We start from the raw sequence: 280,475 nt of genomic DNA on the forward strand, positions 1-280,475 counted from the left end.
CTTTCTTGCCATTTTACTGATGGGGAAAACTAGAGAATAGAGGCAGAAAGCACTGGGTCCAGGGCGAATTGCTGGGTTCCAGGCTGTTTCGTTTGTCTGTTTTTCCACCATATCGCACGTGGTTGGGGAGCTCAGCTCCAGGTCAGGGGTTGGTCCCACTCCCGCGGCAGAAATCTCCACCGTTGGACTGCCGGGGAAGTCCTCCAGTCACGCTTTTGAAGGTAGTGTTCTCTAATCGAAATAAAATAGGAAGAACCACAAAATTTTATAAAGGTCATTTAAACCTTTATAAAGGCCACACTGAAAAGATGAAAAAGAAACAGGCGATGTTCCTTTTAATACTACATTTACCTAAAGGTCAAAAATGTTATCATTCCAACATGGGATCGATACAATAAAATCAGTAATGAGCGATTCCGTACTCCTTTATGCTGCCCTGAGACTTGGAAACCCAGGGTGAGCACACTGACGGTAAGCCTCATTTGCACTGGTCACATTTCCAGCATGCTCCCCATGTTGGATGGTGAAGATGCAAGGTGTATTTCCTTCTCCAGGGCATCTTCCCAACCCAGGGATCGAACCCAGGTCTCCCGCATTGCGGGCGGACGCTTTACCATCTGAGCCACCAGGGAAGCCCTATATTATCTTAGCCTAACCCAGAGAAGGCAATGGCACCCCACTCCAGTGCTCTTGCCTGGAAACTCCCATGGACGGAGGAGCCTGTTAGGCCGCAGTCCATGGGGTCGCTAGGAGTCGGACACGACTGAGCGACTTCACTTTCACTTTTCCCTTTCATGCATTGGAGAAGGAGATGGCAACCCACTCCAGTGTTCTTGCCTGGAGAGTCCCAGGGACGGGGGCGCCTGGTGGGCTGCTGCCTCTGGGGCCACACAGAGTGGGACACTGGCAGCGGCAGCAGCCCACCTGCACAGAGGCCACTTCTCAGTGGGCAGTAGCGCCATTACCTAACCCATGGACAGTGATCATGTTTTTATAGATACTGGACCAGAAAGTTGATCCAACAGGAGGTGTAGCTTTCTGTGGCCGAGTTGAATAGCATTCCGTTTTTGGGAGGGGCCTTAATCGGAGACTAATCTCACTTGATGTGTGACTTTATGAACGCTCGGGGAGGCAGCCTTGGGTCGTGGTGATGGCGGGCTGGAAGGCAGAACCCACACGTCTGAGGTTCTGTGCCTGCACTGCAGTGCCAGCCGCCCAGCAAGTGCCTGAGAAACCTTAGCCACCTTCTCTCCTTTCTCCTCTTCCAGTTTTGCACCACGCTGGTCTGTTCCCGGAGAAGTGGCTCCATTCACGTGAGATCCAATCAGAGCCCATCTCGGAGGTGGGAGTGTCATTTCCAGCCTGTCTGGTAGGTGCGTCTCCCTGGGTGACATTCGTTACATAAGCCGCAGCACGGCACACCTAAGTGATGAATGTCGGCCGCACACCCATTTGGAAAGCCACGCCGGCTTCCCCTGGGAGAACACTGGTGTGGAATTGAGGCATGTAGTTGCAAAAATTAATTCTGCCATCTGACAAGTAGGGCCAGTCTCGGGTGTTCTACCCGAAGCGCTTTTCTATGGCAGCACAACCTCAAGAAAAACCAGTTTCAGGGGCACCACACCTGGGATCGTATGATGCAATCTGATATGAGCGTCTCATTGCATCAGTGTTTCTGACGCCGTGTCTTTCAAGCCAGCAAAAAGCTTTATAATGGAGAAATAGAAAAAAGAGAAAGACTCCCTGGCTGACATCTAAAGGTCCTGCCTGTTCGGCTCCTAATTGGCCACACAGGGTGTTGGGCGGATCACCACCCACCCACCCACCGCAGCCTGACAAGCGTTGGCATGCCATTTCCTGGAAGGGTCTTGATGGCATATTCAGGCAAAATTCTTGTCTGGTTGGCTCTGCTTATGTTTTGTATCAAAATATCAAGGTTTAATTTCCTAAATCTTTTTAAAGGCACAACTATTAAGAAGAGGCTTTCAAAGGGTGTTTCTACAGCCTGTCTTGACCTTTCTGAAAATCTCTGAAATGCACCACCTGATTTCTTATTTCCCAAGTTCTTTTACATAAATGGCCTTGGCTCCCTGGACACACAGACTTTCGAGTCTGATCAAATGCTTTGGGTTTAGGCCTCTTGCTTTTTCTGTTTTCCTTTAAGCATTTGTTGCCGCCTGAATCCTGCTTCTTGCAATAATGGTTAAGAAATGAATCGACTGCAAAGAATCCTGGTAGTCTAGCCATCTTCAGCAAGTTGCCTAAAAGAGAAATTTCCTTGTGCAGAATGCTTAAGGAAAAAGAAATCAGGTAAAAATCGTTGTAGGAGGCTGAGTGATGTTGGAATAAAGATGTGGAAAGGCGGACCAGAAGGAAAGTCAGCCTTTCTCCTCCGGTTCCCAGAATGAGGTAACAAGATCTTCCAGCAAAAGGCAACCCTTAACGTGGCAACCAGGCTCTACACGAGCTAGCGCTTGCCTGTCTCTTCAGCTCAAACCACACTGTTCCTCTCTACCAACCCTGTAAGTGCTCCTGGTGGCTCAGATGGTAAGAAATCCCCCTGCAATGCAGGAGAACTGAGTTTGATCCTTGGGTTGCAAAGATCCCCTGGAGAAGGGAATGGCAATCCAGTCCTTGAGGATTTTATGGACAGAGGAGCCTGGCAGGCTACAGTCCATGTGGTTGCAGAGAGTTGGACTCGACAGAGTGAGTGACACACACACCAATCCCATGCGATACCCAGAAAGCAGGTCTCTCAAGGTCCCTAGACTTTTAAAAAATATTTATTTGTTGTGGCATGGGGGATCTAGTTCCCTGACCAGGGATCGAACCTGGGCCCTCTGCATTGGGAACGATGAGTCTCAGCTATTGTCCCAGGGAAGCCCCAAGGTCCCTAGGCTTTTGTGTGAACTGTTCCCTCCATTAAAGCTCAACATTCAGAAAACGAAGATCATGGCATCCGGTCCCAACACTTCATGGGAAATAGATGGGGAAACAGTGGAAACAGTGTCAGACTTTATTTTTCTGGGCTCCAAAATCACTACAGATGGTGACTGCAGCCATGAAATTAAAAGACGCTTACTCCTTGGAAGGAAAGTTATGACCAACCTAGATAGCATATTCAAAAGCAGAGACATTACTTTGCCAACAAAGGTCCGTCTAGTCAAGGCTATGGTTTTTCCTGTGGTCATGTATGGATGTGAGAGTTGGACTGTGAAGAAGGCTGAGTGCAGAATTGATGCTTTTGAACTGTGGTGTTGGAGAAGACTCTTGAGAGTCCCTTGGACTGCAAGGAGATCCAACCAGTCCATTCTGAAGGAGATCAGCCCTGGGATTTCTTTGGAAGGAATGATGCTAAAGCTGAAACTCCAGTACTTTGGCCACCTCATGCGAAGAGTTGACTCATTGGAAAAGACTCTGATGCTGGGAGGGATTGGGGGCAAGGAGAAGGGGACGACAGAGGATGAGATGGCTGGATGGCATCAGTGGCTCGATGGATGTGAGTCTGGGTGAACTCCGGGAGTTGGTGATGGACAGGGAGGCCTGGCGTGCTGCGATTCATGGGGTCGCAAAGAGTCAGACAGGACTGAGCGACTGATCTGATCTGATCTGATCTGTTTCCTCCATCCGCCCTGGAAGTCTTCCTGCCCCTGTTCATCTGGTGAGTCTTACCCACCTGTCAGTAACTCGGCTCAGATGATCTTTCTACAGGGATGCCCGTCCCTGACCCAGAATAGGATGGATTCCCTTGCCAGGGCAGTCCTACATAAGTATCACTTTGCAATGCTTATAGAAAGAAAGTGAAAGTGAAGTCGCTCAGTCGAGTCCGACTCTTTGTGACCCCATGGACTGTAGCCTACCAGGCTCCTCTGTCCATGGGATTGCAATGCTTATGGAGAAAAAAGCTTTCCTCTACCTGGTCCCTGGCTGGGTTTGAAAATTTTGCTGACAAAGACAGATCAACAGGAAAAAAAGCATACAGACTTATTTTAACCTAAGTTTTAGGTGACACAGGAGACTTCATAAGGAAGTGAAGTCCCAAAGAAACAGAGCTGTGTACTTTACTGCGAGGTGTGATGACGAGCAGACAGTCTAGAGGAATGGGAGAGGCTCCTCTAGAGGAACCTCTAGAGGACCAGCGTGAGGTTAGGTGTAGCAATGCAAGTCTTGTTTATCAAGATTCTTCCGAGTTTCCCTTTGTCTTCAGAGATAAGGATGTTCCTGTTGTCCTGGAATGTGAAGGGCATCTCTCACCTGAGGGATTTATGATTGGTTTTTGGGAAGAAGGTCAGCCTGACCTTCTGATTCCTGCTGTTTTCTCAAAATCTTTTCTTCAGTTTATTCAATAAGCCAAGGTGGCATAATTTGGGATAGCACGTCCTGAACCACATCACACACTTGGAAGAACTCGTTTAATCTTTCCCGTTACACTGTGCATTCCACTAGGGCAGAAGCCTAGTTCTCAACCTTTGCACCTAGCACTGCGTGTCTTGCATGTACGGGGGTCTCAGTAAGTACTGGTCTCTAAGTGAAAATTTTCCATCAGGAATTCCAGTGCCTCCTTGGCCTCCAAATTTATTATTCTTTAATTCGCTAATACAGGAAACATTTATGTATGTAACTCGACCATGTTAACAGCATCTTGCTACATAGTGGGGCACGTTCATGGGCAAGTAAAATACACAACTTCTCTCGGCGCCGGAGAAAATTATTCAAATGGTATTCATCTTTCATTCCAATCACTCAATTAGGGCACGTCCCTTGTTGGCAGATTCGTAAGAAAAGTAACTGTTTTCCAGCGAGTGTCCTCAGGTGACCTGTCTAGACGTGCCCGGGAAAAACAGTCCAACACTCGCCTAACCCCCAAAGTAATGTCTGATGCGCGGGGCACGTGGCACCGCCCACGAAACGCGCAGAGGGGAGCGGTGCGTGCCGGCGGGGCGCCGGGCGCAGGCTCCGGTGGGCCGCGCTGCCCCGGGACCGCGGCGAGGGCCAGGCCGCCGGGTCCTCCGGCCGGCAGGGGGCGCGCGCGCCCCGGGCCCCGCGCCGCCCGCCCTGCCGCGCTCGCTTGCCGCCCGGCCGCACATGTGTTTCTGTTTTGTGTTGTAGCATTTGTTCTGGAAGCTCGTATTTACATTTTAAGTGTATCTGGTGAGTGGGCTGGAGCCCTCGTCTGGGCCGGGGAGAAAAAAAAGCCCTTCGGTTCGTCTTTTAGCCTCGCCTCTTCCTTTTTCTGTCCGGTTTCTCATTACTCTGAGCAGGTAGGGGCTGAAAATGAAATCGACAGCGATCAGTTTGCGGGGTCTGGGAAAGTTTGTTGGTTTTTTTTTTCTCCTGTTTTTTTTTTAAAGAGGAGAAATGGTAAAAAAAAAAAAAAATGGGGAAGGGGGATGGGGGAATTGAATGAATAAAAAGGGGAAGGAAGGCGGATCCACGTGGTTTAATCGGAGACAGACAGAGATCCCATTGTTCAAAATCAATAAAAAAAAAAAAAAAAAGGGCAGACAGGGCTGAGGCGCGGGGACGCTGGGGAAGGTAGCGGCGGAGCCGGCCACTCGGCAGCTGGGATCGGGGGACCGGCCGAGCCGCATGCTCGGGGAGGGGCTGGGAGACAGGAGAGCACCATTAAAGTTATTATTTTTCGTGTCTGCGAGCAGGTGTTTGGGGCTGGGGGCCGGCTTTATTCGCGCCGCTCCTCACTTCTCCGCGGGGGACAGCCCCCCCCCCCCCCCCGAGGGATTCGGCTCCTTAGGGCCGGAGGTCGGAACCCCCTGGCTGGAGCAGAATTGGGGATTCAGGCGGGCAGTGAAGAGAAGTGCATTTGAGTGGGCTTGGGGAGGGGGTCGCGGAGACAAAAGCAGCAGGTGGGGCCGCCAGGGAGGGGTAAGCTCCTTCACCCCCCCCCCCCCCCCAGGTGCCGAAAGGGGACCTCTGAAGTGCCCCGAAGCCTTCTGTAATGAAAACCTGGTGGACCAGAGACTCCCTTTTTCTCTCCCATTACTTTTTTGGGCACCGGGCTGCAATTAGGATGCGATGTGGGCAAAGCTAACTTGAAGATGAGCCTTGGGGGCCTCCCATTTATTTGTTCTTTCCTTCAGCGGATTGCAGTCGGAGACCTGGGCTCCCGTGCGGGATTCCCCGGAGGCGGCGCGATTTCCTCCGGGCTCGCCGCCTCTCCACCCGCCCCGTGGCCGCCACTTCGGGGCGGGCAGGGGAGGAAGTGGCGGCCGCGGGCTCGGCTGGCGCCCCTCCCCCCGCGCGCTTTATAACCCGTCCATTGTGCGTCGCTGCCCCGTGTCTCCTCCAGCGCGACCATGCCCAGGAAGAAGGCGGCGGCGGCCTGGGAGGAGCCGAGCTCGGGCAACGGCACGGCCCGTGCGGGGCCCAGGAAGCGCGGCGGCCCGGCCGGCAGGAAGCGCGAGCGGCCGGAGCGCTGCAGCAGCAGCAGCGGCGGGGGCAGCAGCGGCGACGAGGACGGCCTGGAGCTCGACGGGGCCCCCGGCGGGGGAAAGCGCGCGGCGCGGCCCGCGGCGACCAAGGCCGGCGGCGCGGCCGCGGTCATCACCGAGCCTGAGCACACCAAGGAGCGCGTCGTGAGTGCGGGGCCGAGCCGGGGGGCGGCGGGCGGGGGCCGCGGCGCGTCACCGCGCGTCCCGGCCGGGGGCGGCGGGGCCGGCGCAGGCCGCGGGCTGAATCATCGCCGCCGCCGCCGCCGCGCAACAAAAGGGCGCGGGCCTGGGCCTACCCGACCGCGAGGCCGTTGGCCGTTGGGGCGCGCGCCCCGGGCCCGCGGGGGAGGGGCGGCCGGAGCCCGCCCGCGGGGGTCAGGGCCCCGCCCCCGGCGCCGCGCCCGCGGACGCCCTCCGCCTCCCCCGCGCGCCGGGAAGGGGACTTCTGCAAGTTGTCTCGGGCCGGAGGCGCGCGCGGGGCGCGGAGGAGCGCGCCCTCGGCCGTCCCCGGGCCCCCGCGGCCGCCGGGCAGCCCGGGTGCTGCGGGGGGGGTCCCGTCTGCGCGCCCGGGGCGCGGCGATCCTCGCCGGGGCTTTGAGGTTCCCGCCGCCTCGGCTCCGGCGCTCCGGGGGGGCGGGGCCTGACGGCCTCGGCGCATGCCCCGTGCGGCTCCGCGCGGTCTCGCGCCGCCGGGCCGGCGGGGGTGGCGGGCTGAGGGGCCCGGCGCGAGGGCGCATGCTCCGGAGAGCCCTCCCCCTCCCCGAGGTCGGGAACAGGTTCCCCCCCGACCCCCCCAGAGGTGTCTGAGCTTTGTTCGTCGCTTGTGGTCGTGGTTGGAGGGCCCGGGCGCTCCGTGTGGGCTCTGCACAGGGTTCTCCCCCACCTCCCGTGGCCTGAATGGGCTTTAATTTGCTCGTTAGAGTTGGATCGTCCAATCTTAGTTAAGGTTGTGACCAGTCCATGTGCCTGCAAAACCTTGCAGAGCCAGAGATCTTAATCTGGTGTCAGGGGGACATGTGTTTAGGGAGAGGGCCAAAGCTTTCAGCAGATGCTCAGATAACTCCAAATAGTGCGAACTTGCACTTGGGGTATAGAGTCACGGTCTGGAGGGATCCTTTTCTCAGTCCCAACCAGCGTGCTTTTCCCCAGGGAAGCTCAGGCAGTATTTAAATGGTTAACAACCGTGCCCTTCTAGGTCCACTTTATAGGTGAGGAAATTGGGGCACAGAGTCTGAGGGCCTGACCCAAGATCACATGGAGCTAGATTTCCACTGGGCTCAGGGTTTTTTTCTCCTGATGTCATCCTTAACACCTCTGCAAGTTGTTAAGAGACGCTCTGTAAGTGCCGTCTCGTCGGAAGGGTCAGTGTTGGAAGGTGGAGGAGGGCGATGAAATGTGGCACCTCGGCTTGGGGACCAGCCCAGGCCAATGTGTTGAGAAAAGGAGCGCAGGGACAAGCGTGACCCTCTGTGCGGGACTCTGGACATTTTCCCTCCAGCTCGGGGGGGAGCGGAAACGAAGGGCCAGTGCTTCCAGTGGAAACAGTGGGCGTTTCAGAGCAATGAGTTTAGTTATCCCGAAGTAGGGGATTCTTACCCTGCTGCTGAGACTGACCCCAGGAGGCAGTCAGGGGGAGAGCATGTGCAGTGAGCTGGCCAGCACCCCGTCCTCGGCTCAGGGCACGCAAGAAACTGAGGGTCCGACGAGGGATACTCCTCAGTGCTTCATAGCTCAGCCTTTAAGTTCCTTTTAGCATCAGTTGGTCCAAGGTCAAGGCCAGGGCCAGGCTGCCCCCATTGCATTCCCAGTGCCTTGCCCTACGTGGGCACTGCCCCTCTCTTGGGTGTGTTCCTGGACTCCAGGGCAAGCACCTGGGAAGCAGTCCTGGGAATCCTGTCTGCTTCTGCAGGCCAGCGACCGTCCTCAGCTCATTTCAGAAACAGGCTTTTTACTGAGATTTTCACAAGCCTCGCTGCCTTCCAGGGCTTTTGGAAAGAGGTTTGCATGAGGGCAGCTGCCAGGAGTTGTCTGAAGCCAGGCTGCCTTCAGTTAACAAAGCTGCAGATGTTGGGTTTGTGAAAGATAAACCCCAAATCCCAATATGGTTGAGGGACAGAGTCACCTTGAGGAGAAGCTGTGTGTATAAAACATTCTTAGCATTTCAGTCTCGGAAAATGCTCTCTCCGAGGACCTCAGGTTTCTCTGTGGCTGTGTCAGATGAGCATTCTCCGATCCTCCAGTGCCGGTGCAGCCTGAATTCCCTGGAACTTCACAACCCTGTAGGGAAAGTGAGCAGCCTTGGCCGACTCCTGGAAGACAGCTGAGTGTCGCCAGCTGTCCAGGTCTTTGTAGTTCGTCCAGCGTTGGGTTGCTCAGGTTTTGTGGACCCTGAGACAACTCTGCCTCATCTGAAAGGACCAGATAAATGCAGCTGAAAACTGAGCTTGGAGCCTGTTTCAGTTGATAGCCCACTAGGGAATTGCTGCTGGCCTTTCTCTGAATGGTCTTCCCTCTGCCGGGAGCGGCAGCTTTCTAAATGGATGTATGTTCACGGCTGACTCTCAGTCTTGTAAACACGCTTCTTGCACAAGGGCAGTAAACGTCGTGTTGGACCAGAAACCCCACTCTGTTGATTGAAGAAGTTCAGCACGTGTGTCTGCTGTGGTCGTTCTTCTGCGGCCCACAAAATTTCACCCATCCTGGTGGGAGGCTGTTCTCCCAGCTTTTCTACCACGTGATCTATAGGCACTGGCAGCATGGCTGCTGATGGCAGCTAAAAACCAGTTTTGGCCCCACGGTGAAGGCCGGTTACACCTGCGCGGCCCGGGACCCTCTGGGGCTCACAGCCCTGGCAGCCGTGCTTGGGGTGCCCTGCATGGAGCCCTTCCACGTCTGGGGTCTCCCACAAGTGTGCAGGTTCAGCTCTGTGGCAAAGAGGGACCTGGGCTGTGATCTTTAAGGGATGTTAGAGGAGTTCCAGTCCTTACTTGAATTTTTTATTTCATGTCATGTGAAGGGAAGAATGGAATTAATAAAGAAATAAGGATAGGCAGCCTACAGCAAAGAGTTAGGTAGATAATACAACATTTCATGTGAATGTTGTATTAACCCTAACCATGAATGTTGTATTCATGGGCCATGAGGCCCATGGCAGTAAAAACCCAGATGTACCGCTCACCCTCCTTCCAGGACCACTGACACTGGGGAGACACAGCTGACCAGTTCACCGAGGATTCTCACAGAGCACCTTGTGTTCCCCCGAATGCTTGGGGGTTTGTGTAGATGCTCAGCTGGCTCAGTGGCCGCTCATGCAGGTGCTGGCATCTCCAGGTCACGGGGGACACTTCTGCCCAGGGTGATGGCAGCTTGTTCTGGAGGACTGCGGGTCCTACAGCGGCTGCCAGAGCCCGTGGCCTGTTAGCGTCAAGCGGACCGTGGTATGGAGCGGTTTACCCGTCTCTGCCCACCTAGGGGGTCATGGGCAATTCCGGTCTCCTCTCTCCACTGTTCTGGCCTGATAGCTCATTCCATGGTGCTTAGGTTCATCCCGAGTCTCTGCTGCCCCTCCACGTGGACCTGAGAAACAGTGGAGAGCAAGTTGGTAATGAAGGCAGAGACCCGGGGCTGCTCCATCCATGGGGAACTTGATGGTCCCCTGATGCTGTTGGTCTCCTGCAGTAGACCTGTAATGTTCCAGCCAGGCCTGCCAGTTAAACAAAGAAGGAGAGATAACCAGGGGAAACTCGGCTCCCGTTCAAGTAATCGGAGTCTGGCTGCTGTGGGGTGGACTACCCCAGCTAAGGTCATTCTCTGAATAATTGAAATGTGGCAGAGTTGCTCTGCAGCCCTGGCTGCTTCGTGGCCCTTTGCACACAGACGGCAGATGGACCGCCTGCCTCCAGCCCCTGCACGTGGCCAGGCCCGCGAGCATGATGGGATCGGGGTGGGGGGTGCCTGTGACATGAGGTTTAGGTCACAGAGTTCCCCAAGAAGTGGAATCCGGCCCCCCGCCCCCCAACTACACACATGCTGGGCTGCCGGGACGCCTTGCCAGGGCGGTCAGCGCATAGGGTTAGATGGCTGGACTTGCAGCTGTTTGGTTTGTTTCTTCTCAAAGCCTTCCAACAACACTTCTCTAAACTGAAGGAAAACCCCTTCTTTGCCTTTAACGCCCTGGGACGATGATGGCGTGGAGGATGAAAGCAGAACAGGAAGTAACTGCTCCCCTGGCCTGCGTGGAGCCGAGTGGAGACTCAGAAGTGATTCTGACAAGCGGTTGGCCTTGATGAGTGTACCGGGCCGATCTCAGAGCGAATCCCACCTGGGACTGGACAGTAGCCTCTTGAAGCGGCACGTGCTCCCCCGACGGTGGGCGCCTGGCCCTCAGGACGGAGGTGTGCTGGCCCACAGCCCCTGGCTCTGGGCCAGGAGCGAGGACAGGCCCGCCCAGCCCACCCGCCCTTCCTCCCTGCAGTGGAGCCCTGGACCCAGGAGCGCCCAGGGAGGGTGGGGAGGGCGCCGGGCCTCAGGGCTGCAGGTGCACGTGTGGCCCGCTGCGCTCATGTTGGGAAGGTGCCGCCTCGGCCCCAAGGACAGTGGCTTTAACGCCTCCCTGTGTACCGTGGCAGGCCTCTTGCAGACACCTGGGTGGCGATCTGCAGAGCCGAGAGGGCGAATGTCATTTGGCTGCTTTTGCAGAATTTAGCCAAAGAGATCTTAAAGAGAAATCAAAGGATAACGCCGAGCCTGGGCTCGACTGGCGAGTTGCTGGGCGCTCACCAGTTTCCACTGGGAAGGCGATCGCTGCTGTGCAGGCCTCTGGGGACAAGCATTCATGCTGCATTATTGCCGTTGTCTTGTTGGCTGGTGCCGTTGGACAGGTGTGGGAAGTTAGAAGCAGCACTGCAAGCTAATTTTCTCCCCACTCTCTCTCTCTGTAGAAACTTGAAGGGTCTAAGTGCAAAGGGCAGCTTCTGATTTTTGGGGCAACCAACTGGGACTTGATTGGTCGAAAAGAAGTGCCTAAACAACAAGGTGAGAACCATGTCTAGAGCTGGAGGCGCTATCGCCGCCCGAGTGCTCCCCGCGTGCGTGTCCAGTGTGGTTCTGGTGTGCCTAAACAACAAGGTATGAACCGTGTCTAGAACTGGAAGGCACTATCACCGCCCGAGTGCTCCCCGTGTGCATCACCGCCCGAGTGCTCCCCGCGTGCGTGTGTCCAGTGTGGTTCTGATGGCCGCTGCCAGGTAGGTGCTGTTTACAGAAGCGCTCAGAGAGGCCACGTCATTGGCCCAGGCCACACAGCCACTCTGTGATGGGACTGGGTTTGAACCCAGGTCTTCAGCAGGACTCTCACTTGGGCACAACTCTGGTTTTGATAATTCTGTTGAGATAAAAATATAAATGGTGGCCTCAAATAAGCATTGATACTTTTTTCCCGTTTTTCTTTCCATGTCACTTAGCTTCATTAAAACGGAGAGGCTGGTGCTGTGGAATGTGAAAGTGTCCTCACCATGGGTCACGTGTCAAATGTCAAACTTGATAGACATTTCAGAAGAGTTCATGTTTCTTTGCAAACTGCCAAATGGTTGCAGGAATGGGTTTGACAGAATAAGGAACAATCTGGAGTTGGCAGAGTGGAAAGGTCCCAAGAAGTATCTTGGTCCCCAAATGGTTTTTGAAAGGTGGTGTCTTTCCTTGGGGTGAATACCAGCCCGTCCAAGAGGAGTGAGGCTGGCACTTTGCCATGTCTTATGGCTTCTTGATTTCACTTGGAAAGATGCCCGCAGCGCTTTCCAGCGCTGCCCAGTGAACCAGTATTTGCACACTGACACTCCCTGGGGCCTCCGGGCAGGCGTTGGAGAGCATCTTAGTCCATGAGAGCAGCAGGCGGGGGCTTTGGTGACTCAGGGTCCAGCTGAGTTAGAAATGGGTGTGAGCCACTTCCCTGCTGGGGCCAGCACCCAGCCTTCAGGACCCAGCTGTCTGGTGGCTGGTGGCACCTGGCACCCCCGCCCCCCCCCGGGGCATGGTAGCATCAGTCCCCCTGCCAGCTCCTGTGCAGGTGCTGCATTTTCTCGAAGCTGCTCTGTAAATAAGAGGCCTGTGTTTGCGACTAGAGACGCTCGGGGCCCTGAGCAGGAAGTAGATTCCAGAGGGGAGCCCTTGGCGGAGCAGGGCAGCCTCTGGTTTAGGAATAGTGCCTTGCTCGGCCTTGCTCCAAGAGTGCCTTTTTGTCTTCTCCCAGGCCTACCTTTGCTTCCCAGATGTTTCTCCCTCTGAATGAAACAAAGAAAATTTTTAAGTGTTTGCGTGTCTTTCGGCTGCCATGAACTTTCCAGTGGACATGAAGGGAAGGGAGGGGTAAATAGGTTTCCCACCTGTGCCAAACCTCAAGGGAAGGAGGGTCTCCCCGCCTGCCCCAGCCTCCCCCCAGCAAAGCGGCCTTCCCTCCAGAGCCCATCTGCCCTCGGGTACGCATCGCTGGGCCTCAGACAGGCAGCTGCTTCCTCCCTTTTCAAGACGGCACAGGGATGGCGTGCTCCACGACTCGGCCCCGGGCCCGGGCATTGGTGAGCTCCAGCCTGGCCCGCCTGCCTGGACCGCTGCAGTGCCTTTCATTGGGAGGCCCTGAGAACTCCTGCCTCTCACGAACTGATGACATCTTGGCCTCTGACATTTGTGGAGCTCAGCCAGAGAAGACACTCTGGCAAATCAGACCTTCTGTCAACCATGAGGGTCCGTTTAGGGCCGTTGGCTCGGCCGTGGTGCCCCCTGGCACTGTGTGTTGCCCACAGACATGGCACCAGCACTCATGCCACCATGAGGGGCAGCCCTCAGCACAGGCGTGAAGGCTGTCGTTTCTGATGTGCTTTTCCCAGGAAGTTGCTGGGTCTCCTCTCTCCTTCCAGCAGTAGAGCAGTGTTTTCAGGTGGAGAAGCCCGGGGGGTCCTGAGTCGTGCTGGAGAACTTCCCACTGTTGTGGGACCCTCCCCGTGTAACTCCCCTGGAGAAGGAAACGGCAACCCACTGCAGTATTTCTTTACTGGAAATTCCCATGGATAGGAGCCTGGTGGGCTGTAGCCCACAGGGTCACAGAGTCAGACTGAGCACACACACGCCACATGCTCTGAAAGTGAAAGCTGGTTGCGGTCGTGTCCGACTCCCTGCAGCTCCACGGACTGCAGCCTGCCCCGCCCCTCTGTCCACGGATTCCCCAGGATCGAGTAGGGGTGGGTTGCCCCGCGCCCAAGGCCCCGTGTGAGTGTATGAGAGGCCGGCCTGGTGCCCTCTGCTGGCGGGGCGCTCAGCGTGGGGACTGGCGGGGCGGTAGACAGACTCTCCTTGGAGCCAGGTGCATGATGGCCAAGTTGACCTTTCACTCAATTCCTGTCTCCAGGTCAGTCTGACACAGTTGGTTTGGCAGCAGCTAGAAGAAAATGGCAACCCACTCCAGTGTTCTTGCCTGGAGAATCCCAGGGATGGCGGAGCCTGGTGGGCTGCCGTCTATGGGGTCGCACAGAGTCGGACACAACTGAAGCGACTTAGCAGCAGCAGCAGTATTTCATGAAAGTCACCACGGGCCTAGAAACGAGCTCGCTTTTCTGTCTGAGCGCCTCTAGTTGAGAGCATTAGGCCAGAAGTTGGCCACACCCTGTCCACTAGTAAGGCGAAGTGGGGCTGTGAAGGGGGCCTCGTGCCTGGAGCGGCACGTGGGGAACCCTCAGGGCAGGAAGCAGGGAGGTGAAGTAGGGTCAGTCCGTGGCTGGCGCGGAAGGGCCAAGCTGGAAGGGGCCTGTGGGCAGGGAGGGCCTCCCAGCGCAGGCTGCGGGGGCAGGTGGGGCCTTCGGGGGCCTCCCCACCCCCAGGAGGCGGCCAGGAGGGGAGGGAGACGCGGGTCTGCAAGCCCCGGGCTGCGGGAGGAGGGCGCTTGTCGGCAGCAGCGTCCCCGGCGAGTCGGGGCCAGAGACGCGAGCCATGTCCTGACAGCCGCCCTGGAGCCCCCGAGGGGGTATTGGAGGGAGAGGGGGTGGCGACCCAAGGGTGGCTCTCCCATCAGTTGCGCTCTGGGGGTGTGTGACGCGCGGTCCTTTACTCCCCGCAGCTGCTTACCGCAACCTTGGTCAGAACCTGTGGGGGCCCCACAGGTATGGGTGCCTGTCGGGGGTCCGGGTGCGGACGGTGGTATCGGGGTCGTGTGCCGCCCACAGCCTCCTCATCACCACGGAAGGGAAGCTGTGGAGCTGGGGTAAGTACCCGGGGTCGCAGAAACTCACAGAAGGGGGTCGCCGGGGGGCTCGCGTCCTCCGTCCCCTGGGTGAAGACCTTCAGCTGCCCCCGCTCCTGCGTGTCCTCTTCCCGACGCCCAGCCAGCCTGCCCCCAGAGCACGCCGCTGGTCTCTGCCCTCCTGCCCCCGCTTTCTCGGAATCCTCTTCTTTAAGCAGCCCTCTCCTGAACGTTCTGCCTGAACCTGCAGCTTTCTGAGATCGAGGGGCCTAGAACTGAATCCTATTTTAGGCTTGCGGTCCCCCCCAGCACCCAGCACAGGATGACGTAGACCTCTGTTCCTGCCACTTTAAATGCCACCAGCTTTTACATCCGCCACGCGGTGACACAGCCCGAGTCTCTGCTGGGCTGTTCCGCAGTTTCTTATTCCGTTTGCCCAGAGAGTTGAGTTAACTCTCCCGAAGTCATCTGCTATCACTGCTCCTGGACTCCCTGGCCTGGGTGCGGGGGGAGCTGTCCCTGTCTCTTCTCCTCCCTCTCATTTCAGGGTCCCCTGCAGGGGGCTTCCGTGCCAAGTGCCAGATCCCTCTTGCAGATCCTTCGTGCAGGCTCTGGCTGAGGCTCTGTCTCCTCCACGCCCTCTGCTGGCTCTGGGACTCTTCTTTCCGCGGGGGGTGTTGGCATTGATCCTCACCCTTTGTTTCTGGCCCTTTGGCTAGCTTTGAGTCCATATGACTGCATTTTTATTTTGGGCTGTTTGAACCATTTTTTGCAATTTCATGAGCGGCTGTACCAAAGTCCAAATACATTAACATCTGTTGTCTTCCCTGCACTCTGCTAATTTTGTGATTCTGTTGAAAAAAAGCTAAGCAGCGTGTCTGGCCCAAATTTAAACTTTGTAGTTTCTTGGTGACACAGTGGCACCGCATGATTGCCATTCTCTCCTGGGGGCACCGAGGTCTGTCTCCCCCCTAGCGCCCTCTCCCGGGGGGCACCGAGGTCTCTCTCCCCAGCGCCCTCCTCCTGCTCACTGTCCCCAGCGCTGGGTGCAGCCTTATGTGTCGGGGTCCCCAACGTCAGGTGTCTTTATTTCTCATCTTTCTGCTGAATTTCACTCATGTCGTGTTTCTGAAAATGTCCCCTCTCTTGACCCTGTGGGCAGAGAATGATTGGAAAGGCTGTGCATCTGACCTGGCCCCAGAACCCAGCGGTGTCCCATGAGCAGACTTGTCACTGCGGGGCGGGGCGGGGCTGGGGGGACGACCTACAGGGGGTGTCCCGAGTCCACGGTGAGGCCCGGGAAGGTCCCGGGCCCAGTCCAGCGCCCGGGAGCATTGGTGCAGGGCCCCGGAACTCATGGGGTCTGCACGTGCTGGCCACCCGGGCCCCTCGTGTTTGCCGAGGAATTGTGCCCCGGCGTGTTCCTGCCTTTCAGTGAACTTGGGCAGTTTCCACTTGACCTGGTGTCCCTCTGCCCTCCTGGAGCCCGTGATCAGAGCCCAAGGATGGTTTTCCTCTTGTAGTGGCAGCCAGTCACCCCTTCTTAAGCCCCGTCCAGGCCAGTTGGGGCTCGCCTTTGTGGCTTTCCTCGCTCTCTTTCATGACTGCAAGGTCAGAGTTCATTGTTGGGAAAGGATATGGAAACCTCCCACGGTTTCCAAATTGCCTGGCTTTCTGGCCCCATAAAATCTCCCAAAATGTTTATTTACAAGTGTGGTTCTTAGAGAGACCTGGGAGAGGCCCACCAAGCTGTTTAGATTTGGAACTACTGTGACCTGAATTGAAAACTTAGGGAAGGTGAAGGGCAGGCCAGCCTTCTGGTCCACCCAGCCCTCCCTGTTCCCTTGGAGCTGAAAGGCTCTGTTAGGGGGTGGGTGTGGGTGTTGTGCTCAGTCATGGGTGACTTTGTGACCCCAGGGGCTGTAGCCCGCCAGGTTCTTCTGTCCATGGGATTTTAAAGGCAAGAATACTGGAGTGGGTTGCTATGCCCTCCTCCAGGGAATCTTCCCGACCCAGGGATCAATCCTGCGTCTCCTGAATTAGCAGGCGGATTCTTTACCACTGTGCCACCTGGGAAGCCCTGGGGGGCTGTGCAATGCAGGGGGCCGGGCAGGGCCCAGCCTCCTGGAGCCTTCCTGCCCCGATTCCATCCAGCACAGCCAGCCAGAGGTGGAGGTGGGCCCGTGTCCAGGAGAGCCTGTGTTTCAGAGCTCTGTGTTCTGGCCTTGGGCCATCCATCGCTGGGGTTCACATGGCTAAGGGTCCTGTGCAGGCTGACCGGCAGGAGGTGGGGTTGGAGAGGAGAGCAGTGCAGGGTCTATGGTAGACGCTCGGAGCACTGCGGGAGTCAGACTCCTGCAAGGCAGGTGTTGCTGTCTTAAAATACCTTGGAGTGGAGCGGATGAAGGGCTTGGCGTCTGGCAGGAACGGGGAGAAGTGAGAGCTGTGAGTTTCCATGAGCTTGTCTGCCCGTGTGTGACGTCCTGGCTGAACCTGCTTTATATCATTTCCCTGGAGGACAGAGCTGACGAAAATGCCAGGATGGGTCCTAGCACTGCCCCAGAAAAGAGGGTCAGAGCAGGTGAGGTGGCGGCTGCCCACAGAGGCGACTCTAGGGGCAGCTCTGCACATCTTACCTGGTCACCCAACCCCACCCGGCAGCCTCGAAAGGCTGGCATCGCCTGCAGAGCCGGGCTTGCTGTCACCCGGCTCTCGGCTGTGGGTTTGGAGGGCGCCTTTTGGGAGACCCCGACTCGCCCTGCAGCTGCTCTGGCTGCCCTGTCTCCTCCTTCCCACTGTATCTGTCCTGCTCCTGACCCACAGGGCGAAATGAGAAGGGGCAGCTGGGCCATGGCGACACCAAGAGAGTTGAAGCCCCCAGACTCGTCGAGGGGCTCAGCCACGAGGTGATCGTGTCTGCGGCGTGTGGGAGGAACCACACCTTGGCCTTGACGGGTAAGGAAGGGCCACTTCCCTCCAAATGGGGTCAGAGGCCAAATAGTCCAGCTGGGTTGGGGGTGGCGCTGCCCCCTTGACTCACTGTCACGATCATAAGGATGCCCAGGGAGCCTGGTGGGCAGCTTCTCAAGGCATCATGAGCCACACCCACGGGTGTCAGTGGCCAAGGCTATGGGAGGGTCTGTGCCGGGCAGTGGTTCTGCTCTGAGGTGTCCACCCCACCCCCTTGTGGAAAATTCTCACTTGCATTCTTCCTGGCAAAGGAGCTGTTTTTCTGATTTTAGAGTCTTTGATTCTCAGTCTCGTTCAGGGTCCTCAGCATTGTTTCCCCTTTGCTAACGATGTCGTTCTCTCCTTCCAGAAACAGGCTCCGTGTTTGCCTTTGGAGAGAACAAGATGGGGCAGCTGGGCCTCGGCAACCAGACGGACGCCGTACCCAGCCCCGCACAGGTGCCGCCTGCGCCCCGCCTTCAGGGCCTTTGCTTCTCTTTGTTTCGGGGGTGGGTTTTATAGGGGGAGATCAGGCATCTCTCCCCCTTGTTTGAGTTGCTGGCTCCTTTCTAAAAGCAAGGTCTCGATGCTTTTGAGTGGATCGGGTTTAATAGACAGCCACAGTTGAAGAACGTCCTAGAAACAGTTTTTTATTCTGACTGGAAATAATTTGTTCCAGGGGCCTGTTTGAAGCCTGTTCTGCTCTGCAGTGAGAATTGTTCCATGGATGTGATTTGTCTTTGTCTGAAAATACTTTTGAGTTTTGACCTCATAACAAGTGACTTGCCAGGTGCTCAGCACACAAATAGGTTAGGTCATCTCTTGTTCCTGAAAAACTCTGGAGTCAGCTGGGGGCTGGGATTTATACCTAAATATTGAACTTCTGCCATAAGGCGGCAGGAGGCTTGTTAGTGTCTTTGAGGGGAGGGACTTGGACGTCTTAGTCTTAAAAAGAGACCTTGGACAAACACACCTGTCGTTTGGAGGATTTTTGAAATGTTGTTTTGTCAGCCATTTGCTCTGCAGTGGGATGAGACGGTTTCAGAGTGAGCCGGGCCGGGTCAGAGCCCGAGGCTCGGCGCCCCCTCCCCGTCTCCTCGCCTTTTCCCACGGTCTCCTGCAGAGCTGACACCGCTCGCCCCCCAGTTCCTCCAGTCCTGCTTCCCCAGGCTGATTAGTTTGCAATAGAGAGTCTTAAGCGCTTTCTCAGATTTGTGTCCAAACCCCATGTTAAATTAGTCAGGGCCTTTGCTGTCTTCTACTTCCTAATTTCAAACCATTACATTTCCTATTCACACTTTCGATTAAGGCTAATTAGCAAGCAGCTTTTACGGTAGTAAAGAAGAGTGTAAACCAGTTCATTTTACTGGTCAGTAGTAATGCTTATGAAAGCTTTTCTTTTTAGTCGCCTGACATCCGAGGTAGTGACTGGAGGGAAATTTGTGGACTAAATGTGATTATAGTTTCTGTTTTCTTGTACCCTCTTGCCCACACCCCCAGTCAGTTGAATTCAGCGTTGACTGGGCACTAGAAGGTGTGAGGCACAATGTTAGACATTTTGAGGGTTATGGAGACCCAGCGACATGGTTTGCCTATCTGTGAGCGGATTCTGTACGGGGTGGTGTTTCTTTACATGTGTGCAAAGGCTTTGCCTTCAGCATTGTGGCATTGTGGAGTCCATTAGAAATCCTTAGTAGCCTAGTAATTGTTTCACACCAACCTGTGGAGACTATCAATCTTTAAAAAAAAATATGTCTGAAAGTCTGCTGTCTTTTCTTTTCAGATAATGTACAACGGCCAGCCAATTACCAAGATGGCCTGTGGGGCTGAATTCAGTATGATAATGGACTGCAAAGGAAACCTCTATTCCTTTGGGTGCCCTGAATATGGTCAGCTGGGTATGCAAGCACATTTTTAAAAAGCTCTGTCATATAACTGTATGTTTAGAACCAGCAGTCAGCGCGGGGCTGCACACACATGGTAGAAATGCGGGTAACTGATTGCAGATAATGGCCCTGACCCATTAAGTGGCTGTTCTGTTTGTGCAGCGGCATGCGTAACTCACGGGCTGCGCAGTCTGACACGGACTTGCCTTAATGCAAGTCAGGGCGTGAGTCTGTCCAAGGATTTTTTTCTCATTTGGGAATTCATTTTTGTATAAAAGGATTTCAAGGTTTTGTTTTTCTTTGCCTTATCAATTTTTAATCAAACCTCTGTTCATTCATTTTCATGTTTAAAGATTTGCCTTTATCAAAAGTGAGGAATTATACAAGAGTAAGGTTGTTTTGAGCACCCTGGCCTGGCCACTGTTTCAGGTATACGGAAGAGCCAAAGTCATTTGAAAGTAGGATTCCCTTCCGGATTTTCAGCCCTAAACAGAAGGGATGAAGCTGACTTAGGTTCCACTGAGTAGGAAAGTCCAACGCAGAAGGAGCCTGCAGCGAGCGCAGCGCTGCTTTGACAATTGACCGGGCTCCGGGCTCGGCTTCGCTCCCCCGCCTCCCGGCCCCGCGCGCGCCCCCTGCCGGCCGCGCGGCCCGCGCGCAGCCTCCGCGCCCGGCCGGCCGGGGCTGCCGGGCTCCGCGTCCCCGGGCGCGCGGGTGCGAGGCGGCATAAATAGACTCGGAACAGCGCCTTTGTGAAACTAAATATACCTTAGTCAGAAGTGAGAGAGCAGGAACAGCCCCGTGCACACGCCTCTTGGTTGCCAGGGAGTTGCCAGAGCCTGCCGGAGAAACCGTCTCCATGGCCGTGGGCGCCGGTGCTGGCCGGCGAGGCGGCGGAAGGGAGCCTCCGGGGCCTCCCTGCCTCCGGGGCCGCCGCGTGGCTCCGCGGGGCCGCCCGCTCTTAGGGCGGCCGGCGGGCAGGTGCTCCCCCAGGGACGTGAGGCGCCCGCCCCCGCTGCGGCGCGGCTGCCTGCACTCCCGGGCTTGGTGCCCTCGCTGAAGGGGCTCTGCGGGACTGGCCTCGTTTGTGTCTGGAGCCCGTTGGTCCTAACTCCCCAGCTTGCTGGAGAACCAGCCCTCAGGCCCGTTGTCTGAACCCACGGTGGTCTCGGGGACTTAGAGCTTGAGTGGTGCGCTGTGCACGTGCCCCCACGACAGACTTTCTGGGTCAGCGTAGCAGAGACCACAGCGTGCCTGGTTCTGACCGCCACGCTAGTATGTGGGGTCGCTGGGGACGGGTTGGCCTTTCTGGCCCGTGGAGGCCCCGGAGGCCCCGGCGTGGGCACGGAGCAGACCAGCCTGTGCCTATGAGAGCCTCCCGCGTGTCTGGCCCCAGCCCAGCCTTAGCCACGCAGACAGAGGGGTTTTCACAAAACTCCCTGTTAGGGACCGTGGCCTTGGGTGTCTCTTATTCTGATTTCTCTTCGTTTTTTAAAGTAACTGCTTTCAACCCACAATATCAATTCCATGCCCTGGACATGCCTCAGATAGGAGGATGCTACCTTGGCTGACCAAAGTCCCCAGGAGGCCCGGCTAGACTGGACAGGTGCCCTGCTCTGGTCCCTGCTGACCGATGGCTCCCTCTGTGGTCACTGCAGGACACAACTCGGACGGCAAGTTCATTGCCCGGGCCCAGCGGATAGAGTATGACTGCGAGCTAGTGCCCCGGCGCGTGGCCATCTTCATCGAGAAGACAAAAGACGGCCAGATCTTGCCCGTCCCGAATGTGGTGGTGCGGGACGTGGCCTGCGGCGCTAACCACACGGTAAGGCTTCAGTGCTTCTCACCTCGGTGGAGACCCTAGGCTTTGCAAAGCAAATGACAGCCCCTGGCCGCCTGGAGGGCGCACACCCTCAGATGTCTGCGGGCATCATTTTCACCTGCCAGCTTCTGCATGGCGTCCACAGACAGGGCTGAGTGGACTGACTTTGGCTTGGGGTCAAACCCTTCAAACAGAAGGGTTTTCTGTTTCTTTGTTTTGTCTTCTGTCTTTCCAGGTTGATGGTATCTCAGGGTGTTGAATGGGTTCAGTCATTGAGGGTGTTTCCTTAAAGGTCAATTCAGATCAAGGCGATGAGACTTTTGTATGTGCGTCTTTTTATCTCAGTTGCCTGCCTGTTGTTTTGCCTGCAAATGGCTGAGTGTCAGACTTGGGGCTCATCTTCCTTGTCCTGCTGAGAGTTGAGAGATGGGTCAGTCTCCTGTATATGGCAGCTGGCTGTGTGACCTCAGGACTGGGCGGTTTCAGTCCCTTCACGTCCAGCGCTGCTTCTCTCACAGTGTAGTCAGAAGAAGCGGATCTTACTTACGCCTCTGACCTCAAACCATGTTTATGGGCTCTACATTTACATGATCCAAACACCAGACGTCAAGGAGACGGGAGAGAGGAAGACGGGTTTTAATTGCAGTGTGGCTGGGTGATCGCGGTGTGCTTGTTCATGCTTTGCAGCAGAGGGGTCATACGTGTTCCGTGTTCTTTTCCATGTACCTCCCCATTAGGGTTTGTTACAGGACACCGGATGTAGTTCCCGCACTGCAGCAGGACCTTTCTGGCTGTCTCCGTGGTGTGTGTCTGCTAACCCAGACTGGGGATTTACTCCCCCCCACTTCCCCTGTGGTCGCCATGAGTGTGCTCTCTTGGTCTGTCAGTCCGCTTCTGTTTCATAAATAAGCTCGTTTTCGTTGTGTTCTGGACCAGTGACGCCCTGTGGCCTTTCTCTTTCTGACTCGGTCTCACTTCCTGTGATGGCGTCCAGGCCCCTCCAGTCGCTGCAGACGACAGTCGTGTTTTGATGGCTGAGTCGTAGTCCGTAGTGTTTGTATCCTTTTTTTTCCCCAGAAGAGGAATTGGTGTTTTAATTTAAAAATTTTTTTAACTTATTTAATCTTACACTGAAGTGTAGCCGGTTAACAGTGTTCTGTTCATCTCAGGAGCATTCTCCCCTAAACTCCCCTCCCGTCCAGGCTGCCACGTAAACACCTCATTTACCCGTTCAGCTTCCGTGTTACCCGTTCAGCTTCCGTGTCTTGCCTGCTGTAAGGAATGTACAGTGAACACTGGGGCGCGTGTGAAGATGGGTTTAAATTGTCGACCTGTCACCAGGCGCACTGCGCCTGCGGCCAGGTGGACGTCAGCTGTGTGATGTGAGCCTGCCTGAAGGAGGACGCGAGGTGGGCAGGGCTCGTCCTCCGGGCTCTGTCTGCAGTTGAGTCAGGGCTGAAAGAGGAAGTGGAGTGCGGCGGCCTGCTCTAGAGACATCACTGAAATGGGGAAAGGGGAAGGCTTACACCTTGAATAGCCATGTCTTAGGATTGGCCGAGGAAGCGGCAGGCATCCTGGCTGTGCCCCCTGCTGCTGGCGGGCCCCTCCCCCGTCCGAGGCAGGCAGGGGTCGCCTCGCTGTGTCTGCCCTGGGCCCTCAGCTGCGGCCGCAGTCTGGCAGAGCATCAGCCCCCTGCACGTCCCATCCCAGCGCTGTGCTTTCTCCCTCCTGCAGCTGGTCCTGGACTCCCAGAAGCGGGTCTTCTCTTGGGGCTTCGGAGGCTACGGCCGGCTGGGCCACGCCGAGCAGAAGGACGAGATGGTCCCCCGACTGGTGAAGCTGTTCGACTTCCCGGGGCGTGGGGCGTCCCAGATCTACGCTGGCTACACCTGCTCCTTCGCCGTCAGTGAAGTAGGTCAGTGATTCCTTGTCTGGGCCTTGGGAGGAAGGCGTCCAGAGTCCCGGTTTCCCTGCCTGGCTGCGTGCTCCACTGGGGAGACCAGTGGCCGTGGCCTCTGCCGTGTTTGAGACCAGGGACCTGATTTCATCAACCGCCCAGGCTCTTTGGCCAGAGCTCTCTGTGGTCCCTCATGCCTCGTGGGTCCCCTTCCTCTCCTCCTCTCCTTTGATGCTGCTGAGATAAGGAGTCACTCAGCACCTGAGATGACGCTGACAGTCGGCGTGCTTGTCTTTCCCAGGTGGTCTGTTTTTCTGGGGGGCCACCAACACGTCCCGGGAGTCCACCATGTACCCGAAGGCCGTGCAGGACCTCTGTGGCTGGAGAATCCGGAGCCTAGCTTGTGGGTACGTGACCGTATCTCCCGTAAGCGGGACATCTGCCCCAGCCCTGGGCATGTTGGACACACCCAGGAGGTGCCCTGTCCCTAGAGGGCTCCACTCTTCCATTGGGGTGTCAGGTGCCCCGAATTCCAGAGTCTGGAGGGGAGGGACTCTGCTCAGAGCAAGGGGTGTTGGGAGGTCCTCGGACAGGTGACTCCCTTTCCTGCCACTGCAGAAAGTCACTGAGGGTTTCACTTTTCAAAGATGATGCGCGCTATCCATGTTGCAGGTTCAAAACCCTATTTACTTAGGACATTTTAAGTTACTGTGATACAGTGGGACTGAGAAAGTGATTTTAAATCGGTGGTTTTCTATTTGTTTTGAGGGCACTTGTTGAGCTATGTAGCACTTCTCGGGGAGGAGTTGGGTGATGTCCGTCACCTGCCAGGTTTGGAGGAGGTGGCTCTGTGGTGGTTGGGTTGGTGTGGCTATAATCTGAAACCTGTGGCCAGGTTCCTGTCCAGCAGGTTCCACCCCTTTGGAATGAGCTCTTCATCCTGGTTTGGGGTGTCTTCCTTTTCCCAGTGTGTTTGTTGCTCTGAAAGTGACCTCCTGCCCCAAGGGCCCGAGGACTAAGAGTGGGCATGACGGGGGAGATGGGGGCCCGTGTTTCCGGGCGCTGAGGGCTTCTGTCTGGGTCTGCTCCAGACAGTGGGCTTCAGGAGGCGCCCCCTGGCCCCGTGCTGTGCTGGTGCCAGCTGGGTTTATGCTGGTAGGTTCGTGCCCTGCGGGGAGCCCACGAAAGCGCCTGGGGCTGCTGGGTGATGGGGTGCGGGGCTGGACTGCTGGACACCGGGCTGACGGCTGCGCCCGTTTGCAGGAAGAGCAGCATCATCGTAGCTGCGGACGAGAGCACGATCAGCTGGGGCCCCTCGCCGACCTTCGGGGAGCTGGTAAGCTGGCCCCTGCCTGGTGGGCAGAGCCCCACTTGGGCTCCTGAGCCGCCTCCTGAAAATGCGCAGAAAGGAGGCATGTGCGTGTGTGGGTCCGTGTCCCTGTAGCATGTAGGTCTGCGGTGTCGCTTCAGCTTTCAAAGATCAGATGCTTTTTTGAAAGTCCTTTCTGGCCACATTGTTAGTGGAAACTGGGAAGTTCCAGGTCCTGTTTCCCCTCACATTGTGTAAACGGTACTTGTGGGTACTTGTGGGATGACGCGATAGGAGAGAGGCTGGTTGCTCTTCGCTCTCCCCAGGAGGGTTTCAAGCTACAGGATCAGCGTGTCCTCTTAAACCGTGGGCCCAGCGGTGACCATGTATCCAGTCTTCCTGGTTTCCAGCCTCTGAGGTCATTTGGGGACATTGTTCCCTCATTTTTCCCAATAAGTTTGTCTGTGTTCCTGCTTTTAACCTCAGTTACTGGACTGATTAACCTTCCCCACACACTTGGTCTTCTCACCCAGAGCTTCTGGGCGTGATGAGTTCCTAACTTTCAACGTCTTCATCAAGAACAGCTGGGCTGGGGCTCACCCTGACGCCTGCCTGTCGTCGTTGTGGTTTGATCATCAGCCTGGCTCTTGTGTTTCCTGCTGGGAACGAGGCCTGTTTCTTGTCCCCCTGCCATGGGTGTGGGGCAATGGGGTGCTTCTCGACCCCTGTGCCGTCTCCAGGGCCGGTGGCCTTGAACATGCTGGAACCTTAAAAGCGATGAGAACCTGGCCCAGTCTTTACGGGCCGTTCTTAGAGATGTCCCTAGCATCTGTTAGAAATAGACTCTGAGTATCGATTTGGAGACTTGGAGGGAACAAGGTGGACTTGGGGGGCAGCCTCTTAGAGTTCAGGAGCCCGTGTGGCCCTTGGCTGGTGGCAGAGGAAGCTGGCCCTCTGTGGGGGCCCTTGTTGGAGCTGGGCTGGAAGGCCTTCACACCATAGCAGGTATTCTGCGCCCCGCCCCCCCCTCTGCTCCCCCATCCCCAGGCCCGGGCTGCCCCTCTGTCCCATGTCCTGGAGTCCCTGCTGATCGTGGACACAGGTGGGGAAGGGGATAGCCAGCACGTGTGGCCTAGGAGCCCCGAGGGCCGAGGCCGCCTTTCCCCGGGCTCGCCGTGCTGCCATGTGGAGACTCTCCCCAGAAGGCAGCAGAACCCTACAGCTCACGTGTTTAGCACCTCGGTCCTGGGGTTAGGACAGGGCACCTGCTGGCGCCTGGGGGTGCCCGTTGCTGCCCAGGCCTGGCCTTGGGTCTGAGACGGCGGGGCTCAGCCACAGAGGCCCTGGGTCCGTGGGAGGCCCAGGCAGGCTGCCTTGGTGCCCACTTTCCGGCTGGTGTTCATGAGCATCCCTCTCTTCGCCTCACCAGGGCTATGGGGACCACAAGCCAAAGTCTTCCACGGCAGCTCAGGAGGTGAAGACGCTCGACGGCATCTTCACAGAGCAAGTGAGTGGGGAGCCCTGGGGAGCAGGGAGAGAAGGTGGCCCGGGCCGCGCTCGTCTGCTTTTGCCTGCCGCTCGCTGCCTGGTCTCACCTGCCGTGTCCCTGTGCACCACTCTGGGGCTTTCTGGTGGGCGACCAGGCTGGCACGGAGGCGAGCCGCACTCACCTGAGGGCCACCGGCCATGCCCAGCACAGCCAGTCCGCTCCAGTGTGGGCGCCTGCTCCTGTCTGCATCTCGCCTTGCCCCAAGGCTGTGGGGCAGGTGGTGGGGTGAGGCCCCTGCGGGCGCCAGCCCTTGTCACTGAGACGCGAGGGGCTTGTCCTTCCCACAAGGCAGGGCTGTGGTTCAGAGCGGCAGAGGGAGCTGCTGGCCTCTGCCGGCCGTCGGTGTCCAGGCCTGCTGGGGGCCCAGACGGTCGGGGGCGGTCTCACCGACACTGGGGATCCTCAGTCGGGGCCTTTTTGAGCTTTCCAAGGTGGTTCCGCTTTGACCTCTGTGCTGACCCCTGGCCAGCCTAGCTTCCCAGTGTCCCACGGTCAGCCTTGAGCTTGTCAACCCCAAACTCAGTGCCTGGCTGACGCGCCCTTGCCCACCTGGTGCCCGTGTCCCCTAGGTGGCCATGGGTTACTCACACTCCTTGGTGATTGCAAGAGACGAAAGCGAGGCGGAGAAGGAGAAGATCAGGAAACTGCCAGAGTACAACCCCCGGACCCTCTGACGCCCCGGAGCCCCCGCTCCACACCTCTCGCGGCAGCTGGCATGTCCACTTGCACTGGGACGGGAAGTCAAGCGAGGAATTTCAGAAGCAAAAGTTGACCGAAGGTGCATTTCTGTTAAGACTCCCTGAGGCTCCGTTTTATAAGTGATTCAACGCCAACTACCTTTTCTGTATGCTTTCCAAAGTGGGTTTTTTTTTCCCCTCCTTAATGTTTAATTAAAATATTTGCTCATAGTTGACTTACCATTCCTACGAAAGAGGCAGAAACTTTGAGCAATCTAGGCTTTTTTTTTTAGGTCCCCCCTCCCGCACCCTGTACACTTCTCAAAAACACGCCTTTCCATTGTGGTGAGCATTGTGAGCCCAGCGGGTGCCGCCTGGGACAGGTCTCCACGTGCTCAGAAAACACGTCAGCCGTGGGGGCGGCAGCAGTGTTCCCGTGGTCCCTGCGTGCTCGGCAGCACCCGGCCCGCCGCCTTCCTGCTTTTCCTTCTAGGCCGGTCGGCCGCGTGCGCTCTGCTCTTCCCCCGGCTGCCTGTAAGCCCGTTGCCTTTTGGCTGTGACATTAATAGAACCTGCCGTTTCCCCCCTGGTGGGGGCTCGTGGGTCTGTGTTTAGCCATTTATATCTACTTTAGCTGTCAGAGAAGTCCAAGTGAAAACCAGGTGATCATGGAACCAGTGGGGACTTGAGGGTGGACAGACGTGGTTCCAGAGCCGGGGTCGCCTTGCCAGCGCCTGCCGTCGGAGGCTGACCAGCAGGACAGTGCGTTCTGGAGTCCCCGCGGAGGAGGCTCATCCTCTGTGTCCCGGCCTTTATCGCCTTCGTGTTTCTGTCTTTATCCCGAGCCCCTGGCTGGATCCTGCTGGAACAGCCCAGTCTGTTTACGAGGCCCGGGTTCCTGCTCCACGAACCCAACTCTCTAGTCACATTTGCTTGGCTGTGCTACCAAATAGTTGGGATCGTGGAAGAAGTCCCCTTCCCCGAGTCAGCGCAGAGGCTGCGACCGGCTCCCCGCAAGTGCCCTGCGCACCAGCACGTCCCTGGCGCTGCCTGAGTTACGAGGTGCCTTTCCTGGAACCCTCCTCTTGCTCGGACCCGAGAGAGGTGGCGGCCGTGGCCAGGTTCTTGGTTTCGAGAGAGTCTGGACTGGTTTGGGTGCTTTAAAATAGCCGTTTAGGTCAGTGGTGCTTGTGGGGAGACGGGAGAGAGGTGCAGTGTGAGATTGGGTGGAAGGGAAAGTTCAATATTGGTCTTTTTTATTATTTTTTTTTGCTTTGCTGTTGTTACCATTTCTGTCTCGATGTTAAAATGCCAAAAATGACTAGTCGTTGCTTTTCCTCTTCTCTTCCCTCCCGCCGCATCGCTCCTGACGGTGGCTCCCTCCACGGGCATGTGGCAGCACCCGTCCTGGCCAGTCCCGAGGCCTCGCGGCAGGAGGCCGGCCTGCACCTTTGCTAAGGTTTAGTCTGACTTCACGCTCGTCTCTGCTGTCTGTGCTTATAGTCCAGGGAAGAAGCTTCTGCAACTCCAGAGCTTCTGCTAAACTAACCTGATTTGTCCAAATCACCCACTAACCACCACCTCTGACTCAAGCCTCCCCGCGTAGAGCCCCTGTTTCCCCCGACAGAGCTCTTCCTGAAGCGGGCCTGGCGCCCGCGCTCCTGGACCGTGTGCGGCTCCCTGGGGCTGTGCGCCCACCCGGGTCCTGGCCCCTTGCCGGGGCTGGAGCAGGAAAGGGACGTCCCCTCCACGTGAGGCTGCCCCGTTCTCTCCCAGTCACTGCTTGGAGCTCAGAATTGTAAAATGAACTTCCTAACCGGGAAAACCCTTTAGAACAGGGAAGTGGGAGACAGCTCGGCCCAGGGAGGGGGTGCGGCTCAGGAAGGCGACGACGCGGAGCCTGGGCGTGAGGGGAGCCCAGGAGGAGGAGGAGGTCCGGCTGAGGTGCCTGGTTTAGTGCTGTGACTGTCTTTTTTATATATATATTTCTCGGAGTAAACATTTTAAATAAACGGCATCATTGTTTGCTCTGTTTCGGCTTCTGCATCTCTTTTTTAGTGGAACAAGGGAAAGAGCACAGAAGTGCTTCCCAATGTGCCCCTCCACAGCCCGCACCGCCCCCCCCACCACCGCTGTCCCTGGAGGCTCCCTGTGACCCTCAGGGAGGCTTCAGGCCCCATCGGCCCAACTCAGCTGGCTGAGGGTGAGGCAGGGGAAGCTTCCTCGCCCCGCCTGCCTCCCCCGCCCTTCATAGGGAGCCCTTCTGGTCCCCACCTGGCAGTGTGGCGAGCTGTCCGCCAGGGGGCACCCTGTGGACTCTGTTCCGCCCAAGTTGACAGCTTCTCCAAGCCACCCGCCTTCCAGCACCTTCCCTGTGGCGCCTCTGGGGTGCCAGCTGCTTTCTGTACTCAGATCAGCCCCTCCTGTCGGCCCCACCCCATTCCCAGTGTCTGGACTGCTTGGAGCTTCCCGGGGGCAGGGCGGGAGCAGCTGTGGTTAAACCTCAGCATCTTCGTGCTGTGGACACAGGAATAGGCCCCTCTCTCCTGGACATTCAGGCTTCCTAGGGACTGAGGCGCAGCTTGCCCTTTAGAGGCTATACCTGCCCACCCAGGAGACCGGAGCCTGTCCTTGCTGAAGCCCACTGTCAACGAGGCCCAGGGTCAGTTCCTTAGGACTGGCCCCCAGCAGCTCCCACCTGGCCAAAGGGGAGCCCTCTCCCTTCTCCCAGCCTAGAGTCTCACGTGCAGTTCAAGCATCAAGATCCACTGGGGAAGATGACCGTGACCTGAGCCGAGCCACTTCCTGCTCCGGGCAGCTCCGAGGCAGCCTGGCCCCCCGCCTTTTCCTGGGTAGCCTGACCCCAGGTGTCCCAGCTGTTAATGCTTTCCATCCTGAGTGGTTAGCCCCTGGCCCCACCACCCCCAGCCCCAAACAAGGAGGTCACGGCCAAGGTGCAGTCAGAACAGCTAGGACTTTACTGGGCCTTCAGTAACTTCTCCACTGAAGGCCATTCCCAAGCTCTCCCAAGGGGCTCAGGCTGCCAGCTGCCACCGCTGAGCAGCGGGGAGCTGGAGACACATAGGGTGAGGAAGGGGGGCCCTGAGCAGGGCACAAATCTCGCTGTCGGGTGGCGACGGCGGGCCTTGCGTGCTGCGCGGGCGGGGCCGGGCTGGCGGCGCTCACATGGTCTAGGGGACCATGCCCCACCACTTGAAGGCAAAGGGCACCCGGCGGATGTTGGCACAGGAGCAGAAGTCTCCGATTTCGGTCAGATAGCAGTCGAAGTCATCGATGAAGGTGCACTGGAAGCCCAGCGGCTCCAGCAACTGGCAGATCCGCTCCTCCAGACAGCAGGTGCCGTTGATCCGGGGCCCGAAGGGCTTGGGGATGCCCAGGTTCAAGCCCATAATGACCATCTCCAGCTGTTGGGGGCGTGGTTAGGTAGGTCAGGCCTGGACAGGGGTCAGAGCTGTGGAGGAAAAGCCCCCCAGTCCTCTAGGCTTCAAGAAGACCACGGGGTTCAGTGCAGGGAAAACGCAGCTGCGTCTGCAGTTGGGCTAGACCAGGAAAGACGAGCACAGCGCACCCTTCCCCGAGCCTGTGCTCAGGCAGGCGTCACTCATCCCTCTGAGCAAACCTCCCCACTCCACTGGACCCTCCAGTGACTCCTGCATTTCTCAGTAGCAAGACCAGATCCTGCCCGGCTGGGGCCCAGCTTCACGGCTTCTCCGGCCCCCTGTACTGCATTTCTCCTGCCTGGACGTTCAGTCGTGTTTGTGTCCCCTCGCCTGTCTCTGCTGGAATGCTCTCCACCCCCAGTTTCGTCACGGGACTTCTGTCCACTTCACACACCAGCATCTCTTCCTCAAACACAGCTTCTCCCACCATTACCCACACCTCCCTTCTCCTGGGGCCGGGACAGGCTCCTATATTCCTCCCCGAGGGCCTCCCTGGTTTTGTAAAAAGAACCATTATCGATTGAATGCAGGTCCTGCATCCCCAGGGCTTAGAGAGGCCTGCAAGTGTTTAAGAAATTGACAAGTGTCTCAAATCGTTTTAGGCGCCTCCATCAGAAGTCACAGTGGTAAGAGAAAGGTCAGGTGTAGACCACGGTTGGAAGAGGCTTGGCCTAGCAGAGGTCTCTCATAATACCCACACCGCCAAATGCCCAATTCCTGTTCTAAATCGGAGGGTGCTGCAGATGCACAAAGACCCCACGAGAGAGACTGTCTGGTCTTGTGGCCAGCAGATGGGCCCCGCTCACCTGCTCCCTGCAGGGGTCTCCCCTAACGGGGGGCCGCCCCTTCCTCTCAGGCACCCCTGTCTGCGGGGCCCCTCCTCTAGTCTAGCCCCGAGGCCGGCCAGCCTGCAGCCCTCACCAGGTTGGGGAAGTAGGGCCGGGCATAGAGCTTCTTGGTCTGCTCGCTGGGGGGGGCGTTGGCGATGTGCTCCAGGCAGAAGAGCTGTGGGACGGGGATGATGTCCTCCTCCTGCAGGCCCAGCTCCCTCTTGAGGATGCCGCGGTTCACATGGATACACTTCTGCGGGGGGTGGGGGCAGGAAGGGAGGGCGCTCAGGCGCAGCCCCGAGGAGCTGGCCTCCTTGGCGGCGACTGCAGGCAGGGGGCCGGCCCTCTGCAGCGGGGCTCAGTGCAGACGCCTGGTCTCTCAGGCTAGGATCTGCCAGCTCGTCAGCTCTGGGCCGGCTCCCAGTCCCAATTCCATGGTAACGTGGGGGCCCCTTGGGCTTTGATCCTGGCTAGAGTGGGGGACCTGGGCGAGGGCAAAATCGGTCCTCAGATCGTTGTCAGGTCCGTAGAGATGGACACCAGCAGTGGACCCACCGGGCACGTCCCTCCCCAGACCAGCTCACCCAGTGCCTGAGCCACCTCCCAGGTTTATGACAAAGGGCTCATGACCCTACGCCCAGGGTGCGTGTCACCAGGACTCAGGGGCTCTGTTTGGACCCCCACCTGGCTGCTGCCCACCCTGCAGTGCCCAGAAGCTTCCCCTGTTTCAAAGGTCAGAGCACAGCGCATGCCTTGGCTGGGAGCCCTAAGGACTCAGTGGGGCAAGCGGCGTTGTGCTAACGGGTGACCTTGGGCCCGTCCTTGCCCTTCTACAGGCCCCGGCTTCCCCGTTAGAGGTTGTTTACTTTCTGGGACATCCGCTTCTCACAGCTCGTGATTCGCGTTTTCAAAGATTTGAGGTGCCGGGCAGTTTCATCCAGAAGAGTCGAGAAGGCCCTGGGGTGCTCTCTGGAGCTCAGAGCTTCCTGGAGGAGCTGGGGGTGCTGAGAGAGCCCTGACTTTGGTCCAACACTAGCTGACTTGGGCCACCCTGGGGTTCAGATCAGTCTCCCAGCTCATTGGCATCAGCTCTGTGAGCCTCGCCATCCGCGTGGACAAGGCAAGGTCACTTCATAGGGTCCCTGTGAGGACTAGAGTCGGGTGTTGTGCGTGACGCTCGGTCAGTTATCACTGTGCAGTTGGGGACCCATTGCTGAGGTGGTCCTTGCCTTCCCCTGCCTTTTGGAGCAGGTCCCCCCCCATCCGTGGTCCGTACCTCTGCATAGTCATTCTGCTTCCTCATCTTTTTGTCAGCCAGAAGCTGGTTGATGGTAACGGCCTCCCTCCCTGTAGGAAGGAGGAGAGGGCAGGCAGGCTGGGGGTCAGGGTGGGCACCATGGTCCAGGGCTGGGCAGACTCCCGTCCTGGGGACGGCTCACTAGTCAGGCTGTCATGCCAGCCAGGGGCTATGGCGGGTGGCCCAACTCGTCTCCAGGGGCCCACTCTAGGTCAAATCACATCTGGAGACCCAGCGGGGTCTGTCAAAGGCCAAGGAGGACGCCCACCGCCACAGCCGGCCCCTCCGTCCCTGGCTGGAGTCGGGGAGCCTGCCACAGGCTGTGAGGCAGGCAGTCTGGGCCAGGTTAGCAGCGCCGTCAGCCCGCGCCCGCCTGGGCGCCTCCCTGCCTCCCGACCTGGCCGCCTGCCGCCTGTGGTCTTGACCGCGTTATTCCACGTTGTTCAGTTGCCCAGCTCTGCCATCAACTGAGACGACAGAGTCACTGGTGTGTGACAGGCAGTTCGTGCTCAAGGTCACCTTCGGAAGTCCTCGGACCGTGAGATCCTGAGCCCCACCCCAAAGACTGGTCTGAAGTTCTTCGTTTCTAGCAGACTCCCAGTTGGAGCGCTAAAGCTGCCGGTCCTCAGGCCACACTTTGAGAACGACAGCAGCACCCCAGCTCCCCTTCTAGGTCCCCAGAAGGGATAGGCCAGGACTACCATGGCAGCAGGCCCCACAGTCTAACCACTGCCTCCTCCTGAAGGGCGACCAGAGACCCGAAGTCCCCACGCCCAGATACTTCATCCAGCGTCCCCCGAGAGGTCCAGACGCTGGCGTTGGTAGCATCTGGTTTGTCCCCCTGGAGCACGGAGCCGGCCGTGTGTTAAGCTCCCTGCTGCATATATCCTAGCAGCCTCTCAGCTGCCCCAGGGTTTCTGGCTGATCTGCCCTAATACAACCAGAATTACCCTGAAAGGGAACACAACGTTCTAAGATGGCGTGTTTTATGCTCCCATGCTTCCTGAGGACCCCTTCCATCAGGAGGGACAAAGCGGAGGTGGCCGTCTGGAAAGGACACAGGGGCCCGAGGGGCTCCCTTACCGTTAGAAAGGAGCTGGTCCTTCCTAAGCCCTTCAAAGAGCATCGCATCTCCATAGCCCTCCTTCTGCCTCTCCTTGAACAGTTTGTAGCAGGAGCTGGGGCTGGCCAGGAGCAGCCGGAAGTCCTGGGGAACAGAGGAGGAGGGTCGGATGCCAGCTTCCCCTCCAGAAGCTTGCAGGAGTCTTTGGAAGAGGGAGGGAGACATCCCCACCTGCCCCCGACACAGACCTTTTTGCCCTCCACCTTGTACTGTGCGGGGATGAAGCGCATGAACTCGCAGGCATGGCCGGTCATCAGCCAGTCAGAGAAGAGCTCCACGGGGGCCTGGACTTGCTGGGCATGGAGGAAGTCCTGGAGGCTCCGACTCATGTTCCGGGAGTCCTTGCTAAAGGGAAGGTGGAAAGAATAGCCCAGGGGGTGGTGTGGCCCAGGTTGGCGGCCAACTGCTCCCTGAGAGCCAGGCAACCTTCAGGTAACACGGCGCGCTAACCATCGGCCAGGCCGTGGCAGGGGGCGGTGGTTATTAAGAATCCCTTACTACTGCACAGCGCAGGGAACGACATTGGACATCCTGTGATAAGCCGTAATGGAGAAGAATATGAACACGTGTACGTATAACTGAATCGCTTTGTGCAGCAGAAATTAAGACATTGTAAGTCAACTATACCTCCATAAAAATTGAAATTCTTTACTCTGGCTCAACTCAGGACTGAGCCAAGGGATTCTAGATAAAGACTGAGCCCCAGGACGCAAGTATTTCCTGGCTCTATAACAGATGAACAGCCACCAAGAAATCTAGCCACACCATCTGTGGCAGTACATCCCGTTGGGTCAACAGGCCGACCAAACGTGACGTGCTTCCTTTGAAACCCTGGAAATTGCCACTCGGAATGAGCAGTTCATCTGCCGTTCTCCCGCCAGTCTCCTACATGAGGACTCAGGGGACCTGACTTGATGGGTTAAGGCCCAGAGCAGATGACCTGTTGAGCCCCCTGGGAATCAGGTGGATCCAGGCAAACTTTGAGGGTCCCTCCCCTTGGTTTTAAGGCAGCCACCACCTGGCCTCCTGCCTCACCTGGGGTAAAAGCTGCTGCCAATAAGGACCCTGCCCAGAGGGTACTCTTTTCCTTGGGCCTTCACAGGGGGGGACACCATCAGTTTCCCAATGACATCTATGCTGGCCACCGTGTGGTCCTGGGTGCGCAGAGTCAGGTAGCCAACCCCAGGGCTCTGGAAGGAGACCCGGCCAGGGCAGCTGTCAGGAGACAGGGGCTTCAAGCCTCCGTCTTACCCATTCCAGACTCCCAGTAGAGTCCCAACCCCTCCCCCAGACGCCACCAGGGCCCTCTCCCCAGCACCCATCGCTTCCTGGCAGGCACCAGACCCGAGAAGGCGGACCAAGTTCAGATCAGTCAAATTGAGCCCCCACCAGTGAGTATTTCATGGGGAAATCGTCGAGCTTGGCGACCCGAGGGGTATCCAGGACCAAGGAGACAGTCTTGTGGGGAGCCTGGGTGTAGCAGAAAGCCATTTCATCCTGGAGGAGACAGGGAGATGGGGGGTGAGTTTCTCTCGCTCCATCAACTACTTTCCCACGTTCAGTTTTCCAGCCACAATGCTCCCTCTACCCAGGCCCCCTTCGGGTACAGAGAGACTCCCTCTGGCTTCCTGCAAACTCCTGTTCCACCCTCAAAACCCTGCTCAGACATTCCCCTGCCTTGGGGGCTTTCCCTGACCAGTCGCTCGGTTCATCAGGTTTAAAACCTGATGAGTCATCCAAGATTCTTCCTCCTCTCGTCTTCCGTACCCTAGTCCATGAACAGACCTCGCTGGTTTTATTTCCAAAATCTGTTCCCAGTGGACTCCTCTCTGGGACTGTTCAGATGAAGCCACCTGGGGTTGACGGCCTCTTGCCTGTATGACTGCAAGACCCTCCAGTCAGCTTCTCTTCTGTTCTTGCCCTTCCTAAGGTTGGCTCTATTTCTCAACCAGAGGGTCTCTTCATAACCTAAGTCAAGGACTTCCCTGCTGGTCCAGTGGTTAAAAGACTCCACGCTTTCCCTGCAGGGGCACAATCGGGGAACTAAGACCCCACGTGCTGTGCAGCACAGCCAAAGAGTTTTAAAACCCTAAGTCAGAGTATTCAACTCCCCTGATTCATATCTTTCCGTGTCACCTTGCTTGGGATTGGTTTCTTCCCTTCCTTAACTTGGCTTAATATTTCCCCGATAAATAAAACTCGGCTCTTACCTCTGACGACTGTTGGGTCTGGTCTGGCCACACCAGCTTTTCTGTTCCACACGGGGTGGATCTCAGCAGTTTCTGTGCCCGAAGGCCTCCTACTTCAGTCCACCCCCACCCCAGCCTTTGCACAGCCAGCTCCTGCCTCCTCAGCTTGAGGACTGTCCTGAGCACCCACACCCCTGAGGCTGATCTAGGAACTCAGCCGATCGTCTCGCTTTCCTGCTCTCACAGCACTTAGAGTTCTGTTGCGGTGAGATCGGGGCAGAGGTCGGTATTCCTTCATCTCTGCCACATAGAGCGGGGCTTGTTTGTGAACAGAGAACTGGACCTCAAAAGGCTGGGCTCGACACTTTGTGCTCAGCCAGGGTTGAGCTGGACCCTGTAGCTGGAGGTGTCAGATCCTCGGAAACCTGGGGCTTAGGGCTGTGTGTCCTGTGGTCCCGAACATGAGCATTCCGGAAGGGGAGGGGCTGGAGCCTAAGCTTTATCCTTAGTGGCTTGGGCTTGGGCAAGTCGTTTCATCTCGGCCCCCGCTGAGGACAGGGCCGTCCCTGGCCGGCTTAGCTCCGCTGGGGGGTTGAGTGAACGCTGGCGGGGCCTGCGGTGGGTCACTCATGGGCCCGCCCCCGCCCCTCGCCACAGGGCTGTTACCTGGAGCCACCGGCCTAGGCGGTTGGGGTCCTCGTAGACGGACGCCACCTGGCTGTTACTCCTCTCGCTCAGCTCAGTCACAGTGCTCACGAAGCCCTGGACCTGCAGCTCTCTGCCACGGGAGACGCGCCGGTCTGGGGAGGCTGCCAAACTCTCCCACCTGCCGTGACCTCTCAGTCCCAGGGGAAAGGGGCGCCCCTGCCCTCGAGGGGAGCAGAGTGCTGTCCCCCCGCTCATGGAGCCCCGGCTGGCGCGCCCAGGGTGTGCCCGCCCCAGCCTCACTCTGCCCAGCCCACGGCGAAGTCAGATCAAGAGTTGCTAGCGTCAGTCTCTGCTCTGGGTCCTAGGACCGGCTCGTGCCTGCCCTGCAGTCCCTTCCCGCTGCCCAGCGGTCTGGGAACTGCCTCAGTCTACCCAGGGGCGGTCTCTTCTCTCCCCACAGAGGCTGCGTTTTTTCCTCGAGAAGCCGAGTGCCCCCTTGAGATGGCCGTGCGGCTGTCATTCACAGGGGGTCGGGGCTGGGTGCTGAGCCCCGAGGCCTCGGTGCCACCGTGCGTAGCCCCAGGCTGACAGGCCCACAGCGCACACCCGGTCAGTGCTGGAGAGAAATGACGACGTTTGAGGCGGACACTGAGACCACCCCATTCTACAAACAGGTCCTCATGAACTGAAGGCCAGCACGGTCACCCTTGGGAAGTGTAAACAATTTGGGGTCTACTCCAGATCCAAAACTTGAATTGCTCTTCCATGCTCGTGTTCCAAATGAACCTATTTCTCAGCTCTACACAGACAAGACTGCAGGGAATGGAGCAGCTTGATAAGGTCTGGGACGTCTGAGGTGCGTGCTGGGGAGGAGATGCAGCCCCAGTCTCGCACACCATCTGTGGCAAAGCTGGGTCAAGCCATGCCTGAATACCTCCCCCACGGGCGAGTCTTTAGATCCGAGTTTCAGCAGATGCCTGCTGTGAGTGAACTTTTGTCTTCAGATACAGAAGGCAAAGACAGACCTGGAACCTGGATATCTGTTGTCAGGAGAATACCTCAAGCTCTGCCCTCCTCCCTTCTCATTCTGAAGCCTGGCTTTCCTCAGCAGACCCTACTCCCCTATCAGCCCCTTCCACGGCAGAGCTGTTTCTATCCTACCCCTCCACTAGGTTTGGAGGAGGGACGGAGGTCCTTGCCATAAGATGCTACATCCAGGCCACCAGACCTCTTCCGATCCTGGACTTGACAAGGTCTTATCTCTGCCCTCCCATCCCGGTGGTCTCCCCAGCTCCAAGATTGGCCGTCCAGCTCTACCACCTCCATCTTCCCCTCACTTTGTCTGATCCCTGGGTCTGCAGCTCGACCTCACTGGGATTCCTGCCTCTCAACCGCTTTTATTCCCATCAGCCCACATCTTTGCCTTTCTCCATATCCGACATCGAGTCTGTGATGCCCCATAACAATCACATGCTTGTCCTTCTCCTTGGGCTTATCTGCCTGGAAAAACCCCCACCCTGGTTGGATTTAGTTCTGTATTTATTCTTCTCTAGAACTCTTTACTGAAAACAGTTGGGGAAACCCCACACTGGCAAGTCTCTAAGGTGGCAACTTCACCAGGTCCCTGGCACCAGGCAGCCTCTCACCACTGACACTTCCTCCAAGCAGTGCGTCCCGCTTTCCCTCCTAGAAAGTGGGTGGGCTGGCCATTTAAGGCCCTGTGACTTGTCTGCTCTTTGCCCCATTATGTTTTCCTTTCTCCGCTGGATCTCATCCATTACCATCATTTTTTGCTTCCCTTAAAACAAAAAAGACAGCCTTCCTGGGACTTCCCTGTTGGTCCCGTGGCTAAGACTCCATGGTCCCAATGCAGGGGCCCTGGATTCAATCCCTGGTCAGGAATTAGATCCCATATGCCATAACTAGAACCCGGCACAACCAAATTAAAAAAAAACAACCCAGTGTTTGAGGGTCTGTTGCAGCCCCAGAGGCTACAACCTAAACACACCCAGCCCTGTCCACCGCCCTGCCGTCCTCCCCGCCCCTCTCCCCACCGTCTCCTGGTCGCTCACGCCTCCTTGCTGGAGCAGTCTCAGCCTTACCCTGTGCCCCTTTATTAATACCTGGCTTCACAGCCCTCGATCCTATGGGGACCTATGCTGTCTGCCTTTTGGTAAGAGCCGACGGGGACCGTCGCAGTCACCACTGCAACCCCTTCTTAAGTATCCAAACAAGCCCTGGATGACTGTCGTGGGGAAGGAGTTCGCCTTCCTGGTGAGAGGTCTAGTCGCCTTTTCCTGCCCTGCCGGCAGACGTAGCAGTTATAGAAACGACCCGGCCCGGCAGCCTGGGTCTCTTACCTGCACAGGTACACCTCTAACGGCATCTGGGTGCTGGGGACAAAGATGCAGGGGGCCACCCGGAACAGCACTGTGTCTTTGCACAGCACAGTCTCTGGAACCAGCTGCGGTGCAAGACGAGGTCCCCCTTATATCTCGCTGCGATGGAAGGCCTGGTTCCTGCCCACCCTCCCCCCAGGCCTCCAGCTGTTCAGCTCAGCGCACCCCACTGGGCCCTCACCCGAAGCTGACGACACCCCGGCCCCACCGTGCCCCCATCTTCTGCCCGGCTGTGTGAGGTCTCCTTCCTCCACAGTCCCTGCCCCGAGGGCTGCTTGGCTACTATGGGGTCATACCGGGTCTTGAGACTCTTCTACCAGGGAGGCCGAGAAGGAAATCAAGCCCGAGAAGCTGGCGGATGGAAACTCTAAGGCTTCAACGTAGAAGGTTTCCCTCAAGGTGCCCTTCACATCATCCCACTGGGGCGCCAAGGTATAGGCGTGCTGCTCAGGCCCCAGAACCAACTCGAAGGTCGTAGAACCATCATCTAGAAGGAAAGGAGGGCAGACCACACCCGATGTCATGCTCCTCGGGTCAGAAGCCAGGCTGGGAGCCCTGGGCTGGCTGTGTCCCTAGGTTCCTGGCGTTTGGGGCTTAATGGATAGCTAGATGTTTGTTTATCAGTGAGGGCCAATTGCTCTTTAAAGAGCTGCCGGGGGTTGGGACTCAAACACCTGCCTTCAGGAAGTGAAGGCTCATGGTGGTTCTATGCTTTGACCCACTTGGGAAGAGTGTCATAAGTCTTCAAGGCGAGAGACTGTTCAGAGACAGGCTTGGGAGCCTCATCCAGTACAAGCCGGGGCCCAGGCCCGGGCCACCAGCCTCTTGCTCTGGGTTGTAACACAGGGATCACCGAGTGGGGCTGTGGCTCCAGGCAGACGGGCTCCAGGTGGCTCAGAAGAGCCCCGTCGCAGGCACTAGGGCCGCCGGCTGCAGGCTTGGCCCGGGTGTGCAGCGGGCCGGCCGGCCACCCCAGCGCTGGGGACGCACACGCACGGCCCCTGCTCCCGTCTGCCTGCGGGGCTCCTCGCTGGCCCGGGCCTGGCCGTGAAGGGGTGAGACTCCCTCACGTCCCTTGCTCCTGTCTGCCTGCAGGGCTCCTCGCTGGCCCGGGCCCGGCCGTGATGGGGTGAGACTCCCCCACTTCCCTGCAGGGCCCCTGCTCCCATCTGCCTGCAGGGCTGGGGTGTGGCCCCCCGCCCCCTGGTCTCTCCCCTCTGCCGGGGCTGTCTCTCATATCTAGAAGCATAGCCGATTCCCTGTGGGCTTCCCTATAAACTGGCCGCTAAGTGGGGGGGCTGGGCTCACTGGCATCCTTGCCCCTTTGGGGGCAGCTGCTTAACAACCATCCGTGTTACACAGAAAAGGCAGCCGGGGACGTCCCTGGCATCCAGGTGGTTAAGCATCCACCTTGCAAGGTAGGGGATGCCGGCCCAATCCTCAGTCAAGCGATTAAGACCCCACATGCCGCGGAGCAGCTAAGTCCACATGCCACAACTCCTGAGCTCTTGTGCCCCAGCCCCCAAGCACCACAGCAAGAGCGCCTGCGAGATTCAGCAAAGACCTGAGAAGGCCAAATTAAAACAAACAAAAAAAAGGCAGCAGCAGGGCCGGCCACAGCGGTTACCTTCACCTGGAGGCCCTTCCTGCTCTCGTCCGCCCGGGCCTGGCCCTGCTCAGCCTGGCTTCCCCTGCGCCCTCCCCACCTCCATCCCAAGCCCCTGCTCGGTCCTTGGCTCTCTGTCCCTCTGCCCTGGGCTGTGGGAGCAGGCAACACGCTTATCCTTCTAGAGCTGGTGCCCCAGGGCACCGAGTAGGCACTTCCTTGAACCGTGCGGCTTTCTCCTACCTTCCATGGACTACTGGCCTAGAGGAGGGGCAGATGCCCTCTGATCTTCGATGGCACTTCTAGACCACCTCTTCATTCCTCAGGACTCCCGCCCTCTGACGGGCATGCTCTCAGATAATGCCACCTGCCGCCTTCCCCTCCGTACCCGACCGCCACCCTCACCATCCTGCCTGGGCTGTTTCAGCAACGGCTGTCTCCACCCCGAGCGTGGTGGGAACCATCTCCAGAGACCAGACCTTTCAGTCCACTTCTGCGACCTTATTTCAATGAACTCGAGGTCTGCACCGCCTTGGACGCCACCGTCAAGGCTCACACGCCCCCTGCAAAACAGAGCTGGCACCTTTTTCAGTCTTCTCGGCTCCTCCACACTCTCATCCCAGCCTCACACCTTTCTACAGGGCCTATATCCAGCCCCCGCCTTCACTCCCCTTGGCGTTCCCCTCGTGTTCCAAGATCCGTTACCCTACCCACTCCCCCGCACACACTGCCAGCTGCCCACCGAGACCTCAGACCCTGGCATTCAAGCCCCTGGAGAAACCGCCACACTGCAACCTCTGAGGACATGATCAATCAGAGAGCTGCCTCATAGCACGTGGAAACACCATTCTGTGTCCACTAACTCGTGCACTTCCTGTATTCAGAATACTGATTACTCATTCCTGTAACTTCTCCTAAATCCATGTCCCACCTCCATTGGAGGGTCCCGTCTGCACACGGGTGTGCTGTGTTCTGCCACCTTTAGATCCAGCCCCCACCCCGCTGCCCGGCCGTGCCAGCCCTCAGCCAGTTACTGCCGCCATAGACGTCCCTCTATGGTAGGTCCCTTCTGTGGCCTGTGTCCACTCGGCTTGCCTGTTTCACTGGCTTTTTGGCCACGCTGCATGACTCGCGGGTTCTTAGTTCCCCAACCAGGGACTGAACCCCGGCCACTGCAGTGAAAGCACCAAGTCCTGACCTCTGGGCCACCAGGAAACTCTACTCGGACTTTATCTCCACAGTTCTTCTCAAGGTCGTAATGACCGGCTCTGAGAACCGAGACTTTCCCGTTGACTTGGCGTCTTCGTCTCCCAACCACACCCGCTATAGTCAATGGTGGCTTTCACAGCAGCGTCTTGTTTCTAGAACCACGTGGGGTTGGGGGGCGGCAGCCAGAGGGCTTCAGGGACACATGTCCGGCTGCAACAGACCCTGAGCTGCTGCCCTAGGTCCCCAGCAACCTCCTGCCGGGGACCCTGCCCGGGGCGGGGATGGCCACAAACTGCCCTGACATGCTCACACTCACTCACTTTGTGGCCGGTAGACTCGTGCCTTCTCCGACTCTTCCTTGGAGGTGTGGAGAACCACCCGGTAATTCTTTGTGATGCAGCTGGGCCCCTGAACTTTCAGCACCATCTGGGACAAACTCTTTACTTCTGAACAAAAGAGAAGGTAAAGGTTTAGGGGCTTCTGGAGGCCAAAGCCCCAGGGTGGAGGGGGCAGTAGGTCTGGGGGTCGGGGGCTTGTGTTAACACTGGAGCTCCAAAGACCCCTGGCCTCCTGCCCTGGCCCAGGCCCGCGTCACTGTCTGCCACTCGCCTCCCAGATGGCCACAGGCAGCTTGCCGTCCTGGGCCTACTCCAGTGAGGCTGGCGGTTACCCTTTCCGTTGTAAGGGGCAGATGGGTCCCCACAAACTCCTAGATCAGGGCCTGGCATATCAGCCCAGCAGGGGTTCCCCTCCAGCTTTGGTGTGAACCAGGACACCCCATTCTACAGCTGAGACTTGGGATCTACATCCTGATCACAGATCAGGACCAGATCTAAGAGAGCTTTTGTCAGGACACTCAGGGTCCTGCCCCCAGGCTACAAGTGGGTTTTCAGGAAGCGTCTGGCCTACGCCTTGTAGGTCCTTGTTTAGTCCTCAAGCACCCATGATGTCCTTTGTATGACCCCCATTTTACAGGTGGGGAGACAAAACCAGGAAAGCTCACATACTCAAGTTCATGGCCAGGAAGTAACAGCAGTTTGTTATCTGACATCAGAGCCTGTGTTCTTGCCTCGGGGCCCCTTCCTGGCTCAATCCATTGACAAGAGGCCCAGAGCAGGGAGTGAGCTTGGAGTCTGGTTTACTGCAGGGTGGGGCGGAGCCCAGGGAGGAGAGGGGTGATGGGCCTTGGTCAGCGCCCGTTCTCACCTTCAGAGGAGAACACCTTGCTCTTGTCCACGGGCTGGCCTGAGACGGAAGGGCTGCAGTTCACAAGCAGGATGGCACCCCAGCCACTGGGGCCCCAGACCCAGGTTTTCTGTAAAGAAGACAGGAACACTTGTTCAGGCCGAAGCCAGGTGCATCCTCAGCTTTATAGATACTGCTCCACCTCGGGGTAGAGTCAAGCCTTCCTCCAGGGCGAACTCTTCATCAGAGTCAACTCAAGAGCCTACAGAACTGGACAGTAGCATCAGGTAAGAGGGCTGGGAGGAGGGCGAAGGTCTAGAGGCAGGTCACCAGTTTCCAACCTTGGCTCAGGGTCATAGGAGGTAGGGTTTGAGGAAAGTGTAACTCACTCAGTTGTATCCGACTCTTTGCAACCCCATGCACTGTAGCCCACCAGGCTCCTCTGTTCATGGGATTTCCCAGGCAGAAATACTGGAGTGGATTGCCATTTCCTCCTCCAGAGGATCTTCCTGACCCAGGGATCAAACCTGTGTTCCCTGTGTCTCCTGTAGTGTAGGTAAACTCCTTACCGGCTGAGCCACAGGGGAAGCCCCTGTGGATTTGAGGAGACATGTTCCATCTGAGGGGAGAGCTGACCCTCTGGCCTACCTGGCTACATGACCAGGCTAGGATGGGAGCCTAGTGACACCTAATTACTGACATTTTAATTTTTTGGAAGTGTTAGCAATTGATGCCACCCGTTCTTATTTGTATTGATGCTTTTGAACTGTGGTGTTGGAGAAGACTCTTGAGAGTCCCTGGGACTGCAAGGAGATCCAACCAGTCCATCCTAAAGGAAATCTGTCCTGGATATTCATTGGGAGGACTGATGCCGAAGCTGAAACTCCAATACTTTGGCCACCTAATGCGAAGAGCTGACTCATTGGAAAAGACCCTGATGCTGGAAAAGATTGAAGGCAGGAGAAGGGGACGACAGGGGATGAGATGGTTGGATGGCATCACAGACTCAAGGGACATGAGTTTGAGTAAACTCCGAGAGTTGGTGATGAACAGGGAGGCCTGGTGTGCTGCAGTCCATGGGGTCGCAGAGAGTCGGACACAACTGAGCAACTGAACTGAATTTGACTTAAGAGACACTATAAGACCTCCCTAGTCGTGCAGTGGCTAAGTCTCCGTGCTCCCAAAGCAGGGGGCCTGGGTTTGATCCCTGGTTAGGGAACTAGATCCCACATGTTGCAGCTAAGACCTGGCCCAGCCAAATATATGTGTGTGTGTGTGTATATATATTTTATAGAGACACTGTGGACACAGGACTTCCCGGCAGTCCAACAGTTGGGACTTCGCCTTTCCCTGCAGGAGTGTGGGTTCAATCCCTGACTGGGGAGCCAGGATCCTGGATGCCGCCACAGCCAAGGAAACCAAAGCATTAAAAACCGAGAAGTAATATAACAAATTCAATAAAGACTTTAAAAATGGTCATTAAAAAATAAATCTTAAGAAAAAAGAACTACAGAGGCCAAAACGAGCCTGTGGGCCAGGGCTGGCCGAGTCTGTGGTTGCTTCCAGCCTCACCTTAGCCTGTTTGTCGGCCGCCTCAAAGCGCCCGCTGCGGTAGATGTCCACGTCCAGGGAGAGCTCTGCAACAGAGGGGAAACGGTCTCAGCCACTGAGGCCTGCGGACGCAGCCTCTGAGCTGAAGGCAAGGACCCTCCGGATGGCCGAGGGCTGGTGGTAGGGTCCTCCAGCCTTTGGGGCAGGCTGCTGGCTTAGAAGACAGTTCAGAGACAGACGGAGTCTCGTGAGCCAGCCTGGAGGGTCCCAGGCATCCGTGGGTCTCTCCCAACCTCCCAGGGCCCACAGCACAGGGGCACTGTGGTCACGATGCCGTTTGTGCCTCTCGGCTGCTTCCCCGGTGACGCCTACTTGGAAGGCCCACCTCCCTAGACGTCAGGAACGCTCTTGGCGCTGAGTCACAGCCAGGGCTCAGTACGTGGGAATTCCAAGGCCCTTTAGGGCTGAGGATCTAGGCTTCTGCCAAGTATCACCATAGAGGCTCCTCCTGGGTCTTTATTCCCCACCTCCCGCCCCCTCCTCTGACCCTGCTGATTACCGTGTGGTTTACCCCAGTTCATAGCTCTTGACATCTAGGATGCTCTCTCTCAGCTGGAATGTCAGGGCCAAGGGAACAGCCCTCCTCTGCTGCCGTCCACTTAGCGAGGCCTGTTACCAACCAAGTACCGTTCTAGGTCCTCGGGATCCGGCAGCACACAGGACAGGCCCTGTCTGCTTTGATCTTAGGGATGCGTGCGTGTACCCACGCACACACCGCAGTGGCAAGGGGTGAAGAAATAAAAGGCACGTTATGTCCGATGGTGACATGCTGCAGGGAACAAGGGGACAGCAGGGTGTCTCAGCTTTAGATCAGAGAAGCCTCCTAAGTGTGAACCGAGGCCTGCAGGAGACAAGAAGTGACCCGTGTTAGTATCTGAGGTAAAAGCGGTTAGGATAAGAAGCGCACGGGGGCAAGTTCCAAGATCAGAGGCCAGAGTACCTAGGACAGGATGAGCAAAGTGAGAGAGAGGGGTCAGAGGGAGCCTGGAGCCAGGCTGGGTAGGTTGCGTGGGCAGTGATGATGCCAGCTTTAACCCAAGCATGGGCAAGCAGGAGCATGGGCAAGCAGGAGCATGGGCAAGCAGGAGCATGGGCAAGCAGGAGCATGGGCAAGCAGGAGCGGGCTCTGACTGGATGAAATGTTAGACAGCCTTCTAAAGAGGGGGCCTCTCTAGGGGCCGAACTGAGACTGGACCTGCAGAAGATCAAGGACGGAGCAGGAAACCTCGCTGAGGGCTGATCAGTGACCCGGGCAGAGGTGACCGGGCTTAGGCCAGGCTCAGAACTTCAGAAGCGGCGGGTGGCTGGACCTGAGCTAGACTTGAGGTAACCCGGCAAGATTCACAATAAACACGGGGAAGAGAATTCAGGGTGAACCCAAGGGCTTGGCCCTGACCAGCTGGAAGGACGGAGCTACCATCGAGCTGGACGCCGGGACTATTAGGAAAGAGACGTCTGGGGTAGGGGGGGTCAGCCGAGTGTTATTCGGTGTGAGACTTTGCTCAGACACTCAAGGAGCTATGTGGCCGGTAGGCTTCCGAGTTTATGGGAGACGCTGGGCTAGGGGGTTTTGAGTCATCGTGGGCTGCCCGAGCCTGCAGCACTCCGCCAGGCGGGTTGGGGGTGTGGGTGTGGCCAACGAAGGATCTAGAACCGGAATCTGAGAAGGAAAGGGCAGCTGTGGAGGAAATCTGGGCGCAGGGCCCTGTAGCGTTCCAGGTGAAACGGCTCCAGAAAGGACCACCAGGGTCACAAATGCTGCAGAAAGGCCCAGGGGGAGGAAGAGTGGGCCACCGAGGCGAGGACAGGAGAGGCTGTTCTGGTACCTGGGGCGGTGGGCATCTGGTCTGAGCGGGTTCAAGGGAAGGTGAGGAAGAGCTAAGGATGCAGAGAGGCAGGGGGCAGAGTTTGAAGACACCATGGAATTAGGTCTAAAAGCAGACATTATAGCTAGTTCCTTAAGAGAACAGGCATCACGACTTGTTTCTATTAAGGGAATAATTTGTTCTGGACCAATCTGAAAAAGGGCAGGAACTTCCCTGGCAGTCCAGTGATAAAGAACTCTTCTGCCAATGCAGGGGACACAGGTTCGATCCTCGGTCCCAGAGGATCCACATGCCGCGGGACCACTGAGCTCCGTGGGCCACAGCTACCGAGCCTGAGCTCTAGAGCAGGTGCTCAGCAACAGGAGACGTGCCGCCGTGAGACGCCCGAGCCCCGCAGCTGGGGAGCGGCCCCTGCTCCCGCAGCCATAGAAAGCCCCGGCACAGCAACGAAGATCCGCAGCAGCCCAAAATACAAACAAAAGTTTTTTTGAAAGAATACAGTGGAGGGCAGGAGGGGAGGCGGCTTGCTCCATCAGTAAGAACTGCTGAAGGAATACTCTTGAATGAGGGAGAGCTTGTCATCGTTAAGATCAACTTGGCACCAGACATCACCGACTATTAAGAGAAGCAGCCGTAGGGCCCTGACACAGGTGGGTGGGGGACGTGAACACGAGGGGTCCCGACAGCCTGTGTTCTGTTTAGAGAGCGAGTGAGGCTGGCAGAGCAGCGGCTGAGCGTTGAGGGAAGCGGGCACCGAATGAGTCCACAGGGGCCTCTCGTTACAGGGAGAGCCCCTGCCATTCCCCCTGGGCCGGGGGGACACTCACCAATGCCTGTGAGGTGGAGCACAGCCGTGGCCATGGGGGCATCCTCATCGGGCTGGTGGTAGAAGACCAGGACCTGTGGAGACCCCCCGGGACCCCCGGAGCATTAGCGGACGGGCCGGGGACAGGGCCCCGTACCCGGCTCTGGCCGCTTCCCTTCGGTCTCATGTCACAGCTTCTGAGCTTCCAGTGTCTCCCGGGAGCCCGCACAGGGTTACTGGGCTGTTGAAACCCCCGGTGTGATGCGCCACGACCCTCCACCAAGCCCTTCCACACCAAGGCCTCACCACTGCCCGTCCAGGCGGGTTCTAACCACAGGACAGAGAAATCAGGACTCAACTATTAGGCAGTAAAAGGGGTAGAACCGGATTTATGACCTGGGCTGTGCAGCTCTAGAGGTGAAGCTTTAAGCTGCCCTCCATGTCCTGCCCGCTACACCGCCCCTCCTAGGACCCCATAAGATGGGCCATGAGGATGTGGGGCCTCCAACGGGCCAAGCTGCCCAGAAACAGGCTGCTGGGGGTGGGGGTGCCTGTCCTGGGTCTCACAGCAACCTCTGCTTGCAGAGGAGTCTTCCTACTTTCGAGAAGGTGCTGGCCTTGCCCACAGGCCTTCATCACGAACCACAGAAGCAGCTGTTAGCTGGGGTCCGGGGTAAGCATCTCAGCCCTGGGGCTGCTGGAGGCGGGGCCCTGGGCACAGACGCTTCTCAGCTGCTCTGGACGCAGCTGGGCCACATCACAGCCTCAGTCCTTATCTGAGACGCTCGCTGAGTGTCCTACCTGTCTCTTGGGCTTCCCTGTGGCTCAGCTGGTAAAGAATCTGCCTGCAATGTGGGAAACCTGGGTTCAATTCCTGGGTTGGGAAGATGCCCTGGAGAAGGGAAAGGCTACCCACTCCAGTATTCTGCCTGGAGAATCCCATGGACTGTATTGTCCATGGGGCTGCAAAGAGTCGGACACGACTGAGCGACTTTTTCACCTGCCTCTTGGGGAGTCACCTGCCCTGGGCACGGGTGTAGAGGCTGGTGTGTACTCCCTCTCAGTCATCCCAGCTTAGCCCCCTGCTGACTATCCTCTGGAACATTCTGGCAACAAGAGCCCCCAGGTCCTAAACGTGCTTCCCTCAGCTGTGCCGGCTCAGCCTCACACGGGGGTCACCTGGGAGCTATGAGGCCCAGAGGATGGTTTGGTTGGCAGGGGCCGAGGCCTGGGCATCACGTGATTTTAATTACTCACCACCACTAACCGCTCAGATTTAGCCGAGCCCATTGTTCGAGCTGAGAGTCCACCTCTCTGCCCCGGGCCCCATCAGGGCGGCATCCTGCCCAGAGGATGGGCATGGGCTTGGGCTCAGATCCTGGGTGTGGCCCCTTAGGCTGTGGCTCCGTTTCCTCACACATGAACAGAGGGAACGCCGACCTCGGGAAACGTGACCTGGTACTCAGCATCGGACCCGTGGTAGCTCTTAAGTTTCATCAAGAGGCTCCATGTCTGGGAGACCAGCCTGAGCCAAAAAGCCTGAGTCCTACTGCTGAAACCTTTTAGGCCAGACTTTAAAAAAGCTAATTTGGAAGCTAGTGCGGTGGTCAGAAGCACGAATGGAGGAGACAGACACCCTTGAGCTTGAATCCCTGCTCAGCCAGTTACTGGCTTGAGCAGGGTGCGTCTCTGACTCCGTGCCTCAGTTTCTTTGTCTGTAAAAGTGGGTCAAAGTTTGGTTGCAAGCACTGAATGCGATCAAAGCATTTGGCTCTGAAGTTTTCAGACTCAGAGCTCAGGAAACCCCAGCTGTCAGGAGGGAGCCCCCAGGGCTTTTGTTAGCGCCTCCTGGGCAAGCTGCCCTCACCTCCCCCCCCTCCCAAGGCCTACCTTGCCCTCGTCCTCAGCGAAGTTGGGGGACGTCATCGCCACCAGCACGTCCGTGGGGCGTGACAGGGGCCAGCGGGGCGCGGCCGGCTTCTCCCTGCTCTCCACCGGGTCTGCGCCGCAGACGCGGACCACGACCCCCAGAGACGCGTCCACGGAGAAGGACTCGCACATCCGCGGGGCACACCTGGGGGCCGGCGAGCAGACAGAGCTTGGTGCACAGGAGCCCCGCCTTCTCGTCCCGGAGCCCAGCTGGAGGGGGTGCCCCCAGCCTCTCCGCTGCTGAGGCCCTCCAACTCACAGTCAAAGCGCTTTTGGGTCCTAACACGCCAGCCTTCCCCTCACCACGCCCTGCTCCCAGGACCCCTTGCAGGCCCGAGACAAGCTGCAGCCCAGACCCCACCTCCCGCATCCGCTACCATGTAGTTACCAAGCTACATCTTATTCATGAACGCCCCCCTTCCAAGGGGGGGAGGGCCCCTTGTCTGAGCCACGAGGGCGGCCTACGGGGGAAAAGCAAGGCCTGGCAGGTCTGTGCCATGACCAGGGGAAGGCAGGGGTTAGGGTTAGGGTTAGGGTTAGCCTCCCATGGCAGCTCCAGCTCACAGGAGCCTCCATCAGTCCGCACAGCCTCCTCGGGGGTCACCCTCACCCCATTTCATGGGGAAGGGGACCGAGAGAGGGCAAGGCACGTGCTTCCAAGGTCCCACAGTCTAGGAGCAGTAGAAACAGGACTGGGAGGCCCTTAAAGACCCAAACTCAGCTCCTTGAGATGGAGCAGGACAGCGGGGTAGGTTACAGAGCGTGCAGTTAACCCCCGACTCCCGCGTAAGCCAAGGGCGCCCCAGGCAAAGAGCCTCACCAGCCTCCCCGCCCGGACCCGCTCCCAGCTCCTCACCCGCTGACGTCTAAGAAGATCTCCATGCCCAGCACACACACAGCGTGGGTTGGGCTGTCCAGGGACAGAGGGACGATGTTCCGGAAGGCCATGGCACGGCCCTCTGGGCTGACTACCCCCACCCGGCACGGTAACCTCTGACAACCCCGGGGTCGCTCCCACCGCCCGCCCCTCTTATGGGCCAGGGGCCTCCAGCCCGCCCCCTTGTTAAGGAGGCTGTAGCAGCTGCTGGAGTGTAACTGATTTCCTCCGCGGAGGTTTGCTGGGAGGAGAGGCGCTGCTGAGGTGCAGCTGGGGTCAGAGCCGGGGCAGCACCAATTCATTAAGCAGCTAATGCCTGCAGACGTGCAGGGGCTGGGGCTGGCTGCCTGGCGCTCCGGCCTCCAGCTGGAAAGCTGCTGCCTGGGATTGGTCAACCTGGCCTTGGTGCTGGAGGCGTAACTAAGCTGGGAGCTGTCAGGAGCAGGGATCTGTAGGGGGTGCGTGGGGCCCTGGCAGGAGAGGGGCACCGGGCAGCCCCTCTAGACTTTGGGGCCTCGATCCTAAGGTGTGGGCTTCCTGGAAAATGGTAACTGATGGACCAGTGGTTCCCAGGGCTCCGATGGCTGCAAAACTGACTAGCGGGTGGCGCCGGTTAAAGCTGCAAACTCCTGGGGTCCAGGCAGCTGCGCCCCTCCCCAGGTGGTTAGGGGGCTCCTTGAGCACAGCTGTGTCATCAGCTCCCAGCCGGGGGCGCGCAGGGATTGGTGGAAAGAGCGGACGGAGGACCCCCGCTGCGCAAGGTCCGCATCTCCGCTGAGTTCGCTGAGCCAAGAAATGAGAACACCTGCTGTAGCCCACGGGGCTCACCAGCCAAGTTTAGGACTGTTTGTTTTAAGGGTGGGTTAATCCAGTACTTTGGCCACCTCGTGCGAAGAGTTGACTCATTGGGAAAGACCCTGATGCTGGGAGGGATTGGGGGCAGGAGGAGAAGGGGACGACAGAGGATGAGATGGCGGGATGGCATCACTGACTCAATGGACGTGAGTCTGGGTGAACTCCGGGAGTTGGTGATGGACGGGGAGGCCTGGCGTGCTTCGATTCATGGGGTCGCAAAGAGTCGGACACGACTGAGCGACTGAACTGAACTGATGGTTATTCTCGAATACATATGACAGTCATATGGGTCCAAGTTCAAAAGGGGGCTTGCAACACAGTTTCCCTCCTTCTGTCTCTCCCATTAGTTCCCTAATGTGGATGCAGCCAGTGGCTTCGCGTTCTAAATCTTTCCAAACAGATGTTACAGGTCACCAAGCCAACATGAATCTATGTCCACCCCTCCTTTTCACTTTTATACTGCTCAGTATTCCATACCTTGCTACGTTCACTTCGCAGTATAACTCAGAAGTTCTTCATATCATGTACGTATGAGGTGTGTAAAAAAGCACCCTGATCCCTTTTCAGGGCTGTGTAGTATTCTGAGTAAGTTTCATCATGTACAGACATTTGTTTTCGATCTTTTGCCCTGGCACGTGATGCTGTGATGATTAAGCCATGTATAACAGCCTGGGGGGACATAAATTGGGTACCATGTGAAGGTCACTCAGTGAGCCGGGCTTGGTGACTTTGAGATTAAAAGAAAAACCTTTGCTGGAGGTTTTAAGTTTGCAGTGTAACTATCAGGAGTGGCTTTGTTCTGGGGGCTCTTGCAGGCAGGGGGTGGCCAGGAAAACTCTAAAATTTTAGCCCCTCAGATAGGAGGCACCGGCCATGTGTAAGCTCACACCCCAAATGACTCACTCACACCCAGCCGTCTGCTCATACACGTCAGCCAGAGGCTGGCTGGTGGGTGGGGCGGCCTGACTGGGGAGGGCTCAAGAGGGCTGGGCTCAGGGCTCAGGGCTCTGGAGCAGAACAGCTCAGGAGCTCGGTCCCTCCCACCCGAGCGCAGCCCTGCCTTGTGTGCGGCTCCGAGTATAGTTGTGGGGGGGGGCCCTCGGCCTGGTGCACAGAGACATCTCAGGCGCAAGAGGGGCTTGGCTGTGTCTAGAGCAGGTCCTGCTCCCCCTCTAGGGGACACTTGTTCACCACTGACTCCCCAGCACCCACAAAAGGGAGGGGCCTGGACACAGTAGGTGCTCAATACACTCTTGTGGCCCCAAATGACTAAATGACCCCCACTCCCCTCCCCCTGCCGGGCCGAAATAACCCAGTGGGCTTCCCTAGGTCTCCCAATGAAGCGAGGTGTTTGTGACCTTAAAACAGCTCTGCATGGATCTCCACACTTCCGCGCATGCTCATCCCATGTAGGAAGTCCTGCCTCAGCCCCGCAGTGACATTTCTGCATCACTCTGAGGTGGTCAAGTCCCAGTGTCCCTGGCGGACACCATGGTATTTGGGGTGGAGGCACTAACTCCCCAGCTGCTGCAGGCGATGGTTTCTGGCTGCTCACAGCAAGTCTCCCTCCTAAAATTGTCTACTGCCAGTTCCCGAGGTCATCATCACCCCGCCTTGGGGGCAGCTACACCCACCGTGGGGAGACAACGGGCAGGCTGCTTGTCTCAATTCAGGACAACTCTGAGGACCCAGCTCCAGAGCGTCCTGGGGGGGTTTCCCAAACCCTCGGTGGCCGCTGCTTCCCAGCTCATTATCTCCTGCTGCCCCGCCCCCACACCCTCCCAGGTGTGGTTCCTAAGAGCACCCCCACAGTCCCCCAAAAACCTCCTGCGAGGAAGCCTTCATCTCAGAATCTGTTTCCAGGAACCAGACATAAAACAGTCACCAATCTCAATTCAGATGTTTGAAAGTTGCTGTGCTGTGCTCAGTCGTGACCGTCTAGTCAAAGCTGTGGTTTTTCCAGTAATTTGATGTGAGAGTTGGACCATAAAGAAGGCTGCTGCTGCTGCTGCTAACTCACGTCAGTCGTGTCCGACTCTGTGCAACCCCATAGATGGCAGCCCACCAGGCTCCCCCCATCCCTGAGATTCTCAAGGTAAGAACAGTGGAGTGGGTTGCCATTGCCTTCTCCAGTGCGTGAAAGTGAAAAGTGAAAGTGAAGATGCTCAGTTGTGTCTGACTCTTAGCGACCCCATGGACTGCAGCCTACCAGGCTCCTCTGTACATGGGATTTCCCAGGCAAGAGTACTGGAGTGGGTTGCCATTGCCTTCTCCAAAAGAAGGCTGAGCTCTGAAGAACTGATGTTTTCCATCTCTCAAGAGTCTTCTCCAGTAACTGTGGTACTGGAGAAGACTCTTGAGAGTCCCTTGGACGGCAAGGAGATCAAACCAGTTAATCCTAAAGGAAATCAACCTTGACTATTCATTGGAAGGACTGATGCTAAAGCTGAAGCTCCAATACTCTGGCCACTTGATGCGAAGAGCAGACTCATTGGAAAACATGCTGATGCTGGGAAAGACTGAAGACAGGAGGAGAAGGGGACAACAGAGGATGAGATGGTTGGGTGGCATCACCGACTCGAGGGACATGAGTTTGAGTAAGCTCCAGGAGATGGTGAAGGACAGGGAAATCTGGTGTGGTGCAGTCCGTGGGGTCTCAAAGAGTCAGACACGACTGAACAACAACAACCCACTCCAGTGTTCTTGCCTTCTTGCCTAGAGAATCCCATGGACAGAGGAGCCTGGCGGGCTAGAGTCCACGGGGTCACAAAGAGTCAGACACAACTGAGCGACTAACAGAAGGGCTGCTCCGGCTTCTCAGGTGGCTCAGTGGTAAAGAATCCACCTGCCAACTCAGGAGACACAGGTTCAATTCCTGGGTCAGGAAGACCCCCTGGAGAAGGAAATGACAACCCACTCCAGTATTCTTGCCCGGGAAATCCCATGGACAGAGGAGCCTGGTGGGCTACAGTCCATGGGGTCGAAAAGAGCAGACATGAGTGAGCGACTTCGCTTCACGACTACAGATCTGCAGTACTTTGCCTCACGCCACTCTAAAGCTGAGGCGGTCTGTGTTTGAACTCTTGGTTGGTGTGTGTCCTGGAATGAGTGACTGTGTCCATCAAGAGTGCCAAAAACGGTCCTCATGGCAGTAAACTTTGAAGCGGTCTTTGAATACTTTTAATAAATTTATTTTGATACATGATGTTATCGAATATTTGGTCCAGATGTGTGTTGGGGTGTTTTTTCGGTAATTAAATCTGGCAGAAACAAGTATCTCCTTTAGGAGAGAGGAGGTATCAGTTGATGGGCTGGTTGAGTAAGAATTGACCATCCTTAGATCTGGGAAATCAAAGCTGCTGGAAAGATGCTGCTCCCATCTTTAATGCTTTGGTGGGTCACAGGAGGTCAGACCATCACCGTGGGATCAACCTTCTAACATAGTCTTGTAAAAATCAAGCTTATTGTTGAAAATACAAGAACATTGCTTTAAAGCCCTTCATGAGTATAGAACAGCTAAACATGAGAAGTAAATTGCTGTAACAGAGACAAAGCACCGAAATTATTCACGTAACTAAGCCGGAGCCAGGCCAGGAGCGTCCCGAGGCGGCGCCGGCTCAGGGCTCCACGTGCCACCACTTGAAGGGGAAGGGCTGGCGGCGCACGTTGGTGCCGCAGTGCACGTTCCCTTGCCGGACGTGGTAGGCATAGTAGTCGTCGAGGAAGGTGCAGTGGAGGCCCAGCGGCTCCAGCAGGGACCGCACCTCCTCCTCCAGGCAGCAGCGGCCGTTGATGACGGGCCCGAAGGGCTTGGGGATGCCCAGGTGCCGGCCCAGCACCAGCATGTTCACCTGCGGGGAGGGGGCGCCCGGGTCAGGGGCAGCCGCGTGCGGCTTGCGGCACCACCTGAGTGTCCCCCATAACAGCCCACTTCACAGGCCAGCAAACGGAGGCCCGGGAAGGCGATGTGAGCTACTGAAGGCGAGGGAGTGAGGCTAGGTCCTGTACCCAAGCCTTCGGACTCTGGGGTCCATTTCTCAACCCTTCCCCCCTCCTCACTGCCACCCTCCGGCAAACTCAATTCCTCAAGGCCCGGCTCCGCTGCCGCTGCCTCTGTGACGCGGCCCGTGACTCTCCAGACTCGCAACTGCTCATCCTCTGGGCTCCCACAGCCCCCAGCTCAGTGCCTGGCACACAGGAGGCACTTGATGCAGATCTGCCGAGACTACGATCCGGTGAATAAGCGGCTACACGCTTTATGGCAGTTTCCACGCACAGGCGTGATGTAAACAACGGTGCTTCCTCCACAGTCGTTCACATGAGGTGTCGCACTGGGAGGCGGCCGTGGATTCGAATCCCAGGACCGTTATACGGCTGTGCGGCCTCGGGCAAGTCACTTGCCTCTGCGCCGCATCAGCAGAAAGAGCCAACCAAACACATTTCCAGGTGTGACAGCTGGATGAGGACAGGCACGCAGCCTGGGCAGCGCTCAGTGAGCTCGGGGTCAGTCTCCAGGGCTGAGTCACTGAAGGGACATCTCGGCCCTCAGACTCGGCCCGTGCCAGCTGCCTGGCACTCTCGACTGCTCTGCCCGCTCCACGCCCAGGCCCTCGCCCCCAGCTCCTGGCACGGCGCCCTGTGAGGCCTCACAGGGAGGAGGAACCGAGTCAGCCCTGAGCCCTCTGAGACGCTGCACCCCCAGCCTCAGGCATCCGCTTTCTTTCCCCCTGGGCTAAACTGCAGAAAGAAATGAAATGCTTGGGGCCAAGGAACTATTCAGCAGTGGGGGTTAACAGGATGGTGCTTCCTCCTGTCTTGTTTGAGCCAAGGAATCTTTTTTCTAAGCAAAATTTTCTGCAATATCTCAAAGCGTAAAATAGAGACGAGTCTAAACCATGCGAGGGAGGCCCTGTCTTGGAACCCCAGGGTCCCGGAGAACCCAGTTTGCAGACCACCCGGCCTGACACAAGGGAGCCACACCCCAAGCTCTGAACCCCAGCTCTTGCCAGAGACCTGACTCCCCTGCGCATCGTCTGTAAAGCGGGGTGACAACAGTCATTCACCCCCAGGCGGTTGCCTCTTAAAGGCACTGTAAGCCGGAGAGGGCCACGCAAACCCCAAGGGGTGAGGAGACAGCCAAGCCTGCTGGATCCACAGCCCACGCGGCCTCTTAGACTTAAGACTGCGGGCAAAGCTGGGCAGGCTCGGAGGTCCGCATTCTCACCATGTTTGGGAAAAAGGCTTCGGCCTTGGGGGTCCCTCGCGAGTCTTTGATGAGCTTGAAGAGCTGCGGGATGTCCACGATGTCCCGCTCGGTCAGGCCCAGCTCCCTCTTCAGCACCGCCCGGTTCCAGTCGATGCATTTCTGGGGGGCGGGAGGAGGGGCGGCGGTGGGTGGGGTAGGGCGGGGCCTCGGGGGTCGGGGGTGGGGGTACAGGCGGGTCGGTTTAACCGGAGGACCTGAGACAGGGCCAGGAAGGCAGCGGGGCACCTCCTGGCCCCCCTCCTGCTTGCCTTTGCTCAGCCCCTGCCCCGGGCTCTGCTTCAGTGTCCTGCAATTCCCGCCGCTCCAGAGCTTGGCCTCTTGCACGTCTCCGTGCCTGTTTCTGAGTCTGCCCTGTCTTTCTCTGACTTTGCCAACTCTTTTCTCTCTCTCTCTCTCTCTCACACACACACACAGAGACATACACACACAGAGACACACACACACACAGAGACACAGACACACACACACACTCACATACACAGACACACACACACAGAGACACACAGACACACACACACAGAGACACAGACACACACACACACTCACATACACAGACACACACAGACACACACACACAGACACACACACACACACACTGACCCAGATCCCGGCACTGATCACCCGGAAGGCTCTGTCCTGGGCTTCTAACCTCGGGGAAGAGAGCTGGGCATGGGGGTGGGGGCGAGTGTCAGGTTGCTGGGGGTGTGACGTGCCCAGAATGGCCAGGCTAGTACCTCCACATAGGAATTGTGTTCTCTCAGTTTCTCGTCTGACAGAATGTCCTTTATTTTCTGCTGTTTTTTTTCTGTCGTGGAGAAAAAGAAAAAGAAGCAGGTGAATTCAGAGAGCCACTTTGCTCTTCCCCGAAGGTCCAGTAGGGACTCAGTTTTCCCATCTATAAAATGGGGGCAGCGATGATTCAGAACACACAGGTTTGTTATGAGTATCTGGGAGGTAAATGACTTTAATAAAGTAGTTTACACAGGGTAAGTTCTTATTAAGAGCGTTACTTTCAGTCCTGTAAATTCTCTCATCTCCAGAGGGATCCTGTTTCCTGAGGGGCAAACAGAGGCCTGACCATTGCCTGATGCTCCATGACTTGTACAGATACTAGGTGAAAACTCTCAGTTGTAGTGACTTCAACCTCTGACTCCAGCCTCAGTCTGTGGACATCATTGAAAAAAATATTTCATTCTCTGCTCCATCCGGATTAAACTTTTTTTCAGATCCTCAAACACATCTTGCTTTCTCCTGCCTCTGAGCCTTGGCTGTTCCTTCTGCCTGGATTATCTGGACTATCTTTAGTCCCATGCCACTGCCCCGTTTATCTGGCCAACTCCTGCTCACCTCTCATACTCAGGCCTGATCTTTGCCTCCTCCAGGAAACCTTCCTGGGGCTCCTCCCAGACACCCCTCAAAGCCCCTGTGTTGCTGCTTCCTGAACTCACTCTCCCCAGACTGTGAGTCCCGAGGGCAGGGACCTCCTCTTCCCTGTTCACGCAGCACCCCCAGCACCCGGCACAGTGCCTGGTGCCCGGTGGCTGGGCGGAAGATGCCAGTGGCCTGAGTGATTCCATCTGGGGATGGGAGACCATGTGCAGGCAGAGGAAGCTTCCCAGGGGAAAGACCAGGCGCAGCCAACTTACTCTTGACCCCTTGGAACAGCAGGGCCTCCCCATGGCCCTCCTTCAGCTGCTCCTGGAGCAGTCGGTAGCAGGCCCTGGGGCTGGCCAGGAGAAGCCGGAAGCCCTGGGGGCAGAAAGCCTGCGGTCAGAGGTTAGTTTGGTCCCTGGGGCTCCCGGGAGGAAGGCTCTGCCAAGGGTATGGGGAGTGGGGGCTTGGACCTAGGCTGGCTGCTTCTTCCATGCCCCCTTCTGGGTGAGGGAGAAAGATTTGGGAAGATAAGGTCAGTGTCCCCCACCCTCCCCGGCAGAGGCAGAGCTGAGTCTGGGAACCTGGGAAGGAGGCCTGTGGCTTCCTTCAGGCAGCCCCCCCAGACCACACCTTCTTTTGCACCGGAACGAAGCTCAGGAACTCGTCCACGTGGCCCACAGACAGCCAGTCAGAGTAGAGTCTCACCGGGGCCTGCACCTGCTGGGCACCCAGGAAGTCCTGCAGGGTCTGGTGCATCTCCTGGCTCTCCTTGCTGCCAACATAGGGGTGTTATGAGGAGACAGGTATGCTTTTGGGCTGTGGTGCTGGAGAAGACTCTTGAGAGTCCCTTGGACAGCAAGGTCAACCCAGTCAATCCTAGAGGAAATCAACCCTGAATATTCATTGGAAGGACTGACTCTGAAGCTGAAGCTCCAGTACTTTGGCCATCTGATGCCAAGAGCCGACTCACTGGAAAAAGACCCTGATGCTGGGCAAGATGAGGGCGGGAGGAGAAGGGCACGACAGAGGATGAGATGGTTGGATGGTATCATCGACTCGGTGGACATGAGTTTGAGCAAGCTCCGAGAGATGAAGGACAGGGAAGTCCGGTGTGCTGCGGTTCATGGGGTCACAAAGAGTTGGACGTGACTGAGCAACTGAACAGCAACAGCAGCAATGGGAGATGGGCTTCCCTGGTGGCTCAGCTGGTGAAGGATCTGCTCGCAGTTCAGGAGACCGGGTTCAATCCCTGGGTTGGGAACATCCCCTGGAGAAGGAAATGGCAATCCACTCCAGTATTCTTGCCTGGAGAATCCCATGGACAGAGAAGCCTGGTGGGTTACAGTCCATGGACTCACAAAGAGTTGGACACAAGTGACCGAGTAACTAACACTTTCCCTTTCATGGGGAGACGGGGGTGGGGGAGTCCACAAAGGTGGGAGTTACCAAGGAAGTCTCTGAGGGCCTGGGACTTGGTGAAGCGGTCAGGATTCTTCAGAGAAGGGGTTCAGACCCTGGGATGCCTTTTGTTATTATCATATCTCCTACCATCTGAGGAGTTTAGAAAATGTCACCCCAGTTTTACTGGGGACAACCGAGGCATGGAGTCAGTGAAGGACGTAGGGCCAGTCCTTAGCTTCTGCAAGCGCTGCCTGTTGACTCTGCCTGGACGCTGGTGTCGTGAGCAGCGTTGCCGTGGGGTGTGGAGCTGGCCCCACCGAGTCCATGCCCCCTTGTCAGCTGTGCGCCCTCACACACACCCCTTCACAGTCCCGGCCTCCGTGCTCCTCCTGCCCTGACCTCCAGGGGCCTTTGTGACCCGGCCTCTGTAATCCCCCTGCCCTGACCTCCAGGGGCCTTTGTGACCCGGCCTCCAATATCCCCCTGTCCTGAGCTCAGGGGCCTTCGTGACCTGGCCTCCTTGATCCCCCTGCCATGAGCTCCAGGGGCCTTCGTGAACCGGCCTACGTGCTCCCCTGCCCTGAGCTCCAGGGGCCTTCGTGACCCGGCTTACGTGATCCCCCTGCCCTGACTTCCAGGGGCCTTCGTGACTGGCCTCCGTGCTCCTCCTGCCCTGAGCTCCAGGGGGGCTTCGTGACCCAGCCTCCGTGCTCCCCCTGCCCTGAGCTCCAGGGGCCTTCGTGACCCGGCCTCCGTGAGTCCCCTGCCCTGAGCTCCAGGGGCCTTCGTGACCCGACCTCCATGCTCCTCCTGCCCTGAGCTCCAGGGGCCTTCGTGATCCGGCCTCCATGCTCCCCCTGCCCTGAGCTCCAGGGGCCTTTGTGACCCGGCCTCCGGGCTCCCCCTGCCCTGACTTCCAGGGGCCTTTGTGACCGGCCTCCGTGAGTCCCCTGCCCTGAGCTCCAGGGGCCTTTGTGACCCGGCCTCCGTGCTCCCCCTGCCCAGACCTCCAGGGGCCTTCGTGACCCGGCCTCCGTGCTCCCCCTGCCCTGAGCTCCAGGGGCTTTCGTGACCCGGCCTCCGTGCTCCCCCTGCCCTGAGCTCCAGGGGCCTTCGTGACCCGGCCTCCGTGACTCCCCTGCCCTGAGCTCCAGGGGCCTTCGTGACCCGGCCTCCGAGCTCCCCCTGCCCTGATCTCCAGTGGCCTTCGTGACCCGGCCTCCGTGAGTCCCCTGCCCTGAGCTCCAGGGGCCTTCGTGACCCGGCCTCCGTGAGTCCCCTGCCCTGAGCTCCAGGGGCCTTCGTGACCCGACCTCCATACTCCCCCTGCCCTGAGCTCCAGGGGCCTTCGTGGCACGGCCTCTGTGCTCCCTCTGCCCTGAGCTCCAGGGGCCTTTGTGACCCGGCCTCCGGGTTCCCCTGCCCTGACTTCCAGGGGCCTTTGTGACCGGCCTCCGTGAGTCCCCTGCCCTGAGCTCCAGGGGCCTTCGTGACCTGGCCTCCGAGCTCCCCCTGCCCTGACCTTCAGGGGCCTTCGTGACCCGGCCTCCGTGAGTCCCCTGCCCTGAGCTCCAGGGGCCTTTGTGACCCGGCCTCCGTGAGTCCCCTGCCCTGAGCTCCAGGGGCCTTCGTGACCCGGCCTACGTGATCCCCCTGCCCTGACTTCCAGGGGCCTTCGTGACTGGCCTCCATGCTCCTCCTGCCCTGAGCTCCAGGGGCCTTCGTCACCCGGCCTCCGGGCTCCCCCTGCCCTGACTTCCAGGGGCCTTCGTGACTGGCCTCCGTGCTCCCCCTGCCCTGAGCTCCAGGGGCCTTCGTAACCCGGCCTCCGTTCTCCCCCTGCCCTGAGCTCCAGGGGCCTTCGTGACCCGGCCTACAAGATCCCCCTGCCCTGAGCTCCAGGGGCCTTCGTGACCCGGCCTCCGTGCTCCCTCTGTCCTGAGCTCCAGGGGCCTTCGTGAACCGGCCTCGTGCTCCCCCTGACCTGACTTCCAGGGGCCTTCGTGACCCGGCCTCCGTGAGTCCCCTGCCCTGTGCTCCAGGGGCCTTCGTGACCTGGCCTCCGTGCTCCCCCTGCCCTGTGCTCCAGGGGCCTTCGTGAACCGGCCTCCATGCTCCTCCTGCCCTCAGCTCCAGTGGCCTTCGTGACCCGGCCTCCGTGAGTCCCCTGTCCTGAGCTCCAGGGACCTTCGTGACCAGGCCACCGTGATCCTCCTGCCCTGAGCTCCAGGGGCCTTCGTGTACCGGCCTCCGTGCTCCCCCTGCCCTGACTTCCAGGGGCCTTCGTGACCCGGCCTCCGTGAGTCCCCTGCCCTGAGCTCCAGGGACCTTCGTGACCCGGCCTCTGTGCTACCCCTGCCCTGAGCTCCAGGGGCCTCGTGACCCGGCCTCCGTGCTCCCCCTGCCCTGACTTCCAGGGGCCTTCGTGACCCGGCCTCCGTGCTCCCCCTGCCCTGAGCTCCAGTGGCCTTCGTGACCAGGCCTCCGTGCTCCCCCTGCCCTGACTTCCAGGGGCCTTTGTGACCGGCCACCGTGAGTCCCCTGCCCTGAGCTCCAGGGGCCTTCGTGACCCAGCCTCCGTGCTCCCCCTACCCTGACCTCCAGGGGCCTTCATGACCCGGCCTCCGTGCTCCCCCTGCCCTGACTTCTAGGGGCCTTCGTGACCCGGCCTCCGTGCTCCCCCTGCCCTGAGCTCCAGGGGCCTTCGTGACCCGGCTTCCATGCTCCCCCTGCCCTGAGCTCCAGGGGCCTTCGTGAACCGGCCTCTGTGCTCCCCCTGCCCTGACCTCCAGGGGCCTTCGTGACCCGGCCTCCGTGCTCCCCCTGCCCTGAGCTCCAGGGGCCTTCGTGACCCGGCCTTCGTGCTCCCCCTGCCCTGAGCTCAAGGGGCCATCGTGACCCGGCCTCCGTGAGTCCCCTACCCTGAGCTCCAGGGGCCTCCGTGAACCGGGCTATGTGCTCCCACTGCCCTGAGCTCCAGAGGACTTCGTGACCCGGCCTCCGTGATCCCCCTGCTCTGAGCTCAAGAGGCCTTCGTGACCCGGCCTCCGTGCTCCCCCTGCCCTGAGCTCCAGGGGCCTTCGTGAACCGGTCTCCGTGCTCCCCCTGCCCTGAGCTCCAGGGGCCTTCGTGACCCGGCCTCCGTGCTCCCCCTGCCCTGAGCTCCAAGGGCCTTCGTGACCCCGCCTCCGTGAGTCCCCCACCCTGAGCTCCAGGGGCCTTCGTGAACCGGCCTATGTGCTCCCCCTGCCCTGAGCTCCAGGGGCCTTCGTGACCCGGCCTCCGTGCTCCCCCTGCCCTGACCTCCAGGGGCCTTCGTGACCCGGCCTCCGTGAGTCCCCTGCCCTGAGCTCCAGGGACTTTCGTGACCAGGCCACCGCGATCCTCCTGCCGGGAGCTCCAGGGGCCTTCGTGACCCGGCCTCTGTGCTACCCCTGCCCTGACCTCCAGGGGCCTTCGTGACCCGGCCTCTGTGAGTCCCCTGCCCTGAGCTCCAAGGGCCTTAGTGACCCGGCCTCTGTGCTCCCCCTGCCCTGAGCTCCAGGGGCCTTCGTGACCAGGCCTCCGTGCTCCCCCTGCCCTGAGCTCCAGGGGCCTGGTGACCCGGCCTCCGTGCTCCCCCTGCCCTGACCTCCAGGGGCCTTCGTGACCCGGCCTCTGTGAGTCCCCTACCCTGAGCTCCAGGGGCCTTCGTGAACCGGCCTATGTGCTCCCCCTGCCCTGAGCTCCAGGGGCCTTCGTGACCCGGTCTCTGTGCTCCCCCTTCCCTGAGCTCCAGGGACCTTCGTGACCCGGCCTCCGTGAGTCCCCTGCCCTGAGCTCCAGGGGTCTTCGTAAGCCGGCCTCCGTGCTTCCCCTGCCCTGAGCTCCAGCGGCCTTCGTGACCCGGCCTCTGTGAGTCCCCTACCCTGAGCTCCAGGGGCCTTCGTGAACCGGCCTATGTGCTCCCCCTGCCCTGAGCTCCAGGGGCCTTCGTGACCCGGTCTCTGTGCTCCCCCTTCCCTGAGCTCCAGGGACCTTCGTGACCCATCCTCCGTGCTCCCCCTGCCCTGAGCTCAGGGGCCTTCGTGACCCAGCCTCCGTGAGTCCCCTGCCCTGAGCTCCAGGGGTCTTCGTAAGCCGGCCTCCGTGCTTCCCCTGCCCTGAGCTCCAGCGGCCTTCGTGACCCAGCCTCTGTGCTCCCCCTGCCCAGACCTCCAGGGGCCTTCGTGACCCGGCCTCTGTGAGTCCCCTGCCCTGAGCTCCAAGGGCCTTAGTGACCCGGCCTCCGTGCTCCCCCTGCCCTGAGCTCCAGGGGCCTTCGTGACCAGGCCTCCGTGCTCCCCCTGCCCTGAGCTCCAGGGGCAATCGTGACCCGGCCTCCGTGCTCCCCCTGCCCTGAGCTCCAGGGGCCTTCGTGACCCTGCCTCCATGCTCCCCCTGCCCTGAACTCTAGGGGCCATCGTGACCCGGCCTCCGTGAGTCCCCCACCCTGAGCTCCAGGGGCCTTCGTGAACCGGCCTATGTGCTCCCCCCACCCTGAGCTCCAGGGGCCTTCGTGACCTGGCCTCCGTGCTCCCCCCGCCCAGACCTCCAGGGGCCTTCGTGACCCGGCGTCCGTGCTCCCCCTGCCCTGAGCTCCAGGGGCCTTTGTGACCCGGCCTCCGTGCTCCCCCTGCCCTGAGCTCCAGGGGCCTTCGTGACCCGGCCTCCATGCTCCATCTGCCCTGAGCTCCAGGGGCCTTCGTGACCCGGCCTCCATGCTCCCCCTGCCCTGAGCTCCAGGGGCCTTCGTGACCTGGCCTCCGTGCTCCCCCTGCCCAGACCTCCAGGGGCCTTCGTGACCCGGCCTCCGTGCTCCCCCTGCCCTGAGCTCCAGGGGCCTTTGTGACCCGGCCTCCGTGCTCCCCCTGCCCTGAGCTCCAGGGGCCTTCGTGACCCGGCCTCCATGCTCCATCTGCCCTGAGCTCCAGGGGCCTTCGTGACCCGGCCTCCATGCTCCCCCTGCCCTGAGCTCCAGGGGCCTTCGTGAACCAGCCTCCATGCTCCCCCTGCCCAGACCTCCAGGGGCCTTCGTGACCCGGCCTCCGTGCTCCCCCTGCCCTGAACTCCAGGGGCCTTCGTGACCCGGCCTCCATGCTCCATCTGCCCTGAGCTCCAGGGGCCTTCGTGACCCGGCCTCCATGCTCCCCCTGCCCTGAGCTCCAGGGGCCTTCGTAAACCAGCCTCCATGCTCCCCCTGCCCAGACCTCCAGGTGCCTTCGTGACCCGGCCTCCGTGCTCCCCCTGCCCTGAGCTCCAGGGGCCTTCGTGACCCGGCCTCCGTGCTCCCCCTGCCCTGAGATCTAGGGGCCATCGTGACCCGGCCTCCGTCAGTCCCCCACCCTGAGCTCCAGGGGCCTTCGTGAACCGGCCTCCGTGTTCCCCCTTCCCTGAGCTCCAGGGGCCTTCGTGACCCGGCCTCCGTGCTCCCCCTGCCCTGACTTCCAGGGGCCTTCGTGACCCGGCCTCCGTGAGTCCCCTGCCCTGAGCTCCAGGGGCCTTCGTGAACCGGCCTCCGTGCTCCCCCTGCCCTGACTTCCAGGGGCCTTCGTGACCCGGCCTCCGTGAGTCCCCTGCCCTGAGCTCCAGGGACCTTTGTGACCAGGCCACCGTGATCCTCCTGCCCTGAGCTCCAGGGGCCTTCGTGACCCGGCCTCTGTGCTCCCCCTGCCCTGACTTCCAGGGGCCTTCGTGATTCGGCCTCCGTGCTCCCCCTGCCCTGAGTTCCAGTGGCCTTCGTGACCAGGCCTCTGTGCTCCCCCTGCCCTGAGCTTCAGGGGCCTCGTGACCCGGCCTCCGTGCTCCCCCTGCCCTGAGCTCCATGGGCCTTCGTGACCCGGCCTCCGTGCTCCCCCTCTCCTGAACTCGAGGGGCCTTTGTGACCCGGCCTCCGGGCTCCCCCTGCCCTGACTTCCAGGGGCCTTTGTGACCGGCCTCCGTGAGTCCCCTGCCCTGACCTCCAGGGGACTTCGTTACCCAGCCTACGTGCTAACCCTGCCCTGAGCTCCAGGGGCCTTCGTGACCTGGCCTCCGTGCTCCCCCTGCCCAGACCTCCAGGGGCCTTCGTGACCCGGCCTCCGTGCTCCCCCTGCCCTGAGCTCCAGGGGCCTTTGTGACCCGGCCTCCGTGCTCCCCCTGCCCTGAGCTCCAGGGGCCTTCGTGACCCGGCCTCCATGCTCCATCTGCCCTGAGCTCCAGGGGCCTTCGTGACCCGGCCTCCATGCTCCCCCTGCCCTGAGCTCCAGGGGCCTTCGTGAACCAGCCTCCATGCTCCCCCTGCCCAGACCTCCAGGGGCCTTCGTGACCCGGCCTCCGTGCTCCCCCTGCCCTGAACTCCAGGGGCCTTCGTGACCCGGCCTCCATGCTCCATCTGCCCTGAGCTCCAGGGGCCTTCGTGACCCGGCCTCCATGCTCCCCCTGCCCTGAGCTCCAGGGGCCTTCGTAAACCAGCCTCCATGCTCCCCCTGCCCAGACCTCCAGGTGCCTTCGTGACCCGGCCTCCGTGCTCCCCCTGCCCTGAGCTCCAGGGGCCTTCGTGACCCGGCCTCCGTGCTCCCCCTGCCCTGAGATCTAGGGGCCATCGTGACCCGGCCTCCGTCAGTCCCCCACCCTGAGCTCCAGGGGCCTTCGTGAACCGGCCTCCGTGTTCCCCCTTCCCTGAGCTCCAGGGGCCTTCGTGACCCGGCCTCCGTGCTCCCCCTGCCCTGACTTCCAGGGGCCTTCGTGACCCGGCCTCCGTGAGTCCCCTGCCCTGAGCTCCAGGGGCCTTCGTGAACCGGCCTCCGTGCTCCCCCTGCCCTGACTTCCAGGGGCCTTCGTGACCCGGCCTCCGTGAGTCCCCTGCCCTGAGCTCCAGGGACCTTTGTGACCAGGCCACCGTGATCCTCCTGCCCTGAGCTCCAGGGGCCTTCGTGACCCGGCCTCTGTGCTCCCCCTGCCCTGACTTCCAGGGGCCTTCGTGATTCGGCCTCCGTGCTCCCCCTGCCCTGAGTTCCAGTGGCCTTCGTGACCAGGCCTCTGTGCTCCCCCTGCCCTGAGCTTCAGGGGCCTCGTGACCCGGCCTCCGTGCTCCCCCTGCCCTGAGCTCCATGGGCCTTCGTGACCCGGCCTCCGTGCTCCCCCTCTCCTGAACTCGAGGGGCCTTTGTGACCCGGCCTCCGGGCTCCCCCTGCCCTGACTTCCAGGGGCCTTTGTGACCGGCCTCCGTGAGTCCCCTGCCCTGACCTCCAGGGGACTTCGTTACCCAGCCTCCGTGCTCCCCCTGCCCTGACCTCCTTCGTGACTCGGCCTCTGTGCTCCTCCAGCCCTGACCTCCTTCGTGACCCGGCCTCCGTGCTCCCCCTGCCTTGACCTCCTTCGTGACTCGGCCTCTGTGCTCCTCCTGCCCTGACCTCCAGGGGCCTTCGTGACCCGGCCTCCGTGAGTCCCCTACCCTGAGGTCCAGGGGCCTTCGTGAACCGGCTTATGTGCTCCCCCTGCCCTGAGCTCCAGGGGCCTTCGTGACCCGGCCTCCATGCTCCCCCTGCCCTGAGCTCCAGGGGCCTTCGTGACCTGTCCTCCGTGAGTTCCCTACCCTGAGCTCCAGGGGCCTTCGTGAACCGGCCTATGTGCTCCCCCTGCCCTGAGCTCCAGGGGCCTTCGTGACCCGGCCTCCATGCTCCCCCTGCCCTGAGCTCCAGGGGCCTTCGTGACCTGTCCTCCGTGAGTTCCCTACCCTGAGCTCCAGGGGCCTTCGTGACCCAGCCTCCGTGCTCCCCCTGCCCTGAGCTCCAGGGGCCTCGTGACCCGGCCTCCGTGAGTCCCCTACCCTGAGGTCCAGGGGCCTTCGTGAACCGGCCTATGTGCTCCCCCTGCCCTGAGCTCCAGGGGCCTTCGTGACCCGGCCTCCGTGCTCCCCCTGCCCTGAGCTGCAGGGGCCTTCGTGAACCGGCTTGGTGCTCCCCCTGCCCTGAGCTCCAGGGGCCTTCGTGACCTGGCCTCCGTTAGTCCCCTACCCTGAGCTCCAGGGGCCTTCATGAACCGGCCTATGTGCTCCCCCTGCTCTGAGCTCCAGGGGCCTTCGTGACCCGGCCTCCGTGCTCCCCCTGCCATGAGCTCCAGGGGCCTTCGTGAACCAGCCTACGTGCTCCCCCTGCCCTGAGCTCCAGGGACCTTCGTGACCCGGCCTCCGTGCTCCCCCTGGCCTGAGCTCCAGGGGCCTTCGTGACCCGGCCTCCGTGAGTCCCCTACCCTGAGCTCCAGGGGCCTTCGTGAACCGGCCTATGTGCTCCCCCTGGCCTGAGCTCCAGGGGCCTTCGTGACCCGGCCTCCGTGCTCCCCCTGCCATGAGCTCCAGGGGCCTTCGTGAACCAGCCTACGTGCTCCCCCTGCCCTGAGCTCCAGGGACCTTCGTGACCCGGCCTCCGTGCTCCCCCTGGCCTGAGCTCCAGGGGCCTTCGTGACCCGGCCTCCATGAGTCCCCTACCCTGAGCTCCATGGGCCTTCGTGAACCGGCCTACGTGCTCCCCCTGCCCTGAGCTCCAGGGACCTTGGTGACCCAGCCTACCTGCTCCCCCTGCCCTGAACTCCAGGGGCCTCGTGACCCGGCCTCCGTGCTTCCACTGCCCTAACCTCCAGGGGCCTTCGTGACCCGGCCTCCGTGAGTCCCCTACCCTGAGCTCCAGGGGCCTTCGTGACCCGTCCTCTGTGCTACCCCTGCCCTGAGCTCCAGGGGCCTTCGTGACCCGGCTTCCATGCTCCCCCTGCCCTGAGCTCCAGGGGCCTTCGTGAACCGGCCTCTGTGCTCCCCCTGCCCTGACCTCCAGGGGCCTTCGTGACCCGGCCTCCGTGCTCCCCCTGCCCTGAGCTCCAGGGGGGCTTCGTGACCCGGCCTTCGTGCTCCCCCTGCCCTGAGCTCCAGGGGCCTTCGTGACCCGGCCTCCGTGCTCCCCCTGCCCTCACCTCCAGGGGCCTTCGTGACTCAGCCTCCGTGCTCCCCCTGCCCTGACCTCCAGGGGCCTTCGTGACCCGGCCTCCGTGCTCCCCCTGCCCTGACCTCCAGGGGCCTTCGTTACCCGGCCTACGTGCTAACCCTGCCCTGAGCTCCAGGGGCCTTCGTGACCCGGACTCCGTGCTTCCCCTGCCCTGACCTCCTTCGTGACTCGGCCTCTGTGCTCCTCCTGCCCTGACCTCCTTCGTGACCCGGCCTCCGTGCTCCCCCTGCCCTGACCTCCTTCGTGACTCGGCCTCTGTGCTCCTCCTGCCCTGACCTCCAGGGGCCTTCGTGACCCGGCCTCCGTGAGTCCCCTACCCTGAGGTCCAGGGGCCTTCGTGAACCGGCTTATGTGCTCCCCCTGCCCTGAGCTCCAGGGGCCTTCGTGACCCGGCCTCCGTGCTCCCCCTGCCCTGAGCTCCAGGGGCCTTCGTGACCCGGCCTCCGTGCTCCCCCTGCCCTGAGCTCCAGGGGCCATCGTGACCCGGCCTCCGTGCTCCCCCTGCCCTGAGCTCCAGGGGCCTTAGTGTCCAGGCCTCTGTGCTCCCCCTGCCCTGAGCTCCAGGGGCCTTCGAGACCCGGCCTCCGTGCTCCCCCTGCCCTGAGCTCTAGGGGCCATCGTGACCCGGCCTCCGTCAGTCCCCCACCCTGAGCTCCAGGGGCCTTCGTGACCCGGCCTCCGTGAGTCCCCTGCCCTGAGCTCCAGGGACCTTCGTGACCAGGCCACCGTTATCCTCCTGCCCTGAGCTCCAGGGGCCTTCGTGAACCGGCCTCCGTGCTCCCCCTGCCCTGATCTCCAGGGGCCTTCGTGACCCGGCCTCCGTGAGTCCCCTGCCCTGAGCTCCAGGGACCTTCGTGACCAGGCCACCGTTATCCTCCTGCCCTGAGCTCCAGGGGCCTTCGTGACCCGGCCTCTGTGCTACCCCTGCCCTGACTTCCAGGGGCCTTCGTGACCCGGCCTCCATGCTCCCCCTGCCCTGACTTCCAGGGGCCTTCGTGACCCGGCCTCCGTGAGTCCCCTGCCCTGAGCTCCAGGGACCTTCGTGACCAGGCCACCGTTATCCTCCTGCCCTGATCTCCAGGGGCCTCGTGACCCGGCCTCCGTGCTCCCCCTGCCCTGAGCTCCATGGGCCTTCGTGACCCGGCCTACGTGCTCCCCCTGCCCTGAACTCGAGGGGCCTTTGTGACCCGGCCTCCGGGCTCCCCCTGCCCTGACTTCCATGGGCCTTTGTGACCGGCCTCCGTGAGTCCCCTGCCCTGAGCTCCAGGGGCCTTCGTGACCCAGCCTCCGTTCTCCCCCTGCCCTGACCTCCAGGGGCCTTCATGACCCGGCCTCCGTGCTCCCCCTTCCCTGACTTCTAGGGGCCTTCGTGACCCGGCCTACGTGCTCCCCCTGCCGTGAGCTCCAAGGGCCTTCGTGACCCGGCCTCCGTGCTCCCCCTGCCCTGAGCTCCAGGGGCCTTCGTGAACCGGCCTATGTGCTCCCCCTGCCCTGAGCTCCAGGGGCCTTCGTGAACCGGCCTACGTGCTCCCCCTGCCGTGAGCTCCAAGGGCCTTCGTGACCCGGCCTCCGTGAGTCCCCTGCCCTGAGCTCCAGGGGCCTTCGTGAACCGGCCTATGTGCTCCCCCTGCCCTGAGCTCCAGGGACCTTCGTGACCCGGCCTCCGTGCTCCCCCTGCCCTGAGCTCCAGGGGCCTTCGTGACCCGGCCTCCGTGCTCCCCCTGCCCTGAGCTCAAGGGGCCATCGTGACCCGGCCTCCGTGAGTCCCCTACCCTGAGCTCCAGGGGCCTCCGTGAACCGGGCTATGTGCTCCCCCTGCCCTGAGCTCCAGGGGCCTTCGTGACCCGGCCTCCGTGCTCCCCCTGCGCTGAGCTCTAGGGGCCTTCGTGAACCGGCCTCCGTGCTCCCCCTGCCCTGACCTCCAGGGGCCTTCGTGACCCAGCATCCGTGCTCCCCCTGCCCTGACCTCCAAGGGCCTTCGTGACCCGGCCTCCGTGAGTCGCCTACCCTGAGCTCCAGGGGCCTTCGTGAACCGGCCTATGTGCTCCCCCTGCCCTGAGCCCAGGGGCCTTCGTGACCCGGCCTCCGTGCTCCCCCTGCCCTGAGCTCCAGGGGCCTTCGTGACCTGGCCTCCGTGCTCCCCCTGCCCAGACCTCCAGGGGCCTTCGTGACCCGGCCTACGTGAGTCCCCTGCCCTGAGCTCCAGGGGCCTTCGTGACCCGGCTTCCGTGCTCCCCCTGCCCTGAGCTCCAGGGGCCTTCGTGACCCGGCCTCCGTACTACCCCTGTCCTGAGCCCCAGGGGCCTTCATGACCCGGCCTCCGTGCTCCCCCTGCCCTGAGCTCCAGGGGCCTTCGTGACCCGGCCTCCGTGCTCCCCCTGCCCTGAGCTCCAGGGGCCTTCGTGACCCGGCCTCCGTGCTCCCCCTGCCCTGACCTCCAGGGGCCTTCGTGACCCGGCCTCCGTGAGTCCCCTGCCCTGAGCTCCAGGGGCCTTCGTGAACCGGCCTACCTGCTCCCCCTGCCCTGTCCTCCAGGGGCCTGGTGACCCGGCCTCCGTGCTCCCCCGGCCCTGAGCTCCAGGGGCCTTCGTGACCCGGCCTCCGTGAGTCCCCTGCCCTGAGCTCCAGGGGCCTTCGTGACCCGGCCTCCGTGAGTCCCCTGCCCTGAGCTCCTGGGGCCTTCGTGACCCGGCCTCCGTGAGTCCCCTGCCCTGACCTCCAGGGGCCTTTGTTACCCGGCCTCCGTGAGTCCCCTGCCCTGAGCTCCTGGGGCCTTCGTGACCCGGCCTCCGTGCTCCCCCTGCCCTGAGTTCCAGGGGCCTTCGTGACCCGGCCTCCGTGCTCCCCCTTCCCTGAGCTCCAGGGGCCCTCGTGACCCGGCCCTTCACTCTTATGCTTGCTCGGTTCTGTTTTAGCCCCTCTAACCTTGAACCCACCAAGTTCATTCCTGCCTCAGGGCCTTTGCCCATGATCTTTTCAAAAACTGTCTATTTATTTGGCTTCAGCGGGTCTTAGATGTGGCTTGTGGACACTTTGGTTGCAGCCCGCAGACTCTTAGCTGCTGCATATGGGATCTTGTTCCCTGAGCAGGAGTGGAACCCGAGCCCCCCTGTGTTGGGAGCTCGGAGTCTCAGTCGCTGGACCACCAGGGAAGTCCCTGCCCAGGAGCTCTCTGCTCCAGATCTCCACGCGGCCATGTCCTGCTTGTCATCGGGCCTGGGCCCCGCCCCAGAGAAGCCCTCCTCGGTCTCCCTACCCCACTTCCCTCTCCTCTTCTGCCCCACTTTTGTGCTTTCTTTACTGCTGGAAAATCTTATTTGTTAGCTTTTCTGTGGCGCGTCGTCCCCACCAGGACAGCGGCAGGGCTTGCCCGTCCTGTCCAGGGCCACACTCCCTGCCGGCTCCTGGCACAGGGCTCGCGCAAAGCAGGTGCTCAGCAAACATTCACAGACCCGAAGCGTGCAGGTGGCCGAGGTGAGCTTGGAACTGCTGGGCTCCTCACTGGGTGTTCTTTGCTGTATGCTTTGATTCCCCACAGTCCCTCAAGTTTTTTGGGCCCTCTTTTTTTTTTTCTGCACTGAGAAGCAGGCAGGGTCTTCGTTTCCTAGCCAGGGATCCACCCCACGCCCCCCATGTTGGAAGGGTGGAATCTTAAACCATGGGACCCCAGGGATGTCCCCTATGAGCCCTCTTGGCCAGGAGCCAGCAGGGAAGCCCTCTGCTCTGGCCTCTGCTGCGCCCCACTCCCCTGCACCCCTGAGTCTGCCGCCCCCTCCCCCCACCTCTCCTTACCTGGGGTAACCACTGTCCCCAATGAGAATCCTGCCCAGCGGGTACGCCTTCCCCCTGACCATCACTGGGGGGCTCACTTCCAGGTTCCCAAAGGAGTCGAGGTCAGTCACACTGCCCGTCTGGGGCCCGCGAGTCACGTAGCCAAAATCTGGACCCTGGGGTGGGAGGAGCAGGGGCCAAGAGTTAGAGAACCCAAGGTCTTGGGGAAGAGGGCGTGGGGTCCAGGTTTAAAGATGAGCTTGGTCACAGAAGAAACCCTCCGGCCACTGGTTCAGAGCAGGTCCCATTACTATCTGAGGGATTCTGAAGGAAGGCTGAGTCAGCGCGGGCAAGAGAGGGGGTTTATGAGTCTCTGAGGGGCGCCCGCGGCTTCTAAACCTTGCGTGTGTGTGAGCGTGCTCAGTCGCTCAGCTGTGTCCCACTCTTTGTGACTCCATGTATTTATAGCCTGTCAGGCTCCTCGGTCCACTGGATTTCCCAAGGAAGAATACTGGAGTGGGTCCCCATTTCCTCCATCAGGGGATCTTCCTGACCCAGGAATCGAACCCATGTCTCCTGCGTCTCCTGCATTGGCAGGTGGATTCTTTACCCCTGAGCACTGGGGAAGCCCACTTCATAAACCTTAACTCGGGTGTGAAAATGAATCTGCCAGGTACCATCTCTGTCCTCGGAGCAGAAACTACGGTCAGGAAGACTGCGACTCGAGCTGTCTCTACAGCAGACGCTCCTGGTCCACACGGGGCGCGTCCTGACCTGGGGCTGCAGTGGGCCTCCCCACGGGGCTGTGGCCCCTCGTCCTCGTGAGAAGACCGCGGGGGCGGCGCCCCTCCCACCCCGCGTTGGCTTCCAGCTGCCGCTGTGAGCCGACGGCTCTGAGCTCAGAGGTCTGAAGTCAGCCTCACGGGACTGAAATCAAGGGGTGGCAGGCTGGCTCCTTCTGGAGGCTCTGGGAGAGACCCCGCTTCCTTTCCTTTTTCAGCTTCTAGTGGTCAGCTGGCTGGCGGCTCTTCTTCCATATTCAGTGCCCATCACTCCAGTCTCTGTTGCTGACATCGGAAGTCTTTTCCCATCCTGACCCTGCTCCCCCTTCATGAGGGGCCTTGTGATGGCGTGGAGTCCTCCCAGGTCACCCAGGGGAGTCCCCATCACAAGGTCCCTGCCTTACTCTCATTCACAAAGCCCCCGTTCTATGTAAGATGGCATCTGCTTCTGGGGGTTAGGGCCCATTTGAGGGGCCATCATCCAGCCCACCTACTGAACCTCTAACCCTCTGCTTCTGTGCGTGCTCAGTCACTCAGTCATGTCTGACTCTTTGTGACCCCATGGACTGTAGCCCACTAGGCTCCTCTGCCCATGGGGGTTCTCCAGGCAAGAATACTGGAGTGGGTAGCCTATCCCTTTTCCAGGGGATCTTCCTGACCCAGGAATCGAATTGGGGTCTCCTGCATTGCAGGTGGATTCTTTACCAGCTGAGCCACCAGGGAAGCCCACCTCTAACTCTACTTCCTACAGATTGATGATTTGTACCCTGGGGCTTCACGGGGGCCACAGACGCCCTGAAACTAGATGCCAAATAGTGGGCTTGGGTGCATTTTTTGTGGGAAGATGCGTAGTCTCAAGGGGGTCTGTGACTCCACAGGTCTAAAACCCATTATTTCCAAATCCTTGCTTTCATTCTAAAACCCTTGCCAACCTGACCTCCTCCCCTGCTGGGCCATCAAAACTGCTCCCTTGAGCTCCTCTGGTGGTCCTGTGGTTAAGAGTCCACCTTGCAATCCAAGAGACACAGGTTCAATCCCTGGTCCGGGAAGGTCCCACTTGCCACAGGACAACGAAGCCCGTGCCCCCAACTACCGAGCCTGTGCCCGGGACCTGGGAGCTGCAATTACTGAAGCCCAAGCGCCCGGAGCCTATGCCACGAGACAAGAGGAGCCCCTGCAGTGGGAAGCCCAGCCCACAGCGGGCGGAGGCTGCACACAGCGGAGAAGCCCCCACAGCAAACACCAACCAAGCCACAGTCAGCATGCAAAGATGCCCCTCGGGGTCTCTGTGGCTGCAGTTAGCTCAGCGGGCAGTGCCTGGACTCCCTTGTCCACGAGCGGCGCCTGGGTCGGCTGGTCTCCCCCGGCCTTCCCACGCTCTCTGCACTTGGCGTTTGGGACACCGTGTGCTCCCGGTCTTCCTCCCTTTGCTCCCTCCGAGTCTCCTGTGCGCTGGGGGCGGGGGGCAGGGGGACAGACCTGGTCCTCCTTTCACTCCCTCCTCTGGTGGTCTCGCCTGGTCTCGAGAAATACCGTCCACGTGCTGACCATGGCCAGGCTCACAGCCCGGTCTGCACGTCCCTCCCAAACACCATGAGTGCGTCCCTGGCCTGCCTGATGCCCCGCTTGGAGGCTGACCAAACATCTCACACTTGCCCCAGTCAGAACTGCTGACCCTGCTCCCCACTCCCTCGTTCCCTGCCCGTCCCTTGGCCCTCCCCTCCCAGGGGGTGGCGCCTGCCCCCCACGAAGGGCAAGGCCTGGAGTCCCACCTTGTCAGTCCCGCACAGTGTCAGGAAGTCCTGTTCATTCTGCCCTCAAAGCGTATCCCAAGGGACTTCCCTGGTGGCCCAGGGGCTGAGACTCCTCACTCCCAGCGCAGGGACTCTGGGTTGAATCCCTGGTCAGGGACCTAGACCACACATGCCCCAAGCTCCCGCATGCTGAAACTAAGACCTGGTGCAGGCAGATCAGCAAGTAAATATTAAAAATAAAATCACATCCCGAAGCCGGCTGCTTCTCCACTCCCCTCGCCCCATCATCTGTCACCAGGTACAGCGGTCACCTTGTCCCCAATCCCCCCACCCTACCCTTCCTCGCTGCAGTCCATTCTCAATATGCAACCAGAGACTGCCTTTAATAGCACCAATCAGATCATACTCATCCTCTGCTGAAGACTCTGCAATAATTCTCCAGAATCTCAGATTCTGAAGAAATGGCCTCACAGTGGCCAGGAAGCCCCAGGACCCATCTCCCCCAGCGACACCCATCCCCGCCACATGCCTGCCTCTCCACCTCTCTGCCTCTTGCTCACTCGGTGCCCCCCTTCCGGCCTCCTCACCACTCCATGGACATGCCAGGCACGTCCCCCCTCAGGATCTTCGCACTGGCTTTCCCGCTGCCCAGAACCCTCTTCACCCGACGTCCGTAGAGGCAACTCCATCTCTGTGGGGTTTTGCTCTGGTGTCAGCTTCTCGATGAGGCCTCTTTTAACCATTCCATTTAAAGTCGCCATCTAATCCCCCCAGCGCTCTGGCAGCCGGCAGCCCTGTGATTCCGCTTTCTTTTCCTGTAGTACTTGACGTCACCTCCCAACATATAATGTAATTTATTTATTCATTAGACTTACTGTTCTGGCCTTCCCTGGGGTTCCAGTGGTTAAGAGCCTGCCTGCCAGTGCGGGGCCCACGGGTTCGATCCCTGGTCTGGGAACTAGATCCCGTGTACCGCAGAGCAACCAAGCACGTGTGCCCCGGCCACTGAGCCCGCACACCCGAGCGCCCACCCTCTGCAACCAGAGAGAGCCCGTGCAGCAGCGAAGACCCAGTGCAGCCAAAAAAAAAAAAACCTTATCGTTCCTGTCCCACCGCCCAGAACCCTCTTCTCCCAGATCCACCGAGTCAGCTCCTTCACCTCTTTGGAGTGTTTGCTCCACTGTTAGCTTCTCAAGGAGGCCTCCCCTGACTATTTCATTTGTCTATCTCTCTGAGCTAGAATGACAACGCTTATGAGGGTAGGCGCCTTAGCATTGCTCAGCAATAGATCCCTACGGCCTAGAACAGGGCTGGACACAGAGTACGTGCTCAAAGAATGTCTGATGAAGGGATGACAAATTCACCCAAGTCTCTGCCCTGGCTGTCGCCATGAGATGACAGGTGCAAAGGCCGCAGGCTTGGGTTGCTGCAGTCAAGGGGTTTCGACTGTCTGCAGAAGGGGGTCCCCCGGAGCGGGGTGTGCAGGAGATGCCCTGGCCATCGATCCCAGCACAGACTTAGAAGGTGTCCAGGTTCTCCTCCAGTCTTGCTCGTCCGTCAAAAATAAAGGTCTCAGAGCGGTGGGACAAATCCACCCTTAACACCCACTCACCTCCTGTCTTAACAAATGGAGAGCAAAACCTTGGTTCTGAGCTTTTGCAGTCCTTTGTGTGAAGATGGATTTAACAGCACTCTCTGTTTTCATTCCGTTTAACTTCAAGGTTAAACACTTCTATTTATGGCAAGCGCCCCTGGTGCTCCATTTACTGGTTTAAAGTTTACTGACGTCGCCTTGTAGAAGGAACGGCCCCCGTGTATCAGGCTGCGTGCCAAGTGCCTGGTGAACAGTGATGGCACCATGGCCCAGCCCCTGCCTGCGTGGTGCTTCCAGCTTATCTGGGAGGCAGAGGCTGGGAAGTAAGCAGGCTGGTGATGTATAACAGAGACTCCAGGAGGAACAGGCAGGTGGAGAATACCAGGGGCGTGGGAGGGTCCTTCTGCCTCAGGCTGGCCTCCCTGAGGGCACGGAGGCTGAGACCTGAAGGTGGAGGAGCAGCCAGACCCTGAACGGCGGCAGGCACTGCAGCCAGCGGAAACAGCAGGTGCGAAGGCCCGGGGTGAGCACAAGCCGGGCACGCTTGAAGACCAGGAAGGAGGCCAGTGGGGCTGGAGCCAGGAGAGGGGCAGGGAAGTGGCCCAGGGCTGGAGAAGCAGGTGCGGCTGTAGCCTGGTGAGGAGGTTGATTCTTATCCCAATTCTTTTTATAAAATTTATTTTTATTTATTTATTTGGCTGCATCAGGTCTTAACTCCCTGACCAGGCGAGGGGGAGTCTTAGTTCCCCAACAAGACGTTGAACCCACATCGCCTGCATTGCAAGGAGGATTCTGAACCACTGAGCCACCACGGAAGTCCCTCAAAAAGTAAGTGTGAAAGTGTTAGTCACTCAGTCCGGTCTGACTCTTTGCAACCCCATGGACTGTAGCCCGCCAGACTCCTCTGTCTGTGGAATTCTCCAGGCAAAAATACTGGACTCGGTAGCCATTCCCAGGGATCAAACCTGCATCTCCTGCATGGCAGATGGATTCTTTACCATCTGAGCCACCAGGAAAGCCCAGGGAAGTCCCTATCCCCTATCCCCAATTCTTTTCCTGAGTGATTTGAATCAAGCTGCCCCAGACCTGGTGGCTCAGATGGTAAAGAATCCACCTGCAATGCAGGAGACCTGGGTTTGATCCCTGGTTTGGGAAGACCCCCTGGAGGAGGGCATGGCAACCCACTCCAGTATTCTTGCCTGGAGACTTCCTTGGACAAAGGAGTCTGGTGGGCTGCAGTCCACGGGGTCACCAAGATCGGACACGACTGAGCGACTGAGCACAGTGACTAACAGCCCTGACCGACGTGGGGCTAAGGCGCCACCACAGCCTTCCTCTGTCTGAGGCGTCTATAGGAAGGCCGGCTTTCATTCCCATCCCCAAGAAAGGCAATGCCAAAGCATGTTCAAACTGCCACACAATTGTACTCATCTCACACACTAGCCAAGTAACGCTCAAAATTCTCCAAGCCCGGCTTCAACAGAACATGAACCATGAACTTCCAGATGTTCAAGCTGGATTTAAAAAAGGCAGAGGAACCAGAGATCAATTTGCCAACATCTGTTGGATCATCAAAAAAGCAAGAGAGTTCCAGAAAAACATCTTCTTTTGCTTTATTGACTATGCTAAAGCCTTTGATTGTGTGGATCATAAGAAACTGTGGAAAATTCTTAAAGAGATGGGAATACCAGGCCACCTTACCTGCCTTCTGAGAAATCTGTATGCAGGTAAAGAAGCAACAGTTAGAACTAGACATGGAAAAACAGACTGGCTCCAAATCGGAAAAGGAGTACAAGTATGTTTATTGTCCCCCTGCTTATTTAACTTCTATGCAGAGGACATCATGAGAAATGCCCAGCTGAATGAAGCACAAGCTGGAATCAAGATTGCTGGGAGAAATATCAATAACCTCAGTTATGCAGATGATACCACCCTATGGCAGAAAGTGAAGAAGAACTAAAGAGTCTCTTGATGAAAGTGAAAGAGAGTGAAAAAGTTGGCTTAAAGCTCAACACTCAGAAAACTAAGATCATGGCATCCGGTCCCATCACTTCATGGGAAATAGATGGGGAAACAGTGGAAACAGTGACAGACTTTATTTTCTTGGGCTCCAAAATCACTGCAGATGGTGACTGCAGCCATAAAATTAAAAGACACTTGCTCCTTGGAAGAAAAGCTATGACCAACCTAGACAGCATATTAAAAAGCAGAGACATTACTTTACCAACAAAGTTCTGTCTAGTCAAAGCCATGGTTTTTCCAGTGGTCATGTATGGATGTGAGAGTTGGACTATAAAGAAAGCTGAGCACCAAAGAATTGATGCTTTTGAACTATGGTGTTGGAGAAGACTCTTGAGAATCCCTTTGGTTGCATGGAGATCCAACCAGTACATCCTAAAGGAAATCAGTCCTGAATACTCATTGGAAGGATTGATGCTGAAGCTGAAATTCCAATACTTTGGCCACCTGATGCGAAGAACTGACTCATTTGAAAAGACCCTGATGCTGGGAAAGATTGAAAGCAGGAGAAGAAGGGGACGACAGAGGATGAGATGGTTGGATGGCATCACCGACTCGATGGACATGAGTTTGAGCAAACTCCGGGAGTTGGTGATGGACAGGGAGGCCTGGTGTGGTGCAGTCCCTGGGGATGTCAAGAGTCAGACACGACTGAGCGACTGAACTGAACCGAATGGCAGAGACGTCATGACCCCAACTAAATCCCTGCGTCAGCAGCACGCCGCACAGGAGAGCCAGCAAGTTAAACTCAGGTTTCCTTTCAAAGCCTCCTGCGTGGGCCAGGTCACCCCCTTTCCCTTCGGGGAACCGAAGGCTCCTTGGAAAGCTGTTCACCGCAGCACAGCGTGCACCCGCGGTCTTTCCTTCGTCTTCTCTGGGTGCCTGAGGTCAGGGGCTGTCAGGGCTCAGAGCACAGGCCTGGGGCCCCTCTGATAAAGCAGGGGCAGGGTGCTCATGGCCTGCTTTGAGTTCCAACTTAGCTGTCTTTTTGTGTGACCTCGAGAAAGCCGCTTCACCTTTTGAGCCTGAGTTTCTTCATCTATAAAATGGGCCTAGTAATAGCATCTACTATTAGAGGTTATCAGACAAATTAAATGAGCTCATGTAGGCCCTCAGCACTGTGGCTGCCCCAGGACGTGAGCCCCCAAATGTAACCATTTTTATAGTTGTTAACGTTTTTATTATTCTGTGCTGAGTTTGCAGGAAGCTACCCAGTTAGTCAAGCATGACTCAGTTATATGTTGCCCTCACCTGACCCCGTAAACACATGTAGAGACCTTGGCTGATAAAGTCACACCGAGGAAATGCCCACTCTGGTCCTGAACACCCTGCGTGTCCCAAGGGGAGCCCCTGAAAGTCACACTCCCACCTAAAAGACAGAGCCTCCAGCTGGATGCTGAGGAAGGTTCTGGTCCGGGCCCTACCCCCACCTTGCAGAAGAGCATCTTTTTTTCTTTTGGCTACACCACAAGGCATGAGGGGTCTTAGTTCCCTGGCCGGGGACTGAACCTGTGCCCCATTCAGTGGAGGTGCAGAGTCCTAACCGCCGGACACCAGGGAGGTCCCAAGAGCATCTGCAGTGGAACAAGAGTGCCCGCACCCGACCTACATGCTCAGCAGGGTTTCTTGAGGAACAGCTCGAGCTCATAGCCAGAAAGGGCTTTGAGAAAGGCAAACCCAGATCTCATTACATAACAAAAATATCCCAGCCAGAGGCTTTCTGAAGATTCAGTGGCTGAGACTCTGCGCTCGCAACACACGGAGTGCGGGTTTGATCCCAGATCAGGGAACTAAGATCCCGCAAGTCAAGCCATGCAGCTGAAAAAGAAAATTAAAATAAAATAGTAACTTTAAAAAGGGCTTCCCTGGTGGCTCAGCAGTAAAGAACCCGCCTGCCAATGCAGGAGACTTGGGTTCAATCCCTGGGTCGGGAAGATCCCCTGGAGGAGGAAATGGTGACCCACTCTAGTGTTCTGGCCTGGAGAATCCCATGGACAGAGGAGCCTGGAGGGCTACAGTCCAGGGGGTTGCAAAGAGTTGGACACAGCTGAGCACGCATACACACAGAGAAATACAAACTTAAAAACAAAGATAACGACAGATAAGACAGATAATTTAATAAAACTGCCCCTCCACCCGTGCGATGGCCGCTCGGCGTCCTGCGGCCCTACGCACCTGCGGGTGCTCAGTGTGGGGCGGGGGATGGAAGCCAGGAAGGAGGCGGGAGCCGGGCGTTCACCCTGCGCCCACCCCGCGCGGCACGTACCAGCATGCACTTGATGGGGAAGTCCTTCAGGCCTCTGTTCCTCGGGGAGTCAAAGACCACGGGCAGCGTCCTGTGCGGGGCTTGGGTGTAGCCGATCTCCATCTCGTCCTGCGCAGGGACAGGGGCAGGGAGGCTGTCACACCTGCTCCCATCGCCCGGGGCAGGGATGGGGGCTGGAGAACCATCTGCTCTCTCTCTCCGTGGGGTCAAGGGCAAATGCACTGGGTTATTCAACCCCAGAAGAGGGGCTCTGGGAAAGCAGAGCTTACTGTCCTGTACTTGAATCCACGTGCAGCGGAATCAACCTGGGTGCCCTTCACTCTTGCTCCTGGTGGGTGCCAGGGACCCATGGTGTACCAGCCATGGGCTCTGAGCTCGAGGGGCAACCCAAGAGCTGGGTGTTCAGCACCCAGAGCTAGAAGGGGAGGGGAAGGAGGGGAGGCATCCGCGGGAACACAGAGGGGGACTCCCAACGCAGCTGGGATGGCGCAGGGGAGACTTCTTAAAGAGGTTCTAGTGTGGCACAGGGGACTCTACCCAGCGCTCCATGATGACCCAAATGGGGAGAGAATCTAAGAAAGCGTAGATACACGTCTATGTGTGGCCTTCGCTGCAGATCAGCTGGTAAAGGATCCGCCTGCCCTGCAGGAGACCCCGGTTCTATTTCTGGGTCGGGAAGATCCCCTGGAGAAGGGATGGGCTACCCACTCCAGTGTTCTTGGGCTTCCCTGGTGGCTCCAATGGTAAAGAATCTGCTTGCAATGTGGGAGACCTGGGTTTGATTCCTGGGTCAGGAAGATCCCCTGGAGGAGGGGATGGCAACCCACTCTAGTATCCTTGCCTGGAGAATCCCATGGACAGAGGAGCCTGGCGGGCCACAGTCCACAGGGTCACAAAGGGGCAGACACGACTGAGTGACACAGCCCAGCACGTGTACGTGTCTAGCTGACTCAGTTTGCTGCAGAGCAGAAGCTGGCACAGCGTTGTGAAACACCGATTCTCTAATACAAATGAGCGATGAGAGTGAAGTGAAAGCCGCACAGTCATGTCCAACTCTGCGACCCCATGGACTGTACAGTCCATGGGATTCTCCAGGCCAGAACACTGGAATGGGTAGCCTTTCCCTTCTCCAAGGGATTTTCCCAACCCAGGGATTGAACCCAGATCTTGCGCATTGCAGGTGGATTCTTTAACAACTGGGCCACAAGGGAAGCCACAAATGGATAATAATAATAATAAAAGAGTGCTTCTGAGTTGGAGCCTGGAGGGCAGAGGTAATCCTGTCCCAAAAGAGGGCGGGTAAGGCCCCAGCTGAGCCCCTGGGACAGAGATGGGAGGGTGCAGGTCGGATCGGGGGCACACCTGGCTTGTATTCCAGCCGGCAGGCGTGACGTTGGCCATAAAACACTACTAGGCTGAACCATCTTGGGGGTTCAAACTGCCATTCTCTGAGATAAAGAATGGTGACGTTTCAGCCATTTCATCTGTTTGATCTAACACAGGTGGAATGATAGGAGAGGAAGAGAGGGCATTATTTGGGGGTTGTGTGTGTGTCGCGTCTGACTCTTTGCGGTCGACCCCGTGGACTGTAGCCCGTCAGGCTCCTCTGTCCATGGGATTCTCCAGGCAAGAGTACTGGACTGGGTTGTCATTTCCTTCTCCAGGGGATCTTCCTGACCCAGGGATCCTCCTGACCAGGGATCCTCCTGACCAGGGATCCAACCCGGGTCTTCTGCATTGCAGTCAGATTCTTTACCGTCTGAGTCACCAGGGAGGCCACATTTGGGGGTTAGAAAGGAGTGCTGATTGAGGGTGGCAGACGTGGGGCCACTGGATCGGGAGGTAGCTGAGAGGGGGACACGGGTGCCTCGGAAGACACTGGAGCAGGGCTGTGGCCTGGCCTGGAGGCAGGGCCACTGGACCGGCCGCTTGAGCCCTAGCCCCCGAGCTTCGCAGCATTTGTTCAGTTTCCTGAGGTCATCTGAGAATTTCCAAGCAGGAAGGAGGTCATCTCAGTGACACAGCTAGCAGGCTGTTTAAATGTCAGTAGGGTCACTTTCCTGAGCCTCCCCCGTCTGCGGGGACCCTAGGATGCTCTTAACTCCTCGCCCGGGGGGAGGAAGGGTGGCCAGCAGGATGTGGGGCCAAGCCCATGAAGCCGGGGCCCCGTGTCCCTGGACCCTCCGGGCGTGCCTCCCGCATGCCCAGCCCGCCTGCCCCGAAGGCACACACCTGCATCCACCGGTCGTCCACGCTCTCCTCCTGTGCACAGACGGTCAGCTTGCACTTGGCTTTCTTGGCCAGTGCGGTCAGTGACGTCAGGAAGTCCTCGTTTTCAAATACCCTAGAACGATCAGGAAGAAAGAAAAGGTCCTCGGTGCCCCTGATTCCGCACCCAGCGGCCTTGGCTGGGCTCTGAGGAGGCCGGCTGGACTCAGGGTGGAGCAGGCGCAGGAGCTGAGGCCGGGACACAGGACAGGACCCCCATGGTGGGTGTTTCGAGACCCCTGGAGCCCGATGGAGACCCCCACGCGCCCTGTCTGCCTGCTCTCAGCACACTGCTTCCCTGAACTCTGCTGACAACCCGGGGGTGGGACCAGCGGGCAACCTTCCAGCGAGCAGAAGGCAGAGCGCGGAGGTGAGAGTCAAGGTCATGCCACATGCATTCAGGTCCAGGCCTTGCTGGCTTCCAGGCTGCATCCTGACCACCAGGTTACACTCACAGCCCTCCTGCCCCCAAGTGACAGGAAGAGGCCGGGAGGGGGGGAAGGCCCCCCGAGGCCCTGTGTGGTTATCAGGGGCTCGCTGACCGCGGGATGGACGCCCGGGGCCCCCCGCCATGTGTCCTGCCCCGGGGTGGGGAACGCAAGCTCAGAGGTTGGTCAGGAACGGGCATTTGAAATGAGTGTCCGGGGTTCCGTGTGCAGGGCCGCCCTCGTGGGAGCCCCGAGGCCTCGCCCAGAGGACCAGAGCTCTCATCTTCCGGGTCTGGCGAAGTCCTAAGTCCCCCAGGCGCTAAAGCCACCCTCAGGATGCCTCAGGCCAGAAAGTGACAGGGAAACAGTGCCCATGATGTTCCCTGCCCGCTTATGGCTCCAACCAAGCCCCTGGCTGAGTGCCCACGATGTTCCCTGCCCGCTTACGGCTCCAACCACCCCCCGCCCTCAGCCGGCCGCAGCGGGAGCACCCCTGCCCCCATCCACACCGCCGGGCACGAAGCTCTCCGGGGTCCTGCTCCAGGGTCTCCCTGGGTGGGGTGCGTGTGTCTGGGCCCTGCCCCGGCCCTCCAGGGCCCCTCACCTGCATACGTACACCTCCTTCGGGGGCTGGGTGTTGGGGGTCATGATCCAGGGGGCCACACGGAAGACCACGCTGTCCTGGAAAAGCGGGCTTTGGGGGAGCTCCTGCGGGGGTGGGGAGGGCAAGAGAGGGGCTGTGAGAGCAGCCAGGCACACGGGGGGCCCCTCCCCAGCTGGGCCGGGGCCTGGAAGCCGAGCCACCCCCCGCTCCCCAGGCCTACCGGGTTGGACACGTCCAGCAGGGAGAGGTGGAGGGAAACGAGCCCCGGGAAGCTGGCGTCGGGGAAGGCCAGGCCCTCCACGTAGAAGTGTGTGCTGTGCCGGCCACCCGGGAGCTCCAGCAGGTGAGACGGGCGCTCTGGCCCCAGGACCGCACTGTACCGGTAGGGCTGCCGGCCCCCTGGGAGCGAGAAGGGGGTCAGCGCCGCATTCCTGTCTCTGAGGAGCCCGAGCCCCTTCTCAGGAGCAGAGGGTTGAGCCTCAGCCGCGACATCACCGGATGGAGGCCCAGGACTGGCGCGATGGGGGTGCCTACGTCCCCCCCCAGTGCTACAGAAAGCCCAGCATACGTGATGGTCCGTTCTTTCTCTCGCCCACTCCCTGCCTTTCACCTGCTCGCAGCTGACCCCGAAGGATCAGGGAGACAGCCTTTGTCCTTGGCCCCAGGGAGGGCACGGTCTACTGGATAAGTCGCTCCAGTCATGTCTGACTCTGCGACCCTATGGACCCTAGCCCACCAGGCTTCTCAGTCCATGAGATTCTCCAGGCAAGAATACTGGAGTGGGCTGCCGTGCCCGCCTCCAGGGGATCTTCCTGATCCAGGGATCGAACCCAGGTCCCTTATGTCTCCTGCATCGGCAGGCGGGTTCTCCACCACTCGCGCTGCCTCAGGGAGAGGAAAAGACAGTCAAAATCACAGACAGCAATGAGTGCTGGAAGGTCAGGGAGGGCTTCCTGGAGGAGGTGATACGTCCACTGAGGCAAGGGTTGGTTTGTGGCCAAAACAACGTCAGTCTAATCCCTGAGTTCTGAATGGAAGTAAGTCAGGTCGGGCTGCTCCTTGGCACAGCCCTCATAGGCCCCCACCCCGTACAGACGAGAAGCCACAGTCGTTTCCTGCCTCTGAGGCCGGCCCCTCCCCTCTGGCCTCTCTTCTCTACCCTGTTCACCCTCGTAAACCTTGCCTGGCGCTCAGCACACTGGCCTCCCTGCATCCTCGAGCCCGCGGGCACAGCCCACCTCAGGGCCTTTGCACCCTTGGTCCCCCCGCCCCAGAGTGCCTGATGTTCCTCCATCTCCCAGTGCTCAGCGACCTTCTGGGGGGCTCTCCCCGACCGCCCTCCCCCTCCCCTGCTGCATCCCTCTGTGCAGCATTTAGCGCCTTCTGAGGCTGCAGACGATTTTTCACGCATCATCACCCCCATCCTGCCGAGGGCAGAGACTTTGCTAAGTTCTTTGCTCTGTTCCCTGTGCCTAGAGCTGACCTAGCACGGGGTGGCGGGGGACCCTGAGCCACTGAGAAGCTACTGATGCTTCTGATCAGCAGATTGTTGAACACATGATTACATGTTACAGTTATTATGTGCAGTCAGCTTGGAGTCAACAACCCCTGTGGGAACTTCTCCGGCAGCCCCATGGGTAAGACGCCGCACTTCCACCGCAGCGGGAGAAGGTTCAGTTCCTGGTTGGGGAACTAGGGTCTTGCATGCCACATGACGTGGCCAAAAAAAAAAAAGGAAAACAAACAAAAAACCCAATTGCTTTAAAAAACAAGAACAAAACAGCTCCTGCAAGAGTTTGCGCATGTGTGTGAAACAGAGAGAGGAGCCGGACACACAAGATCAGCTTCAGCAGTGCTTGGGAGGGAGGGCGGGCCCTTCTCTGCATTCGCCCAGCACCAGACCTCGTCTGTTGCCTGCGTCTTGTCTGCCCCCTTTCTGTGCCCATCCGTTCAGAGAGGCCCTCCAGCTCGCTCCCTGCTGCTTCCTCGATTCTTAGACCCTGGCACGGGGGAGGTGCTCGGGAGTTTTCCTCCCGAGGAGGGTGTGGAGAGGCCGAGTCCCTTTGGCGGGGCAGAAGGCAACACTGAGGTGACAGCCAGAGACGACTCACCGTTGTCTTGAAACACCCTGACTTTGTCCATCTCAGATTTGGCCACGTGGAGCACCAGCTGGTGCTTGCTGAAAAAGTCCCCGGGGGTCTTGGTGCTCAGGGTCACCAGGGACAGGTCCTCCAGGTCTGGAAAGAGAAGGGCAAGGCCTGAGACGTTAGCCCCCGAGACCACCCTCCCCCCAGGACCACCCTTTATCTCGTCACCTGGCTTTATTTTCTTTATGCTCTTTCCAGTTTTTAAGTGACAGTTTTCATTTTAGAATTAAAGCGAATCAGGGTTTGGGCATGACCTCTCCCACCAGGATGAGCTTAGGATGTTAGCTTGGCGAGGCAGAAACCACATCTGTCTTGCTTGTTGCTTTGTTCCCAGCTCTGAGAAACATCCAGACCAAGGCCGAGCGCGAGGCAGATGCTCAGTAATTGTGGACTGAATGAATGAGTGGAGAAGTTTCTCCCCGGGGCCCGCGGGAGATGAACTGGCCTGAATGGTGGCTGACAAAGACGTGGGGAAAGCAGAGTCGGACAAGAGTCGCGTGGTTAAGGGCGCTGGAGTGGGTGGGGCGTGAGCCCTGGGTCTGTGTGAGCTTGGGGAGTCGTTTCCTCGCTCCACGCCTCTGCTTCCTTGTCAGCACGCAGGGCTAAGCACAGAGCCCGCGCGGAAAGGGTGCAGTCACGGGCGCCAAGTCCGCATTACAGCACCTCATCCTGGGAGGGTCCACACAGGCACGTGCGTGCCAGGCGCCGTGGAGACGCTGCTCCCTGGCATCAGGACACGCCAACTGCACGCAGCTTCAAACTGCATCCATCTAGGCCACTCTAGCAACTCCCGCAGGAAGGCAGTCGCTGCTGCCCTGGCCAAGTGACCTCACTCCCTGGGCTCCCGCCTGCAGTGCAGCTGAGCCGAGCGTCTCCCATCCTGGCCCCCACTCGGAGGTGTGCCAGCAGGGCTCCTAAACCTGCCCTGGTGCCAGGATGCCCGGGCTCAAATCCTGAGCCACACACTACTGGCTGTGTGACCCGGAGCAAGTTGCTTAACTTCCTGTACCTCGGTTTTCCCATCTGTAAAGTGGGATGAGAACCATACATACTTCTGAAGGATCAATTGAGTTAATAATTCTGAACTGGTTGGAGCAGTGCCCAGTCTGGCCGGGGCTCAGGGCCGCTCTGATCTGAGTTTGGGGCTCTAGTCAGGCTTTTATTTTAAATTATTTGGGGCCCCAGACTTGACCTGAGAGCAGAAATTTGGATTAGGCAACAGGCTAGGGATGGAACCTGGGCCCTGGAGGAGGCGCTGGGACGCTTGACATTGCTCCCAACCCTCCCCTGGCTGCTGTGTGACCTTGGGCGGGTCACTTGCCCTCTCAGGACCCTTGTCCATTCCTTCACCTACGTAACCCGTGTGCTAACAAGAGCATGCTTCCAATAAGCCTGACCTCTGAGCGCTGTTGCCAGGCTCAGGACGAAAGGCTTTACAAACAGACAAAAGCCCGATTTCCACTAGATCTTGGGGGTCGTTACCGTGGCCGTCAAGCTGCTCGTCCTTGTGGTCCACGGCGGAAGAGTCGGGGTTGTCTCTGTCACAGTTCACCAGCAGGATGGCGCCCTGCCCTCGGGGGCCCCAGGTCCAGGCCCTCTGTGGACCCAGCAGAGACAGGCAGGCTTAGGAACACGTGTGCCCTCCCTCTCTTGGGGAAGCCCGCCACCTTGCCCAGCTCCTCGCAGGCTTGCGTGGTTTACACATCTTGCTCCCACATCAGGTAGTATTTTGGTCCCGAGAGTGGATTTTTGCCTTCCCCCAAAGCCATAAGCAAATTCAGTTCATCCATTTTAGAAAAGGAACCCGAGGGACTTCCGTGGTGGCTCAGTGGTTACAACTTTGCCTTCTGGTGCCAGGGGTGTGGGTTTGATCCCTCAAGGAGGGGCTAAAACCCCACATGCCTCATGGCCATAAAGCTCAAAACGTAAAACAGAAGCAATACTGTAACACACTCAATAAAGACTTTAAAAATGTCCACATTAAAAAAAAGAAATACAGAAGCAATACTGTAACACACTCAGTAAAGACTTTAAAAAGGTCCAGATTAAAAAAAAAAATCTTTAAAAAAATTTAAAAAATGAAGATAGGAGCCCAAGACAGTAAAATTGATATCAACAGCTTTTAAAAACTGTTGAATTGGCAAACCAAGCTGAGCTAAACGTTTGTGTCAAGATTCAGATCTAAATAGTTCCTCTTATGAGAACTCTTAATTAACTCTTTCATGAAAGTGTGGGCACTATTCTTCGCAGCTGGTTGCTATCTCTGTGAAGATGAAAGCAAATGGAGCACCCCTCCCATCAAGACTCTAAACAGTGACGACATCTTCTGCTTGTAGCAGAGCGTCCTGCCCCGGGCAATGACTGCAATTTGGGAAAGACAGAAGGACGGGTTCCACCCCCAGAGCTGCAAGTCTTCCCTTCGCTGCTGACCGGTCCCACAGGGGACCTTAATGTTTGACAGGCCCTGTCGTCCTTAAGAGCACACCAGCGTGTGGGGTTGCCCTGATGCCCAGTGAAAAGGTCTTGGCATTTTCCCTGTCTGGGGCAGGGAAACTAAGAACTTGCAAGCTGCGCAGCGTGGCCAAAAAAAAAATATTAATTAGTTAATTAAAGGCTAGATCAGCATAAAAATGTGCAGGCAGCTTTGGGGTTTCCCCTGAGGTTTAAGGCAACTCGTCACCTGTGTACCCCAGCACCCTGCATTTCTGCAGCATACACTCCCTGCCCCACCCGCCCCCTTCCCTCGGCCATCCACTGCCTCTTTTCTCTATTATCCACCCCGTGTGAACCTCGCCCGCCAGTCGCATAGGGCATTTTTTTGGCCATGCTATGAGGCATGTTGTTGCTCTTTACTCGCTCGGGCGTGTCCGACTCTGTGTGACACCATGGACTGCAGCCCACCAGGCTCCTCTGTCGTGGGATTTTCCAGGCAAGAATGCTGCAGTGGGTTGCCATGCCCTCCTCCAGGGGATCTTCCTAACCCAGGGATTGAACCCGCATCTCTTATGTCTCCTGCGTTGGTGGGTGGATTCATTATTACTGGGAAGTCCCACATGCGGGATCTTAATTCTCCAGCCGGGGATTGAACCTAGGACCCCTGTAGTGGAAGCGTGGAGCGCTAACTACTGGGCCATCAGGGAACTCTCCACAGCCTAGATTTTTGGGTCAGGGTCCTGACCTGCCTGCAAATTTTCTCTGCTGTGCATGAATCTAGTTTTCAGTTTGTGGGATGACACGTTCTCTGAATGTGCAATCATGAAAATCTAGTTTTGCAGACTCGATGGGGCCTATATAAACCAAAGCAATAATGGTATTGGAGATTTTAATTTTCTTTTTCTTCTGAACTTTTTTCTTGGCTATATATGAAGCACACCGCTGTTCATCCCATCACCACCAGGGGGCGTGTGAGGCGAGCCCAGCAGAGTCCGGAGGCCATTCAGGGCCCGGCCGAGGTCAAGCTGTGCGTACCTTGTCCTTCACGCTTGCCGTGGGCTTCATTTTGCCAGTGCGGCTGATGTCTGCACTCAAGGAGATTTCTGAAATCCCAGCAAATAAGAGGAGAGGGTTGGTGAGGATACCAGACCAAGGATGGGGCACTTGGTCTGGCCCCAGATGGACAGTCCTTTCCCCAGGAGACTTACCTGCACGAAGGCTTTTTTGCTTCCCCTTCAGAGGAGACACAGGGTGTAAGACTCCCCATGTCCCCCAAGAAGAAGTCTGGCTGCAATTCAGACAGAAGAGCAGGGGCTCCTGACCACAGGCATCCTCCTTGGGTGGGAGGCCATGCCACAACCGGGATGCCAACCAGACCCGTGCGCCCCCCACCCCAGGGCTTCTGAAAGAGTTCCCAGCCACCCCAACGGGAGTGTGAGGCAAAGCTCCTGCAAGGAGGACACTTGCCCCTCACAGGAGCCTCTGGCCGCACCTTCAGCCCCCGTGAGCTTGCAGAGGGGGCACAGTGGCTGCTTCCGTCCCACCTGACTTTCCGTTCCGTGCACCATGGGACAAAGCACAGAGCTGCTCTGTCCACACGGCATGGGGGAGAAAGCACATGCTTCCCTCATCAGAACACTCGGCAACACGACCATTCCAGTGATAACCGAGCGGTGACCTTATGAGATCACAGAATGAGACTGGCCTGGATGACCTTGTGCACACACAGCTGTGTGTCAGTGCTGAGCCGGAGCGCACGGCACTCGGCGGCCAGAACGCCCTGGCTCCCTGGCTAACCAGCTGTGTGATCTCGGGCAAGTCTCTTTACCTCTTGTACCTCAGTTTCTTCACCTGTAAAATGGGATAATAACAGTGGCAATTTCATCGGATTGTTGTAAGGTTTAAATGTAAAGTCTTGGCACTCTGTCCAGCATAGAGTAAGTGCTAAATAATAATAATAAAATTGTTAAAATGTGTTTTAGTGAAATAATGAATGAAAATTATTTATATTCATATTTATTAATGAAATAAATAAATGACATTTATTATGAAATAAATGAACGAAACCTTCACATGCTGTTCATATATTTAATGTACATTTAAATAATGCTGGTATTATGATATTATTGTCCACTATGAAGGCAAGTTCAAACATACTTTATTTGAAGAAGAATACTAAATAAATATGAGTATAGATCACTGATATGGCAAAAATGGTGAAGGTGGGATGTAAATCATTTGGGGGATACTGGTCTGTATTATTGTATAAGACAGTATCATCATCTATTTTTCTCATAAATATTTGAGGTTTCAAAAAGGTATAGAGATTCATATGTCGAAAATCCACATGCCAATCCCTAAGCTGAGAAATAAAATACTGAGATGTAATTGAATCTCCCTGCAAATGCCCCATCTCCAGCTGTATTTGTGGTTCACTGACTGGGGAAGGAATGCTTATGAACTACCAGATGTATGGCTGTCTAGAATTTTTCTTTTCTCCACTTGGTCTCAAGTAAGCGTCGGGGTGTAGTCTCTCCTGCGCGGGGTGTGTGCAGGGCAGGGGGCTGAGCTCCGAGCTGCTGGGCATCACTTACCGACCCCAGTGAGGTAGAGCAGGGCTTCAGCCGGGGTGGGCACGGGTCCATGGTATGAAATCTGAACCTGCGGAACAGGAGCGAGCCGTGAGTGGCATCCTTAGTCATTCAACACGCACCACACGGCCTGCTGCATGCCGGCTCGGAGCGGGGTGCTGAGGAGACAAGGACGGGGCCCCCAGCCTATGGGGAACGCCCCAGCGCGTGGGGCTGGAGGGGCAGCAACACACTCAGGTGACCGTGATGCGTAGAAGGGGGTCCTTCGGGAGCCGGGCCAGGGCTCAGTCTGCCTGCCTGGTGTCGGGGTCCGGGAGGGACCTCAGGAGTCCAGCAGTTGGGGGTGTGATGGGAGAGGCATGAGAGGGAGGCTGGGGTGACAGCCGCAGGGAACGCTGGCCAGCAGGGGCAGGAAGGAGGCCTGAGGAAGCAGACTGGGAAAGGCTGGGCCCCAGCCCTCAGGGATCAGGGAGCAGGGGCTTTGAGCGGGGCTGGCCTCTTCAGGGCAGGTGCTGTTGAGATCAAGAGACACCAACCGCTGTCTCCCAAGGCTCCAAGTCCAGAGAGAACCCATCCGATGGGCCCCGCCTGGCCGAGCATCAGGAACCACGCTTCCAAGCAAGAGGGCCGAGGGGAGTTCCCCAGGGCAAAACCCAAGAGATGCCCCCAGAGGAAGCGGAGCTCCCAGGGGCCACACTGAGGCATGTGGACCTGCCCTGTAGATGGCGGGCACCCAGAGAAACGTCGCAGCTTCCGTCCCCTTGCGCCTAGACCGTGGCGTCCACCTCCTGACCGGTCGCCCTGCCTAGATCTAATCGACTCACTCGCTGCAGCCAGTGGCTCTTTCTAACGTACATTTACGGTCTTGCTGCTCCTGCATGAAAGGTTCCCGTTGGCTTCCTGTTTCCCCAAGAGAAAGAGGCCCCGGATGCCAACCCTCTGACACCGGCTCCCTCTCTCCCCGTTCCTTTCTTTCTACTTTTTCAGCTTCCCCGACACACATCTCACCCTCTCTTATCCAGAGTGCGCACTCGGGCCACATCCTCTGTGTTGAGCTCTAGCTCCTCTTTACCCCTCTCAAGTAGGTCATGCAGAGCACCTTTCAGCTTGCCGCTTCTTCCAGGAAGCTTTCCCTGAGTACTCACTGGCTGACCAGCTTTGATGCCCAAGGTCTGTTCCTACAACAGGAAATAACTCTCTGCCCCCGGGGAGAGACTGCTTGGCCTCCCCTGCTGGGAACAAGTGGTTATTGGCCCAGATCTGTGTGTGAGACCCTCCAGAGGGCCCTGATTATCCATCTATGGTCAATGTGAGTACAATGGGTTAAACGGTGATTCCCCAAAAGATATGTCCACATCCTAATCCCTGGATCCTGTGAATGTGACCCCATTTGGGGGAAAAAAAATGTTTGCGGATATAATTAAGGACCTTGTGATCATCCTGGGTTATCCAGACAGGCCTTAAGTCCAGTGACAAGTGTCCCGCTAAGAAGGAGGCAGAGAGAGACTGAGGAGGAGGTATGGGCCCCGGGGGCAGAGACTGGAGCCATGTGGCCATCAGTCCAGGGATGCCGACAGCCAGCAGCAGCTGGAAGAGGCAAAGAACTTTCTCCTCAAAGAACTGATTCCCAAGGACATGGTCCTGCTGACACCTTGATTTCAGGCTTCCGGCCTCCAGAAACGTGAGAGAATATGTTTCTGTTGCTTTAAAATTGTGGTCCTGTGTTACAGCAGCCGAAGAAGCTAAATACAAGGGCAAGGACCAGTTTCCCGGGGCTGCCGAGCTGTGCGCTTCCTAGTGGACACCACCGTTTCCAGTCGTTCGTCTTATCTGATGCTCGCCCATAGGCTGCAAGCACCACACGGGCTGCGATCTCACCTTCTTGTTCATTAAAATCTTCAGGGTCTGACAGTGCCCAGCACAGAGAAGGTGATTATTAAACATTTGCTGGATGAATAAATTTAGTCAAAACCCTGACCTCCGTAAGCCCCCGACATCTCAATGTGAGTATGCTACGGCTGGAACAAGCTGTCATGAGCTCTGCCGAAGACAAGGAGTCTCTGTCTTGTTAGGACCTGTCGGGGCCTGCTGACCCCAGACAGGCCGAGGGGCGGGCCTGTCGGGACCTGCTGACCCCGGACGGGCCGAGGGGCAGACCTGTCGGGACCTGGTGGCCGCCCCGCCTCCCAGCCCCGCGCTGCCCTCACCTGCTGGTCCCCTGTGCTCTCGCTGGCCGCTCTCAGCTTCAGGCTCACGTCCAGCCCAGGCTCCAGGCGCCACTGGGACGAGCCTGTGGGACTCTTCTTGGCTGGAGGCCTGTGGGCGACCTTCACGACCACTCCTGGGGAGGCGGTGATGCTGAAGGACGTGTAGCCCTTGGGGGCAGAGCTGTGGAGGAGACAGACAGGGAGGACAGACGGAAATGGTGAGGCGGGGCCTGGCCCACTGTGGCCAGCCCCAGAGCTCCTCCTTTCCCGCCAGTGCAGAGACCACAAGGCAGCCACACCGACGCTGACCGGTGGGAATAAGGAGGTTTTCAGGAGGCAGCGGGCTTCCCCGGTGGCGCGGTGGTAATAAGGAGGTTTTCAGGAGGCAGCGGGCTTCCCCAGTAGCGCGGTGGTAAAGAACCTGCCTGCCTACGCAGGAGACATAAGAGACACGAGGTCGATCCCTGGGTTGGAAAGATGCCCTGGAGGAGGGCGTGGCAACCCACTCCAGTGATCCTGCCTGGAGAATCCCATGGACAGAGGGGCCTGGTGGGCTACAGTCCATGGGGTCACAGAGAGTTGGACACGGCTGAGCGACTTAGCACGCACACATGCCCGCAGGAGACAATGAGGAGCAGAAAGGAAATCCCCTGACCCAGAGGACTGATTCTTGAACTGGGAAGGGACACACCAGGGCACATGCATGGATGTGTGCGGAGAGTGAGGTGCACACCCAGAGGTTTGCACACAGACGTGCACACACAGGGGTGTGCACACGTGAAGAATCACACAAGCTTCTGCTTCTGGAGTCGTGGCAGCTTAGTACTCTAGCAAAACAACTGGACTGTGCTTAGAGCACAGTCTTGTTTAACAATTTATCCCATTTCTTTATTTGGCTGCTTTGGGTCTTAGTTGTGGCACTCGGCCGCAGTAGGCTCAGCATATGGGACTTTAGTTTCCAGACCAGGGATTGAACTTGCGTCCCCTGCATTGCAAGGCGGATTCTTAACCACTGGATCACCAGGGAAATTCTTAGAATATACTCTTTGATGCATTGCTGAGATATGGAGAGTGACAGAAGTTGTCAATAATTCCCTTCTCTATGTGTACATACACACGTGTACACCCACAGACACACACACCTCACTGTGGTTAAGAATACCAAAGACAAACAGATCTTAAAGGTTTCCAGAAAGAAGAAAAGTCTGGTCACCTATAAAGGAATAATAATTAGATTGAAAGTAGACTTCTCAACAACAGTAATGAAATCCAGAAGACAGTTAAGTAACATCTTCAAAGTATCTTGAAAAAATAACCATTAACTTTTATTTGTGTACATAAAGTTATATTTTAATATAAATGTTTTCAGGTGAAGAAGAACTGGCATTTTAATTTAAAACCAATGCATACCTTAAGAAGAAGATATCTAATGTTAGAAGCATCTGGATGCAAGGAAGAATGGTGAGCAAATAAAATGGTAAATACTTTGGTTAATCTAAATAGTATTGTCTGTATTTTAAAAGTTTATAAAAATATCAAAATTGTGAGATTAAGAAAAAAAAAGGCAGACTGTAAATTGGGAGGGGTAATGACAGTTAAAGTGTTCTGAGGTGCTTGATTGAAGAGAGGATTAAGATAGTGTTTAATCCCTGGTGGCTCAGATGGTAAAGAAACTGCTTGCAATGTGGGAGACCCAGGTTTCACCCCTGAGTCAGGAAGAGCCCCTGGAGGAGGGCATGGCAACCCACTCTACTACTCTTGCCTGGAGAACCCCATGGGCAGAGGAGCCTGGTGGGGTACAGGCCACGGGGCGGCAAAGGGTCGGACACGACTGAGCAACTTTCACTTTAAAGATTTTATTATTAAAATGTAAAGGTATTCTCCGAAAGAATAGAAATAGAGTCCATAAATTTCCATACATGGAGAAAATGCAATAATTTTTCAAGAGAACAGGAAAATTTCCTTCAAAAAGGCAAGTACAGAGAAAAAGTCAACATAGAAAAAAATGGACAACTGAAAGGTAAATGGTAAAAACAAGTTTCCTCTTCTGTAAAATGGGGACAGCGCTGCCTACCTCACAGGGGGCTGACTGAGCTGTGTGTGCCAAGCGTGACGTGAGTGTTGCCGTGACTGTGTGAGCCAGCGGGGCTGGAACCCCAGGCTCGAGGCCTCCCCGATGGACAGACTCCCCCGGCGCAGGGTGGCTCGGATGACGGCGGGCCTCCTCTCCCCTCAGTCCTCACCCTCTCAGCCTCCTGCCAGCCTCCGTGTCCCCGGGAGGCCCCAGACACTTCCTGCGGTTCTGCCGCCCCGCTTCAGGAGTCAAGCGACACTCAAGGAAATGTGCCAAACTGTCCTCTGGGCACTGTTCTAGAAGCACAGATGCCCACCTCTGGTGGCGGAAGCTGGAGGCTGGCACTGTGCCCACCGACAGCGGCAACGACCCAGCCATGCCCACCACGAGCGGCTTAGACCACCCTGTTTAGCCTGGCACGGGGCTTGGGTACAATAGGGGTTCAATTAGCATTTGTCGAAGGAAGGAATGAACGAAAGAACAACCACCGGGGCAGATCCAGCGTTGTACTAAGTACTCAACAAACATTTTCAAGTTTTTCACACTTGATCCCTGCATGCACCCTACAAAGTGGGTATAATCCCCATTTCACAGATGAAGAAACTGAGGCTCAGTTGCCCAGGGCATCTCAGCTAACCAATAGCAGGGCCAGACCTCCGCCTCCGCCGCTCCATGCCAGAACCTGTCTCATCACACCCGTGCTATTACCCACCCACGGAGGGAGGCTTGACCGAGCAGCGCAGGGCAGCATAGTGCAAGGGGAACCAGGCCAGGGCCGGGAGATCCGGAGGCCAGACTCATTCCCAGGATCCACGCACTCTGCGACCTTAGGCAAGTCACAGACCCTCCCTGCGCTTCACGGCCTCAGGCATGAAAGGATGTGGTCCAGCTTGCCCTACTAGATTTCCTTTGCGGTGAGGCCCCGGGGAATCCCCGCTCATCTGTGGCGATGAACCGCTGCCTCGAGTCCAGGAGAATCCCAGGGCCACTCGGATCCTGGCTCTCCGGCTTCTCCCCGGCAGTGGCCGCAGCTTGAGCCAACCCGCTTGTGTGGCAGCAGAAGCCGTTCATCCACAGCCCCAGGGCGGCCCGCGGCCCCAGAACGTCCCCTGCTCACCTGTAGACATCCAGCTGCGTCTCGGTGCCCAGCACACACACGGCCTGGGTGGGCTGCCCTGGGGCCACGTGGACCACCGTGCCCCAGGCCATCGCTGGCTGGTGCGTCCCTGTGGCTGCAGGAGGCCCTGGGGCCGCTTCCTTTATCTGCCCAGCCCCGGCGGAGGCCGTGAGTCAGCGCCTGCGGCCTGTGGCTCAGCCCCTCCTTCTCGGCCCCTCCTCTGTCCGGGAGCTGCCCCCAGGCCCGGGACCCGATTTGGCACTGGTGCCAGGACTGGTGGCAGGCCGGCTCGGTCAGCGTCCTGGCAAGAGCTGAGGGTTTCGGAAGCCTGTGAGCGGGGCTGCCGGTCTGAGGTCTCATCCCCCCGCCCCATCCCCCCTGTAGCCGTGGACACCTGGGTCCATCCAGACAGGGTATCAGAGAGGAGAAGGCGAGGCTGAGGCACAGACCGGGCTACACCTTCAAAGAGGAACCAGGAAAGACAAACACCGTATACGAACGCACGTATATGGAATCTGGAAAATGAGACTGATGAACCTGTTTGCAGGGTGGGAATAGAGACGCGGACGTAGAGGACCGACTTGTGGACACAGCGGGGAAGGGGCGTGGGGGACGAGTTGAGAGAGTAGGACTGACACACACACGGCCGTGTGTAAAGCAGACGGCTAGTGGAAGCCGCTGCTCGCCGCAGGGAGCTCGGCTCGGTGCCCTGCGATGGCCTGGGCGTGGGACCAGGGGCAAGCAGGAAGAGCTCTGGAGGGAGAGGGGTGTGTGTGTAGCGGATGCCCTTTGCTGTACCGCAGACACTAACACAGCTTTGTAAAGCAATTACACTCTGATTAAAATAAGCAATAAAATAAAAGGGATTTAAAAAAAAGTCTAACCAGGTTTGGGACAAGTCACCCCAGGCTGGGTCACTCCCGTGACGGCTCAGTCTCCTGGGTTTTCTCCTGGGTGTGTGCGGCATCTTTCTCTGGCCTTCGTGTGGAGAACTCACTAAGGCAAGCCTGTGAGGTGGGTTAATTCCCTCATTTCATCCTCACAGAGGCTCTCTGAGGTCGGCACCATTATCATCCCCATTTTCCAGAGGAAGAAACTGAGTCACGGAGCGATTTCATGGCTAGAAAGTGGCAGAGCCGGGGTGTGAACCAAAGGCATCCTGCTCTGGGCGCAGCATTCACCGCCTGCCCGTGCAGGTGAGGGGGTGGGGGGACGGGCCCCACAGCCGACACCCAGAGCAGGCGTGCTCGGGGATCTGGAGTCAGCAGAGTCCTCTCTGAAGCATACGGATCTGCAATGGTGTCTAGTTTCTGCTGTACAGCGAGGTGGATCGCTTATGCACATACACGTTTCCACTCCTTTTTAGAGTCTACTCCCGTGTCGGTCATTACAGAGTATTAGGTCGAGCTCCCTGTATACATAGGAGGTTCTGCTACACGTAGGTTCTTATCATTAATAGTTAGCTGTTTCACATCTAGTCGTGTGTATAGTCAATTCCAGTCTCCTGATTCATCCTTCCCTCCTTCCTCCCTTGGTGATCGTGCTTGTTTTCTGCATCTGTGACTGTTCCTGTCTTGAAAACACATTCGTTTATACCACTTTTTAAGATTCTGCATATAAGCAACATCATATATTTGTCTTTCTCTGTCTGGCTTTGCTCATTATGACAATCTCTAGGTCAACCCATGTCACTGCAAATGGCGTTCTGTCCTTCTTTTTCGTGGCTGAGTGGTGTTCCGTTGTGCACACACACACCGCACCCTCTTTCCTGCTCTCAGCGGCCGCTCCCTGCTGCTGTAAACGGTGCTGCAGCAAACGCTAGGCTGCACACGTCTTTTCCAATTACGGTTTCCTGGGAGCTCTATTTTCAGTTTTCTTTTAAGGAACCTCTACACTATTCTCCATAGTGACTGAACCAATGTATATGCCCACCAACAGTGTAGGAGACCTTCCTTTGCTCCACACCCTCTCCAGCATTTATTGTTTGTAGACTTTTGATTCTAACCATTGCGACTGGTATGAGGTGATACTTCACTGCAGTTTTGATTTGCATTTCTGTAATAACGAGCGCTGCTGAACATCTTTTCACGTGCCTTTTGACCATCTGTATATCTTTGGAGAAATGTCTATTTAACATATATGGAAGTTTTTAATTTTTCTCTGGCTTTGAAACAAAGCATTTGCCTCATTAATTAAGAGCAGGACTGTGGGATTAGTCAGGCCTGAGTTCCAATCCTTCTTCCTGCCAACGTCCCCACGAAGTAGCTCCTATTGTGATGCCCCCATTATAGATGGGGGCATTATAGATGGGACCATCGAGGCTTTAACATGTGAACTGGGGGTCAATCAGTTCAGTTCAGTCGCTCAGTTGTGTCCGACTCTTTGTGACCCCATGGACAGCAGCACGACAGGCCTCCCTGTCCATCACCAACTTCTAGAGCTTGCTCAAACTCATGTCCATCGAGTCAGTGATGCCATCCAACCATCTCGTCCTCTGTCGTCCCCTTCTCCTCCTGCCCTCAATCTTTCCCAGCATCAGGGTCTTTTCCAATGAGTCAGTTCTTCACATCAGGTGGACAAAGTATTGGAGTTTCAGCTTCAGCATCAGCCCTTCCAATGAACACCCTTTAGAATGGACTTTAGAATGGACTCTCCTTTAGAATGGACTGGTTGGATCTCCTTGCAGTCCAAGGGACTCTCAAGAGTCTTCTCCAACACCACAGTTCAAAAGCATGAATTCTTCAGTGCTCAGCTTTCTTCACAGTCCAACTCTCACATCCATACATGACCACTGGAAAAACCATAACCTTGACTAGACGGACCTTTGTTGGCAAAGTAATGTCTCTGCTTTTTAATATGCTGTCTAGGTCGGTCATAACTTTTCTTCCAAGGAGCAAGCATCTTTTAATTTCATGGCTGCAGTCACCATCTGCAGGGATTTTGGAACCCAAGAAAAGAAGTCTCTCACTGTTTCCATTGTCTCCCCATCTATCTGCCATGAAGTGATGGGACCGGATGCCGTGAACGGGAGTGGGAGACACAACTCGGTCCGTTACACCACTGGACGTGAAGGCTGTTTACAGATTTTCCGCGTCATAAGCAACACTGATGTGCTCATTGTGCCCGTGCCTGGGGTTATCGGCAGGGCCTTTGTGGATTTATCTTTGTCCCTCTTTATCCTTTTGCAGAGCACTCAGTTCTTTTCCTGAAACGTGCCGCAGCTTGTCATTGCGTGTGTGTGTGTGTGTGTGTGTGTGCGCGCGCGTGTGCGTGTGTGCGCGTGGGTGTAAATGTCGGTGCCCCGACAAAGCCTGACAGCAGGGCCCCTGTTGGTTTCGGCTGCACCTCGGTACCCAGCACAGCTCCTGACGCATCGTGCGTGCTCACTAAACCCCTGGGACTGAAGACCAGGGTGTTCTCCAGCACCCAGCCCAGCACTTGACCCATGGCAGGGCCCCTGCGGACAGCTTCCTGCGAGGCTCCCTGAGGCCCGCCCAGCCATCACTCTCGCAGAAGACATTAACCCTTTCAGAGCCTTTGGTGACTTTGGGACTTGGGAAGCAAAGCCTTTTACACGTGAGGGCAGCTGGCTCAGAGTCTAGGCCAGAAACCCTGGAGAAAGAGGGCCTTTCTTCCCGCTGAAACGCAGAAACTCCAGCCCAGCTGCTCCCTGGGAGGAAGTCAGGCTGAGCCAAGGGTTGCCCAGTGCCCTCTGGGCAGTTGCCCCTGCGCTGATGTCCCAGGGACCAGCCTGGCTCTCCTCCTCCTGGATCTCCTGGGTGATCGTGATGGCGTCACCCTGGGTAAAGGAACTGGAGTCAGGAATCTTTCCCGGAGACTGAGGAGAGGACTGCATATGCTGCAAAGTCGCGTTTGGAGGCGACGGCGGGACCATTCCTTCAGTGTTCTTCATCCACTGATACAGTTCAGAGTCGGTTACTTAGCTATTCATGGAATGCCTCTGAAATCCCTGGCACTCTTTAGAGTCTAATGAGGTTTTGTCTAAAGCAGATTTAAAGGATGAAGGTGATAACAGACATGGCCATGTGCTAGTCTTGCCGCCAAGTCCTTGGGCTGCATTCTTTCTTTGTGTTTTAAACATTTAGTTAAGTTCAGTCGAGTCTCGGTTTCGGGATCTCCCGTCTGTGTCTCAGTACGTGCACTCTGAGTTTCAGCGTTCACACACTTGGTTGCGGTACGTGGGCTTGGACCCTGGCCCCCTGCATTGGGAGGGTAGTCTTAGCCACTGCACCAACGGAGAAGTCCCGGGCTGTGTTACTTCTAATTCTCGCCGTAACCCAATGGGCAGGACCTGGTCTTGTTTCTGCCGAGGTGAGAGGCGCTGTGCTCAAGGCCAGGCGGCTCTTAGGCGGGTTTCAAGCCCAGCTCTGTCTCACTTGCTCTGCTCTCTGATGCGGCCCTTACCTGCGTCAAGCCGCTGGTAGGCAGCACCTGTCATCCTCACAGCAAACGTCGTCTGAATTACACTCTCCCCATTTTCCAGATGAGGAAACTGAGAGCTGCAGGGGTTAGGGAACTCGCCACGGCCCTCACCGCTGCAGACGGGAAGTGGTGACTCGGGCTGAGCTCTGCTCGTCTCCCTCCGTGCACCACGCAGCTGCCTCCTGCTCAGATCCCTCAGCCGAGGGATCTGAAGTCCCTTGGAGCACAAGGTCCCCAGCCTGTCCATAGCTTCAGGTAGAAAATAGGAGTGTGTCTGCATTATCCAGACTGGCCCGCCCTGGCAGGCGCCCCCTCTTATTAAGGGGCTGTCTAAGGGCTCCGGGCCGGCCCTCTCTTCCCCTTTCTGCTCCCGCAGGCCTGCAACACCCCAGCACCTCACCCTGCTCTTCTGCTCAGGATCCGTCCAGGCTCGGGAAGGATTTGGGGACACTGACTCTGATGGACCGTTTTTACTGCACCCACTCATGTGAACCCCACAGCGGTGTGATGGGGGGAAAACCTGTGGGTCGTTGACAGATGGCATTACATCAGGGGCTGAGACGGGAGGCAGGATACCCATGACCTTCACTATGTCATCTTTGAGAAAAGGCCGGGGAGCCAGCTAGATGAAGGTCAGTGCCCCTGCATCCCTTCTCCGGAGCTGTCCAAATGTAGCCCCCACCCTACCTCTGACCCCCGGTGTCCGCACCCCTTCCCTAGCATCCAGGAGTTCTCCTGGGGACCGCGAACGCGAGCATGTTAGCACCACGAAAGCAGGAACTTTCTCCGCTCTTTGCCAGTGTCTGGCTCAGAGCAGCTGTACAGAAACACTGTCTCTCGTTAAGAGGAAAACACCATTTGTTTTAAGGTACAGCCTTGCTCCATCACAGTTTGCGGAAAAGACTCTCCTTCCTCCGTTGAATCGCTTTTCAACTTTGTCCGAGACTCAGCTGGCCACACTTGTGAGGGCTGGGTTCTCCACTTCCCTTCAGTGGTCTGTCTATCCACACGGTCTTGACTCGTGTAGCTGAATCTTGAAACGGGGTAGACTAATTGCTCCCCCTTTATTCTTCTTTGTCAAAAGAGTTTTAGCTCTTATTGTTCCTTTGCAATTTTTATAATTTTAGAGTAATCTTATATATACCAACAAAAAAAGCTTTCTGGGATTCTGATAGTAATTGTATTAAACCTCTGTATCAGTTTGAGGAGGGTGGACGTTTTCCTGTGCTGAGTTTTCCAATCCATGCGAACGGCCTGCCTCTCCATTTACTTAGACCTTCTTTCATCAACCTCTCATAGCTTTCAGCATGCAAGTCTTACACGTATTTTGCGAGATTTACACCTAAGTATTTGATTTTGGGGGACTGATCGTAAGCAGTATTGTATTCTTAATTTTGCCCCCGGGGTTCATTGTTAGTATATCAAAATTTAATCGATTTTTATCTATTAATCTTGTATCCCATGACTTTACTAAACTCATTTATTAGTTTTGGGAGTTTTTCAGTGGATTCCCTGGGATTTTCTGTATAAATAATCCTGTCATCTGCAAACAGGGGTGGTGTTATGTCTTCCTTCCTCATTTGTATATCTTTTACTTCTTTCGTTGCTTTATCTCACTGGCTAGAATTTTCAGTATTAAGTTGAATAACAGTGGCAAGAACGATCATCTTGTTTCATTCTCAGTCTTGTGAGGAAAGCGTTCAGCTTTTCACCATTAAGTATGTTCTTAACTGTAGGCTTTTTGTAGACGCCTTGTATCAGGTTGAGAAAGTTCCTCTCTCTAATCTGCAAAAATCTGAATCATGAATGACTATTGGATCTTTCAAAGGCTCTTTCTTCATCCATTAATATGGTTTTTCTTCTTCACCGTATCAAGGGGGTGGATTGCCTTGCGTTTTGTCAAACAGAACACTGGGCATCGACAACCAGTGCGAGGAGAGGGCGCCAACTGCTTGGAGGATAACAAGGTCATACAAGGTCAGGCACCACCAAGAGAAGTCCAGACACTTCTGCCCACCGTACCTCGGTACTGAAGTTGCCAAGAAAACAGCCCAGTAAAGCCCTGGATGGAAATGCTTTTGCTCACATGGAGCAGAGAGAGCGCGTCAGCTCTGGAGCGCCCAGCAGTCCCTGGCAGCTACCAGGTGCCCCCAACACCCGTGGCAGGGCTGCTGGCTGAGGGCACCCAGCTCGTGCCTCAGGAGGAGAACTGCTCCGCTTCCTCCAAGAGCCTGAAATGGTGAGAGCTGAGGGTGTGCCTCGGGGCTGTTGAGTACACGTTTAAGCAGAGTGCTTATTGATTCTGAAATAGGGACGATGTTCCTGAGCAAGGTGGCAAGTCTGGCACAGGCTGCAGGCCTCTCAGTCTCTCGGTGAGGAACCATTCCAGGCCCAGGCCCCGCTCTGAAGTGGCCTGCTGCTGCTGCTGGTAAGTCGCTTCAGTCGTGACCGACTCTGTGTGACCCCATAGACGGCAGCCCACCAGGCTCCCCCGTCCCTGGGATTCTCCAGGCAAGAACACTGGAGTGGGTTGCCATTTCCTTCTCCAGTGCATAAAAATGAAAAGTGAAAATGAAGTCGCTCAGTTGTGTCTGACTCTTAGTGACCCCATGGACTGCAGCCCACCAGGCTCCTCCATCCATGGGATTTTCCAGGCAAGAGTACTGGAGTGGGGTGCCATTGCCTTCTCTGCTGAAGTGGCCTCGGGAGCCTAAAGCCTGCTCAGACTGCATTTATCAACAGTCTTGAGTATCACACCAGCGAGCATCCCTGAAATACACCTCCCTTGGTCATAATGTGTAATTCCTTTTATACATTGTTGAATTCTATTTGCTAACATTTTGTTTAGAATTTATATCTATATTTATAAATGATGCTGCTGTGTAGTTTGGAATTCTTCTGTACCCTTTTTGTCTGGTTTTGGTAACAGGGTAATATTTGCCTCATTAAATGAGTTGGGAAATGTTCCCACCTCTTCCATTTTTCTGGAAGTGATTATGTGGAATTAGTGTTAATTCATCTTTAAATGTTTAGTAGAATTCTCCAGGGAAACCATTTGGGCCAAGATATTTTCTGTTTTGAGTGTTTTAAAATTATGGATTACATTTCCTTAATAGATAAAAGGATATTCAAATTATCTATTTCATATTGGATAAGTTGCATTCCTTTGTGCTTTTCAAAGAATGGTCCATCCCATCCGAGCTGTCAAACGTCTGTGTGTGGAGTAGCCTGCGGTACCTTTTATCAAACTTTGATTGTCTACAGGCCCTGTATTGATTATCTCCACTGCATTCCTGATACTGGTAATTTGTGTCTTTTCTCTTTTTTAATTTGTCAATCTAGCTAGCTGTTTGCCAATTTTATTGATCCTTTCAAATAACCAGGTTTTTTTTTCATTGATTTTCTCTATTATTTTTATTTTCAGTTTTGCTAATTTCTGCTTCTATCTTCCTTCCTTCGGCACATTTCTGTGTCTTTTGCTCTTCTTCATAGAGTTACTCAATGGGAGCCGTACTGACTTTAGATTTTCCCTTTTTTCTGGTTTAAGCATTTAATACGATACATTCCTGCTCAACACTGATGAGTATCACCTATTTGGGTATGCTGTCTTTTCATTTTCACTCAGCTCAGTGTATTCTGAGATTTCCCTTGAGATTTTCTCTTTGACCCATTGATTGTTTGGAAGTTCATTATTCATTTTCGAAGCGTTGTTTCCAGTTGGACATTTTCCTGTTATTGTTTTCTAGTTTGATTCCGCTGAGTCAGAGAACACATTCTGTATGATTTCAGTTCTTTTAAATGTGTTGAAGTTGCTTTATGACCCAGGGTATGATTTATCTGGTACATGTTCTGTAGGCCCTTGGAAAGAATGTTTCTTCTCAAGTTCTTGGATAGTTCAGTCCCCTTCAGTTGCTTAGTCTTTTCTGACTCTTTGTGACCCCATGGACTGCAGCAAGCCAGGCTTCCCTGTCCATCACCAACTCCTGGAACTTGCTCAAACTTATGTCCATCAAGTCGATGATGCCATCCAACCATCTCATCCTCTGTCGACCCCTCCTTCTCCCGCCTTCAATCTTTCCCAGCATTAGGGTCTTTTCTAAGGAGTCAGTTCTTTGCATCAGGTGGACAAAGTATTGGAGTCTCAGCTTTAGCATTAGTCCTTCCAATGAATATTTAGGACTGATTCCTTTAGGATTGACTGGTTTGATCTCCTTGCAGTCCAAGGGACTCTCACGAGTCTTCTCCAACACCCCAGTTCAAAAGCATCGATTCTTCAGTGCTCAGCTTTCTTTATAGTCCAACTCTCACATCCATACGTGACTACTAGAAAAACCATAGCTTTGACTAAATGGACCATTGTCAGCAAACTAATGTCTCTGCTTTTTAATATGCTATCTAGCTTGGTCATAGCTTTTCTTCCAAAGAGCAAGCGGCTTTTAATTTCATGGCTGCGGTTACTACCTGCAGCGATTTCGGAGCCCAAGAAAATAAAGTCTCACTGTTTCCATTGTTTCCCCACCTATTCACCATGAAGTGATGGGACCGGATGCCATGATCTTAATTTTTCGAATGTTGAGTTTTAAGTCAGCTTTTTCACTCTCCTCTTTGACTTTCATCAAGAGGCTTTTTTAGTTTTCTTCACTTTCTGCCATAAGGGTGGTGTTATCTGCGTATCTGAGGTTATTGATATTTCTCCCGTTAATCTTGATTCCAGCTTGTGCTTCATTCAGCCCAGCGTTTCTCATGATGTACTCTGCATAGAAGTTAAATAAGCAGGGTGACAATATACAGCCTTGACATACTCCTTTCTCAATTTGGAACTAGAATGTTGTTCCATGTCCAGTTCTAACTGTTGCTTCTTAACCTGCATACAGGTTTCTCAAGAGGCAGGTCAGGAGGTCTCGTATTCCCATCTCTTTCAGAATTTTCCACAGCCTCTTGTGATCCAGTCAAAGTCTTTGGTGTAGTCAATAAAGCATAAGTAGATGTTTTTCTAGAACTCTCTTGCCTTTTCAATGATCCAGCAGATGTTGGCAATTTGATATCTGGTTCCTCTGCCTTTTCTAAATCCAGCTTGAACATCGGGAAGTTCACGGTTCATGTATTGTTGAAGCCTGGCTTGGAGGATTTTGAGCATTACATTACTAGCGTGTGAGATGAGTGCAATTGTGCGGTAGTTCGAGCATTCTTTGGAATTGCCTTTCTTTGGGATTGGAATGAAAACTGACCTTTTCCAGTCCTGTGGCCACTGCTGAGTTTTCCAAATCTGCTGACATATTGAGTGCAGCACTTTCACAGCATCATCTTGCAGGATTTGAAAGAGCTCAACTGGAATCCCATCACCTCCACTGGCTTTGTTCTTGGGTAGAGTGTTCTATAAATGCCGATTCAATTCTGTTATGGAGTTTTCTGTTCTTCTGAATTTTTTCATCTGGTTGTTCTCTCAAGTGTTGAGAGACAGGTGCTGAAGTCTCCAGTTGTTACTGTGAACTTGTCTGTCTTTCCCCTCAGCTCTGTCAGCTCTTCACGCCTCTTGCAGCGCTTGTGTTTGGAGCACACACACGTAGGGCTGCCGTTTCCCGGTGGGCTGAATCTTTTATCATTGTCTTATGTCTCTCTCTGTTCCTTGTAAATTTTCTGCTCTCAAGTCTGCATTGTGCATGCATGCTCAGTCGCTCAGTCGTGTCTGATTCTTTGCGATCCCATGGACTGTATCCCGCCAGGCTCCTTTGTCCACAGGATTTTACAGGCAAGAATACTGGAGTGGGTTGCCATTTCCTCCTCTAGGAGATCTTCCCAACCCAGAGACTGAACCCAAGTCTCCTGAGTCTCCTTCATTGGACAGACAGATTCTTCACCACTGAGCCACCTGGGAAGCCCAAAGTCTACATCATCTGATATTAATAAAGCTATTTCCAGCTTTCTTTTGGTTATTATTTGCATGGTATATCTTTTCCATTCTTTTGTTTTTCAACCTACTTATTTTTATATGTTTGAAGTAAGTTTCTTGTAGACAGTATATAGTTTTAAAATGTATTCTCCTAATCTCTGTCTCTTAATTGGTACCTTTAGAACATTAATATTTAATGTTATTATTGATATATTAGGGCTGAAATTTGCCATTTTACTATGTATTTGCTTCTGTTTTGTTTTCCCTGCCTTCATGAGGGTTACTTCAATATTTTTGAGGATTTCATTATTTTGATTTATCTATAGCACTTTTGAGTTCATCTCTTGTCATAGGAGACAATGGTGGGGCTTCTGGTCTCAGCCGATACCATCATGGTTGGGAGACACAAGCGTGCCCTGTTATTACTCTCCACCCCCGGCCCCGTGTGTGAACGGGTAGTCATGACAGTCCTCCTCCTCTGCTGGCCTCCTGTAAAATAAAGGAGCAGTTTTATTATCTCAAGAAAATAGCAACTAGATGTGTTTTGGGGGCAGGAACCTGAAACATAAAGTGATTCTCCCCTGGCCACAGAAGAACCACTGAGCCTGTGGTTTTTAGTTACTATGACAACAGAGAACTCCAAGTCCATGTCATTTGAAGGGATAACAATTTATCTGAATTCAAGCTATACCTTCAAGGTAATTCTTTCATTCGCTTTGAGTCTGGACTCCTCTACAGGACTGAGGCTAACTTTTTTCAACTAATTGCTTTGCTGCCTGGGTGAATTCCAAATGCTTTCTCTCTCTCCTCTGGTTTTTAGCTATTCACATTTCATCCAGTTGGATAATGCAGATCTCAGGCATTTGTCTGGACTGCCAGGGATCTGAAAAGGCGTGTGGACCCAGGCAGGCTCAGAGCCCAGCCTGTCTTCCCTCCCCCACTACCTGACCTGGATGGTGGAGAGTAAGAGCTCAGATCCACTTCCCTCTTTGTGGGGAGGAGGCTTCCCCGCTTTGGCAGGGATTCATTCAAAGGGCCAATTCTTTTCATCTTTGGGAAAAGCAACCAGCTCATTATTTGAGAGTTTAAAGTAGGCATTTCCTCCCACCCCCATAGTCGAGGTTCTGTCTGTAGCTGCTGGAGGAAACTCAAAATGCCTCCAGGGTTGGAGCTTTGTATCCTGCTGATGGATACTCCCCAGAGAAGACTTCATATTTCGCATGGTAGGGTTACTGAGTTCCACAGTCTCCTTTTAAAAACATTTATGGGACATTTCCCCCTTCTTCCTACAAGTGGCTGATAATAACAAGTCTGCGGGGGAGAAGGCTAGTTGGAGGAAACACAAATAAAAATACTCCCTGATTCCATCAATCACTTTTGCTGTTCGGTCGCTGTCGTGTCCAACTCTTTGCAGCCCCATTTCTGGCACATAATTTTATTTCCTTCTGTATTTCATATACAGAGTTTTAAATTTCATGTCTTATGGATTCTTTTCTGTTCTTATATACTTTTTGTAAAATTTCCAGTCCTTACCCCAAAGGTAATATTATTTTTTTAAGTAGAAAGAGAAATTCCTCCTCATTGACGTCTCCTGGTTCCACTCTCCGCTGGCAACCTCTGTTAGCAGTTAAGCGTGGATTCTTCTAGAACTTCTTCTAGAGCATTATAAATGATTGGATTAAGGCCAAAACTACTGCTGCACAACTTTTTTCACTTTACAGGACACCGACAACTTTCTATCTTGTACATTTAAATCCGTTTTTTCCTTCTTTTTTAGTACATTTAAAATTTTAAAAATGTGTTCCAAGTAAATCATGCAGAATTAAAACCATTTCCCTAGGTAATGATTACTACAACCACCCCGACTAATCCAGTTAGTCATTTCACAGGTCACTTCCTTTTGTAGCCAGATTTTTTCGCTTAACTCAAAGGCACTCATCCTATTATTGTAAAGCCTTGCAGGTTCATGCAGTGGTGGTTTCATATAGTCCATCAAACGAAAGGACCAAGTTTTCCTGCCCATTCCCAAATGCCTTTACATTTTGAGCAAGCATGATTCTCGTTTTTTGTTATTATGAATCAAAAAAATAGACATTTATCTCTGAATAGGATCACTACCTTGTTTATTTTTTGGAAGATAGCATTCCTACTATTTAAAATAGTTTCCAAAGGATAATACAGAATCACAGCCCTATAAGCGGTTCACAGGGAAGCTCCCTTCTTCCCGGCCTTCCCAGCAGCTTGTGTTTGGTTTCATTTCTGCTCTCTCGACGGCTGCATTTTGTGTCTAGCTCCTAATGAGACTGAGAAATGCTCCAGATGCTGTCATCTTGCTTGTCTGCCCTTCATGCTCTGGTTTAGAGCACTTTTGATCAGGCAGGAGCTTAGGGAGGGAAGGGGCCAGAGCCAGGAGCCGGGGCCTGTGGGCAAGCTGTCGCCTCCTGAATCCGTAGCTTTGCTTTTTCTGGGTAGACTGTGATTGTCTTTCTCCAGCAGCAACTTGAGGGCTGAAACTGGAGCTGTGTTAAAATAACACTGCCATGCAAACCTGAACCTAGAGCCGGTTTAAAGGAACACTGACACCTCGTGTCCCTCTCAGCCAGGCTTGCGGGGCCAGCTTGCCCGGATTTGTTTGTTCAGTGGTTTGACTCCCAGCCGGGAAGCCGGCAGGCAGGGCTGGGATGGTCGTGGGGGTCTGGGCGCAGCCTACCTGCTGGGGGACCGGCTTCTTCCGCCCTCCCTCCTGGTTGCTCCAGACCTCACTCTGCGGCCGCTCACCAGGGAGGGCTGCCGCGCAAGGACTCCGCGAGTGCAGCACGAGCAGACCTCTTGGTCCTCTGACGTCCAGGGCTCAGAAGCCTTCACGGAGGAGGATGAACCCTGGTTGCTGCTTGTCTTCGCATCCAGGGCTCTTGTCCCGTCTCTCACCGAGCGGGGCCTCCAGTGGCTGCTTAGTGTTTCTTGTGCACGACTCTTTCACTCAGGTATCAGGCATTCGCTGTGTGCCAGGACCTCTTCCCTAGTTGAAGGGGGAAACCTTCGATTTTTCTGGGATGTCCTGCTTCCAAGTGTGATATCCCAACACATGCTTTCTTGACTGTCTTCGTGCAGAGAATTTTCCAGTGTGTGCCCAACTAACAGCATTGACTAGCAAGTCCTGGGCTCCGGGCAGGCTCCAGGCAAACCCTTGGCACACATCACCTCAGTGGTCCTCATATCAACCCCAAGAGGAAGGGGTTGTCACCCTCATTCTGTAGGCAAATAAAAGTAAAAGTGAAAGTGAAAATGAAGTCACTCAGTCGTGTCTGAGTCTTTGCGACCCCGTGGCCTGTAGCCCACCAGGCTCCTCAGTCCATGGGATTCTCCAGGCAAGAGTCCTGGAGTGGGTTGCTATTTCCTTCTCCAGGGGATCTTCCCAACCCAGGGATCAAACCCAGGTCTCCCGCATTGCAGGCAGACACTTTAACCTCTGAGCCAGGGTAGGCAAATAAACTGAGGCTCAAAGAGGTGAAAGGGCTCAAACAAGATCTTATACTGGTGGTAACGGAAATCAGGATCTGAACCCATATCGAGCTGATGGCAAAGCCTTAACCACAAGGCTCTGCTGGCCAATTAGGAGGGAAAATGAAAGACCCCAGGCCCGCTGGTCTACTGACTGAGACTCATTCAAAGACATCAGCTGAGGACACCTGCACCTGGTATTGTGCCCGGTATTAGGGCCACAGAGACAGAAGGGTTCTTGCCTTCACGGAACATCAACAGAAGTCAAAGACACAGAACCCACAGGAGACCTCTCTCTCTCTCAGAATATGTACATATGGCTTCCCCAGTGGCTCAGCGGCCAAGAATCCGCCTGTGAGGCAGGAGACATGGGTTTGGTCCCTGGGTAGGAAAGATTCCCTGGAGGAAGGCATGGAAACCCACTCCAGTATTCTTGCCTTGAGAATCCCATGACAGAGGAGCCTGGTGGGCTACAGTCCATGGGGTCTCAAAGAGTCGGACCCGACTGAAGCTCCTGAGCATGCATACACACTGTGTGTGCATGGCAGGAATTTTAAGGAGTCAGCTCACACGACTGGAAGCTGCTGCTGCTGCTAAGTCGCTTCAGTCATATCCGACCCTGTGCAACCCCATAGATGGCAGCTAGTGAGTCCCAAATCTGCAGGGCAAGCAGGAAAGAGCCCCAAGGAAGAGTAGATGTCGTGGCTTGAGCGTGAAGGCAGTCCACTAGAAGAATTACCTCTTCGTTGGAGGATGTTAGCCTCTAGTCTGTTAAAGAGAGAAGGAAATGGCAAGAACCCACTCCCGTACTCTTGCCTAGAGAATCCCGTGGACAGAGGAGCCTGGTGGGCTGCCGTCCATAGGGGCACACAAGAGTCGGACGTGACTGAAGCGACTTAGTAGCAGCAGCAGCAGCCGCAGTCTGTTAAGGCCTTCAACTGCTTGGATGAGGCCCCCCACATTACAGAGGGTGATCTGCAATATTAATCTCATCTAAAAATGCCTGCACAGCAACATCCGGACTGATGTGTGACCAGATATCTGGGTGCCATGGCTTAGTTAAGTTGACACATAAAATTAACCACCATAGACCATGTAATTTAAGATAGGTGTTCCTTTTTATCCCCCTTATCTTTAAAAAAACTTTGTTGAGCAGCAGTTGGCAAGTATAATTGTGAACATTTAAAGTCTCAGCATGACGATTGATACGTGTATACACTGCAGAACGATTACCAAGATCAAGGTAATTAGCACATTCACACTTCACACAGTGACTGTTTGATAATCTGCATCTGGGTGTGTGGGAGAATCCTTGCCATCCACTCTCACAGCCTCTAAGCGTGTGACACTGTGTTATTAACCACAGTCTCCATGCTGTGCATTAGCTCCTCAGAAATCGTTCCTACAACTGAAAATTTGTACTCAAATCGCTCTATTTTGATTTAATGGAGTTAATCACTCTGTTTTGATTTTAACTTAAATCACTCCACTATTTTCTCCTCATCCAGTCTCTGGCCACCACCATTCTAGTCTCCATTTCTGTGAACCAGAATTTGCTTCTATTTTTTAGATTCCACACATGTGTGGTGCCATACAGCATTCAGGGCAGGTTTCTCTCTCTTGTTTACTTCATTAAGCTTTTTATTTGAAATAGAAGGTTCACAGGGGGTTGCAAAGGCATTACAGAGAAGCCCCATTTACTCTCAAACAAGTTTGCTCCAAACCAGGGCGTTATGGACACGGACACAGGTCCAGTCTGCGTGTATTTGGTGCCATTTTACGACACAGTAGCTTACTCCAGCTGCATCTAGACTGTTCCTTCACTGCAGAGACACCCCTTGGTGCCACCTCTTCAGCCACTCCCACCCACCGACCCCTCCACCTTCCCAACCCCCTGGGAACAGCTGTATGTTCCCCATCATCATAATTTTGTCATTTTGAGAATATGACAGGTGGTCGTTTTTCTTGTACGCTGGTGTTTAGCTGATTAAAGGACAAGGCATAGCTGATTAAGGATGAGTGTTCTTAATGCTAATGGGTCACTTTCTCTTTTGAGCATTTAAAGGAACCGACAAACATGCCCTTAGCTTCCCTTCATTTTTGAAAGGGGAAACTGAGGCTTGGGGCAGAGCCTGAGGTCATGGTTGAGTTGGTGCAGAACCAAGACAGGAGTCTGCTTTCTTGGCTCCCTGTGAGCAGTCTCCGTCTCCCAGCAGGGGCCCGGGGCAGCGTTCGTAGCTTTGGTTTCCCCAGAAGGAGATGCCGAGATAAGAGTCTGAGTGCAAGTCTTTATTTGGGAGGCGCTGCACCCACTGGAGAGCAGTGGGAAAATGAGGCAGGGAGGGAAGTCAGGGAAGGTGTGTCAGTGAGCCTGTTTCCATGGTTACCACCTGGGGCTGCTGGGAGCTTGACCCTCTGGGGAGCCTGGGAAGCGGAGTGGAGCTCACGCCCCCCAAGCGAGCCACCCAGGGGCACCAATGTGCCTACTCCCATTGGCCTTGGTTAACGGCCGCTCCTGGGGGTGAGTGCCCTGCACCTGGGCCCAGCACTCAGAGGATGCCTCAGGCAGGGAGCAGGTGCTGGTGCTCGGGGCTGGAGCTCTCGGCAGGGGATGGAGGGCGCGGGCAGCGTCCGTCAGAGCAGGGAGAGGTGTCTGCCCCCTTTAAGGAGCAGAGGACACTGGGGACACGCTCCACCCAAACACGCACGTGGAACGTTCTGCCGGCAGAGTGACGGTTCACAGACGAGCGGACTCTCTCCCTCCAGCGACCCTTCCTTCCTCTCCCTGTCCCTCCCACCCGGAGAGAGTCAAGGCTTTCTGACCGCTGCCCCCCACCCACACGCGCCCAGGAACTCTTCCGGAGAGAGGTGCCTGATGATTACAGGCTGGTCGCCCACGTGTGAGCACCCTCCTCTTCCCTGAGCTTCAGAGCAGCTGGACTCCTGGCCGCCCACCCCCAGCTGCCCTTCCCGAGGTTGGCAAGTCCTCTGCCATCTGCTGCCGGAGGTGGGGATCTGCCCTGGTTCCGTGTGGGCCATGGCATGAACTTGAGCCACGCATGCATGCTTTCTGCAGTTGCCTCTATCTGTGTGCACTTCTGCAAACGGCAAAATGTACCATGTATTCAGAGGAGGCTGTAACATGCAGCCATTTTAAGGGGTAAGAACAGAGTGAACGTCACATCAACCCCACCCAGGCCGAGGCATAAAAAGTCCTTAGCACCCCTGAAACTGTGTGAGCACACCTCCCTCCCCGCTTACAGCTTACAGACTGCTTTGGATTTCTACATAGGAAGTCATTCTTTCCAAACCTTCGACCTTTTATTTCTTTCTCTTGCCTTACTATACTGCAAGAGCTTTCTGTTGAATGCTGAATAACACTAATGATCATGGACACTCTTATCTTGTTCTGCACCTGGAAGGAACGGTTTCAACACTTCATCATTAAGTATAGTTTTCGATGTGGGTTTCTTGTACATCGGTGGTTGTCGAGCTCTACCAGCGCTAGAGTTACCTGGAAGGCTTATTAAAACCCAGACTTCTCCCCAACCTCAGCCCCCAGGGTTTTGGATTCAGTAAGCCTGGATGAGGCCTGAGGGTTTCCATCTCAGACAAGTCCCCTGGCCATGCTGATGCCCTCTGAGAACCACTCTGGTAGAAATTCTTTATCGGGTTAAGGAAGTTCCTTTCTATTCTCAAAGTTTTATTTTAAAATCATAAATGGAAGGTTTTTTTTCAGGGTTTTTTTCTAATTTATTGAGACAATCGTGTCTTTTCTTCTTTGCTCTGTTAATCTACCAAACTGACTTTCTGAGACAAAGCTCGCATTCGTGGGACCCATTTGATTTGATCTGATAGTGTATAATCTGATCCCTATCCTCCTTTTTGAATGCAGTTGCTAAGAGTTTTACTGAGAATTTTTTTTGCCTTTATGAGTTCCCTGCTGTGTCTACAGGTCTCCTCTCTCGTGCTGTTCTTGTCGAGTGCAGCGCTGAGCTTGGGCTTCATACGAAAAATATGGACGTCATTATAGTCACCGCTGCTGCCGAGTCGCTTCAGTCGTGTCCGACTCTGTGCGACCCCACAGACGGCAGCCCACCAGGCTCCGCTGTCCCTGGGATTCTCCAGGCAAGAACACTGGAGTGGGTTGCCATTTCCTTCTCCAATGCAGGAAAGTGAAAAGTGAAAGGGAAGTCGCTCAGTCGTGTCCGACTCTTAGCAACCCCATGGACTGCAGTCTATCAGGCCCCTCCCTCCATGGGATTCTCCAGGCAAGAACACTGGAGTGGGGTGCCATTGCCTTCTCCACATGCCCTTACAATTGAACTTATTCTGCCGTGTCTCCTTGCCTGTTGGCCTTGCCTCCCTGCTAACCTGTGAGCCTCCTAAAGGGAAGGTTCATGCCAGCTCATTCACTGTTATATCCTCAGAACCTACCCCTGAGCTCGATACAGAGTAGGGATAGCTGTGCTTATTTAGAGTGGTATGGAGTGAGGTCCCAGGGAGGCTCCAAAGGGACGGGGTGTACGTACACGTGGCTGATTCTCAGGCTGCCCTGGCAGCTCAGGGGTAAAGAACCCGCGTGCTAGACAGGAGAGGTGGTTTGATCCCTGGGTCAGGAAGATCCCCTGGAGAAGGAAATGACAACCCACTGCGGTATTCTTGAGTGGGAAACCCCATGGACCAGGGAGCCTGGTGGGCTACAGTCCATGGAGTTGTAAAGAGTCAGACTCAACTTAGCAACCAGACAACAGTGAGCTGATCCCCGTTGTTGTACAGCAGAAACTAACACAGCCCTACAAAGTAATTATAGTCCAATGAAAATATAATACTGTAGGATTAAATAGAATAAAGTGAGGATTAAATAGCTATACAGTAAGAAACCAACAACTATAGTAAGGCATTCATCCTGTCAGGGATGAGGGGGAACAGAAAGTCAAGAATAAGTTTTGGCTGGATGCTTCCTGTTTGCCAGGAGCTGGCCCAGTCCTCAAGCCATCCAAAAGGTCAGCACTGTTCACAGTTCCCAGATGAGCAGAGGCCCCCCCCAGGCAGTCTCTCACCAGAGCTGTGAGGTGGCTGAGGACACAGACGCTGCCCCAGCCTTTGAAAAACCTGAGGGTGTGGCAGGAATCGCTTTACATGCCGCCTTCCGTCTGATAATGAGAAGTGGATGCCCAGCTGTGGTTCCCTTCTTGCAGGGGCCGCTAGGAAGCTCAGAGTCTAATTTGAGCTTAGCCAAAAGTGCTAGCTCGATCCTCACGGCCATAGATAGGCTTGTCCTTTCCCACGGCCTTTATGTCTGAGACTGTTTCCTGCTTTGAGGTCTTTATTTTTCTCTACTTTTTAGTCGCCTTTTTGCTGAACGTTTCCTTATTCTAAGTAGGCTGGAATCCCTTGAGAAACGTGTCAAGGGACTAGAAAATGAAAAACAGGCATTAAGTGGGCCTCCCTGGTGGCTCAGTGGTGAAGAATCCGCCTGACAATGCAGGAGACATGGGTTCAATCCCTGGCCTGGGAAGATCCCAGGTGCCGTGGAGCAACTAAGCCCGTGGCCACAACTCCTGAGCCTCTGCTCTGGAGCCCGGGAGAGGCAACGACTGAGCCCACGCGCCGCAGCTTCCGACGTCTGCATGCCCGAGAGTCCATACTCTGCCACAAGAGAACGCACCGCAACGAGGGGCCCACGCGCCGCAACTGGACAGAGCCCTGCTCCCAGAAGAAAGGCCTGCATGCAGTGACGATCCGGCTCAGCCAGCATAAAGAAATAAACTGCAAAATAGGCAACGAGTACACTGCCTGAGCTGCCCCGGGCCGATCGCTCACGCGAAAGCTCCTTCCTGAATGACGCCCTGTCCATGCCCGCTCAGGTCTCTGCTCGCCCAGGCCCTGGGAACTGCCTGGGGGAGCTATCATTTCTGTGATGAAGATGTTTCAGATTGAGATAATTAACACTGAGATGCTGTTCCTCAGGATGCTGAGACTCATTTAGAGACCCAGGAAGTGTTCAAATAAGAAACTACGGAGCTATCTTTGCTGTTGGCCTTAAACCCTTCAAAGACAGCTCACTCCAGGGAGTTGCTGATTGCGCTTCCTTTGCATCTGCTGGTTCACAACACACACACACACTCACACACTCACACACACACACACACACAGCTGATGAGCGCTGATAACACTCTTGGGGTTTTCCAAGCATGTGTTCCTCTCTAGGAATTCCAAGGGTGACTCCTGATCCCCTCCTGCTGATCGTATCAGCAGCCACCTCAGATCCTTGCTACCCACCTAACAAGAAAGTGTGGGGAAGCAGGAGATCCAGCTCTGGTACCCAGAACTGATGGGGACAGACTTGGAGTGACAGAGTTCAGCCCCTCTTCCACTCCAAGCCTCATGAAAACCTGTCCAATGCTGGGTTCAGCTTCAGCTTGTAAGGGAGTAACCGCTGGCACATCGTGGTGGGCAAATCGGAGACGCCACTGCCCGCCCTCCAGGGAGCAGCCAATGCTTATACCTATGGCTTTTCTCGTTTATTTTTTATTTAATTGATGGATAATCGCTTTACATGGTTGCTTTGGTTTCTGCCATGCCTGTTGTCTTAATGAGGGCTTTGCTGACCCAACTTCTTATGGTAGCTCAGCTTCCCTGGTGGCTCAGCTGGTAAAGAATCCACCTGCAATGCAGGAGACCCGGGTTCAATCCCTGGGTCGGGAAGACCCCCTGGAGAAGGGATAGGCTACCCACTCCAGTTTTCTCGGGCTTCCCTTGTGGCTCAGCTAGTAAAGAATCCACCCACAATGTGGGAGACCTGGGTTCGATCCCTGGGTTGGGAAGGTCCTCTGTAGAAGGGAACAGCTACCCACTCCAGTATTCTGGCCTGAGAATTCCACGGACAGTCCATGGGTCACAAAGAGTTGGACATGACTGAGAGCCTTTCACTTCACTTTCAACATCTTATGTGTCCAGCTTAACCTAATAAACATATATCATTAGAAAAAAAAGCAGGCAAGGGACTTCCCTGGTGGTCTAGTGGTGAAGACTCCGTGGTCCCAATGCGGGGCTCCGGGTTAGATTCCTGGTCAGGGAAGTAGATCCCACTTGCTGCAACTAAGACCCTGCACAGCTAAATAAATAAGGTGGAAAAAGCAGGCAAGAGGCTCCGAAGGTGGCGGTGCAGAGAAATCAAGGCTTCAGAGATCAACACCCCTGCCTTTTTCGCTTGCTCAGGCAACCTACTTCAGGTTACAGCCTCCGTCACACGGCTGTTTGCGGGGTGCCAGCTCCTCTGCCAGGCTCCTACTCAGGCCTGCCACTCTGCTCACAGCAGCGCCTTCATGTGGGTACTGTCACTGTGCCCGTTCTACCAGGAGGAGAGTAAAGTTCAGAGAGCTTAAGTAATCCGCTCGAGGTCTCAGACCGGCAGTGGCAGGGCTGGAGAGCACACCCTGGCCGCCTGGCCCCAGCACCCAGGCTCCGGATGATGCCGCAGTTCTCGTGGGCACACGGTTGGTGTTCACCAGGCATCCGCGGGACTAAACGAGGGTGGGCTGGGGAGGCAGTTCCGGCTCCTCCCCACCTGCAGAGCTCTCCCGTGCTGGCAGATGAGCCTCAAGCTGCTTCCACGTTGGCACAGCGCTGGCTTCGTGGCTGTGGGCAGGGGAGCAGGGACCACGGAGATGCGTCCCCGTGTGCCTCTGGCTGCCTCTGAAGCCCTCCCTGAGGCCGTTCCTCCACTTCCCTTGCAGAGACCCTTGACTCTTTCATCTCTCGCTGGGAAATCCCACTCTCAGGGGCCCTTGCTCAGCAGGCAGGACCCAGGACCACCGCATGGATGGGGCTGGGGGGGTGAGGGGCAGAGAGGAGCCTGCAGGGTGGGCCTGCGCTCTCTGGCCGCCGGAGAGGAAGACTCGTCTGCGTCCTGAAGGGAGGACACAAGGGGATTAGGGATGAGACTTGAGCTGAAGACAGACAGCGGGGCCCCCGCAGTCTCCCTCTGTGAACCAGGTTTCTCTCCTGGCCCAGCCTCCCTCTCCTCCGGGTTCAGGGCGGCCAGGGGCCGACAGGGAAGCCCTCTCCTGGTCTGTAAGGTGGACCCCTCACTGGCGGTGGTCGCCCAACCAACGCCACATTTCCCAGCGTCCCCTGTGCCACGCGATGCTGAGTCCTCACTGCTGGACCAGTGTCCCCTGTGCCACGCGATGCTGAGTCCTCACTGCTGGACCAGTGTCCCCTGTGCCACGGGACGCTGAGTCCTCACTGCTGGACCAGTGTCCCCTGTGCCACGGGACGCTGAGTCCTCACCGCTGGAGAGGAGGCAGGGGTGGCGTGGCCCCGGGGATTCAGGGTGGGCACGGTTCTCCAGCCTCTCTTCTCCTCCAGAGGCTCGCGGTCAGGGCCCAGAGTGAAGCTGATAGGGCCTCCGTCAGCCTGGGCCCCTGAGTGGCGGCGTGGAGCAGAGTGCCCCACTGCCCCCAGACATGTGCTCACCATTCGGACCCGAAGCGCCTGGGCTGCTGGCCTGAGCAGGAAGGAAGCGCGTGGGGTGTCCGGGCCGTCACACACTCGTGGTCTCTTTGTTAGAGCAGCTGGCCTCCCTGGACCCATGCTGCTGCTGCTGCTAAGTCGCTTCAGTCGTGTCCGACTCTGTGCGACCCCGTAGACGGCAGCCCACCAGGCTCCCCCGTCCCTGGGATTCTCCAGGCAAGAGCACTGGAGTGGGGTGCCATTTCCTTCTCCAATGCATGAAAGTGAAAAGTGAAAGTGAAGTCGCTCAGTCGTGTCTGACTCTTCGCGACCCCATGGACTGTAGCCCACCAGGCTCCTCCATCCATGGGATTTTCCAGGCAAGAGCACTGGAGTGGGTGCCATCGCCTTCTCCTCCCTGGACCCATACTTACTCCCAAACCACTCCCATTGCTTTTTCCTCCCTGGCATCACCATTCTTAGCGAAGTCAGTAAAGCTAAACACCTTCTAGATATGTGTTCCAGACAGACTCGTGGATGCATACAGCAGGAAACAGTGCCAAGAATGGCCAGAGCCACGTTGTCTGCTAAGGAAACGTGGGAAGAATCTGAGACACGCTGGCAGAAAAAGCTCATTCACAGCAGTGAAGAGGAATGGATTACAGTGACCCGGCTGTGTGTCAGAACTGTCTGGGAAGCTTTATAATATACAGATGCCTAGGCCGAGAGATTTGGTCTCGGGAGGCCTGGCTGGAGGGGTTGGTGGCCCAGGAATCTGTGGTTTTAATGACTCCTCCAGGAAATCTTGTGCAATTTGTTAAGGAACCTCTGGCCCAGCAAGAAAATTTGAATGCAGCAGGAACTGTCTGGTTATTGGAGACGCCATCACAGCCCAGGTGGCTGCCGTAAAAAGGAAGCTGTGTGTGAGCTGAGTCGCTCAGTTGTGCCAGCTCTGTGCGACCCCATGGACTGTAGCCCACCAGGCTCCTCTGTCCATGGGATTCTCTAGGCAAGAATACTAGAGTGGGTTTCCAGTTCCTTCTCCAGGGGACCTTCCAGACTCAGGGATGGAACCAGTGACTCTCACGCCTCCTGCATGGGCAGGCAGCTTCTTTACTGCTACTGCCACCTGGGAGGCTTAGAAGAAGACTGGAGTGGGTTGCCACGCCCTCCTCCACGGGATCTTCCTGACCCAGGCATTGAACCTGGGTCTCCTGCACTGCAGGCGGATTCTTTACTGCTGAGCCACCGAGAAGGCCCAGGAGGAGGCCATGGCCCCCGAGACTGCTGGCTGCAGATGGGGGGAGGGTACTGGGTCAGGGGAGGGGCAGAGATGCCCAGGAGGACGGTATGGAGGGGGTTGTAGACTCTCCATCCTGGCTTCGGGGCGGCATCATCGCGCCGCTCTTGGCAACACCCCAACCTCCAGACGGAGTCTCCAAGGGGGAGGAAGACTGCCAGGTTTGAAAGCCTTCCAGGTGATTCCAATTTGAGAGCCACAAGAATGTCTGGTTAAGAACCAGGTTACGGAGGTCACCCATCCAGGCTCGAACTCGTCTCCCCCACAAACTTGCCACAGCTCCGTGACCCGGGCAGGTTTCATCATTCGTGCCTCAGTGTCCTTGTCTATAAAGTGAGATTAATAACTGCAATTTCACGCTAGCCTATTGTGAAGAGCAGACAAGATGATGTGTGTAAGCAGCCCGGCACACGCCCAGCGCGGCCCACGCTCACCGTCACTCCGCCATAGCGGGTGGGCATGATGGTGACCTTGTAGGAAAGGACAGCCCCATGGACTCTGTCCGGTCGTCCAGAATTCCTGTCCAGCCACCCTCCCCTGGAGCCTCAGCCATCCCGCCCGATGCTCCTGTCCTGTGGGGTTGCGGGGGAAAGGTCAGGAGACCACAGTGTTGGGCAACCTCCTGCCAGGGCCCTGCAGTTACTCTTTCCTGATTCTGAATGCAGCGTGAGTCAGGCGGGCCCGGGGCCGCCCGAGCCGTCAGTCCCTATGAGAAAGACAGGCTCCTCTCCTGTCTGGGCAGGAGCCCCCCCCGGTTCACTCTCAGGTTGCTGAGTCCAGCAGGCTGTGACCTGAGAGTTGCCAGGACAGCCTTCCCTTCCTCTCAGGTCCGACCTCTGGGTCTCCAAGGGCCTTTGCCCTCTATTAGAATGCAGACATTGGGAGTATATATACACAGCGGTCACGTGGAGAGGGCCCTGGGGGTGTTACATAACAGTCATCATTTATCAGGTATTACATGCCAGGCACGACTAAGCACCTCACATAACCCCACACAAGCTCGGTGAGGCGGTTTCCATGCCCATTTTATGGAGGAGGAAACAGACTCAGAGAGGCAACGTGTGCCTCCGAGAAGGGCCATTCAGCATCGGGTCATCCGACTCTGGGGCACGTGGCCCTTCCCTCCGCGTGATGCTTTGTCCCGGGGCTGCGGTGTGTGGGGTGTGCGGGCACAGTGCCTGGGCGTGCTCTGTCCTCTCTGCCCTGAGTCAGGCCCTGGCGGGGAGTGGAGAGGGGCAGACCGCTTCAGACTGGGCACAGCGAGGCTGCAGGAACGCGGGCCCCTCCTCCGCCCGCTGCCTCTGCCGCCGGCTCTCCACCCTGTGGGGCTGCAGGCCTGCCCCGCTCCAGGCCTCCGCTCGACCCTCCCAATGCCTGGAAGCTGGCTCCCCCGCTCACCCACCGCTCCAGGCCACCCTCCGGCGTCAGCTCACACAGCACCCCCTGTCCCGCCAAAGCAGGTCGCCTCCCCGTTATTCTCCGGCCCTCACTGGCCCCACTTTAGGGCACTCATTACAACTTATAGCTATTTGTGCTTCTTTCCTCGCTGCCTCCCTAGATACGAACTCCTGAGGGTAGAGATCGTGTCTGGCAAACAGGAGACGTGCGTTGAATATTTCCAGAATGAACGAGTGAGGCGTTAACAGGGGTTTTGAACAAGCGTTTGCTAGGATGTGACAGCTGGCCCAGTCAAGCCACCTTCCGGCTCCCTTGGGACCTCTGTCCTCGCTCCCCAGGGTCAAGCCGACCCCGTGTGGAAGGAACCACAGTATGGGTGGGGAGGGGAAGGACTTGCTGCACAAGAACTCAGGCCTCACTCTGGTCTCCCCGGGGCTTTCCAGGGACCAAACCGTGCACCGCAGGCAGCCATCTGGGGCGGCCCCGGTGGAGGGGACCCTCGCCCCAGGCTTGATGAGGCAGCCCGCGGTGCTCTTAGGAGCCACCCAGCCTGCATCCACTGGACCCCGGGTCTCAGGCCAGTGTTGAGGCTCAGGACTGAACGCAAGTCCTGGAGGAAGAGTTCACGGACGGCACCTCTCCTGCTGACTCCATGACACCTGTCAAGAGGCCAAGCTGGATTTCAGAGGGGCTAATTGTGGTCTAGATTGTGGAGATCAGAAGGGCCAGTCTGGTTGTGGTGGCCAGAATAACCGCCCCCCAAGGGGGTCCATGTCCAAACTCCCAGAACCTATGAACATGTTACCTTACATGGCAAAGGGGAATCAAGGCCGCAGATGGAATTAACGTTGTGAATCAGCTGACCCAGAGACGCTGGAGGAGCCTGGCCTATCCAGCTGGGCCCGATCACAAGGTCCCAGGAAGTGGAAGGCGGCAGAAGAGCTGGGGGAATGTGTGACGCTACAACACAGGCTCTGAAGCTGGAGGGAGGGGCCACAAGCCAAGGAGTGCAGGAGGCCCTGGAAGCCGGGAAACAGAGAAGCGATTCCCCACTCGGGCTGCCCGGAGAAACAACGCCTTCCAGACTTCTGACCTCCAGAATCTAAGATTATGAATCTGCTTTGTTTTAAGCCGCTGAGCTGGCGGCAGTTTGCTAGAGTGGAGGAACGCACGCACGGGCTATACTGCTGCCGTGCGACAGGTGACGGCGTCTGCGGGGGCCCGGGTGGGGACTGATTTTGCTTCCTCTGCCATCGAGGCGAGGTTCCTGCAGGAGCCTTCCTGGAGCACAGGAGTCACGCTTGAGCCGCGAGAAGTGTCTCAGACGTGTTGCTGGGTCCACCCGCGACCTCACGAAGAGGACCTCATGGTCAGTCTGGGGGCATCCGGGGCGAGAAATGCCTGCTTGGGAACTCATCTGAGTTCTTCCGATTTTAGGCACTTGCCATCTGGAGGCATGTTACCTCCACTGAAACTCTTTCAAAAAATACAGTTTTCTCAACACCCTCATTGGTCTCAGCTTCCCTTGGAAGTGGGCTTATTCTGTCGGAATCCGGTCATGTGAGGGGGGTGGGAGTCTATTTCAGAGATTCTAGGTAAACGGTGGCCAGGAGGGTGCTGGGGGGAGGCTGTGGGATCTTCGCTAACCACCCGGAAACCACCCAGCCCTGGGGCTGAGTGAGTTATTCTGAGGCTTGCATCTCCAGAGAGAACACCGGGGTTTGCAGGGAGGAGCACAGGGAGCGACCTCCCGGGGCTCCAGAGCAAGCCCGCGGGGCCTTTACAGGGTGGCCACGGCCTCCCTGTGGACAGGAAGGAGGGAGTCACTCAGGGCACGCGCAAGCTTCCCCAAGGTCCATACCCTGGCTTCCCATTGCCACACTCACAGTGCAACTTTCCGGCCACAGCCCAGACCTTCGCCCTGCCATGCTCACTCGGTCCTGGCAGCCGGGCATTTGACCCCTAGGCTTGCATTTTCACATCGTATCATTGCAACTGGCCATGGTGACCCATGGGATGAGTCCCGTGGCCAAGATGGAACAACCTCACAGTCTTAACCAACGTTTGGGCTGCTCAGCCTCAAATTCCTGGAGGCCTAGGCAAGCAGACGCTTCAGCTGCAAGAAAGCCCTCTGCTCCTGCTGTCTAGAGGGAGCCAAATGAGGTTCACACTGTTTGTGTTTCTGTTGATTTATTAGCCAGTGACGGAAGCACAGCTGACCCCACACAGAGCACCCATGGAACGGACATACACCTGGAGAAAGCCACCCCACCCCTTTCCCTGCCCACCTGAGCTCAGACTGGTCCATCCCCAGAGCCCTCCTGTCCTGAGTGGTCTCGGTGGGTTTGGCACCACCAGGCCCCCTCTCCTGAGGGAAAGCAGGACATGGAACATTGACCTGGGGTCAACAGAAAGCCCAGGACTAATTCTACCAGGGGTCTCCCCTCCTGCAGAGAGGCCCAGGGTCACTAAAGCATCTTATGTCTTATGAGGGATATTTTTCACCCTTATACCCAGTCTTCCCAATCTCCAGGAATTTCCCAAGCCAGATTTCTAAAGGTCAGATGATGAGATGTTTCTCAGGCTACGTAAGGAGTCGCTAACATTGCTTCAGCATACGTCTAGAAGCACGTGCTCTGCTGGGTGCTGGGCAAAGGCGATTTCCACAGCTGGTCAGAGTTGGAATGCTGGTCCCACCTCAGTCTAACAGACCTCTGCTCCTTCCCTGTGGGTGAGGCTCTGGGCTAAATCTCTCCTGTCCTGTGACTTTAAGAAATGAGTTCCCCTGCAGAGCGAGAGGCAATCAGACCAAAGCAGGATCGTGGGTCCTTCCTTCATTAGGACATACAGGCCAAGAGGGCAGAGGAGGGGCGTGGACGTTTCTAGACTCCAGAGGGAACTAGGCTCCACACAGAGGACTTGGGGGTGGAGAGGGGAATGTCTGGAGGAGTCCCCGTGAGTCATGCAGATCTGCAAGACAGACCACAAGGAATGAGGTCCTTCTTGGGAAGCCAAGGGGGTCAAGTCTGAGAACCGCATGGGCGGCAGGCGAGGCGTGTGAACACTTGGAGGAAAAGGCCTCCGAGCAGGTGCTCCGTCCGGAACCTTGGGGTCTCTTGACACTTATTGTTCAGGGGCCTGTTTCGGCCTCCATCGCCCAGGCGGACGGCCCACCCCAGGGGTGAAGGGTGGAGGGGGCTGGCTCAGGGCTCCATGTGCCACCAAGTCCAGGCCAGGAGCCTCCAGAGGCGGCGCCAGCTCAGGGCTCCACGTGCCACCACTTGAAGGGGAAGGGCTGGCGGCGCACGTTGGTGCCGCAGTGCACCTCGCCGTGCAGCATGTGGTACGGGGTGAAGTCGTCGATGAAGGTGCAGTGGAGGCCCAGCGGCTCCAGCAGGGACCGCACCTTCTCCTCCAGGCAGCAGCGGCCGTTGATGACGGGCCCGAAGGGCTTGGGGATGCCCAGGTGCCGGCCCAGCACCAGCATGTTGACCTGCGGGGAGGGGGCGCCCGGGTCAGGGGCAGAGTCGGCTCCCACCCGGCGCCGTCTCTATGCTCAGCAGGGCCTGGCGCTGTCTTTGAAGCAGCCTCGCAAACAGCCACTCGCCCCCTCAGGCAGCGAGGGAGGGACTTGGCCTGGCAAGAACTCTAACCAGAGCTCACGATGAGAACTTCTCTCTCTGGCGGCTGCCCTCCTCGTTGGTAGGCAGCTGCCATGTCTGTGCTACGGAATCCTGAACTCCCAGGCTACAGCTGATGGGACCAGGGTAGATGTGTGACCCAAGCGGGGCCGATCAGATTCCCTCCTTGGCTGGTGCCGTTACCATGGTGGGAGAGCTGAGTCTCTCTCTCCCTGTGTCTGCACTTCGGTGTGGCCATATTCATGTCTGTCCCCAGGGACACAGAGGCTAGGGAGGCCAAGCAAAGGAGGAGGCAGTGGTGGGGGCGGGGGGGCAGGGATGAGCACTGTAGCCGTGGAAACAGAAGCTGGTTCCAGGCCCTCCTAACGCCCCCCACAGCGGCCACCCCTGCCACTGGCCTTCCTGGGGTCCTTATGCTAAATCTTCGGCTCTGGCCGAAACCCACTTTGGTGGTCTTCTGTTCCCTACAAACACAAGAATCTGGAGTGCTGCACAAGCTTCTGGGGGCACAGGCCTTATTGCAAAGCCTCCTTGGAGATGCAGGAAGGAAAGGGGCTTTGAAAGAGGGGAAATCAAAGAGGGCAAACAGTCAGAAAGGGGAAGGAGAAGGAGGGATGAAGCAAGGGTGGTGTGGACAGGCTGCCCGCAAGCCTCTGACGATGGGCGGTCTGGTTCCTCCGAGGGATGGAGGTGGGGAGGGCTCGAGAGGGAGGGGAAAGAGGCAGGAGGGAGCTGCGCAGCTCGAAGGGTGGGCCTCAGAGAGCACCCGGGGGTTGACTGTTAGAAAGGCAGCGAGTCTCAGGCCCCTGCGGAATCGGAACACCTGGGGTGGGGCTCCGAGGTCCCCGTATTCCAGATGCAAGTTCAAGTTTCAGAGACACCAGAGGCAAAGCCCCCAGGCTCAATCAAAGGCCACTTCTTCCACGGAGCCCTCTTGGGTCTCCAGGCCTACCTCTCAGACTGGAAGTGCTTTGTTTCACCTCTGAACTGGCACACCACTTTATCACACAAGGTAGATCTTTGGGACAAACCCTCAGAGAGGTGAAGTGAGTTTCTCCTCGACCAGATTTGACTGGCAGCCCCTTGGGAGCAGGGAGCAGCCTGAGTCACCTCTGCATCTCACACAGGGAACGTTAAGTATGCAGGGAGTGGGTAGGTGTCCAGGAGCTGGGGGAAGGGCTGTCTGACCTTCAGGTGGATGCTACCCGCACGGCCTCACGCAATCTTTCGCTCACTGCACAAATACCAGGTGGGTCCCCGGGAGGAGAAGACGGCCTTCCCAGATGGCCCCGGAGTGCAGACTTGGCCAGTGAGCATTTCATGGTGATCGTGACAACCGGTCAAGAAGAGGTCCTTCCGCTGGGACCGTGGGACCTCTGAGTCTCCCTGCCCCCAGCCCCGGCCCCTCAACCCCAAACACAGTGGCGGCGGGCGTTTGGCCCCCGGGGGAGTGGAGGCTTGGCGCCTAATCTGACAAAACCCAAAGTCCTGGCTGACGGCCTCACCAAATCTGGGAAGAAGGCCACGGCCTTCCTCCTCTCCATCTTGAAGAGCTGCGGGATGTCCACGATGTCCCGCTCAGCCAGGCCCAGCTCCCGCTTCAGCACCTCCCGGTTCCAGTCGATGCAGCTCTGGGGAGGGGGAGGGGGGAGTCAGGGAGGCCTTGCAGGTATGGTGGGGGGAGGCCCACAGGGGCATGTCTGGTTAAGGATGGACAAGATGCCAAGTGCCCACAGGTCAGCCCTCCACACGAAGCTACTCCTTGTGAGCCTTCATCAGAACATGCCTGCTCGGTCCCCCCGCCACAGCCTCACCCCCTGGCAGGGGGCATGAGAGCGTGGCTCAGGGTGCCCCGTCCTCCACCCACTCCCTTCTCTAGAGCCTCACTCCTCCGGGATCTCCTTCAGTCTTACTGTTCAAAACACCAGACACGGCCAACTCCCACATTTCTACCCCCAGCCACTATCCCACAGACAGAGGAGCCTGGCGGGCTTCAGTCCACAGGGAAGCAAAGAACTGAACAGGACTAAACACACACAGGAGCCACTTTACAAAGCCCAACGCTTTCCCTCAGCTCAGACGTGCAGGTACAACCAGCCCTGCGCATCTCCACTTGGGTGTCTGACGGGCACATCAGAGGTGAGGAGTCCAAAGACAAACTTTCATTTCTACCCACCCCTCCACGCCCTCCCTGCTGCATTCTTCAGCTCTGGAAACTAATCGCTGCTGCTGCTGCTGCTAAGTCGCATTAGTTGTGTCCGACTCTGTGAAACCCCATAGACGGCAGCCCAACAGGCTCCTCTGTCCCTGGGATTCTTCAGGCAAGAACACGCAAGAACGCTGGAGTGGGTTGCCATGTCGTTCTCCAATGCATGAAAGTGAAAAGTGAAAGTGAAGTCGCTCAGTCATGTCTGACTCTTAGCGACCCCATGGACTGTAGCCTACCAGGCTCCTCCGTCCATGGGATTCTCCAGGCAAGAGCACTGGAGTGGGGTGCCATTGCCTTCTCCGAAACTAATCGCTGCTCAGGCCCAAATGCACTGACATGTCTACGCTACCTTACATAGCTAGCGGCAGCTTGCCTACAGCACAGGGAGCTCAGCTAGGGGCTCTGATGACTTAGAAAGGTGGGTAGGGGGTGCGGGAGGGCAAGGAGGGTGTTACACAGCGGACCCACTTCCTCTAAAGCAGAGGCTAACACGCCGTCATAAAGCAATCAGGTTCCGGCGTGGCTCAGGGGGGGAAAAAAGTCCGCCCCCAAGGCACGAGGTGCAGGAGAGGTGGGTTCCATCCCTGGGTTGGGAAGATGCCCCCGAGGAGGGCCTGGCAACCGCTCCGGTACTCTTGCCTGGAGACTCCCTCGGACAGAGGAGCCTAGCGGGCTACGGTCCACTGGGTCGCAAAGGGTCGGACACGACCGAGCGACTAACCACGCGCACGCGCACTCCAGTTAAAGAGAAAACCCTGCAGTCATTCTCGACGCCGCCCTCCTCTCACTCTGCCTCCGCGTCAACAAGTCCCGGGCTCCTCCATCTGCTTCCAAAACGCACCGATCTGACCCCGCCCCGCACGCGGGTGGAGCACCGTCCCCCGCGGCTCCGGCTTCTTGCGCTCTTTCACCACGCGGTGACCACGACAAGGCTCCTCACAGCTGCCCCCTCGCAGGAGTGGAGCTGCCAAGGGCCCGCTGCGAGCTCCAGCCCTGCAAGCCAGCCCGTGCGGGCGCCCGAGGCCCCCACCCGCTGCGCAGGGCCAGTGGCTAAGCAGGTGTCTCCAAGCTGACCTGACTGGCTCGCCCTGCTTTGCTGAGCCTGACCCGGGCTGCAGGCTGTCAAGGACCCGCCGCCCTGCCTTCCCCCCACCAGCTCGCCCTGCCGCCTCCACTGGCTTCCTCCCTCCCTCTGCAGGCATGGTCCCTAATTCAGCCCCTGCGAGGGTCACCCCAGCCCGGGCGTGCGCTTCTCAGAAGGCCCTGCGCCAGACATTGTCTGTTCTTCTGGACCCATTGCCCCCTTCTTTCCTGCGCTGCCTCCTGGGAGGCTGACCCTTGGGAACCAGGGGCTCCTGTACCCGCTGGCTTCCCGCTGGGCTCAGCCCATGGGGGCGGTGGCGGAAGGTGGGAGCGCTGCTGGGGGAGTGCACTTGGGGTCACGGCAGGCTGGCTGTGCAGCCCCAGCTCCTGTCTTACAACCTCTTTTTTTAAATTTCTTTCTTTAATCGGGGGCTAATTACAATGTTGTGGCCGTGTCTGGAGTGACCCCTCCAGGCTCCAGTAACATGCTCCTCGGCCAATTCCTCCAGGCCTGGGGGAGGTGAGAGCTCCCCTCTTCCAACCCTGGGGATGCGGAATAGGCCCCTGCTGATTTCCTCAAACCGCCCTGCGCCTTTGTAATCGTCCGTTTACTGAACCGCTCTCTGGTTATCTGCTTGCAGTGCCCTTGCTTCCTGCTAGGACCTCCTGTCACCACCCCGCCCCTTGCCGTAATAGAAGACAGATCCCTCAGCCCAGCAGCAGAGAGATCATTCCAAAGCCAAAGTCTGATCGAGTCTGTCCTGTGCTCGGATCCCCAGACGGCCTCCAGTCGCGCTCAGAGTCACAGCCAAGGCCCCAGCGCTGCCCTGCGGGGCCCTGGGTGGCCCCATCTCTCCTCATTCCTCTGGGGCCCCCAGCTTCGTCCTTAAACGCTCCAGGCCTCTTCGTTCCGCCTCAGGGCCATCATCTGTGTTGTTCCCTCTGCCGGGAATGCTTGTCCTTGCACGCACCTGGCGTGGCCCCTCATTTCTCTCGAGTGAAAGCCGGGATTTAGAGACTCTGGGCCTGTCACCCACCCTCCCCGAGCTGTCCTAAACCGTGGGCCTCAGACCTCTGTCCACAACCCCGTCCCCAGACATGCCTACCCCCACGCCTGGCCCGCGGCCCTGGTACCTGCACAAACTTATTGTAGCTGATGAGGTTTCTGTTAGAGAGGACCTGGCTGATGGAGACGGTGTTGACCTCCTGGTTGCCTGTGAAGGAGAGGGGCAGGGTGGGAGCGGCACCAGCAGAGGCCAGGCTCAAAGGCGAAAGGCTGGTGAGCCGGCAGCTCCCAGGCGTTTCCTCCTGGCCTCTGAGCAAGCCTGGGTGTGCGAGGACGGCAGGGGCGGGCAGCACATGAACGTGAGGCCTTCATCCGAGCACATCAGACGTGGTGATGCTGCTTACTGGAAATGTAACCCCCACCCCCACCGGACATTGGATGATGATCGCTTGTTTTTTGGCTAGTGGTGGGGCGCGGAGCTGGGTCACCCACCTGCCCACCAGGACCCGCCCTGAATGGACACTGCTGAACCCTGTCCCTGACCTCCAAGAGGCGACTGCTTGGCAAAGGGGCTCCCCCAGACCCATCTCTCCTGCTGGGCTGATGAAGTGCTCGTGGAGACAGGCAGGACAGGGGAGGTCAGAGCCAATGTCTTGAGACACTCACAGCTCCCATTTACTAATCTCTCACCCTGCACAGGCCCTGAGTCCAGGGCTCCACACTCAACACCTCATTTAGTCCTCACAGCCACCCCACAAGGCATGCATCAACACCCCCACTTTACAGATGAGGAAACTGAGGCTTAGAGAAGTAAAAAGATTTGCCCCAGGTTTTGCAGCTGGGAAATGGGGGTACTGGTGATTCAGACCCAAGCCAAGTGCTCAGGAAGGGCTGAAGCCTCGACCAAGGGCTGGACCCACCTGCCCACGTGCAGGCTCGGTCCCCCCACCCCCGTTGGAGTGGAGACGCGGATCCACAGCATCCCCACTGAGGCCGCTGGGCCAGCGACTTCCCCTCGCTGAGCCCTGCATTCTCGGGTGTGAAGCAGACTGAGTCGCCCTCACAGGCCCTCTTGAGGTCAGATGGGGTCAGATGTCTGGAGCACGCAGCCTGGGCCCTGGCACACGGTGGGGGACCACTGAGGCGCCGGCCCGGTGCCGCTGCGCTGGTATCAGCTCTCTGGGGCCACCCGGTGGTTACATGTGGCTCGACAGCTGTGAATCCCCACGCTGCTCAGCTCAGCCTCTGGGCCCTGCTCACCGCAAACCCCTGCTTCTAAGGAAGATGAAGACGGCCTTCCTTCTGCCCGGTACATGAAATTTGGATTTGAGAATTTTCCAGGTTTGATCTGAGCTCAAGGAGTCTGTTCACAGTCCCGATGGGAGAGAGGGGGATGGGGCAGCTGTATTTCTTCCATTTTACAGCTGGGGCTCCAGGGGGTGGGAAATAGATGTGGGAAGTTACATGTGGGAGCTTTTAAGTTCTGTGAATGCTTTTCTCTTGGAGGGAGGTTTGGTCCATGGCAGGAATGTTCCTGAGCCCGGGCTCCAAGCTCCCAATAGATGTTCCACTGATCAGTCAGATTTCATTCGCAAAACACAAACTATTCAGACTTTCAAGACAGCGAGGGGCAGAGCATCAAATCCCAAGTGTTAGGCCCTTTGGCGCAGAGGCCCCTGTATGACTGAGCCGGTCACACACCCCAGAGCAGACCCTGTCTCTGAGTGGCCGTGGCCAACCTCCCATCATGCACCGTGGCACTCCCTGCCAGACCGTGACTCTGCTGTGCCTGCGGCCAACCCCCCATCATGCACCATGGCGCTCCCTGCCAGCTCTGCCCCTGCTGTGGACTGCGGGGCCTGCTGAGCCAAGGGGTCTCAGACCTGGGGGACAGGCCACCTTACAGCAGGACATTCCCCTCTCAAGCCGTGATGTGGCAAGGGGGGACAGGAAAGCGGCGATGAGGGGCACAGCACCCACCGGCAACCCCTTGGAACAGGAGGGCGCCCCCGTGGCCCCACTTCTGCTTTTCCTGGAAGAGCTTGAGGCAGGCGCTGGGGCTGGCCAGGAGCATCCGGAAGCCCTGTGTGCAGAGAACAGACTCAGCTGAGACCCTCGCCTCCGCTCGGCTCAGTCTCAGGCCCAGAGCTGTCCCCTGGGTCCTCACCTTCCCGTCAGCGACAGGGACGAAGCTCAGAAACTCATCCACGTGGCCGACTGCCAGCCAGTCCACGAAGAGCTCGACAGGCGGCTGCACCTTCTGGGCGTGCAGGAAGTCCCGGACCACCTGGGTGACCCGGCGGCCCCTTGACCTGGGGCCCAAGGGGTCAAAAAAACTTTAACTAAAGAGAATATACGCAGAAACAGAAGGACAAGAGTTCAAGATTTCTGCAACGTCTGTGAAAAGCTTGTGCTGCCTTTGTAATCAGGAAAGATGATGAATAAATATATATTTAAGTTACACTCAAGGTGAGTTCTCTACGAGGCAGACACAGGCAGCTCAGTCACAGCTTACCATCCCAGTCTCCCCATCCAGGCAGATTCTCAGGACCACCCTCAGACCCATCCTCATGCTCTCCAAGTGACAGATGTCACCCGCATATTCAACCCGCGGCTGGGCAGTTCTTCCTAGAGTCTAACTGACATCTCTCTTGCTGCAGCCTCAGCTTCCCACATATCAGCAGGGAGAGAGGGTGATCTTGTCTCACAGCCCCAGGATTTTATTTTTGTGAACTCAAACCCCCTTTTATTCTTGCCTTCTGAAAAAGTATCGAATGGCATGGCCCAAACGTCCTCTGTGAGATCATGCGTTTGAGGACAGGTGGTCCCCTTCAAAGCTTCTGGTTTCACCTGTTATCTGATCACAAGTCTGTTCTAACCACTTTGCTGAATTTGGTTGGCTCTGTCTTGGTCTATTCCCACAGCAAATAACCGTTGTCACATGATTCCTTTTCTTTTCCATCAGCACCCCTAGGTCGTGTTACTCCCCTTCTTTGCATCACTGCTGTCTCCGTTTTCATGTCCTGTACCCCCTTTTCGCTCTCAGGGAAAGATCTGATATTAATCATTTACATCGTAGTGTGAACAAGCCTTGATTTAAATGCAATTTCTCCTGGGACTGTTGAGGCTTAAAACCGTTTTCTTATAATTATTCACTGGTATTGACATGGATTTATTTTCTGAATCAGAAGACCCAAGTCTAGTCATAACTTTGCCTCCTGTGTGACCTTCCTCGGGTGACTCACCCTCCCTGGGCCCACTTGTAAAATGAGAGTGTTGGACGGAATGAGCTCTTGGGGCCCTGCTTGCCCTGGGCATCTCAGACCCCTTGAGATGAGTGTGGACGATGTCTGGGGGGCAGTCCTCTGCTCCCAGCACCACGTGGACTGCCATTTCATCACTGATCCTCTCTGCTTCTCTTCCAGGAGTGGGACGGCCTCCCCCAGCCACCATCACCACCCACCCTCAGTCTCTCACCCAGGCAAGTTGCCTCCGAAGAGGATCCGCCCCAGGGGGTACTTCTTCCCGTTGGCCACCACAGGGGGGCTGACCTCCAGGTTCCCGAAGGAGTCCAGGCCGCTTACAGAGTTGTCTCGTGGTTCCCGGGTCACATAGCCGAAATCTGGACCCTGGTTGAGAAAAAAGGGGAGACCCCCTTGGTACCATAGAGAGTGGAGGCTTCTCCCACTCCCTGAGGAAATGGAGTCAGGCTTGAGGTGGGCAGGCTCAACAGGAAGAGCTTGAACCAACCTGCTGGGCTCTAAGCTCCTTAAAGATGGGGCGAGAGTGGCCACCCATTCTTCAGATGGAAACACTGAATCAAAGATGGACATCTGAGCTGACTGCTATTTCCTGCATGCTCAGATGCTCATGCCTACCGAATCTGGGACACACACAGCCCTCCAGCCCTGCTGCCGTTTCAGAGTGTGTTACTCCCCCTGGTCACGAGGATACAGCAGAGAGGGCCAGGCGGTCCCCACACCCCCATTAGATGTGGAGCCGGGGCTGTGGCCACTCTTTTGTCCTCTGCGTGTCCTCCCATCAGTCCTGCCCCAGGGCAGGTATCTGGCTGCTCTAGAGGGGCCTGTTCTCGGGGCCTAAGGGGCAGGTGATGGTCCTCTGAGCCTCAGCTTTCAATCTAGGAAAAGGGACAACTCCCCCAGGGTGTCTCTTAGAAGGAATTTAGACAGTCCTGAGGCCAGGAAAGAGCTCCTCCCACCTTCATGCCCCAGCGAGGGGTGGGAGAAGCCTCCACTCTCTATGGAGCCAAGGGGGTCTCCCCTTTTCTCTCAGGAGGGGTCCGTTGGGACATATTCTCTCCCTTTTTATGGAAGTAGAGTTGAGTACAATGGTTTGTTAATTTCTGATGTAAAGCAAAGTGACTCAGTTATACATATGTATATATATACGTATTCTCTTTCTTATTCTTTTCCACTGTGGTTCATCGCAGGATACTGAAGGCGGTGCCCTGTGCTGCACAGCAGGATCTCGTGGTTTATCCATCCTGTGTGTCATGGTTTGCATTAGCTGAGCCCAACTGCCAGTCCTCCCCTCCCCTCGCCGCGTCCCCCTTGCCAACCACAAGACTGATCTCGGTGTCTGGGAGTCTGTTTCTGCTTCATAGGTAAGTCCATTTGAAGATACCCGCTTTATTACCAGTAATAATGCCAGCTATCTATGTTTGTGCTTTCTCTGCGTTGGCATGAAGAAGCTTCACAAACATCTCTGAGACCTGGGCTAACATATTTTTACTGATGAGGAAATTGAGGCTCAGAGAGGGGAACTTACTCATGCAGGGTCGCATAGCATGTAGGTGACAGAGCCGGGCTGTTCTGCCTCCAGAGCCCATGTTCTTTTTTTAACTGGAGAATAATTGCTCCACAGTGTTGTGTTGATCTCTGCCACATGGCGTGAAGCAGCCCTAAGTATACAGGCGTCCCTTTCCTCTTGAACCTCCCTCCCTCCTCCCACCCCAAAGTCTATGTTCTTAACAGCTGCACTCTCCTGCCTCCCCTCCCCATCTGGGGTTGCCCGATTTAATAAATAAATACAGAGCATGCTCAGTTCAATTTGAATTTTATATAAACAATAAATGTATTTTTAGTATACCCCATGCAGTGTCAGACTTTATTTTTCTGGGCTCCCAAATCACTGCAGATGGTGATTGCAGCCATGAAAATAAAAGACGCTTACTCCTTGGAAGGAAAGTTATGACCAACCTAGATAGCATATTAAAAAGCAGAGACATTACTTTCTCAACAAAGGTCCGTCTAGTCAAGGCTATGGTTTTTCCTGTGGTCATGTATGGATGTGAGAGTTGGACTATAAAGAAAGCTGAGCACTGAAGAATTGATGCTTTTGAACTGTGGTGTTGGAGAAGACTCTTGAGAGTCCCTTGGACTGCAAGGAGATCCAACCAGTCCATCCTAAAGGAGATCAGTCCTGGGTGTTCATTGGAAGGACTGATGTTAAAGCTGAAACTCCAATACTTTGGCCACCTGATGCAAAGAGCTGACTCATTTGAAAAGACCCTGATGGGGAAAGATTGAGGGCAGGAGGAGGACAACAGAGGATGAGATGTTTGGATGGCATCACCGATTCAATGGACATGGGTTTGGGTGGACTCCGGGAGTTGGTGATGGACAGGGAGGCCTGGCGTGCTGCAGTTCATGGGGATGTAAAGAGTCAGACACGACTGACCGACTGAACTGAACTGATGCAGAATATGGGACATACTTATGCTAAAACAGTTTCATGGTTTAGCTGACATTCAGCCTTAACCCAGCTTCGTCTATATTTTACCTGACAACCCTACTCCCATCCCTAAAGAGCACAGCTCCCAGTCTGGCCCTCGGGGCAAAGCCCCTCGGCCTGCAGGCCCAGCTGTGGTTGCGAGCACTCACCAGGATTCTTTTGTAAGGGAAGTTCTGCAGCTCGCCATTCCTGGGGGAGTCAAAGACCACCGGGAAGGTTTTGTGTGGCGCCTGGATGTAGCCCAGCTCCATCTCATCCTGCAGACCCGGGGGACACCAGTGGTGGATGGTCAGCAGCTTACCCACCTCGCCTGGCACTCAGGGCTTTGGGGAAGACAGTTCACTCCGCCTCAGGCCTGCTCTGCCCTTTGAGGACTGAGGCGGGCAGAGGCCATGATACCTGCTGCCTGGAGGAAGGGCTGGAGGTTCAGGGGTGGGGCTCTGCTTACCTAGGGCCACAGAGCAAGGCAGGTCAGGAATGAATGAGGACACGGCCTCAGGGTGTCCCTGTGCTGGGTCACAGGGGAGTGGGGGCAGAGAGGGCTTCAGGGTGGCCTGAGTTGGACAAAGAGGCTGCTAGGCACCAGCCATTACACATGGCCTCCGCGTGCGGCCCTGGGAGACTGACAGCAAGCAGGGCGGAGACGGCCTGAGGAGGCACAGACCTGCCTCCTTTCGAGCACGCGCCACGCCCAGGTCAGTCTTGAGCCCCTGGGTCCTGGAGGCAAAGATAACCCAGCAGTGACACACGGTGTGTCCAGCGAGAAGCTCACTAGAATGTCCCCGGCCCAGCTCCAAGCATTTCACGAGTGCTAACCCCTGTAGACCTTACAGTACGCCCGTGGGGAGGCACCGTGATCATCCCATGTCACAGCGATGAAAGCGAGGAACAGTGCGGTCTAGTTATTCGCCCAAGGGCACACAGCTAGTCAACAGCACAGCCAGGATCCAGACCGAGCCAGTTCTTGCCCTAGCATCCCGTCCTGAAACAACTCCTGGGACGAACTTCCAACTGAAAGGAAAGCTTCTTAGCTTGGTGCTCAAGGCCTCTCACCTCAGTTCTTACCCTTTGCAGAAACTTGCGTGCATGCTAAGTCGCTTCAGCCATGTTCAGCTCTGTGCGACCTTATGGACAGTAGCCCACCAGGCTCCTCAGATTCTCCAGGCAAGAACACTGGGGTGGGTTGCCATGCCCTCCTCCAGGGGACCTTGCTGACCCAGAGATGGAGCTGGCATCTCCTCTGCCTCCTGCACTGGCAGGCAGCTTCTTTACCGCTAGTGCCACCTGGGAAGCCCTCACAGGAGCTTGATCCTGGCCAAGGAGAACAGCTGCTGCCCCTTCTCACATCTCCCACCTCTGGGCCTCTGCACAGCCCAGCCCTCTTCCAGGACCACCCTCACCAGCTCTGCGGCCCGAAGCATCTCGCCTCACTGAGAGTTCCTTCTTCACTGACAGGGCATTGTCAGGAAGATGAAATGATGATGGGCATGGCCTGCAGGGAGTGCTCGATACACCACACAAGTCATTATCCATTCGCCAAATCTGGTTCAGCTCAAACGCCCCCTCCAGGCAGTCCTCACTGATCTCCTTCACAGACAAGGGTGATTCCACCCGCCTCCAGGACCCCAGCACCCCTGCTCCGTCTTAGACAGTTGGAACAGCGATTTCCATCCCATTCATTCTCTGCACCAGGGCTTCTCAGCCTCGGCTCTCTTGACACTTGGAACCAGCTAGTTCTTTGTCGTGGGGGCTGTCCTGTGTATTGTAGGATGTTTGGCAGCATCCCTGGGGCAAAAACGACCTTCCATGGAGGATCACTGGTCCAGGCCGTTGAGGGCAGGGAGCGGGCGTCCCCACCTCTGCCATCACGACCGCCCCCAGTACCTAGCCCAGATCCTGTGGGTGAATGGATGTCATATTCAACGTCAGTGTGCCTGAGTCTCCAGAAGGTTCTGGAGAGGGGGGAGAGCTCTGGGTCTAGAATTAGAAAGAGCAGGGCCCTGGGGAGGGCGGACGTGGCCCTGGTCCTCCCGGATATTCCCAGCAGCCCCTGCGTTGGAGGGGCCGCCTCTCCCGCAGGCCGGGGTCACTCGATGCGCTCACCGCCCAGAGGCCGCGGTACCTGGATCCAGCGATCGTTGCGGTTCTCGGCCGGCGGGCAGACGGTCAGCTTGCAGCCGGCCCTTCTGGCCAGCTCTGCCACCGCATCCACGAAGCACGTGTTGTTCTTCACACTGCGGACGAGCCCAGGGAGAGTGTTCAGGACACAGGCAGACACAGGGGCCAGAGCAGCCAGCAGGGTCAGAGGACACCCGGCCCCCACTCACCGGCACACGTACACCTCAAGGGGCGGCTGGGTGCTGGGCGTCATGATCCAGGGGGCCACTCGGAACACCACGCTGTCGGTGAAGATGGGGGACTCGGAGAAATCCTGCAGGTTGAGACCGGAGGGGAAGCAGACTGGCCTCGGGGCCCAGCGCCTGGCTTGGTCAAGGACCACTGTGGACTCAAGCAAGCTGCTAGCTCCTTAGTTTCTGGAGAGGCAGCTGCGGGTGGCCAGGATCCTCCACGCCGGGGGCACCTACCTCTCCTAGCAGGGAGGCCGTTGCCCACCCTGTCTGTCCTGGCCGCCCCTACCTCGTTGGAGTCATCCAGCAGGGTGACGTGGAAGGTGAGGAGCCCCGAGAAGCCGGCGTCGGGGAAGGACAGGCCCTCCACGAAGAAGCGCTCCTCGTCCCCGTGGAAGCGGCGCACCTCGTAGGACACCTTGTTCTGGCCCAGCACGTGCCGGTACGCCTCGCAGGAGTCCTCGGGGCCTGGCAGCGGGCAGAAGGGCCTCGCGAGGGGCCCCGGGAGCAGGAAGCATCGCGCAACCTCCCCAACACAATGGAAGCCACACAACCACCCCCGCTTCTCACCTCCCACTCGCAGAGGAGAGAGAGGCTTACACCCGAGTGCGGGCAGGTCTGGGTGGGGCAGGGAGGGCGTTCCTCTCTAAGGCGCCGCTCAGATCTTTCAGAGGGCAATTTGGTGGCATCTAGCAAAGCAATGTTTACCCCTAACAGCAAGTCCCTGTCTAGGTAGGTGTCTTTCCTATAAAATACAAATGGAAGGTGTTCGCGGATTATTTACTGAGCACCTACGATGCCCCTAGGAGGTGTGGTTCAGGGCTCAGGACACCGCTGTGAGCACGGTCCCTGCCCTCCAGGAACCGAGATTTCTGCAAAATCAAAACACCACAAAAACCGTACATTCATGGGACCAGATCAGTTACAGCACCTCCACGCTTTGGAATATGACGCGGCTATGGAGGAAGGCAAAGCAGAGCTAAACAAACACACAGAGAGACGTGAAGGATGCATAACTTGGTGAGAGAAACCATGTGGAAAGCAGAATGTGGACACACGCGCGCGCACGCACGCACCAAGCACGGTCAGTGCACATTAAAAAATGTCAGGAAGAACACACACGAAATGGTCAACAGAGGACACATGTTAAGAGTCAGGTTTTGGAGCTGGGTAGAGAACTCTCATTTTTAACTTTACATACTTCTGTATTTCTAAAATGAGCGCATTACTACTTGTATTGTGTTGCCCCAAAAGTTACACCTTACAGAAAAACCCAAATACATATTTGTATTTTTTGAAGGTATTATCCTGCTTGCATTCGTGATAATGACATTGTAGCTATGTAAAGCAATGGTTTGGGGTTTATCGGGGTGGGCGGGAGATGCAGACTCAACAGAGGAGCCAGGGTGTCTGGGACTGGCTTTAAAACACTTCAGCAAACAAGAAAGGATAGATCAAGTAAGAGAAGCAAAATAGCGATCCTTGTTGAGTCTGAGTGGTTGGCATATACAGGTTCTTCACAGTGTTCTGCTTCTGGGTATGCTTGAAAGTTTTGATAATCAAAATTTTTAAACGTGCTTAAAATATGTTTAAAAATGCATTCATCTGCTAAAACCATCTTGGGCACGGCTGTGCCAGGGACACCAGGCAACCAGTCATGAAACTCGCGCATCTGATGCTTCTTCCTCTGGGCCCTCAAGGCGGCCCCGGAGCCAGAGCAGAGCCTGCACCCCAGCCTGGGTGGGGAAACTGAGCACCCCCCACCCCCTGGGCAGGGAAGGACAGGCATCAACTCACCACAGGCATGGAACACCCGCGCCCGCTCGGCATCAGCGCTGGAAGTGTGGAGGACGAGTTTGTGGTCGTCAAACAGGGCATCGGGGCCTTGTGTCCGCAGAATCATCACAGACATGTCTTCTAGGTCTGGGGAGCCAGACACAGGGCAGCTGCTCAGGGGGCCTCTAGCACCCCAGCCCCTCCCCAGGGCAGAGGGTGCCAAGTCCTGGGTCTCTGAGCCCCAGCTCTGCCCGCCCCGTGGAAATACTGAGAGCCACCAGGACAAAAGCAGGAGCATGTCTGTACACGTGTGACGTGGTGAGATGCTTCCTGCTCTCTCTGTGCCTCCGTTTCCTCCTCTGCCCATAGAAACAGAAGTGCAAAGCGGCCAGCCTGCTGCCTGGCCCGGGGCAGGTGTGCAGGAGCAACGTGCGGTGAGAAGGCCGTCCGGGCAGCAGGCGGCTAAGGGCTCTCCTCTCAGGCCCAGTGTCACTCGCTGCTGCCCTGGGCCGGCCCCTCCCTCCCGGAGCCTTAGTGCTCCAGTCTCTGAAATGATCCTGCCAACTTTCAGAGTAGTTTGGGCATCTCGTGGGTGAAGCCCCTGACCCACACCCAGGACACCGCCAAGGCGTCCTTCATGGGGCTGTGTACGCGGCTCAGGATGGACTTAGAATGTGGAAAATGCTCAGCCGTGTCTGACTCTTTGCAACCCCATGGACCATACAGTCCATCAAATTCTCCAGGCCCCCATGAACTACACAGTCCATGGAATGCTCCAGGCCAGAATACTGGAGTGGGTAGCCTTTCCCTTCTCCAGGGGACCTTCCCAACCTAGGGATCGAACCCAGGCCTCCCACATTGAAGGTGGATTCTTTACCAGCTGAGTACACCAGGGAAGCCAAAGAAGACTGGAGTGGGTAGCCTATCCCTTCTCCAGGGGATCTTCCTGACCCAGGAGTCAAACCTGGGTCTTCTGCATTGCAGGCGGATTCTTTACCAGCTGAGCCACCAGGGAATATGGGGCATCTCTGAAATCCAGGCCAGCGATGCCGGTGGGAAGGAGGCTGGATTTGGGGTTATGGGAACCTTGGACCTGCCGCAGGCTGGCTGAGTGACTTCGGGGATCCCCTGACCTCTGAGTGTCAACATCGTCATCTCTGAATTTGGGGGAGGCCGCCCTCCTGCTTGGATGCTTAGATGAGAATTTGGGGAAAGGCCCTGACGCACAGTAGGTGCTCAGTGTTAGCACTTTCCAAGCCTGGAGGGGGAGGAAGAGGAGGCCGCTCCTCTCCAGAGCTCTGCCCTGGCGGGGGTGCCCGCTGGCGCTGGGGTGCTGGGGAGGGGCAGGTTTTCAGGAACGTTAAGGCGCGCCTGGAAGCTGAACCTCTGGCCCCAGGCTCTGCCTTCAGAGCCCCCTTCGTGGGTGAGACTCCCGGCAGGGCGGCCGAGCGGCGGCCCTGGAGCCCCTCACCTTGCAGGCAGCGCACGTGGTGGTCACAGTTGTCCTGGTCGTCAGAGCTCATACTGTCTCTGTCGCAGTTCACCAGCAGGATGGCTCCGTGCCCACGAGGTCCCCAGACCCACTGCCGCTGCCGATGGCAAAGCACAGCGGTGACGGGGGCTCTGGCCAGGCCTGCGCCCCCTCCCCGGCTCTCACCCCTCCTCTCTTCTCTGCCCTGAGCCGAAAGACAAGCTCCAGGAACGCAGCGGCTCCTACTACTCAAACGACAGCCTCGTTCACAGCGGTCTGTGGCATGCCTCCAGCCAGCATCCCCTTTTCCAACAGGCAGCTTTCTGAGCATGAGGTCCGTCTTCCCTCCTTGGCTCCTGCTGCTCCTTCCAGCTGAAACGCCCTGCCTCTTGCCGAACTCTGGAGCCCAGCTCAGGCGGACTTCTCCCTTGCTCACAAAGCCCAGCGTGACCTCTGAACTCCCAGTGTCTTCAGCATCACCACAATTCAGCCCAAAGTTCTTCTATAGTTTCGGACTTGGTAGATTTCCTTTTCACATAGGTTAGGAGGTCCGCATGCTACAATCTAGCTTACTGCCTGTTTTTCTAAATAAAGTTTTATTGGAACACTGTCACATCCTTTTCCCCATATTGACTACATAGCTCTTTCATCCTACACTGGCAGAATCGAACTGTTGCAGCAGAGACAGGATGGCCTGCAAAGCCTAAAACATTTACTATCTTGCTCTTACAAAAAAAAAAAAGGTTTCCCAACCCCCAGCCTAGATTGAAAATGCAGAAGGACTTGTCCCTACAAAGGGAGAATAGCCCAGGGCTGGGCACGCACATGCTTACAATTCTTGATGATGCTTTTTCTGCCAGTGAAAGACGATCCCCAGCCATTCTTGGGTTGGCTCCACTGGCCTTGACATCAGCTGGGAGGCAGGGGGATACCTCTAATGACCCCACCCCTTTTAACCCAGCCTAGAGCAGCTGCGAACTCCATGTCCCTTTCTGGGTCCAGGCAGAGATAGCCTACCTTGTCCACAAAGTCCCTGTCCTGCCTGCCTTCACAGTTCAGGTCACAGTCCAGGGTGATATCTGCAAGGACAGGGCAGAGGGCGAGTCACGACAAGCCTCCCAGGGGCCCAGCACAGGCCCACGACCTCCGCCTTTTAGCCTCAGTCTCAGGGCCCATTCTGGGGCCAGACAAATGGAAGTCATTTCCAAGAAGACGCTACCCAGAGGTAGGAGCATTTGGAGCCTTCCTCTCGGGGCTGGGGAAAGAGGCCTTGGGGAAGATACAGGGTCAGAGCAAAAACCCAGGTCAAATGCTGCCCCGTCCAGGAAGCCTTCCCTGAATTCTCCCTCTTCTGCCCCCCTGTAACCCTCACTGTCTGGGGGACACTCTGCCCCGCGCCTGGGTTGCCTGGGACATTCTGGGTCTGTATGAAGCTCCCTCGTCTCCCAGGGATGGGCCAGTAAGCCTGGGCTTTGGTGTCAGACAATCGTGGATGTGGACCTAGGCTCTGGCACCTACTGGGCTCTGAGCCTCAGCTTCCCCTCGTATCCCTGCCTCCATCCCACCTTCTTAACCACTCTCCCCAGAAGCTGGGGGAGGTTTTACAGTACACATGAAACCTTCAAGGGAGAGAGAAAAAAAATTGAAATGATTTTTAAATATGTGAAAAGACGCTCAACCACCATACAAGAAGGGGATGAGTCTCAGAAACATAAGGTGGGGCGAAAGGCACAACGTGACCCCACCCAGACAGAGGCCAAGGCAGGCAAAAATAGATGATATGATTTGGGTGTGCCTATTCAGATGACAAAACCGTAAAGAAAGGAAAGGAAATATTTATCACCAGACAGTGGTTACCGTAGGGGAAGGAGCGAGTTACGATCAGAGAGGGCTTGGGGGTAGTTTGGGGTGCTGGTCATGTTCCCTGTTCTGTTTCTTGACCTGGGCGATGGCTGCTCAAGGGTTTGCTTTCTAGCTGTTCTTGTATCCGCCCCTCCAACCCCGCCAACACACACACACTCATATCGGGTTGGCCTAAAAATTTGTTCGGGTTTTTCCATAAAGTGTTAAGAAAACCAAACTTTTTTTGCCAAACCAATACATACGTATTTTTCTGTATGTGTTATTTTCCAGTAAACAAGGTGTGGGTGTGTGTCCGGGGAGGGGGAGGCAGGGAGATCCCCAACCTCAGTCCTAACTTAACGGAGGCAAAGGAAAGCAACCATGAAGCGCTGACCTCTCAGGCTGGAAAAACAGAAAAGGCTGGAAATGGACAGTGTTGGCAAGACACTCCCCTGCGCTGTTGGCAGGTATATAAGAAGGTACGGCCTTTCGGGAGAGCCATCTGGGAGTATCTATCACGGCTGAAATGTTCACTCCCTGTAACTCAGAGGTTCTGCTTCCAAACACACCTCCTGCAGGCAGACCTTTTCAGCTCTCTTGCTAACTTTCTTGCCCTCCGAAGTGGCTGCCCCAGCGTGAACCCCACCCCTGGCAGAAGGAGTTTCGGTCCCACATCCTTGGCAGCTCTATGTTGAGTATCTTTTCATTTGGGTTCTGAGCACTAGGATTTTCTCCACTGTGATTTGCTGGTTTCGGTTTTTTGCTTATTTCTATTAATTGTTTGGTTGTTCTTTCTTATTGATCAGCATTCTCCATTACCTGCAAACGCTGATCCAGGCATACACATTGCAAATTGCTTCTCCTAGTCTGACTTTGTACTTGTCCTCCGTTATATAGAAGATTTCCATTTCAGTAGAGTCTAATTTAGCAATCTTGCCCCCAGTGGGCTGTGCTTTTGTTTTGCCTTGTTAAAGAAAACTTCTGACTACTTTGAAGTTGAAGAGACGTTCTCTTCTAAAAGCTTTAAAATGTTGACTTTCACCTGGACTTTTTTAAAATTTTATTTTTAATCGGAGGATGATTACTTTACCATATTGTGATGGTCTCTGCCACACATCGGCATGAGTCAGCCAGAGGTATACATCGTCCCCTCCCTCTTAAACTCGAGTCCTCCCACCTCCCTCCCCGTCCATCGCTCTAGGCGGTCAGAGCACCGGCTTTGGGTTCCCTGCGTCAGACAGCAAACCCATCTGAAGTGTGTTTTTGAGGATGATATAAGCTGGGGATCCAAGTTTCTTGAGCACCACAGGATAAGCACAAGTGCCTGGGCCTGAGTTCCGGTTCTCCATTTGCCCCGCTGGTGTTTATCCAGCCCGGCACCACCTTCACCCTGCCCTTGGCTGAGGCCCCCGACTTACCCACACAGGTGAGGTAGAGCACCGCGTAGGCCAGGGGGGAGGAGTCTCGGCTGGAATGGTAGGAAATCTGAACCTGTGGAGAGATGGGCCCAGGGTCAAGCTGGCTGAAACTAGGAGCCTGGCCCCAAAGCACAGGTCTTGGGGGATCTGGCAAGGAGGGGAGGCGCTCCCCGGAACCTCTGTGCAGCCACCAACCCAGCTCTTCCTTTAGCCTTCTCTGCCACTTATTTTTCCGTGCCTCGGTTAGCTCATCTGTACAATGGGAACTATTTGTGAGGGATTCCATGGAGACCTGCACCCCAGTGCTGCTGCTGACTCCTGTGTGATTTTAGCAAGCCCCTGTTCCCCTTAGGATCTCAGTTTTGCCATGGATAAAACAAGGAGCTTGGTGCTGAGACTAAGACCCGGTACAGCCAAATAAATCAATACATTAAAAATAAAATAAAATAAAATGAGGAGTTTGCACTGGGCAGGGCGTAGGGACACCCTCCTAACTGTGGGATTTGGACAGGCCTTTACTTGAGCCCAGCGCCTCCAGGTTCTGTGACCTCCGCCAAGGCCCTTCACCTTTCTGAGCTGCCTCAGTTTGCTCCTCTGCAATATGGGCTTTATACAGGTCCCTACAATCAGAGGACGGTAGTTCAGATTTGAAACAATCCATGGAGAAGACTGATCCGGTAGGAAATGCCCAAGAAATACCAGCTCTTGTTATGAGAGGGCAGGGGGCGGGGTGTATGAGCCGGCCCAGCGCTCCTGAGTCAGATGGCCTGGGCTGGCAGAGGACACCCGGGAAAGTTACTATGCTGTCTGGGTCTCCGTTTCCTCCGCTGTGGAGCGGCGCTGATAATGGCTCCGTGGGACTGATGACAGGTTGTTCGGATTAAAGCCGGAAAGCGTGGGACGTTTGGCACCGTGCCCACAGCACACGCCCGACAGCTGTTAAAGGTGAGGCTGAAGACGGCGATGATGATAAAGCGAACTCCAGGCGGATGCATCGAAGCCGTTTCACCCTCCGCCCTCCTCCGGAACCCTCCCTCCTGATGCGGTCCCTCAGCTCTCCGGCTCTGATGTCCTGTCTCTCAGGGGGCTCAGGAACTTACCGAGACCTGTCCCTCCTCAGTCCTGAGAGCCCCGAAATCCTGCAGCTGCGAACCCCTGAGTGTCAAGCCCCAGCAGGGATGCTCGCTTCAGGCACACGGTTACCTGGACCCCGGACAAAGGCAGGGACGTTCTGATGGCCCTCCTCTGTCCTTGTGGTCCTCGGGGCCAAGGAATTCAGAGAGTGGCAGCCTCCGCAGTGTCTCTGGCTCAGTGCTGGGCGCCCATCGCAGGCTGGTCCACCTTCTGGCAGGGCTCTGGGGGCCTCTGTCCTGACCCTCACCCACTCGGCTACTCACTGATCACGTGACTTCAGGTGAGCCACGCCCCTTCTTGGTCTATCTCCTTGTAAAATAGATGGTGGAGTCCTGCCCCACCTGCCGCATGAAACTCCCTGGATAGGCTAATTCGGATCCCTGGGTGGGAAAGACATGGGGCTCACGGAGGGAGCTTGTCCCCAGGAGTCAGGCAGGTCTGACCCCTGAGCTCTAGTTCCCCCACTGACCAGCTCTGTGGCCCCGGGATGGTTGCTCTGAACCCTAGTGCCTCCCCTGAGAACCGCGCACGAGATCCCCGCCTCTGAGGCCGTAGTCAGGGCTGGACGAGAGCACGCTGCCTAGTACTGGGCGCCCGGTCAGTGCTCCTCAAAGGGCCAGTTTCCCGAAATGGCGCTCCTGATGTGGAGTGGGAGCCTGTGCCTGCAAGACAGACCTGACTCCCGCTGCCCCAAGCTCACGGGCCACCCCATCTCCATTTTTCAAATGTCCCCTGCCCAGAGGCCAGAACACTGCCTCCAGCCCTGCCGTGGTAGACTCGCTCTTATGGCTGAATGGGCAGAGAGAGGAGAGGAGGGCAGGCACCCTGCCTGAGAAGGGAGCCGGGTCAGGAAGGCTGCAGGTTAGGGAAGGTGAGGCCCTGAGGGAAGGGGCCCCCGAGGCAGCTGCTCCCCTGTCCACCTCTGCTTTCTCTCCCTCATTCATAGTAACGGGGACCACGAATCGACCCTCAGCCTCAGGTGGGGAAACTGAGGCTCCGAGAGGTGACGAGAGTGGCCAGCAGACCCACGGCTTGTGTTCCTACGTCGCAGAGCTGGCGGCTCCAGGGCCGGGCTCTTGCCCTCTGGGTTACCCCGCATTCTGGATAAGAGAGGGCACTGGGCCCTCGTGGAGCTGGGTCACCCCCCACCCCCAGTCACCCCCAGACAAGGGGGTGCGCTCACGTGACTGTCGTCAAGCTCGTTGCTGGGAGAGTTCATGACCACGATGATCTGGGAGCCCATGTCAAACTGCCACCGCCGGGCATCCGCACGCTCCCGGTCCCTCTCCGTGTTGGGGCAGATGTAGATGTCCACGCCGGGGGTTCCGTAGACCTCGAACATCTCTGTGCCCTCGGGAACTGACCTGGGAAGGACGCAAGCCATGGGAAGTGCTAGGGGGCAGCCCTCGCTCAGATGCTTGAACTCTGGCTCAAACTCTTGCTTCCTCCAGGCAGCCTTCCCAGACTACCCCAGGCTTCTCAGATCCTTCCAGCAAGCTCCTAGGAGTCAAACTTGGACCCCACACACATATACACAGTCTCATTCCCAGGTTCTGTGTTGGTTAACATTTCCCTTGTGAGTTCTCCAGGTATTCATTGTAGGGCTAAAAAGTCCGTGCTGTCCGATGGCCCTGGGACTTCTTTCAGCTCTAGCTGGTCGGGCGTCTTGTTTGAAATCAGTCTGCTCCTCCTGATGGTGTGTGTGTAGGGTGCCCATGCGCATGCAGGAAGGAGCGCCCACTGCCCCAGAGCCTTCAAGCCAGCTGGAGCGCTGAGGACAGCTCTGCCCAGGGCAAAAGGTGGGTCAGGAGGCAGTGGGGTCACACAGGGAGAGGCCTCTGTGGGGAGAGGAGCCGGAAGGCTTCCTGGAGGAAGCAGCACACACCCCAGCCGGGGGACAACTGGCTGAGCTCTTGCTATGTGCCAGCCGTATTCAAGCTTCATTACGTATATTGTCATGTAATCCATTAAAAAAAAACCCAGGTAGGTACTATTATTATCTCCCATTTTACAGACGGGAAAACTGAGGTTAAAGTAACCTGTCCAAGCTCATGGAGCTAGTAGGTGGCAGGACTGGGATTCACATCCAGGCCTCCTGGCTGCTGAGTCCACATTCTTATCCCGGTGTAATGGCAACAGAAGTCGAAACCCCCAGGGCCCCCCCCCGAACGATTAGCATGGTGGGCTCGACTAAACCTTCCCAAATATCGACTCATCTGATCTTCTGCACAGTCCCATTTATTGGGGGGAAACCGAGGCTCAGGATGGGCAAGAGGCGTGCCCAAGCTGCACTGCTGTCCACAGTCCCCCTCCGCCCCAAGGCCCTCTCCCTGCTCTGCCTCCACATGGAAGAGAGCAGGCCTCCTTCGCTCCTCTGCTGGCACGATTCTGGCACTTCTCAGCACAGCTTCCCTTTATAGAAAGAGAAATATACAGAGCCCAAACTGTACTCCATCAGGCGGGTCCCTCACCAGGTAGGAGGAGCTGACGCACCTGTGTCTCCTCCCAGGCAGGGCTGCCAGGTTTAATAAACTATAGCACATGCAGTCAGACTCGAATTTCAGGTAACCAACAAACAGTTATCTTTTTTTTTTTTTTGATAACAAACAGTTATCTTAGCATAAGTACACCTCGTGCAATATTTGGGACATCCTTCGACTAAAAAAATTACTCATTGTTTGGACCTCCAGTTTAACTGAGTGTCCTGGGTTTTATCTGGTAACTGACTCCCAAAGCTGACGTTTCCAGAGCTCTATTCTGCTGAGCCCTGGGTCTGTGAGCCAGACCGTTGGGGGACAGGGAGAGCCTGCAGTGAGAGGTGTGGGGACACAGAGATGGAGAGACAGATACGGAAGCCAGAGACACAGAGACTCACGCAGCTGGACCCGGTGTGAAAGGCCCCCAGCCCTCACCCCCCCGACAACCCCAGGTGCTCCTTGGACCCCAGGCCTCCCCAGCTAGAGCGGCACAGCTTGGGTGGTCCTTCAGATGTGACGCCCACCCAGTTCCCAGGCTGCAGACTGTGGTTTGGGGTATTTCAGCCCGGCTCTCCTGTACCTTCCCAGCCCAGGCCCCATGTGAGCCTCCAGGGGGACCCCAGATGAAGACGGAAGCAGCCCTGTGCAGGAGGGTCCCAAAGAAGCCAGGGGCTCAGGGGTACCAGCACCAGGGTCAGGACACAGGTTCTAGACCAGGCTGGGCTGCCCTACAGCCAAGTGGCCTTAAACAGCTCACCTGGCCCTGCAGCCTTGCCTTTAAAGCGGGGCAATGACAGCCACTGGGCCAACCGAAGGCAACCGTGAGGCTCAAACACAATAACAGATGGGGCAGTCTTGGAAAACCACCGGCCAGGAAGGCGGATGGGGTTATTAAGGTAAATTAGGACATAGGAGGCGGGCACACGGGAGCAGGCTGAGGCCGGGACTGGGGCGTCTGGGGAAGCTTCTCAGAGAAAGGGGTGAACTAAGGGCAAGGAGGAGACACAGCTAAAGGGAAGGGGTTCCCAAGCAGAGGAGGTCAAGGGCAAACTCAGGCTGCAACGAGCTTGTTGTCATTTCATTCCTATGTAGTGGGAGCTAGCGCTGGTTCCTGAGTACGAGGGTGACCGGCGGAGCCGTGGTGAGGTGGCTAAGCCTGAGGGCTCTGGGGCCAGGTTGCCTGGGTTCAAGTCCAGCTCCACTGCTCACTGGCTGCGTGGCCTTGACCTCTCTGTGTCGGCATCGATTAAGTGGGGATGATGAGCAGATGAAATGAGTGCGTTTGTATGATGAACAGAATGAGCGAAAGTTGAGGGCCCCTGCACCCGTGCCATTATTTCCCTGCTGGAGAAACTGGGGCCCAGAAGAGATCAGACTGGAAGGCAGTGCCTGGAACCCCGGTTCAGGGTTTATACCCCCCACACAGCTGTGTGTTAGGAAGACTGAAGCGGAGGCTGCTGGGGGAAGCCCTGCGGCAGGATGGGAGGATCTGAGTTCCCCGGTGCCTGGAGGGCATGGGAGGTGGCCCAAGGCTCACCTGGATGAAGTTCCGCCTCCGGTCAGGCCGCCCCGAGCACAGCCTGCTGCTCCAGATGGCACCCCAGCCCAGCCCTGGGCACACACAGCTGGGGGCTGTGCCCTCCCCCACACGCAGGACCTTCCAAGACCCTCTCCATCGCCAAGTCCTCTCAGGCAGCTTCAGGACGCCACAGCCTAGGAGCTGGTGCGCGCTGGGAAAAACATGGTGGAATGACCCACAGTTCTGGTTTGCCAGGGACCGGGGCATTTCCTGGGGTGCAGGACATTCAGTAATAAGACCTAGAAAGTCTTAGGCAAACAGGGACCGCTGGTCACCCTCATGGCATCAACCTCAGACCTACTGAAAATGCCGATTCCAGAACCATAAGTTCTGCACGCAGAGCTCTTTTAAACCACCTGATGTCCAGTGAAGTCTGAGGACATAGCTAAGGAGGGGTGTCTCAGAAATGCTGGACCTGCCACCCCGCCCAGGGGGCGTGGGGGGACGCAGCGTGAGCTCACGCACTCCTGGGCATCCAGACAGCTCAGGCCTGCCTTTATGAGAGTGATGATGCAGATGGCGCCCCAGGCCACCGGATGTCAGTACTATTCCCCCACCTTACAGATAAGAAAAGGGAGGCTCAGAGACGACAGGCGACTTGCTCAAAGCCACGCAGCTGGTGAGGGACAGAGTCAGGACTCAAGCCAGCTCTGTCCCCACTCCCTTGCAAACTCAAACCCACCCTCTCCCTCCCAGCTCTTAGGACCGCCACCTCTGGGAAAACTAGGCATTTTAGAGCCGGGAAACTGATGGGAAAGGTTCTCTGTCACTGAGAAAAGAAAGGTTGACGAGATGACCACCAAGGTCCCCAACGAGCTGGCCCATGGCAGCAGGGGAGACCAAGGCTCAGAGCGCTCAGGATGCCAGCTGTCCCTCTCTGTTCGGTGAGGTCCCAGATTCCCAGCCCCACCAGCCTCACCAGAAGAACGCCATCCAGGAACTCACTGCCCTTCCTTAATCCTACGTCTTCCTGCCCCTGGACAATGGCGGACGCACACACCCCTTTTACAAAGTCCAGGTAGTAGAGAGTTAAAGATGTGTCTGCCTCCCAGACTCTGCTCTCTGCACAGGCAGGCCAGAGCTGTACACCAAACAGAATTTGTGGGAGACCGAGGGAAGCTGCTTTGTCTAACCAAGGAGGAGGCTCAGAAGCCTCTGTGAGCAGAGCCTGAAAGCCACTCTTCAATGCCAACCTCTCTGGGGCACATATGTGGAAACTGAGCCTCAGGAAGGAGCAGAAATGTGCTCAAGGTGACATAGCAGAGGGTGACGGGACCAGGGTCAGCACTCAGGGTTCCTGCCCCAGGCACCCCAAGCCTCTTCATTCTGTACAACGGCCTCTGCTGAGCTCATGGTGAGCTGTCTGTCCTTCCAACTAGGGACGGCGTTCTCAGTCCTGGCTGCGAGCCAGTGCGTGGCTCATCACGCCTGTGTGTTACCCCGAACAGGGAGAGCAAAACCCCTTCACCAAGCCTGGGCCACCTCCAACTCAGTGGAAAGAAGGAAGATAGGTTTAATCTGCTAGTGATTAGAGATCCCGAGGGGTCTTGATCGTCCTGCAAGGCTCTGCCTCCAGGGAGCCCGCCCTGACTGCTCAGTTCAGTTCAGTTCAGTCGCTCAGTCGTGTCCGACTCTTTGCGACCCCATGAATCGCAGCATGCCAGGCCTCCCTGTCCATCACCAACTCTCGGAGTTCACCGACTCACGTCCATCGAGTCAGTGATGCCATCCAGCCATCTAGCCTGTGTTAATTTCTCTTTTCTCCTCTCCGCCTTCTCCCAGCAGGGCTCACAGGTTTTTCTGCCATCTTGTGGATGGTTTGGGGACACTCGAGGCTGTCTCGAGAGCCAGGGAAGAGACTTAAGATGATGATGGGGGTGGTAATAATGGCAGCAGTTACCATAATTGAATGTTCACGTGCCAGGCATCGCCTACGTGCCCTACATGCACGATCTCAGTAGTGCCCACAGCCCTTTGAAGTGAAGGCCAAAGTGCTCGGGCTGCATTCTGGCCCTGCCTCTCCTCTCTGGCTGTGTAACAGGGGGCAAATGACACAGCCTCTCTGTGCCTCAGTTTCCTCATCTCTGAGACGGGGAGGAAGACAGTACCCACCTCGCCGAACGGATGGAGTATTAGTTAGCGTTAGTCACACGCACTCTAGGGCAGTGACGGGCATGGACCAGGCTCTAGGCACCACTGCTGATATAATTACGACCTTCATTCTACAGATGAAGAAAGAGTGACATGGGAGGTTAAGTGACTTTCCCAAGGTCAGACAGCTCTCAGGAGGCAGAGCCAAGACCGACCACCACGTCCACTGCCTTTCTCCTGTTGACCCACAGTCTGAGCACCCAGGATTGCCGAATCACAGCATCTCCGAGTCGGAAGGGACTTTAGAAGTAATCTGGTCCCGCTTGCTTGCAAGACAAGACTCCTTCCCACAGCACCCCTGCGAGGTGGTCCAGCCTCGGCTAGAATTTCAGGACAGGGTTCTCAGAGGTCAGAGGCCACATCTGCTCGTTCACCACTGTGTCCCCATGCCTAGCACACACTAGACCCTGAAGGAATATTAATACCTGATGAATGTGCCGATGAACAGACTAGGAGCTCCTCCCCATCCCCGAGACGGGCTGGTTATTAGAGGCCCGAGAGTCTCTCATTTGAGGCCAGAGGCTCCCCCCTCCACCCCGTGGCTGTCCCACCCACAGCCTCCTCTGTGAACCCCAAGGATGGCCTATCTATCCACATCACCCCAAGACACTGTTGCCTCTGCCACTCACGGTCCAAGGCTATTCTCCATCCTCTAGAAAGTTCTGCAGGGGAGGAGCCGGTCCCAAGCTTCCTCTGGCAGGTCAAACAAGAGACACAGCTGCCCGACGGGCATGGGGTAAGCAGGGCAGGTGAGTCACCCCCACGGGCATGCAGAGCCGGGGGAGGCGGTGGCACCAGCTGGCACGGGCACCCCTCCTCATCTGGGGCTTCTCTCTGCGTTGGGAGCAACCAAGTCCCCTTCCCAGTCCTCACTGCCCACCCACCCTCAGCCTGCTGCAGACCAGCTCCTCAGCTCCTTTCCTCTAGTGCCCTGGGACCAACCCCATCTCTGCTTCTAAGTTAACTCCAGTTTTTAAAGTCCTGGTTTAAAATGCTGGTTCTCAGGTGGGGGTGACCTTCCCTCCAGGGCACACTGGGCGATGTCCAGAGGTGTTTTTGGCCATCACAAGTGAGGGGTGATCACTGGCATCTGCTGAGAGAGGCCAGAGACACACTGCTTAACATCTCCCAGGGCACAGGCTGGCCCCTCAGCAAGTAATGACCATGCCAACAGCGCTGAGGCTGAGAAACGCAGGCTCGTCTCAGGAGAGCGCGGAGAGCTTCGCGATGGGAAGAGCAGCGCGGTGTGGCTTCTCCTCTCCTACCCCCGGAGTACCTGCGTTCCCCGCTCAGCCTTGGACCTAGGACCCCCGAGGACGCCTGGAGAAATAAAGTAGCTGGCTTCCTGGTGGTTCCCAACGCCCAGCTCCTGAAACCCTGCCAGAACTCTCCTTTTCCACCAGGGGGAGAGAGAGAAGACAGGGACCTCCCCCCAGCCTCTGGCTTTACGGCCACGGCGGTAGCAGGGGCGTAAAGCACCCGGTGCTGCCCTGTAAGCAGCAGGCAGTGGAAAGCAGACACGGCCAGGAACGGCTTTAAGCGCTGGCTTCGCCACTTGGTAGCTGTGTGGTTGACCCAACGGCTTGCTCTGTGGAAATGTGGCCTCCATTTCCACATCCACCAAGCAAAAGAGAGCTAGTAATAAACTCAGCTCCTCGGGTTGTTGTGAAAGTCAAGTTTGGGAGTTAAAGTTCAAGGATTAAATTCAAGAGGCTTGTCAAGCTCTTAGAACAGTGATTGGCACAGAGTAAGTGCTTTGTTGAGTGTAAGTGATTTCTTTTTTTTTTTTTTTTTTACAAAAGGATGGATGCCCCGCTTGCAGAGCTCACAAGCTGGGGGTGCGGGTGCCCCTCTTCCTAGTCTTGTGTGCCCAGTGAGACCCCAGCCCAGCCTGCAGGGTCGTCAGGATGGGGGCAAGTGCCCAGCAGCCTCCGAGGCCCTGAACCAGAGCGACAGGGCCTTTCACCCTCATTTAGTCCCCCACACTTCACGCCCCTGGCTGGGGTCTTGAAGAAGCCCGGCTGAGAAAGGCAAAGACCTCCTTGCACGCCTGGCTGCTGTTCCAAGGCCAAGACTCAGGAGAGGGCAGCCAAGTCAGGAAGCGCCCCAGACGGCCTGCAGGGAGAGTCCGGGGTCGGCACCAGGGGCCCCCAATGCCCACCCCCAGGCTTCTGGCTCTTACCCATAAATGTCCACCAGGGTCTCGACTCCAGCCACACACACGGCACTGGTGGGGTGTTCCAGGGACACGCGCACAATCCTCTGCAGAGACATGCTGGCCTCTACCTGGGCTTGAGCCTCAGATGCCCCTTGGCATGTGGTTTAAAAGACCCTGGCCCCGCCCTGCCAGCCCCAGATGCTAGTTCATTGGCTCCAGTCCCAGAAGCCCCGCCCCTTCCCGGAGCCACGAGCTCAGGATTGGCGGGAAAAAGCCGGGAGTTCGCATATGAACCTGTGGCTCCCACCCAGGCCCGCAGACAGTTAATTTCTCACTTTAAGGGGAGAACGTTAAGTCCCTTAGGTACCTGGCCAGGGCACCAGGACCCTGGAGGGGTCACAGGTGCAGAGTGTTGATCAGGGGACCATTCTCGATTTCCACTCTCAGCCTCTTCACCCTCTTTTTCTGTCTTTTCAGAGACAAGATGTTGTCAGTGGGGAGCTTCTCTGCCGTGCTGGGAAAACTGGTGAAAATGCAGATCCCCAGGTCCAGCCTCCAACTTGATAAGCAGCCTGGCATCTGGAGTCTTGTTTTTTTTTTTGCACCACTTTTCAAGTCTTTATTGAATCTGTTACAATATTGCTTCTGTTTTATGTTTTGGTTTCTGATCCTGAGGCATGTGTGACCTTAGCTCCCCAAGTGGGGGTCAGACCTGCACCCTCTGCCCCAGAAGGTGAAGTCTCAACCACCAGATCCCCAGGGAAGTCCCCTGGAATTTTTGTTTTTTTACAAGCAGCCCTATAGCATTTCTGAACTGAACTGAACTATAGCATTTCAAGGCATTTTGAGGAACACCAGTCTTTTTCTTAAGAGCATGGGTTTTTCAGGCTGGATTGCCGCCCTGCCGCAATTACTTCCTGAGTGACCAGGGGCAAGTCATTTAATTGCTCTGTGCCTCAGTTTGGCATCTGAAAAATGGTCATTGTGAGGGTTAATGGGGACAACGTGAGAAGAGCTCTAGTGTGGAGCTCAGCATTATTTTATTATGGGTGTTGTTGTTATTGTTATCATTATTATTATTAGATGCAAAAAGCTTCTGGAAACACCCTCTGGCCAGGAGGAGCATAGAAGGTCAGAGCAGGAAGTCTCCCACTTGTCAGGTGGGGAGACTGAGACCGGGGAGGGCATTTGGCCGCCTGACACGGTGGGAGCAAGGTCTCTGGGAGAGGAGTCTTGGGCTGGGACCCAGGCTCCACCAGGCGCCGGCTATGTAGCCCTGGGGCTTTGTCCCCTCGTGGTGCCCTCATCCGTGGACAATGCGGCTAGGCCCCAGCCCAGCAGAGATAATAGCAGACACACCCTGCCCAGGGAGGCCCAGAAGGTGCTGAACAGAAGTTTCCTCCCTCCTCCCTGGTGATGCTAACAGTTTGGGGCAGGGTGGGGACAGGATCTGACCCCGAGTCCCCGGCTGGGGCTGTTTGCACAAGTTCCAGGATCTCAGCAAGTCTAAGACGGGTGCTCCGGTGCCCCACGCGGTCTGCAGAGGGTGTTCTTCGCAAGGAGAGAGGCTGGTTCCAGTGACAGCTTCGCCTTTCGGGCTGTAAAATGGCTCGGGGGCTGAGCCTGCTCTGGCAGCAGTCAGAGCTCAGGAGGAAACGCCGGGCAGGAGACTTAGCCTGTCTGTGGACAGTTGGGAAACAGACGCACAAACCACGGCATCCCTCTGGGCCTGGCCCGCTGTGCAGGGACAGGACCAGCCTCCTGATCAGAGCCCCGGATCTCTGTACGTGGAGGTGGACCCCTGCTTCCCCTCCCCCCAGAGAACGCATGCCAGCTTTTAGAAGGAGATCTGTGGTTTAGTCAGACTAAAGTGTCTATGACTGACAGGCAGCCAGTTTTTGCTTTTTAGTCCACAACAAACCTCAAATAAGGTGAATGAGTGAGCGAGTGTCAAAGGAGCATTTCAAGGCAGCACCAAGGATGTAGGATACCTTCAGGCCTCCGAAATCAGACCACTGAGGCCAGGTAGCTTAGTAGGTTTCGAGGCAGGAATGAAAGGGAATCACAGTGGCTTGTGGCCCTGAACATCAGTCCTGCTGGGGACTGTCCCACGCTGCGGACAGACCCCCCCAACCCTCTACCTTCTCTGAGAGAGGAAGCAGACAGCCCAGGGAAGGGAGAGGGATTAAGAGATAGGATCCACCCTCCTCTGATAACCGTCTTAGCAAAGCAGGAAGCCTTAGGGCAACGGTCATGTGCCGGCCATTCTGCTGTGTCAGCCTGCCTGCCTGGCACTAGGGGCTCTCCCAGCTGGGTAGGAGCTGCCCATGGCCAGTGGAAGTTGAGCCAAGGAGCTGATAGCATAGTGGGGGGAACTGAAAACAGCCCTCCCCGCCCCCGCCCACAACCTCCACCATACTGACTTCCCCCGCCTCCTGCTCACGGCCCAGAGAACAGAAGCAAAGAGACAGGCCAAGGAAGACATGCGTGTTGACATTTTTATTCATCAGAAGGAAGGTGACCGGTCACCTGGAACATTCTCAGAGGGAGCAGCCGTTCCAGAGCTCCCGGCCCGCCCCGCCCTCCCCGTCCCTCATAACGCCCACTCCCCTCCCGCCAGCGGCCCTTACCCCGAACCCTGGCTGCACACCTTTGGCAACTGAAGAGCCGCCTTCCCCTCTTGGCTCAGCCCAGGGACATCAGGATGGTGAGCGGAAGGCGCCCAGGTTAGACCAGGGCGTGCAAATCGGGTTCCGCGGAGCCTCCTGGAGGGGCAGGAACCAGGCACCCCGCCCCGCCCCCGAAACCAGAGCCGCTCGGTTTTCATCAATTTCACAGGCCAATATCTGTGGTCGAGGCGCCTCTGATGGCCAAGTGGTCCGTGGTTAAGAGGGTTTAAAGGGCAGGAGGCTCGGTCTGAGTCTCAGCGGGAACCAGGGGCTCAGAGCTTGGAGGCTGGCCCCAGAGACTGGGGGGAGGAAGGCAGGCGGGTTCCCCCTGCCCCTGCTTGTCGCGGGAGGCCCCCAGCCCTGTGCGCCGCCGGCTTGCCTGTGCCCGTCTCGGTGCCCTCACCCGGGGCCAGGCTGCCAGCTCCCCGTGGCAGCTCCGCCTTCCCTCCCGGGGGTGGGGGGCGCACACAGGGCCCTTCCTCACAGGTGGAACCCAAGTCGCATGCCGGGTGGCAGAGCTGCTGGGAAAGACTGGGCGAGCCTTCCCTCCCACTGCCTGCAGAGCGAGGGGAATAATTAAGGGCTATTAAAGGAAATTAAACCGCACCCGCAGAGATAACCTAATGGTCCCTCCCACCCTCTCTGACATCGGGGCCTCCCCTCCTTGCTGGGTCTGGATCAGCCAGGCCTGATCTCACTCGGAGCCCAGACTTCAAAGCCTGGGAGGCTGTGGGGGCGGAAGCAGGTCCCCCTCCCGCCCGGCCTGCCTCCTCGCCCTGGCCTCTCCGTGTTGTCTGAGCCAGATAATTAAAGGCTTTCCAAACAGGAAACAAGCGCCCTTCTGAGGATGGAGGCAGGCATTAACAGGGGTTTTGATGCCTTTTCTTTTTAAAACAGGCCCAGGGACACCGAGTTTTCCTGTCCTGATTTGCCTGTGTAAATATGGCTGAGGAATGCCGGGAAGTTACAGCCTGGGGGTCTGCTGCAGGAGACAGTAGCTGGTAAAGGAAAGAGGGGCCCCAAGTCCCTCTTCCTGGTCTTACTTGAGTCACAGGTGGCCTAGAGACCCAGGGCCCAGGCCCTGTGGGCCCCATTCTTGGTGCAAACACGGAGGGAATCATCTCAGAACCGAGGTGGGCAACTGAAGTTGAGGCACCCCCGAGGGCACGCGTGACCACCCCGGACCGTGCTAAGGCTGCTGACCGTCTCCAGAATCTCTGGGAGCCATGGGTGGGGAAGAGGCAAGGGGGCGAGGAGGGCCATCCTTCTCGAGCTGAGTGGCGGTGACCCTCCCTGTATCCTGGTACCCGTGGTGACTAGCACGCTTGGGGGCGCTTGCGGGGGGGTGCACACGGCCCCCCGAGGATGGCGGCCAGGTGGAGGCTCTTCACGCTGGCTGGCTTCCCTGGCGGGGGGTCGGGAGGACGCCGGGCGGGCTGGCTCAGGGCACCACGTGCCACCACTTGAAGGGGAAGGGCTTCCGGCGCACGTTGGTGCCGCAGTGGATCTCCCCGAGCAGCTTGTGGTAGGCTAAGTAGTCGTCGATGAAGGTGCAGTGGAGGCCCAGCGGCTCCAGCAGGGACCGCACCTCCTCCTCCAGGCAGCAGCGGCCGTTGATGATGGGCCCGAAGGGCTTGGGGATGCCCAGGTGCCAGCCTAAGACCACCATGTTCACCTGCGGGGAGGGGGCGAGAAAGAGGCCTTGCTGCCGGGGCCGCGCTACACCTGGGCCCCTTCTTGGTCCAGGTTTGGGCAGACCCACCCCCAGGGCCTGCTCGTCTCCTCTCTCATCCCTGGGCACCAAGGGTGGCCCTCAGAACTAGGGCCTCTGGAAGCAGCAAAGATACAGATGCATAGTTGGAAGAGAGGGTTGATAACAGGCAGGGTTTGATCCCTGGTCAGGGAACTAAGATCCCACATGCCACGCGGCATGGCCCAAAACTAAAAAGTAATGATGATAACAGGCAGGGCTGCCAGTAACATACGTGGTAACGTCACACCAGTAAAAGTCACCCTTCCTCCAACACTTTCCTTGTATCAGAAGATTAGATAACAGTTCTGTTAGAACAAGACTTGACCATCATCTGCCAGAAAACTTGTCGAGCAGAAGTGCCCATCTACAGGTGCATGGGTCACAGGTGTGCAGCGTCTGTGCAGAACACACCGTGCTCGGCCGTTCCTGGAGCCCTGATCATGGCTACCGTTTCCTGAGCATGCTCCAGGTGCCAGGTAGCATCAGTAAACCTCACAGCCTCGCTGCGAGGCCATGCCTTGGACAGGTTAATAAGGGCACACAACCAGAGGACGGGGAGACTGAATTGTGACTCAGGTCTGACTTATGCCGACGCCGCACTCCCTTCCCTCTGCCAGAGCACAGCGCTGCGGCTGCCGGGGCACAGAGAGGTGGGGGCAAGGGGGCAGCTGTGTTTGTCTCCCTGGAGGGGGCCCTAATGAGGGGAAGGGAAGTCTGCCCGTTGCAAGCAGCGGAGGCTTCTCAGAGGCTTCTCAGAGGGTCTGGCCCCAACGGCCGGCCCGAGGAGCTGTCCGTGGTGTTCAGAGGGACACTGGCTCGCTGGGTCATCTCAGGGTCGGGTGGGCGGTCTGACGCACGCCTCGTCCCTGGCCCCACTCCCTCCAGCCTGCCCTGCAGGGCCATCTGCTGCCGGGACCAATGTGGAGCTGGGAGGTCCGGCGGCGTCAGTCCCATGGCCTTGCCCTGCGCTGCCTTGCTGCCCGCTAATGGGCCGGAACATCAGGGATGGAAGGGGGGCATGCAGAGGGGCACAGTGCGGGGGGAAGACCCGAGGCTGGCATTCAGGGATGCGGCCAGCCCGGCCCTGCTCCCCGAGGACTCGGGGGACAGCAGGCCGATCCATCTGCTCCCTGGAGACCCCAGGCAATGACCTCTGTGCTCCAACAGGCTCTCTCTGCGTCTGACAAACGGGGGTTAACCGAGCGTTCCCTGAGAGTCCTCCGGTGTGGACACACCGGGGTCCTCTAGCTGGGTCTGTCCTGCAGCCGGAAGATGCCCATAAAGGGCGGCGTTTCGGAGAGGGGGCTCCCAGCAGGTGTGGACAAGGCTGCAACCCAGGGAGGGCGACCACGGCTGTGGGCGCCCCCCTCCAGCCTCAGCAGAGCCGGAGCCAGGCCGACCTCTGGGGCTGAGATGCCTGGTGCAGTGGCATTAGCCACAGGTGGTGCTGACTGAGTAGAAATTTGCTCTTCAGTCGCACTGGCCACATTTGAAGCGCTCAGAAGCCACATGTGGCGGCTTCCACGTCACGCTGGCGTAGAAGGCTGCCGTCGCCCGAGAAGGCTCTGACGGCAGCGCCTCAGAGCAGCGGTTCTCAGCCGGGCCGGCGTTGCCTTTCGGGGAGCGTTTCGAGCATCCTACGGTTCACAGGACATCCCCCACCCCCAGCAGACGGAACCTTCAGCTCCGGATATCAGCAGAACCGAGGGTGTGAAGGAGCCCACAGCGAGGGGTGAGGAGTGAACGCGTCCTGCCTGAATCCAATCAGGACCTCACGATTCACGCCCCATCCTTGGCTTGTCCAGCGACAGGGATTCGAGCTAGAGCCCCCAGGCTGAAGGGGGAGGGTCTCCCGTCCTGGGAGCCCCTACTCGCTGTTGCCAATGCCTCCACATCCTTTCCCAGGGGGTTGAGGGGCACTCTGGGCAGCAGGGGCCCCAGCCGTGAGATCCCAGTGGCTCATCTGCTGCTCAGCTGCCCGCGTTACTGACAGCCAGGCTGCCCCTGGGGAGCAGGACAGGCAACCAAGGCACCCGAGCAAAAGCTTGGAGCACTGGACCCAAACCAGGCTCCCGCTCTCCATTTTCAGGGGAAAAGTGCTCCATCCTGGGGCCACCCTGGGCACCACAGGGTGTCTGGCTGTCTGTGGCCTCCACCCACCAGATGCTGTGGCATCCTCCTCGTGGAGCAGAGTGCCCCGAGGCAGGCAAAGTCACCCTGGTGGGAACCTGTGATGAAGATGCTCTCTATCTGCCCCCAAAGGTGAGTCCTGCAGAGGCCCTCGGACAGGGAGGGCTTCTCCCCCGGACCCCCGACTGGCCGCCCACCAGGACTCCCGGGCCCCCAGGGCAGAAGGAACCCCACCTCCCTTGGCACCCTCACCATGTCGGGGAAGAAGGCTTCTGCATGGGCATCCTTCAGGGAGAACAGCTGCGGGATGTCCACAATGTCCTGCTCGGTGAGGCCCAGCTCCCGCTTCAGCACCTCCCGGTTCCAGTCGATGCACCTCTGGGGGGTGAGGGGAGAGGCCCCAGAGCCCAGGGAGCCGGGAAGGGGCAGCGTCAGCTGAGCCCTTTAGCTCAGGCCACCCCCACGCAGGCCCCCTGCGCCCTTCAGCTGGTGTGAGCCTCACGACAGCTTTCTGCCACTGCTACCCCGGATGGGACACTGAGGCTCGAGAGACCTGCCCAAGGGCACAGAGCGAGGAAGGAGTGGGCCTGGGGTTTGCACCCCAGCGCTTTCTGGTTCCTTGAGTGCCTGCTGCCACCCCCCCGGCCACTCACGCTCTCGCCCTGCTCAGCGGACAGGGGAGAAGCGGGCCTCTTCGCACTGACTGCGTGGACTCTGCCAGGCCTGCCCCGGGCACACTCAGGCATGGGCCCCCCACTCCTGGGGCCTCCTCCCACCCCATCTCCTCATTAAGTCTCCCGGACCCCCACCTTCCCACCCCTCACCCCTGCAGACCCCCACCTCTCCCGTCTCACAACACTTCTCGGGGGAGTCAACATTACTCCATAGAAGCCCATCGTTTCCCCAGAATGGACCAAGACCTCCCCCGTCACACTAGCACGACGGTGTCTGTTCCATCAGACTGTGGGTCCCAAGAGAGAGGCCCTGCCCTGCCCACAGGCCTCAGCAGCCCCAGGAGAGTCCCCACCCCAGCGGTTCCCGGGGCTGCTCCCCCCTCCACTCCCCTCACCTGTGCGTAGAGGTTGTCATTCCTGAGACGCCTGTCGGCCAGCATCTCGTTGATGCTTCTCTTCACCTGGTGCTCTAAGCCTGCAAGAGAAGCAAGACTGTAGCCGGCTCAGCGAGCACGGCCTCGGGCCGCCTGGGGCCTGGGCTAAACAACCGGGGCCACAAGCTTCCACCCCAGCCCCAGGGTCTGAAGCTAGAACAGAGGAAACCAGGAACTGGAAACCCTGATGGGGCTAAGGTTTGGCATTATAGGGGACTGGAATGCAAAAGTAGGAAGTCAAGAAACACCTGGAGTAACAGGCAAATTTGGCCTTGGAGTATGGAATGAAGCAGGGCAAAGACTAATAGAGTTTTGCCAAGAGAACGCACTGGTCATAGCAAACACCCTCTTCCAACACAACAGAAGACTCTATACATGGACATCACCAGATGGTCAACACCAACATCAGATTGATTATATTCTTTGCAGCCAAAGATGGAGAAGCTCTATACAGTCAACAAAAACAAGACCGGGAGCTGACTGTCGCTCAGATCATGAACTCCTTATTGCCAAATTCAGATTTAAATTAAAGAAAGTAAGGAAAACCACTAGACCATTCAGGTATGACCTAAATCAAATCCCTTATGATTATACAGTGGAAGTGAGAAATAGATTTAAAGGACTAGATCTGATAGATAGAGCGCCTAATGAACTGTGGACGGAGGTTCGTGACATTGTACAGGAGACAGGGATCAAGACCATCCCCATGGAAGAGAAATGCAAAAAAGCAAAATGGCTGTCTGAGGAGGCCTTACACATAGCTGTGAAAAGAAGAGAAGTGAAAAGCAAAGGAGAAAAGGAAAGATATAAGCATCTGAATGCAGAGTTCCAAAGAATAGCAAGAAGAGATAAGAAAGCCTTCCTCAGCAATCAGTGCAAAGAAATAGAGGAAAACAACAGAATGAGAAAGAGTAGAGATCTCTTCAAGAAAATTAGAGATATCAAGGGAACATTTCATGCAAAGATGGGCTCGATAAAGGACAGAAATGGTATGGACCTACAGAAGCAGAAGATATCAAGAAGAGATGGCAAGAATACACAGAAGAACTGTACAAAAAAGATCTTCATGACCCAGATAATCACGATGGTATGATCACTGACCTAGAGCCAGACACCCTGGAATGTGAAGTCAAGTGGGCCTTAGAAAGCATCACTATGAACAAAGCTAGCGGAAGTGATGGAATTCCAGTTGAGCTATTTCAAATCTTGGAAGATGATGCTGTGAAAGTGCTGCACTCAATATGCCAGCAAATTTGGAAAACTCAGCAGTGGCCACAGGACTGGAAAAGGTCAGTTTTCATTCCAATCCCAAAGAAAGGCAATGCCAAAGAATGCTCAAACTACTGCACAATTGCACTCATCTCACACGCTAGTAAAGTAATGCTCAAAATTCTCCAAGCCAGGCTTCAGAAATACATGAACCGTGAACTTCCAGATGTTTAACCTGGTTTTAGAAAAGGCAGAGGAATCAGAGATCAAATTGCCAACAACTGCTGGATCATCAAAAAGGCAAGAGAGTTCCAGAAAAACATCTATTTCTGCTTTATTGACTATGCCAAAGCCTTTGACTGTGAGGATCACAATAAACTGGAAAATTCTGAAAGAGATGGGAATACCAGACCACCTGACCTGCCTCTTAAGAAACCTATATGCAGGTCAGGAAGCAACAGTTAGAACTGGACATGGAACAACAGACTGGTTCCAAATAGGGAAAGGAGTACATCAAGACTGTATATTGTCACCCTGCTTATTTAACTTATATGCAGAGTACATCACGAGAAATGCTGGACTGGAAGAAGCACAAGCTGGAATCAAGATTGCCAGAAGAAATATCAATAACCTCAGATATGCAGATGACACCACCCTTATGGCAGAAAGTGAAAAGGAACTAAAGAGCCTCTTGAAGAAAGTGAAGGTGGAAAGTGAAAAAGTTGGCTTAAAGCTCAACATTCAGAAAACGAAGATCATGGCATCTGGTCCCATCACTTCATGGGAAATAGATGGGGAAACAGTAGAAACAGTGTCAGACTTTATTTTTCTGGGCTCCAAAATCACTGCAGATGGTGACTGCAGCCATGAAATTAAAAGACGCTTACTCCTTGGAAGGAAAGTTATGACCAACCTAGATAGCATATTCAAAAGCAGAGATATTACTTTGCCAACAAAGGTCCATCTAGTCAAGGCTATGGTTTTACCAGTGGTCGTGTATGGATGTGAGAGTTGGACTGTGAAGAAAGCTGAGCGCCGAAGAATTGATACTTTTGGACTGTGGTATTGGAGAAGACTCTTGAGAGTCCCTTGGACTGCAAGGAGATTCAACCTGTCCATTCTGAAGGAGACCAGTCCTGAGTATTCATTGGAAGAACTGATGCTGAGGCTGAAACTCCAGTAATTTGGCCACCTCATGCGAAGGGTTGACTCACTGGAAAAGACTCTGATGCTGGGAGGGATTGGAGGCAGGAGGAGAAGGGGACGCCAGAGGATGAGATGGCTGGATGGCATCACTGACTCTATGGACATGAGTTTGAGTGAACTCCGGGAGTTGGTGATGGACAGGGAGGCCTGGCGTGCTGCGATTCATGGGGTTGCAAAGAGTCGGACACAACTGAGTGACTGAACTGAACTGAAATCCTGGTGATGGATTATAAGCTCCTTGGGAGAGGACTCCTGAGCTCATGGAGGCCCTAAATAATTGCAGTGTGTGCATGCTAAGTCGCTTCAGTCCTGTCCAACTCTTTGGGACCCTATGGGCTATAGCCCGCCAGGCTCCTCTGTCCATGGGATTCTTCAGACCAGAATACCGGAGTGAGTTGCCATGCCCTCCTCCAGGGGATCCTCCCAACCCAGGGATCGAGCCCATGGTTCTTACGTCTCCTACGTTGGCAGGCAGGTTCTTTACCGCTAGTGCCCCCTGGAAGCCTAGTAATTACAATACAGCTACTCATTGGAAAAGACTCTGATGCTGGGAGGGATTGCGGGCAGGAGGAGAAGGGGATGACAGAGGATGAGATGGCTGGATGGCATCACCAACTCGATGGACAGAGTCTGAGTGAACTCCGGGAGTTGATGATGGACAGGGAGGCCTGGCGTGCTGCAATTCATGGGGTCGCAAAGAGTTGGACACGACTGAGCGACTGAACTGAACTGAACCATTATTGAACACCCACTGTGCTCTGGGACTCCTATTATATTTATTATTGATTGATCATTCCAGCAATGCTGGATCAGGTTGGTTATCACAGCGCATTCAGAAAGAGGAAACAGAGGCCCTGGGAGGTTCAGAACGCACCCTTGATCCCAGAGTCAGCAGGCGGAGGCTGGGCTCTGGATCCAAACCTGCCCTTGCGGAAGGCTGCGCCACATGCCTTCCAGTGCTGCACGCCCCAGGTGAGAACACTGAGCTCCATGGTGGGGAAGGCGGGGATGCTGAGGGAGCCAGCTAGGTCTGTAGAGGGGGCTCCACAGAGAGGCCCTGAGCACCCTCCTGGCTCTGCACCTCTTCCCCTCCCTGCTGCATAACCCTGGGCAAGCCTTCTCCTCTCTGAGCCTCAGTTTCCTCCTCCGTGGAAGGGGATACAGAGAAGAGGTCGGATGATCTGATTGGGCAAGCGGGCGGAAGTGTCTGCAGACAGGCATGAGGGAGGGCCCATAGCTTCCTGCTTCTTTCTCCTCTTGGGCGGTGGCCAGGAGCAGCCCCGCACTGGAGGGGGCCGCTGTGCCTGGGGCAAGCCGCGGGCCGTTGGCTTCCATCCCTGGCCCAAGCAAGGGAAAGCCCTCATCTTTGGCTCCCATAAGGATGTTGGGAAGATCAGTGATGAACTCTGAGCTGAGAGCTGGCAGACAAAGGGCCTGTAAGCGCAGCCTGGCCATGATGGGCATCAGTGGTGCCCAGGGCTGGCAGCCAGAGGGCAGGATCTGGTGGGGTAATGGGCTCACTGGCACTCACCGTCAAACTGGGCTGCTTCCCCATAGCCCTCCTCTTTCTTCTTTTGGAACAGTTTGAGGCACGCGCTGGGGCTGGCCAGGAGAAGCCGGAAACCCTGGCACGGAGGAGGAGGAGTGGCTCAGTGGACAGGCACCCCCCGAGGCACGCGCCCCCGACTCAGGAGGGGCTTGGGTTCCCAGGCCACACTGCACGTGGCGGTCCCCCGTCCATCTCCCCCACCAGCCACAGGCCTGTCCGAAGTTCCGATCCTCCAAGCCACGCCACACTTCCAGACATTTGTCCGTGACCTTCTCCTCGCCTGGAAGCCCTTCCCCATTTTGCCCACCAAGAAACTTGACCACTGGTCACTAGGAGGCCTCCCCTCCCGGCTGCCTGCCCCCCGTGGGCTGTGCCCTCCTTGGTCACCTCTGGAAGGAAGTGAGTGTCTGACATGTTGGTCCAGTGCCCGCCATCTGGAAGTCTCACCCTGCTAGTTAACTACCCTTCTGAGCCTCGGTTTCTCCATCTATAAAATGGGGGCAATGATCATAGTGCCCTCTTCTTGGGTTGCTAGAGGATTCAACACGTTAAGACATGCACACCTAATACGTGCTCGGTAAATGTTACCAATTATTACCAGTGTCATTCCTGGGTCTTGGCTGAGAGGTTTGGATCAGAGCAGATACCCAGTAAGTGTGAAAATGGGTACACGAATCATCAGAATATGAGTGCCCTGCCGACCCGGGCTCTGACCTCCTCCAGGAAGCCCGCCCGGATGCACACCGCCTGGCCCAAAGGGCATCTGACCCCAGGCTTTCTGTGGACGGAGGTCATGACCCAGTGTCAGGTGGCCTCGCCCTCTCCCGCCCCATCGGATCAGGGTGGGGCAGGGTGGCTGAGGCAGGAGGAGGGGGGACTTACCTTTTGGTCGGAGGTGGGAACAAAGCTGAGGAACTCGTCCACGTGGCCCACAGAGAGCCAGTCGGAGTAGACCTCCACGGGCGCCTGCACCTGCTGGGCACCCAGGAAGCCACGTACCACCTTGGCCATGCGCCGCCCGCCAGACCTGCTGGGGGAGAGTGCAGGGTGCCCTCGCGCCCGCCGTGTGCCAGCGCACTGCAGGCCCTTCCCAAGCCCTTCCCAGGCCTCCGTCAGCGCTCTGAATGGGCCTCTTCAGTCCCCGCATCCCGGCCCCAGTCTCCAGCTGCTTCCAGGGACTGTCCATCCTGAGCACCACACGAGAGCCTGTCCCTCCCTCACCCCCAGGTACCCTCCCCTGCCCACAAAACAGTCAAATGAGAGCCCTCCCTCTGCCAAAGAGAACTGGAGACCCTCATCTCAGCTCCCGAGATGCAGAGAGGGTCAGCTCCTCACCGAGGCCCTCAGCCTTTGCTTCCCAATACGACCAGAACCTGGCAAGGCACCCCCACCTGCTCAGTCCAGCATGTCCCATCTCTCACTTTCTTCGTGTTTAACTCCAGGGTCGCCTTCTTCCTCTACATGGACTTTGGAAATGGCAATGACCCTCCCACTCATTCCCGAGCTCTATTTTTCTTTACAGTCCTTGGTGCTACTTGGCACACTGGACATTTCGTTTGCTGTCTGGCATCTCACTAAGCTCCCAAAGAGCCTGTATTTCCCTGCATCCCTAGCACCTCTTATAGAACAGATGCTCAGACATATTTGTGAAGGTCTGTTGGACAGCTGCGTAAGAGTCCGCAGTCTATATAACTCGAATGCGTCATCGACAGAACCAGAAGGGAGACCCGACCCGCAGTGACGCATGAGACATTGATTTGATTTGGGGGATGGGAACGTGGAAAATGTTTTCCCTGTATTTCTATTATTTTAACATAGTGTTGGCAATTTTAAAAGACCTGAGATGGTGGAAAGGAATGAGACTTCGGAAATTATTCATGAGCAGAAAGCAGGAATCGGAAACGCATCAGGGGGAGGGGGACAGAGCCCTAACCTAAGCCTGACCCCCCTTGGGGCTCTGCGGCCCTCTGCCTGGTGGCCGGGGATGGGCCGGATGACTCCCGCTCTAGGAAGCGTCAGACCTGGCCTCTGAGTCACATCAGAGCTGCCACCAGGAGGCAGAATTGCCCAAGATCGGTTTAAATGTGAGGCGCAGAGCATGGAGAGCTCAGGGCAGTGGGAAGGAGCGGGCCTTTGCTGAGCCCCTCCTGCGCGTCTGCCCGGGGCTCCTCACACTCGGCATCTTACGTAATCCCCATGACGACCCTGTGAGGTGTGTACAAGTACCAGGCCCAGGTCGTGATCTGAGTGCACCCCCCACACCCTCTGCTCACTCTGCTCCACCCCTCTGGCCTCCTTGCTGGTCCTCTGATGTCTCCAGCTCATCCCCGCCTCGGGGCCTTTGCACTCCCTTCACATTCTCCTCCCAAACAGCCACATCTTTAACGTCTCATTTCCTTCAGGGAAATGTCAGCCTCCCACCATGCTTCTTCTCTTTAACACACTGTATTTGATTTACTTATTCATCAAGGTGGCTTATTGTCTGTTTCTCTCTGCTAGAAGGTATGCAGGTGGTCCATTTTGTTCGCTGCTAAGCTCAGAAGCTGAGACAAGAATATAGGACAGCAGCCTGGAGTTAAATTTTAATTTGGGGTCCAAAGAGGAAATCTGATTTCTGACTATTTGGCTGACTTGCTGTGTGATCCTAAGTGGTAGCTGTCCCTCTCTGAGCCTCAGGGCCCCATCTGTCCACCAAGACCTTTGCTCCTGGTTTTCAACACGATGGCCAATGGGGTGGGACCCAGATGTGCTGGAGACCCTGCATCTTCCTGTCTGGGGTCCTTGCTCTGGGCCTGGGAGTTTCTAGAACATTTTTTTTATCCCCAGCACTGGGCCTCAGACCTGGCATATAAGAAGTCTCCATATGTATTTATTGAATTGACAGATGCATGCATGAATGGGTGTGTCCTCTTCTCTAAACCTCAACCTTCTCATCTGTAAAATAGGGATCGTAGTCATCCCAGCCTCATAAGGCTGTTGTAAAAATCAATGGGTGTGATCTGGGTAAAGCACCGTGTTCATGGCATGTAGGTGATCAATAACTTTGATCCATTGAGTTCCAACCTGCTTCATGGCAGATCCACTGCTAGGGGTCCAGCTAAATAATATCTAAGCATTTGGAAGGTGCTTAATCTGAGTTCTTTTATCCCCAGAAACAGCTATTATAAAGCTTCAGTTCAGTTCAGTCGCTCAGTCGTGTCCGACTCTTTGCAACCCCATGAACCGCAGCATGCCAGGCCTCCCTGTCCATCACCAGCTCGCGGAGTTTACCCAGACTCATACGACAGGAATTTTTTTTTTTTATGAGCCCATTTCACTGATGAGGAAACTGAGGAATGAAGTATAGAATAATTTGTTCATTTAACCATGTGCCTGATTTATCCCCAGTACCTTCACCAGTGCCTGGCACATAGTTGCTGTGAAGTCGCTCAGTCGTGTCTGACTCTTTGCAGCCTCATGGGCTGTAGCCCACCAGGCTCCTCCATCCATGGGATTTCCCAGGCAAGAATGCTGGGTTGGGTTGCCGTTTTCTCCTCCAGTGAAACTTCCCCACCCAGAGAGCAAATGCATCTCCTGCATTGCAGGCAGATTCTTTACCGCTGAGCCCCCAGGGAAGCCCTGCACATAGTAGGCATATAATAAATATTTTTAAATGAAGTAATCAAGCACCTGCGAGGTACCAGGCCCTGTGGTAGGCACCGGTCAGGCCCTGTGCCCCAAATCATGTGGCCAGTGAGTGGCAGAGCCAGGACTCAAACCCAGACACACCGGATGTTCAGAGCCTGTGCGCCTTCCCCTCAGATCCCTCCGGGAGGCACAGAATGACTCCCCAGATGTCCAGGGCCTTCTGCACCCAGGGCTGTGGGCAGGATCCGGCCCCAGGGCGGGGCTGGGCTTGAGTCACCAGCAAGGTGAATGGACTCCTCCAGTCCTGGCCAACCTCAGCCCAGGGCATCCAGCCTGGGCACCCAGCTTCACACCTGGGTTGGCACCAGGAAGCCTCACCTGACCCAGAACGCTGAGGCTGCCAAGGTCACCCTTTGAGGCTGGGTGACCTTCCCTCAGCATCTGAGGCTGCTCCAGGCCCAAGACCAGACAGCCAGGGCTTGGAGAGGCAAGCGGGGGTACCCCTGGGCTCCAGGCCAACCCCACACACAGGGAAAGGCCACCTCTGGGGCCTGCGGTGGGCTCAGTCTTTAGGCAGGAAGCAGGGGCTTACACTGGGATCCCTGGGCTACACACCCCATTCTTCAACTGCCCGCAGGCTGGGTGGGGACCCTGGGGACCCTCCCAAGAGGATTTAACAGACACTGTCATCCGTCTGGAGCCCTAAACCCTAAATACCTTGTTTCCTGCTCGATGACAGCTGCCCAGGGTGGGACCCACCGAATCGCGTCTGTCAGCTGGTGTCCTGACTGCGGCCGCGTGGTGACGCCTGCCCCCTTTCCCACTGTTGCAGGACAGCACTTATTTTATCTCCTCCCCAATCTCCTCCCCAGAGAAGTCAAGGATCCATTCCTACTTCTGTGCTGGATTATTTATCACCTCCTTGCTCTTCTGATGTTTCAAAAGCAGCCAGAAATCTGCTTTTTATATGAAGGTTCCTGATATATATATGTTTAATGTTGGCGACTGGGCTTCCCCACTCGCTCAGTGGTAAAGAACCCGCCTGCCAATGCAGGAGTCTGGGGTTCAATCCCTGGGTCAGGAAGATCCCCTGGAGAAGGAAATGGTGACCCAGTCCAGTGTTCTTGCCTGGAGAATCCTATAGACAGAGGATCCTGGAGGACTGTAGTCCACAGGGTCACAAAGAGTTGGACACCACTGAGCAACAAAACAGCAGCAGCAATGTTGGGGACTAATCACGCCCGTAAAGTTCTAGGCACGTCAGAAGACTGTGGGCCACTAGTTTGGTTTTTCCAAAGATTCTGTGAGCTTTTCGATCTAAGATTCCAGTCCTCTGAGTCTTTGATTCTAGGAGTCCATGCAGGAAGTTAGGACCACTTCTCAGACTGAAGAGCTGTGTCTGTGTCTGTGGGTGGGGGGGGATAGATGCCGCCTTGCATGCCCCGGGCCCCCCCAGAGCCTCCAGCCCCATGCCCTACCCGCTCCCCGGCTTCTCACCTGGGGAGGCAGCTGCCGATGAGGATCCGGCCCAGGGGATACTCCTTGCCCTCCACCACAACTGGCGGGCTGACGTCCAGGTTGCCAAAGGAGTCAAGGCCGGAGACACCGGTGGACTGGATTTCCCGGGTTACGTATCCAAAGTCAGGACCCTAGGGGAGAACCAGGAAAATCCACACCCCACCCCCGCCAAGGAGGGGTCAGTTTGAACAGGAAGAGACAGCTCTCGGGGTAGGGGCCGAGTGGTGCTCCTGCAGGAATCCACTCCCTAGAAACAACCTCTATTCGATTTTCACAAGGTCTCTCTGTTCCTTGAGCGTTGTGCTATTGAAACCCACCTCCCCAAAAAAGACGATAGATTCATGCATGGGCATAACTGACTCACTTTGCTGCACGCCTGAAACAAACACAGCACTGCTCAGCAACTGTTCTCCAACAGAAAATTAAAAGTTTAAAAAATACGTTCCATTTGGTAAGCAATACCCAAGCCAATAACAGAACTGTAAGTAGAAAATCTCAAATGTTTGGAAATGAGACAACACATCGTAAAGAACCCGTGGGTCAAAGAAGAAATCAAAGGGGAGATTACACCGTATTTTGAAGTGAGAGGTAATAAGCACGCAGCATGTTAAAACCCGTGGGCATTCCAGTAAATAGCATTTCTTGGGAACGACATAGCTCTAAAATCATCAGGAAGAGAAAGGGTCGAAAAATCTTCGTTTCCGTTTCCAGCTAGGAAAAGAATGGCAAATTAAACCTAAAGGAAGTAGAAGAAAGGAAACGATCAAGACACCAGAAAGACAGTGTTAGTCACTCAGGCACGACCAACTCTTTGTGACCCCATGACTGTAGCCCATCAGGCTCCTCTGTCCATGGGATTCTCCAGGCAAGAATACTGGAGTGGGTTGCCATGCCCCCCTCCAGGAGATCTTCCCAACCCAGGGATGGAACTCACATCTCCTGTATCGCAGGCAGAGTTTTTACCATCTGAGCTCCCAGGGTAGAGCAGAGATCAGTGGAAAATACAATGGACTGGTCAAGCCCAGGGCTTGGGGTCAGGCCCTTTGTGGACGCAGACTCAGCCTGCAGGGCTCATGGTCACCTCCCTGGGGACTGACCTCTGACCCGTCTTGGGTGGGGTAACGGCCCTGTTCTGTGTGACCAGGAGCTCCTGGACATCCCTAGTGGAGCCCCCAGGACTCGGGCATTGTCCTGGCCATGGGGGAGGATGCTAGTAAATAGGCGGAGGCGGGTGCTCTGGGGCAGGGACCCCTCAGAAGGCGGCTTAGCCTAGCGGTCAAGAGCAGGGGCCGTGGAGGCGGCCCCTCTGGCTCTACATCTCGGTGCCGCTGCTACCTAGCTCTGTGGTCTCTAGTGCTTAGCCTCTCTGAGCCTCAGTAAGGAGGGAATAATGATAGTACTCGTTCACAGGAGTCCATGTGGATTAAATGAGCAACTGTGAGAAGCTGCGGGGGGGGCCTGGAACTCAGGGCGTGGTCGCTGGAGTGGCTCTTGCCGCCCTCCTGTGCCCGGCAGGCAGCGTGGGGCCTGGCACGTAGTAGGTGTTCAGAAAACACCGACTACTGAGGAGAGGCCCCGGCACACAAGCAGGAACTGTGCGGGTCACTGAGGATGCGTGCCCACCAAAGCGCAGTTTGCTCTCCCCGGAGCTGACTCGTCTGTTCACAGCCCCTGGGGGGAGACCAGGGCCCCTCCCAGAACAGGGGTGATTTGCATTTCATCTACATACTCCTCCCCAAGCCTCCCCCTAACTCCCCGCTCGCCAGAGCCCCCCTCCTGCGTCCCTTTGCAGCCCCTGAAGGACTGGGGCCAGGCAAGACTGCACAGTGGGTCCCGCAGGGGCAGGCACCCACGGTGGCTGCACTCTGCACTTTGCCACATACCAGTATCCTCTTATAAGGGAAATCCTTCAGGCCTCTGTTTCGGGGGGAGTCGAAGACCACGGGGAAGGCTTTGTGTGGGGCCTCAGTGTAGCCAAACTCCATCTCATCCTGGGAAGGTGAGAAAAAAAGGCCTCTATGACCGCCTCGGTCTCGCATTGAGAAGGGGCTAGCGCCGCAGGCCCGGGGTGGGCAGGGCAGCAGACCTTCCCCAAGACCTCGAGCGGGCAGGAGGTCCCTCGGGGACCCAGCTGGGGGAGGGCTCTGCCTGAGCCAGAGGCCCTGGGGGGAAGCAGGACACACCGAGCGATGCAGGCCGTGGGAGAAGAGGGCTCCCCCAGGCCGCGCGCCCACCCTGAGTCCTGGCAGCCGGCCCAGCTTCTCTAGGGAGACAGAAGCCGGGCGAGAGCCGCAGAGGCCGCTCCCCAAAGCCGGGGTGGGGGACGGGGCTTGGGCTGCCCCCCGCGCCCAGGGCTGCTCCTCGCCCACCTGGATCCAGCGGTCATTTCGGTTCTCAACCCGAGGGCAGATCATCAGCTTGCAGCTGGCTTTCAGTGCCAGATCGGACAAGTCACTCAGAAACTGCGCATTCGGGCCATGAGAGTCTAGGACACTGCAAATCACAGGAGAGGGCAGGGAAGCGGGGCTGCTGACAGCAGCCTTGGGGGTGGACGGAGGGGCCTGGGTGCCGTCCGTGCTGGGCCCGGGCCGCCCTCGGCTCCACACACAGTCCCCACACTGGAGAGGCTCGTGGGCGAGAGACAGAGACGGACCACGTGCCCACATCCCATCAGGCAGGAGTGATGGGGAGGGGCAGGCCCGGGACTCTGGGCCCTGCTGAGGAGACCAGGGACTGAGTCTCACGGCCACGGGGACAGTGAGGGGGAGGCGCCCATTTCCTCCTGTCTCTCACAACTGGCCTCAACAAAGGCGAGTCAGCAAAGTGAAAGAAATGGCCCCCTCCTGTCTGAACACCTGAGCCGGCTCACCAGAGCAGACTCATCTGACCACAGCCTTCCTTTTGACTTAAGCTCCAAGTCGTCTACAGCCCTTTCTGGTGGTCTGACCTCCTCTGCAGGGCCCTGGAGTAGCCGTGCCAGTCCAGGCTGCCCTGCCCATCCAGGGGCTTGACAAGGATTCTGAGAGATGGCAGAAGGACCAGGGACCCAGGTGTGGCCGGGACTCACAGATGGTCCTGGAAGCTGAATTCTCACGCACTCTGCAGGCCCAGGGGCACAGCCTGCTCAGAGGGAGGCTGGGACTCCTGCCGCCCCCAGGAACCTGAACAGGGCCTGGCCCCTCTGCCTGGAATAAACCCAGGATGTTCCGGGACTACTAAAGGCAGGGCAGGGTAAGGATGGGGAGCTGCAGCTGGGGCCTTGGCTGCTCAGAGCCGGTGGGCTGATGGCCCAGACAGCTCGCTGCTGTCCGTTACCCAGGCGTGCCCATGGGGGCCCTCGGTGAGCCCAGCCGGCGAGCATGCAGGGCCAAGCCCGGTACCGCGCTCTGCTCCTGTCTCTGGGAGTCCAGAGGCGACAGGAGAGCTGCGGGAGGGAGAGGCCTCACCTGCACACATACAGCTCCAGGGGGGGCTGGGTGTTGGGGGTCATGATCCAGGGGGCCACGCGGAAGGCCACGGTGTCTGTGAAGAGGGGCACCTCATGCAGGGTCTAGGAGGAGAATGGGGACTCAGTGGGTCCCCCAGGGAGCCTTATCAGGCCTCGGGAGCCCCAGCCCCCAGCCTCCCAGCCCTGGAGCCTCCGGCTGAGCCCTGAAGCTCCCTGACCCCGTCTCCGGCCCCAGCACCGTACCTACCTTGGTATCTACCAGGCTGACGCTGAGGGAGACCAGCCCCAAGAAATTAGCATCGGGAAAGCTGAGCCCCTCCACATAGAGGCGGATCTTCCGCTCCCCGGGCTGACGGGCCACTTCGTAGGACAGGTGCTGGGGCCCCAGCACCTGCTCATAGTCCAGGAGGGAATTCCCACCTAGGGAGACCCGAATCAGCACGGGGGCCAGGCTGGCGCAGGGTCATGTGATAGCCGGGGGCACTCACTGTCACGGTAACTCTGGCTGCCCAGCGCTGACGCAGGGGTGTGGGGCATGGGACAGGAGACCTGAGGCCAGGAACGCAGGTGCAGAGCCAGTCTGCGTCAGAGCGACTCGGGCTCCTCCCCAGCAAGGGCTAGCTGCGTGACCTCAGCTCAATGACTCAACCTCTCTGAGCCTCAGTTCCTCATCTGTAAAATGGGCTAACATTACGTTTCTCACGAGGTGGGTGCAAGCTTTACATCGGACAAGGAAATAAAAGCAGCTGGCCCCGAAGGTGGAAACAACCCAAATGTCCATCCGCGGATGAAGGGATAAACAGAATGCCCACACGGCATGTCCTTCATCCATAAAAGGAATGTAGTACCAAGACGTGCTGCAGCACAGATGAGCCTTGAGGACACTATACCAGGGGAAAGAAGCTTGACACAAAAGGCAAACACGGTATGATTCCATTTGTAGGAGATGCACAGCACGAGTGCGTCCATAGGGACAGAAGGGAGGTTAGCGGTTGCCTAGGGCTGGGGATTGGGTGGCGCTAGTGGTAAAGAGCCCACCTGTCGACCCAGGAGACACGAGAGACAGGGCTCAATCCCTGGGTCGGGAAGGTGCCCCGGAGGAGGGAACGGCAACCCCCTCCAGTATTCTGGCCTGGAGAATCGCACAGACAGAGGAGCCTGGCGGGCTACAGTCCATGGGGTCACAAAGAGTCGGACGCAGCACAGGGCTGGGGGTTGGGGGATGGGACTGTCGCTGTTTAATTGCTCAGGCGTGTCCGACTCTTTTGTGATTCCACGGACTGTAGCCCATCAGGCTCCTCTGTCTGTGGAATTCTCCAGGCCAGAATACCGGAGGGGGTAGCCTTTCCATTCTCCGGGGCATCTTCCCAACCCAGGATCGAGCTCAGGTCTGCACTGCAGGCAGATTCTTTACCGTCTGAGCCACCAGGGAATGTCACTAAATTGTTGACTTGAAAATGGTTACTTTTATTTTCTGTGAATGTCATCTCAATTTTTTAAACAAAGCTTCTGGGGCTTAGCCGTTCTGGCCCGTCTCCTTTCCCCGCCCCCGAGGGTCGTCTGGGAGGCGGTACCCTAGCGTGTCCTCACAGCAGGAAGGCTTGTCTGCTCACCTAGGGACACGGAGCTTATGTTCTGCAATTGCAGTGAGTATTTCCAGGCCAGACCCCTCCCTAACTTTCCAGCACTGCTGCAGAGAAGAAGCATCCTGGCTCCTGCTGGAATTTAGCTTCAATGAGTTCTGAGTCAGTCTGAACAGTGAAGAGGAAGAAGGAAGAGGTAGGAAGGTCTCTTGCTATTTATAAAAACGAGTAAGGTCACCTCAGGGTTAAGGACTGGTTTTGTTTTGTTCTAAGCCACATTGTTTGATTAATAAACTCTCCGGCAGCATAACTGGATTCCAAAGGCAGGGCTGGGCCTTGGCTTGCTGTTCCCTGCCCCCACCTCGCCCAGCCTGGACAGCACTTGCCCTGCCTTGAGAGCTCAATCTGTGCTGACTCAGCAGAGGAGGGACGGGGTCGGGGGAGGGCCAGGGCCGTGGAAACAAGAGGGGCTTTGGTGCCCAAGAGACTGACTTGGAATGCCTGCTCCACTCCCAACTCGTTGTATGAACTCAGAGCAGTGAATTCACATGTCTGAGCCTCAGTTTTCCCCTCTGCAAAATGGGTCTCGCTTGGGACCCTCTTCCTTGGGCCATGGATCCTGTTGTGATGCAGTGGCTGCTTTTAAATGGTAGTGAGAATTACAAAATGATGATGGAAGAAGGGAGAGATGTGGACAAGAGAAGAAAGAAATGATTTGGGAAGCAGAGGCTGGAGCAGGGAGGGAAGAGGCCCCTCCAGGCCACTCACCCCGGGCGCAGAAGACCCGCATTCTTTTGGAATCAGAAGGCGGCACGTTCAAGACCAGCTTGTAGCTCTCAAAGAGTGCATCAGGGGCATCGCAGGTCAGCACCACTGGGGACATGTCCTGCAGGTCTGGAGAGCGTGGCCCCGTGAGACAGCCATGCGCCGCCCCCCGCGCCATCCCGGGCAGCCCGTCCCGTCTGTTGCTCACCATCCCGCGAGGCCAGCTGGGTGTCGGTGAGGTCTGTCCCTTCGGACCTGAGGCTGTCCCGGTCGCAGTTCACCAGCAGGACAGCCCCATAGCCCTCAGGGCCCCAGCGCCAGTGTTCCTGTGCAAAACGAGAGGCCTTAGGGCCAGCGGGACCCAGCAGTCTCTGGGAAGGGGTTCTGGACTTGGCTGGAGCTGTCTGCCTTGTTAGCTTGGAGACTTTTGTATTCCAGGTTTACTTGAAGATTTAAAGAGGGATAATAGATTTGGAGAGCTCCAGCTCTCCAGACCCAGAGTCACTCCACGCTTGTGCGGTGAGCAACCTGAGCAACCGTACACAGCAGCCCCTCCCAACCACCACCCGCAAAAGGAGGGGGGCAGTGCCAAGCCCAGAAGTGGCCTCTGCCAGGCTCTTCAGTTCTGGCCCTGCCTGGGGGCCGAGACGCCTCGCCCTGACCTTGGGAGGGCGAGAGAACTACTGGGACTCTCCCCACCCGGGTCCTCTCCTGGGCCTGTCCCAGTGGTCCCTGATGTTCACTTGTGATCCTGCAGGCCCTACAAGGAGGATGGAGCTGACAGGTGGGGATGAGGGCTGGAGTCCTGCCTCTGTGATCAAAACTCTTCCTGACCTGCCTCTGCTTTATTCTCACCAGACTCTGCAAGTCAGAGCTTATTTTCCCCATTTACAGAGAGGGGAAAGAGGCTCTGGGGAGGTGAACCCTAAGTCACAGAGGTGGGATTCAAACTGGGGTCTGGGGGACCTCACAGGACCACTGCTAACCTACATGGACTCTTGTCCACCCTCTCTGTATCAGGGCCCAAGATATGCTTTGCATCACAGGCCGCACTCACTGCCTTGCTCAGCAGCCTTGTGCAGTGAGCAACCTGCACACCCATCCAGGGCGGTCCTGCCCCATCTTGTCCACAAAGGACCCCAGGCTTCCTCCCTGGGGTCCTTCCCCACAAATTTTACTTTCTATCCTTCCAGGATAGCCTTCAGATACTTCCTGTGGGATAATGCCCAGAGCCCACCCCACCCTCTGTCTCTTCGGAATCTAACCAGGGTAGTCCATGCCGCCTCCTCTACCGGAAGTCTTCATTCAGCCATTTGACAACCTTTTATGAGGCACCTATCATGCTTAGGGGTCCAAACACAGCCCAGGAAATAGAAAAGACCTCAAGCAAAAGATCCCAGGTGTAGGGTAGCACCAGAGAGACCCAGAGAAGGTAAGCTGTTTTCCAGGAGTCACACAGCACGCTGATCACACAGTGTCAGGCCCACTCATGCTGATTGGAAGTCCTCAGATGGCTTCCCCACACTGCTGGATACACAGAGCCCAGGAATCCATCACCCTTCTGGAGGCAGAGCCGTCCCACCCTAGGACCACCCCCAGGTCTGCCTGTCGACCCTGCCGTCTTGGGACAGCTAGAGGAGGCCCACCTTGTCGGCTTGGCTCCTACACAGAGCCCAGGAATCCATCACCCTTCTGGAGGCAGAGCCGTCCCACCCTAGGACCACCCCCAGGTCTGCCTGTCGACCCTGCCGTCTTGGGACAGCTCGAGGAGGCCCACCTTGTCGGCTTGGCTCCTTTTCACCTTGCCCGTGCGGCCAGTGTCAGCGTCGAGGGAGATGTCTGAAAAGAGATGGGGAGGGGTTACCTGGGCTCCCCGGTCCCCTGTCCCACCATAGCGTCCAGGTCGGGGCAAGCTTTGACCCTGCCCTAAGCCCAGGAGAGCCGGGCAGCCCTGTTCTGGGGACCACACCCAATGCCTGGGAGGCCCACCCCTGTGGCTCTGGGTTTTGAGGGACCCAAGCCTTGGGCTTTTGACTTTCTCACTCGTCTGCATGCCCTGAATTGCTAGCCCTTGGGGGCCCTGACTCTGGAGGCCAGGACGAGGCCTGAGCTTCCAGTTGCTGGGTCCGCAGTTAGGGCCGCTGCCAGGGATCTGGCTGAACGTAGCGTGCAGATCCCCACGTTTAGTGACGAGCCTTGGGGCTCCGGGACTCTGGATGGAGGAGGCCTGCTGTGGTCTGGCTGGCCTCCCATGGGCCACGGGCCATGCAGTTTCTAGGTTCCTGTGGCTGTGAGCACAGCTGGCGCTCCGGTGCTGGGGGTCTGGAGCAGACGGGCGGCCTCTGAAGAAGCCAAGCTCCTCGGTGGACGAGGAAGATGGCCGTGGGCCTCCCTGAGCCCCTCAAGCAGCCAGCGTGGCGGGGAAAGGGCAGGGGCCGTGTTGGACCAGATGCGGGACTCACCTGCGCCTGTGAGGTAGAGCACGCTGTGGCCCAGGGCCCCGCGCACCGGCTGCCCGAAGTAGGAGATCTTCACCTGCGGGGACACGGGCAGCCCTGAGCGGGCACGGCCAGGCCTGCAGGGATGGCTGAGGCAGGGGGCGGAGGGGACACCCCAAGGGCCCTGCATAGATGGGGGATGGGGGCCCCGGCTGCTCCCTGCTGGTGAAGGCCTGGGGCCCACGGGCTCTGCGCCCGGATCCAGAGCCACTTTCTCCAGCTGGAGAGAGCGGATGCCTCCCTGGCTCCCAGAGCTGGGCTGAGGGGCCAGGAGGGCCAGACAGGGTGGGGGCAGGTCCCCAGGGGGCAGCCGGACCCTTAGGAATCCATGGGGAGGCCAGGGAGAAAGAATGAGGGAAGGGGCAGTCATCACCAGTGACCCAGGCAAGGTAATCAGTCTCCCTAAGCCTCTGTTTCTTCATCTGTAAAATGGGAACAACGACCCTTCCCACCCCACGATCGCAGCCCATGCTCACAGAGCTTTCCCCATGGCCCAGAGTCCATGCAAAGGGCTCGACCTGGGCCTCTCCGAGAGCCCCCAGGCTGGGCCCAGTAGTCGGGGCTCAGAGGGGGAGTCTGAGCTCCAGGGCCCCTGCTCTCAACAGCTGCACGGCCCTCACTTTCCCCGTGTCACTGGAGAAAAAGCTGAATCAGTGAGTCTGGGGTCACTGTGTGTGTGGCAGGTGCCTGGGGGCGAGTGAGAAGGTGTCGTGTCGTCTGTGAGAGAGGTTTCCCACTCCCTTAGGTGGGAGACACACACGCATCCAGGTATGCACCTGTGTCCGATGCATGCGTGTATGTGTGTGCACGGCTGTTGCTGAGGACGCCTGTCTGCATGGGAGTGGGCGGGGCCTGTTCGGGGTCGGTGTGGAGCTGGGATCCAAGGGGGTGTCTGTGAACTTGCGGGGGCGAACAGGCAGGCTGTGCCTTTATGGGAGCCTTCATTCCTGCATGTGTGGATGCTGGCCGTGGGTGGGTTTACAGGCTTAGGTGTCTATGGGCTTGTTTCGGGATGTGTCATGGGTGTGGATTTGGGCATCGTAGCCTTGTGGGGCTGGCTGACTAGGGCAGTGTGTGAATGGAGTGTGCTTTGTCGGGGGCTCTGACCTTCTGCAGGGAAGGGACCTCTTACCTTGAGGTCGTTTAAAGCCTTACTGGCTGCATCCACGGATATGACCACTTCCACGCTGGCATCCAGGGGCCAGTAGGCCCTGCCTGTGGGCTCTGTCACCCGCGCTGGGTCATAGACCATGAAGATCTTCACCCCGGAGCTCCCAGAAACCCCAAAGTTCTCAGCGCCCTCGGGCACATCACTGACAGAAAAGAGAGAGGGGAGCGTCGTGGGTGCAGAAGAGACCAGCAAGGGAGGGGGTGCTGCCAGGCGATGCAGACAGCACCCCCATGGCTGGGGTGGGGCATGGGGGTGCCCCTGGCCAGGAGACCAACCCGGTTAGGCCCCAGGGCCCCATCCCAGCTCTCCACATATGCCCACGTGAACTGCCCTGAGCCCATCACCCCCTGGCCTCAGTCTTCCCATCTGCAACACAAAGGGCTTGGAGCAGAGCAAGGCTGCAGAGCTTTGTTTCAGGGGCAGAGTTGTTTCTGCAGACCTTGAATGGAACCCTGGGCAGAAGGTGGACAGAACGGGCCTGAGGGTGATGCCGAATCATAGTGTTTAACCCTTCCGCTCCCATAGCGGCCCCTGAAACTCCAGAGAGCAGAGACGGAACCCCTCTGGACAACCCCAACCCCACCCCTCTCCCGAAATGTGATTCTTTTTTAAAAAATATTTCTATTTATTTAGTTGTGGTATGTGGGGTCTTTGTTCCCTGGCCATGGATTGAACCTGGGCCCCCTGTATTGGGAGTGCAGGGTCTTAGCCGCTGGACCGCCTGGGAAGTCCCTCTGTTCTGATTCTTAATCACACCGTTAGTCGCTCAGTTGTGTCCAACTCTTTTGTGACCCCGTGGACTGTAGCCCACCAGGCTCCTCTGTCCATGGGATTCTCCAGGCAAGAATAATGGAGTGGGTTGCTAAGTCTCTTCTCCAGGGCATCTTCCTGACCCAGGGATCGAACCCGGGTCTCCTGCATCGCAGGCGGGTTCTTTGCCGTCTTAGCCCCCAGGGAAGCCCCAGTCAGACTGTTATGTGTTGCTCATCTCTCGTGCTAGGAGCTGAGGTCCCTGAGGGCACAGAGTTTTGTCTATTTTGCTCATTGCTGCAGCCCAGAATCTGTAACAGTGTTTGGCTTGTAGTCTTTCTCGTAAACACTTGTTGAATGCATGAATGGATTCAGTTTCCCCTACTCCGCCAGGGCGTTCAGGCCCATCTCTACCCGGCACTACAGCGCTTGACTGACGCCAGTGCCCAGTGCAAACTTCTCCTGTTCCCCTGACGCCCCGCAGCCACCTGATAGCCCAGAACTCAGGGCTCCAAAAAGGTCGGGTCATGGAGCCCCTGGTGTGCCAGCCCCCAGGCAGGAGCACCCCTCTTCTGGGCCCGCACGCTGCTTCTCACACCACAGCTGCTCCCAGCCACAGCAGAGAGGGGCCGGTCTTCTGGACCAAAGACCCAGAGGGGTGCTCTGCAAACTCGGGCTGCAGAGTACCTGAAGCCAGGCTGGCGGGGCCTCCAAGGGCGTACCTGTCCTTCCTTGCTCCCTGACTGACCCTGCGCTGTGCAGCCCCCTCTGCCATCCCTGGGGGAGGCCCCAGGTTTCCGTGAGGCCCTTGGCCGTGTAGAGTGCATGCTAGAGGGGTGCTGGACAAGGGAACTACATGTCAAGCTTCTCCACTGCCGTCCCCCAAGACAAAGCCATCAGCCTCAAGGCCACCACCCAAGGTCAAGGCCATGTGCAGATGTCCACCTGACTGCCAGAGGGGTCCTTCTATACAGCTCCTGTTTCCATTCTTTCCCAGACTCCTGAGAACCCAGCCAATATAAACCCCCCTGGAGAAAACGGACAGGGCTCCCTAATCCCCAGCGTGGTCACTTAGTCCCCACAAAGCACCGGGCCCAATGGTGGTCGTGGTTCCAATAATCCCGAGTCCCACGCAGGATCTGGAGCACTGACGTACATCCCAGCCCCACAAGGCGGTTATTATTCTCCCTGTCTTAAAGATGAAGCTGGAGCGAGGGGCTGCCCCAGCGGTCCAGTGGTTAAGAGCCTGCCGGCCAACGCAGGCACCACCGGCTTGGTTCCCGGCCCGGGAGGATCCCGTGTGCCGCTTCTAAGCCATTAAGCCCGTGCTCTGCCCCAAGAGGGCAGCCCAGCTCGCTGCAACTGGAGGAAGCCCAGGTACAGCAGCAAAGGCCCAGAACAGCCAGCAATAAAAAGAAATGGTTTTTAAAAATCTCTAAAGATAAAGCTTTATCTGGTTTAGTCTCGCTCCACCGAGACCGCTGACTCTAGAGAACGCCTCACCCATGACTGGAGCCTACGACTCTGCAGCTCCGTCACGATTCCACACGTGGAGTTGCACCTGATCTGCTCATTCTGTCCCTGATAAACAAGCTGTCCTAAATGCACAGTCATAAACGCACGTGTTGTGAAGGCTGATGGGTTTCCTCATCTGCGCCCGAGAGGAAGAAGAAACCGAGACGATGAAGACGCTGCCCCTTCACCGGAAAGCCCCGCACGGGCGCCTCCTCACAGGCTTGTGTCCATCTCAGCACATCAGCTACAGGCACCAAGTTTAATCTGCGTTATTCACCTTGTCTTCGTCAATAAAACAATAAACGGAGTCCTGATTTGTAGATGTTGCCAATTTCCCTGGTTTAAACACTCCCACTAAGGTCAGTTTCAAGTTATCATCGCAACATTGTTGAACCCAGAGTTGCAAAGAGATGCAAGAGGCCCCTACATGCCACTCTCCTGCCAGACAGAGGGAATGCTGGTGGAACACGGGTGGCGGCGGGATGCAGTAAAATGTTTGGAAACAGATGCGTGTTAAGTATTTTTTATCTTTTTTTAAAAGTACCGCCCATTTATTTTTTGATTGATATATTTTTTTTTTAATTTGGCTACATCTCACAGCATGTAGGATCTTAGTTCCCTGACCAGGAATCAGACCTACCCCCTGTATGGGGAGCACAGAATTTTCACCACTGAACCACCAGGGTAATCACTACCATTGCCTTTTTAGATTTTTTTATTTTTGGTTCTGCTAGGTCTTCATTCAGTGCTCAGGCTTCTCCTGGTGGTGGCTTCTCTTGTTATTACTGTTAAATAAACTGTATTTAAAACAATGGTGGGGGGCTTCCCAGGTGGCTCAGTGATAAAGAACCCATCTGCCAATGCAGGAGATGCAAAAGACAAGGGTTTGATCCCTGGGTCAGGAAGCTCCCCTGGAGGAGGGCATGCCAACCCACTCCAGTATTCTTGCCTGGAGAATCCCATGGACAGAGGAGCCTGGTGGGCTACAGTCCATGGGGCTGCAAAGAGTCGGACACAACTGAGCAACTGAACAGGCAAGCAATATACAGTGTAATTTTAAATAATAGCTGTGTTTGACAACAGGCTTGTAAACTTCCTTAAAAAAAAAGAGACAACCAGGTCCCCTTGGGGAGGCATCCTGCTTGCTGCTGAGTGTTCACGCAGCCGCCGTTCTCCAGCCTCCCCTGGAGGGACTCAGCCTTTTGCCAGGGCGACCGTGCGCTTTTCTAGCTGTGCCGGGCACTGGTCCTTGACTGTCTTTGCTGTGCTGGGTCTCTGTTGCTGGTGGGCTTTTCCCTCATTGCTGGGGGCTACGCGTCTCTCATTGCAGTAGCGTCTCTTGTGGGGGAGCACGGGCAATGCTCCACATGCCTTGGCGCTTGGGTTCTCTGCATTCAGAATGTTCAGCCAGGAGCATCCCTGGGGCCTCGGGGCCTCATCTCTTTTCCGAAGGTGCCCTGACTGCCCTGTTTAAGGCAGTGGCGGGGGCTCGTGGGTGGCACCATGGGCCTCACACCCCCTAACCGCGTGACCCAGCTGCACCTCGTTCCAGCCCGTGGCACTTGTCACGTGACATGTCACATGTACTGCACACATTTCCCTACTGTCTCTCCCATTTCTCTTCCTGGAATGCAGGGAACTTCCCGTTCTACTTTCACTAAAACTGTGGTCATCTCAGCACCCAGTGCGGGGCCTGCTTGTGGGCAAGAAGTACAGGAAGCCGTTGTTTTATGGACGAGGACGAGACAACCCGGGAACGTGGAATGGTAACCAAGCAGAGCCTATGGACCCTCCTGGAACAGACGTCCCCGCCCTCCTCCACATCCTCCACCTGCCTCTTGCTCGTAATAAAACTTTAGCCTCCTAGGCTTTCCTTGAGTTCCAAAGAGTAAACTTAACCAGGAAATCGAGACAATGCAGAAGCAAAGGAGAACAGCCAAACAAGACAAAACAATGTCTTAGCTGTTCAAACACTCAAGGACCTTTACTTCCTCCTCACAGATAGAGACAGGATTCTGAGCCATACCCTGGAACTGTTTTGCAGATACTGAACCCCCCTCCACCCCAGGTGGAAGAAGTTAATTGTATGCTGCCCACAAGCACGTAGACCCAGAAGGCTGATGGGGCTGACTCCCGATGACCTCACCACCAGCCAATCACGAGAATGTCCACGATCACACACCCTACAGCCCTTCCCCTCACTCTGCCTTTAAACACCTTTCAGTGAGATAGAGCACACCCTCTCACCTCATGCAGAAACTCAAGATGGCGTAAAGGCTTAGACATAAGACAGGACACCATAAAAGTCCTAGATGAGATCATAGGCGAACATTCTCTGATATAAATTGTACCAATGTTTTCTTAGGTCAATCTCCCAACCAAGACAATAGAAATAAAAACAAAAACGAACAAACGGGACCTAATCAAACTTTTAAGCTTTTGCACAGCAAAGGAACCCATAAACAAAAACGAAAAGACAGCCTACAGAACGGGAGAAAATATTTGCAAATGATGCAACCAACAAGGGCTTAATTTCCAAAATATACAAGCAGTTCATAAAACTCAACAACGAAAAAGCAAGCAACCCAATTGAAAAATGAGCAGAAGACCTAAGATAGACATTTCTCCAGAGAAGAAATACAGATGGCCAATAGGCACCTGAAAAGATGCTGGACAAGCTAATTACTGCAGAAATGCAAATCAAGACTACAGTGAAGTATCCCCTCACACCAGTCAGAATGGTCATCATCAAAAACATCTGCAAGCCAGAAATGCTGGAGAGACTGTGGTGAAAAGGGAAGCCTCCTGTAAACTGTTGCTGTGCGTGTAAAGTGATACAGGCATTTGGAGAACAGCATGGAGGTCCCTTAAAAAAATGAAAAATGAACTATCAAATGACCCAGCAATCCCACTACTGGGCATATACCCTGAGAAAACCATAACTCAAAAAGACACATGGACCCCAAGTTTCTTTGCGGCACTATTTACAATAGCCAGAACATGGAAGCAACCTAGATGTTCATCGACAGATGAATGGATCAAGAAGACGTGGTACATATACACAATGGAATATGATACAGCCGTAAAAAATGAAATTAGGTCACTTGTAGTGATGCGGATGGACCTAGAGCCTGTCATACAAAGTGAAGTAAGTCAGAAAGAGAAAAACAATGATTATATATTAACCCATCAATATGGAATCTAGAAAAAAGGTACAGATGAACCGATTTGCAGGGCAGGAATAAAGAGGCTGACTTAGAGAATGGATATGTGGACATTAGGGGAGGAGGGGAAGGCGGGGCGCACCGAGGGAGCAGCTTTTACGCACAAACCGCTGTCCATGAAATAGACGGCCAGTGAGGCGTGAGGCCAAGCAGGCCCTAGGAAGCATCACTAAGAACAAAGCTAGTGGAGGTGATGGAATTCCGGCTGAGCTATTTCAAATCCTAAAAGATGACATTTTAGAGTGCTGTACTCAATGTGTCAGAAAATTTGGAAAACTCGGCAGTGGCCACAGGACTGGAAAAAGTCAGTATTCATTCCAATCCCAAAGACAGGCAACGCCAAAGAATGCTCAAACCGGAGCTCATTTCACAAGCTAGCAAGGAAATGCTCAAAATCCTTCAAGCTAGGCCTCAGCAGTACCTGAGTTGACGGTGTGCAAGCCGGGTTTAAAAAAGGTAGAGGAACCAGAGATCAAGTTGCCAACATTCGCTGGATCATAAATAAAGCAAGGAAATTACAGAAAAATGCCTACTTCTGGTTCATTGTCTATGCTAAAGCCTTTGACTGTGTGGATCACAACAAACTGTGGAAAATTCTTCAAGAGATGGGAATACTAGACCACCTTGCCTGCCTCCTGAGAAACCTGTATGCAGGTCAAAAAGCAATAGAACCAGGCATGGAACAATGGACTGATTCAAAATTGGGAAAGGAGTACGCCTAGGCAGTATCTTGTCGCCTTGTTTATTTAAGTTCTATGCAGCGTACATCATGCAAAACGCCAGGCTGAGTGAATCACAGCTGGAATCAAGAGTGCCAGGAGAAATACCAACAACCTCAGATATTCAGATGATATCACCCTAACGGCAGAAAGTGAAGAGGAACTAAAGAGCATCTTGATGAGGGTGAAAGAGGAGAGTGAAAAAGCTGGCTTAAAACTCAACATTCAAAAATGAAGATCATGGCATCTGGTCCCATCACTTTATGGCAAATAGATAGGGAAAAAATGGAAACAGTGGCAGATTTTATTTTTTGGGGCCCCAAAATTACTGTGGATGGTGACTGCAGCCAGGAAATTGAAAGATGCTTGCTCCTTGGAAGAAAAGCTATGACCAACCTAGGCAGTGTATCAAAAAGCAGAGACATCACTTTGCCAACAAAGGTCTGTCTAGTCAAAGCTATGGTTTTTCTAATAGTCATGTACAGATGTGAGAGTTGGACCATAAAGAATACTGAGTGCTGAAGAACTGATCCTTTGAACTGTCTTGCTGAAGACTATTGAGAGGCCCTTGGACTGCAAGGAGATCAAACCAATTAGTCCTGTAGGAAATCAACCCTGAATATTCACTGGAAGCACTGATGCTGAAGCTGAAGCTCCAATACTTCACAGCCACCTGGTTCAAAGAGCCGACTCCCTGGAAAAGACCTTGATACTGGGAAATATTGAAGGCAGGAGGAGAAGGGGACGACAGAGGATGAGATGGTTGGATGGCATCACTGATCCATGGACATGAATTTGAGCAAACTCCAGGAGATGGTGAAGGACAAGGAGGCCTGGTGTGCTGCAGTCCATGGGGTTGCAAAGAGTCAGACACGACTTAGCAACAGAATAAGCAAGTGGGAAACTGCTGCAGAGCACAGCGAGCTCAGCCTGTGCTCTGAGATGACCTAGAGGGGTGGGAGGGAGGCTCTGGAGGGAGGGGATGTGTGTACACACACAGCTGCTTCACCTCGATGTCCAGCGGAAACCAGCACAACATTGCAAAGCAATTATATGCCAAAATAAATACATAAATAAAAAGTCTACAAACAAAAACGAAAAATAATTACCATATGATCCAACATTGCCACTCCTCAGCATACATCTAGACAAAACTGTAATTCAGAAACATACGTGCATCCCTGTATTCAAAGCAGCACTGTTCACAATGGCCAAGACATGAGAACAACTTGAATAGCCATCAACAGATGAATGGATAAAGAAGATGTGGTGCATATGCACAACAGAATACTACTCAGCCATGAAAGAGGAGCTTCCCAGGTGGCGCTAGTGGTAAAGAGCAGTCCTGCCAACGCAGGAGACTCAGGAGACGCGGGTTCCATCCCTGGGTCGGGAAGGTCCCCTGGAGGAGGGCATGGAAACCCACTCTGGTATTCTTGCCTGGAGAATCCCATGGACAGAGGAGCCTGGCGGGCTGCAGTCCGTGGGGTGTCAAAGAGTTGGACACGACTGAGCGACTGAGCACGCACAGCCACAGAAAGAATGAAACGACGCCTTCTGCAGCAACATGGTGAAACTAGAGATTATCATTCCAAGGGAAGTAAGTCAGAAACACAAATACCATATGGTATCACTTGCATGTGGAAATCTAAATTACAACACAAAGGAACCTGCCTCTGGAACAGAGACAGTCGCAGACACAGGGAAGGGGCTGGTGGCTGCCTACGGGGAGGGGCCGGGGAGGGCTTGTTACAGATAAAACAAACAGCAAGGCCTCACTGGACAGCACAGGGAGCCACCTTCAGTGTCCTATGATAAGGACGCCCCTGGTGGTCCAGAGATTAAGAACCCGCCTTGTGATGCAGGGGACTTGGGTTTGAGCCTTCGTCAGGGAACTAAGATCCCACATGCACAGAACCACAGCTGGCGAGTCCACGTGCCACAAGGGAAGATCCTGGATGAAGCAATGCCGCTGAGGCCCAAGGCAGCCAGATTAATTAATCAATTTAAAAAATACTCTATGATAAACCATAATGGAAAAGAATATGAAAAAGAATGTGTATTCATGTATAACTGAATCACTTTGCTGCACAGCAGAAACTAGCACATTGCAAATCGACTAGACTTCATCCAAAAAATACTAGGAAAAAACACAACCAGCACCCCTCTCCATTACCCTGTCTTTAAAAACCTTTCCCGCTGAACCATCCAGGAGTTCAGGTCTTTCAAGCACCAGCCTCCTGGACTCCTTGCTATGCCTGCACTTAGCACTGCCCTTTCCTTCGCCACAGCCCAGTGTCTGTAGCCTGGCTCTACTGTGTGCTGGGGAGCGGCCCAAGGGGTTCAGTGACGAATGGCTTTCCCTGGACCCCCAGCTGGCAGGTTGGTTGAGCATGAATTTGAATTCAATCGATCCAGCCCCAGGGCCCCTGCTCACACACCCTAAGAGCAAGTCAGCAGGAGCCCGGTGTGTCTAGCTGACTGCAGAAGGGTTTCCAGCTCCATGGAGAGCCTGGGGACTATCACTGCTGACGCAGCCCTTTCAAGGGAAGCAGGGTTCCTTGGAGCCAATCCCCAGCTTTGGGCAAAAGTTGACATTTCTAAGTCACAGCCCTGGGCACACAACCCTTTATTTGGAATCTTGGTAGAACATCATAATAATAATAACATAAGAAGGGGCGGGAAGGGATACATTGGAAGACTGGGGTATAAGCACTGCTCTCCTGTAGGCTCAGAATCCATCCACCAATGCAGGAAACTCAAATTCAATCCCTGGGTCAGGAAGACCCCCTGGAGAAGGAAATGGCAACCCACTCCAGGATTCTTGTCTGGGAAATCCCATGGACAGAGGAGCCTCGTACAGTCCATGGGGTTGCAAAGAGTTGGACACAACTTAGCAACTCAACAACAGCAAATATATAAAATAGATAACTAAGAAGGACCTACTGTGTAGCACGGGGAACTCTACTCAATACTCTGTAATGGCCTGTAGGGGAACAGAATCTAGGAAAGAGCAAATATGTGTGTATGTGTAACTGATTCACCTTGCTGTATAGCTGAAGCTGACACAGCATTGTAAGTTAACTCGTGCGTGCCAGGTCGCTTCAGTCGTGTCCGACTCTCTGCGACCCCATGGACTGCAGCCCACGAGGCTCCTCTGTCCATGGGGTTCTCCAAGTGAGACAACTGGAGTGGGTTGCTGTTCCCTTCTCCAGGAGACCTTCCCGACCCAGGGATCGAACCCGAGTCTCATAGGTCTCCTGCATTGGCGGGCAGGTCTCCCTGCTCTCTGGGAGGCGCCTATTTAGGCCCCACTCCCTTCCACGCCCGTCCCCCCATCCAGGTTGCTTCCCTAATGCTGCCTCTCAGGGTGAAAAAGGCAGGTGTCTGCGGTTGGCCCAGCAGGAGGGGTTTTTGTTGTTTTGTGCGTGCGTGCATGTGTGCGTGCGTATGCATGTGCGCGCGTGCGTGTGAGTGCATGTGCATGTGCGTGCGTGTGTGTGTGCGTGCGTGCATGGGTGCGCATGTGCGCGCGTGCACGTGTGCGCATGTGTGCGCGCGCGCGCGCGCGCGTGTGTGTGTGTGCATGTGTGTGCGTGTGTGTGTGTGTGTTTGCAGCCCTCCGGGGAGGGCCTTTGTCTCCCGTGTCTACAGGCTGTGCCAGGCCGGCCCCTGGCCGTCTGGATTCTCATTCCCTTGGCGTGCCCCCTCCTCCCCTGTCCCAGGCCTCCAGGACGGACTCTCAGAGCCTCTCCCCGCCTCTCAGACTCCTGGGTCTGTGGGTGGAGCCGAGCATTAAGGGCCGCTCTGGGGGTGGAACAGGCAGGCGTCCGCATCGTGAGCCGCAGGCCGCTCACAGTGGGACTTGTCTTGGCTGCTCCTCAGCTGCTCTGCGGCTCACCCGATCCACGAGCCAGACCTACCTCCCCCCACCCTCACCTTCCACCAACTCATCGGCATCTGTGTGGTCCAGTCTCCCAGTGCAGCCCCTGGACCGGACCAAACCCCGCCATACAGCTTTGGCGTGTCTCCAGACCCAGAGTCAAGTGAGGATGTGGATTTGAAAGTACCCCTTTATTAAATGAAAGGGACTCGGTCATTACCATACCAGAGGCACCCAGTCTCCCGGGTGTCATCAGTCATTAGCTTTACCGTCATCGCCACTGTGAGCATGTCCCTTCAACTCACAGCTGGGATGCGGATGGGAGAGGCCGCCTTCTGCACTCTTCGAAATGAAATGAAATGCAAGTTGCTCAGTCGTGTCCAACTCTTTGCAACCCCGTGGACTGTAGTCCATGGGATTCTCCAGGCCAGAATACTGGAGGGGGTAGCCTTTCCCTTCTCCAGGGGATCTTCCCAACCCAGGGATCAAACCCAGGTCTCCCAAATTGCAAGCAGATTCCTTACCAATTGAGCTCCTCCAAATGCCACCCCTTCCGTGGAGCAGACTGTGGGCTGTGTGAGGCATATGGCCTGGGACTCGGTCACTCAACTGCTCTGAGCCTCGATTCTCCTCCTCAGTAAAATGGATGTAATCCAAAGAGCTACTTCCCAGGGCTGCTGGGCAGATTCCATTAGACGCTGCATTTAAAGTACTTGGCATGGGACTTCCCTGGTGGTCCCGTAGTTAAGACTCCGATCTTCCAAAGCAGGGAGCGTGGGTTCAATACCTGGTCAGAGAACTAAGATCCCACATGCCTTGTGGCGTGACCAATAAATAAACATTTTAAAAAGGAGAGAGGTATACCAAAGTGCTTGGCGTGCAGTAGGTGCCTAAGTGCTTGGCGTACAGTAGGTGCTTGGCGTGCAGCGGGCGCCTACGCGCTTGGCGTGCAGCGGGCGCCTACGCGCTTGGCGTGCAGCGGGCGCCTACGCGCTTGGTGCCGTCACTGCTGGCACTCTCACTCTTCCCGGAGCGCCCAGCAGCCCAGCCCAGTCGGGCCAGGGCCCTGTGCCCTCCCTGTGCCCCGAAGCCCCCGTCCAGACCCTCCTTGCAGCCCCCACAGTCTGTGTCACCCAGAACAGCACCCTGACTCATCCTCACCCTGGGCCCCGGCTCAGAGCAGGGCTGGGTTCACCAGCTTAATCAAGAGGCTGCAAGGAGAATGGAGTCAGCTCTTAGAGGGATCTCACAAAAGGAGGCACAGAGGATGGGGAAGGGATCCAAAGCAACCGGTCATTCCAGCCTGGCTCACTTGCTTTAACTACGTACGTGCCCACCCACCTGGTCAGGTATGAGGACAGCACGTTTCACAGGCGATATTGGGTAGGGTAATACCAGGGTGGCATTTTCAAGCACCTAGTATGTGCCAGGGGGCTTCCCAGGTGGAGCAGTGGTAAAGAACCCTCCCGCCTATGCAGGAGATGCGAGGGATGTCAGGAGGATCCCCTGGAGGAGGAAATGGCAACTAACTATAATATTCTTGCCCAGAAAACCCCATGGATGGAGGAGACTGTTGGGATACGGTCTGTGGGGTGCAGAGTCAGACATGACTGAGCACGCACGTACCATGTGGCAGGCACGTCGTCAGCTTCCGACACCTGCGAGCGTATCTACGCTTTACAACAACCCTCTTAGGTGCGTGTTGCTGTCCTCGTTTAGCAGTTGAGGAAATCTTTTCAGCGAGGCTGAGTGCCCTTCCTAGGATCACACAGCTGGCAAAGAATGGAAGGGGCAGCAGGCTTGTCTTCTCTCTTGTGCCATCCCGGCCAACATTAAAAGGCGTGTGCGTGCTCTGAGTGTGTTCCTGGCAGGGACTGGAGGAAGGAGATACCCAGAGAAGATGTGGGAAGGGAAAAGGGAAACGCTGAAACCTTGCCACACAAGCTCTTTTACATGATCCCCTGGGAGCTGACAGGATGTGGGGCAGTGAGGCAGGAAGGGCACATGCCCTCCTCCCCCTCCACGCACCCCAACTTTGCAGGGGTGAAGTCAGTGCCGACCAGCAGGATGGCATGACCTTCTGTCCCCTTTCTACCCTTAAAACAATGAGACTCTGGAGTATCTTCACAGGCCTTGGGTCAGAGAAGAGTCCCAGAGGTCATCCTGGCCAGCTCCCTGCCCACTGCAGAACTCTGTGCTCGAATACTTCCTGTGACAGGGAGCTCACTACCTCACACCCTTTGGTACTTTGACAGTTCAGAGAAAGAATTAGGAAGTCTTTCCTTTTGCTCAGCTGCAACCTGCACCCAGAAGCTTCCTCCTCCTGGGCCGCCACAGGCCACACTTCATCTCAGCTGACCGCCTGGTCCCTGGGGAGAGGAGAAACAGGGCAGGCATGGGGCTGCTCCCATGCCGTCCACCCCATGCTTGGACCACACCAGTATCTGGGGATGATTCCGGGGTCAGGGGGCCCTCTGCCCAGCCGAGGGTCTGGGAGGGGAGGGCACACTGGTGTTGACCCAGCCTAAGCTGGGGGAAAGGCTATGGGCTGGCAGCAGAGAACCAGGGTGTGCGGAGGCTTGACCACGACTCTGTGCCGGGGAGAGGCCAGGGCAGAAGGGGGACTAATGCGACCGGATGCAAAGCCTGAGGCGCAAGCTGGTAGGCAGCCCTTGGGCAGAACAGACTGGCCAAGCCTGTGGCTTCCCCTTCACACCTGATCAGCCACCAGCCTGCCCGGGAAGGGCCACCCTCCAGGTGTCCTGGTCGTGACCCGACAAGTCCTCTCTGGCACGGCCAGCTCTGGGGTCCCTCCTGCTGGGGGGCGAGACCTGATGTGACCAGCAGTCCCCGGAGGTGGCCAGCCCTAAAGGACGCAGCTCCCCCAGGAGCTCATGACTCTTGTTGCTGCTGCCGGCCGCTCCGCCTCAACACGAATTTCCCGAGCGCCCACTGTGGCAGGGGCCACCCTGGGCACAGGAGAGCAGAGATGAATCACCCTGGCCTCACAGGACCCGCCCAGGGCAGGGACAGCACGGTCTCCGACGTGCTTTAGCTCTGTTCTGATTCCATCCCCGAGGCCCCTGCCTGCTGACCAGGGCAGTTGCCAGGCTTCTCATTTTACAGGTGACGTGAAGGTCACAGGGGGCCACACATGGGTGGGACCTGAGGTTTGACCTCACTTGGGTCTGACCCCAAAGCTCATCTGCCCTGCGCCCACCACCCCCGCGGAAACCCAACCACATAGAGGATTCCCCAGTAATGGGCGGGATATGTGACTCTGGGCAAGCCTCTCGACCTCTCTGTGTCTCCGTCTTTGTCTGCAAAACAGGGATCTTAGGAGTCGTCACCGCACAAGCTCATGTGAGACTTGACGGAGAGAGTGCCGTACGCACTGTGACTGAAGGCCCTGCCACCGTCATGGCATACCGTCACCAGGGGCCTGGGCAGCAGGCGGGCCTGGCGGAAGAGGATCCTGGCACCCCCTTCACTCTCCAGTCTGGCCAGAAACCAGGTGAGCGATTCAGCGGTGAGCGTCCACATCCTGAAGGCTCTCTTAGCCCCCAGAGTAAGGTGGGAGCCCCTCAGGGGTGGGCATAGATTGTCTCGTCTCTAAGCGCCTCAGCACAGCACAGAGCTGGACAAGGAGCAGCTGTCTCGAAATGTCTAAGGGACCGCAGACGGCTCAGAGCCCCGTGTGGCTTTCTCTTTGGTCCTGCCCCGGTGCTGGCTGTGGCTGACACAGTTGGGAGGGGGGTGATGAGGCCCGCGGACGCCCCGTCACAGGCTGGGATTGCCCCCTGCGTGCAGAACCACCCCAGGAGCAGCGGCATCATGCCCCTCTTTCTTTCCTTTCCAGAGAGACCTGACGCCCTGGCGTTGCTCAGCTAAGGCCACATCCAGGGAGCCTGCATGGAGGGCCTGGGCCAGGCCTTCCTCCTCTGGAACCCCTGCCAGCCCAGGGATGGAGGTTGGAGGTGGCGGGGCAGCTTTCATCCCAGCAGAGGCAAACAGGGGCTGGGGGCCAGAACATCTCAGAGGCGAGCCCTGAATGGAAAGTCAGAATCACGGCTCACTCCTCCCCTCTCAGACTGTCTCCCCTTCTGCTACAGAGGAACTGCACGGCTGTGCTCCTCAGATCATGCAGCTTCTCATCTGTGAAAAGGGGGCCAAATTCACAGGCGATATCATCCCCTTCTAGCATGGGAGGACACTGGCACAGAGAGGCTGAGTAACTGGCCCAAGGTCACACAGCCCGCAGGACCACGACGTGTCGCCAGCCCTCCCGCGCTCAGCAGTCACCAAGCAGCGGCATCAGTGGGACCTCCTCCTCGGGGCCCAGTCAGCGTGGGGTCCAGCCTTCTTCCTCGTCTGTGTCCGGAAGCCCCAGCCTCCTCCCCCCGACACCTGTCAGCCTGGCACAGACCACAGCCTCGGCAGGCTCCTCCTGAGGAACTCCTGACCTTCCCTTTGCCCACGCTCCCAGCAAAGTGATGGAGACCCAGGTGGGGGCCGAGGGGTCCTGCACGTGGTTAAGAAGGTGTGTTGGAGAAGCGCTTGGCAGGGCTTCAGGCGGCCTTGGGCTCAGATGCAGGGCAGCGGGGCTCTTTGCTCTGGGCCTGGATGCGCTGCAGACTCAGCACAGGTCTGCCCCTGCCAGGATCCGGCAGGCCCCAGCTCCCCTGCCCTGGCCCCTGGTGGCAGCATTTGGGATCCCCACCACCACCCACAGCCCACAGCTGAGGCCCCTCCTGGGCTTCCCGGGGGCTGAGGTCCTCGGCTGGGTGTGGCCTTGCCAGTCCCTTCCGGCCCCACACCCTACACCCCACACACCTTTGAGCATCAGGACCACTTGGCGGAGCGGAACAGAGGCTTAGAAACCACAGCAAAGGGAAAGAAAGCGTCTGTGGACCGAGCAAAGCGGAGGACCACCCATCACAGGGGAAGCGTCTGGGGGTCGAGGCACCTCCATCGGGGGTGAGCCACCCCCGCCCTTCCCCTGCCTCTCCAGTCTTTTCTCAGGGTCCACCGCCAGACCCTGCCTGCCCAAGGAGAGAGGAAGCTGGGAACTGCGGGGGAGGAGAGGGAGGTGGGGTTGGAAGTGATGGGAGCAGGAGACGGAAGAGAAGACGGTCAGGCACAAGGAGAGGTTCGGGGACCAAACAGTGGGAAGGAGAAGTGGGGCGTGGGCGGAGGTGCCGGGCAGGGGCTGCGGGGCGGAGGAGGGGAGGGAAGAGAGTCCGACAAGGTCCGTCTCGGGACAGAGGGTGGCACGGGGGCCGGGGCATCCGGACACTCAGGGGGTGGCTGACCGCCGGTGCCCTCTCTGAAGCCAGGATTGCACGTTTCAAGAAGTCACAGTCCATCATTTCACATCCAGATTGGGTGTGGCCGCTGCTGGCTCCGGGGACCTTGCAGAGGACCCCGACCTCATACCCTCCAAGAACCCTCCAATCTGAATGCTAACATCACTTCCTATAAAGGAATGGATTCAGTTGCAGGACGGAATGAGGAGGAGGGGGGTTTCTCCCTGGAGCTTAAACCCGGGTCCCCGCCCGGCACCGGGAGCCTGTCGGTCATCAGGAGCTAGTGTTGGGCACCAGGCCTGTAATTACCCCACGAGGAGAACAATTACGCTTCACGGTACTTCTGCACAAGTTAAAAGCGTTAATTTACTCAGTGTAAACATCAGAAATACACAGACCACAAGTTTTACAACTCCGTTTAGGCATGTTGGGTTCTTGAAAAGCAGGGAACCCCAGAGAAAGAAGTGGTTTGGGTCTTTTCTCCGGCTCACCTGAGAGCCCCTGAAGAGACCCCCCCCAGCCCCCCACCTTCCTGGGCTCCTGGAATTCCAGCCATCTCAGGTCTAAGAGTCTATCTGGCTTTGAGGCTTGTGCGGGGCTGGGGGAGGCTTAGAAAAAACTCCAGGAGAGCATCCCAGCCTCACCCGGCCAGCCTTCCCCTCCATCCCCGGGGACAAATGTTCATGTGGTCTCCAGCCCAGGGCTGTGATTCTGGGCACACAAGGAACCCCGACCGGATCACTAATGCATTCCTCAGGCCACACTTCCTCCTTTTTGGCAGAAGTCCTCTGGGGACCGCTTCCAGGCAAGGGAAACAGAGACGGTCCGGGCTGTGTGGCCAGACGCAGGGGGTCGCCAGCCTGCCAGGTTGAGAGGGCAGGGTCTGTAGCACATGCTATTTCTAGGGCTCCTCAGCCTGGGCCACCCCCAGGACGCACTATTATCCCAAAGTAGGTGTTTCCCCAAATAACCAGTCTGGAGCGCACACCGGGGAGTTAATCGCTTCCCGTGACGTCACCCCCACACGCCCATCTCCAGCGGTTCCGGAGGGCTGGGACCTCAGCCCAAGTGACTGGCGCTCCCCTTTTCAGGGGGCGTCCCCCTTCTACCAGCAAGGCCAATCAGAGGCCCCTTGCTCAGCCTCAGCTGGGGTGGGGCACCCACAGCAGGGGTGGGACAGCCCCGAGTTCACCAAGTACAGCCCCTTCCTCTTGACAGCCAGGGCCCCAGAGTGGGCTTCAGGACCCCCTGCTCCTGTTTTTCTTGGCCACGCGTGGGATATTCGTTCCTGGACCAGGGTTCAAGCCCACAGTCCCGGTGCTGGAAGCTTTAACCACTGGACTACCAGGAAGTCCCAGGCGCCTCTTCAAACCTGGGGGACAGGCCACGCCCCCTCCCTCCACCCGGCTCCGATGAGCCACGTCGCCTGGTCCCACCTATCAGAGACCTCAGAGGCCAGAAGTTCTTCTCAAGGTCTACTTTGGAAACAACCTGTTGCAGAACTAACTTCTGTTTTCCAGAGACCCTCACGGCTATGATGCAGTCCCCATCAACGTCCAGGGTGAGGGCTCCTGAAGGACCCCGGGCGAGCGGGTCATGCTGCTCACCAGGACCCCACCGCAGCCCCTGCCCGCAGAGTCGCACCACCAAGCAGCTTCCCTGAGCCCGCAGCAGGGCCACAGCCCTCCCTGGGGATGCTGGGGGGGCTTGGTGAGCCCTAAGGTTTACGGGCACATTGCCTCGCGTACCCACCGCACAGCCCATCTGCTGCTCCTCCAGCCTCTGAGACATGATGGGAGGAAAACGGGCCCACAGAGCCATCAGACCTGTGGCACGGCCCCTCCCACAGGGCAAGGGCCCCACACAGGCAGGCTCACATTTATTGCCCTCCCCCAACCCACTACTGGCGCTTCCCAGGTGGCACAGTGATACAGAATCCGTCTGCTAATACAGGAGATGCAAGAGACCAGGATTCCATCCCTGGGTCGGGAAGATCCCCTGGAGTAGCAAAAGGCAGCCCGCTCCAGTGTTCTTGACTGGGAAACCTCATGGACAGAGGAGCCTGGCGGGCTACGGTCCACGGGGTGGCCAAGAGAAGGACCCAGCTGAGCACACACGCACCCACAACCCTTTACCATCAGTGATCTTGCGCCCCCATTTGTCGAAGAGGAAACTGAGGCTCAGAGAAGCGCGGCAGCTTGCCCAGGGCCCCCCAGCCACCAACGGAGCTAGAATGAGAAGCTGAGTCTGTCCAAGTCAAGTGTGGGTGCTTTACCACCAGCCTTAACTGAACAGGGGACTCAGGTCATCCTGCCGGGGCCCAGAGAGGGCCTGCGGCTTGGCACACGCCAGACAACGAGTCAGCAGCGGAAGCAGAAGCAGAACTCCCATCTCCTGGCTCCCAGTCAGAGGCTTCTCAGAAGGGCCTGAGGTTCTGCAGTTCCCTTCTAGAAGCAGCCATCCCCTGGGAGAAGAGCAGGGGTGGAATAGGAAGACAGGGCTCACTAGAGACCCTGTCCCCGCTCTTGATGGTAAAGCATAGTCCCCAGATAAAGTAAGGGACGCCAAGCTAAATCTGAATGTCAGTTACTTTTAAAAATACAAGTATGTCCCACGCAATACACTAAAAAAAAAGTTATTTTTTAAACCTGAGATGTAAACTGGGTGTCCTGCATTTTCATTTGTCGAGTCTGGCAACACTGTGGTAAGAGGGCAGAAGAAAACGGGGTCTCCGCTGGCCGCCCAGATGCTGGAGAACCGCCCCAGGCCAGGGCCCCCAGGACAGCTGGGAGCTGTGGCCTGGCCCCCGGGGCCCCTAGCTCCCTGCGCCCCCGAGGTCCCCGCCCCAGAGCCAGGGCAGGGGCGGCAGGAGGGCCCCGGGAGCGGGGGCTCCCTGAGGCCAGGTGAAGGCTCTGGGCAGCCTCTGAGGCCAGCTCAGACCCCAGCTTGTACCAGAGCCCAGCTCCCACCTGCTCTGGGAGGCAGACCCTCCTCGCCTTGATTGCCCCCTCCCCGCCAACACACTGGGCTGAGTCCTGGGCCCCGTGCCCCAGCCTCATCCCCATCACCCTCTCGAGGACACAAGCCCCAGGCTCCTCTAAGCGCCTTCGTTTATGAGCACACCGAAACATACGCCCCGGGCCTGTTCTCAGTCCTTTTCCTTTGCCAGCACGTTCACTCCTTCCCCAGCTCGTCCCTTCTCATCCCAGTCGTCCTGGCTGGCCTCCAACGACCAGGCTGCCCCACGCCACCCCTCCGCCTCAGAGAGAGGGGCTGTCGGCGAGAAACGGAGGGCAGAATCAGCAACAATTCTTTCAGAACGCAGAACCCAGACCCCAGAGCGCGGCCCCAGCGCTCAGAGCTGGAACCCTCGCCCAAGGGCTGGAGGCCAGAGACGGGACCCTGGTGCCGGAGCCAGGGCCCCAGCAGGGACCTGCAGCCTCCCCCGCTCCCGGCGCTGCAGCAGCTCCGCAGGCTCTGCCGTCGTGACGGCCCCTCGTCAGCATCCTCCGCGGTGCCCGATTCGGCCTCCGGGGGCCAGCCCGCTGCTGCAGGCCCCCCAGCCCCGCCAGCCCTCTGCCAGCCAGGTAGGCGCCCCTCGGCCCTCACCTGTGAACGTCCAGGTGTGTCTCGACCCCCACAGCGCACACGGCATGGCTGGGCTTCTTCGGGGACAGCTGCACGGCCCTGCGCTGGGCCATCCCGACCCGCTGCATCTGACCTCTGTGCACCCTGCTCCCAGGCTCCGCGCCCAGGCACCTCGTTGCCAGGAAGGGGAGTGAGTTCTGACAGGCTGGCGCTTTCCTCCTCCCTTTTAATTTCATCCTCTGACCTGAAGAGCCTGCCCAAGCCCGGTCCCCACCTCCTGGCCCCATGCCATCCCTCTTGGCCTGTCAATCCAAGAGGCTCAGGGAGGAGGTACCAAAAGCCTCCCTGGGGAATGGGGAAGCGGGGCTTCAGCTGAGGCCCCCGGCGGAGCAGAGCTCAGCTGCCAGCAGAAGACAAGTCCCCAGCCCCAGCCCCTGCTCTAGCTTAGCTTCCATGCTCAGACTCTCGGCGACTGAGTCCACACAGCAACGAGGCGATGGTGGCAGCGGATTCTGAGGGCACTGTGCTGCCTGAGTGGCCTGCAATCTTATCTCGTAGGTTAGCACCTCACTGACCAGGGGATTTTCCCAGAAACTATTGCCCGTGGGCTTCCCTGATGGCTCCGATGGTAAAGAATCCACCTGCAATGAAGGAGACCCAGGTTCAATCCCTGGGTGAGGAAGATCCCCTGGAGAAGGAAAGGCAACCCACTCCAGTATTCTTTCCTGGAAAATCCCAGGGACAGAGGAGCCTGGCGGGCCACAGTCCATGGGGTCACAGAGTTGGACACGACTGAGGGACTCACAGTGCACTTCACTTCAGGGCCTGTGGTAAACACTGAAACATCTCCAGTTAATAACTTTGGGGCAACAAAAGACCTATTAATACATCTCTGGTCAATAATACATCAAGGAATCGGTTAGCGCATACAAGCACAGAGCGATCAGACTGTCCGGGTTCAAGTCCCAGCTCTGCCACTTAACAACCTACGATCTTGGCAGGTTCGTCAACGTCTTTAAGGCTCCGTTTCTCCACATGTAAGATGATATTTGTAGCCATAGTGCCTGCTCCATTGGATGGATGTGGGGTTACCCGGGCTAAGTGGAGGAGGGTTAGCGCAGTGCCTAGGCCTAGGATTCACTGGAAGAAATGCCGGCGGCTATTACTGGTCTCCTCACTTCACAGGAAGAGAACCGTGGCTGCAGATCACGCCACAGGTCAGCACTGGAGCCACGGCCAGAGCCACGGCCTCACGGCCCGCACCGTGAGCCACGGCCTCACGGCCCGCACCGTGAGCCACGGCCTCACGGCCCGTACCATGCCAGGCGTGAGCTGATGCCTTTGCCCGCTGACTCCAGAGATGGTGGGAGCCCCCAGGCCGGCTTCCTCAGCCAGCCTGTGGGGAGGACCCTTGAAAAGGGGCTCAGAGCAGTGGGCCGGGTTCTTGTTTCTGAAAGTCCCCTCCTTGCAAGTCCAGCAAGCACTGGGTCCACCTGTCCTCAGCGGTGGTGGAATTCCAGTGGTTCGCTTGACAGACATCCGTGGGACACCTACTGTCTAGCACCCCATTAGATGATGGCGGCCCAACTGTGAGCAAAACAGACCACCATCCCTGCTCTGGTGGCATTTATACCCTCGGACAAGTAAAGGTACGTAAGTGAAGTGTGGGTGACGTCAAGAGTGTAGCGATGCTCTTCTGCGATATCCAGGCAGGAGTTGGTGATGGCTTGGTCCCGGCGGTAGCTCTGAAGGTGGTGAGAAGTGGCTGAATTTTGAATGCATTTGGAAGATGGAGCTGAGGTTTGCTGATGGGTTGGAGGTGATGTGAGAGAAAGAGAGGGGTCAAGGGTAAATGCAGTGGTTTGGGTCCCGGTAACTAGGTGGCTAGCGTTGATGTCAGAGAGATGGAGAGGGCTAGGCGTGGGCAGGTTGGGCCGGGGGATCAGCCATTCGGGGTTGGATCTGTCAGACGTGAGACATCCATTAGAGTCCTGAGTGGGGACAACTAATTTCAGAGGACACGCTTCCTCCGTGCTGGGCATGGGCGGGGAGGGGGCACTGGCAAGGAGGAAGCTGCCCCAGGAATTGCAGGTTCACCCTTCAAAGCCACAGGTCCTCTCACTCCAGGAAGTCACTGCACAGAGTGCACATCCCACATCCACAGGGCCAGGGTGGGAGGATGAGAAGCAGAGAGAGACAGAGAGAGGAGAAACACCTTGCCCAGGGAGCTGCCATTCTGATGGGGAAGGAGGGGGACACATCCCCACCTCCAGAAACACCAGCCCGATAAGGGAGATGGGGATCACAAGAACGGCATAAACGTTTGTTTGATTTCCAAGATCTTCCTGGAATGATCTTTCTTACAGCCAGCATGCCTGACTACAGCTGCTCCCCTCTTCTTTGGCTGCACTGAGACTTCGTCGCCGTGCGCAGGATCTTAGCAGTGGCATGCAGAATCTAGTTTCCTGACCAGGGATCGAACCCAGGCCCCCTGCATTAACCCCTGGACCGTCAGGAAAACCTCATGCCTGATTGCATATGCTCTGGATCTGCAAAGTTCATCCCACCCAAAGGCACTCAGGCAGAGTCTAGGTGTGCCCCCACAGAAACGGAACCTGGCAAAGCAGCACTTCAGGGGTATGTGAGGGTTTTGTTTCCCTCACCTTCACCCTTCCGCATCAACCAAGATCTGAGCCATTTTATCTGTAATGCAGTGTGGGGTGTGAAAAGCAGGTTCCTGAAGAGTACGTGGGGATATTCTCATTAGAGAAGGATGGCTGGGTGGATGGATGGGTGGGTGGGTGTGTGGGTGGATGGATGGGTGGATAGGTGGGTGGGTGGGTGGGTGGATGGATGGGTGGGTGGGTGGATGGGTGGATAGGTGGGTGGGTGGATGGGTGGATAGGTGGGTGGGTGGGTGGGTGGATGGATGGGTGGGTGGGTGGGTGGATGGATGGATGGATGGGTGGGTGGGTGGATGGATGAATGGATGGGTGGGTGTGTGGATGGGTGGGTGGGTGGATGGATGAATGGATGGGTGGATGGGTGGGTGGGTGGATGGATGGATGGATGGGTGGATGGATGGATGGATGGGTGGATGGATGGACGGGTGGATGGAGGGGTGGATGGATGGATGGATGGGTGGATGGGTGGGTGGGTGGATGGATGGATGGATGGGTGGATGGATGGACGGGTGGATGGATGGGTGGATGGGTGGGTGGGTGGATGGATGGATGGATGGGTGGATGGGTGGGTGGGTGGATGGATGGATGGATGGGTGGATGGATGGACGGGTGGATGGATGGATGGACGGGTGGGTGGGTGGGTGGGTGGATGGATGGACGGGTGGATGGATGGATGGACGGGTGGGTGGGTGGGTGGGTGGATGGAGGGGTGGGTGGATGGATGGACGGGTGGATGGATGGATGGACGGGTGGGTGGGTGGGTGGGTGGATGGAGGGGTGGGTGGATGGATGGATGGATGGGTGGATGGGTGGGTGGGTGGATGGATGGATGGATGGGTGGATGGATGGACGGGTGGATGGATGGATGGACGGGTGGGTGGGTGGGTGGGTGGATGGATGGACGGGTGGATGGATGGATGGACGGGTGGGTGGGTGGGTGGGTGGATGGAGGGGTGGGTGGATGGATGGACGGGTGGATGGATGGATGGACGGGTGGGTGGATGGATGGATGGATGGATGGGTGGGTGAATGGATGGATGGATGGTTGGGTGGATGGAGGGGTGGATGGATGGATGGATGGGTGGGTGGGTGAATGGATGGATGGATGGTTGGGTGGATGGAGGGGTGGATGGATGGATGGACGGGTGGGTGGATGGAGGGGTGGGTGGATGGATGGACAGGTGGGTGGGTGGATGGATGGTTGGATGGGTGGGTGGATGGAGGGGTGGGTGGATGGATGGACGGGTGGGTGGGTGGGTGGGTGGATGGAGGGGTGGGTGGATGGATGGATGGATGGGTGGGTGAATGGATGGATGGATGGTTGGGTGGATGGAGGGGTGGATGGATGGATGGATGGGTGGGTGGATGGACGGGTGCGTGGGTGGGTGGACGAGGCGTGAGAAGGAGGAAGGCAGGTTGGAGCATAAGGAGCTGCCTGCAAAGGTGGTGATAACGGCGGCCCTGACGGCCGAGCCGACACCGGGGCGGCGCGGCACTGACGATGTCAGCAAGATGCCAGCCAGCGCATCCATGGCCATCGCCACGTGCCAGGCACTGTTCTAGGCCCTTCCATGGATCCACTTAGCTAATCCTCACAATAATACTAGGTGACAGGTTCTGATTAAGCCTGGATCCCAAGTTCAGACCACAGCCTGGGTGTGCAGGATGTGCCTTTTACAGGTGGTGGGCAGTGCAGGGGAAGGTCAGGTCACAGTGTCCTAAACAGACATGTCCTCAGAGCTGGAGGAAGGAAGAGGAAATAACAGAGAGTGAGCAGAGAGGCTGAGACGAACACAAATATCCCCATTTTAGGGGGGAATAAATCGAGGCACCGAGAAGTTAAAGCCCCCCTCCAGATCTGCAGCTGGAAAGTGGTCAGTCTAGGACCTGAGCCCAGGCCTTCTGACTCCAGATAGACTCGTCCTGTAGCCCAGGCCCTTGGGAGGTGGAAAGCGTGTCCTTTTTACCCTCTTCCTTATGCTTTGCACAGATTCTGTGAGCAAATATTTTTACTTTTGAAAAAAATAAATAAAGTCTCTCTTGGCAGAAAAATAAGGAGCATTTCCTGCTCTCGGCCTCCCTGCCCACCCCCTTCCTCTGGTTCTCAGAACACGTAAGATAGGAGGACCCGCCCCGGCCCCTGCCCTGCCCGCAGCCCGCAAAGCGTGCACACCCAGGCTGTGGTCTGTGTGAGCTTGGGATTTCAGGCATGACTGGTCAGATTTGGGACGTGGGGCGGTGGGCAAGCTGAAGGACATCAGGGCCCCCCGCCCTCTGGCCGGCAGGACACAGCTGGGTTCGCCTCACACACGGCGCCCGGCAGGGGCGGAGGCCTGGGGACCGCTGGGCGACCTTTGAACAGCAGCAGGGCTCCAGGATGCCCCTGGAACAGCCCAGGGAAACGGAGGCAGGGAAGAGGTCTGGGGGTGGAGCTCTCGCCCAGGCCCTCATTTTCCCCATTCTTCAACAGCTTTGGGGGGGCAGTTGACATGTGCCAGGCATGACTCATCAGGGAGAAAGACCAGCCAAGCCCCTGTCCGCAGGGCACAGCGAGCAGCAGCAGGAGTAAACGGGGCCGGAGGCTGGGGTGAAGGGAGGAGGTGAGGACGCACAGGACTGGGCCCCAGGCAGAGTGGACGGGTGCTGCTGGGAGTAGTCTGATCAGGGAAGGCCTCTCTAGGAAATGATACTGGAGCAGAAATCTGAAAATGAGACCTTTGGGATCTCAAGGAATCTTCTGACCTCAGACCACCCAGGGTTCCATTCTACCCGCACAGCCTCCCTGTTTACAAAGTAGGGTGGTTGAGCTCTGAGTTCCCAAACTCAAAAGCCTTCAGCGGTCAGGTAGATAACAGGTGTGGAGCTTCCAAGTGTGAGACAATAGGGGTGAACGGCAACTGTGGGAGAGAGAAGAAAGCCCGCTTTGACCAGTGCATTGAAATTCAATATTTCTCAGAAAGAGAACACTTTGATTCAAGCGAAACTAACTCACTGGCAAGTCAGACCTGACCCTTGGGTCTTTAGCTAGAGACCCCAGCATTGAGTGTCTATGAATTGGTAGGTGCTGCGTGCTCAGTACTTCAGTTGTGACTCTTTGTGACCCATGGACTGTAGCCCGCCAGGCTCCTCTGTCCGTGGGATTCTCCAGGAAAGAATACTGGAGTGCGTTGGCATGCCCTCACCCCAGGGGATCTTCCCCACCCTGGCATCGAACCCTCGTCTCCTGCATTGCAAGCGAATTCTTTATCCACTGAGCCATCTGGGAAGCTGACGGGGAAGTCATATGATGCCCATGGGCATAAACTACCTGGGCCCAGGTGAGTCTTGACACCTTCAGGGTGTGGAACCCGCCAATCTCAGACCTTGTGACCAGTCAGAGTGGGTTCTGGACAGTTGCCATGATTGCTGACACCAGCTGCGGGCTCTCCCACTCTGGTAGGGTGCCCCTCAACATGCACGCACACAGAGTCTGTGCCCGAGCTTACAGGGACAGCCTTAGAGGGCGGGAGGGCTGAGGAGCATGTACAGCTTAGCTCCTAGAACCCCACCCTGTGGCCTTCTCCAAAGCCTGCTCTCCGGAGCCCCGCGGGGCCAGCCCCTCTGCTCTCCAGAATCCTCGCTGTCAAGCTGGAACGGCTCCTGGAGGCCATCAGACCAGCCCCTCCATCCTCCAGCTGGGAGCGCCAAGATCCAAGGCTTTCCTTCCTTATTCCTTCCTTCACTGGAAAACAAACAAGCGAACATCTGCTGGGCACTTCTGGGATATAGATGCTGCTCTCGAAACCAGAGCTCTTGCCACCTGCTGAGTCCTCCCAGGTCCTTATATATGGATCACCCCTCTGGGGTCTCCCAGGCCACCCCCAACCCCTTTCTGTGCCCCTGACATCCAGAGTAGGATCCTGGACCCCAGGTGGGTGGGGGAGGCACCCCAGGGACTCTGACTCAGCCACAGTGAGCAGGCTGGCGACCCACCAATTCCCGCAGGGCCAGAGGGCCGGCAGCTAGTGGCTCTAATGGCAGGAAGTCGTGAGGGCCATGAGTCACCCAGTCCAGTCCACTCTGTCCCCGCAGAGCCCGAAACCCCAGCCCAGGTCACCAGGGACCTTCAGGAATCACCTGCTCTCTCCTGGGCTCTGGGACACCCATGGCTCCACGTCGCAGCGTCAGCAGAGCTAATGATGCCACGTGGGCGGTTGGGCTGGGCAGGGTCCAGGCCTGGTGGGGGTGCTGTGGTCAGGCTGCATCAGCCCCACCTCCACAGGTGGCTGCTCAAGCGCTCAGCAGCCTCCAGAGTGCTGGCTTCTCACCGTCTCAGCAGACGGTGCTCTCTCCACCCTAGGAGAGTGAGACCGAGACCCAGGCAGCCGCGGTGGTCCTCTCCCTTCCCCACCGGAACAGCTGTGATTATGGCCAAGAAAACAAGGACATACTCGCTCCTTTCTATGTTAAATGAAGATTATTTCTAAATATGTAATGATCATGCATAAATATTGTAGTGTTTAGAATTTAAAAAAGAAAAGTCACCCCGCCTGACCTGTCAGCTCCACTTCCCAAGTCTCTCTTGGCCCCACCCTCCCCTGTCCCCCCCCTTCACCCCATGGCTGCCTTGGTCCCGGCCTCTGTCGTCTCTCTGCAGAGACCTGAGCACGCTCCTGGTCCCCCGGCTCCAGACTGACTGCACCCCACGCGGTGGGCAGCAGAGATCCATCTGGAACATGCGCCTGAAGACGTTGCTCCCTGAAAAGACTCCCACAGCTTCCTGTGGGCCCAGAGAAAGGAAGGTGGGCAAAGCCGAGATGTGGGGGCTCTATGGTTTGGGGTTCCAGTCTGGGCTCTGTCACTTCTTAGAACTTCTCTGAGGCTCCATCTCCTAACCTGTAAAACCTGGAATAATGCAGACGTTATCAGTGACATCTGTAAAGGGCCTGGGGTACAGCTGATCCTCAAAACCCAGAGATTTCGCCTGGCATCCAAGACCCCTGAACCAGGCCCCTGATGACCCCTCCCTCACTCAGAACCCAATCCCGTCTGGACCGTTTTCCCTGGGCCGCCCTCCCTCCCTCCCGGGGCCCTGTTCCCATGACCCTCCCATCAGCAGCCTTCCCCCCACTCCCCGCCCACTGCTGTTTCTCCAGCGTCCACTCCACACAAATGTTCACCATGTCTGCTTCTTTCATGGATTTGTGGCCCAGATCCTGATAAGAAGGATCTGAGACAGCTTACAAAATACACCCTGGATATGATGTATCTTTTAAGTGACAAAATGAAGTCAAAGTGTGTGGAAAGAAAGAGAAAGAAAGAGGCATCTTATCTGGTGTGTAAATTTAGCTGTGAGTTTCCTGGTGGCCCCGGGAAAAAAAGGAAATACAATCAATTCTGTGAATCATAGTGCTCAGAAGGTAAAACTAAAGGCATTGAGGATGAGAAGGCTGGTTCTTCCAGGCCCTGAGAGCTGAGGGAAATACCCCCACCTGGGGTGGAGTTTAATATTAATAAGTGGGGCAAGGGTGGGATATTAAACTACGTGATTCACAGCATCCTTATGCTTGGGTTTGGCTTGATCCGCAGATGGACTGGGGAGGGGACTGTCTGCAGAAGTGTCTGCTTTGTGTTTTTCTGACTCTCCTCCATGAGCATGTTTATTTTCTCCAAACTTCTGATCAAATAGGAAGAGGCAGAGAGTTGAGGCCTATTGTCTTTGATACCGGATCTTCCTTGAGCTAAGAAAGCAGAGATCCAACATCTTTCAGGGCCAGCCAAGCTGGCTACTGCTGACACCCCACTGTGAGACCAAGCCTGGGTCTGCACTTTCTCCCGGCTTCCCCTGGTCTGGAGACTCATTCCTGGAGAGGTGGGTCGGGGCAGGGATACCTGAGAGTAAACCCCTAGTGCAGAGCTCCACATTTCAGCGGGCCCTTCCAAAAAACTTGGTCCGCCAGCCTCACAGAACACACAGAGACAGGGAGCCCCAGAGAAGGCGAGCGACTTACCTCAAAGCCACAGCCAGGCGGAGGCAACGTGGGGTGAAGGACAGAGAATCAACCCTAGGACTAGAGACACGGACTCTCCAGTCACCCGACACTCCAGCTCCATCCCCCTGTCTGACTGAGGCTCTTTTTTATTGTCGTGTTTATTTATTTGTTTGTCATTTACGTATTTGGCTGTGACGGGTCATGCAGGATTTTACCTGTGGCAAGCGAGCTGTTCGCCGTGGCACGTGGGCTCTAGTTCCCTGACCAGGGAGGGAACCCCGGCCCCCTGCATTAGGAGCGCAGTTTTAGCCACTGGACCACTAAGGAAGCCCCCCAGTTGCTGCTTTTACCATCCGTGTTACTGTGAGACATCTTCGGCTAAGACCCCTGGTGGAGAAATCAGTGGACAGAAGCGTTCAGCGTTTATTCAAGAAACATTTCTTGGGCATCTACCATGGGCCAGGCTGTGACTAGATGAAAAAGACATAGTTCCAGTTTGCTTTATAGGGAGGCATGGTTTGTGGGGAAGGTGGACGTGTGAACGCATTGTCTGTAGGCGCCCCCATAGGCGACGTGCCGAGCACCCAGGACGTGCTCGGAGGGGAGGGGTGCTCACTGGGGCTGGCTCTGCTCAGCACACGGCCGGCATCTCCTTTATCCTTGCGTCAAGCCCAGGAGACAAGAACTGCTGTTGCCTCGGCTTTGCAGGAAGGAAATTTAGTCTCGGGGAGTTTAAGCGACATGTCCAAGATGCCCTGCTATTGAGGATCCATGGGACTCACCTGCGGGGCTCAGATCCTCTGTTAATCGGCAGGGTCTGCTGCCTCCAAGGAGGAGGAAGCCAGGGCAGCTCATGTGCTGTCGGTGCTCGCAGGCTGCCGCGGCCACCGGCCTCAGCCTCTTCTGTTGCCTCCCACGTGCCCGCAGCTCCTGCCCCGGGAAAGGCGACGCTGTCCTGTGTCTGGCCTCCTGGACCCAGAGCAGCCCCGACCCCCGCACAGAGGCCTGATGGCAGGAGGGCCCAAGAGACACCAGGTCCCAGCGCCTCACACTGTTAAGGTCCTTTGGACGCCAGCCACCCAGCTCGGGTTCCCTTCAAGCCCTGCAGCCTCCCAGACAGGGGTCTGGCCGTCCAGCCCCTGTTGGCTTTGGCGCAGCCAGAGTCCTGGGGCTGGGGGCTGGCCTGGGGGCAGAGGGGCCCCTAATGGCTAGGCTGGGGGAGTGGGAGCACATACACTTCTAGAAATTCAGGAGAAGAGGGGGCTGGAGCCGTAACCTGGAAACCCAGGAGGTCACGTTTAAAACAGATTAAGACACTGGCGACCGAGCAGCCCTACTGCGGGAGCCGGTGCCCCTCAGAGCCCCTCAGAAAGCTGCCGGCCTGGTTTGTCACAGATGACATGCCCAGAGAGGGCCAGCAATGGATCCAAGGCCACCCGGCCCAGTCTTACCCCACATGCAGGAAGGAAAGAAGGGGCAGTGGGAGTCAAGGGGTCAGCTGTTGCGAAGGCTCCCCCATCGCTGCATAAAGCGCAGGTCCAGCCTTGGCTGCAGGGCCGGGGGCAGCCCCTCGACCGCTCTCGGGCCACTTTGCCTCATCTGCACAAAAGGACTTATGTGCACAGCTGGCTGGGGTGCCGGGGTTTGTAACACATCCCCACTGACATCCTTCAGCTGGTGGCCGTGCCTGTCCCCACTCTGCAGAGGAAGAACCAGTGAGATTTCTAAAGCGCCTGGCGCCAGCCAGCTTCCTAAGCTTCTGAGGCTCCCTCTGGGCCCCTTGTAGACCACCGCCTCCAGGAAGCCCTTTCACGTCATTCTGGCTCCCAGAAGTGTTCTCTTCTCTAAGTAGCCCCTACAGGCTCTGCCCTGGGAAACCACCTGCTTCAACCTCATTCACCTCCTCACTCTGGCATTTCAGAGAGACGGGGAGCTGCCGGGCCTTTGGAGCCAGGGATCAGGAAGCTGGCTTAAACTCAAAAGTCTAGGCCCTCAGTGACGTGACAGTCCGTGGTCCCCTGTCTCACAGCCGGTCAGGAGGCCCTGGGCTCCCCAGGCAGAGGACCCAGGCATCCCTTGAAGAGCACTGGGGCTTTCTGGTCCTTAGCTTCTTGGCCCTGGCACTGAACTGAGCACCCCTAGGGGCCCCAGTGCCCCCATGGGCAGAGCCCCGACCTCTCCCCATGGCAGCCTGGCACCCCCAGAGAGGAAAGAGACAGGGAAGGGGGCAGGGAGACAGACAGAGCAGGAGAGGGTTCTGGGGGCTCTGGGACTCCTCCTGCTCTCTCTCCAGTGTCTCTGTGCCTTTTTTTTTTTTTTTCATAAATGAGATTTTATTGGTTGTTTTGAGTGCCAGTACACAGGCATTGCAATTTGTACCCAATTTTTAGCATATGTACCAAAAAAATCATATAGCTGTGATTCCTCTCTGAACAGTTACGCCGGTGGCTTTCCAGCTTAGAATGTAGACGCAAAGTTTCCTCAACAGGATGTCAAGTACCAATGTCTTCAAATATTGATATGCTGTTACATCAAAAGTCCCACGGATTCAATTTAATATCATATACACGACATACCCAAATTGTCAACCATTCACAGCACAGTGGGCTCTCCAGCTGGCACCAACGGTAAAGAAGCTGTCTACCCAGGCAGGAGTCGTAAGAGATGCAGGTTCGATCCCTGGGTCAGGAAATTGCCCTAGAGCAGGGCCTGGCAACCCACTCCAGTATTCTTGCCTGGAGAATCCCCATGGACAGAGGAGCCTGGTGGGCTTCAGTCCATAGGGTCGCAAAGGGTCAGACACAGCTGAAATGACTGAGAATGTATGCACGCGCACCACATTAACAAAATTCCTTAGGAAAACTGGACTACCAAGACCAAAGATGTTACAGAGTGCACAAAATCTTGACCGGGAGACCAAGATCGAGTGAGTGGTTTGTGATAGGAAACAATCGTACCAAAACCAGCATGGGTAGTGTTTAAAGTATTCAAGACATTAAAGGCACAGCTGACTCCAAACTGCCGTTTAGAACGCTTTGTATTTCAGTATATAAAAGCTACCCTCTCATCTGTGGGAATCTTAAGCTGATGCCCAAGACAATCAAGGCCTCCCATATGCAATATCCCATCATTTTCTGGTTGTACCAAGAAGTAAACAGCCAGCAAATGATTTCACTTCTAAACAAAATGATTTACATTTTAAAAATGGGATGAGATGGGTTTACTTCCTTTTTTAAAAGGGATGTTTCTAGAGTTACTAAAAAAACCCTATATTTACAAAATAGTTGATAGAAATGTTCTTCCAGCTTATACAGGAAGGGTGACGGGCCGCTGATGGGAGTGGGTGTGTGATATCAATCAGAATTAATCTCTCTCTTCTGCTTCATCGGAGGCTGGGCTCCCTCGCTTTTGGTCTGTTCATCTCACTCACGTCGCCTCCTTTAGTCTCCTGACGACCACTTCCTCCCGTCTTGCCTTTGCTCCCCTTTTCCCTTTTGTTTGGACCTTTTTGTCTGAAGATTTATCCTTTCCTGCCGCCCTTTTCGACTTGTTTCTGCTTCCGCAGGAGAGGTTTAGCTGATGGCCTCTCTGATCTCCTCTTGGGCCCCTCCCCTCACTGGAGCCCACCTTTTTCTTGGGCGTCTTGGCTGGGGGGTGGAGAGGGGGGCCCGTGCTGAGAGCCTTGGAGAAGCCGGGTTGCCTGGCCACCGCCGCCCAAGCAGCTGGGACCCTCGGCGGGGGTGGTGGGAGAAGCCGCCCCCTGCCACCCCGTGCCTTTCAGTCTCTTGGTTTTTGTCCCCCCTCTGTCTTTTGATCACTCTCTCCGTCTGTCTCTCTCCTCGTCTCGCTCTGTCTCTGCTCCCCTCCCCCCTCACTCTCTCCCTCTGTCCTGTTCCCCTATCCTCCTGGTCCACACCCTCAGACAGGTATGGACCACCTACTGGGCCCCTGGCCCCCATGCAGGGAACACCATGACCTCCTCAACACCTCCCAGGGGATCGCTGTGTTTATCCCCACTTGCAGATGAAGAAGCTGAGGCTGGAAGCCATCAGGTGACTCGGCCACATAAACTGGGTCCGCCAGTGCTGGGGTGCAGGCGGGAGGATCAGGGCTGGGAGACTGAGGCCCAGAGACGGGCGATGGCTGACTGGAGATCACACAGCAGTGAGCCGCCGGCCGCGGCAAGGGGCCAGCTTGCCCGGCACCCTGCCTGGCTCCAGAGAAACCACGTAAGTCTCAGGAAGTCTTTGGCAAGGAGGCTGCAGGGCTTACCAGATGGGCTGTGGCCAACGCCCCCGGCCTCATCCTGCCTGCCTGCTCCCCGCCCAGTCTTTTCTGGGGCTGACCACGGGAACGCAGCCTCTCTCCTCCTGAGACACCTGGGACCTGGGACTTGCACCTGGGAGCCTCGGCTGCATGCTTGCTCCCGGACAAACATCTCGTCTCCTGGAGCAACAAAATACAAAGACGCTGTAAGGGCCTTCCCTGGTGGCTCAGACGGTAAAAGCGTCTGCCTGCAATGTGGGAGACCCAGGTTCCATCCCTGGGTCAGGCAGGTCCCCTGGAGAAGGAAATGGCAACCCACTCCACTATTCTTGCCTGGAAAATTCCATGGACAGAGGAGCCTGATGGGCTACAGTCCACGGGGTCGCAAAGAGTTGGACATGACTGAGCAACTTCACTTTCACTGTAAGGGACTAAAATTAACCTCATGTGCAGTGGGGGGAAGTTATGGACAAGATCAAAAAGACCAAAAAAACCCCAGCTGCCACCTCTGGAGCACAGGCAGGTCCTGTGCGTGCCCCCTGCACTCAGCACCACTGCAGGGGTGGGCAGACCACCTAAGCCACGCCTCCAGCCTGACCCCTGGACGCGGGCCTAGCCTGGCCCCGAACAAGGAACCAGACTGAGCAAGGGAACCTGTTCCTTGTTCTCAGGGCCCGCTGCGGCAGAGGGAGCCCCGGTAAAGCCTCGCCTGCGTTGCTGGTCTGGCCTCTCACCCCTTTCTTTTAATCAGGGAAGGCCAGGAGCCCCACTGGGTGACGCCAGGGAGCAGCCCCAGCAGCAGCGTCCCATCTCTGCCCTTGCACCTGGCCTCCCGTGTAGAACTGACGAGAGGCGGGACGGCTGTCCCTACAGCCCTAACTTGTGTCCCCAGGCTCCCCCAAGTGCCTGGGCCCCCAGGGGAGGGAGGGGAGGACGCACGCGGAGTCTCTGAGCCCTCGCTGCAGCTCACTGGGTCCCTCAGACCCAGCAGGGCAGATGTGGGCAAACAGAGTCCGGCCCGGAGAGGGCCAGAGGCTACCCGGGGCCACACAGCTAACTCAGGACGGGCCCATCGGCCAGTGCCCCCCAGGGTCACACAGCTCAGACAGGATGGGCCCGTCTGTCCCCCACCCAGGGTCACACAGCTCCCTCAGGATGGGCCTGTCCGCCCCCCACCCCAGGGTCACACAGCACGGTCAGGACGGGTCCATCCAGCCCCCCGCCCTGGCCCCTTTGCTCTGAAGGTTGGCCTCTGTCCCTCATCCTCTCATAGCCTCCTGAGTCCCCGAGGGTGGTGGGGGAGTCTGGTTCTGCCTGACGTGGTGCACAGTGACCCCCGGACAGGTGAGGTGTTCTAAACCGAGCCAGCTTCGCAGGATACTCATCAGGCCTGGCCTCACCCCTAATCCCCACCCTCCCAGGCCGTGTGACTCACCTCCACCGAGCACCAAGAACCGGGTTCCAGGGCTGAGAATCGGACCATGTCCTGGTAAAGCCACCCAAAACCAGGGCAGAAGCCAGGGGGAGGTCAGGAGTTGAGCGCACGTTCAGCCAACGGGGCTTGTAGCCAAGGAAGCATCTAGAAGGCGTTCTCACCGAGAAGGATTACAGACCCGGCCCAGAAAGCAAACACAGGGAAAGCTCCTCATCCTGCCTGGGCTCTGCAGAAAGTTCTGATAAAGCTTTTGTAAAGAAAACCATGTTAGCTCGGCGAGAGAAACTAGCCTTTCCTCCCTCCTCATCCGAACGTCTGTCTCCTCTTCCAGAGGGGCGCTCCCTTTAAGGCCACATCACAAGCCCGTGGAGCCCCAGCACGCAGCACAAACAGGGCGCAGTCCCCTTCCTTATGTTTCCTTATTTTCTAAACTGAAGTAGAGTTGGTTTACAATGCCGCGCTAGTTGCTGGTGTACAGCAAAGTGATTTAGCAGCCCACCAGGCTCCTCTGTCCATGGGATTGTCCAGGCAAGAGGACTGGAGTGCGTTGCCATGCCCTCCTCCAGGGGATCTTCCCAACCTAAGGACAAAACCCAAGTCTCCTGCTCTGCAGGCGGATTCTTTACTGCTGAGTCACCAGGGAAGCCTATACATACGTGCTCTTTTCCATTATGGTTTATCATCGAATACTGAGTATGGTCCTCTGGGCTATACAGTAGGACCTTGCTATTGATCCATTCTATATATGAAAGCTTTCATCTGCCAACTCAACTTCCCAGTCCATCCTTCCCCCGAGGAGAGGCCCCTCTTGGCAATCCCTAGCCTGCTCTCCGTGTCTGTGACTCTGTCTCTGTTTCATAGGCAGGTTCATTTGTGCTGAAATGTAGATTTCATGTATAAGTGATATCATGTAGTATTCGTCTTTCTCTTTCTGACTTACTCCACTTAGATGATAATCTTTCGTTGCATCCATGTTACTGCAAATGGCATTGTTTTGTTCTTTTTAATCACCGAGCAGTAGTCCTTTGTTTGAGTTTCCCAGGTGGCTCAGATGGTAAGGAATCTGCCTGCAATGCAGGAGACATGGGTTTGATCCCTGGGTCGGGAAGATCCCTGAAGGAGGAAATGGCAACCCACTCCAGTAATCTTGCCTGGAAAATCCCATGGTCAGAGAAGCCTGGTGGGCGATAGTCCATGGATCTCAAAGAGTCGGACACGACTGAGCAGCATGCACACGTGCATGCAGCCTACACGACTGAGCAGCGTGCATGCGTGCGTGCAGCATACACGACTGAGCAGCATGCATGCGTGCGTGCAGCCTACACGACTGAGCAGCATGCACGCGTGCGTGCAGCCTACACGACTGAGCAGCGTGCACGCGTGCGTGCAGCATACCCGACTGAGCAGCGTGCATACGTGCATGCAGTAGCCGTTGGCTGCATGGACCACATCTTCTTTATCCGTGCATTGGTCAACGGACATTTGTTTTCATGTCTTGATAGTCCGTCCATTATGATGCTCCAGGAATCAGCTGACAATTTAATTTTCCATGTAGAAGAGATAATCCATATCTCTGACAAAGGACTTGTGTCCAGAATACATCAGGAACATCTACAAATCAGCATGGAAAAGATAAACCACCGGCCCTGCATGGTAGAGCCAAGCTCAGAACCCACGTCCCACAGATGTCAAGGAGGAAATTTCCAGAAGCTTCTGCGCTCACAGCTAGCTTCCCCACCGCTGCCCCAGAGTCCCCCGCCCCCACCCCCTGGCCAAGGCACGCATGGCCGTTCCTCAGGGTAGACTTGGGGAAGTATCAGGGGAGGCGTCCTTGGTCAGAGAAGCCTTCCAGGCGGCGCCAGACTTGCCACCAGGTGTCCAGTGCTGACAGTGAGGAGGCCACCGGGCTGCTGCCCACCCTCAGGTGGGAAGAGAGGCCCCTAAGAGTGCAAGCTGGTCTCCTTAAGAAGCATGCTGGCAGAGTGGAGGGGGCACCAGGCCAGGGGTCAGAGCCTTCAGTTCCAGGCTTCACGCCCTGCAGACTGGCTGGGAGGCCTTGGGCCCCCTCTCTACGACCTTGGTCTTTACGCCTGTCCAAAGCTCTGATGTACGGAGCGCTGTCCAGCGCTGACTCGGTGAGGCCAGGCCAGGCCCACCCCTCCTGCTGCCCCAGCAACGACGCCCCAGCGCCCCCAGCCTCGGGGACTCCCTGACTCCAAACAGCCCACGGCTGGGGTGGGGCTGAGTCTGACAGCCAGCCAGCCCCAGCACAGGCCTGAATCACCCAGCCCGACTCTGGCCCTCTGCCCTGAGCTCTGGGTGCCAGCTCGGCCTGGCAGGGCGGGCCCCTCGTTCCAAGCCACTGCTCTGCTTGAGTGCCTGCTTCCTGCCCCACGTCCGCTGAGCCCACGTGTGGCCCCCTTCCTCCCGACGTTCACAGGGCTGGTCCCCAAAGGCCAGCCCTACCCCCAGCGGCTACCCGCAGCACAAGCCCCTGGGTGCTGGCTGGGAGGAGAGAGATGGGGGGGTAGTGGGGATCCAGTCTAAAGGGGGGCACAGCCCATCCTCAGAGGGACCCCGAGAATGAGCAGGGCGGCAAACTGCTCCCTCTCTGATGATGAGGCACAGCCCTGCCCTCTGGAAGCTTCCCTGCTGATGGGAAGGAGCAGCCCTGACCACACAGGCCCCCTCGTCCAACGGGGGAAACGCTGCTCCTGCCTACAGGAGCTGGGGATTAGGCAATGCCCAACTCCCTCTTTTTCAAAGCTTCTGATTTCACAGGCAGGAGAGGGACAGCCCCTGTCCTGGGGGAATCTCCCGTCTCACAGAGGCAGCGCCCTCAGGAAGCCGTCTCCTGCCCGTCTGCAGGACCTGCTCTGTCTTTAGGGCCACTCGTACGCCGCACATGTGCTCGGCCCTGCCCTCGAGTCTCATCAGCGTCTAGGAGCAAGGCCAGCCAAGGACTGACCCCCTTGTTTGACGAATGGGGAAACTGAGGCCCAGAAGTGGAGGGAGCAAGGCCGAGGCCACATGGGAGGCAGGGCTGGAGCCAAGTTCACCCCCGGAGGCAAGGAGGCGGCGGGGACAGGACGGATGACTCAGGGAGCTGGTTCCTGTGCCCTCGTCCTGGGAGGCCAGGCCGCTGGACGCCCTCTGCCCCACTGGCCCTGCCGCGGCCTGACTCGGGGCGGCCCAGAGCCAGCCTTCCTCAACCCTGTTTGGAAAACACGTTCTATCTCAGGGAGGCCTGCTGCCTGCCAGGCCTTCACGAGCCCGGTTCACGGGTCTGGTGCCGGGAGCCTGGGGCACACGTTCTGTGTGACCAGGGACGAGGCCCTGCTGGGGCGCAGCCCAGGCCCGGGCCCTTCTCTGAAAGTCACAGCTGCTGGAGGCTGGAAATCCCCGACGACTAGAGCCAGAGGGACCCCAGGGCTGAGCTGACCCAAGCGCTGCCTGTTTCAGAAGGGAACAGGGAGGACCAGAGACGGGCGGTGACTTTCCTCAGGTCACACAGCACACCAGCGGCAGAGCTTGGACCTGCCGCTGACTCCTTGCCCTTGGCCGTGGCCTTGCCTGGGGGCAGCTGGGAGGCTCTTTGTCTCAAGCTGTCCTTGTGAGGACGACTCAGGGGTCAGAAAGAGGGTCGATACTGAGGGTTTTCAGGGGTTGCCTTGGGGCTGGACGCCCACTCCCAGCTCAGCCCCCGAGCCTCCCCTGAGGAGGCCAACCCAGGTCCTTGGCGCGGTAGGAATTCACCAAGGAGGGGGTCGCACGGCTTGGGGGGTCACCTCACTCCTCCGCCCATCCCGGCGCAGTCAACCGGCAGGACGCCCCGAGCAGGGGAAGGGCTCGGCCGAGAAGGCTGGGGGAGAAGAGACTTGCTGCTTATTGAGCGCCTCCTGTATGCCCGCCCAGAGAAAACGCTTGAGCGTGATGTCCTTCGAGCCTCCTGCCGTTGTGAGGTGGGCATCTTTATGAGAGGAAACAGGGGTTCGAAGATGTTGAGACACTTTGCCCAAGGCAGTTGGATAGCCAGCCCGGCTCCGTCTGCTTCTGAAGCCCACGCTTTATTTCTCCATCCTACCGATGCCTCCAGAAGGGCCTCAGGGGACACCCGCCTCCTCTGGGGAGTGTCCAGAGCCTCCTGGAAACCTCCCCTGCTGACTTGGTCCTGCGGGGGCTGGGCTCTCCCCGGGACTCAGAGCTGGCCTTGCTGACTCCCACCCCTAGACATAGCCTTGCTCATGGGGTTCCCCAGGCTTCTGGGGAAGGAACAGTGAGAGCAGCCAGACCTGGCCTTGGCGTGTGCATATCCCCCTGGCATCACGGGCCAGCGCAGAGCAGCAGGAGATGCCCAGGGACCTAGCTGAAGAGGGTTCACGAACCAGACTCAAATTTGCACAGCTCTAAGGCTGAGAGCAGAGGCTTGGGTTCCAGCAGAACTCTGCCATAGGCTGCTGTGTGACCTTGGACGTGTTGCTGGCCCTCTCTGAGCAACGGCCGGGAGCTGGTCACTGATGTTCTGTGATGCAGGAGTCTAGTTCCTTTCAAAGGTTCAGACCATTGGTCAGAAAGAGAGCCAGGCCAGGACAGGCTTTGAGCTTCTGGGCTGTCCCTCTCTGCCAGCACTCCGCCAAGGTCATTTCTCACTAGCAACAGCATCACTACTACCAGAGTAGAGGCGGGCTTGCTGAGACCTCATTTGCAGAAAGACACGGCAGGCTTCCATTTCTTGTGTTAGAGCTCAGGGGTGTGATGGAGGCCGTCTCTGCACTCAGTGATGCCAAGTGAGGAACCTGAAACTGGCCACGGTGGGAATATTTATGCCGTGGAAATGGGTAGTCCACAGATGAGTGGCTTTTGCTTGTTTGCATGTCTGTCTGGTTGTTTTGGAAAACCAGCGGTTAAGCATTTGCTGGCACACCACTGGTTGTATGGATAAGTCACGTTTTTCTAGAAATGTGTCCATTTCATCTTAGCGTTCACACGTGTAAGCACATTTTTCTTTTCATTTAAATTTATTAACTAAAGAGCAAATCAATCAGACTTCATCTAAATTTTAAAGTTTTGTGATTCAAAAGGCAATATCAAGAGAGTGAAAAGACAATCCTCAGAATGGGAGAAAATATTTGCAAATCATATTCCTGATAAAGGTCTAATAGTCAAACTATATGAAGAGCTTGCACAACTCAACATTAAACGGAAACTCCAGCTACAACATGGACAAAGGGTTTGAGTAGACAGTTCTCCAAAGAAGAGACACAAGTGGTCAATAGCACACAAAAGGTGCTCAATGTCATTGGTGTGTGTGTGTGCGCACGTGCACACGCGTGCGTAGTCACTCAGTCGTGTCCAACTCATTGTGACCCCCTGGACTGCAGCCTGTCAGGCTCCTCTGTCCATGGATTGTCCAGGCATGAATACTGGAGTGGGTTGCCGAGCCCTCCTCCAAGGGATCTTCCCAACCCAGGGATTGAATCCAGGTCTCCCGCATTGCAGGTGGATTCTTTACCATCTGAACCACCAGAGAAGCCCAAGAATACTAGTATGAGGTGCCTATCCCTTCTCCAGGGAAACTTCCCGACCCAGGAATCAAACCAGGGTCTCCTGCATTGCAGCTAATTCTTTACCAGCTGAGCTACACGGCAAGCCCCGTTGGCTGTAGGGAAACAAATTAAAACCACAAGGAGATGTCATCCCACACCCATTAAGATGCTACTATCAAACAACAGACGATGACAAGTGTTGGCGAGGATGCGGAGGAACTGGAACCCCCGGACAAAGCTGGCAGGGCGCTCCATCGCGGGTATGGTGTGTACCATATACAATGGTATAGCTGCTCAGAAATGCAGACTGGGGCAGCCCTGTGACAGTCTGAGAGTGCTTTCGCCTCTCAGGAAGAGGAGATGAGGAAGGAGGTGTGAGAGGAGGGGACTGTGACCCTGGGGACTTTCACTGACAAGGAGTCAGGTACTTCTCTGGAGAGCTGGGCTCTGGTGTGCTTGCCTGTAGGCATGTGAAGGTCGGCCTCACAGACGCGGCTCCCAGAAACCCCGTGAGACACAGTGCCCCTTCCCGCGGGGATTCAAAGGCCGGCTGTGTCCCCTAAGAGGATGGCGGTGTCCCCGCCCTGGGCACCAGGGTGGCTTCCTCGGATTTTCTGGGCACATCTTCATTCTTTCCTGGGCCTGCTCATTAGGTCCCTTTGTTCATGCCTCTCTCTTTTTTTCCAATGAGTCTTTTTAAATGATTTTTAAATTTTTAATTTTGTATTGGATTTAGTTGCTTTACACTGTTGAGTTAGTTTCTGCTGTACAGCTAAGGGAATCAGCTATACGTGTACATATATCCTCTCTGTCATCACAGAACATAAAGTTCCCTGTGATACATAGTAAGATCTCAGTAGTTAGCTATTTTATACAGAGTGAAGTAAGTCAGAAAGAGAAAAACAAGTGTTATATATTAACTCATACCTGTGGAATCTAGAAAAATGCTCCAATATATCTTAACCGAAATTTATCAATTAACTTTTTTCACACAGAGACTTTTTTGATTTTTTTAAGAATTGTGTTATATGTTTTTTAACAACTCTCATTTTTACATTGACTTCTCTTTTCTTTGGGTCAATCTTACTTTTCTAATCTCTCAAGCTGAGTTCTTAATTCATTGATTTCTTATCTTTCTTGTTTTCTTCCACAAACATTTAAGACTATGTATTTTGTTTTAAGAACCATCTTTAGCTGAGTCCTAAGTTTTCATATGTTGTCTTTTTATTATTGCTCAGTTCAGTTCATAATTTCCATCCAAGTCTCACTTGATCAATGAGTTCGTTAGAAGACTTTTAAAAAATTTCAGACACATGGAATTTTCTTATTGTCCTGACTCAGTTCTAAGTTCATTGCATCAGAGTCAGACGATGTGGTCGGGATGATACAATTTATTTCGATTTTGTTGAGACTTGCTTCATGGCCAATATGCATCATTAGTTTTCACAGATGCTCCCTGTGCCTGAGTGTGTGTTTGTCCATAGCCGATGCACACTTGCACCTACGTTGATTGGATAGAGTTTGTTATCTGTGCTTGTCAAATCTATTGGCTCCTGATTTTTTGTCTGTTTCATCAGTTAGAGAGATGAGTCAAAGTTTCCCACTCGAGTGTCCAGTTGTCAGAGCTCAACACACCTTGTGCGTGCTAAGTTGCTTCAGTCGTGTTCAGCTCTTTGTGACCCCGTGGACTGTAGGCCCCCAGGCTCCTCTGTCCATGGGATTCTCCAGGCAAAAATACTGGAGTGGGTTGCCATTCCCTTCTCCAGAGGAATTTCCCAATCCAGGGATCAAACCCGAGTCTCCCAACTGAGCTACCAGGGAAGCCCTATTGCATTTATACATTAATGTGTAATTACGTATTATTATATACAATATTCGGAGAAGGAAATGGCACCCCACTCCAGTACTCTTGCCTGGCAAATCCCATGGACGGAGGAGCCTGTTAGGCTGCAGTCCATGGGGTCGCAAAGAGTCAGACATGACTGAGAAACTTCACTTTCACTTTTCACTTTCATGCATTGGAGAAGGAAATGGCAACCCACTCCAGTGTTCTTGCCTGGAGAATCCCAGGGACGGGGGAGCCTGGTGGGCTACCGTCTATGGGGTTGCACAGAGTCAGACACGACTGAAGTGACTTAGCAGTAGCATATACAATATTATATATCTTGTAGCTCAGGTGGTAAAGAATCTGCCCGCAATGCAGGAGACCCAGGTTTGATTCTTGGTTTGGGAAGATCCCGTGAAGAAGGAAATGGCAACCCACTCCAGTCTTCTTGCCTGGAGAATCCCGTGGATGGAGGAGCCTGGCAGGGTACAGTCCACGGGGTCCCAAGAGTCGGACACGACTGAGCGACTAACCCAACACCCAATATATACATACATTATATATAACATCTTGATGAAATAAAAATTCATATTCTAAAGCAAGTCAAGGAAATATTAAACATAAAAATCTTCTCTGCCCTTTGGCCTCCTCTCTGTCCTCTGCTGTGCTTTGTATATCTGCATTATGCCTTGACCAAACCTCCTCCCCAGCAGAAATACCTGCTCGACCGTGAAGAACAACATCCTCCTAGCACTAACAAGCCTCCTTAAAGGACAACATTCTTTCTGACTCTTGTGAGGGGTCGTGATGACACCCCATACTTGTAGATCTGGCTTGTGTGAGTTACCTGCGTCCTTGTACAGTCCTCTGTCTCAAAAGCAAATGCACCAGAGCTCTGGCCTCTCAGGGCCGACCAGCTCTTCAGAGTTTCCAGGTTGTAATCCTCAACGTGGCTTGAATAAAATTTCCCATTTCTTTCTCAGACGGATTGATTTTTTAATCTATTGATAGACACTGTTCTGCTCACTGCTGCTGCGCTGAAGAGTTGTTCAGCTGCGCACGCCTCTGTACGCGCTTTTTCATGTTCGCGTCTGTGATGGTCTACCACGGGCTATGGAAGATCATTCCCGTGCTGCATGGACGGATTTTTTCCTTTGATAGTATACATCTGTATATAATTTATAAACATAATTACATTTTTGTTTCCTAATAATGTTTTATCCACAATTAACAATGCTACGCCAGCTTCCTTTGTGTTGGCTTTCCTTCAGGTACATCTTTTACCATTCTTTTACTTTTCAAACTTTCTGTGATTTAGTGTCTTGGGAGTTTCTTTAATGCAAAGGTGTGTTTGTTTTTACCCGTTCTGACAGTGCTTGTCTTTAGATACTGCAGTCCATTTCTAATCGTTGTCATTGCTGACTCATTATTTTGTTCATCAAATATTCAGGTACCTACAATGTGCCTAGGTGTTAGGTTCTAGGTGCTAGGCTTGGACAGTGAACCAGCAGGCGGGAATCCACGGCCTGCAGAGTCAGAGTCTTGTTGGGGAAACAGACAATAAACAAATGACTCACACGTGCATTGTCCGTGGATGAGAAGTCCAGGCAGTTTATACAGATACTCTCCCCTCAAGGAGGTGAGCTTCCCAGGTGGCTCAGCGGTAAAGGATCTACCTGCCAATGAAGGAGACACGGGAGACACGGGTTCGATCCCTAGGACAGGAAGATCCCCTGGAGTAGGAAATGGCAACCCTCTCCAATATTCTTGCCTGGAAATTTCCAGAGGAGCCTGGCAGGCTACAGTCCACAGGGCTGTAGAGTCGGACACGACTGAGCAACTGCTTACACTCTGACAAGCAGGGAGAGCTTAAGCGTCAGCCCCACATAATGACTTCCTTCCGAGGCGTAGAAGATGGAAACAGGGGAAAGGTGATTTTAGAGCACTCTGCTGATATCCTAGGGCAACCCTAACAAAATACCACAAACTGAGAGGCTTGAACAGCAGAGATTTGTTGTCTCGAGTTTGGGAAGCTGGAAGTCCACAGCTAAGACATCAGTAGGGTTGGTTGCTTCTGAGGGTTGTGAGCAAAAGGTCTTTTCCAGGCTCTTCCGTGTGGCTTGCTAATGGCCGTGCTCATGCTCGCATGCTGATCTTCAGTGTGGACGTCTGTCTCCAAACTGCCCTTTATTATTAGGTCACTGTCACACTGGATTAGGGCTCACCCTGCTGAACACATTCTAACCTGGCTGCCTCTGTAAAGACCCTATCTCTAGACAAGGCTGTTACTGAAAGGTCTGCGTGGGGGCGTCTGGCTGCTGGCCGCTCAAAGTCAGTAAACAGGTCAGGTTGGTAGAAAGGAAAGTTTGGTTTATTTCAGATGCTGGCAAAGGTGGGAGGAGGGTGGTGGACATCTGTCCCAAGGCCGACTCTGCGTCCTCCCTACCTGCCGAGCAAGCAGGGGGTGGGAACTTTTACAAAGTGGGGAGGGGGTTACATGCGGAAACAACACAGCCGTCTCTAACAGTCATCTGCAGACTGGTGCTCAGCGGTCTGACTAGCGTCCTCTTGATTGTTTTAGGTACAGTTAATCTTCGGCTCTGGGCGCGCTTGCTCCCATTTCTTTGCAGCCAGCTCTCAGAATTGTGGCAGCGCCTGGCTACACTCTGGCCGTCACGTGGTTACCTTCTCCACTGGGTGTTTTGGTATCGATAAGGCAGCTCACAGCATACGGCTCAGAACACTGTCTACAGCCCTTGAGGAAGAACTGAAGGTCCTCGACTATGTTTAATGACTACGCTCTTATTATTTAGTCTCTTTAGACTGTTTTCTTCTGTCTCAGCATTTCTCGCTGCTCTGATTAAACGTATTCTGCGACTAACGTTCCCCGCAGGCTACAGGCTGGCAGAGGATATGGCGGGGTCGGGGGCAAGGGCTGTGGGGTCCCGCTGCGTTTGAAGACTGCACTCTGAGGTTCAGAGGGCTGGGACCTCAGCACGTGAATCTGGGTGGGGAAACATTTCAGCCCATAACAGGTGGAGAAACGAACCCACATACAGTGGGTCAACCAGCTGATCGGGACTAGCATCAACAGCGATGAGACGTGCTGATCGATGCCACAGAGCAGGGCAAGGCTGCTGCCTTATACAAGGGCCAGGAAGCCCCTCTAGTAGAGTGATACTCGAGCCGGGAATCGAAGGAAGTGAGAGAACAAGCAAGGGGTGTGTCTGGGGCATCCAAGTGCCAGGAAGGGCAACAGGAGGTGCAAAGCCCAAGACAGGGGCTTGGTTACCACGTTCAAGAACCTGCCAGGAGACCAGCATGACGGGGGAGGAGGAAAAGGACAAGGTACTTGGAAATGGGGGCAGAAAGGTAGACAGTAGAACTGTGTTGACCTTGAGACCAAAGGAATGGTTCAGATGAGGAATCATTGGAAGAATTTAAACAGAATCCCTCTGGAGGCTTTTCTGACCAAGGCGGGAAGCAGAGACCAGCTGGAGGTGGTGTGAACAATCCCAGCCAGAGACAAGCAGGACTGGGAAAAGCGGGCAGATTGAAACTATGGTTTTGGAGGCAGATCCGACAGGGTTCACTGATGGATCAAATGTAGGGTGTGAGAGAAAGGCAGGAGCCAAAAACGACTCCCAGTTTGGGGTGTAAGTAACCGGAAGCACGGCTCTGGGGGAGGCGCGGGTTTGCAGAGCTGCAAAGCGGGAGGGTGGTCTCCCGGGTGTTGACACTGCGGCGCCTATTAGACCCTCAAGAGGCGATGGGTGGGAGGGGCCGGGCCGCCCCGCTGGAGTTCAAAGGGGAGGGCTGCGCTGGAGATTTGAATATGCGAGCTGGTGGGCAGTTTTGAAGCCTGAAGACTGGGTGAGAGCTCCTAGGGAGTGTCGGGAAGAGAGGGACAAGGCGCGGGGGGCTTCCCAGGCGGCTCAGTGAGTAAAGCGCCTGCCTGCCATGCAGGAGACACTGGAGACGCGCGTTTGATCCCCGGGTCAGGAAGATCCCCTGGAGGACAGCATGGCAACCCACTCCGGTATTCTTGCCTGGAGAATCCCATGGACAGAGGAGCCTGGCGGGCTACTGTCCAAGGGGTCGCACAGGGTTGAACATGACTGAAGCGATGAGCAGGAGGCCCAAGGGCCACATCCTGGAGCCCTCCATGGTGAGAGGCCAGGGAGAGGAGAGGCGCTGAGAACGAGCGACCAGGGAGGCGGGGGGAACCGAGGAAGAGTGGGCATGTCTCAGAGGAGAAAGGCTCTCCAGAGGGGCACGGTCCGCTGCGGAGCGCGGCAGAGGAGTCTCAGAGAGGGAAGGAAGACGGACGCTGAGCAAGCCTCCTGACCTCTACCAAGCCACGGCACAATCAGAAAGCACTGATACTTGTGCGATCCGCAGGGACACAGACACGCCTGTCAAGGAAGCAGGCGGTCAGCTTGGGTCCTCTGGCCGCCCAGGGGCCTGCCCAGCGCCTCACGAGTGGAGAGGACCCACATCTGGGCCCCTGAGACCTTTCCATGCTCGGGACTTCAGCTGGAAAACTGGACAGCTGGACTCGTCGACAGGGAGGTCGTTGTACTCTTGGCCCGAGCTGGGACGGCGGGTCATGGGAACAAGCATCTGATCGCAGTGTTTTGGGAAGATGTGGGAGGCAAGGTATGGAGACTGCACACAGCCACCTCTGCAGAGCTCTGCTGAAATGGAAACAAGAGAAGTGGGCAGTGGCTAGAAGCATCTGGATTTACTTCAGCCATCTCACTTTGGGCTCTCTATTTTCTTGATTTAAAAAAAATTTTTTTTTTCTTTTCTTTTGGATCGAGTGTTCTCCTCATGATTTTGTCCCCCTCTCTTTCTTTAAATGTTATGTCCTCTATTTCTGTTCTTCAGTAGTTAAAAGCTTAAAAGCAGAGGTCAGCAAACATTTTCTAGAAAGTGCCTCATAGTAAATACTTTAGGATTTGTGAGCCATACTGTTCCTGTAGCAGCCACTCACAAAAACAGCCATAGAGCGCACGTCAAGGAATGGCCACGGCCACATGTCAATAAAGCTTTATTTGTAAAGCACGCACCAGTCCTAAATTGGCGAAAGAGCCATATTTTGCAGGCTTCTGTCTTAAAGTACGTGTAATAAGTCACTACATTTACTCTCCTCCAGACCATGCTGCAGCCTTCCCTGCAGCGCAGCCAGGCGCTCAGGCGTGTCCGACTCTGTGACCCCATGAACCGCAGCACGCCAGGCCTCCCTGTCCATCACCAACTCCCGCAGTTTACCCAAATTCATGTCCATTGAGTCGGTGATGCCATCCAACCATCTCATCCTCTGTCACATCCCCTTCTACTCTCAACTTCAGTCTTTCCCAGCATCAGGGTCTTTTCAAATGAGTCAGCTCTTCGCATCAGGTGGCCAAAGTACTGGAGCTTCAGCATCAGTCCTTCCAATGACCACCCAGGGCTGATCTCCTTTAGGATGGACTGGTTGGATCTCCGTGCAGTCCAAGGGACTCTCAAGAGTCTTCTCCAACACCACAGTTCAAAAGCACCAATTCTTTGGTGCTCAGCTTTCTTTATAGTCCAACTCTCACATCCATACATGACCACTGGAAAAACCATAGCCTTGACTAGACGGACCTTTGTTGACAAAGTAATGTCTCTGCTTTTTAATATGCTGTCTAGGTTGGTCATAACTTTCCTTCCAAGGAGTAAGCATCTTTTAATTTCATGGCTGCAGTCACCATCTGCAGTGATTTTGGAGCCCAGAAAAATAAAGTCTGACACTGTTTCCACTGTTTCCCCATCTATTTCCCATGAAGTGATGGGACCGGATGCCATGATATTTGTTTTCTGAATGTTGAGCTTTAAGCCAACTTTTTCACTCTCTTCTTTCACTTTCATCAAGAGGCTTTTTAGTTGTTCTTCACTTTCTGCCATAAGGGTGGTGTCATCTGCATAACTGAAGTTATTGATATTTCTCCCAGCAATCTTGATTTCAGCTTGTGCTTCTTCTAGCCCAGGGTTTCTCATGATGTACTCTGCATATAAGTTTAATAAGCAGGGTAACAATATACAGCCTTGACATACTCCTTTTCCTATTTGGAACCAGTCTGTTGTTCCATGTCCAGTTCTAACTATTGCTTCCTGACCTGCATATAGGTTTCTCAAGAGGCAGGTCAGGTGGTCTGGTATTCCCATCTCTTTCAGAATTTTCCACAGTTTATTGTGATCCACACAGTCAAAGGCTTTGGCATAGTCAATAAAGCAAAAATACATGTTTTTCTGGAACTCTTTTGCTTTTTCCATGATCCAGTGGATGTTGGCAATTTGATCTCTGGTTCCTCTGCCTTTTCTAAAACCAGCTTGAACATCTGGAAGTTCATGGTTCACGTACTGCTGAAGCCTGGCTTGGAGAATTTTGAGCATTACTTTGCTAGCGTGTGAGATGAGTGCAATTGTGTGGTAGTTTGAACACTCTTTGGCTTTGCCTTTCTTAGGGATTAGAATGAAAACTGACCTTTGCCAGTTCTGTGGCCACTGCTGAGTTTTCCAAATTTGCTGGCATATTGAGTGCAGCACTTTCACAGCATCATCTTCCAGGATTTGAAATAGCTCAACTGGAATTCCATCACCTCCACTAGCTTTGTTCGAAGTGATGCTTCCTAAGGCCCACTTGACTTCACATTCCAGGATGTCTGGCTCTAGGTGAGTGATCACACCATCGTGATTATCTGGGTCATGAAGATCTTTTTTATACAGTTCTTCTGTGTATTCTTGCCACCTCTTCTTAATATCTTCTGCTTCTGTTAGGTCCCTATCATTTCTGTCCTTCATTGAGCCTATTTTTGCATGAAATGTTCCCTTGGTATCTCTGATTTTCTTGAAGAGATCTCTAGTCTTTCCCATTCTATTGTTTTCCTCTATTTCTTTGCACTGATCACTGAGGAAGGCTTTCTTATCTCTCCTTTCTATTCTTTGGAACTCTGCATTCAAACGGGTATATCATTCTTTTTCTCCTTTGCTTTTCGATTCTCTTCTTTTCTCAGCTATTTGTAAGGCCTCCTCAGGCATCCATTTTGCTTTTTTGCATTTCTTTTTCTTGGGGATGGTCTTGATCCCTGTCTCCTGTACAGTGTCATGAACCTCCATCCATAGTTCATCAGGCACTCTGTCTATCAGATCTAGTCCCTTAAGTCTATTTGTCACTTCCAGTGTATAATCATTAGGGATTTGATTTAGGTCATACCTGAATGGTCTAGTGGTTTTCCCTACTTTCTTTGATCTAAGTCTGAATTTGGCAATAAGGAGTTCATGATCTGAGCCACAGTCAGCTCCTGGTCTTGTTTTTGCTGACTGTATAGAGCTTCTCCATCTTTGGCTGCAAAGAATATAATCAATCTGATTTCGGTGTTGACCATCTGGTGATGTCCTTGTGTACAGTCTTCTCTTGTGTTGTTGGAAGAGGGCGTTTGCTATGACCAGTGCATTTTCTTGGCAGAACTCTATTAGCCTTTACCCTGCTTCATTCCGTACGCCAAGGCCAAACTTGCCTGTTACTCCAGGTGTTTCTTGACTTCCTATTTTTGCATTCCAGTCTCTTATAATGAAAAGGACATCTTTTTGGGGTGTTAATTCTAGAAGGTCTTGTAGGTCTTCATAGAACTGTTCAACTTCAGCTTCTTCATCATTACTGTGTCATTACTTCACTAATTTTCTTTTCAACTGCGTCTGATCTACTCTCAACCATTGTATTTTCTATTTTGATTTTATATATTTCATCTCTACAAAGTTCAATAGACTTGGATTACCACGATATTGAATGATTGCCTTGGAAATGAACAGAGATCATTCTGTCGTTTTTGAGATTGCACCCAACTACTGCATTTCGGACTCTTTTGTTGACCATGATGGCCACTGCATTTCTTCTAAGGGATTCCTGCTCACAGTAGTAGATATAATGGTCATTGGAGTTAAATTCACCCTTTCCAGTCCATCTTAGTTCACTGATTCCTAAAATGCCAAGGTTCACTCTTGCCATCTCCTGTTTGAGCACTTCCAATTTTCCTTGATTCATGGAGCTAGCATTTCAGGTTCCTATGCATATTGCTCTTTACAGCAGCGGACCTTGCTTACATCACCAGTCCCATCCACAACTGGGTGTTGTTTTTGCTTTGGCTCCATCTCTTCATTCTTTCTGGAGTTATTTCTCCACTGACCTCAAGCAGTATATTGGGTACCTACCAACCTGGGGAGTTCATCTTTCAGTGTCCTATCTTTTTGCCTTTTCATACTGTTCATGGGATTGTCAAGGCAAGAATACTGAAGTGGTTTGCCATTCCCTTCTCCAGTGGACCACATTCTGTCCGACCTCTCCACCATGACCTGCCTGTCTTGGGTGGCCCTACATGGCATGGCTCATACACTGCAGCCTTAGAAAGCTTTAAATCTAATCACCCCTCTTCACTTACCATGCTACTGGTATTTTTACTCTAGTGATTTTTTTAATATATACTCTCAAAAAAAGACATTACCCCCACTAAGTACAGATTTGGTATTTAGTTCAATTTAGTCACATGTTTGGCATATATATTATTCACATTTCCTTTTTTTTTTATGGTTATGTGTCTTTATATTAAAAAAAAAAGTCAAGCATTCACAATTAAGTATGCCAAATGTAGTCTGGGGACTAGATTTAGCTTCTAGCTTGAAACAATTTTAAAAATAGACAAAATGGCTGAAAAACAAACCATAGTTTTCGGACATTGGGTATTAGTTGCCACAGGAAGTGATCTCTGAGAAACAGGAAGAAACAAAGTAAATCCTATGATTACCCAAGTTCAGTGCCTAGAGAGTTTCCAGCCATAATACAAAGTGGGAGTGGGGGCCCAAGAGTTACTCAATAGTCTCCTTGAGTTGAGAGAAGAAAACAGGAGAACAGGGTAGCCAAGGCAAGTCCAGTTCACAGGTCAAGTTCCAAGAAGAGAAGTGTAGAGTGAATGTGCTGGAAATTTGCAGAGGATACTCCTTGAGTCTTCAGCTGAGTAAGCATTGGCAAGGCTGGGAGAAAATGCCCAAAAGCTAATCATGAGGGGCCACACAGAGCTGGGAATAGTTTGTATTTCAATAGCCAGAGTGAGTATATGGCAAAACCAATACACTATTGTAAAGTTAAATAAAATAAAATTTAAAAAAAAAAGAAAATCCTTTAGGCTAATTTTCTCCCACTACGGGGCCGAGTACACTTTTGATACTCTATTGACGGCTGAGTACTCCAACTCACAAGTGAGTCCACAAGGACTTCTCACTCTGGCTATTATTCACATTTCCAATGGGTCTCAGGCTTTCCTGTTAAAATCATTTTCTTTCTTTTTGAAGCACATTGTTGACGATTTCCTCCACTGTGCTTCATTCCGAGCTAATCTCTAATGTGTCTCATTCGGAGCTAATCTGCAGCTTTTCTTGGTCGAGACTGCTTGACTCCCCCTCGCGCCTCAGAAATAGTTCACTAAGTATCCAGTTCTGATCAACAGCTATTTTTCTCAGCACTTTGAAGGCACCATTCTACTGCCTCAGTCTGGTGAAAAGTCAGTTATCAGCCTAACTGGTACTCCTTTGTAGGTAATCTGACTTTTCTAATCACTTTAAGGTCTTCTCTTTACACTTGATATTCTGAAATCTCCACATAACTGCCAAGGTGTATTTGCATTTTGTTTCCTGTTGAGTTTCTGAATTTGAGGATTCATGTCTCATTAATTCTGGAAAATTCTCAGTCATTATCCTTTTAAAAAATGTTTCTCTTTTTTCTCCCTATTGTCGTTATCTAGAATTCTCAGTTTGTTTTAGATCTTTTCATGTCATTCTCTTAACCTCCCTTTCATAATTTCTTTTGCCTTTCTGTGCTGCAGTCTGGAGATTTATTCAGCAATCTTTCAGTTCACTAATTTTCTTTTCAGCTGTGTCTGATCTACTCTCAACCATTGTATTTTCTATTTGGACTTTATATATTTCATCTCTGCAAAGTTCAATGCAGGGGACATGGGTTCAATCCCTGGTCCAGGAAGATTCCACATGCCATGGAGCAACTAAGCCTGTGGGCCACGGCTGCAGAAGCCCACACCCTGAGAGAACCCAAGCGTCACAGCAGGAGAAGCCGCCACAGTGCGAAGCACGTGCCCCACAAAACAGCCCCCGCTCACCACAGCTAGAGAAAGCCCACACAGCGGCCAAGACCCAGCACGCCAGAGATGAAGAAATAAACCTTAAAAAACGCACAGCAAAGACCCAGCACAGCCTCAGATAAATAAATAAACCCTAAAAAAAAACAAAACCGTGTTCAGTTCAGTTCAGTTGCTCAGTCGTGTCCGACTCTTTGCAACCCCATGAATCGCAGCACGCCAGGCCTCCCTGTCCATCACCAACTCCCGGAGTTCACAGAGACTCATGTCCATCGAGTCAGTGATGCCATCCAGCCATCTCATCCTCTGTCGTCCCCGTCTCCTCCTGCCCCCAATCCCTCCCAGCATCAGAGTCTTTTCCAATGAGTCAACTCTTCGAATGAGGTGCCCAAAGTACTGGAGTTTCAGCTTTAGCATCATTCCTTCCAAAGAACACCCAGGGCTGATCTCCTTCAGGATGGACTGGTTGGATCTCCTTGCAGTCCAAGGGACACTCAAGAGTTACATCCATACAAACTGCTGATACACACAACCCAGAGGAATCTCAAATACATCATGCTAAGTAGAAAGAGCCAGACACGAAAGGTGACCTGGTATATGATTCCATGTCTATGACGTCCTGAAAAAGGCTAGAGGGACAGAAAACAGGTCCGTGCTCTCCAGGGGCTGAAGATGAGAAAAGAGGTTAAAGGAAGACACTGGGAAATTTGAGGGGAGAGGAAATTCCTCTAAATCTCGACTGTGGTGATGCGTACACAACTCTGTGCTTTGTCAAAACTCAAGGAACTTCATATTTAAAAAGGTGGATGTTACTGTATGTAAATCTGGCCTGGACTTGATGACCAGCAAAGCTCCAGTTCACAGGACTCTTTCAGGGGAGCTGCCAGCTCAGGGCTCACAAACCTCTCCTGACTTGTGCACACATTCTTTTCTATTTATTATTTTTTAATTTTTAAAACTTGTTTGTCTAGTTTTTGCTTTGGAGCGCTTCTGATTTCTTGCTAGCTCAGTCATGCATTTTAAAACATTCTTTTAGGGGATTTCCCTGGTGGTCCAGTGGCTAACACGCCACACTCCCAATACAGGTGCCGGGTTTGAATGCTGGTCAGAGAACTGGATTCCACATGTTACGACTAAGAGCTCATGTGACGCCACAAAGGATTCTAAAGATTGAAGACCCCGAGGCCCACAACGAAGACCCAGTGGCAGCCAAATAAATGAATAAATCTTAAACAAAATATAGTCCACATTCTTTCAGATCTTCTGTCCAGAGGACCAGCCCAGTGAGGGAGATGCCGTATTCATCCTCAAAGGGCTGCTAGTCCGATGGAGGAGGAGAGAGCCAGCCAACAGGGAAGACCTCCTCCCAAGCTCTGTCCTCGGATCGCAGCTCCTCCAGGCGATTCGGGGCTTCCTGGACCTCCTCCCAAGCTCTGTCCTCGGATCGCAGCTCCTCCAGGCGATTCGGGGCTTCCTGGACCTCCTCCCAAGCTCTGTCCTCGGATCGCAGCTCCTCCAGGCGACTCGGGGCTTCCTGGACCTCCTCCCAAGCTCTGCCCTCGGATCGCAGCTCCTCCAGGCGACTCGGGGCTTCCTGGACCTCCTCCCAAGCTCTGTCCTCGGATCGCAGCTCCTCCAGGCGACTCGGGGCTTCCTGGACCTGTGAGATCACATAACCTTTTCGTGATGACAGTGATGGCTATGATTAACTGGCAAAAAAAAAACAAATTGTGATGCGTAGCAGGCAGCTGGCTGGGTTCACGGGCAGGGAGGTGGCGCTGCGTGACCCACGGCACTGCACTGAGTGCCAGCAGGGCAGGCCGGAGGGGCAGGTGGCCCAACAGGACTCCACAGAGAGGTCTGGAGAGGGGCGGGCGGGCATCGAGGTAGAGAACGCCGGGGAGGGGCCTGACTCAGCTGGAGTCAGTGGCCGGTGCTCCTTCCACCAGGGGAAGAAATGCCCGCAGCATCGATCTCACTGGCAACTCTTAGTGCCAAGTGCTCACCAGGGCCAGACATGGAGCTATCCATTCGCCAGCATGAGTGCCTGGAATTCTCTGCCGCTCTTTCAGTAGCACCCGTCTTACGTGGTGGCTTGAAGGATCCAGTTACCTGCACTTGTAAAGCGCTTGGCACTGGGGCTGTGACTCAGTGAATGCTGGCCTTCTTGTCAGCACCCCCATTAAACAGATGAGGGAGCCGAGGCCCAGCACTGTTAAGGGACTTGCCCATGGCCAAACAGCTACTAGGTTGCAGAGCTGGGTGTGCCTGGCTCTAAGGCCTCACAGGATAGCCCTCCTGGAGCAAGTCACAGCTAGACAGAATTCCTTCGGCATCAAAGGGGGGCTACCACTAAAATATTCCAAAGAGGGCAGAGGTTCCCCTGGACCTTCTCCACCCAGCTCTTTGCATCTCTACGCTGTCCTCAGTGCCAACCACCCATCCCCGTCCTGCATTTTGCTTCCCAGCTCTAAACACCTCCTCCAGGGAGCCTTCCTCGATCCCCCACCTTCCTGGTCTCAAAGCACAGAATGGACTCCACGCTTTTTGCTGCTGTTGGTCAGTCACTCAGTCGTGTCCAACACTTTGCGACCCCAAGCCTGCCTGTCCATCGCCAACTCCCGGAGTTTACTCAAACTCATGTCCATCCAGTCGGTGATGCCATCCAACCATCTCACCCTCTGTCATCCCCTTCTCTTCCCGCCTTCTATCTTTCCCAGCATCAGGGTCTTTTCTAATGAGTCAGCTCTTTGCATCAGGTGGCCAAAGTATTGGAGCTTCAGCATCAGTCCTTCCAATGAATATTCAGGGTTGATCTCCTTTAGGATGGACTGGTTGGATCTCCTTACAGTCCAAGGGACTCTCAGGAGTCTTCTCTAACACCACAGTTCACAAGCGTCAATTCTTTGGGGTTCAGCCTTCTTTTAATGAGGGTCTATTTGATACCAGGCACTGCCTGAGGCTCTGGGGATGTGGCAATGAAAGAGGTAGCCAAGTCCCTGCCCTCGTGGGTCTGACATTCTAATGGAGAGAAGGAAAAATAAACAAGTTTTAGGACAGTTAAGGTAATTGCAGGCTGTGATTAGGCCTATGAAGGATTCAAATAGGAAATGTTTCTTTTTTTATTTATTTATTTTAATTGGAGGATAATTACTTTACAATAGTGTATTGGTTTTCCCATACATTCACATGAATCAGCCACGGGTGTACATGTGTCCCCCATCCTGAACTCCCTCCCACCTCCCTCCCCATCCCATCCCTAGGGTCATCCCAGTGCACCAGTCCTGAGCACCCCGTCTCATGCATTGAACCTGGACTGGCGATCTGTTTCACATATGGTAATATACATGTTTCAGTGCTATTCTCTCAGATCATCCCACTCTCGCCTTCTCCCACAGAGTCCAAAAGTCTGTTCTTTACATCTGTGTCTCTTTCGCTGTCCTGAATGTAGGGTCATGGTTACCATCTTTCTAAATTCTATACATATGCGTTAGTATACTGTATTGGTGTTTTTCTTTCTGACTTACTTCACTCTGTATAGGAAATGTTTCTTACACAAGGAAACATTTAAGCTGAAGCCTCAGGTATAAGAAGGCCCAGATATTGTCAGGAATAGAGTACTCCAGGCAGCAGAAAGGGCTTATGCAAAGGCCCTGGGGTAGAAAACAGCCCAGAGGGTTTAGGAGACCAGAAGGAGAGGTCTGTGGCTGGAAGATGAGGGAGGGGAGGGGCAAGTAGAAGATGGACGTGACAGGCAGGGGCCGGGTCACGCCAGGGCCCCTGTGGCTTTGACTCTGAACATGGTGGAAATCACTGCGGGGTTCTGAGTGGAGGATGCCAGGCAGGGGGTGGGTTCCAAAGAGGCAGGATAGGAAAAGGGAGGATGCAGGGGTCCAGGTGGGGCTGATGGGGCCTGGATCAGGGCAGGGGCAGGGAGGCGGTGGGAGGACCCAGGGCTCCCTCCTCTCTCTCTCTGCTGACCCTTCGTGACACCCATCCCTCCTCTGGGTTTATTTCCCAATTGCAAGCTTCCTGCTTCCAGGAAGCCCTCCCTAATTCTCACTCCCCCACTTGTATCTGAAAGGGCCCTTCCCCGTCCACGTCACTGGCTGGATCACCGTCTTGGAGCTGCGCACACCCTCCTCGCCCAGGGCCACCCCCTACATCTGTGGGGTCAACAGCTTTAGCTCAGGGTGGAGCCCAAGACTGGAGACAATTCCTGAGACTCGAGCTTAGAACCAACCGTCTCCAGAGGACATCTGCTTTCCCATTCCTCTTAATACCCTCCCCCTGCAGCTCTGGATCCGAAGGGCTTAGGAATGGACTCGCAGAGGATGGAGCCTCCCACGCCGATGCCCACCTAGCCCCCTCCCCATCCACCCCCACCCCCAGTGCCGATCCTGACAGCCCTCCCTCCAAACCCTCACTCTCATCTTTCCCTGCCTCCTTCATTCTCCCAGGAGACACTTACCGGGTACCTACTGTGTGCCTGGTTCTGAGCCGGCCCCCGGATCAAAGGGAACCGGGGCACAGCCAGGCCGCACGGTCGGGGAGGCGATGGGCGAGCTGGTAACAGCGATGGTAATGATGGGCGGCAGTGGGGATGGTCAGCCCAGCTTGTTGGGGCCTCACTGTGTGCCCAGCACGGCGCTAAGCACTCAGAGTGCATTAACTCATCTAATTCTCATAATAGCCCGATGAGGTAACAGTAATTATTTTAATAAGGGGTAACACTTAATACTTATTAAGTGCCAGACACTGTTCTAAATGCTTTGCGGGTGTTAGCCCATTCAAGGTGGTACTATTATTACCCATATTTTACAAGTGAGGAAACTGAGGCACAGAGATGTTTAATAACTTGCCAAGGTCACACGGCCAGTTTTTGGCATAGCCAAATGCATTTGCAATGGTGGCTGAAGGCAGGCTGTGCTGTGGAACACAGAGGAGAAAGGAGTCCCTTCCTTCTGGGCAGATCAAGGAAGACTTCAAAGAGGAAGTGACTTTTAAGTCTTATGGGATTAGCAGGGTTTTGCCAGGTGGGTGGGAGGGAAAGGGCATTCCAGGCAGGTCAGTGGAGCAAAGGCCGGAAGGATGTTTAGGGCTGAGCCATAGGTCAGCTTGGCTAGAGGGTCAGGCGGGGATGCTTGGATTCGAGAGACGGGGAGAAGCCAGGAGGCAAAGGGCCCTGGGAGTCAGGCTGAGAGGCTTGGACTGATTCTGGGGGCAACAGGAAGCTACCGTTCCCTCCTCTCTCTCCCGACCTGCTAACACTAACTTCTGACCCTTCCGGATGCAGAAGAGATAAACCTTCCTTAAATGCGGCACACTCAGCACCCTCACCCACCCCCACCCCGGTCTTATTACACTCCGAAAGCGCCCGTGGTGGCCTCAGACCACCACACCGCCACCTCTAACGCTGTGTGGGTTTCACCCTTCCAGCCCACTTCCCTGTGCCTTGTCCCCCACCCAGATGCTCTCCTTCTCGCATCCATCCGGCCACAGCCTGTTCCTCCCCTGGGTCTGGCTGAGGAAAGCCCTCCTGGATCACTCTAAGCCACGCGAGTTTCCATCTTAATTCTTCCCGCTTGCACATCACTGGGCTTCCTCATCGCGGCTGGAACTATGGACTCTCAGCTTGCTTCTTACCAGCCCTGTCTCTTCAGCTGGAATGTGAGATCCTGAGGGGTCGAGATCATGCCCTATAGTTCAGTGTGAAAGGTGGGCACTGCCTTCTGAACACTGTGCTGGGCGGCATGACTGTGAGGCTGTGCTTCGTGCTCAGCTGTGCCTTCGGCCATCCTGCAGTTTGAGGGAACCGAGGCCCAGGGGGATGAAGGTACTCCTCTGCACTCGCCGTAAGCCTGACTCCAAACTCCGTGTAAGGAGCGTTTTCTCATACTCCACCTGCGTCCAACCCTCCCAGGTGGAGGCCCAGCAGATGCTCAGAAGGGTATCAGAGAAGGACCCAAGCCTGGTCCCCTTCCGCGCTGGGTCCTGCTTCAGCCCTGTTCTCGCTTCCTCCCCGCTTCAGAGGAGATGGGATCCCGCAGGACTGCTGGCTGCCCTCCGAGTTACTGCCACGGGCACTGGCTGACAACCCTGCGGTCTGGGTGGCCCCCAAGCCCCCAGGAGCTGGAGGCTGAGTCTCACAGGTTCTGAGTTCCTTTATCAGATGCTGGCCTGGGCTCATTCTGAAAGGCTGTGGGCAGGAGCCTGAACTGAGCCCCAAAGGACCCAGCAGGGTGACAGGCGAGAGCCCACATCACTTGCAGCCAGGCGATCCTAACCGAGTCACAGCAGCTCAGTGGGAAAGAACCCGCTGCCAGTGCAGGAGACCCGGGGTGATCCCTGGGTCTGGAGGATCCCCTGCAGGAGTAAATAGCTACCCACTCCAGTATTCTTGCCTGGACAATCCCACGCACAGGGGAGCCGGTGTGGCTACAGCCCATGGGGACGCAACTAGTTGGACACAACTGAGCAATTGAGCCACAATGATGCTCGCTGTTGGCATGCATCGGGCACCTCCTGTGTGCCAGGCACCGGCTGTGCTAAGCCCCTCACAGGAATTCCTCATTCCTCCTCCCAACAGCCTCGAGAAGTTAGTAACATGACCAAGTCCACTGCACAGGTGAGGACGCTTCGCGCATTTATTCCACCATCCGGTCACCCACTGAGCACCCACTACACGCCAGGCATGGAACTCAGAACTGGAGTAAAAAAAATGTGCAAGATGCACCCAGCCCCGCTCTGCAGAGCATGCGGCCTGAAGGGGGTCTGGCGTAAGGCCGTGGGCATAAACCCTCCTGGGGGGCAGGAGGGGCAGAGGCCTCACTAACTGCTAAGGGTGAGGAAGGGGAAATAACTCCACAGGTCCTGAACGTAGCACCGGGCACCACCATGAGCGTGAGCTCGTGCATCCCAGAGAAGATGCCCCGAGAGCAGGTGGACACGCGCCCTGGGAGCTGCGATCACCGAGGGGTGGCTGGGGCTTGCTGAGTGTCCCATCCCGGCAGCCTGCAAGGGCGAGGAGAGGAGGTGCCAGTCGAAGCAGCAGGAAGGAGACCAGGAAACTGCCACGCTCCCCAGCCCAGGGAGGGCGCAGCGCATGGAGTCAAAGCCACCGTGCAGTCAAGGGCTTACCTGAGGCTTTGGCAGCAAGGGCTTCCTCAGAAGGGGCTCTTCTGGGGGCACCAAGGGCTGACAGTGGGGATGGAGCTGGCCAGGAGAGGAGCCAGAGTGGAGGGGGCTTGGGGACCATGTTTCCCAAACAGGGCTTCCCTGGTGGCTCAGCTGGTAAGGAATCCGCCTGCAATGCGGGAGACCCCGGTTCAATTCCTGGGTTGGGAAGATCCCCTGGAGGAGGGGATCAGTCCAGTCGCTCAGTCGTGTCCGACTCTCTGCGACCCCATGTACTGCAGCAAGCCAGGCCTCCCTGTCCATGACCAACCCCTGGAGCTTGCTCAAGCCCATGTCCATAGAGTCGGTGATGCCGCCCAGCCATCTCCTCCTCTGCCGCCCCTTCTCCTCCCGCCTCCAATACTCTCACCCCCTCCAGTATTCTGGCCTGGAGAATCCCATGGGAATCTGGTCGCAAAGAGTCAGACACGACTGAGTGACTTTCACTCGCTACTTGCTTGCTTCCCAAACCGAAGCTCCTCTGGGTCTGGGGACTGAGGGGACTGAGTCACGGAGGGACAGAGACTGCCCAGGGCTCTGGCCTCACTGGCGGATGGGGACACTGAGGCCCAGAGGGCAAGGAGTGCTCCAGGGCCACGTGGGGCGGCCCTGCGCCACTGTGGGCCGCTCCTGAGTCACGGCCCCCGCGGGTGCTGCGGCTTCCTCCTGGGGCCCGTCATGTCCTCGTGACAGGTCTCCCGGCCGCCGGGCAGGTACCCATGGGCTTGTTGCCGAGGCCCCAGCAGGCAGGCGGGGGTGAGGCTGCAGAGACCAGCCATGGCCTTGGCCTCTGGCCAGCCCCCTGCTCCGGCTTCTCCCTCCTGGGGGCCTTCTCCCTGCTCCCTTCCCGGGGCCCCTGCGGGTGTCTGAACGCCCCTCCTGAGGAGCAAGGGTGCTGCTAAGCCCCCCTCGCTGGGCTGGGGTCTGCTTCAAGGCCAGGCCTGTGTCTCTGCAGCCACACCAGGAACGCCCCGGGACTCCCCCCTCAGACTAGTGATTCTGCCTGAACAGAAGCTTCTCCAGGACGGACCCAGGTGTCTCCCACGCCCTAGGAACTCCTGGACCCCCTGCTCTGGGAGACCAGTCAGCTCTGCTAAACGAACCCCTCCCTATTTGGGGTTGGTAAGAATTCAAGTGCTTCCCTGGTGACTCAGACAGTAAAGAATCCAACTGCAATGCAGGAGACCGGGGTTCGATCCCTGGGTCAGGAAGATCCCCTGCAGAAGGGACAGGCTGCCCACTCCAGTATCCTTGCCTGGAGAATCCCACGGACAGAGGAGCCTGGCAGGCTGCAGTCCGTGGGGCAGCACGGAGTAGGACACAACTGAGCATGAAGTTGAACGCAAGCGGCAGCCTGGAGTCCAGGGCCTCATCCCGCTGCCGGCCCCGGGGTGAGAGTCAGCCAGCCGCCAGGTCAGCCTGACCGGGGTGCGCCTGTGGCACGGCCACTCCTCACCCTGGACCTGAGGCAACTTCCCCAACCTCTCCAGCCTCCCGCCTCACCTGTAAAACAGTCGGCAACAGCTGCCTGGCTCGTGGGGTTGGTGAGAATCAATGACATAATGCTTGTCGGGTGTTTATGTGGGGCAGCACACTGGAAACGGTGCTATTACCATGATTACGAAGAGAGTCGTGAGAGCCGACCGCGCCTCAGCCGTGCCCGCGCCCCACAGTCTACACAGCACTTCAGCTGCGGTCGCGTGGGAACCTCGAGGAGCCAGTGTGGCGTCTCGGGAGGCTCCAAAGGCCCACACTCCTTTCCTGGAGTCACGGAGCCCAACCGCCTGGCTCTGGCCTCGTAATCCTGACCCACCAGCGGCTCGGTGTCTGTACAGCATCTGAGTATTTACAGGCTGGGTGCCTGGAGCACGTTACTTCACCTCTCTGAGCCTCAGTTTCCTCTTCTGTAAAACAGGGGCAAGAGGACTACTTCTCTCACAGGCTTATTGTGAAGAGTAGATGACACGCGTCTTCAAAGGGCCCGGAACAGGGTCTGGCAGAGTCAGGGCTATGTTCTTTTTTCGGGGAGGGGGGCACGCCATGCAGCTTGTGGGCTCTTAGCTCCCCAGTTCAGTTCAGTTCAGTCGCTCAGTCGTGTCCGACTCTTTGCAACCCCGTGAATCGCAGCACGCCAGGCCTCCCTGTCCATCACCAACTTCCAGAGTTTACTCAGACTCACGTCCATCGAGTCAGTGATGCCATCCAGCCATCTCATCCTCTGTCGTCCCCTTCTCCTCCTGCCCCCAATTCCTCCCAGCATCAGAGTCTTTTCCAATGAGTCAACTCTTCGCATGAGGTGCCCAAAGTACTGGAGTTTCAGCTTTAGCATCATTCCAGGGATCAAACCGGGGCCCCCTGCAGAGGATGCAGCATCCTACCCACTGGACCACCAGGGGGTCCCCCCGGTGAATGCAACTTTTGGATTGTGCCCTTAAAAAACCAAAAGAAACAAAGGAAGGAAGGAACCTGGCCCCTCCTTCCCCTTCCTTCTCAGGAGATGGAATACAGATGTAACAGAGGGACACTGGGCAGCCAGATTAGACCACGAGGGAGAAGACAAGTGCTGGGGAAGCAGAGCGACAAGACAGAAGGACTCTGGGGCTCAGCCTGACGTCAGCCCCCGTCCCTCCTGCACTGTGCTCTGCCCCTTCCTCTGCTGTATTGTGGAAGCCTTTTGTCATGGGGTCGCCGAGAGTTGGACACGACTGAGCGACTGAACCAATGTTACAAGCCTTTTCTGACCTTTGTTACTACTACAAAACCCAAATGCCAACTGATACAAGCCAGGGCAGTCCCGCCAAAAGGGAACTTTGTGAACACTGGTGTCTCTTCTTTCGTTTTTTCCCCTCTTACATCAATGTATGTGGGTGTATGTATTTGAATATGCAGTGGGTGCAGATTTCCCAGGTTATAAATGCAGGTGTGCAACAAATGCGGCTTTATTTTGCTGCAACTGAGCGTAGTTTATGTCTCACGCTCCTTGTTTCCCGCTGGTGGAAATCTAAGCCAGCCAATGCATCACGTCAGTCACTTCAGATTAATTCCAGCTAGGATATGTCTGCCGTGGGAAGAGCAGGGTGAGTTCCACCGGTCCAGGGTTCCTCCTGCCCCTCCCACACACCTCCCTCTTTTCTTGGTAGCATTTCGGTTCTGCTTAGTAACTGAAACAGAGCATCACAGCCTCACTGACCGAAGCCAGGCCACCTGGAATTCGGGTAGGATCAGAGCTGGACGTCACGCCGTGTGACTCATGACAGTTCTGAGAGATCTGCATTCTTGCCTGGTTTCCAGCTGTGGAGTCTCAGCTGCCTGGGCCCAACGTCACCTCGTCGCGACCCCACAGCGCCACTGCACACCTTCCTGGGGAGGTTCCTGGGCTCCAGACCCCAGCTGAGGTTGGAGCATGCAGACTACTTCCAGGCAGCCCTCCCATCATCACGGCTTCCTAGCTTCCAGGCTCATGTCCTCTCTGATCTCAGATTCCCAAACTCCTGGGCCCCTTCCCTTGCCTAAGCGGTGCAGTCTCCTGACTCTCCCTGCTGCGTACAGCGAGGCTGTTTCTGTGGGTTTTGCCCTGGTCCCCAGGACCGGCTCCCCTGCCCTGGGTCAGGGAGCCCTCATGTCTGGGCTCGAATGCTGGAGGGTCGGGGGTTGGAAGGAAGTACAGGGCAGGACAAGCTCCCTTTTAAGAGATGCTGCTCACCCCTCCCTCTTTATTCCTGCCCACACGGAGGACACCATAGTGGGAAAACGTGGTCCCTTCAAGTCTAGGTTGAAAAATGATTCTGGAAAGTCAGACTCTGAATGTGAAGATGTTTGAGAAATATCTTGACTAATACATTTCACTTATACTTTCTTTTAATGTATGTATAAGACTGATAATAAAGAACATTGCCTGAAAGAGCTCTTTTGGTAAGAATAAAATAAAACCTAAGAGATACTGAAGCCTTGTGTCCTGGTTTAGCTGGTGGCCTTCTTTCTTTATGGTATGCAAAATATTGGTGTTGGACAATTGATGGAGACTTAGATTTGATGGGCTTGGGTTGCTTTTAATATTCTCCCCACTTTGCAGATGAGGAAACTGAGGCCTAGAGAGGTGAAGTCAAGGTCATGTAGCCAGCAGAAAGAGGGGATGGGATGTGAACAGAGGCATTCTCACTTTAGCCACAAGGCTGTTCCGCTTCTGTGGGGCATCCTTCCCTTTCCCTGTCCAGTTTTATCCTCATAGTCTCCTTTGTTGTTCACGAATATCTCATAAGGAAGACAAGAATCAAGAGGGCAGATTTCCCTGGTGGTACAGTGGATAAGAATCCGCCTGCCAATGCAGGGGACACGGGTTCCATCCCTGGTCCAGGAAGACCCCGCATGCGTGGAGCAACTCAGCCCCGTGGGCCACAACCACTCACTGAGCCCCACTGAGCAACAAGAGATGCCCACGCACCGCAAGGAGGAGGAGCCCCCGCCTGCTGCTACTGCGCAGCAGCAAAGACCAAGCGCACCCCAAACTTGATCAATTAATAAATCAAGGTGGGGATGACCTTGGTTTCACAGCTAGGGAAACTGAGGTCCACTGGAGATACGTGAATTGGCCTCAGGGATCCAGCTAAGGAAGCGTGAAACCAGCTCTAGACCCAGGTCTCTCCTGTCCAGGGATACGCCCCACGCTTGAGGACTGTCCTCGGCCACACACACACACCACACACCCCCAAATGCACATATGTACCCAGACACAGATACACGCAGAGCAGGGCTGGCTTCGTTTCAGGACGCAAAATCCATCACCCGGCCCCACACTCTGCAATGCTCTCTGAGCAGCAGCACCGGGCTGCTGGCAGGGAAAGTGGAACCACAAAGCTGTGGTTAATCCTCCACCCCAATTACCAGCAATACTTTGGGAAGGGCCTGTTGGCTCCTGGAAACAGGAGGAGCAACATCAAACGTGGCTCCTGAGTGCGCCAGGAGGAAGTCTGTTGCATTAGCCAGGAAGCGGCTACTGCGTGGGGAGGGGAGAGGCCGCGGGTCTCAGCAGGGAGAAGTGGAGGCTTGGGGGTCAAGTCCCAGCCCCACAAACGTGTGGCATTGAGGACATCACTCCCCACCCACGACTGGCTGGGGAGGGCCCTCTGGCATCCGCATCTTTTAACAATCATAACGACAACTTGTGTACGTGGGAACCACTGGGCCTCTGGGTCAGGGACCACCTCTGTCCTGCCCATTGTTAGAGCTCCAGCACGAGGCCTGGCCCAGGGTCGGTGATTAATGAATGATGGTTGAAAGACTGCATGGCCATCTCTTCCTATTCACACAGCTTTTAGAAACCGCCTCTCGTTTGCTTTCATGATACTGGAGTTAGTATGCCCATTTTAGAGATGAGAAAACTAAGGCTCAGAGCAGCTGAGACAAAGCACAAGCTGTGACGTTAACCTGTGTGGGGCTTCTCCCAGCTTTACACTATTTGACCTTCATTTCCTCTTCCCCCAACTTCTTTTTCATCTGAACACCCCTACACACACACACACACACACACCCCATAGTGTCCGTACAACAAACATGCCTGTTGCTCAGATTGTCACACACTGCAAAGCCGTATGTCTTTACAAGGAGGACATGAAGAGGAGGAGAAGGAGGGTGATGCCGTCGACTCCTCAACATCTAATCTCCCTTCCTAATGGGACCCTGAATTTGCCAACTTGCTGCTTTGGGAGGAATTATTATTGGAGAAGGAAATGGCAACCCACTCCAGTATCCTTTCCTGGAGAATCCCAGGGACAGGGGAGCCTGGTGGGTTGCCGTCTCAGGGGTCGCAAAGAGTCGGACACGACTGAAGCAACTTAGCAGCAGCAGCAGCAGCATTATAACTCCACCCTCAGCTTCAGAGGCAAGTGCTAATTAACCAAAGCCACTTGGCATATCTTATTCTCCTGGCCACCATTATTGATCGGGAGGTGGACAGATGACCCGAGGCAGGTCGATCATGGCCAAAAAGATCCCCTTCCAGTACTTTTTTGAGCCACTAGGCAACTTTCCTTTTTGCTACTGCATTTGGATCGAGAAACAAAGAGTCCCAGAAACTTATTAAGCCATCTTAGGAACACAAGGGCAGAGTCTGATCAAGCATGGAGCTGACGTTGAGGCTGTATTGAGCAATTGTGAGCTGCTGGGTCAAGCCGCACCTGAAGGGTGAACCTACTTCTGGCTTTTCAGTACCGGGAGCCAATGAATTCCCTTTATCAGTGGAGTTGGGTTTTCTACAACTTGTAACTGCAGAAAAGTATTCTAACAACTATAAACAGCTTCAGTACTATTTCCACAATAAACGCGATGACTGCTTTTATAGGTCCTCATAACCCCGCTTGTTATCAGGTGGACTGCAGGCGAGCAGGAAGCGGGTATGAAGACTCTTCCTCCAGCTCCTTCCACACTTCTCTCCGCAGTTTTGTTAGATAATGACCTCAAGGCTTTACCTCCAATGCAAATCTAGGGTGAAGCCCCAGAAGCTGTTATGTTGAGTGAGGAGCTCAAGAGACCGCAGCAGAGGGCCCCAGGCTAGTCTGCCCAGCCCCACCTGGGAGGGGCCACACGGCCCACAAGCAAGTTCCTGTCCCTCCCGCGGCCTTGGTAGAAAGGTCAGCTTTCCATGGGCAATGGCGATACTCACGGTCTCATCCTTCCAGCTCATCTTCCACCCTGTCCTCCACTAATCTTATCCACTGAGTAACTACCTTCTGAGATGTCATAGTTTCTCAAACGACTTATCAATTTAGAAGTTCCCTGGGGCTTCCCTGGTGATCCAGTGGTTAAGCCTTTGCCTTCCAATGTCGGGGGTGCAAGTTTGATCCATGGTCGGGAGCTAAGATCTCACATGCGTCTTCAATAAAGACTTTAAAAGTGGTCCACATTCAAAAAAAAAAAAAAATCTTAAAAAAAATTAAATTAAATTAAAGAAAAAAGAAGTTCCCTGAAACCTTCGAACAAACTTCACTGAGTCAAGAGGAGTTAGAACCGAGGCAGCAGCAGAGCGCGGTGAGAGAGCTCACTGGGACGGGCTTGCAGTTTGGGGCTTGGGTTCAAGTCGAGGCAGTGCCGCTTCCGGGGTGCGTGGCTTTGGGCAGATCACATCACCCTCTTTGCGGGAGGCAAAATTACAGTCCCTCAAACACACCTGCATCCTAATCCCCCGAACCTATGAGGATGGCGAAAACTAGAGATGATGAGATTACCCTGGATTATCTAAGCGGGATTTCCTGGTGGCTCAGACAGTAAAAAATCTGCCTACAACACGGAAGACCTGGGTTCAGTCCCTGGGTTGGGAAGATCCCCTGGAGAAGGAAATGGATACTGATGCCAGTATTCTTGCCTGGAAAATCCCATGGACAGAGGAGTCTGGTGGGCTATAGTCCATGGGGTCACAAAGAGTCAGACACGACTGAACCACCAACACACACACACACACACCCCCCCCTAACCAAATCAGCAGTTAACAGTGGAGAACTCTTCCAGGCTATGATCAGAGGGAGACGTGACTACAGAAGAAGGATCAGAAAGACAGAGCATTGCTGGGACTTCCTGGTGGTCCCGTGGCTAAGACTCCACGCTCCCCATGCAGGGGGCCCGGGTTCCATCCCTGGGACCTCCTGGTGGTCCCGTGGCTAAGACTCCACGCTCCCAATGCAGGGGGCCCGGGTTCCATCCCTGGGACTTCCTGGTGGTCCCGTGGCTAAGACTCCACGCTCCCCATGCAGGGGGCCCGGGTTCCATCCCTGGGACTTCCTGGTGGTCCCGTGGCTAAGACTCCACGCTCCCAATGCAGGGGGCCCGGGTTCCATCCCTGGGACTTCCTGGTGGTCCCGTGGCTAAGACTCCACGCTCCCAATGCAGGGGGCCCGGGTTCGATCCCTGGTCGGGGAACTAAACCCAACAGGCCACAACTAAACAACACATCATTGCCGAATTTGGAGCTGAAGGAAGGAGGCTGTGAGCCAACATGGGTGGCCTTGAGAAGCCGGACAAGGCAAGGAAACAGACGCTCCCCCAGAGCCTCCTGAGAAGAATGCAGCCCTGCTGACAGTTTAAATTCAGCCCAGCGAGACTCATGTCAGGACTCAGACCTCCAGAAGCCCACGAGGATCCGTGGGTGTTGCTCAGCACTGAGGTTGTGGCCATTCGCTACAGCAGCCACAGGACCCTAATGCAGGCCCTGAGCCTCCGTTTGCTCATTTGGGACGCAGGTAACAGCCCCGAACTCCACGGAAGCCTGGGCGAGCTAGAGGTTGAGAGCTCAGCCTCGAGATACCCAAGCCCAAGGTTCAAACCCAGACTGACACAGGGATCCAAACTCTCACCCCAGGTCGGATGGCCCTGGGAAAGCTGTTCCCCACCTCGTGAGGCACCACCCCGACACTTCTGGACCTTGGATCTTGAGCTGTCTCACCGGGCCAGGCCGGGGGGGCAGGTAAGGATTAAGGGAGAGTCTTGGGAGGGGCTGGAAGTCCTGGGCAGGGCCCGGGTGCAGGCCCAGGCGTCAGGGGCCGCCTGGGAGTTGGCAGAGGGGAGCAACGCCCCGAGTCTCATCCCTCATGCCTTCCATCAGCCCTCACAGAACCTCTCTCCAGGGAGTAAGCAAAGGGGAGTCTGTCCCCCACCTCAACCGAGACCCAGGTCAGCCTCCTGTCTCCCCGGTTCTTTCACTAACCACTGCCCCCAGAGGCTTCATAAAGAGGGAATGGGGCCACACGTGGGGCAGAAAGATAAAACCAAACGCCAGGTTGGCCCCCTACTGGCTATGAGAACTTGAACCAAGGACTTTTTCTCCCTGAGCCTCCTCATTGTTCCTCATCAGAAAAACGGGGACAAGGACGTCCCTGGTGGTCCCGTGGTGAAGGATCAGCCTGCCCCAGCTGCCTGGTTGGAGACAGGCGAGTCAAGCTCGTTACATTCAGGGCAGCGTGCTAATGACTTGTTCACTTTAATAAAGACAGATTTTGGTAATGTCAAAGGAAAAAAAAGAATCTGCCTTCCAACGTAAGGGACCCAGGTTCGATCCCTGGTCGGATAGCTAAGGTCCCACAGGCCACAGAGCAATGAAGCTCATGCCCCACAAGTACTGAGACCGAGTGCCACGACGAAGAGAGGCCACGCACTGCGGCTACTGAGCCCCAAGCTCCAGAGCCGGGCACCGCAACTGGACGAAGACCATGCACGGCAATGAAGACCCCGTGCAGCCAAAATTCAAAAAAAGGGAAAGAAAAATGGAGATCAGAAGAGTACTTAGACAGCATGTTAAATAGTGGAGACATCACTTTGCTGATAAAGGTCCATCTAGTCAAAGCTATGATTTTTTTCCGATAGTCATGTACAGATGTGAGGGTTGACCACAAAGAAGGCTGAGCACTGAACAATTGATGCCTTTGAATTGTGGTGCTGGAGGAGATTCTTGACAGTCCCTTTGCAAGGAGATCAAACCAGTCAGTTCTAAAGGAAATCAGGTCTGAATGTTCATTGGGAGGACTGTTGTTGAAGCTGAAGCTCCAATGCTTTGGCCACCTGAGGATAAGAGCCAACTCACTGGAAAAGACTCTGATGCTGGGAAAGATTGAAGGCGGCAGGAGAAGGGGGCGACAGAGGATGAGATGGTTGCAGGGCATCGCGACTCAATGGACATGAACTGGAGTAAACTTCAGGAGACAGAGGAGGACTGAGGAGCCTGGCGTGCTGCAGTCCACAGGTCACAAACAGTCAGACACAACTTACCAACTGAGCAACAGCAACAACCTTACCACTAAAGTTGTTAATTTAGCACTACGTGAATAATCATGTAAAGTATTTAGCAAGGATTAGAAACGTAGTAAGTGTTAAATAATGGCTATCATTAAGTACCCACCCCCTACACACACACAAAGGAGAAAGACATCATTTCTAGGTCAGCACAGTCAGACCTGACAAGTGCTTATTAATGACCTATTCTGTTGTTGCTCGGTAGCCCAGTGGTGTCTGACTCTTTGTGACCCCATGGGCTGCAGCGCACCAGGCTTCCCTGCCTTTCACTATCTCCTAGAGTTTGCTCAGACTCATGTCCACTGAGTGCCACCCAACCATCTCATCCTCCCTTCTCCTCCTGCCCTCAATCTTTCCCAGCATCAGAGTCTTTTCCAATGACTAGCCTCATCAAGTGGCCAAAGTACTGGAGCTTCAGCTTCAGCATCAGTCCTTCCAGTGAGTATTCAGGATTGATTTCCTTTAGGATTAACTGCTTTGATCTCCTTGCTGTCAAGGGACACTCAAGAGTCTTCTCCAGCCCCACAGTTCCAAAGCATCAACATGACTGCAGGAAAAACCATAGCTTTGACTACACAGACCTTTTTGGCAAAGTGATGTCTCTGCTTTTTAATATGCTGTCTAGGCTTGTCATAGCTTTTCTTCCAAGGAGCAAGAGTCTTTTAATTCCATGGCTGCAGCCACCGTCCGCAGTGACTGTGGGTGAGGCCCAATCAAACCCTGACAGAAACTGGAGGACACACATCCTTTCCCTTCCGGGGACTCGGCCTTGGGGAAAAAGGGAGACCAGAATTCACAGCCCAGCGGGCCAGGGTTCAGGGGGAGCTGCTTTCTGGGAAAAGACAGCAGACGGCAGCCAGCAGTCGCAGAGGGCAGCAAAGGTGGGGCACGAGAGCCCCTCGTGCTCGGCAGCCGTTTATGGAGTTGATACTCCGTCCCAAACATGGTCCAGTTCTTAAACCTTTAGGTGGTATAATCCTCACAACAGCTCTTAGAAAGCACGCTATTATTATATCCATTTCATAGACAAGGAAACTGTACCCAGAGTAACCTTCCCAATCTTGGATGCTGGTAGGAGGCAGACAGGGTCTACGGGCGGGTCCTGGCACTCCAGCGCTTCTCAGACTTCAGCACACACTAGAGTCTTCTGGGGATCTTGTTAAAATGCGGTCTGGCTCAGCAGGGCTGGCCGGAGGTCCAGCCACCCTATTTCTAACAAGCTCCACAGATCATACTTGGAGCTTCTGGCTCTATATTGCCCCTTACTAAGTGTTCACTGGAGACTTAAGATCGATGTGGGCTTGATCCCTGGATCAGGAAGATCCCCTGGAGTAGGAAATGGCATGTCTGACTCTTAGTGACCCCATTAACTGTAGCCCACTAGGCTCCTCTGTGCATGGAATTCTCCAGGCAAGAATACTGGAGTGGGTTGCCATTTCCTTCTCCAGGGGAATCTTCCCGACGCAGGGATCGAACCAGGGTCTCCTGCGTTGCAGGCGGATTATTTACCGTCTGAGCCACTGAGGAAGTCCCAGGAAACGGCAACCCGCTACAACAGTCTTGCCTGGAAATGTCCATGGACAGAGGAGCCTGGCAGGCCGCAGTCCATGCAGCCGAGCAAGAGTGGAACACGACAGCACAGCACACACGCACACGTTATTATTAACAAGGAGTTTTGCTATGGTTCCTGTAAGGTAAGTAGGGACTTGGAGAGCTTCATTTGCCAAGGTCATGGAGCCGGCAAACAACAGATTTAGGACTTGAAGCCATGGCTCACGATCACATCAGTACACCAGGCTGACGTAAAACAGAAGGATGCCCGGGAGGAAGGGTGCCTGAACCCACAGACAAAAAGGGACTCCTCGGGGGCCTGAGACCTCGGTTTGGCAATTCCAGATCTTGGTCCCCTTGGTCCCGGGGGCTTTGTGGGGCTCCAGCAGGTCTGGAGAGGTGGGGGTGCCTAGTTTTCCAGACAGAGACGCAGCTGCCTTCAGCCAGTCAGTTCTGGGTTTTCATCCTCATCCCGTGTGGTTGGAGGAGGGCACTCCCCACCCCACCCCCAATCACCCAAGGGCGCCTCCGCCGCCCACCGCCCGTCCTTAGGGGCTGGGACACCTGGGGCGCTGGCTCCTGCCAGGAATCTGAGCTGAGTCACTAAGGCCCTCGCCGCCTGCGCTAATCCCGGCTAGTCTGTGCTAAACCCTGCTGCGGGCTCACTCCTGGGCGTCATGGATCCGGGCTTCATGGGGCGCGCCTCTCTCGCCCTGCTCACACCACGTGCTTCACGCTTCCCCGACCCCAGCCCCCCAACAGCACCAGCCGACCCCCACAGGGAGCACCAGAGAGGGCTCCGGAAGTTCCTGTCCGGGCTGACAAACCCATGTCACAGATGGGAAAACTGAGGCCCAGGAGGAAGGCACCTGCCTGGGGCCAGCGGAGCTGTGCTCTGTGGAATTCCGTGGACTGCATCTCCTATTCCCGTCTAAATGCGTGCTCTCACGCTTAGGCCAGGCCCTGGCGGGTAGGTGTTGAGTGAACCTGGGCCTTTGGGATCATCCCAAACTGCACACTGAACGGGCGAAAAAGACAAGACTGTGGCTGAAAAGTTAGAGAAATGAAGGGGCGGAATATTCTGGAAAGCGCAGGGAAAAACAGTAAAATGTGCCTTTTTATATGAAATGCACGCATGCTAAGTCACTTCTGTCATGTCCGACTCTGTGTGACCCTATGGACTGCAGCCCGCCAAGCTCCTCTGTCCGTGGACTTTTCTGGGTAAGAACACTGGAGTGGGTTGCCATGCCCTCCTCCGGAGGATCTTCCCGACCAGGGATCCGACCTGCGTCTCACGCCCCGGCGTTGGCAGGCGGGTTCTCCACCACTGGTGCCGCTGGGAAGTCTGTTTTATATGAAAACCTGCTAGAAATACTGGCTGCTGGAGCCAGAATGTGCCCACTTTTCTTTGCTTTTGCTTTCACCTTTAAAAATGTAAACTCGCAGGGCTTCCCTGCTGGCCCAGTGGTTAAGGATCCACCTTGCAACGCAGGGGACATCAGTTCCATCCCCAGTTGGGGAAGATCCCACGTGCCACGGGGCAGCTAAGCCCGTGGCCACACGCACTGAGCCTGTGCCCCAGAGCCCCCGCTCCATAACAAGAGGAGCCCCCCTCGGTTAGAAGCTGAGCTCCACAGCTGGACACGAGCCCCCACTCTCCCCAACCAGAGAAAGCCCGCCCAGCAAGGAAGACCCAGCACAATCATAAATAAATTTTAAATAAATAAAATGTAAACTCGTATTTTCCGTGTCAAGCTGCTGGCAGTTTGATTGCATATTTCATTTAATCCTTTTAGCTGGAGATTATATTACCCTTGTCTTACAGATGCAGAAACTAATTGGAATCAGGTATTAGGTCACTTGCCAGAGATCACGCAGCTAGAGACAGAAGTGAGATTTAAACCCAGGTCTGTGCTTTTTTTTTTTCTTCCCCAACTGAATTGAACTAACAGTGTGTTGAGAGCTTTCAGACCTGAAGTTCTGTGGCTCTGTTGGAACAGTTTATATTTTTGAATTGGTCTTCTTGCAAAGTCTGCTCTTCTGCAGCCTGGTGACTGAGCCTGTCCCCAGCCTCTTCCCAGGTCAGCCCATGGCTCCCAGCAGGAGGCACCACTCTGTCCCCCAGCCTCCTCTGGAGGCTGTTCCTTTGTGGGAAATCTCCCAGGAAACATGCGAGAGTCTGTGCACCAAGCAGCCACTTGTCCAGGTAGAGCAGAGAGAGCACGAAACTCGGGACTCGGGAGAACTGGGCTATTAATCTTATATAAGTTAATCCCCTGGCATTACAGGACAGATACTCTTCTGAGACTGGAGATAGAAAAACCAGTGAGACACTTCTGCTCTCTGCTCCTCAGTCTGCCCACCTGTAAAATGAGAGCCTTTGACTAGGTCAGAGGTGGCAGGAGGCACAGCACACCAGCCACTTCTCTCCATTCCAGCTCTCGTGGCAGACATTGCTAATCGATCCCAGAGTGCTTTCCTGCTGAAACACGGCAGCCTCAGCTATATAACTCCCAACAGTCACCAAACACCAAGGAAAGAGGCGCCAGAGGAGATGAAATATTTTGCCTTCCCAGGACCAAGGCAGCTCAGCTTCTGCCCAGCTCTGCCATTCAGTCACTATCTTCCACTCCTTCCAGGGCCCTCAGCCATGAGGTTTGTCTGCTCTAGGAAAGTGTTCTCCACCGTGATGAGTGAGACTGCTGGGCCAAACCTCACAGCCACGGGGCAGGCTCCTCTGTTTCTTTCCTTGTGCTGAGAGGAAGGACACTTAGCAAGCCCCCTGAAGACCTGCCCCCTGCAGCACCTCCTGGCAGGCCTGCTTCCAGGCTTGCCGCAGGGAGGCTTAGCCCTCCTGCAGTCAGACGTCATTCAGCTGCCCCTGAAGACCACACTGGCTCAGACCGAGGTTCAGAAAGGAAAGAAGTAGGAAGTTGGGATGAGCCAGGGAAGAATCCCACAGAGCTGTAGCTTTCCTGTATCCATCAACTGCTACATACCCCCAAGCTTTTGCATGCACAGTTCCCTCTACGCTGACCGCTCTGCCCCTTTGTCGGTCCGATGAGCTCCTGCTCATTCCTTGAAACCTTATTCAGATATCCTCTCCTTTGGAAAACTTTCCTTGCCTCCCCTCCAGGCAGCCACCTGCTTCTTCTTGGTATGATGTCTGTGCACTGTGCGCACACTTCTCCTCTCTCGAGGTCACTGTGCACACACTTCTCCTCTCTCGAGGTCACTGTGCGCACACTTCTCCTCTCTCGAGGTCACTGTGCGCACACTTCTCCTCTCTCGAGGTCACTGTGCGCACACTTCTCCTCTCTCGAGGTCACTCTGCGCACACTTCTCCTCTCTCGAGGTCACCCTGCGCACACTTCTCCTCTCTCGAGGTCACCCTGCGCACACTTCTCCTCTCTTGAGGTCACCCTGTGCACACTTCTCTCTCAAGGTCACTCTGCACACACATCTCCTCTCTCGAGGTCACTGTGTACACACTTCTCCTCTCTCGAGGTCACTCTGCACACACATTTCCTCTCTCGAGGTCACTGTGTACACACATCTCCTCTCTCGAGGTCACTCTGCGCACACTTCTCCTCTCTCGAGGTCACCCTGTACACACTTCTCTCTCAAGGTCACTCTGCACACACATCTCCTCTCTCGAGGTCACTGTGTACACACTTCTCCTCTCTCAAGGTCACTCTGCACACACATTTCCTCTCTCGAGGTCACTGTGTACACACATCTCCTCTCTCGAGGTCACTCTGCACACACATCTCCTCTCTCGAGGTCACTGTGTACACACTTCTCCTCTCTCGAGGTCACTGTGCACACACATCTCCTCTCTCGAGGTCACTGTGTGCACATTTCTCCTCTCTCAAGGTCACTGTGTACACACTTCTCTCTCGAGGTCACTGTGTGCACACTTCTCCTCTCTTGAGGTCACTGTAGTGGAGTTGCTTACCTCCCTATTACTCTCTTTAGACTGTGAACTCCTTGAAGGCAGAACTGCGTCTCATTCAGTCAAGCACGTGGCACAGAGCACAAACTCACTAAATATCGATCCAACCCCAAGCCCTACACCCTGAGCAGTTTAAACTGTCTCAAGCTAATGAGCCAGGAACAAGTATCATTATCCCCAATTTGCAAGTGACTCACTCAGGTCAAGAGGCATACCAAAATGTCACCCGTTCATGCCACTAGCTAAGTCAGGGCGAGGATCTGGATGCCCAAGCTCACCAACATTCCAAGGAGGGGAAGTGGTCTCTCCTTTTGGTGCTGCGTAAGAGTGGACCAACCCTGAGCATCCATTCGTATTTTTCCACCATTTACAGGCTGAGGCTGGAGCCGTCACTCCAAGCGGTAGGAGCTACATGTGCATGCTACCATCGTCGAAAGTTTGCAGCATTTGTTTTGGCAAATGCCTTTTAAGAAATCAAAAACAAAGTGCTAACATCCTTGATATACAAAGAGCTCTTACAAGTAAATAAAAGTAAAAGCTCAGTAGAAAACATATAAAGTCACAAACAGGCAAGCCACAGAGTTTTAAACAATTCAGTGAGCTTCACTGAGCAACTATATGCGTCAGGCACCGCCCCAGACACTGCGGGTCCACAGTGAGCAGGACAAGGCCCCTGCTCTCATGGAGCAGCCTGGTGAGAAGACGGCAGACATAAGTAAAAAGCAAACGTGTATCTCATAGAAGGCAGGGTAAGTGCTGAGAGAGTCGATTCCTAGGCGTCCAGAGGTCCCCCAGGAGAGAGCGGTCTGGAGTTCTCAAGGAGGAGGAAAGGAAAAACATCTCGTTTTCTCTACAGTCCTTAGTCTTAGTCACTTAAAACGTTTTTTTCTTTAAGCCCGGAACTGATGATCACACAACAAACAACTCAGTTTAAAGTCTGTTCTAAGGATCGTAGAAAAACAGTGTGTCCTGCTCGAGGACAGTGTCTCCTTGAAAACCTTCGGGCTAATCCTGCTATCTTAAAATGTAAACTATGGGAGTGGGTCTAGTGAGATCTTTACAACCTTGAGACATGCTTTTGATTTATTGTAATAACTAATTTAAAAAGTATTTAACTCCCTTGCTAACACTAGCGAGGGGAACACTCTCTGTCCCCCTTCTCAGTCTACGTCAGAAACTTTCTCTGACCTTTTCTTACACAAAACTCTGCTACACAAAAGCTCTTGAGTGATCAAGCCTCGTCCCTGGTCCCGAAGCTAAGTCTTCTTCTTCGGAGATCACAAATCCGACACATTCATCGTCAGCTCTCGGTTCTGCGTAGCAAAGTGAAAGAGGTGATATGATGGAAGTGACAGAGCTAGGGTAGGCAGATGGTCAGGAAAAATGTCTCACGAAGGTGCGGAACTACTTATAATGGTCAGGACGTGGAAGTGACCACAGTGTCCGTCCACAGAACAGATGGATGGATAAAGAAGATGTGGTGTACGTATTGGGTTGGCCCAAAAGTTCACTCAGCTTTATGCCATCTAAATGGAAACCCGAATGAACTTTTTGGCCAACCCAATACACACGGGAATTCTACTTAGCCATACAAAAGGGTGAAATAACGCCATTTGCAGCAACATGGATGGTCATAGAGATTATCAAGGTATTAAGAGGTGGTATTAAGTGCAGTAACACATATGATATAACTTACATGTGGAATCTAAAAAATGATGCAAATGAATTTATTTACAAAACGGGAACAGACTGGGAATTCCCTGCTCCTTCAGTGGTAGGTACTCCGTGCTTCCACCACAGGGGGCAGAGGTTCAGTCTCTGGTCAGGGAACCACGATCCCTCAAGTCATGCAGCACAGCCAAAAAGAAAAAAAATAGACTAACAGACACAGAAAACAAACCACATACGGTTACCCAAGCACACGGGGAGGAGACTCTAGGGCTCTGGGATTAACATCTACACACTGCTGTCTATGAAGTGAACAGCAGGGACCTACGCAGGGAACCATGGTCAATATCTTGTAATAACCCGCAACAGAAAATAATCTGAAAAGGAATATATGTATGCACACAGATACATATGCGTGCTCAGTCGCTCCAGTCATGCCCAGCTCTTTGTGAACCTATGGACTATAGCCCACCAGGCTCCTCTGTCCATGGAATTCTCCAGACAAGAATACTGGCATGGGTTGCCATGCCCTTCTCCGGGGGATCTTCCTGACCCAGGGATTGAACCCCAGTCTTCTGTGGCTCCTACAACGTAGGTAGATTCTTTACTACTGAACCAGCGGGGAAGCCCACGTATACATACATATATATATATACGTATCTGTATAAATGAATTGCTTTGCTATATAACATGACATTGTAGATCAACTATAATTTTTTAATGGTTAAGAAAAAAGGAAGTGCTGATATCTGAATGACAAAACCACTCCTGAGGAGGGGCCAGTGAGGCAGGACAAGCTCTCTAAGGAGGAAGGAGCTCAGACTTTCAAGAAGCCAAAGGAAGGCGAGCGTGGCCAGAGAGGAGAGGGTGAGGAGGGCGAGTAGACACGAGGGCTCAGCCCACGGGGCTCGGTGAGCTGGGGAGAGAGTTGAGATGTGAGAGGCGGGAACCACCAGAAGCAGGAGGACATGATCTGGTGCCTTTTTTCATCACTTTGGCTGTTGAATGGGAGACCACAGAAGAGGGGCCAGAAGGAAGCAGGGAGTGCAGTCAGGAGGCAACTCATCTGTCCAGGGCAGACATGATGAGGACTTGGACTGAGGGCATGCCTGGGGTGGGAGTGTAAAGATTCAGTATGTCTGGGGGAATAAGTCACAGGATTTGCTGATGATGGACTGGATTTGGGGGTGAGGGGGAAAGGGGAGTTGAGGATACTATATATATCTTGCCTGGGGCAGACGGTGGTACTTTTTCTTGGATGGGAAAAATGGGAGAAAGCGGGAGGGAAGGACCTGGTTCAGACAGAAGTTTGGATTTTAGTTTCCCAGTCAAGGATGGAACCCACGCCCACTGCAGTAGAAGCATGGAGTCTTAACCACTGGACAGCCAGGGAAGTCCCCAGAGGCTTTAAAACAATAACATTAGCTGACATCGGCTGAGCTGTTCCCCTGTGCCTGGCACACTTTCCATCACGGCTTTGAGGCAGATAATTCTTTGTCACGGGGCGGTCCTGGACACTGCAGGATGTTTAGCAACATCCCACTAGATGCCAGGAGCACCTGTGTACACACACACACACACTCAGTTGGACAATCAAAAATGTCTCCAGACATTGCCTACTGACTCCCTGGGGTAAAACCACTCCTGATTGCAAACGCTGATCTTCATAGATGCTCTCATCTAATCCTTGCAAGCACCCTATGAATTCAGCCATCATCAATTTACAGACGAGGCCCGGACTAGCTAAGCTCTTCTTTGGCCAGGCGGCCGTCCACGGCGAGATGCCTGGGAGCCGGGTGTGTGGCTGTGCCTGGGACTCGCAGGGGCAGTTAGGGTGCCGAGCGCGGTGCATTCAGTCGTCACTGGTGTCCCCGTGGCGCTGACCCCATGGACTGGGGAGGCCATCCACTGCTGCCCGCCTTGCAGGGTCAGTTCTCCGACCAGGGCCTGAGCCTGGGCTACTGCAGCGAAAGCCCCGAATCCTAACTACGGGGCCGCCAGGGAACCCCCGCTTTTCTTCTGAAGAACGTCATTCCTCCTGGTATCGCTCCTGTCTCCTGAGTCATCAGTTTCTTTCTTTTCTGAATGTTCCCCGTGAGCAAACACAGGCAACACCACCCTCCCTGTATCTCACTCCCCTCCAGCTCCCACCCCATTTCTCCGCTCCCCTTCACAGCAGCCTTCCTGAAATAGCTGGCACAGGCTGTCTCTTGCAAACCTCATTTCCCATGCTCCCTGCCACCCTCTGTAATTCCTGGCCTCCATGCCGACGAAGCCCACCAGTCACTCCCCTGTCCCCGTTTCACTGGCCCTCTCAGCAGCCTTGGACACACTTGGCCTCCCTCACTCTTGAAGCACCTTCTTTCCTGGCCATCTTTTGTCGTTGTTGTTTTATAAAGTTGCTAAGTTGTGTCCGACTCTTTGCGACCCCATGGACTGCAGCACACCAGGCTTCCCTGTCCATCACCAGCTCCCAGAGCTTGCTCAAACTCATGTCCATTGACTCAGTGATGCCATCCAACCATCTCATTCTCTGTTGCCCCCTTCTTTTGCCTTCAATCTTTCCCAGCATCAGTCTTTTCCAATGAGTCAGTTCTTTGCATCAGGTGGCCAAAGTATTGGAGCTTCAGCTTCAGCATCAGTCCTTCCAATGAATATTCAGGACTGATTTCCTTTAGGATGCACTGCTCGGATCTCCTTGCAGTCCAAGGGACTCTCAAGAGTCTTCTCCAACACTACAGTTCAAAAGCATCAATTCTTCAGCGCTCAGCCATCTTTAGGGTCTAACTCTAACATCCATACATGATTAGTGGAAAGACCACAGCTTTGACTTCATGGACCTTTGTTGGCATCTTGACTTTCCTCAGCTCCTCTGTCCCTCCTCTAAATGTTAAAAGGGTCCAAAACGGACTATCCTGGTGGTGCAGTGGCTAAGACTCTGCACTCCCAAAGCAGGGGGCTCTGGTTCCATCCCTGGTCAGGGAACTAAATCCCACACACCTCAACCAAGAGTTCAAATGGTGCAACTAAAGATTCCACAAGCCGCAGCCGACACCTGGGACAGCCACATGAATGAACAAATAATTCTTAACAAGTAAAGTACAAGGGTCCAGGGCCTGGGTCTGGGTCCCCTTTGCTTCCTACTTACACAAAAGAAGAAAATATACATGGCCAGTACACAAAGAAAAATGTGCTCAGCCCCAATTGTAACAAAAAGAAATGTCCAATAAAACAAATGAGATATACTTTCAATTTATCATGATGTCAAAGACTCAAAAGATGAATACTACTCAGTGTCAGCGTGGATGTGGGGAAACAGGCATGTCCACTCGCTGCCGTGAGAAAGAGAAATGGGACCTTTTGTGGACGGCAGTTTTGCAATAGCTGTCTGTAGACACGTAAAACAGAACAGAATGATCAGTCCTCTGCTTTGTCCTAAAATTGTTTTATTGACATAATTTAAGATTTACAGAAAAGTTGCGAGAATAAAACAAAGAGGGAATTCCCTGGTGGTCCAGTGGTTAGGATTCCACGCTTTCAGTGCTAAGGGCCCAGGTTCAATCCCTGGCCTGGGAAATGAGGTCCTGCAAGCCACACATACACAGCATGGCCAAAAAAGTGTAAAAAATAATAAAGATAAATAAAAAAAGAACAAAGAATTTGCAGATGCCGGGCTGTAGATCACCTAGAGTCCACAAATGATAACGTCTTACTACGTCGGTGCTCTCTCTCTCTCTCCCACTGTATGCATTTACTTATAGTTTATATGGACTTATATCCTGGGTATTTACAGTCCATGTATCACATGTCTGTTTGTTTCCCAAACCACTCTGTGGTGAGTTGCAGGCATGATGTTCTTTTTCTGTAAATATTTAAGTATGCATCTCCTAAAAGTATGGAATTCCCTTCCATAACCACAATACAATTATCAAAATCAGGAAATTAACATAGTGATACAACACTCTGCTCTAACCCATGGATCTCATTGTGATTTCACCAATTGTCAAAATAACATCCAATTCAGCAAAAGAAAATCCAAGATCATGTGTCACACCCAGCCATTGTATCTCTTTAGGGTCCTTTAATCTGGAGCAGCTCCTCAGACCTTCTTGGTATTTCACGAAATTGACATTTTTGAAGAGTCCAGGCAATTTTTTTTCATAGACCGTCCCTTGGTTTAGGTTTGCCTGATGCTCCCGGGGCTTGGCGAACTGCAGTTCACAGGCCAAATCTGGGGCCCACCTATCATTTTTCTACAACCCGTGAGCTAAGAATGGTTGTCATGTTTTCAACTGGTGGGGATGGGAGCAAAAGACTAGTCCACGACACTTGAAAACTGAATGAAACTCGGATTGCACGTCCACAGATACAGGTTCCCTGGAACACGACCACGCCTGTCCATCACGCTCTGCGTGGCGCTTCAGCCTGTGACGGAGTCCTTATGACACAGGCTTGTCCTCTCACCCCTTTGCCTGGCTGCTCAGAGCTCGACGGGTCACTGGCCCAGCTACACCTTGACAGCGTGCGTATCACCGTCACGCGGCTTTTTACTGTTACCGGTGCCCATCCATCATGTCAAAACAAGAAGAGGACGCTGACTGGCGTACCTTTCTTTATTGTGGCAAAATACACAGCATATAAAAGTTGCCCCTGCAGCCACTGCTCAGCAAACAGTTCAGGGGCATTCAGCGCAGCCCCGTGCTGTGTGGCCATCGCCCCCACCACCTCCAGAACGCGTCATCTTGCAGAACTGAAACTCTGCCCCCATTAAGCAATCACTCCCTGTTCCCCAGCTGCCAGCCCCTGGCAACCACCATTCTACTTTCTGTATCTATGAATCTGACTACTCTAAGGACGACTTTTTTTAAAATATTTATTTATTTATGTATTTGGCAGTGCCATGCCTTAGTTGCGCCACGTGGGATCTAGTTCCCTGACCAGGAATCGAACGCAGTGCCCCCGTACTGGGAGCCCAGAGTCTTAGCCCCTGGGCCGCCAGGGAAGTCTCCTCTAAGTACCTTCCTGACTGGCTTCTTTCCTTAACGTTCTCGAGATCCGCCCATGCTGCACCGTGTGTCGGAACCCCCTTCCCGTTTGAGTACTTATTTACTTTCGGCGGCTCTGGGTCTTTGCTGCTGTGCACGGGGGCCTTTCTCAGCTGCGGAGAGCGGGGGCTGAATCTAGGTGGGCGTGCGGGCTTCTCACTCATCAGAGTCTCGTCCCCTCTCTTGTTACGGAACATGGGCTCTAGGGCACACGGGCTTCAGTAGTTGCTGCAAGTGGGCTCAGGAGACGCGCCTCGTGGTCTCCAGAGCACAGACTTAGTAGCTAGAGCACACGGGCTCAGTTGTCCGGCGGCACGTGGGATCTTCCCCAATCAGGGGTTGAACCGGCGTCCCCTGCACTTCGAGAGGGATTCGTAACCCCTGGACCAGGGCCGCCCTCCTTCCTTTTAAGGAAGAACCCTCTGTTGTATGAATGAATCACATTTAGTTTATCCATGCATCCACTGGTGGGCAGGCGGTGTGCTTTTAAGGTCCGGTGGGCTGTGTATTTTTCAGTCTAATGAGACGGCAAAGCGCTGTCCTCACTGCGCAATGACACCACATCTGAGCTGAAAGAATCCGCCGCGCCTAAAGTGCTCACTGTGGTCATCCATCCACACACTGGCTGACCCTCGTTTTGTTCACCCTGGCTTCACAGCAGCCCTGGGGCTTTCCTGCATGTAAGATTCCATTGCACGCCCAGGCTGGCATGGTTTCCATTTCAAATACAGGCTCAGGTGCTCAACCTTTTTGTCCACAACTTTGTACGGGTTTTCCACAAATGCACTTGACTCTTTCCTCTCAACTGTGCCAACACAAACCCTGTACCTGGCCCCAAACCATCCCAGCCCCCGACTCCACCCCCAGCCAGCCCTGTTCTTTTTTACGCAGATGTCAATCATTTCTGCATTTCCTGATTCCTCTGTTGTACCCAGCCCTGGGGAAGTAAACACTTGAGGAAGGGAGGGGTGGGGGTGGGGTGGGGGGAGTGCTGCTTATGGACCAGAACTGTTCTTGCCTTCCCCACCCACACCCCCAGCATCCTCCTGAAATTAATCATAGAATCTGCAAATTACAGGATCTGAGACACAGGGCTCCTCAGTATGTGTGAATTACAGAACTTCTGAGTTTTCTAGCTCTGGGTTAATGGAAGTTGAGAATGCAAGAAATACAAGACCTTAGACCAGTAAAATGTTGGGGTTAAGGAATCTTAATGTGCTAAACTGTTAAAAAAAAAAAAAAAATTGGGCTTCCATGGTGGCTCAGTGGTAAAGAATCCACCTACCAATGCAGGAGACACAGGTTCGATCCCTGGTCCTGGAAGTTCTCACAAGCCGCAGAGCTACTAAACCCGTGTGCCCCAAGTACTGAGCCTGTGCTCTGGAGCCCAGGAGCCGCTATGACTGAAGCCCAGGGGCCCAGAGCCTGTGGTCAGCAACCAGAGAAGCCACCACCATAAGGAGCCTGCCCGCCGCAACTGCAGAGGAGCCCCGACTCGGTGCAACCAGGAAAAGGCCAGGCTGCAGTGAAGACCCAGCACAGCCAACAGATAAATTATTTTTAAAAGTAAAAAAAAACCCTGAACCGTCCAAGCCCTGACCACATGGTGTCCCCTGCCTAGCTTGCCCGTCCCCTTTCTCCTCACTTCCCTACCTCTCCCCGCTGACAGACTAACGCCACCCTCACCGGAGTGTACCCCGTCATTCCCCTGGGCAGAGGCCACAGCCCCTCTATCCTCAGCTTCACTTCCAGACTACAAGGCACTTTAATTCTCAGAGCTTCAGTTTCCCATCTGGAAAATGGGAAGAAAAACGTGCCACCTCTCAAAGGGTTGCTGTGGAGTGAAATCAGAGCACGCAGGCAACGCTGAGCCCAGTGCAGGCCGCGAGAGCCGAGGTGCTCCGGGCGGCGGGGGAGGGCGCTCCGGCTCCAGGGCCCTTGCTGAAGGCTCCGGGCACATGGCCGCCGGGGGCACGTGCAAAACCATTTGATCCTGGTGTTGAACCGGAGCCCAGGAAGAAGGAGGGTGTGCGCCTGGCAGGGAGGTGCGGCCAGCGGGTGGATTACCCTTAACTGGCCCCATTTAGATGATGGCAGAGGATGAGGGGCAAGGGTGGGGTGAGGTCAGCGTGTGATGTCAACCTGTGCCGAGGTGGCCGACTGGTCAGAGGGAGGGGAGAAGGGGGAAGTCTGTCATGAGCCTGCTGGGGAGGGGTTAAGGTTTCACCTCTGAGAGGACTCACCCAGCAAGCAAGAAAAAGGAACAGCACACACTGAGCACTTGCTGTGGGCCTGGGCTTCCCAGGTGGCTAGTGGTCAAGACCCGCCTGCCACGGCAGGAGACCTGAAAGACCTGAAATCGGTCCCTGGCTGGGGAAGATCCCCTGGAGGAGGGCATGGCAGCCCACTCTAGTATTCTTGCCTGGAGAGTCTCACGGACAGAGGAGCCTGGGGGGCTACAGTCCATGGGGCCACAAAGTCAAACTCGACTGAGCGACTTAGCAGGCACACCATGCCTGGTGCTGTGCTGAACACTTGATAGGGCCGGTTGGTCCTCACCAAGTCCCAGCGTGAGGTTGAAAGTGCAGCAGGAGAGCCAGGGGGTCTGGGTTCAAATCCCACCTCTGCTGCTTCACAGCTGTGTGACATTGGACAGGCGCTGGAGAACTCTTGAAAGTCCCCTGGACAGCAAGGAGATCAAACCAGTCAACCCTAAAAGAAATCAATTCTGAATATTCATTGGAAGGACTGGTGCTGAAAATGAAACTCCAATCTTTTGGCCACCTGATGTGAAGAACTGACTCACCGGAAAAGACCCTGACGCTGGGAAAGATCAAGGTAGGAGGAGAAGGGGACGACAGAGGATGAGATGGCTGGATGGCATCACCGACTCGATGGACATGGGTTTGGGTGGACTCCGGGAGTTGGTGATGGACAGGGAGGCCTGGCGTGCTGCAGTCCATGGGGTCGCAGAGTCGGACATGACCGAGCGACTGAGCAACAATAACAAGCAATAGGGGAAAACACGGAGGCTCGGAGACGTTAAGTGACTAGCCCAAGCTCACCTGGCTGGCAGGCAGCAGAAGCAAAGCGCTAACCCAGAGGAGAGCCCCCTCCTCTCTGGAGCCAGCAGGGTGGACTCGAGGGCACTGCTGTGGCTCGGCCTTCCTTCCCAGCTCAGGGGCAGGATCCTGCGGGCTGGAGCCCACTTCCATGGACTGCCTCCTCCCGCCCCCTCCGCCTGGGGCCTGAACCACAACCTCGGGAGAGACTGGCGGCCACTGCCGCCCTCCTGTGAAGGCAGGGGGGTCGGGAGACCCCGCAAATGGCGGAGGCAGGAGGGGGAGCCACAGTCAGAGATACCTCAAGCTTTTCCTCGGACTCGGCTTCCTTTCCGGCACAAAACAGTGTGCCTCGCAGTGCCTGGAGCGCTGGGCGCGCGTGAGCTGCGCACGGGGCGGGCGGGGCGCGCACCTGCGGGGGGGCGGGGCGCGCTCACGCCCTGGCACGAGCCTGGAGGCCAGGGGTGCTGCTGGCCACGGCGCGCGAGCCCTCCTTCCAGCACGAGCACGCGGGTTCCTCACGCATGTTTCGTGTGTGTGTGTGTGTGTGTGTGTGTGTGTGTGTGTGTGTGTATCTCCCTGGAGTCGTGTAGGCGGTAGGGGCCCCGACAGACGGGTTAGCAGAGCTTCCGGAGCAGAAGGCCTGGGTCTGAACCCCAGCTCTGCCACTTGCTGTCTGATTAAGTTTTGTCCAGTTCAGTTCAGTTCAGTCGCTCAGTCGTGTGCGACTCTTTGCGACCCCATGAACCACAGAACGCCAGGCCTCCCTGTCCATCACCAACTCCCGGAGTCCACCCAAACCCATGTCCATTGAGTCAGTGATGCCATCCAACCATCTCATCCTGTCATCCCCTTCTCCTCCTGCCCTCAATCTTTCCCAGCATCAGGGTCTTTTCAAATCAGTCAGCTCTTTGCATCAGGTGGCCAAAGTATTGGAGTTTCAGCTTCAACATCAGTCCTACCAATGAACACCCAGGACTGATCTCCTTTAGGATGGACTGGTTGGATCTCCTTGCAGTCCAAGGGACTCTCAAGAGTCTTCTCCAACACCACAGTTCAAAGCATCAATTCTTCGGCGCTCAGCTTTCTTCACAGTCCAACTCTCACATCCGTACATGACCACTGGAAAAACCATAGCCTTGACTAGACAGACCTTCGTTGCCAAAGTAATGTCTCTGCTTTTTAATATGCTGTCTAGGTTGGTCATAACTTTCCTTCCAAGGAGTAAGCGTCTTTTAATTTCATGGCTGCAGTCACCATCTGCAGTGATTTTGGAGCCCAGAAAAATAAAGTCTGACACTGTTTCCACTGTTTCCCCATCTATTTCCCATGAAGTGATGGGACCGGATGCCATGATCTTCGTTTTCTGAATGTTGAGCTTTAAGCCAACTTTTTCACTCTCCTCTTTCACTTTCATCAAGAGGCTTTTGAGTTCCTCTTCACTTTCTGTCATAAGGGTGGTGTCATCTGCATATCTGAGGTTATTGATATTTCTCCCGGAAACCTTGATTCCACCTTGTGCTTCTTCCAGCCCAGCGTTTCACATGATGTACTCTGCATATAAGTCAAATAAGCAGGGTGACAATATACAGCCTTGATGTACTCCTTTCCCGATTTGGAACCAGTCTGTTGTTCCATGTCCAGTTCTAACTGTTGCTTCCTGACCTGCATACACATTTCTCAGGAGGCAGGTCAGGTGGTCTGGTATTCCCATCTCTTTCAGAATTTTCCACACTTTGTTGTGATCCACACAGTCAAAGGCTTTGACATAATTAATAAAGCAGAAATAGATATTTTTCTGGAACTCTCTTCGCTTTTCCACGATACAGTGGATGTTGGGAATTTGATCTCTGGTTCCTCTGCCTTTTCTAAAACCAGCTTGAACATCAGGAAGTTCATGGTTCACGTACTGCTGAAGCCTGGCTTGGAGAATTTTGAGCATTACTTTACTAGCGTGTGAAATGAGTGCAATTGTGCAGTAGTTTGAGTATTGTTTGGCATTACCTTTCTTTGGGATTGGAATGAAAACTGACCTTTTCCAGTCCTGTGGCCACTGCTGAGTTTTCCAAATTTGCTGGCATATTGAGTGCAGCACTTTCACAGCGTCATCTTCCAAGATTTGAAATAGCTCAACTGGAATTCCATCACCTCCACTAGCTTTGTTTATATTGATGCTTCCTAAGGCCCACTTGATTTCACATTCCAGGATTTCTGGTTCAGGTGAGTGATCACACCATCATGACTCTCTGGGTCATGAAGATCTTTTTTGTACAGTTCTTCTGTGTATTCTTGCCACCTCTTCTTAATATCTTCTGCTTCTGTTAGGTCCCTACCATTTCTGTCCTTTATTGAGCCCATCTTTGCATGAAATGTTCCCTTTGTCCAGTAAAACCCAACAAATCCAGACTAAGAGCCTTCAAAGAAGAGGACTGTCTCGGGGCGGACGCCACTGCGGCGCATGGTGGGGCCTCTGGCGCCCGGGAGAACGTGCTGGCTGTAAATGGTGTGAGCTGCTGAGAGCTGGGCGAAGCGAGGTTCTCTGCACAGCGAGGCGCAAACAAGGCTGCAAGGATCAGGTGTGGGAAAGCGAATAAAAGGCTGGGGGGCGGGAAGGAGGGTCTGAGACTGTTCTATCCTGAGGCCCGCCTGTCCTCAGGAGGGGTGGGGGCCACAGCACGGGCCTGGACGGAGGAAAGAAGCTCAAGTTTGGGTAACAAGCATTTTGTTCTGATTGATCAGCAGAGACAAGCTATTCAGCTCATCATTATCCAGCAAAGAATGGGAATTCAGAGGGTCTGAGTCTGGCCTTGGCACGGAGAAACCAGGGGGGCATTCGTGAGTCTGTCATATGGGTGAGAGGAGGGCTTCCCGAGTGGCGCTAGTGGTGAAGAGCCCGCCTGCCAGTGCCAGTGACATAAGAGACGCAGATGCCATCCCTGGGTGGCGAAGATCCCCTGGAGGAGGGCCTGGCAACCCGCTCCAGTCTTCTTGCCTGGAGAACCCCATGGACAGGGGAGCCTGGAGGGCTACAGCCCATGGGGTCACAAAGAGTCGGGCATGACTGAAGTGACTGAGCACAGGACGCACGCGTGCGGTGGGCGCACACACGCACACACACAAACACACACACACATACACACACACGGGTAAGCGGGGCTCTGCACAGCAAACCATTTTCTGAAAGAAGAGGGGAGGGGATTTCTTTCTCTCTTTTTGGGTACAAAGATCCTGCATGCTGCATGGCACCGCCAAAAAAAGAGAGAAGTTAACTTCTTCCACTTGGTAGGGGTTTCAGTATCTACAAAACAGCTCAAAGGACATGGCTCAGAATATTATATATATAGGCCATAAGGTGGATCTGAAGATCCTTGCCGGGGTCCAGCCCCAGCTGATCCAGGGTATTCGAAGGAGAGACGGCATAGGCGAGGGTCAGGAAACAACTGCTTAATTAAACGTTAATTAAGGAAAAGAATAAGGATAGCTCAGTAGGAAAATTCAGTGGAGAAAAGAGGCTGAGTAGCTTGGTTTACGCGGGGGACCAATAAAACTTCAAGACAAGAAGTTTGCACCACTTACGTAGGCCACAGGCGTCCTTCCGTTCTCCCAAAGGAGAGGAGACACTGAGGCCTCCCCGGTCGGATCTTAGAAGCCCAGGCATAATTAGTAAGCATGGTGGGTTCCGCGCTCCAGATGGAGACTCAACCAGAGTGAGAGAGAGAGAGAGACATGGGGAGACCAGTCTTTCGAGGAACTGATCCCAATTCTTTATTTTCCATGGTCTACTTTTATACACTGAGATGTTATGCAAAAGTCACGCGGGGTCAGCAGTCCTGACTTTTATCAAAGTCAGGTGCTTCATACAAATGTATACAGAGGTCTTAGGGGTGTTACATCATCTTCTGGCCAGGGGGCCTGCTGACAATTTACGACCCTCTCCTTGTGACAGCGGTCAGTCAACCAGGACACTTATTTCTCCAGGGGTGATTATTCTTAAAACAGACGCCACCCAAATAAAGTTACATTCCTATAGGGTGAGGGTGTAGTGGGTTTTAGTTAAGGAAAGAATTTACTTAGCCTAAGGTCTAACGTGATTTATATCAAAGGTTAATACTTATTTCTTCTATATATTCATTAATGTGTATAAGGGCAGGGGATGTGGAGACTTAGCAGTAAACATTGGCTCAACAAATGAAAAACCCTTCACCAATACAATTTCTAATCAGCCCATTATACTTATACTAATAGCTTTCTAACTTTTCTAAGGAACCTGTTTTTAGAAGGTCTAAAGCATCTCGTGCCTCTCACAGTTGGGAGGCTGTGAGCAATCACATGTGGCCGGACAAGCCTGTCAGGCAGGCTAGAGAACCTTCAGAGGAGTTTGTAGGTTAAAACACTCCTATCACGCCCAGGAATTATTATTAACTGGAGCTCTAAGTTAACTCCTTCTCCGAAAGAGGTGGTGGGGGACAGCCCCCCGTAAAGCCAGAGGTGTAGGTGAGAGCACAAAGTAGTAAAGTAGGCAGGCTCTGGTTATGGGGGTAGATGCTCGAGGATTTCCAGGGGGACTCCTGAGGCTCGATCCCGCCTTTGCGTATGTCAAGCCTCCTTCCTCATGACCTTTGCCATGGGCGGAGTGCCTCACGCCGGCCCCCAACAGATCCTGAGTTTGTTTTATCTCTAAACTATTATTTTTCCTTGTTTGACTATTTTTCTTTGATTCTACTAATTTTTTTTTTTCATTTCTCTGATTAAATTTGCTCTTTGGAACTCAGAGAAGGCCTAGGAAGCCAAAGCTTTTCTACAAACAGGAGGCAGGGGATACAGCAGGGTCCTGCTCAGTCACCACACCTCTCTCGACTCCTGCATTCATTAAGTCACTCATTCATTGAGCACCCACCATGAGTTGCGTCCTGTCCTGGGACCAGGAGCACAGCAGTGAACAAGACAGAGACTGAACCCTCCAGGATCACAGTGTAGTTGGGGGAAGGGTGCAGGACAGACAGTTATCAGCACGAATCAGCTGGGCTTCCAGATAAACTACAGGACACCCAGTAGAACTTCACATAAACAGTGAATAATTTTCCACGTTCCAAGCAATACTCTGGGGTGATTATCCATTGTTGATCTGAAATTCAAATTAAACTGCGTGTCTTGGCTTTTTACATGCCTAGGTATTTTCAGTTAGTAACAATCTGAGGAAACTGAGCTAGTGTGACTTTTGTGTTATGGAGTGCTGGGGGCTGGGGTCTGCCTTAGCCAGGTTGTCAGGGAGCTGAGACCTGAATTAGGGGGGAGGCCCCCACCCCAGACTCCACCTCTAACCCATTCAACTCCGATTTCTTCATTTCTTCAGCTGCATCCTGGCTTCTTAAGGTTAGACTCATCACCACTATTACAAGAGAAATCTTAGGGACTTCCCTGGTGGTCCAGTAGATAGAATTCACCTGCCAATGCAGGAGACGGGTTTGATCCCTGGTCCGGGATCTAGAGCCCGTGAATCGCAACAAGAGAGGCGACTGCAAGGAGAACCCTGAGCTCTGCAACTGGAGAAAGCCTGCACGCAGAGACGAAGACCCAGCGCAGCCAAAAATTAATTAAAATAAAAACAAACAAACAAACCTTAGAATTCTTCCCAGGAGCCAGGCAAAAGCAGAGAGATTCAGTAACATCTTTTGGGTGGCCCCAAAAGAAAATCTTTGAACAAATTTCAGAACAGAATCAAGCAGTAAATTCATCAGCTGAACCCAAACCCAGACACTGCAACTCAAATCTGACTTCAGAAATGGGGACTACATAAACTGAACTCACAGGAGCCAGGCTATAAAATCACTCACGTTTTAGATGATGGGAAATCTTGTTCAAGAGATTATAAGTGGACTCATGTCCCAGCAAGGTCACGGGAAAAAGCCTATATCTAAGCCTGAGGTTTCTGTGGACATGAGAGAATCCTAGAGGAGAGGATTACCCCAGAATGACTTGGGAAGTCAACCCCAAAATTTGCTTGGGGTGGCAAAATCTTTGACATATGAGCCCACATCCCTTAAGCATGATAAGAATTGAGTTAAAAAAAAAATACAGAATCAAAAATATAGTAGTTACATATTTGCGTTAAGAAATTACAGGTGCTGACACCTCCCTGGTGGCTAAGACTGTGTGCCCCCAGTGAAGGAGGCCCAGGTTCAATTCCTGGTCAGGGAACTAGATCCCACATGCCCCAACTTGAAAGATCCCTCGTGCCGCAGCTAAGACCCAGTTCAGCCAAGTAAGTAATTAAAAATAAAGAAATTTTTTTTTCAAAGAAATAATGGGTGCCAAAGTATATTAGACATGGCAAGGGCATCCGAACTCTCTTAGAAACTTCATTTAACCTCATGTTAAATTGCTCAAGTTCCTAAGAAAACAAAAATCTTGGCCATATGTGAATATAATTATAATGCTACATTGCTTTCCAATCTTAGAGGCAAAAAATGTTAAAAGACTCATAATGAGATCAAATAAAACAAAGAGAGATAATGTCCAAGATTTTAAAAAAAAAGGTTCATGCTTGAAATCTTAAATATTTGTAATATTTAAAAGAATATGCTCTATGGGAATAGCAGATTAGTCTTTAAGTTTCTAATTTAACATGCATAAATGAATCACTGATTGATTTAGACTTCTGATTTTCAAGTCAGAATCTTACTAAATTTGTCAACAGTACTAGAATAGCTATGAGAATTTAAATTCACCTCATTTATAAATGTAATTATTGGATTTCTAAGATCTATTTAAGTGCTTGAGTGAGTTTTGTTTGTCATTAAAGCAAGTGAAGTGTTTTGAAAAGAAACAATATGTTAAATTTACATGTAGTTTAAGATGTTTAAGCATATTTAATTAACCATTAATTATTTTTATAATTAATTATAAACACTCATCTAATGTCCCCTTAAAATTATTTTCAAAGTTGCCATATTCATAAAAGAAGCTTTTTAACCTAACTCAAAGGCCAAACATGAGAGTGTTGGATTTATAATAAATTGAACATCATAAACTAATAATTTTTTTAAAGGAAAGGGGAGTCCGAAGACTTTTTTCTACTCAGAAAAGCTACCCTCAAGGGCACCAAAAGCTCACACTAACATTCATGTAACAATAACTACGGAAATTAAAACCAGGCCACCCACTCCCACTGTCCCAGTGACTGTCGGAGGTCCCCAGGCTGTCTGGAGGGACTGGGCCCCTCAGCAAGGCCTGGGGCTCCGGATGCTCAGCTGCCTCCTACGGACGAAGGTCCTCCGGGCCTCAGCCCTCCTGGGCAATGCCCTGTCCAGTCCGGCCCACCAGGGGCAGCTGCAGCGAGTCTGGGCCGGGGGCTCTAGGTGACTAATGTCCTCTCATCCTCTTAACAAACATGTGAAGAAGATATTTTCAATCGTCTGCATTTTCAGGTGGCAACGTGGAAAGGTCAGGACACAGGCAAAGCAGCACTAGGGTCCAACCAGGCGGCCCGACTCCAGGGTTCTCCCGGCTGCGACACGCCAAGCTCCCCCCTGAAGACAACAACCCCTCCGATAACAGACTCAGAACGAGCCCCTTCCCTCTCTGAGCGCTAAGAGGTCACGGCAAGCTCCCCCCTGAAGAAAGCAACCCCTCCAATAACTGCGCAGAAGCGCTGAGCGGCTGAGGGTTTTGTGTGCTTGGCACCCCTGCTGGAAGCTGGGCATATGGCACAGCCATTCACAGCCGCTCAGAAAAGCACTCGCCTGAGATTTCTACCCAGGAGAGGGACAGAAAGATCCCCAAGCCCCACGGCTTCTAGAACTCACCCCGGAAAGTCTTTCGACCTCCAACCTGCCCCCAAGGTCAGCTCCACTGTCCCACCTAGACGCTCGTCCCTTGCCACTTGGAGCACAGCCTCCCACCTGCTCTCGGGAGTCCCTCCCACCTACCACCACCTGCAGCAGAGAGTTCTACTTTCCATGGCTCACCACTGCCCAGAGAATCCAGCCAGAATTCTCTCTGGCCTGGCACTCGAGGCCTCCATAGCTTAGCCGTGGACAGTCTTCCTGGCCTAGTCCCCGAAACATCCCCCCATAGCTGACCCAGAGCTTCCACCTTCCCTTTCCTTGGCTGTGCTTGGCCTCCTGAAAGAAAGGCCCCTCCCCCACCTCTGCTTGTCAAACTCCTACCCAACCTTCACAGGTGAGCGCAAAGGCCACCTCTTCCAGGAAGCCTTCCCTTCTTTCCTTAGCTTGAATTAACTTTTCCTTTCTCTGTTGAAGCAGAGGCTGTACATACCAGTCAGACTCCTAACAGCACTTGTATCTCTGCCTGAAGGTTTTCTTTATGAGCAGACAACAGACCAGGAGTGCTGGGAACTACCCCAGCCGCCACCCAGACATAGCCCTCTACCCGTGATTCAGTTGGAGGGTGGAGGATGAACACCCCAGCTCCCTCACCCCTCGCTGGAACAACTTTGAGTTGTTTTTCAGTCGCTCAGTCATGTCCGACTCTCTGCGACCCCATGGACTGCAGCACGCCAGGCTTCCCTGTCCTTCACCATTTCCCAGAGTTTGCTCAAGCTCATGTCCGCTCGGTGTTACCGCTCCACGAGCTGCAGTAGCCTGCCAAGGTAAATCAGCTGCTGTCCTTATTAATTCCTTAACGTTTACGCATTCACTTCTCATTCTCCTACTGGTGTTTTCTGGGACTGCCTCCCAAACAAACAACTTGTGCTGAATTCCTGCCACGGGATGTGCTTCCCAGGGACCCCTCGCTATGCCGTCTGGGCATCCCCATTCTGGTGCTTAGCTGATGCCTTTGCTGCAGCCCTGCTCGGCAGGGGCCTTGTGTGACGACCATTAAAGCCACAGGCAAGTGACTTACTTCCCTGGTGGTCCAGTGGTTAAGCCTCTGTGCTCGCAATGCAGGGGGCTGGGGTTCCATCCCTGGTCAGGCAACTGGATCCCACATGCCAACTAAGTAAGACCCAACACAGTCAAGTTAAGCAAATAAATATATTAAAAAAAATTTTTTTTAATCACAGGCAAGATGAATCCAGCACTTTCTACTTTTTCTTAGCCCTATATATGTATTATTTCATTTAAACCTCATGACAACCTGGGAAGTAGCGATCATGGTTATCCCATTTCACAGATGAGAAAATCAAGACTCAAGTAAAATGACTTTTCCAAGGTCTCTAAAGCCAGCAAGTGTCAGAGCTGAGGCTTAAATCCAAGAGGACTGCCTCTAGAGATGGGGCATTTAACCATCTCATGAGGTGGAGCAGGAATAATTATAGCACCTGTGTCCAGGTAGTTAGAAACGCCTGTTCTTATAAGAGGGTGTGTGTGTGCATGCACCTGCTCCTGCCCAGCCCAACGCGTGGCACATGCTCAGTGACTATTTATCTCACTGATTATTTATCAAGTGCTTGTCAGAGTGAATCAACAACTCAACAACCAAGGCCCCAGGACCAAGGCCTTATGACAAGAAGACCTGTGAAAAGGACGAAGCTCACGGGGCCCGCTGTGCTCTCAGCAGGCTTGTGCAGGGCGCTGCCGCTCTTTTGGCCTCACTCCCCCTTCTCTGGGTCCCAGGTGGCTCAGTGGGTAAAGATTTGCGTGCAGTGCAGGAGACGCAGGCAGATGTGGGCTCCATCCTCACTTGCCCCTCTGTCCAGGGAGAGGGCCCCCCTCTAAGGATTCACACCAAATCCCTGAACCCTGACCCCAGCCCCCTGTGGGAGATAGGGTCCCAAAAGCTAGACAAAGGAGCTAAGTGAGGCTGGGCCGAGGCAGCAGGCATCCTTGCGGGATCAGCTTCTTGCAGGCTAGGTGAGGAAGAAAAAACAAAAACGCCTCCCTCCTTCCTGCTTCTAAAGTGGGGATCTGGCGCCACCTCGTGGGCACCACCTCTTCCCACCTCCACCTTTTCTGGTCTGCATCTTCTTACTATAGTCTCCACTGATGCCCTCGGGGACCCCAGAGCAATTCCACTCTCCTCACCAAATATGTACCTACTGTGCCCAGGCGCCGGAGCTCAACCCAGGAGCGATGATCACAGACAAGGTACCAACAGTTCTTGCCTAACAGTTTAGAAGCGTCTGGACCAGCACTTCCCAGTAGAAATCTAATGCAACTCACAAGTTCATGCCTCGTGCACTTTTAAATTTTCTAGTAGCCACATTTCAAAATTGATGGGTGAAATTAATTTGAATAATATTTTATGTAATCCAATACATCCAAATTATTATCATTTCAACATGTAGTCAATATGTTTTTAATTACCTTTTCTTTTTCTTACAAACTGTTTGAAACCTGTGTATGTTACATTCACAGAGCATCTCAATTTGGACTAGCCAAATTTCAAGTGCTCAGTGGCCCTGGATGTCAGCAGCTACCTACCATGCTGGACAGCACAGGTCTACACAGACCAGTCAGCCTCCTCTGGCCCTTGGCAGCTCTTCAGAGATTCGACCCATCACATCTTCTTCAGGTGTACATTTGTAGCTTTGCTTTAGAGGCGTGGAAGGAGTAAGAGGCCAGGTTCCTTCCTCCCACTGAGCTGGGTTTGAATCCCAGCGCTTAGGGCCAGGACCACATGCAGGTCATTTCACCCTTTGAAATGTGGAGGAGGCTGCCTCTGGGGTTGTAGCAAGAATGCCTGGCCAGAAGGACACGACCCGTAAATGGGGTGGTGACCTCGGCACCAGAGCCTTAGCCACTTCTTGGCATGGTTGCAGGCATGCGTGCTCAGTCACTTCAGTCGTGTCCGACTCTTTGCAACCTCAGGGACTGTAGCCCACCAGGCTCCTCCGTCCATGGGATTCTCCAGGCAAGAATCCTGCCGTGGGTTGCCCTTTCCTTCTCCGGGGGATCTTCCCGACCCAGGGGTTGAACCCATGTCTCTTATGTCTCCTGCATTGGCAGGCAGGTTCTTTACCACTAGCGCCATCTGGGAAGCCCTCTGGCATGGTTAATGATGGTTAATTTTACATGTCAATGTGGCTTGGCTTTGGCTCCCCAGTTGTCTAGTCAGACACAGACTAGGTGTTGCTGTGCAGGTCAGGAAGCAACAGTTAGAACTGGACATGGAGCAACAGACTGGTTCCAAATAGGAAAAGGAGTACATCAAGGCTGTATATTGTCACCCTGTTTATTTAACTTATATGCAGAGGACATCATGAGAAATGCTGGGCTGGAAGAATCCCAAGCTGGAATCAAGATTGCCGGGAGAAATATCAATAACCTCAGATATGCAGATGATACCACCCTTATGGCAGAAAGCGAAGAGGAACTAAAAAGCCTCTTGATAAAGGTGAAAGTGGAGAGTGAAAAAGTTGGCTTAAAGCTCAACATTCAGAAAACGAAGATCATGGCATCCGGTCCCATCACTTCATGGGAAATAGATGGGGAAACAGTGGAAACAGTGTCAGACTTTATTTTTCTGGGCTCCAAAATCACTGCAGATGGTGACTGCAGCCATGAAATTAAAAGACGCTTACTCCTTGGAAGGAAAGTTATGACCAACCTAGACAGCATATTCAAAAGCAGAGACGTTACTTTGCCAACAAAGGTTCATCTAGTCAAGGCTATGGTTTTTCCTGTGGTCATGTATGGATGTGTGAGTTGGGCTGTGAAGAAGGCTGAGCGCTGAAGAATTGATGCTTTTGAACTGCGGTGTTGGAGAAGACTCTTGAGAGTCCCTTGGACTGCGAGGAGATCCAACCAGTCCATTCTAAAGGAGATCAGCCCTGGGATTTCTTTGGAAGGAATGATGCTAACGCTGAAACTCCAGTACTTTGGCCACCTCATGCGAAGAGTTGACTCACTGGAAAAGACTCTGATGCTGGGAGGGATTGGGGGCAGGAGGAGAAGGGGACGACAGAGGATGAGATGGCTGGATGGCATCACTGACTCGATGGACATGAGTTTGAGTGAACTCCGGGAGTTGGTGATGGACAGGGAGGCCTGGCGTGCTGCGATTCATGGGGTCGCAAAGAGTCGGACATGACTCAGTGACTGATCTGATCTGAAGATTTAAATCTGTAGATTCTGTGTAAAACAGGTTGCCCTCCCCACCACCACCGCCTCATACTGTGGATGATGGGCTTCATCCAATCAGTTGAAGACCTTATGAACAAAGACTGAGGTTTCCAGAAAAAGAAGAAATTCTGCCTCAAGAATACATCACACAGGAACTTCCCTGGTGGTCCAGTGGCTAAGACTCCGTCCTCCCAGTGCAGGGGCCCAGGTACGACCCCTGGTCTGGGAACTAGATCCCACGTACGACAACTGAAGACCCCACATACTGCAACTAAGACCCAGTGAGGCCAAATAAATATCTTTAAAGGTGGGGAGGAGGGGACTTCCTGGAGGTTCCATGATTCAGAGTCCGCCTCCCAATGCCGGGCACACAGGTCTGAGCCCTGGTAGGGCTCACATGCCATGGGGCTTCTAAGCCCTCACTCCACACTACTGAGCCCAGGCCACAGCTAGAGAGAAGCCTGTGCTCGTGGATGAAAGCACCCGCACGCCACAGCAACTCAGACCCAACGCAGCCAAATAAATAAATTAATTAAAAAAGAAGAAAACATCATAGAAACCCTGCCTGAATTTCCAGCCTGCAGATTTCAGACTCAAGAGTGCAGCATCAACTCTCCCCGAATTGCCAGCCAGCCTGCCTACTCGACAAACGTCAGCATGGCCAGCCGCGACCGTGGCATGAAGCAATCCCTTAAAGTAGACGTCTGTAGGTGGCAGCAGCCCCGGAAGGCTTTGAAGGACGAGTTAGAGCAGGACACGCGCGCCTCGTTCTGACACCTATGGTATTAGCGGCTGCAGAACAGCCTTGCTCCAGCCGCTGGCATTAATCGTGCCACACCCCGGCCCTGTAACTGTGTGACTCGCTCAGTCCTGTCTGACTCTTTGTGACCCCACGGACTGTAGCCCGCCAGGCTCCTCTGTCCATGGAACTTTCCAGGCAAGAATAGTGGAGTGGGTAGCCATTCCCTTCTCCAGGGGAGCTTTCTAACTCAGGGATCGAACCTGGATTTCCTGCATTGCAGGCAGATTCTCGACCATCTGATCCACCAGGGAAGCCCCAGCCCTGCTCTCCCCCTAAATGAAATATCCAGCAAGAGCAAGGGCTGGGACAGAAGGAGAATGACTCCCTCATCCCAGAGCCCGTCCTTCACTGGCTGGCCAGAGACCCCTTACAGGTGGGATGAGAGGGTGGGCTTGGCTGGGGAAAGGGGCTATGAGGGCCCAAAGAGAGACCCAGGATGTGGGGAGCTGCTCTTGAGGGCAGAGTTGAGGGTGGAGGAGGTCCCTGGGCCCAGAGAAGCTGCCTTGGGAACAATGACCCAGGCCCCATCACCTCACCACTCTGGCCTCCTGTCAGAACTCCTGTTGAATTCAGCCCTGCATGGCAGGCAGAGTGGTCTTTCTAAAGCATCCACCATGTCACTGCTGTGTTTCAGGGTCCTTCCTCGGCTCTCCTGTGACGGCCCAGGCCCATCACCTCACTGCTCTGGCTGGCCTCCCATCAGAACCTGTGGACTTCGGCTCACACGGCAGCCACAGTGATTTTCCTAAAGCACGTATCAGGTCATTGCCACATTTCAAGGTCCTTCCCCAGCTTTCCTGTGACCTTGAGATAAAGTCAAAAGTCCTTTACGTGACATAAGATCAGGCCTGGTGTGACATGGCCATGGCAGGCCAGCCTCTCCCCATCCTCAGCCTGGCCAGATGGAACTCCCCGGGCCCTTCCGTGTGTGCATTTCCCTCTGTCACCAACACCTTTCCCGTCTTCCCCTCCCCATAGTCAGCCCACCCCTCAGGGCCACCCAGCTCCACGCCCTTGGTCTGCATGGCGCCTGCGTCCCCTCTCTGGACCCCTGGGGCCCTGCTCAGTGGCCCCTCCAGAGCTTCCGTATTTAAGGACTTTAGACATAGCCATCTGCTTGGGTGGCTTCAGGGGGGCCTGAAGATGATCACAGGGCCCCCCACCCCTGCCCTCCCCTCCCTCGAGGCCACAGCTGTACGGCGGCTGCTGTACCAGCTCTCGGACCACCTGGTACCCGGGGCAGCCTGGCACACAGGGCTTCACTGAATCCTGCCTGCTGCTCCCTACCCTGGGTCGCTCCGTCTGCAGTCTGGCTGGGACACCCTGCACCCATCCTTATGTTCTCTGAGTCTCCTCAGCTTATTAGAACCCTGCTTTGGTTTGCAAACTATGAAGTCCTAGACAATGTGAATGGGGATTGATGCCAAAATCTTGGTTCCCTGTTCACCGATGCTGAAAAGAAATAAGGACACAGATTGGAGGGAAAATAAAAAAGGAAGAGGGGTTTCATTCTTTGCCAGGCAAAGGGGACACCGGCTTGCAAGCGCCTCAAGAGACATGCCCTCCTCCCTGGGGAACAGGGGAGCCTTCATATCCTCATGAAGGTCCTGCTTTTTTTTTCCTTTTGCAGAACTTCAAACCAGCCACAGCTGGCATCAGGTAACTCGGTAACTGGGGTTGGTCTTTTCCGAGTTACCAGCCCACGACCTTCTTTCTAAAATGAAGAACGCTGTGAGAGGCTTGGGGGTGGAGAACGCCAGGTGCAGAGCGCACTTCGGCGGGGTCAGGGCGTCGTCGGCTGTGAAGGGCGAGTCCAGCTACAACCGTGCTAGCTGTTCTCACTGTTGTTTCAGTTGCTGTTGTTTAGTCACTAAATTGTGTCCAACTCTCTGTGGCCCCATGGACTGTAGCCCGCCAGGCTTCTCTGTTCATGAGATTCCCCAGGCAGAAATACTGGAGTGAGGTGCCATTTCCTTCAGGGGATCTTCCCAAGCAGGCATCGAACCCGGTGGCTTCTTTACTGCTGAGTCACCAGAGAAGCCCAAAGAAGAACCAAGACTGCTTAACTCTCTCAGGCCTGCTTATGTTGTTTGCCTAGCCTGTTCATTATGTCCTTGTTTTCCTTGTTTATTAGAAAAGAAGGGCTTCCCAGGGGGCTCAGTGGTAAGAAATCCGCCTGCAATGCACGACATGCGGGCTTGATGCAATGCATTAGATCCCTGGTTCTGGAAAATTCTGTGATGAAGGAAATGGCAACCCACTCCAATATTCTTGCCTGGGAAATCCCATCGACGGAGGGAGCTGGGCAGACAACAGTCCATGGAGCTGAAAAGGACTCAGACAACTTAACGACCAAACAAAATCTGAAAAGTCTCATTTTTGTTTGAGAAAAGTCACACTTCTGTGTTTGCTGCAGCAGAATGAATGCCTGCTTGGGACGCACTGCAGAGGTTCTTAAAGTGTGTCATTAAATAACACGTACAGTTCGAAGACAGTTTTTATAAAAACTTAACTATATGCAAGCGTAGAAAAGAATTACCATCTACTAGAACTTGAGTCTGTGGTCCTGATGTGCTAAGCATTTTGCTCGGTGTCCGCTGGTTATTCCTTACAGCCCTGTGGGCTGGGCGCTGCTAGTATTTCCTGTACAGAGGAAGAAACCGAGGCCCAGAGAGGTCCCCTAGCTCCTGAGGCGCTGAACTGGACTTGACCCCAGGTTTGCCAAGTCCAAAAGCCACGCATGCTCTCACCTCCAGGCCGATTGGTGCCTCTGTGCAAATTAGGGATATTATTAGCTCCCAGCTCACAGGGCTGTTGCGAGGATTAAATAAGCTAAGAGGTGTCAAGCCCTAGAGAAGTTCCTGGCATAGCCCGAGGGCTCAGTAAGCGTGATCGTGTACAGCAGCATCTCACTGCCTCTGCGTGGGCCCTGTGAGATCACCCCCTAAAATGTTCACAGTGGTCATCCCTCTCCTGGGGTCGTGGGGGACCTTTTATAAAACTTTTTCCAAATGATCAGGTAGGGGAATTCCCTGGCAGTCCCGAGGTTAGGACTGTGAGCTTCCTGTGCAGGGGGCACCAGTTTGACCCCTTGTTGGGAAAGTAAGACCCTCAAAGTGGCAAGGCACAGTCAAAATAATATTTGACCATAGCATATAATAAGAAATACATATTACTTATGTGTTTCTTTTTAAATTCTTGCCCGTGTGATGCCCTAAGTGAACTTGAGGACAAGGCAGGCCTGTGAGATATCTGGGTCATCTCCCAGCTCCCCTCAAGGCCTGGCACAGATCGCCCCCCAGTATAGGGTCCCAGCAGGGAGCAGCTCAGATGGGCTTCTCCCAGCCCAGATTCTCCGGCCACTTGCGTGGCAGGAGCCAGAGTGAGTCGGGGGTGTGGGGTGCAGGTCGGAGCCAGAACTGGCCCCAGCTAAGCCTGTCCTTTGCTGGCCTTCCCCAAAAGGCACAATGAGGTGCCCCGTGGCTCTTCCTGGCCCCAGGGGAGCAGCCGTGATGGGTGAGACCTCCGGCCCTGAATCCACCAACAGCTGTGACCATTTCAGCTATTTTAAACCCTTGGGCACCCGGAGGCTCCTGTCCCACCAGCCACGCGCTCTGACCCAGCATCACAGGCCCCAAGCCAGGGATGGGAGCCCTGAAGGTGGGTCTGCCAGGCCTGGGTGGGATTTTTTTTTTTTTTTTTTTCAGAAGAGGGAATTTGATTTCTTGAGCACTCGTCTTGTACCAGAGACTGTGCTAATGTTTTCCATACATTGTCACATATCAAGTCATCCTTGTATCTAGGCTGAGAGATCACTTTGTTCACAGATCAGGTAAATGAGGAAAATGAGGTCCCAGGTCCCACAGAGGCACGACTGGGATTAGAGCTTCGGCCTCCTCATCCGCCAGGCAGGGGCCAGCATCCCTCCCTGCTCTCACCCGCTTTGCCCCTACCCCCACCTCACCCACACACACACCCGCACAAGTTGCTTTCCTGGCTCTGTGCTCTTAGGCGCTACGAGACCGACCAAGGGCAAATTCTCGACCGTTTCTGTGGCTCAGTTTCTTCATCTGTAAAGTGGCGGGGTGATTGGGAGGGTATAATGATCTCATTCTAGTACATGAAAAGTGCCACTGGACCAGCGCCCAGCACACGGAAGGAGCGTGCTCAGGGCCGCTGCCCCTCCTTGTCTCCTGGCAGGCGCCACCTTCGCCTGGTTTTCTCTCTCCCCTGCACCTGAGATGGCCCGCCCAGCCTCGGTGGGGGTGCGGTACTGTTCCCCCATTCTGGGCCCCAGCGGGTGACGTGAGGGTGCCGGATTCTATGACCCCCAGGAAGGTGGGTACCCTGGCATATGTCCCGTATCTGCCACATAGTAGGGGCTCGAAACTAATTTTGGTAAAGGACGCCCAGACAAGAGTCCACCCTGGGGGCCTCGGGGTTAGTTCTGAGCTGCACGAATACTGTACTATTTTGGCAGGGGGCCACCCTGCCTTCTGACTGGATGGTGCACTCAGCAACTGCGGGAGCCTGTCAGAAGTTACCAGGTCTTCCCAGGTGTGTGCACCTTGGGGGCAGATGCACGCCCCCAGCCCGACTCAGGCCTTCCCCCTTCCCCAACTGCGTGCCTCCCAGATCTCAGCTACCCGGGAGCAGCTGGGCTCTTGGCCGTCTCCTAACGTGGGCCTCTCAAAGAGGCCGCTGGGGTCAGGCATCTGGGTGTGTCTCCGCTCTGAGCAGTTGTGAGCCTGAACCCTCTTACTCAGACGCACCCTGTCCCATGGCTCCCATCCCCCAGCAGACTTACCCCCTTCCCGTGTAAGCATCCTCTCCAGCCTGCACATCCTTCTTACAACCTCTGCCCTCTCAGAAACACCCCACTTCCAGCCCCTTCTACCAAGGGCCACTCAGTCCTTTGTGAATTATCTGGCTTGGCTTCAGAGCTGGAAGGGTCTGGGATGGGGATCCCGCCCAATGCCATCGTGCACCTCCAGCGGGCCCACAAGTCACAGGCTGACCTCTGCAGGGGCAGCCTCTTTTGCCCAGGGCCCCAGTGATCGATCCCTCACTGTCCCTGCACGGGAATATCAATATTTCAGTCCACAAACACTGGTCAGATAATCCCCTTCTCTCCAGAGCTCTCAACAGCCCAGCAGCGGTCTTTGTCGACCCTGCCCAGGACACCTCCTGGCATTCCATCCAAGACAGCCAGAAGGGCCTCCTTCAATTCCGCCCCCAGCCACTCCTCACTAAGGACCCGTGCCAGGGCTCTCATTGCCCACCCATCAATCAATGCCTTGGCTTGACATTCCAGCCCCACTGCCACCCACCTCCCCACATCCCCTCTGTAATATTGACCTGATTGTTGGGGGGTTAATGGGGGCAGTCAGGCTGTATCTGGCTTCCCCATTTGGTCAGGAAGCTCCCTCTCTGCTCTTCCCTTCAGTCTGCAAGCCCCTCTTTTTTTTTTTTTTTAAGTTATTTATTTTAATTGGAGGATAATTACTTTAAATACTGTCATGGCTTTTGCCACACTTGAGTATGAATCGGCCATAGG

The 280,475-nt window shown here is 55.4% G+C and overlaps 5 protein-coding genes across 5 annotated transcripts; 1 reads left to right on the plus strand and 4 right to left on the minus strand.

Annotated features, from left to right (window-relative positions):
• The first annotated feature begins 5,106 nt into the window (after window positions 1–5,106).
• RCC2 (regulator of chromosome condensation 2) lies at window positions 5,107–28,797 on the plus strand. Its single transcript, XM_055574327.1, has 13 exons — window positions 5,107–5,261; window positions 6,308–6,593; window positions 11,390–11,483; window positions 14,554–14,697; window positions 17,500–17,631; window positions 17,996–18,084; window positions 19,409–19,523; window positions 21,170–21,336; window positions 23,068–23,248; window positions 23,532–23,637; window positions 24,494–24,566; window positions 25,969–26,046; window positions 26,658–28,797. Exons 2-13 carry the CDS (start codon window positions 6,315–6,317, stop codon window positions 26,760–26,762), a joined length of 1,563 nt encoding a protein of 520 aa, XP_055430302.1. The 5' UTR covers window positions 5,107–5,261; window positions 6,308–6,314; the 3' UTR covers window positions 26,763–28,797.
• A 923-nt stretch (window positions 28,798–29,720) lies between these two features.
• On the minus strand, window positions 29,721–237,267 carry PADI6 (peptidyl arginine deiminase 6). The gene is made up of 17 exons (XM_055574328.1): window positions 237,263–237,267; window positions 49,740–49,887; window positions 48,845–49,028; window positions 46,977–47,049; window positions 44,285–44,349; window positions 42,734–42,842; window positions 41,848–41,973; window positions 39,009–39,199; window positions 38,674–38,777; window positions 36,332–36,443; window positions 34,866–34,973; window positions 34,512–34,666; window positions 33,665–33,821; window positions 33,437–33,560; window positions 32,333–32,403; window positions 31,148–31,309; window positions 29,721–30,190 (listed from the first exon to the last, which is right to left on the minus strand). Exons 2-17 carry the CDS (start codon window positions 49,829–49,831, stop codon window positions 29,957–29,959), a joined length of 2,067 nt encoding a protein of 688 aa, XP_055430303.1. The 5' UTR covers window positions 49,832–49,887; window positions 237,263–237,267; the 3' UTR covers window positions 29,721–29,956.
• Window positions 53,980–95,796, minus strand: PADI4 (peptidyl arginine deiminase 4). The gene is made up of 16 exons (XM_055574329.1): window positions 95,705–95,796; window positions 92,514–92,694; window positions 90,310–90,376; window positions 88,751–88,818; window positions 86,765–86,879; window positions 85,247–85,372; window positions 83,356–83,534; window positions 83,136–83,239; window positions 82,068–82,179; window positions 79,836–79,943; window positions 71,442–71,596; window positions 57,898–58,027; window positions 57,528–57,645; window positions 56,616–56,686; window positions 55,840–55,980; window positions 53,980–54,466 (listed from the first exon to the last, which is right to left on the minus strand). The coding sequence occupies exons 1-16, from the start codon at window positions 95,794–95,796 to the stop codon at window positions 54,233–54,235; spliced, it is 2,001 nt and encodes a 666-aa protein (XP_055430304.1). The 3' UTR covers window positions 53,980–54,232.
• On the minus strand, window positions 122,667–152,885 carry PADI3 (peptidyl arginine deiminase 3). The gene is made up of 16 exons (XM_055574330.1): window positions 152,768–152,885; window positions 145,562–145,742; window positions 143,245–143,317; window positions 141,002–141,063; window positions 139,985–140,102; window positions 138,535–138,660; window positions 137,027–137,205; window positions 136,717–136,820; window positions 136,512–136,623; window positions 134,539–134,646; window positions 132,113–132,264; window positions 130,803–130,947; window positions 130,616–130,718; window positions 128,764–128,843; window positions 125,843–125,968; window positions 122,667–124,189 (listed from the first exon to the last, which is right to left on the minus strand). Exons 1-16 carry the CDS (start codon window positions 152,857–152,859, stop codon window positions 123,956–123,958), a joined length of 1,995 nt encoding a protein of 664 aa, XP_055430305.1. The 5' UTR covers window positions 152,860–152,885; the 3' UTR covers window positions 122,667–123,955.
• Window positions 156,153–198,075, minus strand: LOC129647135 (protein-arginine deiminase type-1). Its single transcript, XM_055574331.1, has 16 exons — window positions 197,984–198,075; window positions 178,939–179,119; window positions 177,771–177,843; window positions 177,086–177,147; window positions 175,517–175,634; window positions 175,312–175,437; window positions 173,208–173,380; window positions 172,959–173,062; window positions 171,882–172,005; window positions 171,396–171,503; window positions 169,492–169,643; window positions 165,250–165,394; window positions 164,350–164,443; window positions 160,365–160,444; window positions 159,548–159,673; window positions 156,153–157,087 (listed from the first exon to the last, which is right to left on the minus strand). Exons 1-16 carry the CDS (start codon window positions 198,073–198,075, stop codon window positions 156,854–156,856), a joined length of 1,992 nt encoding a protein of 663 aa, XP_055430306.1. The 3' UTR covers window positions 156,153–156,853.
• Window positions 237,268–280,475: the final 43,208 nt, after the last annotated feature.

The sequence above is a fragment of the Bubalus kerabau genome, chromosome 3, assembly GCF_029407905.1.
Source record: "Bubalus kerabau isolate K-KA32 ecotype Philippines breed swamp buffalo chromosome 3, PCC_UOA_SB_1v2, whole genome shotgun sequence".
In the NCBI taxonomy this organism is placed as follows: Eukaryota; Metazoa; Chordata; class Mammalia; order Artiodactyla; family Bovidae; genus Bubalus; species Bubalus kerabau.

Coding starts and splice junctions, on each gene's coding strand:
- RCC2 (XM_055574327.1), top strand. CDS start 6,315: ATGCCCAGGAAGAAGGCGGCGGCGGCCTGGGAGGAGCCGAGCTCGGGC. Junction 11,484..14,553: donor AGAAGTGCCTAAACAACAAG/GTGAGAACCATG, acceptor TACTCCCCGCAG/CTGCTTACCGCAACCTTGGT. Junction 23,249..23,531: donor CTTCGCCGTCAGTGAAGTAG/GTCAGTGATTCC, acceptor TGTCTTTCCCAG/GTGGTCTGTTTTTCTGGGGG.
- PADI6 (XM_055574328.1), bottom strand. CDS start 49,831: ATGGCCTTCCGGAACATCGTCCCTCTGTCCCTGGACAGCCCAACCCAC. Junction 38,778..39,008: donor TAGAAGAGTCTCAAGACCCG/GTATGACCCCAT, acceptor CTTGCACCGCAG/CTGGTTCCAGAGACTGTGCT. Junction 34,667..34,865: donor TCCCCATGAAATACTCACTG/GTGGGGGCTCAA, acceptor GTCTCCTTCCAG/AGCCCTGGGGTTGGCTACCT.
- PADI4 (XM_055574329.1), bottom strand. CDS start 95,796: ATGGCCTGGGGCACGGTGGTCCACGTGGCCCCAGGGCAGCCCACCCAG. Junction 90,377..92,513: donor AGAGCACAGGGGACCAGCAG/GTGAGGGCAGCG, acceptor CCTGTTCCGCAG/GTTCAGATTTCATACCATGG. Junction 82,180..83,135: donor AAGGAGGTGTACGTATGCAG/GTGAGGGGCCCT, acceptor TGATCGTTCTAG/GGTATTTGAAAACGAGGACT.
- PADI3 (XM_055574330.1), bottom strand. CDS start 152,859: ATGTCTCTGCAGAGGATTGTGCGCGTGTCCCTGGAACACCCCACCAGT. Junction 134,647..136,511: donor GCAACGATCGCTGGATCCAG/GTACCGCGGCCT, acceptor CCGGGTCTGCAG/GATGAGATGGAGCTGGGCTA. Junction 130,948..132,112: donor TTCGGAGGCAACTTGCCTGG/GTGAGAGACTGA, acceptor CTTGGGCCCCAG/GTCAAGGGGCCGCCGGGTCA.
- LOC129647135 (XM_055574331.1), bottom strand. CDS start 198,075: ATGGCCCAGCGCAGGGCCGTGCAGCTGTCCCCGAAGAAGCCCAGCCAT. Junction 173,063..173,207: donor TCAGCCTGGTAGATACCAAG/GTAGGTACGGTG, acceptor TTCTCCTCCTAG/ACCCTGCATGAGGTGCCCCT. Junction 157,088..159,547: donor AAGCCTTCTTCCCCGACATG/GTGAGGGTGCCA, acceptor CCCTCCCCGCAG/GTGAACATGGTGGTCTTAGG.